At 41.5% G+C, this 269,217-nt stretch overlaps 4 protein-coding genes across 5 annotated transcripts; 1 reads left to right on the top strand and 3 right to left on the bottom strand.

Annotated features, from left to right (window-relative positions):
- The first annotated feature begins 44,285 nt into the window (after positions 1 to 44,285).
- On the top strand, positions 44,286 to 214,848 carry cdh24b (cadherin 24, type 2b). Of its 2 annotated transcripts, XM_087832633.1 has the most exons (14): positions 44,286 to 44,492; positions 102,445 to 104,252; positions 123,474 to 123,768; positions 138,904 to 139,023; positions 143,880 to 144,047; positions 174,828 to 175,009; positions 189,163 to 189,419; positions 190,416 to 190,552; positions 195,619 to 195,740; positions 198,225 to 198,342; positions 202,400 to 202,720; positions 204,983 to 205,190; positions 207,197 to 207,686; positions 208,755 to 214,848. In XM_087832633.1, the coding sequence occupies exons 2-14, from the start codon at positions 102,750 to 102,752 to the stop codon at positions 209,787 to 209,789; spliced, it is 4,956 nt and encodes a 1,651-aa protein (XP_087688759.1). In that variant the 5' UTR covers positions 44,286 to 44,492; positions 102,445 to 102,749; the 3' UTR covers positions 209,790 to 214,848. The 2 variants fall into 2 exon arrangements, with proteins under 2 accessions (XP_087688759.1, XP_035768833.2); XM_035912940.2 differs by lacking the exon at positions 44,286 to 44,492 and having other exon boundaries at positions 100,360 to 104,252.
- Positions 214,849 to 229,244: 14,396 nt separating this feature from the next.
- Positions 229,245 to 231,156, bottom strand: LOC148097815 (uncharacterized). Its single transcript, XM_087831944.1, has one exon. It carries the CDS (start codon positions 231,118 to 231,120, stop codon positions 229,615 to 229,617), a length of 1,506 nt encoding a protein of 501 aa, XP_087688070.1. The 5' UTR covers positions 231,121 to 231,156; the 3' UTR covers positions 229,245 to 229,614.
- Positions 231,157 to 235,869: 4,713 nt separating this feature from the next.
- LOC148097816 (uncharacterized) lies at positions 235,870 to 237,804 on the bottom strand. The gene has a single exon (XM_087831940.1). The coding sequence runs from the start codon at positions 237,750 to 237,752 to the stop codon at positions 236,247 to 236,249; it is 1,506 nt and encodes a 501-aa protein (XP_087688066.1). The 5' UTR covers positions 237,753 to 237,804; the 3' UTR covers positions 235,870 to 236,246.
- Positions 237,805 to 243,993: 6,189 nt separating this feature from the next.
- Positions 243,994 to 245,954, bottom strand: LOC148097817 (uncharacterized). The gene has a single exon (XM_087831826.1). The coding sequence runs from the start codon at positions 245,911 to 245,913 to the stop codon at positions 244,408 to 244,410; it is 1,506 nt and encodes a 501-aa protein (XP_087687952.1). The 5' UTR covers positions 245,914 to 245,954; the 3' UTR covers positions 243,994 to 244,407.
- Positions 245,955 to 269,217: the final 23,263 nt, after the last annotated feature.

Below are 269,217 nucleotides of genomic sequence, written 5' to 3' on the forward strand. Positions count from 1 at the left end.
GTTTTCTTCAAAAAATAGCAGCTCTGTGAAAATTGGACTTTGAGAAATCAATGTAAGCACTGTTCAGCCTTCACTCGCTGCATAATTTAGCCCGTCATTGTCTGTGCTGTTGACAACTTAAATGTTTATACTCCAGACCAAGGTGACTTTAAAAGAGACTTGCAAGGAGATAACACACAGAGATATGTTCGATAGCGGAAGAGGCCAACAATACGCCGTGGAGAGCCAAGACTGTGGATTTTCATTCCAAAGCATCGCTTCAGCGGGTGACAGTGCTGATGAGTTCTTCCCTTCTACCTGACAGACTGCTAATTAGTGGATGTCTGGATGGAAAGCAGGCAGTCGGCTATCCCTGTTCTACACTATCCTGCTTTTTCAGTTCTAATGGAAAACCAACAGTCTGTAGCTTCACTACTGACAGTTAGCTAAAGGAGAAAGCAACTTTAACAGTTTGTTTAGCGTGAATCTCTCAGAGCTCTCTGCATGATCTCTGACTTGTTTTCTGTTTCTTCGCCAGCTGTGAGCAGATTCGTTTGTGTCCCTCTGCAGCACGCTGAAAAGAAAAATCAACCAAATTTAATTTATGCAAACAGATAACTATAGTTATACATAATTTATTCTTTCAGTGCGAAAGCAGTGCAAACTCAGTGCTTTGTTAGAACAGAATTGGGACAAAACACATGGCACATACATATTTACACAAAAATCTGATGAATGTTAAGATATAGTTTTACCCTCAGTGTGATTCATTGTTGTGCAAACATGTTCAATGCCTAAGATATGTCAGTTTGATTCTCTAGCATGACAAATGTTCCTAAAGTTGGACAGCAAGACTAGGTGCTTGCTTTATGAACCTGTGGCACCAGAATTAAAAGGTTAAACGGTGAGGCCCAATGCTGTTGCTCATATAGAGAAATAGACTTTACTATGTGAGTGTGAAGCAGCGGGAATGAGGATCAGCACCTCCAAATCTGAGGCCATGGTTCTCAGCCGGAAAAGGGTGGAGTGCCCACTCCGGGTCGGGAATGAGTTCCTGCGCCAAGTGGAGGAGTTCAAGTATCTCGGGGTCTTGTTCGCGAGTGATGGGAGAAGGGAGCCGGAGATCGACAGACGGATTGGGGCTGCAGCTGCAGTAATGCAGACGCTGCACCGGTCCGTCGTGGTGAAGAGGGAGCTGAGTGTAAAAGCGAAGCTCTCAATTTACCGGTCGATCTACGTCCCTACCCTCACCTATGGCCACGAGCTGTGGATAGTGACCGAAAGGACGAGATCGCGGATACAAGCGGCGGAAATGAGCTTCCTCCGAAGGGTGGCTGGCCTCTCCCTTAGAGATAGGGTGAGAAGTTCGGCCATCCGGGAGGGGCTCAGAGTAGAGCCGCTGCTGCTCCACATCGAAAGGAGCCAGCTGAGGTGGTTTGGGGATCTGACAAGGATGCCCCCTGGGCGCCTCCTGGGTGAGGTGTTCCAGGCATGTCCCACCGGGAGGAGGCCCCGGGGCAGACCCAGGACACGCTGGAGAGATTATATCTCTCGGCTGGCCTGGGAACGCCTTGGTGTTCCCCCGGACGAGCTGGAGGAGGTGGCTGGGGAGAGGGAGGTCTGGGCCTCTTTGCTTAGGCTGCTGCCCCCGCGACCCGGCCCCGGATAAAGCGGATGAAGATGGATGGATGGACTTTACTATGTTATCCCCAAAATGTAGAAATTTTGTCACAGCTGCAAACAACAACTATGAATACAAAAAAAGTTAAATAAAGTGATTCAACAGTATGGAAGCTTAGTTTTGCCACTGGCACAAAAAAAAGAAAGGAAATAAGAAAGAAAAATATTTGTTGGCATTATGTCAATTTCAATATCTGAAAATTTCAAATTTCTTAAGTAAGTTGAAATTTTGAGATACATAACTCTGGATATTAAGTCAAAGTTTCTATATCTTTAAAGGCTCAATAACTCAATAAACTGGAAGTACCTCAAAAAGTATACATGCTTAAAGGGCAGTTTGAAGGGCAGCAACCTGTCTCCAAACAGTCGGGGATGGACTGGTCCAGACTGTAGTCACTCTCGCACAGATTGCCATTGTTTCCAAATAACTGCTGTCTAATTTAGAAATGTAGACAGATTGCTAACAAGTTGCAATCAATCAGTCAGTTTGCACCCATGTTCACCACTCATCTGCAATGTGTCGCTAGGACACTAGACTCAACTGGTTGCCAACTCGTTGTATTCTGGTTACATTGCTACGTTTTCTATATTGCATGGTTTCTGAGGACTTATGTCATTCTGCAGCTGTAACTGCGGCCTTGCCGCAACAATTTTTGAGTTTCTTTTTCAATGCACAAGTGAATGCACAAATGAATTTCTATTTAATGTGAATTACTGCGTATATAATCATCATATTATCACCAACAAAATGTGCATATAGTTGCCAACTGAACCCAATTCGTCGCAAATTGATAGCAGACTACTGGCGTGCACCGAAGTTGCTTTGAAGATGGCAACTGAGTATGAGTTATTGCAGACCTAGTCCCCATCTTATTACCCCAAGGTAATAAAGGCATTCTTTTTAATTGCCAACAGGGTCAGCTTCTCTGATTGCAAACAAATTTCTTGCTATTTAGAAGTCTATGGAAAACTAATGGCTCTTGGTCATTTATTGGATCATTTATGGGATCAGCTGCTGGATTCAGGAATTAGGAAAATGCAGTCCATTTACCATTTACATAACATTAAGCTCGTTTTGTGACTTACTGCCATTACTACGGTACTACGGTCCTCACTGGGTTCAAAACACCAAGATGACAATGTCAAAAACTCTCTGATTCTGATTCTCACTAACCAGTGGGTGATGTGATGGCAGCCACCTCCATCTTTTATATACAGCTTATGGTATTACATGACTGCATGAGGATAGCGAACGATATTGGCTGATCCTGAGAGATGCAGCACAGGTAAAAGTAATAACATAATTAATATCTCTGTCCTATTTAGACACACCAGTGTACCACGAGAGAGCCAACACGCACAACCGCAGAGCCCTGGAACACCCAAGTGGCATGCAGCTGTCATTAAAGTTAGCAGCGGTGGCTGTGTGTGACACTTTAAAGAGCCCACTGCGAGAAGGGTTCTGTAGGCCAATATTCTGACATGTCAAAGCAGGGGAAGCACAGGTTTGACTAATAACATTAATAACCATTCAGGCGTGCCAGTTCCAGGGCGCTGATATTGTGCGTGCTGACTCGCTGCCAGTAACTTACTGGGACACGTCAGTGGAACAGAGCCATCATTAATGTGATTAGTTCCACCTGTGTTTCTGCTGCTCTGACAAGTCGGGATATTTGCAGTGACAAAAAGAGCCTGTTTGCAAACGTCCTCCTGTTTTTCTTGCTTCTGCTGAAAAGTGGCCAAAGCTGGATAAGAAGTAGGAAAAAAAACCCCCCACAAACAGCAAATCTGTATCAGTGAATGTAAAAACACAATTTTGATGTCAGTCCCCCAGAATCAGAGTTTTTGCATCTGTTGGGGCTCACTGTTTTACACTGACATGTAGCTATTACGTAGGTACAATCCCATCACAGGAGACCCACAGATACCAATTACTCCACCAACAGCAGCCTCGATAGACACGACTCAAACTGTAGCTGTCTAATTAGGTAGTTTTCCTTCAGAGTTTATCACAGTCTTTAACAGAATCTAAAATTTCTTGCTGTGTCAAGCCAGCTTTGGTACTTTGTTCCTTTTTTTAAAACATATCAGAATAAGCCGAGTCATCCCACTGCCTTTGCCTCTAATCCCGGCAGTGCTTCTAACTACAACACCTGCCATCTACCTATTCACACATGGGTTTCTTATTGCTTTTGGGAGGGTCTACCGGGGGACTGAAGCTTGTTGTGGAAATTTACTACAGCATCTGCTGCGTATTGTTGTTCTTCAACTCAACCTTGTAAAACTGCTCAGGTATATTTATACAGTGTCTCTTCCACAGTAAGTCGTGCCACTGCTGTCCCAGAACATAAAACATAAAATGTTTTTCTCACCTCTCGGAATTGCAGCACGCTTTGTTTTTCTTCATATCCCTTTTCCACTCATAAATATATCTTATTTCAAGGCCCATTATCTATTGTCAGACAGATATAAATCCCTTTATTATCTAATTCTTTATCCTAACCTTTAGATCGTTGTTGTAGCCTGTCTTGTTCCTGTAAATAAAGGAAAGCTCTCTGAAAAAAAATCAGTTAAGGAAAAAACAAAAAGCAGACACACACACAAAGATGTGTTTGGCTCACTCCACTTCTAATTTTCTATCCCTCCCCTCAATCTGCATTTGATATCACAATAATGCGAGGCTCTAAATTTAATTTGTTTGTTTGCTTGTCTTTCTTTTCACCTGAGTCTTCATAATCTCCTCTCTGAGCCTGTGAACTGATGGCCCTGCTCTGGAGCTGGCTTTCATCCTGCCTAATTGCTTCTGATGGCCTCTGCGGGGAATTTCAGGAGGGAGATGCTCCAGAGCTCAGCAAGCACGCACGGCGAGGGGTTAAAATACGCCACGTGGGATTAATAGAGGGTTATCGCAGCAGATGAGAGGAGAGGGGAGGCAGGAGGTTCGTGTAACCCAACTGCTCCTCTATCCTCTCCTGTCTGTTGCCAAGACCCGGGGCAGTAGCCAAGAGGAGACAGTGGCGTTTGTAGGGGTGAGGTGGGGGAGGAACACGGTGGAGCATTACGATGCTTGTGGACATGTGGGTTGCACTTTTGCTCGCTCGACTTCGCCTGTGGTGGTTTTTCTAATTTGTTTGTGTCTGGTAGATGTGCGAATATCTGAGCGTGCGGGGTAGCATCTGTGCATGCTGCTCGGGCACAAACCGATGGCATCAAGGCCACCGTTTCCTATTTTCCATGTGGTTTCATCTCGTCCGTAGGGAAATGGTCTTCCACTTGAATACACTTGGCTTGGTGCCTGTGGCAACCCTCGTGACCTCCTTGTTTCTCTCCCTTTTGTCCACCACACCTGAGATCTCCGAGGCAGATGGTGCCTGTAACACCAACCGAGAAACTTGCAGATGCACACAAAGCCTTGGGTCTGTCTACTGTCCGCACAGCTGCCTATCTACACGAGTAACAGTGAACGATTCTTATCCCGGGCCTGTGTCTCACAGTGTTTTCTGTCCTTTATTGAATATTTGAACAAGAAGAACATCTGAGAGAGAGTCCCGTCACCACACTCTGTATTCCCTCTCCTCTCCCTCAGAGGCCTCTGATCACATTTGTGACATAACTCCTCTATCTCCAAACCAAATATCACTGTCTCCACATCTGAAACATCCAGGCTTTGTTCTGTTGAAGGTTATGTAGGTGTCTGTGATTTTTTTTTTAAATGTCAAAATTCTGTTTGTTTTTCTTTTACATCCTCTCTGCGCTTTCTGCTCAGATGTGAGGGTGGCTTGCATAGCAAATATCGGTCTGCCTGCCTGTCAGTCATTTTGCCCATCTGTGCATCTGTATGACCGTCCAGCATCCCTGTCAGCTTTGCCACAACCCCCACCCCACCCTCCCGTTATTCTTCTCGTATACTGTGTCTGGAGCAATCAGTCCCCTCCTCGGGCTTATGCCGTTTATTTCCCTCTGTGCCTGAATTTGTCTCATGGCTGCTCCTGTGTGTGCTTACATCGTTTTTTTTCTTTGTGCCTGTCCATTCACCTGTTGGCTTAGTATATGTGCGCATCCGCTTGTTTGCACGTCAATCTGTGTGTTTGTCTGAGGCTTCAGAGCTTCAGAGAGCTCACCTGTCAGTCAGACGTCTCTCAGCTGGGTATTAGCTATGTGTAAAGACAAGGTCATGGTGACTCAGGCACGCAGAAGCAGGTAGAGCAACCCCCGAGCCTTCAAGGCACCAGCACAGTGCGCTTCATTCTTTTTACTGATAGAAGAAGCCTTAAAGGGCAAGCAACACAAGCAGCAGTAGAAGGAGCTGATGGAAAATGTGAAAATAAAAAAAGTTATTTGGAAGAGAAAATCAGCCCAAGTGTTAAAATATTACCCACAATGCCGGGTGTAAGAATCCATCATTTTGCCTGCATAATAAAGGATTGCTGCCAGCTGAAATGACTGATTATAAAGCTCTGAAACTGGATGTTAAATTGAAACATATTATTTGTAAAGTAATAGAAAATTCTGTTCTTGAAGCCTTTGCACATACACTGCTGTATAAGATATGTGTAGCATTAAAAAATGCTTTAGACTGAGTAATAATGCAGAAGACTGTTAAACAGGTATATTCATGCATGCTCAAGGAAATCCTTACCTGTGTGCAACAAAAGCAGATTTCTGGGTAATTGATGCTTCCTCAGATTTGATATTGAAAACGTTAATGTTGACAGCTGGTAAACTACCATAACTTTATATATTAATTTTAAAGTCTTATTCTTGAAAAATATTGTTTAATTTCTAGCAATGAAAGTTGCTCTTGAGCAATTGGAGTGAGCAGCTGGCTGCAGGATTGATTAGTGCAAAGGCCGCTGAGTTGACTGACAGAAAAGAAGCGGCGCAAACAAGTGAGTTAAAATATTAACAACATTTAATATTTGAGTATATTCTTCCCAATCGATGGAGCCTGCCTAGATGTAGGGACAGCTCCTTATAAGGCTTTTGGTGGCAAGTGGCAGACAGACACAAAGTCAAAATTTCAAAAATAGACAAAAGTCATTCACAAGGACTCCTGAACAGAAACATAAGAAGAAGAAAATAACGCAAGAAATGTCTGGAAAGTTTGATTACTGAGAGTAACAAAGACAGTCTATCAAGAGACAAGCGAAAGCAGGGAAGTCTGTAAAGTGGGGTGAGTGATTAGCTAACTAGTCAAAAGTGTGACAGACATGTATCAGAAAACTGAACAAAGGGCAGAAAAAGACAAGCGGGATTAAGGCAAGGTGAGTAATTTCAAAATAAACAAGAAATGACATAAAAAAAGTGTAAATCAATAATAAACATCTTAAAACATAAAAATATTCTTTATTTACTCAAATAAATATATCCACTGCAGGCTGATTTAACTACATATATTTTTTGAATAACTGAAACTGAATTCAATTATATTTATTTGAAGCATCTCAGTAAACATGGTTGAAACAGCAACATTATCTTCCTGAACCACGACCATGAAAACTGGTCGTGGTTCAGTATGATCCCAAATACTTTACCAAAGACAGACATTCAAGCTGTTCCATTGTTTTACAGATGCCCAGTCAAGCCATCCCAGCAGACAACTGCTTAACATCTAATCCACAGTAGTACACATACTACTATCCAATTATTAAGTGATGACGTATGAAACCTGCATCTGGGTCCAAACTACTCTGCGTTTATTAAGGCTGTTGTGTTTTTAACATGCTTTAATGCTTTGTATCTTGTTCTATTTAACACAATCCCCTAAAAAAGTCAGTGATCACCGTCGACCTCTCTCAGTTTTTATCACTACTATTCATTTTAAAGCTCAGTTTTTAAAACCTTACGATGTAACTACAGCCCAGCCCATGCAGCAGTATATTAATGACTAACCTCGTAATGTGGATGGATTATCTCAGTTTGAAGTTTGGTCCGTTTACAGCATCATACCATGCGATTGCATTTGTCCCTAAACATCTGGAGCCGTCACGTTAACTTTTATTGAGTGGAAAAAAGTTAGCGTTCATTCTCCAGCTTCACTGTGCTAATGTTATGCTAACCATAGCTCTGTAGCCCACCACCACATAGCACATCATTATATACCAGCTAGCCCAACTTCAGTAACCCTACAAACGTTACTACCGTTTAGTTTTCTGTCTTCATTTATTTTGGAAGTGATAGAAGAGCCGTACGTTTTAATTTTTCAGAAATTCCTCAGTCAGAACATGGTGTGTCATCTTTAGATGGAAACTAGCGCGCTAACTCCCAGCTAAATTTCATAAATTCTGATGTTAACCTTAATTGTTACACAGTTAGTTGTTAATTGTTAGACAGTTTGCAACTCTCAGTGATGCCGCAGTGTTCGTTTGACTTTGGGACCAGAAGTGGAGTTTGGACCCGGACACGGCTAATGACGTCAGAGTTAAAGACCAGATTGCAGGAGTCTCTTCTGTTTTATTTAGGGGTCCGATACTGTAAAATGTGTGTGTACTCATACTTGTAAAAGTTAACCGATACTAACTTATTTCATTAATCAGAGGGCGGCATGTCATTTCTGTTGTAGTTTTTTAGATTGGCCACTAGGGGGACATCTCGCGCTAAACAGGCACAGGGTTAGGCGAGTGAGACTGGCGGCTCCAGATAAAAAAGAGAAACTGGAGGCTGCTGTAGCTAGGCTAAACAAAATGTCAGCAGTGTGGACCGGAACAGCCAACTTTAACTCAGGTTTTGGAAAAGCGATGAAAAATGTCAAGAGAAAATCCACAAGCAGTTAAAATAACAGAGGCTCTGACTCATTTTATCGCTCTGGATGACCAGCCAATGCCGGCCGTGGAAAACATAGGATTGCACCGTCTTCTCAGCATACTCGAGCCGCGATATGAAATTCCCAACCACCCGTACATCAGGGAGATAATGGTGCCAAAACTTTCTGAAGAGGTAAAGACAAGCAGTGTGTGCGCGATGTCAGTCCTTGGTTTAACGGCACAGTGGACTGATGATCCACGGGCAGATGAGGAGTTTGTCAATGCCAAATACTTTCGTTATTTTGTTTGTTTGTTTACAATATGGACACTCTGCAATAATTTAAAAGTTTATTTTATTCTCAAACCTAATTTGTATTTATTTTATTCCAAACAGAAGTGTTTATTTATTATTCTGAATTCTCGAGACAGTGCCAATAGTTCAGTGGTATTTTGTTAAATTACAATGTGGAGACTCTGCAATAATTTAACAGAAGTGCTTATTTTTCACTTGAAATTTTTTTGTGGTCATTTTAATTAAGATTTTATTTTTTATCGGCAGAGAATAAAATAAAACCTGTCTTCCAATTCATTGCATTTGTGTGTGTGTGTGTGTGTGGTAGAAGTATCGGTCTTTGTACTCTGTATCGGCAAATACTCAGATCCAAGTATCGTTATCGTATCGGTTTGTAAAAATTGGTATCGTTGCATCCCTAGTTTTATTTTCTTTGTAGCACTTTTAAGCCATTTATCTTTCTCTCCATCTAAATGATGTCTTATGTGTTACATGTTGAAATGAACATATGCAAATGGTCACAACTATCGCTTGTCTGACCACAATGTACTATAAACCGGTGATGCAGGTAATTAGCAGTCAGTTAGCTCAGTAGGATGAGAAACAGGCTTTAGCAGGAGGTCTGTAGTTCAACTCTGTCTTATGGTTATATACCTTTTTCCCATGTTTTCCCTTCAACACTGTTAATTACCAGGGTTCAGAGGTTGACAGTGATTTTGTGACCAACAGACAGAGCTAGGCTAGGTGCGGACCCTGTGTCTGAACATAGATATGAGTCTCTACGCTATGCTGACTTATAAAGGGTACTGGTTTTATGTATTTGCTCATAAACACTAAAAGAACAAAGAAAAACATGATTTAAATATAGTCACCCCTGGATCAATTTCAGCATTTCTGCTAGTTGTTCTCTGGCAAGCTACCTCTCCTTATGTTAAAACAGTGACCCTTGGCATCGTTTTAATGGGAAGAGGAGAGAGAGCCAGATACGGCAAGTAGTGTAGCTGATGAGCGATGATTATGTTTTTTTGGACAAAAAGCTGCATTGTTTTCAATGCTGTGCGTGCTGGCACTGCATATCACAATGGCATGGCAGCATACACCACTGTACAGGTGGCTGGTGTCTGAATATTATCTCAGGGGGGTTACAGTACAAGTCCTTACTGAGAGTCCAGCCCTGGGGATGAATTCTTAATGTACAATATAGAAAAAAAAGCTCCTCATCTGATGTCTAGCTTTCAGGCGTGAACAGTTTGCTCTTCTAGTGGGGATTCTTGGTGAATGAGTCAGATATAGCAGAAGTGCTGGAAGCAGTCCAGATGTGCACAAGGAGAAAGGTTGAAGGGGAATCAGCCAAATATAAATCGGTTAGGTTCACACTTACGTGTTGACTTCACTACAGTTTGATTGCGCCTCATATTCATTTTACAGCGTGGGAGTGGCGTTCATCACCTGATCCACTGCTTGGCAGGGAAGGCAATATGCATATTTCACAATATGTCAAACTACTAATTTGAGCAATGGTCAAGGAAACAGTAGCTGCATAGAAATATGAATCAATGCTAACAGAAACATCACACGTACACTTTGCACTAAGGCAAGGCACATTTTAGTCTATAATCAGACAAACCCCCTCCAAACGCCGAAATACTGTAACAGATGGTGGGTGTGCTGAGTACACACACACACACCAATTTGGCTACCTAAGCAGATGTGTACTCAAACACCAACACACAGACACAAGGAAAACACATGAGTTTGAAGAAGAACCGGCATCAGAAATGGTTTCAAAACGTGGGCATAGGCACAGAGAATCTGTCAACCAAACAGATGCGCACAAACACGCAATCATTGCAAGAGGGGAGCGAGTCACCCCCGTTGAGCACACAAGCGTCAGAGGGAACTGAGGGTCCTGTGTGTACAGAACTTGGATGTCTACCACATGAAGCACAGAGCAGTGGGGAAGAGAGCGGGAGAGAGAGCGATAGAGAGATGGATGGAGGTGGAGAGAGCGAGGGAAAGAGAGGGGGAGCAGATGGGTCAGCCATCTGGTGAATGGAGGAAAAGCGAGGGAGATGAAAAGAAGGGGAAGGGTGCATTGGAGAGAAAAAGAGAGAGGGACTTGGAGAGATGTGTGCAGGGGTGGGGAGTTCATAAGAAATATCTATGTGTGTGTGTGCGAATGGCGTAGGAGTGAGTGTGTTGCGTTTGTGCGGGACTTTTAATGTGTGCAGCAGGGCTGGTCAGCCGAGACTCAGGTGCCAGTGGACAGTGCTCTGAGTCACTCTGGTAGGCCGAACACTTATGTCACACACAGACAGTATATTGGGGCCTAGTGACACACATGATTTCTTATTAATAACAATATGCACATGATCTAGTATCGGCTGATATTACTTCTTCACATAGCCATGCGGCAATTCTTAACCATTAATTCTATTCGCAGCCGATATGGAGTCAGAACCTGTTATATCTTCTTTTTCTAACTGATAGCTCCATTGAGCAAAAAGCCATCAGAACACAGCAATGAGTTACACTGCTGCAGCTGGTGACATGTTCTTTACGAGCACGACCAATGCAACAGTTGCTTATTATTACTCAGTCCTACATACGCCAGGCAGCAAACAGAAATATAAATTCTAAGAGAAATAGCTCCCAACCAAAGCACTATTTAATTCTATTTACCTGACATGGTGGCTGAAGATAAAACCACACATTATAGTATACCACCCACATTACAGCATCATGTACTGTGAATAAGTATGTTATTTCTTCTTGAAAACGTAAAGAGGCTTGCATTATTAATTCAGCTCTTGGCTGTGGTTCGGTAAGGTTAATGTGGCTTTATGCTCAACAGACTGTAACTCTGTTGTTCCAAAAAGCAATCTGAGCAATGACAAGTATTTCAGCTTTTCTATAGACGTCTTATTTGTAACAAAGCTAAATTCATTGTTCATTCTTTTCATACCTTAAACCTGCGTCTCACTTGAGCAGCAGTGTACGAGGGAAACTCTTGCGATAGCGTCACACAGCCATGTGGAACTGATGAGAAAACTCATGCAAGGTGAGTTTATTAATTTAGCAAATTTACAAAGTTTTTGCTCAGGCATTAATAAGTCACTCCTCTCCAAATTCTCCTGAACCAGAATTGCTGGTTGACATATAAATGCTGAAACCTTATAGCTTTCTTACTTTATATTATGCCAGGATGATGTATTGAATTAATCAGTTTCATTAAATTTTTCAGTTTACTGAGGAATATGAATAAATCACGCTCTCAGTAAATATGAACTATGAACTGAGATCAGGTTAATCCTTGGCTGTTTGATAAACATTCTGCTTGCTTCATTGTGACAGTAACAACTTAATGAGATGAGAAGGACTGATTTTCATTCATCTGTCATTATATATTTTTTGAAATGGATAATTGCTTATCCAGTTCAGCGTTGCATTGAGGCTGGCGTGAATACCAGCCTACAATGAGGAAAGGGCAAGCACTGGACAGGTTGCCAGTTAACTGATTTTCAATCATCATTAATTTATTTCTTAAGTGGAAACACAATACCCAAGCTTTCAAAACTCCTCTAGGTTTAAAAGAGACTAACCACTGACTATATTTGAAAATAGACATAACCACCATGATGTTGCCCATTGATAATTTAGCTAGGTTTTGAAGCCTGGGGTTGAACATTTTGGCCATCACATTCTTGGTGCTTTCAATATGGATTCATCAGCTCAGGTAAAGATCTGGCTGAGAAACACTGCACTCTTGCAAAGCACCAACTTTATTGTCTCAGTTTCTCAGAGTGGGATTATATCTTACAAAATGAACACCATGTCACTATGTTAAATAAAAAGTCTTTAGAACAGCTTTTACTTTGTTCATAAATCACACCCACATTGCAACCACAGAATTTGCCCCCTACTGGCCACTAGAAAGAATGCAGGTTTAAGGTACTTTATCACCTTTTATACCCAAAAAGCTATGTCCATCTTTTATAAATAGTCTATGGAATTAACTGTGTTAAAAGACTCTAAGAGACTCACAATGAAAAGACCAAATGCATTTACTGCCCCTGATAACATTTACTAACCTAGCAAAATCAAGACATATTCTTTCATAAAAAGCAAACCTCTAACCGTCAATGAATATAGCAAAAGCCCTGACTTTTCAGATCCAATGAATGGGCCAAGCATTGCTGTGTAATAGCATACTGGAGACCTTACTCATCCTGCAACTGAAATAAAACCTATTAGTTTGTTATTATAATAATGAATATTTTTTTAAGCATTGCCCACCAGCTATGCTTTATTTTATTGTAAAGTTTTTTCTTCTTTCTTCCACCCTTGCAACTGCTGCTATTTAGTTATTGTAACACAGCTGGTCCTGTTTTCTCAATTTGTAAGAGCTTAATAGCCTTACTGTGGCAGTTTGATCAGACTTGCAAATTCAACCCAGGGGAAAGATATTCTGAATTGTTGTGAAGGCTGATAACAAATCAAAATGATTTTTTTTTTAAAACAACCAAACCTAGTTTATATTTGTTATGTATAAATATATGACCCTGTGAACTACTGATATATGCAGAAATGACAGAAATAAAAAGCAAACATAACACTCATAAATAACTCATAGTGGTTTGACTTAAATTTCCTCCATTTGTCTGAGTTGTCAGAGCATTTGTTTTTTCCTAGATAAAATTATAATCAAATTTTATTTAGTGAATTACAATGTATGGTGTAATCTGTTGTAACCTGTTTTATTGTGAAAGATTTAACAGGAAGTGAACGATGGGGGACCAGCAGCTTGCTAAAAAAGAGAGAAATGGTTTGCGGGGATTTTGACAATAAAGTACGAATCTGAGTTGCTCTACAAAGTGTAGCTTGAACCCTTATGTCTCAAAACACGATACAATGCACCCTGCTAATCATACTAGCTAGCTGTTGCTAGCTCCACAACGCTATTCCCTCTTGCCCAAATAGGGTAAAATGAACAAAAAGCAACAAACAAGATGATAGTCACCTCAATGTAAAACTCAGGGCTTCAAAAAGGTAGTCCAGGTTTTATATGCAAATAGCATAGGCTACACAAGCCATGCTAGCATGCTATCGCACTACTGGCTAGTTTTGTCAGTAAATGGCAAATGGCCTGCATTTGTATAGCGCTTTACTCAGTCCCTAAGGACCCCAAAGCGCTTTACACTACATTCAGTCATTCACCCATTCACACACTGGCAATGGCAAGCTACATCGTAACCACAGCTGCCCTGGGGCGCACTGACAGAGGCGAGGCTGCTGGACACTGGCGCCACCGGGCCCTCTGACCACCACCAGTAGGCAAACAAGGTTAGTATCTTGCCCAAGGATATTTGGCATGCAGCCAACCGACCTTCTGATTAGTGGCTGACCTGCTCTGCCACCTGAGCTACAGCCACCCCGTCAGTAGTATGTAGTAGCAGCAGTATAGAGAGCTTTTTAACTGTATGTCCTTTCACTTTAACTATTTGCTACTGCTTTAGAGATGAATACTCCACAAATGGGAGTGAATTGAGCTAAATGGCTACATTATTTACTCTTGCAACAAATAAACAAAAAACCCTTGTTTAATTTTTGCAAATATATTTTTGCAAATGAAAAGAAAATTCAATTTGTATTTGATTTTGCTCATAAAATGCAACAGTTAAACAACAGTAAGGTCCAAAGGTTTTTGGACAAAGACAATATTATTTGACTAATTTTGCCTCTGTAAACCACCACTGTGGATTTTTAATCAAATAATCAAGATGTGATTGAAGTTCAGACTTTTAGCTTAATTAAATAGGTTGCACAGGTCTTTTGCGTAAAATGTTTAGGAATGACAGATATTTGTATACATGCCCAATTTTCAAACGCTCAAAAGTTGTTGGACCATTTACTGTTAGAGGTTTACAGCCAGATGAGGTCTGTTCGCTCGTTATTCCATGACAATTTAAGCAGATGAAAGATCCTGAAAGTCCATTTGTTGGACTTGCATTTGGAAGCTGTTCACTTAAACTCTTAATGAGCTACAAACAGATGGCAATGCACATGTAAGAGGCCATCATTAGGCTGAAACATCCAAAAGAACTCAATGAAACATAAATCAGAATGACAGCACAAATTTTAAGAGTGGCCAAATCAACAATCTTATAAAGGAGGAATGCACTGGCCAGCTCAGCAACACCAAAAAGCCAGAAGAGAGGGAAGACTAAAGTGCATGAGACAGGATTATTTCCTTGGTTAGGAAAAACAACTTCACCACATACAACAAGGCTGTCAAGAGCACTCGAAGATGTAGGATCATTGTCAAAGACTACAATCAAGAGACTCTTTCATGAATGTATAGAGAAATTATGATGAGGTGCAAACCACTGGTTACCCTTAAAAACAGAAAGGTCAGGTTAGATTGACAGAAAACTAAAAGAACCTGCAAAAAAAAAAAAAAAAAAATCTGGACAGCTGAAACCAAGATTACCTTGTACTACAATGATAAATAAGGGAAAAGTATGGAGGAGAGAAACAGCACCTGATCCAAAGCATACAACATTTTCTGTCAAAGATGTTGGAGGCAATGGGCATTGCTTGCAGTGGAATTGGGTCACTAGTGTTTATTCATGATCTGACTGCTGATAGAAGCAGCAGGAGGAATTGTTAAGTGTACAGGGCTATAATCTCTGCATGAAACCAGCCAAAATGCTTCAAAACTGATCGGACAGAACTTCACAGCACAAATGGATAACGACCCAAAGCATATTGCAAAAACAACCCAAAGTCAAAGCAAACAAATAGACACTGCTTGTTGGAGGCAATTACTTTTGAGCAATTACTTTGAGCTTCTGAAAATGTTGAACTGTGTATGGAAATCGTGTATGAATTTGTAAACTGCTAATTGCAGAGTTAAATCACATCTTCACAAACACAGGCCACAGTAATGGGTACAGACATTGCATTTTATTTGAATGCAACATTAACATCACACTCTCTATTTAAACATAATAAGCTTAAAAGGAAGCTGATGTTTGGCCTGTAGACTACTTACACACATATTTATTCCACTTTTCTTTCCCAGTAAGAGTTCAAACTGTTTAGATCAGATGAAGTCCACACTTCAGTTTTTTGGTAAGGATCCATCTATAGATTGGCACATTCACTATGTGTCTATGGATGGACTGCCAGAAATATTCACTCATATGCCTTCACATGCATATGAACTTGAGTGACATCCCATTCTTAATCCATAAGGTTTAGTATGATGTTAGCACACCTTTTGCACTTATAACAGCTTCAGCTCATCCAGGAAAGGTCTATAGCGATCAATTCTGCACGGTGCTCCTCAGGATCTGCTGACCCCACTAGGCAGTGGTGTATGTAGAACATTTTACATGGGGGGCAAAGGAGGGGCAAGAGGTCTAAGCAAGGTGGCACATACCTTTTCAGTAAAGTATGTGAAAAATACCCTATATGTAAATGGAGTCAATAAAATACCCACAAAAACACTTTAAAACAGTTTATTATATCATTATCTCTTCTAAGAAAACAAAGAAATTTTTTTTGGTATAAATGAGACAAAAAAAGTTCCCCCAAAATAAATACAGGAATAAATAAATACAGAAAAAGAACTTAAATTACTGCACAGGACTGATGGACACAAAAGTTGGGGGGGGTAGCTGGTCGGAAAGGGAGGGTGGGGCAAGGTTCCACAGCAGGGGGGGGGCAGTTGCCCCCTTGTAGATCCGCCCCTGTAGCATTGTGATTTTACGTGCCCCACCACTCTGTGGTGGTGTTACTGTTATTCCCAACTGGTTGAGCTTTGTTACTATACCACTAACAATTGATCGTTGTTATATCGTATATATTGTAGCGAAAATTAATTACTGAAGAAATTTTATGGCTGAACTTGTTGCACAGGGGACATCCTATCACAGTACCACACTGGAATTCACTGTGCAACCTGAGAGCGACCCATTTTCACAAACATTTGTAGAAACTAGGTGCTTGATTTTATACACCTGTGGCCATGGAAATAATTGGAACACCTCAATTCAATAATATGAATGGCTGAGTCTTTCTGGTGAGACTTGTATATACTGTCATATCATCACTTTCTCCCATGCAAAACAGAAATATAGTAGTAAGTAAATAGTAAAGGTTAAATACATTCAAAAAATATATAAAAATATAAATCAGGGATTTGCCTTGCACCAGCTTCAGCCTCTTGCAAACAGTTTTTTAGCCTTTGCTGTTGCATTTTTTTTCAGCCATGGTATTTTCCATCACATTACACAGAAACTGAATAGCTTGTGATGACTGACTCGCAATTTTCCCTGTTGAGTACAAGGTAAGCAGCAAAGAGGGCGACTTGTTAAGCTGCACTTGACCCATGATGAGCCTTCCCACCTTTCTTCACAGCCACTGGATGAAAGCCAGACTTTGTAAAAGTGTCTGTACTGCACTGTTGACTTTTGGATACTAGAGCCAATCAAAATGCAGAGCATTATCTCATTATGTGAAACAGGTGGACCAGGGATAAAAGGTGCTTTGCTGTCCCATATAGACATGAGGCCACTAAAACAGATGTTAGGAGTTAAAACACATACACGTGGGGTAGCTGTGGCTGCTGAAGGTGACTGCTACAACATGGCTGCTTCTAGAAATTCTCTGCTGCTGCTTGTTTGATAAGTGAAATCAAAATGTAGGGATTGTGTCTATTTGCTTACACAAAGGTATTTTACTCAAATTTCTGCAAAAGCTCTAAAACTGAGCTCAACATATTGCTTCAGCCTTGCCTGTTCAACATGAAAATTGCCTCTTTTTTTTAACCCCATGTATATTACATGATTGGTTGCAGCTCCAAATGGCTACATTTTTACCTATTTCACGAGTTCCCTAAAAGGAACCAAACGTTCAGAGTTAAAAGGCTTTTTGTAAAAATTTCAGATGACTTTACACTTATTTTTTATCCTATTTTTCTCTCTGTACTCTACCACCCATTTATCCTTGTCATCTGTTTGGTCGGACAAAACAGGCTGTTGATCTGCAAGGTGGCTTTTGAGAAAAGCCCATGAAAAATCTAATATCTGACTTAGATCCATTACCATTAAATGGTAAGCGTGGGCATGGACATCAGTCGTTTTTTAAATTTAGACAGAAAACTGTAAAAATATTACATTGTTGAAGATGGATGTAGTGAGCCTGACTGTCTCTCTGTGACTTTGAGAAGTGAATGCGTCTGGGCTCAGCTCCAGACAGACCGGGCCCAGCTTAACCTCTGCATATAAACACCTGCCAAACTATTCAAGTTCACTCTTGTGGTACTTCTCGCTAAAGTGGGTGTTACCAGGAAACACACACACACACACACACACACAGAAAAAACAATACCAACCATAGTGTTGTGGCTTTTAATAGGACATAGTAGTGTGCAACAGTCTTGAGCTACCCCTCATTGTTTTATATTTTGCTAGGAAAATGGGGAAATAGGTGCAGCAAGTTTACTGAAACATGCAAACATATATGGAAATACAGTATATCAGGGAAACACAGCATTTTAAAAATTCTAACAAGCTTCAAAGTGGATATTTGGCACAAATACCTCAATTCTTCAACACAGCCTGACCTCTCTGAGGCAGCTTTCTTGTAACTTCTTGACGTAATCTTCAGGAATAGTTCTCCAGGCTTGTTGAAGGACATTCAAAGCTCTTCTTTGGATGTTGGCTGCCTTTTGGTCTGCTCTGCTTGACTGATAGTGTTCTGCATTGGTAGTATGTTTCGGATCAATGTCATGGTGAAAAATGAAGCTGCTGCCAATCAGATGGTATTGCATCGTGGATCAAAACGTGACCGTACTTGTCTGCATTCACAGTTCCATCATATCTGCCAAGATATGCAACACCACTGGCTGAAATGCAGTCCCAAACCATGACAGAAGGCCCACCATGTTTTAAAGATGCCTATAAACACTCACTGTTGTAGCACTCTCCCGATGGCTTCCATACTTATTGCCAACAATTTGAACCAGAAATGTCAAATTTAGATTTATTGCTGTAGGAGACATATCGACAATAGCTTTCACTTCAGTTCTTGTGTAATTTGCCATACCTCAGCCTTTTCTTGCCGTTTCTCTTCCTTAATAATGACTTCTTGACAGCCGCCTTTCCACTGAGACTATTTCTGATGAGATTTTGGTGAACAGTAGATGGATCAACTGAAGGGCCAGATACATCTCTCAGATCCTGTTTCCTGTTTATCTACTCTAGATAGTTTTTTTAATGCCTGCTACTCCTTTTTGTCGTCCATTTGTCTAGTTTCCTTAAATGTTTGAAGTACACACTGCGCACCATGCTGAGATATGCCAAATTTCCAGCTTCTAGTTCTTTGGGAATCAAATAGCAATTAGCTTGCTTGTGCAAAAATAGTATTTTATGTCTGTCCGACTGTGTTTTCTTTGGCATTTTTCATGCAAGCTACAAATTATGTGTTTTTGCAAAAGGCTGCTAGTAACAAAGTGCCTGAAAATACCATTTAAAAACGGTTCTTTGCAAAGTTGTCTATTATGCGCAGGCACAAAACTGGTTCATGGAGTTTGGTGCCTTATTTATGGCTGAATGAATCATTGAAAATAAACAAACAAACAAACAACAAAAGAAAGTCTGGTTACTGGCATAACAGTGCAGTCAAGAAGAAGCGAGGGGTGGCTTGAGACTTCCAAATTACTGGAGGGAGTTTATCTCATCTTGTAGTAAAACAAACAAAGTTCAACTCTGTAATGAAACTCCTGGTAAAACACTTTTCGGGTGACCAGTTTCATTCTCGTTTAAAACTTAAAGCACCATCAGAATCATTTGCTTAATATGAATTGAAACAAAGGCTGCACAAACTCACCAATGCAAAGTTATTTATAGAGAGAAAAACATATACACAATGAAATACACGAGGATGTTGAGTGACAAAATACACAAAGCCTGTGGTGGTTACGAAGATAAAGCCAATGGCATGACACGGCATGTTACAGTTAATGACAGCAGCACAGCAGAAAAAAGTGAAAGCAGATGAAACTGGGAGATAACTAAGACAAGTGATGAAGAAAAGATGGGTGACAGGCTTGGGAGGAAATAGGGGAAGCAGATGGTTTGATGAGACAGAAAGAGAGATAGGCGTGACAAGAAGAAAGAGAGAAGGAGGCATAAAAGGTGATGATGTAAAATAGAGTACCAGAAAACGTCTGGTAGGCCTGAAAAGATCAAAGAATTCTGACTTCCAAAAGCCTGGATGTCAGAGAACGGAGACCAATTTATTGTAGATGGCAGGAAGCCCGACTCCACCTGTAAATTACACTCTGTCAGCTGAAGCAGTGCTGAAACAATACAGCGGGCCCTGATGAAAGAGAGAGCGAACACGATGGGGAAATGACTTTACATGGAGGGATGACAAAGATTCCACCCTCACATTCCACATTCAGCTTTCTATTCTGCTCATGGAGTCCACTTGGTACCACTGAGTGAAATACACTAATTATTGTTAATATGATCGCAGGTATGGGCAATTTATCATTGTTAGCCGCTCAGCCACAGCCAACTCAATTCTCTGTGTGTGCCGGATAGGGGTAAAATTAACCAGCATATAATTTGTGCAAACTTTATTTTCTCTCTGCTTGGATGGTTGGTGATTATCATCATTACTGTGATTATCACTCACTTGGCTCTTGTTGTGTTTGTTGTTCGCGAGCATCCTTCGCTTCCCTTCTTGTCCCGACTGATTGTGCAGATGTATTGCAGTTTAGTTTTTTTTCCTCCCTCCTAATAGAACCCTTATGATATTCATACAGGCGTGTGTACCCTTTGTTGTCTCAGTTTTTTTGGTTTTTTTGTTTCCTTTAAAGGTGCAATCTTTACTTTGGGAACGTAGACTAGAAAGGGAGGGGAACGCGCAAAATATCCTCTACCAGCTTGACATTGAGCCTGTGCTCTTGAAGATGAAAGATGACACCTCACACGCGCACACGCATATATTCAAATCACACACTGGGTATATTTCCAGGTATTAACAATGCATAGTGAGACAATACTCCAAAATTCAGTTTGAAAGTCTGAACTCTTCATTTATTTATAATGGATGAAAGCGTTGCTCTGGAGGTATTCACTTTTCTTGTTTTTGTTAAAGTTTATAATATATACATGTATCCATGGTCTCTTTTGTTTTAGAGCCCGCTGGAATTCTTTCTATATGGTAAAGTAAAATACATTTCAAATGACCTTCCCTTAAAAAAGAAGCTGTATTCATAAGTGAACGCCTGGTGAGCACATTTACGGACTGCTAATATAATTACAACCGTGAATCAAACAGCTGAGTTACTGAACAAGATCCTGGTTCTGCAAAGCACTCTATATTGTTCTCATTCAGCCATTTAAATGCCTCCAACAGTGGAGCATTGTGCCCACAGGCACTTTGGCCTGTGTAGGGTTTTGGGTATCAGACTGCAAACCCTGCGATTAGAGAACTACCTGCTCCACCAGCTGAGCCACAGCCGCTCTGCTTACACAGGCATGTGCATGAGATTGGAGTAAAAGCAGTGGTCTTCTTGAAGTCACTTGCGAACCACGAGTAGCCTTTTTTTTCTTTAAAGCTGTCAAAGCGAAATGGGCACTCGGTGCTCAGTTTTTGTACACGAGCAGAGATGGGACCTGTCTACAAAGTGACAAATTGATACATAACAGCAAAGATTAGAGATGTTGAGGGGAACTGATGGAAACCACATGCAGTGACAGTAAAGTGCCTTATTTTTATTACCCCCCCCCCCCCCCCCCCCCCCCCCTCGATCCTCTCTTATTCTTGTTACAAACAGACCAGTGAGAGGTCTCTGATAAAGAACAAGCGAAATGAGAAAGTACTTGTCTTTGGGCTTTTGAACATCAGCTTTATGAGAAGCAGGGTTAGAAAAGATTTCTTCGAGCTCACGAAGCTGCCAGAATGAATCTCGCTCAGGCAGCGTGAGTAATGCTGAGAAGCCATCCAATCATTCTCAAAAGCAGTGCTCGTGTTTTGACAAAACATAACCTTGATGATGTAATTAATCTTAAAAGAATGGAGGAATGATTAACCCCACTGGGTAAGGTTTTGGAAGGAGTGTGGTGAGTCAAATGCAGCTGACACATATGATTTGTTGCTGAATTTGTAAATGAATGTGTTGATGTTGACACAAAACCGCTATCTAGAAATAATAATCAGACTCAACAAATGCCAAGCATCATTATTTAGCTGTTGCCGCTAATCTTCAAGCACGTAATGACAGCTTAAAATGGTCATTAAACATACAGTGTGGTATCAAACAGCAGCTATGACAGTAATTTAGCTCGTAACAACCAAGATTTACCAAATTCTTCAAAACAAGATTAGTAAGATCAGCAGCCCAAAGGAGCTAATTTGGCCTCCTGCGGGGCCTGAGCATGTAATATGTATTTTTAAGGATTTTCTTTGATATAGACTACAACCGTTAATTAGCTAATGTATCTAATTAGCCCACAGTTACCATTAGCCATTGTCACACACCAAAACAAGTAGCACTCCGCGAGCACAAACCTCCACCATGGCAGCTCGCTCTCTGGGCAGCATTTCCTTTTAAAGGAATAATATTGTGTTTCGTATATATACTCATTTTTATTGTCTTGGTTCTTTTTAAATGCACATTTAAGAACTCTGTGGTGCATTAACAACAAGTGTAAAGTGCAGGCTTTTGTTATTTGCACTGCTGAAACTCAGTTTAATGCACTTGACATAATTTTGAGTGTGATTATTTTATATTTTTGGTTATTTATCTGGCTATAGCACATGTGTAGCATTTAATTCATTGTTTAGTAAAATTCCTTTAAATATTTTAAGTGGTTCTCCCAAAGTTCAGTAACATTGCAGATGCATTTAAATAGTATTTGAACTGTTATGAAGGTCGGAGGAGTAACCTGACATTTACAATCCCCACATACCGTCCCCTGTATGTCATGTTTTTATTTTTCATTTCCATTCTTTTTAAATCAGCCTGCTGATAAATCTATTGAATTATGTGTGTACACAAGTACTTCCCCCTAGATTTAAAGAGAGAACAAATTCCAATTGAGAGTGGTTTCAAGTCTCACACAGAGCTTATTAAAACACAAACAACAAAAACTATTTCTTCTGCTGTTGCTCTAAAGTAACATTTTCTTTCACTGTTTGCACAGATTTGGACAGAAACTCTGGTTAAAATGAGAAAAAAAGAGTTAAACAGATATTAATGTCATTCTCACTGTAACTAAAAAGTAGCTCAACATGTGGATGTAAACAAACAAATAGATTATACCTCAGTTACTATTTCATGTTTTGCCCTGAGGCTTGTTTGGGTACATAGATGTAGGTGGGTTACACTAATGCCTGCCAGGTGGACATCCTGATATTAAGGCTAGATATTATATGACAAGTTTTAATAGCGAAAGAAATATAGAAAACTGGGTGTAAATGAAGCTAAGTGTACAGTGTAGTGTAGATTAAAGTAGCAGCCTTTTGCCCCGATCACAGCTTCGTGATATCGTCATTTTAAGCCTTCTGTTCAGAGGTGAGCCTTGTTAAACGTTTATTTGAAGTATTTCTTGCTTTCTTAATGAAAGGAGAAAATACTGAACTACTACCAAATCTGCTCAATTAAATAAAGAGGACAGACTGCTCATCATTAGTTTGAGACATGATGGGCAGTTAGCTTGGACAATTTCAAGAATTCTCAAAGTTTCTCCAAGTCCATTTGCAAAGAAAGTATCAAAAGTTGTGTTGAAGCTGTCTCTCATGTGGCCCGCCCCGGGAAAGAAAGACCAAGAGTTAATTCTGGTGCAGAGGATAAGTTCATTAGACTTACAAACTTCAGAAATCACCAATTAAGGGCCTCTTAGATTAGAGTCTGCATTAATGTTTTGCAGAGTTCAAGGAGCACAGACATCTCAACAACTGCTGGGAGGACACTGCAGGAATCAGAGCTTCATGGACGACTCGCCGCAAAGAAAGCCCGTGGGGGAGACCAGTATGAAGAGAGAGTTGCTTGGGCCATTAAAAACACAAGAAATTAGACATCAAGTCAGTGAAAGTCTGTACTTTGGTCTGAGGGGGCAAATGAGGAGGTCTAAGATTCCAGCGACTACGTGTTTGATAGATAAGAGAAGGTGATTGGATGGTTTCTGCATGTGTGATTAGTGCAGCCAAAGCATTCTGTCAGGTTTGAGCACTGTGGGGTCATAATTTGTTGGTTTTCTTTCTTAAACAGGACAATGAGCCAAGGATGGTTTAACCAAATAACAGTCAGCTTTCTAAAATCAATCGAGAGAACTCTCAGGTGAAAGAAAAGCACAGAGAAGCAATCAGCGTCTCGAAGAACTTTTAAGAATTCTGGAAAATATCCAAGTGATGAATTTTTGAAGCTGGCTGAGAAAATGAAGAGTGTGCAGGGCTGATGAACGGTCTCGTAAAGAGAATATACAAACTGCATCATCATTTAATTACAATCTTAAGTATCAAACTGTGGCCAGGGGAGAAAAAAAAGCAGAGACTTTTGTTTTTTAGAGGGAACATAAAGATTTAATGGAAATGATATAAAATAAAATGCTCATTTCCATTTTATCTTCATCGTTTAAAAAGAAATCCTACTAGAATAGCTATGCATGATTCACAGTTCAAAATAATCACAATATATCTTATACTGACCTATGCAGCCCTCAGTTCATTGATTCATCTGGTTTGTCGGCACGATTTTCTCGCTTGCCTGTGCAAAGGTTGAGTAAATATTACGCTCATTACCTGCTTATTGTTTGACATAGCAGCGGATTGAGTCTTTCAATCCCGAGAGCTGTAAAACACTGCCTATATATGCCCTTGTTAGCAGGTGTGCATGTGGGAAGTGCGATAAAGTGCCAACCTAAGTGTAAAACGTCTGCAGCTAGAATGCCTCAAATAACGTAATGAGTAAATGTTTTTCTTTTGTCACTAAGTGACTGAACAGTATCTCCCAGCGCTGTTGTTTAGAACAGCTTTTTACAAATATAAAAGCAGCTTGCCAAAGTCAGTAGAATTATAAAAAGCAGCGTAAGTACATTACAAACATGCCCAGTGCCTGAAGTGAAACCATCTGCTCTAATTGTCAATGCAAGACAAACATCTCACTGATATGAAGTTTCTTTCAGCTTTCGCTTCTAACTCCTCACCGTTGCCCTTTATATTATAGAACGTGTCTCTTTTAGGCTGCATAAATGTCTTGCTTCATGCTGCGGCTGTGCGGACAAAAGACGGGAAAATTTTTTGTCTTCTTTAAAAAACTTTCCTTCACAATTAAAAAAGTATATTTGGGTAACATCCCAAACTTTTCTGTAAGGTGATAAATGAGAAAAAAAATAGGAGCAGCAAGAGGACAAAAATGTTAGATAAATAAAAATTTAGAGCAGACTGAAGCTTAACTTTTGGTTCACAGTTACTGCACATATGCTGTATTATATGATGTATTTGACCATTTTTAATATGAGCATGTACGACAATAACAGTTGTGCAAAATACAAATATTATCAATATGATATAGAAAAGATATAAAACTTTTAAACTGAGAAACTATACAGTTTTATGAATAAGATTAGCATTGTTTGAATTGGATTGTAGCAACACATCTCAAAAAAGTTGGGATGGGTTAATAGAAGGTGGACTAGAAGTAGTACTAGAAAGAAACAACTGGGGGAACGCTTTGTAACTAACTGGGCTAACTGGCAGCGTGTCAGGAACATGACTGGGTAAAAAAAAGATCTTAGAATTTCTGAGAAACAAAGATGAGCAGAAGTTCATCTACAAAAATCGTTTAAAAAAATGCAAAACAATTTCAGAAAAATGTCCTTAACATGGAATTGCAAATACTTTGAATGTTTCATCACGTATAGAAAATAATATTATCAAAAGATTCAGAGAATCTGGAGAAATCTCTGTGCGCAAAGGACAAAGCCAAAAATCAATATCGGATGCCCGTGATCTTCTGGGCCTCCGGGCACTCTGCAGGTATGACCCTGTTGGGGAAATCACTGCAGGAACTCTTCCAGAAATCTGTAATCTGTGAACAGTTCACCGTGTCGTGCACAAATGCAGGTTCAAGTTCAATCATGCAAAGACGTCATCTGTAAAAATGATCCAGAAATGCCATCATATTTTCTGGGTCACATTTCATTTACAATGGAGGCAAAGTGGAAAACTGGTGAGACAAATTAAAATTTGAAATCCTTTTTGGAAAGCATGACGCCACATTAAATAAATATTAGAGTGACCATTTGGTTTGTTATCAGCGCTCAAGTTCGAAATCTCATCTCATCTGATGGCATGAGTGTGCACTGGTGCCTATCAAACTGGCAGTTTGAGATGAGTCATTGTGACACATATATGTGTCCCAGTGACATGCATATCTGTACATGTCACAGGAACACCAAGAATAATAAAACCCCATCAGTCTTTGGGGCACAGTTGGATTTTGGGGCACAGTACAAAACTGTGGAGCAGAGTAGCCACTGACGTGCAGCATTTATCACAGGTGACACCTCTGTTCATATTCCCATAGCCAATGCTGAGCATTGCTGGAACAGTTATGTATGTTTTCAACAGAGTTTTCCCAAAGGTTTGTCGGTGTATACGCTCCATTTGACTCTATTATAGTCTTTAATCCCTCTCCTGCAGGTAGCAGACAAAACTATAATGTTGCAGTCCATATTGCCTTTGTAACTGCTTAAAAGAAGGAAAGGCCCAGTCAGTAAAAGTCACCTACATGTTGCATATCTAATCTACTCTACATGGAAAAGGCTCCGTTGAGATTTGAGGGAACAAAATTGGGTTCTTAGTGACAGGTAATACTAGAGAAATGGAACTGAGATTGAAAGAAAACTGCCTCCAGATTTTTATGAGATTTACTATGATGGGGTTGCATTTAAACATCCTCTTATTCATTGCACCTATAGAGGATGGCGTAGCAGTCTTCTTGCTTTGTTTTTAGCAAGCCATATATTGTCGTGGAAGTTAATCAGAAGTTTAAAATGTTAAAAAACCCAGTCCTCCTACCACTTTCACAAGTATACTTCTTTTGGAGTCACAGCAGCATTACTGTGCAGCAGTTATGCATATTAGCCCCAAATACTTACCTGCTGTGTGTTGAACCTTAAAAATAAATTGGGAGCAAGCGAAAGGTTTGCCATCCTCACCTCTTCAGCCCTCGGGCCACAAAAATACACAGCTGCATCTCCACAGGCCTGGGGAAGGAACCTGTCACGTTATTTGTGTTGCACTGCCCCGGAGGCCAGGCTGTGAAGGTTTCCCCACCATGGAAGCTGGTTTTGTGTGAGTTGGCCAGAACTGAGGCACCAGAAGCCACAGTTGCTGGCATGTCTTCTGCACAGGCACTGGCCTGGAGCTGCTGGAAGATACAGGACAGGTGGTCTTCAGAGCAAACCAGCAACTGAGAAATGACATCGGTGCCAGGGTTTGGCACATATTTGACAAGAAGCATTTATTCGGTATCTGAAAATGCATTTCACAACTTGGGATGATTATTCACGAGGTGAGTTTAAAAACAAGGCTTCAGAAATCGCACCAAATCGAGCTACAGCAACATCTCATTTAGTAACTGCTGGAAGTGGGGTGTTAGGAACAATAGGCTTTTTTCCAACATGACTGTCAAACCTGCTGCTTTACAAAACACTAAATAAGACTGGATGAATAAGCCTTGAGTTAAAGCTGCATTGTTAAGAATGAGCAATTCCCTTAGTACATCAGTATGTCTGGTTGTATATTTGTTAAAGTTCCAATCAAGTGTTTTTTTCTCAGGCTTCACACTAACAGTAAGCTGAAAACTTTGCATGTGTGTGTGTGGCCTATATATAACACCAGACCGCTGTGATTACACTGTGATTGGAGGGTAGACCTTGCATGCCTCGCAGGTGAATCAGAAGTACAACATACATTACACCAACACTTGTTTCACACTGCTAAACACTTCATTAAAAAACATTCACCACGTTTGTTTTTGTTGAAAATGGCACAATCTTGAAACTCGGCTTTTCCGAGCTGATGTGTTCATGAGCTGATACTGCGTAAAATGTATCAGCGGCAATAATTAGAAATTCAAGAGTTGCTTGAAAGCTTTTGAACCCCTTCAAGCGTCCTATATTTCTGCATAAATTCGACCTAAAACAGCAGATTTTTTAGTTATTTGTTTATTTTACACGGGTTCTAAATTTAGACAGAATCTAGAAAACCAAATGAGACTGCAATATTATAAATATAGACTTCAGCATTATGTTTTCGCAGTTAAAAAAAAAAACTATGGTAAAAAACAAACAAACATTTATTTGAAGGTGGAATTGCAGTCAGTAGGATGACCATGAGATGTAAGTGGGCACCTTGTATATACTTAAAGAAGTCTGATCTTCTCAACACATTTATGGAAGAATTGTTGATGCTCTTCAGGCAAAAACATAGAAATAAAGCCATATCTAAAATGTAGAGGTGGGGAGATAAATCCAAATACCAGCAGCATTGATACCAACACTGATATTGGTATTGGATTGATATTAGCACAATAGGATCATCCATCCATCTTCTTCACGGGGACAGCAGCCCAAGCAGAGAAGCTCAGCCCTCCCTCTCCCCGACATAAAAGCTGGCTTGGGGACACCTTCCCAAGCCAGCTTTTACACTCTTCTTTCTCTTCACCATGATGGACCTGTACAGCGTCCGTATCACTGTAACATACCTGCAATATGCACTATTAAAAAAAAAGTAATAATAGCAATGTCTATTTTATTTATAGCCCAGAGAATATTTATACAACAGAAGTTGGCCCAAAGTACTTTAGCAAAATTCATGGTTTATTCATTTTCAGAATTTCAAAACTGATGATGATTCATGTCATGACAACTCATGACACACACTGTCGTCTGTATAAGCTGCCTTTACAAGTTAAAAGTATTGGTGTCAGAACTGGCAAAAAATCTTGGTATTGGATCGATACCAAAATCTGCAGTGTCGCACAGCATTAATAAAAACGTAGGATTCCAAATCCAGACTGCATATAAATGGAAGAAGATCTTGATCAGTGTCCTCCAGGAGTTGTTCATCAATAAAGATAGACAGCTTAGGAGGTCACAAAATAAAACTTGGGTAACTTGAAAGCATCTAAAGGGCAGCAAGGAAGAAGACACTGTTCTCCAAAAAGCACTGCTGCTGTCTACAGTAGTCTACAGATCATGTGGATGGGGTGCTGCTCCAGGGCCCAGAGAATATGGGGAACCCAGTTAACCTCTATTGCCTTAAAAGTCTGACAGATCATGAAATTGTTACTAAATGTTAAAGTCATGGCTCTATCATGTCACCCACAGCCTAACTTTTTAAATCCAGTATATATTTTCCTTATGAATTGAGTTTTAGCTACAGATATTTACTAAATTATTTTACACTTAATTAAAAATAGATGCCTTTTCTAAAAGGTTTTGATGAAAAGGAGGGAGGCATGTTGGGAAAATATGTTGCTTGTAGCTCTTCACCTTGCCCTCTGTCAAGCACTGATTTAGAAAATACACAAACCTGTTGACCTAAGCAATGTTTGGTTACCGGTGAGTGAGTTAGAGCACTTCATCGGCACAGCCTGCATTATAAATTATATTAAGCAAGCAAAGGAAGAAGAAAACAAGACAAAAAAGGTGGTGCTCAGAAAAAGGAAGGAGGGGAGAGAGCGGGGTGAGTATAAAGCCAGGACTTTGGATTTGAACAGTTCTGTCAATGGCTTTGGTGAGAGCAAGGCCTGAAAGATGAAATTCTGATGGGTGAATAGATTGTATTTGTGTTTTTGTAAAGGACTGAAACATGTTGAAGATATGCACTCGTAATGTAATAAACTGTGCGATATATCTAGAAACTGGTGGATTAGAAATAATTGTTGAATGAGGCTTGTTATATGGTGACCCTGTCCAGTCAGTGTGTGAGGACCTGTGGTTAATGGGCTTCTCTCTTTTGCTCCTTGCTTACAGACATTAATGTTGCCTTTGTGTTACTTTAGCCAGAATAAATCTGTTCCAGACTTGTGGTAGGCTTGTTGAAGAAGGTTGTGTGAGTTTATAGCAGCGGTCCCCAACCTTTTTTGCGCCACGGACCGGTTTATGCCCGACAATATTTTCATGGACTGGCCTTTAAGGTGTCACGGATAAATACAACAAAATAAAACTAGTACCAGTACCGAAAAAAAGAAAATTTATTCATAACCAGTGTTGGGAAGGTTACTTTTAAAATGTATTCCATTACAGAATACAGAATACATGCCCCAAAATGTATTCTGTAACGTATTCCATTACGTTACTCAATGAGAGTAATGTATTCTGACTACTTTGGATTACTTAATATATTATCATGCTGTTTACAACTATGTGAATGTACTATTGCTGTGATTTATTACTGTTACTGAAGGTCAGCGGCTCCGAACCGTAGTAAAGGGACCTCTGGCTAATACGGTGGGTTCTGTGTCGGGCTCGTAGCCGAAAACTAGCTTTACTTTGTTGTCTGGGTCAACTTTGCTAGCAGAGACAGAGAGAGGCGTTGAACGGCTGCTCCAACTGAACTTATTGTTTTTGGAGGAAAACACGAACACGGTGTACAGTCGAGTCTTAATAGCTTACTTACAACTGGGCTCGTCAGGCTCTCTTCTTGGCTGCAGTGGTTATTATTATATTTACATGCTTCCAGCTCCCGTTTTTGCTCGATGACAGCTCGTACTTCTTCTTTTTCTCCCTCCCTCGCTCACAGACACATAACCGGTATGGCAGTCCATTCTCCCTGCAGCACGGACTACACTGCCCATGATGCTACATTCTTTAGAGCTATGTCTGTAGCATTCTGCCTATTAGCTTAGCACAACAACAACAAAAAGGCCTCTCTCACCCAGGAAAACCAGAGAGAGAGAGAGCGTCACCCTGTAACCATGGCAACCGTAACGCTGCCACCTGGAACAACAGAACGTAGCTGTCAAACAAAACCCAAACAGTCCTGACCCGCCACAATATCAAACAGGGAAGTACCGCCGTGTAATCCATTTATTTCAACAAAGTAACTGTATTCTAAATACCACCTTTTTAAATGGTAACTGTAACGGAATACAGTTACTCATATTTTGTATTTTAAATACGTAACGGCGGTACATGTATTCCGTTACTCCCCAACACTGTTCATAACACACGTGAAAAGACCAAGGAAAACCGAGTAAACGATAAAAACGATAACAAAATAACGCTGAAAACCGATAAAAACCCTGAAAACTATACATTTCACACCTGAGCCTCAACTCTCGCGGCCCGGTACCAAACGACTCACGGACCGGTACCGGTCCGAGGCCCGGGGGTTGGGGACCGCTGCTTTATAGCATAAACTTAGATAAATGTGTCCTTTCCCCTGACCTCGGGCTCTGGTTGCTGTCCATGGTGCTGATTAAAAGTTGAAATGGTGCTGCTGAAATTACTGATTACTGTACTATTGATTACTGCTATATACTATTACTGTGTATCTCTCTTTCTCTGAGTGTGTGTGTGTGTGCGTGTGTGTGTGTGTGTGTGTGTGTGTGTGTCACTATGTTTGCTTGGTACCAAGTGGCAGAAAGAGACCAAAAAAATTCTGCCCCAGGCTCTGTCACAGAGTTGGAACACACCTGTGGTTGGAAGATTGTTTAATGAACAGATGAGACCAAAACAGAACTTTTTCGTTACATGGGAAGCAGGAAAAAAGAAAAAAAACATTCCAGCATAATAATCTCCCACTTTTCAAATTTCCCATCTGTGAAACATAGTGGTAGGGCTATGATTTGGGACTGTTGTGCTGCGTCTCACCAGCATGGCTTGCCATTGCTGATGGGGGAATCAATTCTAAAAATCTACCACTGATTTCAAAGGAAAACTTAAAAATAGGATGTTCTACCCAAGAACAGCTAGAGATGAACATTAATGTGTTGCAACAGTCAAGTTAAAATCCTGACCTTAATCCACCAGGAATGCTGCCTGAAGCGAGCTGTTTGTCAGTTACAGCTGCACCAGATACTGAAAAGTTAGCATACTTTTCATGCTTGCACATATGAAACATTATCAAATCCAATAAAAAACAAATACATTACTTGCCATACAACTGGTGCTTATCAAAAGCTGGCATGATTACAATTATAATAATAATGTATACTTTACAATGATGTGATTCCTTATATTCACATTTAGGGTTTGAGATACAACCTGATGATCTGTAAGGTCCTATTTATGCAGAAATATAGGAAACACAAACTTTCAAGCATCACACACAGAAACAGCACAACCTCAGCAGAGTCTGGGTCTCAGTCCCGGAGTCAATGTGGACTCCCCCCTACCCCATACATTTTCAGTCTAGGCTGCACACAACACATCCAGGTCGAAGTCATGATTATATGCACAAAGAAGATTTTGATGGATTAGATTTATTCCATGCATGAGTGATGAAAGAAGCTATCAAACCTGCCACAGGTACCTGGTGTGTTTTGCCAGTTTAGCTTTTGTGTGTGTGTGTGTGTGTGCTCTGCTGAACTAGCTTTATGCTGATGGTGAGACCTTCTGCTTGTAGGCTTTGTGTGACTTTTGTTTGGTTATTTAGCAGCTATCCAGCTGGAAGACAACTAGCATCTGGGTGTTTCAGCTTATTTGCTCTGTAGCATTCTCGCTACTGTTTCATATGCTCACTGACACTGCTAATCTTCATCATGTTGCTTTCTGTGTAATGTAATGACCAAGTAGGCAATAGCTGTCCTGCTTTAACATAACATAATGTAAAAGCTGCGCCCAGGTATGATTAATTATACCGCTGCTTACTTTCGACGAGTCTGGCTTAGATAATTGTGTGTCGTCTTCCGTGTGTGCATTTCTGTGCTTTTATCTGATGCTGTTAAAATGTTGTGTAGAGCCAACGAGTTTGCGTTACAGCCAGTGGGCTGTGTTTGCAAAGCACTGTATGTATACACATTCATAAATATATGAAACAGTCCTGATCCAGAAGCATGCCGAGACACTTTAATACAATATGCGCCACATTTATCTTCCCACACCTCTGAAAACCTTTTCTAATGTTTACATATCATTTGTTTGTTTTAGCTTTTTTGAGTAATTACCACAGACAGCTATGACTATAAAATGTACTTCTGTGCAGGTTGTGGGTGTGAAAAAAAACAAAGAAAAAAATGAAAATTGCATTTGTGCTTTTTGCAGCTCAGACAAAAAGAGGTCATCTCTGTCGAAACAGATGTTTGCTTTTACACTGAAATAATGCTGAGGCAGTGTTCCTAGACTACTTATAAATATGCTGTGTAGTCGTGGGGACCTTCCATTGCAGGTTGTGAGGTAGCATATCAAATACTGCACCAAGGTCCTGCTTAATTGACACACAACACATGTTTCCAGACGCATCCTAATAAGCAACGGTATGATTTTATAAATATGTAGTGGAGATGAGGGGGCAATTGTAACACCCTCTGTATGACCCCTTTCCTCAAAGGGCACAGGAAACCTTGGCTGAAACTTTGAAGGAAAGGATAATTTTTAGATCTAACCATTAATTTCAAGATGTAGTGATTATTTTGCCATTAAAAGTTTAAATGAACACAAATTTAAACTTACATTAATTTTAACTGGTGAAAATAGCCATGGGGAAAGCATACAAATAAAGTTTGTTTTTGGGTTTTTTGTAGCAAGCCAACAATTCTTTCTATCACGGGGCCAAGATTTGGGGCACAGTACCACAACTAGCCCAAAGCCTTGTTTGTCCTTTAAACCCTTATTTTAATGTTTTTCAAACAATATGAGAAGTTGACAGAATGTGTGAATACCATGCAGGTCTACAAAGCGACCTTCCTTTCACATCAGTTTGTCTGTTTAGCTGTTTTGAAGTGGTTTGATTGTATCAGAACCAGCAAAACCAGATGCTTTGTTTACTTGTGAGAAGCATAAAAAGTAGCCTAATCTCTGAGGAATGTTCCCAGCAACTTGTTGAATCTCTGATTTTGACCCTTAATGATATGTTAGCATTACACGGTCGCTGCTCTATTGGATTGAGATCTGGTGACTGATGAGGCCATTTGAGTGCAGAGAACTCGCTGTCATGGTCAAGGAACTAGTTCAAGATGATTTAAGCTTTTTGACATCACACATTATCCCACTGAAAGCAGCCATAAAAAATGCATACACTGCAGTGAGGGAAATGGACACTATTAGCAACAATACTCAGGTCGGCTGTGTTGTTTGGTTCTATGGGGCATAATGTGTGCAAAAAAGTCCCCTGCACCATTACACCTCCAGCAGCAGTTTGAGCTGCTACTATCAGGCAGGATGGATCTATGCTTTTGTGCCGCTTACGCCAAATTCTGACCCTACCATCTGAATGTTGTAGATAAAAATTGAGATGCAGCAGACCAGGCAATGTTTTTTTCCCGGTCTGGTGAGTCAGTGTAAACTGCCTGTTTTCTGTTCTTAGCTGACAGAAGTGGTACCTGGTGTGGTCTTTTGCTGCTGTAGTCCATCTGCTCCAAGTTCTCGTACATTGTGGGTTCAGATGCTCTTTTACATACCTTGTTTGTAGCAAGCATTTATTTGCTTTAATGTTGCCCTCCTATCAGCTCATAGCAATCCATTCTCCCCTGACCTCTGACATCAATAAGGCAATTTTGGCCCAGCGAAATTATAATAAAATATAAATTCTAAGCAGGCACTACACTCCCAAAATAAAATTCTACATTTTACAAAATATCATATCCTTTTATTAGGATAACTAGCAAGAACAAATTAAGTAGTAAATCAGTCACATTTTATGCTGTTTTGCTTTCATTAATCTATCATGTTCAGTTCTGTAGAAAGACGTTAGTCACTGGCCATGAAAGGTTGAATTGCTGAGATAACCCTGAATGCTCAGCTTGCATTTGGCATTCATTAGATATCTGCCGCTCCTCAAAGGAGAACCAAACTTCACACAATGCTTTAATTATTTACAAGGCAGAAAATTCTTTATTTTTATTTTCTAATACACGATGCGTGTATAATCAGAGTTGGGGGCTTAATACTATCAAATCCAAATCTCGCCCCGTGACTCTGTACTGAATCCAAATCTCTTTGGCTTTCATCTGTGATCAAATTTTGCTTTAAACCTTCAGAATAACAAAAGTGAAAATAACTGAAGGTTTTCGTTGACATGCGCGCGACCTTCCTGTTTTCTGAGATGGTAGTTACAAACTGAAAATGAAATGAGCAGCACTGATCAAATTTTGTTGTCTGTCTATTCTTATTTTTCATGCTTGATCCAAAATCCTGTTATCTTATCATTTCAAATCAGGACTTGGAAAGCACTCTGGGTCACCTCCTCTGGTTGTTTTTGGGCTCTGCAAATAAACGTGACTTGACAAATATTAGACAATTTTGTAAGATGCTGAACTGTGTCGATGCCGTGTGATCAGCTGATTGCTTCACTGGAGAGCAGTCATTACTATGCAGTCTTGTTCAATTTCAACAACTCAATGCCGGACTTGATTTCAGGATGGTGTTATAGGATGGTACTTCTGCTTTTAACTAAATATATCTGCTTTAATCAGAGCAGGGATAAACTATGTATTAGCAAAGAATTATTTTTAATTTAACAACAAATACAGATTGGTTTTAAGCTGTTTACATTTCGAAAGAGGTAAATTTGATAACAGTTGTATTTATCTTAGTACCCTAGGGATATAGCAGAGTCTGATATATTGCTTGACATTTTCTTTCTAACAAAGTAAACACAAACGAATGTCTAGCACATTTCTTGTATGTAGTTATTTATGAGTTCATACTAAGATGATATAACAATGCAGTGTAAAACCAAACTTGCTTATTATCATCCGACCCGGCTCAGATGTTTGTGTTCGTGGCGTATCAAACACGTGTTGCCAACAGGGAATCTGCAGAGCTGGACGAACTATGCAACGTGGTTCATTTATATGAATTGTATTTCTACAAATGTTAATGCTGATATATCAGCAAATAAATAATATTGTCATAGTTTGCATATTATGCTGACTCAGTGTAGTGTGGAGGACCCAAATGCAGGCAAGAATTAACAACAGGTATTTAGGTTATTTAGGCTGTTGGCAAGGAATCCAAAAAGGCAAAAGGGAAAGGTCCACAAAGGAACTGAAAACTATAAACTACTGAAACATAAAGCTTGAAAACACTCTGGGGCTAAGAAACACCCGAGCAAGATGAACAGATGCTCTGATAGAGGACTAATGGGAGAACAGCATTATACATATACATAAAGAGTGGGAATCAGGGAAGTGGAGACAGCTGGAGGAAACAAGACACAGCTGGACTAAAGCACAGAGGATGAGACCAGGGAAGGAAAAGTAAAAAGTAGGCACAAGGAACAGCTAACTCTCAGACTGAAGCAGGAAGTGATATAACTCAATGGAGATAAACACAGACACACGAATTAACTTCAGGAATTGACACAAAAAGATGGAAGTGTGAGGGAATCAAACTCCAAAGTAACTAGGAACTAAGAACAGGGCTGAAAACACTGAAGGGAAAAAATACATAAAACAATATAAAAAATAAGAAAACCAACAAAACTTAAAAATGCAAACAATTAAAACCACTCAGTCAATTGACTCAGGTCCATGACAAATATGTTCTGATATATCAATGTTATCTTAGCTTCTTTGCATCTTTTAGGTCATTGTTTTGCTTTTACACTGTGCAGCTTTACTGATGTGCTTCAGTGCAATACTTTCAAATGACACAGCAGTGTTTGCCTCAGGAAGAAAGACTAAAAAAGGAGACGAATACTGAATTGCTTCTACCACACACACACACAGGGTTGGCCACGACTTATGTGCTTTACATCATGATGCACTGGGTACACCTTTGTCATTTTTCAACATGCACGCAGTGCAATGCAATAGAATTTCTGAAATCGACACAAGACTGCAGGCAAAAAGGGCTCTGCTGGTGTTGTCACTGTTGGTTACCAAGTGTGCCAAATGTTACCCAAAGTTTGTTGCAAATGGAAGAATTGTATCTTTTTTAATGTGTGCATTACACTGTTAGAGTGTATTTTAACCACAAGCGTGAGCTCCCCACACTTTCAGTGCCTAGACCGAACCTCGTAATTTACTGTTCAAATCTAACCAAGAGTCCAAAGCAACGGGGAAATGAAGTGTATAAACCGGGTGCCACACAGTATTCAAACGCTTGTCTTCTGGTTGAAGGTTGTGTGATTATGCCAGCCTTCGTCCAGACATTTGTAGTTTCTTTGTGTTTTTTTGTTCTCACTCATGCTGAAAATTGATGCTCGGGTATCCCTGTGCCTCCGAAAAACAAGTATACCAAGAAGGGCTTTTCTGACCAAATGGGACTGTGTGATGTGTTGGGAGTGAAAATGGACTGCCAGATCTTTTCCTGATGTGTAAATACTCAGGCGCCTGCTAATGTTAGTCACTTCAGAGCACAATAAATCAGTGTCTTCAGCTTAAAAGTGAACATCAGTTTAAGAAATTTCACGCCTGATGGAGAAAACAACTCAGAAGTGATAAAGTCAACAACATTAAATACACATTGTATAAATAGGCATCCTTCTCCAGCAGCTTAAGTGATGCAGTGCCAATTAGTACTTGATGCCAGGGAGATGGAAAAGAGAGGTCTCTGTAAGTGCAACAGTGATCTTTATTTACAATTCTTTAACCACCAATTGAACTTTGATCGAATTTGAATAAAGCTGAAAGAAAGATTTCAGTCCTTTCATTTTTTCTGTGCATTGCTGGTCAGTCCCATGTCACGAGGAATCCCACAATGCTTTGCAAAGCACATACTGTAGGAAGCGTGTGCGGGCATTACATTGCTTTCAGTGAGTCTTTCCCCTGAGGCTGAATAATGCTTTATTGAATCTCTTGTGCTACTGCTGTCACTTGTTGAAATGACAAATACTGCCTGTAAGACATTGCGTCAGTCTTAACTAATGCACTTTTTTTCTTAATGCATAAATGCACAAATTCAAAGTATAGGGAAAAATACAATTGCCATCTGGACTTTACAGCCCCATTATATACAATGTGAGCGGCTGAGCTGCTAAACCCCAGCTCTATCAGACACACTGACATGCTGTTCTAGGAATGTTTTCCAGTGGGCTCATGTTTGATATAATGTTCAGATTTAAAGTAGGAGAGCAGCTATCCCCTTTTCACCCCTCCCTTTCCCGCCCGTCTTTCCTTCACTGATCGTCAACAGCCATTCAAAGGCTGGAATAATTTGCTAAAAGAATCTCGGCCAGCTGGATGAGAAACAGAGGAAGAAAAGGAGTGAGATAGAAAAGCTAAATAACAATGCATTCATATATGGTCATTAGCATTCGAACAATTGCTCGAGCACCCTCTCTGGCACAAAGCCCTTGTCATATTCATACCTGGACTCTCGCCACAAACAGACTCACAAATATACAGGCCACTCCACAATCCACTCCTGTCTGTCACTGGTTGTATTTCGAGTCCGGTAGCATTTTTTAAAACAGTAAATGCCACACAAAAATGCAAAGGAAAAGAGAGGAGAGGAGAGAAGAGGAGAAGGAAGGAGACATGAGTGAGGAGGGGAGAAAAAGAGAAGATGACAGTGCCTGAGGGAACAAACATCACCTCCTGTCTGGCTCTCTGACAGCAAGGAGCAGACAGGTGGAGAATAGAAGGGGACGAGCAGAGCACTGAGTGCGTGTGCATGTGTGTGTGTGTGTGTTTTTTTGTGTATGCGTGCAGGGGTGCAGCATCTTTCCAGCTGAGAGAAGGGCATCTGTCTGTCTCTGCTCGGCTCGGACTGTAGCATGCGGCAGCTGTCCGTGTGTGTGTCTGAGAGGTGTGCCATTAGACGCCATACCTGTCCAGTGTCTCACCACATATCCCGAGTACCATCGTGCATCTGTCCGGCCGTCTGTTATCCTCATGCTGTCTGTCAATCTGCCTGTCTGTCCTTGTGTCTGTCCGTCACTGAAGCAAAGCAGCATGTCCCCATTGCAGTGAGCACACTTTGCATCTATCTGCCCACCTGCTTGTCTATTTGACGCACCCGTAGCTATGCCGCTTTCCTGTCACTCTGCATACCATCACAGGTTTTCTGTTTACCCTCTGCATATGCCACCACGATCCGCCTCTGTGGATCTTATATGGTGACAGATATACTGGGATCAAAGCTCTGCAGTTGCTGCAGGGAGCGCCCTCTTCCCCGGCCCCACCTCCCAACTTCTCAGCTCATGACAGTGGCCTTCAAAACATGTACGCTGTCAGCTTGTACACGTATAAAGCGCACATACATACTCACGGAGTACAAAACGAACAAAAACGTATTAAATAATAATTCAGTTTTCTATGCCCAAGCCTTATACATGGCAAATCACAGCAACGGTTGCCTCAAGGTACTTTATATTGTAAGGCAAAGAGCCCACAATAACACAGAGAAAACCAATTAGGTAGCCCCCTATGAGCAAGAACTTGGTGACAGTGGAAAGGAAAAACTCCCTTTTAACAGGGAGAAACCTCTGGCAGGACCATGGAGGAGCAGCCATCTGCCCCAACACGTTTGGGGTGATAGGAGAGCTTTGATAGGTTACTCTAATACTGATAACTAGATCATTAAGGCTTTTACATTTCCTGGTAGGTTTTAGGAAACTACTTAAAGTGTGTACTTATGGAAAAACAAAAATGAGCATGTTATTATGTTAGATCACAGACTACTGTCATATTGTTCTGAGGTAGGAACTCAAATGCACAGATGCAGATCAGGGGAAAGGGAAGTTTTTATTAGGCTGATAAAAGTTCAAAAGATTATTCCAAAATGAAGTCATAGAACCTAAATCCAGGTGAAGCAGAAAGCAGTACAGAACAAACATAACTGTTTATACTAGGACTGAACTGAGGGTAAATGAGTGGAGCGCAAACAGCTGGATGGAAGCAAAACAAACAAACAAACAAAAAACAACTAATCAAGGCTGAGGAGCTCAGTGGAAGTGAAACGAAAGGCAAGGCATGAGAGACACCACACTATCAAAATCAAACAGGAAGCTGTCAAGTTGATAAGACCCCAACTTGACACAGAAGGGCCCATAGGGTAAGGCTTAGAAAAATGGGAAAAAGACCAAATGAAACAAACTTATCACCAGATAATGTTTTAATTCAAAAATTAATTAAGTGGGAAAACAGCTGGGCTAATTTGTAGTGTATATCTAGTAGCCATTATTGGTAATGCAGAAGACTGCGCTCTATAGAAAAATCTTTTGACTTAGAGCAGCTTTCCTTCAAATAAATGTATGCTGTACCTCAGTATTGAGCACATTCAAGCACTGGAAAAAATACTACTTGTCAAAGTATGAAAACATCATCTAAAGTATCATCTAATACAGTTAGCGTGCTAGCAAGCTAATTCGCTAGCATCTATTTTACTGCCTTGCTAGCTATACAAAACTAAACTAAGAAAAAAGACAAATAAAACTAAACCTAAAAATGAAGTGAACAAACTTGACATCTTGTCATCCGCTGAGTACAATGGCTCACCCCCTTCTCTTCTCTTTCTTTTTCTGAACAAAGCTGTTGAAGATCTTTTGCTCAGGATACATCCACACACACTCATGTTTGCAGATTTATGGGAAAAGGCCTTCCTCTAGTTTCTGTCTTGTTCTTGCACTACTTTTTGTTAGCTTAACTACTCTGTTGGCAAAAAAAAACAAAGACATAAAAACCAAACAAACTGATTAGTTACCAACAATAGACCAATCTCTGTGGTTCTCATGACCCACCAGTTACCTTACAGATTGCTGCGATCCAGCCAGAGTATGCCTCACTTTATCATAAATATTATAGCTCAACTTTCTAACATTCTTTTGTGCTCAGCCCTTAGTGTCATAAATGTTATTAGGTAAAAAGAATTACATCAATTAAAGTTTTGACTAGATGAAGTCACTAGATAATAGACCATGGGATTACTGAATTCATTAGAATTGATCGATCAGGACAGAAACAGTGGACGGTCTTAGATTGTGATCTGCTTCAGTGAGGTCTGGGGATTATGCAGAGCCTATTGAACTGTTGTGCTATTTCCGAAAAGGAGGCATTCTTACATTTAATAAAACGTAATTTTTAGCCCAAACTAAATTTCCATTTTCTTGGCCGTTGTATTAAGATAGGGGCAGAAATCACAGAGAGCACTTTTCAGATAAAACCAAAGCTGTTTGCACGAGTAGAAGAGCTACGTGTGAAAGTGTGTTTATGTAATTTGGGCTAACTGAGCCTTTTAACTTGAAACTTGCATGGTTTTTATTTGATCGTAAACTGTGAAGCTGAGAAAGAACTGACACCCCGGCTAAATCTGTGATGTCTGAGAACACAGTAAATGCGCTCGCTTTTGTGGTACAAGTTGTTTCTTTACACAGTGTCTAAAAAGCCTAAAAGCGTATTTTCTGGTACTGGGTACAATATATCCAGCCTGATTCTGCTGCCTGGCCAACTGAGTGTGCCTGCCAAACATATGTATGGCAAAACTGACTCTCCAGGCTGCAGTAAAAGTGAAGCGCATCCAGGCAGACGCGCACCCTGGCCTGTGGAAGAGAAGAAGCGGCTCACACCAACACACACAAATGCATGTGTTTAATTTAATCATGTAATCACCCACTCTATAGTTCAATAATAGAGAGAGCAAAACAGACATGTACATACTGCTCCTGTCTTTACTTTCTCTCTCTCTCTCTCTCTCTCTCTCTCTCTCTCTCTCTCTCACACACACACACACACACACAGAGTCTCTCCCAAGGGGATAAATCAGTCCTTTCATGCTCTGCCGTCTGGCTGGCCCTGTTATACTGTGTTTCTATAACACAGAGAGAGCAGTCTCTTACTATTCTAATGGTCACACATACCCCCCACTCCTCCCTCCCACTCTCTCTGTGTTCTTCAAAGACTTTCAGGTGGAGTCAATCTACAGGTACAGTGCACAGTGAAGATACTGGCCTCTGCACACGTGTAATGACTGAGGAGGGTATATCAGGCTAATGAAATGTGGGTGTGCACATGCTTTGGCATGTGTGCGAAGATGACGAGGTATAATTTGTTCTTAAGTGATAAGGCTGAGGTAATAGCTTTTTGAAATAGGACCGTGGTGATGATAAAGGTGGTCTGATTAACATGAACGTAATAATGTTATCACTGGGCGGTAATCGGGTGATGATTTGTTGGCGATAATGATGCTGTTAATGATGGGCCTGTTAAGAAAGTGGTATATTATAGAAAAAGGGACATTTCAAAGGCTGTTATAACAACAGTGAATGCACCGTTTTATTTATACGGTAAGCATATTTGGATGCATGGATGGAAACACAAGATATTTGTATAGTTTGTATACTCATGAAATGCAGTGAGTATACTTGATCTACAAGAAATGTACACATTATAAACTGAGTTCATTTCTATTTTCACTTTGAATGTCATCACCTGTCAATTAGCAGAGTACTAAGAAACTCAGCCACATCCCAAATATTCTCATTTTGTCAGAGCTGCTGGCCTCACAGGGATACCCACAGAGATGTCCTTTTGATGTTAATACAGCAAACCACTGGAAATCTTGGATGGTGACAGCAAAAGGTTCGGTTTCAGACAGTGTTGAAGTTGAGATAAGAAATCAGCAGGAGTTGGGATGTAAATCACAAGATTTTTAACCTGGAAAAAGTAATTCATGAGTTGTCTGGGAGCTTTTATGTTTTGCACTTTGTCTCAAGTTTTTTGACTTGCTCTTTGTTTTTTGTTTTTTTCCACCTGGTCTCTTGATTCACTGTACTCCATCCATCCATCCATCCTTCATTCCTTCCATCCTTCCTTCCTTCCATCCATCCATCCATCCATCATACCCACTTCCAACTAGGGTTGCTGTGGGATGGTGGGCTGGAGGCTATTCAAGCTGACATTCCATGAGGTACGATGAATATTAAGAGCCCTCAGTGGGTTAAAATGTGATGCTACACAGTCGTGATCAACGATTGTAGAAAACAGTCATTGGTCGTGACAAAGAGTCGATATCTCACAAGCTGGGTCTGAGAGCAGTCATCTCTGACATACTGGCATCTTTGACGAAACAATAACATTTGATGCTCTGTATCTGTGTTACCAGTGTCAAAAGGTCAGCTTTAATAATGCTCCAATAGAATAAAGACAGGGATTGAGATTGCTGAAAGAGGCTCCTTTACTAAAAGTGACTCATAGTGATTATCATGATTAAAACCAATTGATCGATGAAACTTTAAAACAAAAAACTTTTGGCATCACTTTCTACGGAGGCAGGGTTTATAAAGACTTTATACTTTCTTCTTCTTTTTTGTATTAGAAGTATAAAGTAAAGCAGTGAATGTCTCTGCATGATTAACTGTAGCACGATGTTACAGAAAACTTTAGGAAATAAAATTTAGTATCATTTTTTTTAATTAGGCCCTGTTTATGAAGGTTTTTGTTGCCTCAGATCATGGGAGGCACCTTTAGCACTGTCACTTCAAAGCAAGAAGGTCCTGGGTTCGAATCCAGCAGCTGGTCTGGGCCTTTCTGTTTGGAGTTTGCATGTTCTCTTTGTATGTGTGGTACATGGCTTTCTTTAACAGGCAGTTTTAACTTAACTGGTGATTTTAAATTGGCTGTAGGTGTGAATGGTTGTCGTTCTCTCTGTGTTAGCCCTGTGATAGACTGGGGGCCTATCCGGGGTCCACCCTGCCTCTAACCCAATAACAGTTGGGACAACCAACATTATATTGCATAAATAATATTTTTCTTATAACCGACAATAACATATGCATTGGTCTTTTTTGCTCCCCCCCCCCCAATATGTCTGGCAACCCAAATATATTAGTGGATTAGTAGATTTATTAACAATGGCTTGAAACATTAGTCATTCTTAAAAACCAATATTATTAAAAGTTGTCCCAAAAATCCTTTTAAATTTTTTCCTTTAATATGATTAATGTTTCTAAAGTGACTTGTGGCATAGCCTACGGTGCCTTAGTCAACCTCTCCTCCACACTAATGGAGTGAGATAATGCTTTAATTTTCTAAATAGCCTGGCGACCCAAAGCTCAATAATGTGTTTTTGATCTTAGTAATATCTTAGAAGTACTATGTGAAGCTTAAGTATATTATCTATTAAGTTCCAATTAAGGGTTTAGAACATAAACTCTGAAAAAATGCCTTTTAGGAAAATAAAAGTATTACTGAACTCTTATAATAAAGAAACAGCGTAGGTTGTGAGTGCAATTGTACTGGAAAAATTCTTGTGCACAGGAAACTCCAGCACATAAGGCAGAGGAGAGTGATGTATTGATACGTGATGAATGATGATCACGATGATCACGCCGGTGGCGGAGGTGGTGGATATAATTATGAGTGATGATGGACATAATACTGATATTAATCACTCCCGAGGAAAAAAAAGGCGATGATTAAGAATTCAAAAGACGGGACAAAGAGAGAGAAAACCGTGGAAATTAGGAGGTGGGGAAAAAAAACGTGCACGGATTTTCGGGAGTGACGTTGTTTGAAAAGACAGAGCGAGAGAGAGAGTGGGGGAGAGAGAGAGTGGGAGAGAGGAGAGACGGCGCGATAACAGTGTTTGCCCTTCTTGGACTCAGTTTTGTGACCGGCTGACGGACGAAGAAACTTGAGGCAATCCCACCGACATCCTGAGGTAAATTCAAAAATGTCCTAGCCCAGATAATCCTGTCTTTGAAAGCACTGTTTCTGGGTTTTTTTTAAAAATTATTATTACCTCGGTCAGGCTGGCTGGAGATCAGACCCAGTTTTCCCCTCTGTTGGTATTTGGGAATTGCGTTTCTCCCCGTCTGCTATCAGGCGACACTGCTTGACATTCACCGTTTTTTAAAACTGAAATTACAGCACGTGACGCGTAAAATACCCACATATCGATCCGTGTTCCCTCTGTACTATTTCAGCGAAACAGATGGATGTGGTTAATTCTCGCGGCGGTCCGACTCCGTGCGTATTTCCGACACTCCGGAGGGTCTACTGGGTCTTAGTCGTTGTAAAAGTATATCCCTCGAATCTCAGTGGAAAATTTAAGGACGGACTGTTGTTGTAAAAATTATTATAGAGCTCTCACATTCATAATGGCCGACAGTGAACGTGGAGTCCTAATTGGGAGCCTGTGGTCAGAGATTGAGGACTTGTCCAGTGTGCTTTTATGTTGGGGAATTTCACAACATACTTACTGTTGTGGATACTGATTGATTATCTTATTGGTCGTTCATTCATCGATTCAGTCGGGTGTCTATTCCTCTGATCACAGGACGAAGAGGATGCCACTTTCAGTGCAAGCCGGACGGGCGCAGTGTTTTTACGCGTGCGAGCCGATTCCCAACAGACGGAGTGCACTGCTACTGACAGACTGTCACTATACGGAGCACCGACACCCCGGGGCAAATATTTTACCTGCGCGCCGTCCGTATGTGGAAATTTGTCTGCGGTTCAGCGCGTCCCTAATGAGGGTGATCGGCTGCGAGTCGCTTCAAAAACCCTGCTTAATTGCGTTCATTTATTACGCGACCCTATAAGTCGGTGATAATCAGTATTTGGCTTCATATCCACGGGTGTCTGGTGACGTGTCTGTGCCTTTGCAAAGTGTTCTGTTTTTGCACAACTCTAATATATGGATATATATATATATATATATACATATACATATATATGTATATATATATATATATATATATATATATGTATATGTATATATATACATATACATATACATATATACATATACATATATATATATATATATATATATATATATATATATATATATATATATATATGTTCTCTCATTTGTGTGAGACCTTAGGCATGCTTTGCTCTACTGGGAAATACATTTGCTTAGATTTATGACCTGCCTTCTCAGGTTATATCGATTATGGCAGCCTACTGCCGTGCTTTATTTTTGTAAGAGCAAGAAAAGTGGGTCTGCCACGTCTATATATAATTTCTTCATGTTGTAGGGTGCACAGCAAGCTTTTGATGCAGCTGGGTCAATTCTCAAGAGGAAAATCTCTGCCACGATGGCCCCCTGTTGAACATATACATAAAAACTAATGTGATGCATGAATGACTCCCTCACACACACGTGCGCACACATGCACAAACACACATGATGGGTCTTAAGCGACTATAATGACTCTGATCAGTGTGAGACATGTTTATGTATGTGGAAAGCTCATGTATTATACATTGCTGTTGCACCGGGGTGTTTGGGTGCAATCAGCTCAATGTCTGTGAATACCATAGCTGCAAATGTGTTTATGTACATCTGTGATGAATGTGAATGCATTTATCTTTGAGTGTACCTTTGATCACGTGAGCACATTTGGGCATTTTTCCCTGGACCAGCTGTGATATTACATGGCTCTTCTGTGGAAAAAAATATGATTGCTTCTACAAATACTAGTCTCAATATCAATACCTTATCTTGTAATGTGGCTAAGATAAAGAACCTACTATTATTCAGTTATTAACTGTTCACACCAAATAGCCTTTGCACAGGTGGGGAGTAACGAGGGGAAAGGAGATGTAAAAGAGGGGCAGAAAGGATGAGGAAGAGGGGAGGCTAGGAGAAATCAGTTAGTATGGAGGAAGAGGTAAATGGTAAATGGACTGGTTCTTATATAGCGCTTTTCTACTCTGTCCGAGCACTCAAAGCGCTTTTTACAGCTAATTCATTCACCCAATCACACCCATTCATACAAGCACTTCTAAGTTTAAGTGCTGAGTATCTAACATTCGTACACATTCACACTCCGATGGATGCATCGGAGAGCAACATGGGGTTAGTATCTTGCCCAAGGATATTTGGCATGCAGACTGGAGCAGTCGGGGATCGAACCACCGACCTTCTGGTTAGTGGCTGATCTGCTCTGCCACCTGAGCTACAGCCACCCTGAGCTACAGAAGAGGGAGTGGATGAAATGTGGACAGTGAAGGGGTAGAACATGAGGTGAGATTAGAAGGAAGAGTGGGAAACGAGTGGACGGTGGGTGGAAGATGGAGAAGAAGAGGGAGAGGGTGGCAACAGTGGAAAGAGACAGGTTGCACTGAGTCAGTGACTTATGCTGACGATAAAACTGCCTGAAGAAAAGAAAGAAAGAGAAAGGTGCTGTTGTTGTGACACGAGAGGGACACGGAAAATCCCATTAGCGGACATTACTGGGTGTTGTGGACACCAGCAGAGGAAGAAGAAAGGGTTGGTGTAGATGGTGAGTTACTGAGGAGGATGCAGGATGGCACAACTCAGACAGACAGAAAAAGGCACAGAGGACTTGTAAAAGGAGAGGAACAACAGCTGAGGAGGCTGCAGGAGAACGGTATTTGAATTCAGGTCTCGAGTGAAGATTTTCTTTAACAATTCTCACCTGCCAATCTTACATAACCTTGTTGTCTCTCATGCCTGAAGTGGCTTGTAATGCTTTGCCAGCAAGACAGATCACTTACTAATACTGTCCCAGAGAGTCCGCTAGCCGTCTTTGTTTAAAGGCTCAATCAAAAGCGGTCAATAACATGCCCTCAAAGATGCAAACGTCCAAAAACGGTGATCACCAAGTCAAAGAGAGAAAGACGCCTTGGCATGGAGCCACACCCCCACTTCATGGAACACACACACACACACAGAGGACATGAGAAATGATCAGTGAGCCTCTGTTTCCGTTTGATTCCCTCCTAATGAGAATAGGAAAACCCCCAAGATGAGCACCCTTGGGGGCTTTTCTATTCCGAGAAAGTGTGTGGCAGTCGATGGACGCGTACCATTCATTAGCTGACAATTCAGTGAAATGAATCAGACAACATGGCCTCCCAGGGATCCTTGTGGAGAACAAGGAAATGAATGCTTAGTGTTCAAGACATGAACGTTCCCCAGGGCCCTCACGCAGAGAGGTAATGCAATTGCAGAATTCCTTTTTCCTTTCCGATTGTTATAAACGGAAAAGGGAACAAGGAGCTTCTAGGTTCTAAAATCGCCTCAGATTCTGCTCGTGCTCCCTTCTCCTTGCTTTTTCAAGATTGGGGAAATGAGCTGTGTAAAACCTTCGGCAGAGTACTATTCCTCTGGTGTCAGTCTTTTAAAGGGGAAGTGAAACGTCTGCAACTCTGAAGAGACTTTGCCCAGAACTAAATCTCAACTATATCATCTCCAATTACCTACTCAAGGCAAGAGACTGGCAAGCCATTTTTCACCCATACGTGATGTTCCCTTTAAACTCCAGCTGGATGCGGAGGGTGAACAGTTCACTGCCTCGGTGCCCTTTGATGGTGATTGGGCATCAAAGGAGGGGAAAGACACATGGTTGCTGATGCAGACTTTTTAAGAATGGAAAAACGCCAATGGATTCACAGCAAGCATCTCTCAGGGAAAGTGTTGAATTTAGGTTCAACATCCTTCACGCTTTTCTCCGTCCTCCCTCGCCTCCCTCCTCCAATACTGTGATGTGTCCCCAGCGTTCCAAGACTGAGGTTAGAGCAGGACAGGCTGACCCCAGCTTTAGCAGTGCTGTGTCGAGACATGGAGTCAGTCTCTCCCTCGGTGGTGATGTGAGGAAGGGAGGGGAGAGAGACGGTCATTTAGAGGAAATGGCTATGCCTAGCAGTGCAGTCTTTTTCCTCACTTTAGGCCTGTGGGATGGTGCTGCAGAGTCTGTCACGGTCTGATTGCTCCCAGATCAACACTGCTGTTTACTCGCGTGCACGTGACAATAGATATGCACGCACCTACTGAAGCAGTGGCGCACACCTTGCATAAGTTGTCAAATGAGCATAATTTCCAACCATATTTTATTGTGAACTTTAAAATTTTCCCCTTGTGCAAGCGTGGAGGTGCGTTGTCTGTCTGCTGCCAGCAGTGGGTCTGCATTACCACCGGGCAGAACTGAATTTCTGAGCTCGATGTCAGATTGGTGGAGGCAACTCCCAGCTCGGTGGTGGATGGCTGTTTGAATGGGTGGGATGAAGGCGGACTCCCGTGAAAAAAGTACAGCAACTCGCTCCACTGGAGACATTATTATACAGAAAGACAGGAGGCTGCTCCAGGCTGTGTGTGGAGGCATGTGTGTATATATGTGTGTGTGTAACTCCTGTGTATTTACATTTATACGCCACTGTGCAGAAATGAGATAGAGAGAGGGCAAGGGAGTCGGACACTGACAGAAAGAGCCTGTATGACTGTTGGTTATAGGTGTGTGTGTGTGTGGTTCAGTGTGTGTGTTGGTTATAGACCTGCTGCCACTGGCTGAAGTATTGGAGTTGTGAGCTAAAAAGAATCTTTTCTCTAGTTATTTCAGATGGAAAGTTGAATTTGAGCCAAAATGAAATATGATACTGGGCATTTTCCTACATATTTTTTTTCTGAATCTATTTGGAATGGCTTCGGTTTTTTCACGCAGGTGCACAGATGTTAAATAAGCATGCCAAAGAGAAAAAATGGTGGTAATAGTAAGACTCCCAGAGTCCCTGACGTTGGATTAAATTGGAAGAAAGAAACTACACAAATCCAGTATATATTACGTATTTTTTTATTTCAAGCTGTGTTAATAAAAGGTAACATTATGGAACTGACGAATTACACTACAGTTAGTAATCACACCTATGCTGTATTACTTTATCAGGTTTGGATCAAGGGTTGACTGCTGACTTTAATATCACTTTCTTCACTCTGATTTTTGGGGGGTTAGCTTGCATAGGAAATGAGAAAGAAATCATATACCTGGTCTTACTGTGTCTCAGTAGCCAGCTGGCCTCCCCTGCATTTGGTTAAAGGCAAGCATTTAGTTAGCATATGTTAGCTTAGCGTCAGTAAGTCTCTGGGCCAAAGCTAACATGAAGGGTAACTGTCTGCAATTATGTCATAACCGTAGGCTGGCTACTTGTTAAACCATACATGTCTTGTTTTCTATTTCTCCCACAGTTTCTCTGAACGTTCAGTGAGTTATATGTAATGAATAATGTACGTTTTCTATGTACAACACCAGTGTGGCTAATTTTCAACAGTCAGTTGGTGTATTAGCTTTATTAATAGTCTGTCTGCCACCAGAAGTCTTTGGGAAAATGGTAATTTGGGTGAACATGTCCTTTAAATAGCCCAGGGGGAGAGTGCCATGGTGGATTTGAGATGAAAAAGCCCCCCAACTTGTGTAAAGCCTAAAGTCCCATGATGCAACAGTATGCTAAATAATTTAACAACTATCAGCCCACATCTGTCCTATAAGTCTGTTTTTAGCTTATATATCATTAATTATACTTAAATATACTAAAATTCTCTTGATTTGCTATGATAATTTCTTCAACTACAGCAAACATTTTGTGCCACAAAATGCGTTTGCATTGTTACCAGGCTTCCTTATGCCGTGTTTTCATACTTAAATGATCGAGAGGTCACAGAAGCTACCTTAGGTATCCACCTTTATAACAGTAAAATATACTACTGCAAATCCCGACTATAAATTTAATGCAAAAGAAGAGAACAGTAATCTTTGCAAAAAATAATTAAGTCTAGTGAACAGACTTTTCTAGAATGAGACTGTTAAACAACTAGATGGAAAATTATGATTCTGTGTCTGACAGCTCACCTGTCTGAGGTTGGGGAATATTACAGATTTTGATTTATCGTTAGGTCCTGAACACTCTTTGTGTGTGAGGAATATTAAAAGCTGTGAGTATTATTGCTGTTGTGCCACATTTGCTTGCTCTTGCTCTGAGCACACTCATATGGACTTTGTAACTCTAAGGTGCAGCATTGTAGGCTATTTAATAAGCTCAGAGGAAAGACTCCTACAAACAGCTAGAAGCAAAAACTGCAACCTCAGAATATTTGTGGAAGCAGGATTAAGTCTTCGTGGTTGGTAACTCTCATTCATAACCTCTGACAGGCTTGTTTCTGTGCTTCTGGCAACTCCTGCTCTCTGTTGGGTTTATGTACCGACGATAATGCTGTAATGTGGAAAATGCTAATACTCAAACTTTGCCCAGGTACGGAAAAAGTCTATTTAGACAAGACAGCTTTTTTTTCCCCATTTAAAAATAAAAGGCTTTATTTTATTTAGTGTGATTATTTTGGGCACTGTGAGAGCATACGTCAGGAAAATTACTGTGCTCATAAGATTCTTTTAAATCACGAGTCACGGCGCTGGGAGGTCTTAGGTGTACAAGTGAGGAACAGATCAAAGAACAGCCATATCAGTCACACAGCCCAGCTTGCATTACTTCCGTGTACAAGGATAATGAGGGTGGAATCCATGAGGGGGATCAAATCTCACTGAGCTGCACTGAAATGAAAGAGGAAACAATTAGTGCTTTAGCACATGGAATCTGAAATCAGGAAATTGAACATTAAATTAGAGTCTCTCTATTTAGACATCACATTGAAGTGATTAGTTTTAAAGCATGTGACTGAATAGCGGTTTTCAATTTTACAGCTTTCCCTGGATTTCCATTTGCGTGTCCTTATTTCTCACGCCATAAGTCATAAGCACATATGAAATTGAAGGCACGAACTCAAGCTACTTAAATAATTTCACCATGGTTTAACACAATTTAAAAAGACTTTAATAAGCCTTGCAACAAAAGGTGCCAATGACTGTAACCGGCGCTTTGGAATTAAATTTATCATACTCTGAAAATTAACTATTTTTCTCGACAGTTGCTTTTGAATTAGGGGAAAAACTGCTTTCACAGGAGGTAGCTCATTTTTTGTGTGTGCGTGTGTTATTGTGCTATTTATCACTTCTGTGTTTGGGCTCATCTTTATCAAGACTGCCAGTAATTCTGGTATAAAATGCTGTGCGTGCCTGAGGTAGGAGTGACTGTGTAGGTGTCTGCTCGGGCTGGTGGTAATGTGCATCTGCATAGCTGCGTGGTATCACAACAGCTGCAGACGTGTGTGTGTGTGTGTGTGTTCGGTGGGGGACCACAACAGAATGAAACCTACAGCATAAGCAGCCACCCCTGACATAGAAGTCCTGTAGGAATTGAGCAAATCCTATTGTAAATTTGCCTACTCCATGAAGATAATTGGCTTATTCCTGTGTTAAATAGCCGGTCCTACAGGACACTGACTGGGCTTAGCATGCTCCATGTAGACAGTGTGTCTGTTCCTCTGCTTCTTAGGGACTTAGAGGCACATTACATACTGAATTACTGTATGACAATGATGAACTGATAGCTGCCGTGCACAGCCCAGAGCTGCTATGCAGGGACATACACGAACAAGAGTCGGCAAGGGCACAGGTTCCATTCCCATGGGGTGCTCCTTTTTGAAAAAAGCCTATATGGCTCCAGCTGCTTGATGTATGAAAGGCAGTTACACAGACAGGCTAGTTTAGGAACAATATGCACATCTAAGACTTCAGTGCGACATTTTCCTACATCTTGCAAAGCTCCCAATTTCTGGTTTTCATGCTCAAGTCTATGCAACAGTTTCAGGCTTCTGTTGAGCTTGGATGTGGAGAAAGTGTTGCGTAGCCTTACCTAAATCATTATCCACACATCAAACACCATCTGGCTTTCACTCTCTTACTTTGAAGATTCCTTCCTCATCAGCCCTTTGCCTAAAGCAGACACAACAGATAAATGTGTGTGTGTGTTTGTGTGTATGTGTGTGTGTGTGTGCGCATGCATTCATATATGCAGACGAGCTTACATGTGGCTTTTTCATGCTTGTTTTAACCTCGTAGCTGCTCGGTAAATCTGTAGCAGAGGTTGTCTCTCTGTTTCTTGGCCTCTGGGCTGCTGCTTACTGATGAACCCAGCCCCAGCTGATCTAGCAGCTCAGAAGTGGTGGTGGGGGGAGAGAAAAGCACCAAAATGCTCAAATGAGAAAATGAGAGATTCAGAGATGGATGAATTGTCAGCGGATGTGCAGCTGTTCAGGCCAGCACGTGTGTATTTGGAAAGCTAGAGAGCTAGCTCGCGCAATTCTGGGACATGACCGAAAACTGTCTAGTTAGAGTGCATCAGGAAATGGATGAAAGGGAGAATTCCCTTCACGTGGTGAGAGGAAAGAGCCAGAGCTCGAAATGCTTCATCCGTGTGTGTCCTGATAGCTGCTAAGTTGAACAAAGGCAGCGACAATGCTATATTTCCAAATCAGTGTGTCTGTGTGAAAACATGTCGGACATGCTGTGAAGTGAATTGGTTGAAAGCATCTTTTAAAGATTGACTGATGATATTGAGCAGATGAAATGGCAGCACCTCGGGGAGGGATTTTTGAAGCTAAAAATACAGAGGTAAAGGAAATATGCAGTCATGCTTATCTCTGTGTCAAATTGCACTGATAGATACCACAATATGGCGTTTTTTTTGGCTAGGTGTGATGTACTCCATCCTGTTCCATGTCAGCGCAATCTGCCATCTGACTGTGTAACGGATCGAGAACGAGTGTATCCTGGCATGCGTGCGCGTGCATTCGGGTGCGCGTGCATCCGTGCGCTTTCCAGCCCGCTAGGAAGGCGTGGAGCGGGCCGTAGAGCATGAGGTTCATCAGTAGTGTAATTAATGTAGTGCAGTTCAGTTGTCATGCGTGATATTTCAGGGCTCCGATCTACTTGAGAAGGCTTTTTGATGAATGGCCAATTAGAAGCAGACTCCTCATGCCTGGTGGCTGACTGATCTCTTTTTAATGGCACTCCTGTTTCTTTGATAAAACACAAAATGAATCATCAATACCCTGGCCCGGAGGAGCACCAAGCTCCGCGTTTAATTGTAATTGGGTGTGTAGCAGGACTTGAGGTCGAGACTGTGCCTGCGTATGTGTCTCCGCAAAGAGTGTGGCAGAGCACTCTTGCGGTAATGGCGGTCAGCCCCAGTCATACTCTGATGCACACGGCTGCTTTTCCGAAACATTATATGTAATTTTCTGGGTTTGTGTGTTTGTCTTTATTCCTCTATCCACATTATCTTTGTTGATCTATTAGAAGATTATTTCGGCAGCCCAGCTGTCGGCACGCTTGCAAACCCTCACCCCAAAACACTAATTGAGTCTCATTGTTGCTGATTTTTTTTGAGTCTGACTGCTATTAAAGAACTCTTTAATCAGACAAGTTTTGCTTCCAAAAAATAAAATAAAATCCACGCTTAAACTTTGTTGCTCTGTTTTTGATGCTCTAATCAAAAAGTCCAATTTTATATGCATAATTAATGCTACAGAAAAAGAAAGACGAGAGGGAAAACCAGCCTTAAAACATTCAAAGAAATACAAAGTCTCTTTTCTTCTTTGTTTGCCGGTTCCTCAGGAGATGGCCACGATGTATTTGCCATTTCCTCAGAGGGGGTGATGCGGTTGGGAGAGGCGGTTGTTTGAACTGAAGCTGTGAAAACACACCGTGTAACAGTCTGAGCAAGCAGCTAGCGTCTCAAACCAAAGAGCCCACCAGGAGCTTTTCGACCACCCAACGGGCAGTAAAGGTCTTTGCTACCCCTTTTATTTTTATGTTTCCCCGGGTCTCAGCAGCTGGAGATTTCTTCGCTTCCTCAAGCAAACAGAAGAGGTTCACAATGGGGTGATTAGTGCTGTCAAAATGCCATCCTCTGCTGATGTTGGGGGGACTGGGATAATAATCTTGCAATTCCCCGCCCGAGACTGCTGGAACGCGTCACTCATAACCGTCTGCCTTCAAATGGCACATACATTACGCGCCCTCGGGAGTCTCGGGCTCGGACGAACTTTCCTCAGCCTCGTACCTCAGCTCCACCACCACCTCAATGTGACGTGGCTTCAAGCTGAAATTGCGAAGCGGACCTTTCACACTCTGTCACAAAGGAAACTTGCTTGGCAGGTAGGCACTTGGGGAGATACAGAGGGAATCTTATTTTGTGGATTTAGACTTCATAAACATCATTATCATCTCCCCGACCTTGAGTTGCTGTGCTGTTCAGCGGCGACCCCAATTTTGTCAGGAACCTTGAATGGTGATGCGCGCAGTCTCTCGGGCACACGGGCAATCGAGTCAACAAAAAAGGGATTTTTTTCCCCTTTAGAGTTTAGTGTGTGGCGTGGCAGAGCGTGCGCATCTATGTACGTGCGCTGACTCAGTAATCTTTCTTGCCTGCTGCCTGGAACCGTCAGCATCTTTCCTCCAAACAAAGTTTTCTGACTGTGCCTCTGCCAGATTTAAACTGTGTAGAACATTAGTGTAACAGCCCACGCTCTTAGAATACAGATTTGTTCTTGAGTGCACGCCAAATGGCCTCTATATTTTATGAGCCTCCTCTACTAACATACCATCTTGAGACTAATTATCATGGTCGCACTCAAACACAAAGCTCGTTTATTATTGCATTGACATCACATTTGTTTTGGCTTGGCCTACATGGCAGGGACTTCACAGCACTACAATGCTGGAATCATGTTTTGAGCTTGACAGAGCACGCTTTGGATAGAGAATCTGTTCTACCGTGCGTTGTACAAGGTGTTAGGCAGAAAGGTTGTTTGTTCTTTACAATCTTGTCATTTGTCTCTCTTCAAGTGGACTGTATTTTTTTTTCCTGTTCCTTTTTTCCCCTGTTCACATGGGAGTCACACTCAGTTCTTGGAAGGCTGGCTTCCTCTCATGGTTCTGTCCTAGAAATGCCTTGGTACTTTTTTTTATTATCATAATACTTTCCCCCCAGCATATCTGTACACTGATTCCAGCTATTTTTACACACACTGCAAGACTATTAATAAAAGTGTGAGTAATGCTGAAAAATGGAAATGGTACATGAAAGAGGAAGTGGCAAATTAAAGGAGTTTTCAGTAAATGACGTATAATAGATTTATTATGACGTTTTGTTTTTGCATGTTTTTGTAATTCTGTTGTGTACTTATAATAAAATACTGCAGTGATCCCATTAGGGAGTATCACAAAGGATTTTACCAAGCTACCACAGCTATTTAACACACCAATTTATCCCTTTCCAGGATCACGAGGCCAACAGATTCTATCCCAGCGCGCACTGGGCAGAAGGAAGGAAATATCCTGGGCAGGTTGCCAGTGTTATTGCATGATGAGCACAGACACAGACAACAGATAGACATGGGAAAAACACATTTGAACTATGGGTTTGAACTATGAAACACTGAAAATCAAATTTAAATTTAATGTCTTGGAACGTCACATAATAAAAGTACAGAATATAGATAACAATGGATAAAGACAGCTAAAAAGAGAAAGACAGAGTGTGAAATATCTGCACGACTGCATCACAGCCCCAGCTAATCTATGGTAAACCCACACAGGTGTATTTACTTAAGTGGTTTATTAGACATGGCACCACTCCAGTCCTTAACAGAAGCCTCCTTCCAGACCTCAAAGCATGTTTGCTGTTGTGCTCAGCACTTGTTTCACAATTGTGCAGAACATGTACATGACTATTCTATTCTATTCTATTCTAGTTTACTAAGGTAAGACAAGGAGCATGTTTTCTAGTTAACTAGCCAGCTAGCTATCTAAGTCGGTGTAGGAATCTTTTTTTTGTTAGCTATGCAACTCCATGTAGCTGGATGGACGTAGTCACGGTGACATCACCTGTTGTAAGTTAGTTTAAATTTGGAGCCTTAAGCAGAGTGTTTTCAGTGTTCCTGGACGTAGCGATCGAGGGGCAAATCTGTGAACCTAAGTACACAGACTGAGAACAGCGTGCTGCTGTCAAGTCATTTTATTCAGTGTCAGTGTGAAATTAATGATGAGGAAGGTGTGGGTCTGATTGTGAAACCACACAGTCCTAATTTACAACTCGTTAGCCTATGAGTGTGCAGATTCATACCAAATATCTCACACTTCCATATTGAAACATATTGATGACAAAACAGACGTCATTTTTTAATTCAGTATGTACGGTGGCCATCAGATGTCAAACACTTGAAAAAGTTGCAGTGTTTTACCTCTCAGGGCCTTGAATATGACCCAAAATGTGTGACTCGGCACATAAACTTAGTAGGAAAATGTCCATGTTCAGGTCTGTAAGTTCATCTCCTTTAGTAGTGAAAACCCTTGAATTTTCTTCAGTCTGCCTTTGATGTTGATGCCTTTGATGCTTAACTCAACTGAAGTTGGTTTTGAGTCCAGACACATCTAAGTTCATGTTATTATCATATGGGACAGAGTTGTTGTCTTCGCTTCCTAAGATCAAAACCATTCAATGGGCTGAAATTGAAATGTTACATCTTATAAGCCACAATTTTTAGGTACCTAGGTAGCATCTAGTTTCCAGGTATCATTATAGATCACAATTTGTCATTTGAAGCTCACATTGAAAGGCCTGTGTCCAAGCTGAAAGTTCAAATAGATTTTTTTTTTAGGAATAAATCCTGTTTTTCTCTCCAAGTGAGGAAGAACTTAATCTTTTTTAATGGTGCCCATCATTGTGCTTTGCATTTTATGGTTGGCTTTGGACATCGTGTACATCACTGTTCTCTGTACGTTGCTGCTGAGTGGCTGTCTCTGGATATCCACAGACTTTTCCATTGGTTGGTTTTTATCTATAAATCTATGCTTGGTCTGGTTCCTTCTTATCTGTGTGTCTATGTGTGTAAAAACTGCAGCCAGCATAGCCTACGCTCTCACAATATTATACAAATGTTTGTCCCCAGAGTCAGATCCGAATTAGGAAAAAAAAAACTTTTAAATACACTGCCCCTGTTTCCTGGAATAATCTCCAGCAGGCGCTGAAATTGTCAGAACTGGTGATGAAGTGGGAGTGGAAGTCCATTTTAAAAGAGCGAGAGAATAGGTCAGTGTGACTGCTTTTAATATCACGCATTTATTGCATATGATTCACATGTTTGTGTTCGCTTGTCTGTACTGGATACGAGTTGTATTTGTTTCTTTACTTCTTATATTGCTATGTGTTGTATTTTTTTATAACCTCTGCTGCCTTCTTAGCCAGGTCTGTCTTGAAAAGAGATTTTAATCTCAATGAGACTTTTAGCTAGGTAAATAAGGGCTATAAAGTATTTTCCCGTCGACGTGCACACGACAGCAAGTCTTATTTTGAATCACCATCTGGTAGCCTTAATGCACGTTTTTAGGCACTTTCACGCTTGTTTTATAGTGTCTATGTCAGTAAAAGTACTGCAGCTATAAGGCACTACGTCCATCTTTTATGCTTTCTGTGTTTTCTGCATTTGTAAAGATGAACGACATTGAAATAGCTGAAAAAATAGCTTTATTTAACATAAATGCACCGAATGAATAAAGTCAAACAAAATGGTAATTCAGTTCTCATTTCCATGCTAACAGTCTCCCCTAACCAAACATATCTGATATTCACATTTGAATCAGTTGTTCTGCTTGCAGGTCTCATCCCCCCCCCCCCCCCCCCCCCTCCCAAAAAAAAAAAGAAAGAGAAGAAAAAAAATAAAAATGTCTTTTAATGTGGTTTTACACCTCCCGGTTCTTCTATTTCGCACCTTTTACGCCTTACATCTGTAAGAGCTCGACGGGGGGAGACAGTTGAGTTTGATCTCCTCAAAGCCCAGCCAGACTCTCATAACTCCCAGTAACAACACCTGCATGGGTCTGTTAAAGCCACTGCACAAAAACAGCTGAATATCATTGTTATTATTCAACGGCACATCAGCTGAGTTAAAACTTAATGTACAGTGACAGATCGATTTCTGGCAGCAGAGAGGTTGACTGCATATTGCCACATGCTAGATGGTGATAATATATTTCATCTTGTTGCAAAGGTCACACATTGCAAATCACGTTTAAGAATATTCTTAAATGATGGCTTTGAATTGCAATTAGCGAAGCATCCAGACATATACATATTTTTTTTTGCTGTTGTTGTTGTTGTTGTTGAAAAGGCCTCCACAGTGCAGCCATTTTTCTGGAGAACTGTCTTTAAAACCATGAGTGACACATCATTTAAAAGCCTGCAGCAAACAGAAATGACATATAGCATTACAGGGCCAGATTGTTCCTATAGCCGCTTGGCATATATCCCTATCCTTGGGTAAACAAGCCACAGATGCATCCAAACACCTATGATAACATGTTAGCGTGCTCTCAGCGACTGAGCTTTTTGCTCACCTGTTGGCAGCCATGTATGTTGTGGTGTTTTGTGTTTTTTGTGTGGAAGCATGCACTCTGCCTCGTGTCCACGTGTTTGTCATCTCTGATCACAGGCTGTGAAGATGACTACACTGCCAACGTTCATCTGACTCCCACAAACTGACTCATAAATTTTATGGCTATTTATGTCTTAACACTTTGCAGATGGAAGTGTTTTGTTCTTGATCGGGCCAGTTTGAAATGCGTATGAACACCTAATAATAATTTTTCTCTGCATAATAAGACCCCCACCACCACCACCACCACCCAATATCCGATTTAATACACTGCATCGGCTCCGCTCTTCTGCTTCTCGACTGTGCTTCATGCATTTGGAGTATGTCGGGCTGACATGTTTTCAGTTGTTCATCTGTTCCTGCAACATACACACTAACATATTCCACTGTTCTACTTTTGTCACTCTCTCTTTCTGTGCGTCTGCACAAATACGCTGTGACACATGGCAATATGGCAAATGTCAGCAAAGACAAAAGGGGCGTGTGATCAGTTAGTCCCGCGATCTGTAGGTGCACACGCAAATATACGAACCAAGCCTGAAGTGTATGTACTTGTGCATGGGGGGGGGGGACAGCTGGAAATAAAGCAAGTGTGTAGGGATTGCGTGGGTGTTCTGGTGCGACACATCTGGGTAGAGCGACACGAGGGGTCCTGACAGATATGGGCTGAGTGAGAGCCTGTTCCTGTTGTGCTCTGTCATGCTGAGGCTCCTTCCACATGCCTGCCTTCCCCCCCTCTGTCTGCCTGATGCTTCTGTTAGCTGTTAGGTAACCTGATGCCAGTGTGTGTGTCCGTATACGTGCGATGATACTGGCCCGTGATTAAAAGCGGAAGCGTCGGTGCGGCCACGGAATTGCGTGTGACGTGAAAGATGGAGGATGTGAGATTAAAAGGACACAGCAGAAGGAGAAGAAAGTGCTGCTTTATGCCTCTGCATGTGTAAGGGACAGAAAGTTCAGATGATGAATGAGAGCTTCAGCAACATCAGAACAGTGTGACCATGACAATGAAGGCATCGGGAAGCACATATGATCTCCAGTTTTTCTTTTTGAATTATATTTCTCACTTTCTTTTAGTAGCATGTACCTCAAGGTTAGCTCTTAGGTTTGAACATTTGTGTTTTTGGATCAGACATTTTTTGGACTTGCATAGTTGTGTATGTGTGTGTGTGTGTGTGCATGGGCTCCCACTGGGGTTTGTATTTCGGTCAGTCAAGCCTGACAGATAACAGCCCGCCGTGCTCGTCACATCAATTATTGAGGGGACGGGAAATTGATCGGCTCTAACGGGGAATGTTACCGTGCCTTCCTCAGTGCTTCAGTGCTCCTCTCACTGCCTCTGTGCCTCCTGTGTCATTTGCCCTCACTTCTCGCTGTGGGACAACCTGCCTCCCTTGTTTTCAGTCATCCTGTTACCATTGCCTGTCTTCTAGCTTTCGTCTCTCAACCTCTGAGCCTGCCCCGCTTCCCTCATAGCTTTCTCACCCTTATTTAAATTTATCCCCCTTTTTCAGGCCTGTTTTTCTCGGCCCCAGTTTTCCAAGCCAAACTTTACAGATGCAGACCTCCGCGCCCTCTCGGTTTCTCAATTGCCAGCATAACTCGACTTTGAGTTTTTTGGCAAGCTCTTCTGTGTTGAAGTTGTTGTTCTGCAGTGTATCAACACACCCGATTCCTCTTCTCCCACAGACTCTATAAGCTCTTTTCACTCTTCGCCTCCCTGCTCTCTCTCCTTATCCCTCCTCTCTCCTCATCAGCTGGAAATCACGACTCCGGCTCACCTTTGATCGCTCTCCCTGGGAACTCTTCATCGCACAAAGTCAAGTGTTTTATCTTTGTTGTGTGACAATTCAGCTCTGCAAAGACCACGCGCCGCCAGCCAACACGGCTTTTTTGCGCCCCCGAATATGCGGTGCGGAGAAGAAGAAAGCCTAATTTGAGCTCAATTCATCATGGCAAGATTGCCCTGCATTTATTGATAATTGCTTTTTTCCGTTTAAAGGGATGGCGTTTAAACCATCAGTCGTGTAAACATGAGAGATGCAGCTGTTGCCGCAATTAACTTCTCACTTTCCCTAATGAAAGGATTAATCCGCCAGCAAATCTCTCGGCTTCCTTTCAAATGCCAAGCCCCCATTCAGCTTGCTGCCAGTGGAAGAAAGGCGGCCCGTGTAGAATAAAATGGGACTATCTATAACCAGAGCCAAAAGTCACATTCATCGGCTCAGCCTGGTGTCACATCATCAGGGTCCCTTTACTGCGGTGGAACAAGAGAGACCCTTAACCAACTGCTGTTTGATGATTTCCTGAGCGCAGCCTTTGCAATCGCATGTTTTTGCAGCCAGGCCTCTCCACGGCACCGCTCCCGATCGCCTTTTCTTCCTCGTCGAGCGTGAGCTCCGATCCTTAAGCTCAACTGCCCGAAAACACAGCATCGCCTCATGTCACAATCCTTCAAAATGGACAAGACTGAGTGCTGTACTTTCTGCAGACAGTTGAAAGTCAGGAAGCGAATAGCTGTCTCCTGTTGGAATAAGACATGTCTGGGTAGCCAGTGGTGAATGACAGCCTGTTAAGAATGGAGCTGAGCTTAGGCTAAATCTTTGAAGCCATTGATCAGATGTATTGATCTTTTTTTTTTTCTTTGCAGCACAGTGACAGGAGGAGAGGTGTGGAGATGACCAGATAGATCAAATCCGTGACAAATGCCAATCATCCTCCCTTTTCTGGTCTGCCCATTGATCAGAAACAGCAAGCTGTCATTTTCAACATGTATTAATGCTCAGCTGGTTGATTGTCTGGCTCAGTTTGTTTAAGCTTATTCAATATTGGCTCGTTACACATAAACTGCGAGTACATGAGCTACATGGAAGTGAAGCATTTTAATAGCATTTACTTCAAGTTGAGGCAGAGAACTTTAGTAATGCTTTTATTACCTGATTACTTGATTATCCGGCTTATTCATCGCAAAAAATTGAAAGATGTGGTTTAAATGGCTCACCTATACAGATACGGGTTCAGTGATGCGTTTGACTTTTGAATTCTTGCTAAAATGATGTATCTGCTAAAGCAAAATGCCCGTAGTCGTCCCTTTTAACTTCTACTCCAAAAACAAACTCCAAATCACCTTTGAAGTTGACCGTGACTCATCTTTTCAGGTGGTCTTTGTCTCGTTCTTTAGTTTGCTCTGGTATTGACCTTGAGCTTTCACAGCAGTCTTTCAAATCAAACTCCGATGCCCAGTTAGTGGGATTTTAAAGCACTTTGAGTTGTCGATAGCGCTACATGAACAGTCCATTTGCCAATTTCCATCTGGGCTGGCGTGAAAGTTGTCAGTCAAACTCTGGTGCAGACTCAACGATCGGACCAACGCTCCTCGGTGAACTGCAGCGGCTTGTTTACATCAAGAAGATAAAATTGCATAGGACTGTGAGCGCATATGCACTTTCAACAAGTACTATTGGATGAACTCTTGCCTGCTTTATTCCAGAGACTGCGTCTGCCTTCTTCAGCCCAACCTCCGAATACAGACTTGACTAATAATGCTTATAATCAGTTGTTTGTCTGTGAGCTCTTTGTGACCATCAGAGTACATAAATAGCTCTTGGCTTGTTTGTAATAAGTATGTGTGAACACAATCTGCGCTATCTAAAAGGCAATAATGTAACAGTTTTTCTTCTCCCTGTTACAGACTAAAAGAATTTGACTACAGTTGACTCAGTGGACTTTGTTTAGCTTCCAACAGAGAGTGACTGACAAGCAACTGGAACATGAGTCGGTCTTAAAGGTGTCTCTCCTCTATGCTACTAATATAACCTAAGTGAACCTCATTTATGTGCCTTCAACCGACTCCATATACTTTGTTATTAGTGTATTGATTGTTTGTGAGAGCTCTGGCTAAAGCAAGCGTTATTGGTCAGACCTCAAAGGCTCGCTGTTAAGTGGCTGGTCTTTTGTTTAAATAATCGTCTCTGCGGCGGTGAACCCACGACAGTTTAATTTCATTATTCTGTCTCGCTTGTTTTGCTGTTTTGGGAAGAGTAGACTCTTTTCTTCATTTCTGTTCTATTTGCATACATCGTGGAAACAGTCTGTGTAATGTGTGCCATTTACCGGAGTAAGTAATACAGGTTACAGCCCTAAGACTGTGTTTGTACAAAGGCAGCTAAAGAGGGAGACAAAAAGAGTTTTTATTTACTCTGTGTCTCGTCTATGGCTTGTTCCGCTTGAGCTAAATGAAGTGATATTTGAAGGGGGATTAAGTATCAGCTGGCATACAGATTCATAAACAGCTATTGTCTTGATCCTCGGCTCACGGATTCCTTTATCTTTGTTAGTGTCTCCGTATCGCTACCTATTTCGCCCACAATCCCTCCATCTGGTATAATCTCAATGTAGAGCTCTTCCCCCTGACCACAGCAGTGGCCAACTCATTTTAAAAGCCGAGATTACACAACTGCCCTTCTCCGTATCTTAACCTCTTCATCTCTCACTCTCTAGCTCTCTCTTCACTAATCCAAGGATCTTATCTCCCAGCTTTGACTGTCTCCAAACTGTCTATTTCTTTCTTTTGCTCTCTTGTCTCTCTCTTTCTCCTTCGCTCCCCACCTCTGCTTCCTCGACTTTGCCTTTGTGCTCTCTGCACCACCCTGTCTCTGCTCTAACCCTCTTTTCACATTTAAGGCTTCAGATGGAGTTTATTGGTGTGACAGGCGATCATGAGCAGAAGATAAAAAGTGTAATGCCAGCGTCCATAGATCCGCATAAAGCGGGTGAACACACGCGCTTTTCCACAGCTGAATGAGCATTCGCTCCCAGCTTACTCTGTTCTCTCTGTTTGTAAAGGAAGAGAGAGGGAAAAAGTGGCCAGCTTGAACTTCGGCAGAAACCAGTAGCTGTCTGATTAATTCATTAGCCGACACTATACTGCTGGAGTCCGAGCTGTTTATGTCTTATATATATTTAGACCAACCTCACGTACACACTCCACCCACGGCACTCTAGCTTTTTCACTTTTTCTCTCTTGCTCTCTTCCCACTTTGTCTCCACAGCCTAAGAAATAATAGCAAAAGTGATGATGTTTGGAGCTCACCGCAGCAAGCGGATACTGTCCTGGAGCGCTCTTTGGCTGGCTTTCAGAGTCTAGCTTTTTTTTCCTCTCCCATCTTCATCAAATCCTTTGTCTTACTGACAATCTCTGCTCTCAGCTGGCCAACAGCTATGGAGACTTTTAAAGTCTTACTTGGCCGAGGATCTAGTCCCACAACTAGGACCTATTCCCTTACAGCCCTCTGTGAATTCAGATTGATCCACTGGCTGATTGGTGATTAGCCAGGCACTTAATTCTATCTTTAGTCAAACCTCGGGAAACAAAGTACTTTTTAGGGCACTCCATTTGGCCGAGGAGTTTGAAGAGCGAGATGAAAAAAGAAGTGCCTATCAGACGCACTTTCTGAGGTTTGCTAGCTTGGCAAATGAAAACATGCAGAGCAAATAGATTTGAGGAGTCAAAAAAGAAGAAGAACCAGAGTAGATGGAGTGGAGGGTACGATGAAAAAAGATGAATGCAGAGAAAGGGAGCACTGTCCTAAATGAGAACAGTAACCTGTGGGGAGTGATAAGAGCTGGCAGATGGATAGAGAGATAAATAGACAGATGGGTAGTTAGATAGATGGAGGGGGCTGATTTGCTGAGATGGAGAGGTTGGGAGAGATGATGGGCAGATGGGGTAAGGAGATATGCTAGAAGACAGGCGAAACTTTCTCCCCATGCAAGCACTTTAAAGTCTCACTGTTGTTTTTTGGAGTTTGCTTCGCCAGTCAGTCAGCTTTCTCTCTATTCTCTCTCCCTCATTTGGCCTCTGTCTCCTTCCCGTCACTCACTCTCTCCTCCTCCTCCTCCTCCTCGTCCTGGCTCCCCCCCCCCCCCCCCCCCCCCCCCCATTTCCTCTCGCTCTCTGTCTTCGTCTCAGCTGCCGCTGCACTCACGGGATATTTTTAATAGAATTAGGCTGCTCTTGTTATCAGTGGAGCGGGTAGCCACGGAGTGAGGCGAGATTGAAACAGCGATTTCCAATTTGAGATTGTGTCACACACATCTCCCTGTGCCCAGATAGCATCAACGAATCGCTGCCACCATCTCTCTCACTCGCTTTGTCCCTCTTTTGCCTCTCTCTCACTCTTCCAAACATCTCTCGCTGGATATTTTAGCCGCGCTCAGGCCTTCTGCACATGCGAGGCTAACATCTAAATGCATACACGCTCCCCTCTCTGTCGCTCTGGATTCACTGGCTTCTCTTGACAGTTTATCTCCTTGTCTCTTTGGCTCTCATCTGGGGTGCATACAAAACACATCGCTCTTTCTTCTCCCAAGCCGTACTCCTTGGACTCACTTAGTACCTCCATCTCCACGTTAGCCGTTTTCTCTCCTTTATTTTTTACACTTGCTGCTCATGACTTTCCCACTCCTCCCACACTTGCTCATTCCTCACGCTTCCACCTCTCTGTTCTCTGCTTCTCTCCTCTCCCGTTATTTCGCGTCACTCCTCCCACACCGCCTCCACTTTATCCGCCCGCCCCTCACCAATTTCCGCCTCTCCATCTCTTTTCATCTGGTTTGGTGTCACTCTCTCTATCCCCCGTGAATATTTCTCTTTCCTTCATCCTTCACTCCTCTGGTCCCTCGTCTCATCCTCACCCCCCTCCACCTCTGCTGCCTCAAGGTACTGGATCCCTTTGACTTTTCTTGGCAGGTCTTTGGATTTCTGTCTTACCTCCAGAGATATACAGTGTGTGTTCATGCAGCGCAGGCAGAGTGTAAGTTGGGACATGAGCCTGTGTTTCAAAGCAGATAGTGTGTGTGTGCGCGTGCATGAGTAGGTGTTTGTCAGGTCATTTACTGGTTCCCGGGGCCAGAGGGTCTTTTCTTTCTCTCACAACAAAGAGACAAGTTGAGCCTTTGAAACAGTGCAGCCCGGCTTTAATATTTGGTTAAACAAGCCAAAGCAGCTACCTTGATTCTTGTACTGCATTTGTAAAAAGTTTGTTATTCCAACATTTCTTTAATTACGTTAAATTCCAAATACCTGATGTGTGAACTTTATTATGTACCGTTTTAACTTTTTCATGATGACAAAAGATGCTACGATTTAAAGAAAAAGAAGTGTGTGTGCCCTCCAACTCCTTCATTCCCTTCTTCACAAAGTAAAAAGAAAAAAGTGAGACTCTTTGCTTCTGATTAAAATGAAGAGGTTAAGGACAGGTTTTAGGGCTGTGCTTTCATGCATTTAAAGAATAAACAAAGCTTCATATATGCAGGAAGCTCGCAGAGGCAAATCTTCAAGTTTCCATCATAAATTAGTTTTGGGGGGTCACATTCGAGTCACTGATGATAAAGAAAGTGAAAAGGAGTTATTTTGCGTTGTTAGTCCGGCTCCTACGTGCACTTCCACGTACTCATACGCCTCATGTTAGCTACATTATATGGTGATGTGTCGCTTCATGCATTTAGATTTCATGTCTGTTTTTGTCATCCATCCATCCATCCATTCGCTTCCGCTTATCCTTTTCAGGGTCGCGGGGGTCGCTGGAGCCCATCCCAGCTGTCATAGGGCGAGAGGCAGGGTACACCCTGGACAGGTCGCCAGTCTGTCGTAGGGCCAACACATAGGGACAGACAACCATTCACACTCACATTTACTCGCACTTTCACACCTAGTGACAATTTGGATTATCCAATTAACCTATCCCCACAAGCTGCCACCTATCCCCACAGTGGCACGGTGGTTAGCACTGTTGCCGCACAGCAAGAAGGTCCTGAATTCAATTCCACCATCAGGCCGGGGTCTTTCTGTGTGGAGTTTGCATGTTCTCCCCGTGTTTGCGTGGGTTCCCTCCGGGTACTCTGGCTTCCTCCCACCGTCCAAAGACATGCAGCTTGTGGGGGTAGGTCTGTTTTTGTGTTTGGGGGAAACAACAAGTGCTCTGCAATGAAAAGTTGTTTTTGCTTAATTGCGTTCAGGTATTCACTGCCTTAAGAACGTTTTCAGATGCTGGAGAATTTTGTAAAAAGTTTTAGAAAAATTAAAAGCAGACAAACCAACTGCATTCTTTTAAACAAATCATACTTTTATGCTTCTTTGTCATCTTTCAGATTCAAACGAGATTTTTTTGAGGGGTTTTTGTGCAAATGCACATGTTTTTTTGCATGATGTCAAAAAAAATATCCTGAAAATTTGCTCAGTGGAAAAGGAGGTTTAAAAGTTTTGCCAGAATTATTTTTTCAAGGCCATCACACTTCATTTAAAGCTTTTTCTTTACAAGTGAAGCACTAGTACTTTTGTAGTGCTTCACTTGCAAGACTGAGGGTAAATTTCAAAATTTTCTGACATTTTTTTGTATTGTTGAAAACTGTAGAAATGTTTACCTATCTCTAGTGTTGAATGTAAACCATTGCAGAGTAAGGTGTTGGTGTACATTTTTCAGTAATGCAGTCATGTAACGCATTATTGTACTATTATGTCAGTTGCATTACTTGCATTACAAAGGCTCAATTATCTGCATGCCTGGTGAATAGAAAGTTATCAAATGAATCAAACAAACAAAAATAAAAATGCCTTTTTTTTTAATGTGCAGTTGTGCTACAGTCAGCGGTCTGCAGCTTTTCAGAAGTGAAGATATGGACACTTATGGTGAAATGCAAACTGCCTTCAGAATGACAACGTTATGCTGCTAACAGTACAACATTACCCGAGCATCCGCACCCACAGCATGCTAACACAAAGCTAACTGGGAACCCAGGGCAATGTTAAAACTGAGTGAATGCCTACCAGCCCAGCAGCCAGACCATGAACTTTAACAGGTAACAAAGGCATGGATTTGTGTTGGTGTGTGGAACTGTAGTTCATATTGTTCACTGGCAATTATGTGAATGTACTTTAGGTCATTTTACGGAGTAACAAGAAAGCAATATAATGAGTAGTGGGAGAAATTACTTTCTCTCGCAAGTAATTAAGTAATGTACTGCAGTACTTATAAGAAAAATAAAAAGTAATGTGTAATACATTAATTGCCTAGATAAACTCTGCTGTTGGATTTCATTCAGAGAAATTGTCATTTTTTTCACTCAAACACCTTATTTTGAAAGTTTATAGACTGCTAGCTCGCTAGCCCTGGCCCTTCCAGCCTTGTGTTTCTTTAACATCTAGCTCAATGTTTATGGTGTTATTTTTGTCAGTTCTTGATGTCACCCAGCTACTCACCTCCCCCAAAAATCCTGCCTTTAACTTGAGTGTGTTGGACTACTGGTAGTTTAATGGTAGTGTTACTTCTACTCTACAGATCCACTGTTAGCTGAAGGGTCCCTCTAACCAGAACCATGCAGTAGGTAAAGAACTGGTTTATGTGCTAATACACGGAGTTCACAAGGCTTTACAACAGAAGAAAGATTAGCATCGCCAGCTACAGTTCAAAATGTATAATTTCGCAGGATGAGACACTCATTTGAGGCTTGATTTGTCATAAAGTAGCCCACTTTGCTAATAAAATATTTGCTTTGCGATATTCATGTTCTTGTACAGAGACATAGACATGGACACAAGAGTGTTCACATGCATGTACATGGGGAACATGTGAGGAACACTGTGTAGCCTAGCTTAATCTGCTAAACTAGGCTAAATTGATGCCAGTTATCACCCTTGACTGGCATCAATCAGAAATCTTTTGTCACTCTAGGAATGAAAGCAATAATCACATCACTTACTGATGAAACTATTCCTCTGAATACAGCTGTTGTAATCCAATGTGCCAGCCTTAGCGCAACGCTAATTTTTATCTGCAGTCCCTTGGCAGGTCACAATTAAACACACATGCAGTGTATTATTAAACTAATGATAGAACTCATGTCTTGTGATCATAAGCACACATCTGTACAAGATAATGATACACTAAAGTGAGCTGTTTAGTCATGAATGATGAGCTTCAAATAAGAGTGATTTGATTACGCTGGTGATTTGTCCTCCGATATTTTACCCCTAACCTGTCCGTCTGCCTCTCTCCCCTTTCCAATCCCACCGCGGCAATCCATTTCCCTCTGAAAGTGACACTTTAAAAGGTTGATAGCTCTTTGGCCGAGTCTCAGAGCCTCAGATCGATGGCTGGTGGAAAGCAGCGTTGAGGTACTGCGTGTCTTGCGTCTCCACACACGGGAGTTGAAGTCAAACAGCAGGTGAAGATGCTTTTCGATTTGTTGCCACCACATGATCCTCATGTCCCTGTAGATGGGACATGTCTAATCTGTTTCTGTTGGTGCTCTGTAACCGGTTGGGGGGGCTGTTTTAGTGCGTGTGAGGGATTGGAGCTCGCACAAGACTGTAGAGATAAAAGGAAACACATACACAGAGACGGCCTCATGAAAATTCATAGTTCTAGAAATACTTATAAGACTTATGTTAATTACTTAAGACAACATTTACAGTTATAAAGAAGACAAAATCTCTAAATTTGCTTCTCTTTTTTTGCCAAGAAAGTTCCCACAGTGCCTTTCTCTTTCCTGCTGTTACTTATTGCTATAAATTGTTTCCCTGAAACATTACTTTGCAATCAGAGTACACATTGTGGCTCCTATAATTACTCTACCTCTTCTGTTCAGCTCACTGCTCCTGAACAAAGTTACAGCGAAAATAGAACCCATTTTTATTTTGACAATGGCTGCTGAGGTGTGCAGCTGATTGCCGAAGATGAGGAAGACATGCGGGGATGTCTGGCTGTGCTCTGCCTGAAGCTTGTGTGTCTCTAACCAACCCTGTGGTTACCAGTGATCTATCCACACCACCTAGCTCCATTTCCACTCCTGCTGAGCATCCCAGGGGAGGACCTCCAGCACGGCTCTGCTTCTTTCCTCCCCGAAGCAGCTTGGGCTTGGCCCCACTGTGTAGCCAGCCTGGCTTTGAGGGACCCGGGAGCTGTAAAGCATAGATGGATAACTATCCAGGGCTAAAGCCCACCTCGAGGTGAAATGAGTAGCATGGGAGAGGGGGAGCAATAGCCCCTGGAGGTATGGAATAGGGAGTAGAGCCAGCACAGTCAGCCAAGCCTGTTTTCACACCAGCACTATATATCCCAGGGCCTGTCACACCATCAAACCATGGAATCAAGGACAGGAAGTCGGGAGAGTACAAAAAACCCCACACACTCTTTCGTTCCATCTCCATAACTTTTTTCTCTTGTTCACATGTGGAGTTGCAGTAAAATGGCAAAGCTGGGATTAGACTATGTTAAAGTGTGAACAGTATAAATATTCATCATCCGGTGAGCAGCGGCGGCGTGGAGGAGAAGCAGCGAAAGATCTCAAAGGAGCGGCTGAGATTTTTGTTTTTATATCCTCACTGCTGTGAAACAGGATATCAGTGTCAGAGCATTTGCTCCAGTGTAGCTGGAAATGCCAATCCTTTAACTAAAGGCTAAATTTGCAAGCCACCTTCTCCATACTGATTTTGTGGCCCTGTTTCTCACAGGCCCGAGAAACAAAACTCAAAAACAGGCTTTTAGTCCATTTTTTATGCAGCCAGATGATGCTCCGCCTCCTGCCGGTGACCCCCCGCAGATGCAGGATTGTCACCCAGCAAGCCTGGCCTCCGGGCTTCTCCTCTCTATTCCTTCCTCTGAGCGCGCTCCCCTTCTATCTCTCCATCTCCAGAGTCTTTATCGCAAAAACACAGCACACCACATTTTAATCATGCCCTCGAATAGGAGACACTTTTCCAATTAATGCAACTGCCGTTGTGATACACAGCGACTCTGTGAAGCCGCAATGCGCAATTGGCCCAATAAGCCAGTGCTCCCACTTGATGTATGACTGCCTCACAAGTTTTGAATGTGAACAAGATGGTTTTTGAAATAGAGAAATCCGTAGTGAATGAAAGCCTATTGGTGAGCCAGCAAAGAAGGGCGAGTGAATGAGTAATTCTCCGGTGAAGCTGCTGAGTGGCCAACAGTGGATGTCTGTGGTTGTGCTGGGCAGCTCTCAGGCGTGAATATATGGAATTGTATGAATGTGAAGCAGGGCATTACTAAAAAAGAGCATGCACGCTCAGCAAAAAAGCCAGCCCGGATAAATAAAAGAGGGTCAGAAGCTGTTGTCATTGCTCCAGATTGTGTCGTATAAAATCAGAATCTATTGATAGGTCATGCGGTCAGACGCCAAACAGCCTGTTATCCTTCCCAGGCGGGCACTGACTTCTTTTCCAACAAGTGAATGACTTTAAAGAGGGTTCCTGTGGCCTGGCAGCGTAAACACTGAAAGGAAGTTTAACAATAAATGGAAGCGTGGCACAGTTTCACTTGCCTCCGTATCGGCGCTTTATTTCTGGGATATATTTCCCGGCGTGTATTTATATCTCTGGGCTCATTCGGGCTTAGACAGGGACCTATCGCTTTTCACAGAGACACAGCCCGCAAACACACACAGAAGTGGCAAGTTGTAGTGTTTTTGTGTATGTGTGTGACAGAAAGAGAGAAAGATGGATTATTTGAACTAGAGATGCAAATGAATGCATGCATTGTTGTAAGGGGCACGCACAGTTTACATCGCCGGTGTTTGCGTGTTCGCGCGTGTGCGCACACACACCCACAAAGACATTCTAAACGTTCTAATAGTAGATAGCTTTTTATGCAATCTGTGCTCTTCGCAGCATGCCTTCTTTTGGCTCCATATATTAACTTGCCCTCCCACTCCATCAATCAGCTTGACACCAATCAGCGTGAATCCGCTGTGCGTAACATGTTTATGAAACGAAATAATTTTCTATTGCCCCACCGGTCTCCGAAATCTGTCGAGCCTTTTATACCTGGCTCCCCTCGAAAGACACACTCCTTTGAACAGAATTAAGAGGGAAATGGCTTCCCTCCTCACACTCACATGGAGGGTTGAGCAGACGTATTAACCAGGGGTAATTGAATGTAGAAGCAACAGTGCACAGTTTAGCACAGGGATTAACCCTTGCACTGCTGCTCTCTCAGCCAAGATGTGGCCAGGCTACTGTACGAGGCAAGAAGAGGTTTCTTTGCTAGAAATATTTTGAGTTTGGGGCCTGTGAGTGATAGTTCGACTCAGTTCATTGCTATTTATCGTGACTGACAGGTGGGGAGCACAAAAAAACTCAGCACCTTCCTGCGTGAGCAATGGAGCTGTCTTATTACCCACAGTTAGGAAGCCAACTGGGTGCTTACTCCAGTTCTTTTCTGAAAACAACAGAAAATGGCACCAACTCTTCATTGGGGTTTGTTGTTTTTTCCCTGCATATTTCACTGTTGTAGGGAGATTTCATTATTTTGAAGTCAGGCAGCAGTGAGGAGATGTGAAAATACAAAAAAACAAAAAAAACAAAACAGGAAAAAAAGCACAGATGTTGGATTTAATCTCGTCTTGTCCATGATGATCCAGCGGGCTGACATTTGGTGCAGCAGACTTGACTTGAAATTCATTTTTCAGCTGTTTTTTTTTTTTTGTATTACAGCATTGAATCTGACAGGGAAAAAGCAGATATAGATTTAACATGTTAAGGTCAGGATCTTTTCAGTATTCTGTAAGCGTTTCAGCTTTTCTTCTTTTTTCCCTCCAAATCTTTTTATATTTATTTTTATTCACGAAAGACGGTTGTGCAGGGAGTGTGAATGGTTGTCCCAATGGAGACGAACCGAAAGCCCGTGCCACTCTTTTCCTTTCAGAGTGTACTGACGAGGCAGGTCAAGATCACATGGACCTGCAAAAGGAGTAAAGCATACATAGTAGGCCTCAGGTTAAAGGGAAGGTATTAGAATTCATATTTGCCTCGTGTTAAGCTATGAAAATATTCAAGATCACAGGGACCAAAATAGACCAATAAAAGAAGGTTAGGTTGAAGAAAAGAAGGGAAAAGAGAGGAGAGGAGGCGGAGCTGCGAATAAGGGAGCGAGTAAAAAGTACGCTAATTGCTCCAAAGGGAATTTGTCTTACACATGAGTAAAATATAAAGCAAAATCAACAAGAATAGAATAAAAAGCCAGAAAGGGGATGGAAGTAAAGTGGGATGGAAGGTGATGCATGGATGAGGCGGGAGCGACAGAGACTAAGGGGCAACCATGTCTCCATTTCCACGGAACCACAAACCGAGCTAGTTTCCACCAATTACATTCATGTCAGCGTGCGTCCTGGATTCAAAATGCAACAACAGCCTCGAGGGGCCTTCACTCTCCTGGTACACGCTCAACATCCCTGCCACTCCAGCATTCTTCACACACACGCTCTCTTTCTCACACGCACACACACACACACACACGCATAGACGAACATAGTACGCGCATATCACACCCGTGCGCATAATAATCTCATCACTCCCTCTAGCTTTGTCTGTTTTTGCCACTCACACACACACTAACTCGCACACGCACCTACCAGCCAACCACACGCATTCCCACCCAGCATCCACTCACACACACACACACACACACACACACACACACACACACACACACACACACACACACACCTCCGCTGTCTTCCAATTCCATTTCTCTCACTCTCTTCTCCTCAGGCTCTCCATCCATCCATCCACCCCCTTCTTGTCTCAAACTGTCTGAACACACACACGCTCACACACACACACCAGTGCCTATATTTGTTTCCCAGTGCGCGTGTGCCCTCCTCTCTTCTCAGATGATAGTAATAAGGCCGGTGATTGCCGGAGATGGAGATGAGGGATGTCGCCTATTGATGATCGCGCCTGTGACAGCCTGGCAGCAAGCTAGACGTAGAGGCTTCATTATTAGCAGTACTGGTAACAATAACAGCAATGCTGTGGCCTTAATTGAATGAAAAAAGCCCGTGGCAGTCAGCATTATAATCTGGAGGTGGGTGGGAGAGTTGAGAAAGAAAGAGATGGACAAAGATGGGGCTGAGGTGATGGTGAGGTAGACGGGAAGAAAGACAGTGGCAGAGTGGAAAAAGAAAAGAGGGAAACAGGCACAGAAGCGCAACTCAGAGGAGGAATAAAGCTGAGATACATGAGGTGAAGTGGAAAGTGTGAAAGGCAGTAGCCAGGAGAGTGCTCGGGAAGAAGCGTGACGAGCGATGTGAGAGAAGCGTGGACAATTAGGACACTTTTATTGAGCAGAGAAATGAATAAATAATTGACCACAGTCTGTTTGAGTGAGGAAGAAGAGAAAAGCGAAGGTTATAAAGCACAGAAGGAGCATGAGAGGAGAGAGAAGAGTAGAGGTAAACATAGGAAAAGGGAGAAACTATTGACTGAAATTATATTGATTTTAAAGGGTTGGCCACGTTTTCTCTTTGGCTTGAAGGTTTTTTATAATTTGTGCACCACATATGTGGAAATGGATAGAACTGGATTTTTGTGTTCACATAGCATTAAAAATGCAACTGTTTATTTCAAATCTTTCAATTTGTTTTTAATTTCTTTTTCATGTTCATTATGTTATACGCATGTGCTGGTTTTACATTTTGGTCTGAAAGTGAATCGTGTGGTAAGCAGTTCTTCGAGGGCAAACATATGATAGGAAACATTTTTGAAAAAAAGATATTGTTGGATACTGTTGAACACAGCAAGTGTGTAGCTAGCACGGTCGCTAAACGTGATAGCTAACATGATAGCTAACATGATAGCATTTTAATGCTAATCGTTGTTGCATTTTCTTAACTGCTTATGGAGTTAATGGTGCTGGAGCCTATCCCCGCTGTGAGGTAAGGTGAGGTGGGAGTTAGGTTGGGGTAGACCATAGACCAGTCACCAGTCTAGCACATGATAGCTAACATGATAGCTAACATGATAGCATTTTAATGCTAATCGTTGTTGCATTTTCTTAACTGCTTATGGAGTTAATGGTGCTGGAGCCTATCCCCGCTGTGAGGTAAGGGTGAGAGGTGGGAGTTAGGTTGGGGTAGACCCTAGACCAGTCACCAGTCTAGCACAGGGCTTGTGCTAATCAATGTAGCTTGATTTTATTTATGCAGAACCAGTTCAAAGTAACTCATGGAGCACCGTGTTGTCATGGAAGCATCCTACATCTTACAAGAGAGAGAAGCCAGGTTTCCCAGGTCATTAAAAAGTCTGAACATAATATAAAGAAAAATAAATGAAATAACCTATTAAATACATTCTAAGAGAAAATCAGTTTTAAAAGTTGTCAGTTTAAAAATCACTTGCTCAGCCTTGTAAAAACCTTTCATTATTACACACATTCATTGATGTAGGTATTTAGCAGCAGTTGGCCTTTAAGGACTTGAATGTTACTCAAATATAAAATAACTAATAGTAAGCTAAAATCAAAATATGGCGTGGGGACGTAAAGCATCAAAATTGCGTTGGGATTATTGGACTTATTTCTCTAATATGGCTTGTTCACCAAAACATTGTTGAGGCTTGTTTTTTTTAATTTACTGAAATCATAAAAGCACTAGTTTTGATTTTTTAAATGGAGCAGGATTCCTGGAACTCCAACTGTCTAACAAGTCCCTGTGAGCTAGCACTTGTAACAAGAGATTGCTGGCAGAACCAGGCTCTAGGAGGGGCAACCATCTGCTGTGACCAGTTCGAGGGTGAGGTGAAAGAGAAGACAGAAGTTCTCTTTCTTCTTTTTGTGTTGGCTTGGCACCTTAACTGCATACTAATTTCACACAGTTTATCCAGAAAACATGTTTTTACCTTTGACTCTTGTCACATTAACTATATACAAACCACTATGTTAGCAGAATAGTTTATACTCAGGCAGTGGAGGGCTGAATAAAAACTGATGGAAAAACACTGCTAATGAGCTTGGCACATTTTGAACTCTCTGGCTCTCCACTTCTGAGATCAATGCTGTCAAGACAGATATTGGTCAGCAGTTCACGCGTCAAACTTCACGAAAGTTGAATAACAGACTAAATATATCCAGATTATTTGCGGTCGATTGTGGAAAATGCTGCAACTGGTGCAAAATTTGAAATGGGGGAGGCTTTGCTTGTTATAATCCACAAAACCCAGGTGAAAAAAACATTTTCATCAGAATTATTATTATTTTATGTACAAAGAGGAACAGTTCACAGTGATGTCTGTGGATTAAAGCGTCAAACAAGGACAGAGGGAGTCACGTTGCTGTGAGCACCGTGAACACAACTCAATTATCATCCATTGTGCTGCAGTGAAGGCAAAAAAAATATCAAAACCTTGGCTCACAAAACCAAAGCTAAGAAAGAATTTTGCTTAATTTTAGTAAAGGGAAAGTGAAGAGTTAAAAAAGTCTGATAAATGTATGAAAACTTTGTAGCTCGTACATTTATAAAGGCGATATGTCATAACAGAACTTTTTATTTATTTTTTACAAGGAAAATCAGCAAAAAACATATGCTTAAACTACTGTTCAAGAACACTGTGTGTACTGGATCACACACACACACACACACACACACACACACACACACACACACACACACACACACACACACACACACACACACACACAGTGACTAAATCAGGGGTGTCAAACTCAAATACACAGTGGGCTAAAATTCAAAACTGGAACAAAGTCGCGGGCTAACGTTAATATTTATTGAAATTTATTTATTCCTCCAGATATAAGAATGAATCTTTTCTTATGGACTTAAACACGTTTTGCTAAAAAACTGAATATGGAACAAGCAAAGCTTAATACTAAACAATATATATATATATATTAGCTGTATAATATCAGTAGGCCAGCTCTAATAGTAATTTGGTATGGCTTCGCAGGCCAAATGTAATTAGGCTGCGGGCCAAATTTGGCCCGTGGGCCAGAGTTTGACACCTATGGACTAAATGATCACATCAGTTCTTTGTTTTGTAGCCTCTTTCAGCTGCTCCCTTATTCACAAGGGGTCACCACAGCGGGTTGCTCCCCATGTTTGTTTTGGCACATTTTTATACCGGATGCTGTTCCTGTCCCAATCCCCAAGCGATTTGATGCATAAAGTATTTAATGAGCCATGTAAGCATTTCTAAAAGGATTATGATATACATTAGGAAGCTCGTGGGATTGCGCTGGCACAAACATATATTACACCATTTCTTTAAAGTTCCTTTTTTATTCATTGTTTACCCAAAGAAAGTCACATTTTCTAGGTTAACAGTGGGGTGGAAACACCATCAAACATATAACCACATGATCACTAATAACATGTTTAATTTTAAGATGTATTTATAGCGTATAAACAAGATAAAACCTCTGGAGTTCCAAAACTTTTAAACAGTGCAGTTCCTCAGTTGGCCACATGTTTACATATAGGCAAAAACCATTTTGGTCTCTATTGTCAGTGTAAGGTTTACAGTTTGTATTATTTTTATTATTAGGGTTGTGATCACTTTAAGTGACAGCTGGATACCAACACAGGTGACTCATCTTAGACTGCGAAGCGTGTCCTAGCATATTTGAGCCAACGAACAAACTCTTTCATCGGTTTTTCCGTTACTGATGTTTCGGTCGGTTGTGGGGAATTAAATTCTGGTGTTTTACTACTGTGTTAATATTGATCGGCGTCTGATGTCTGTGTCTGTCTGTATGATCCACCCATACAATATAAAGTGTGAATGCATTTTACTTAAAAGCTTCAAAGGCCTGATTCAAACTTCTGCAGCGAGTCTTTGTAGAGGTGTATCTGATATCTGTGAGTTGGCGTTGTTGCGTCATCATAAAAATGTTTTTCCAGGATCAAGATTGCAACTGACCAATCGTGTTGTTGTGATGTCATAGAATTGCAATGTGGGGGAAAACATGCCTTGGTTCATATAAAACTCAAAACAAAAAGTAAGCATTTCAATAATTTTCTTTACTCATTTGTAGAATATGATCAATTTATTATCATGTTAGGTTTGCTGTTAGGCAAACGTAGGTCACTCGTGTTGGTTTGCTAGTGATAGCTTTTAAACCCATTAGCTAATTTTTGGCAGACAACGTAACTGGTCAGTTGCGATGTTGATGTTTAACCAACAATATTAACAACAATACCAACATGAGAATATCATGTAACCTGATGTAATCTTCATAAATGGCCAATGTTGTTGCTGGTATTTATACTTGGACGTTATGTCTTATACAGCGTGTGGTTGTATTCCGGTTTTGTATCGATGCAATTCAATACAAAGAAATAAAATACCGGGCCTTTTTCCTCCTGGGTCCCCAAAGTTTCTTCTGATCAGTGTATTTCAGGGCAATCACATGTTTGCACTCGTGTTTTTCCACTTCTTTGTATATTCCCTCACGTTCCGATAGTTCCAAAGATCTCTCTTCAGGAATTTGCTGACTTTTGTGACTCTATCGATGCTACGATTATTATTCCTTATATTGATATGATGATTGTTATTCTCTTACTGATTAATAGTGATGTGATATCACTGATTTCCTTTCCGATACCAAGTAAAATTCAGGGTGGTATCGACGATACTGATCCGATACCGATACTTTGTAGAAAAACCTATTTTATTTATTGTATCTTTTATTGTATCTCAAATTATAGCTTCATAATGATTAAAGGGCATCAGATTACTTGTTCTTATCTCTTAATAATGCACAATTATCATATAGAAATAAAAAAAAAACTGAAGTTGTGAGCTATTTGAACATGTTGCCAGCCTGCAGCACTAAAGGACTCAGCGAGAGACGCCTGTCTCGCCCTAGCAGCACCTGTCCCTCTCCTCCTCTTCAGTTCCCCTCAACATAAGCTCGTCATATTCTGTGATATGATTTACTCTGAGGTGCTTGATGAGGTTAGTAGTGTTGCCACAACACCTCACTTTTTTGCCACATGTATCGCAAACTACGTCTCGGCCGTTTGTGGAAGTAAAATACGTCCACACATGACTCCATTTACGCTCAGCCATTGTTGTGAGTGCGCACGCCAAGGGGCCGGACACATTTATACAGACGTATTTCGCACATGACTATGAAAGGCGGAAGAAGAAGTAGTTCCTTCCAATGTAGACAATCCAAATGATATAGTTTCTTTCCACTGTGTTTCTGTAGATGATAAACTACAAATTTACCCTAAATTACTAAAATATTGACATTTTAATATCAGAATCGATTCTAGAACATAAATGACTGGTATCGGAGAAATCGATATTTCAGTATTGATCCGCACATCACCTCTGATTAATTTAAAAACTGCAGCCAAAATGCACAGGAGGAATCGATGGTTCTGAACAACCCATTTACTGCAGGCTGGTCACAGTGTCAGTTATGGTGTAGGGCTCTGAGGGATCTGTGGTTATGCTGTAGATTTACCGCTGAAGAAGAAATCCCTACTAAGCAATATTTGATAACTTAACAGTGTACCCGCTCATCTAAATATGGTGACTTTTGTCTCCACCAAATTAACCTGCAACAAAAAAACCAAAACAAAATAACGCTTGATAATAATGTCACATTAGCATTATTATACATAGTAAGGTATTAATAAGGTATTAGCAAGGGCTTAATTCATCATTTATATACCATCCTCCTTAGTATGTAATTTAAAAATACAGATATGTTTATTCATCTGTTACATGTACAGCTATCACTGCTACTACAATGCTGCTAGTTATAATAACAGTCATAATCATAGTCATAATAATATATCGGTATTTATAAATGGAGTAGTAATGCTATATAAATAATGAATTAAGCGCTTTCTAATACCTTACTAACACCTTAATAATGCTTAATAGTGTGACATTATTATGAAGCGCTACCAACAAAACAAAAACAGCAAACAAACAAGGAAATTGACCACCCTGAAGTCGAGGTTTTGATGTTAGTCCACAAGCAACTGGGTGTTGTCACAATACCCACAGTACCCAGTGTGGGGTATGTTTTTTTTTGTTGAAGGAAAATTTCATACTCTGATCAGAGCACATTCAGTACTTGTTTTTGCAGGTAGCTTATGTGTTGGTGTCACGCAGCTAATGGCTCTGTTTTTATCACCGTGACTTTGTGACTCAACATGAGATGACACTCAATCTGTGCTTTGGCCTCTCTGACAGATTTGGTAGTGCTACGGCTCCATATCCAAACCTGCTAATCAAACTGTCACAGCACCCCACAAACATGCTAACAATGTGGTGAGACAGGTCCACGGGTGAGGTTAATAACATCATCACTCATATTAATAATACCACAGGCTTTTCAAATGCCCTTTCTCTTTCTGACAGCATTAAAAAGATCGGGGGGGAAAAACAACTGAGGGAAAATCAATTTTTGCATTTGTACCTTGTTTCTACTCCGTTGTGGGAGAAGGAATACATTAATACAGTAATCACGGTCAAATCACACTCTGCTTAAGAAAAAAGAAAAAAAGGCAAGTGGGGGGTAAAAGGGAGGAAAGGTGGGAGAGTAAGTACAATAGAGCTCTGATGCAGGGAGCTGAGGGGAGACCAGACGCCGGGGTCTTAATATTGATAACATAGCGATAATGTCTGAGAATACAGAATGGGACACCAAACAAGAGCAGCCGAAAAAGAAAGACAGGCACATCAGGCTGCACCTGTGAAATGGCTTAATGACAAAGGGAAGCTCTCTGGTGGTAGCAGAAGTAGCTGGCCTGAATTTTTTATAGTCAGCTTCATGGCGAGATAGCTGAGAGAGACACCATGATATGCCTCACCCATGTTCCTCTGAGAGCAGTCTTTCATTAGCCTTCTTCCAACCCGAGGTGAGAGCGGTGGCCAGATGAAGTCAGGAGGAAATAAGAGTTGAAATTGTTTTGAGAAAGAGGGCCAAAAAGAAAGGGAAAGCTGCAAATGTACTTATGGTCTTCTGAAAAATAAAAGCGGCCCATTTTTGGCTGTTCTTGGGAGCTGTTCTGATGGATTTTGGGTAATGGAGTTTTGATGGATGCGCGGTGTCTGGCCGGTCCCGGGGTCTGAATTGAGGGCAAGTACCACTGATTTCACCCACTGATTTCTCGCCATCAGATACTGCAGCATCCCCTGCTTCTGGTGGTCTACAGCCAACGTGTTTAATCCTCTCGCTAAATTGTTTAGGTGTGCAATATTGAATACCCCATAACCTTTTATAAGTTCTATAAAACAACTGCAAAACCACACAGGAGCCTCTGAGATCGACTTTCCCCAGGATCTCAAACATTCAAATTCCCACTTGCACCCCCCTCCCCCCTCTCGTTTAAAAGGAGCAATTAGACGAGGTAAAATGATAATGTTTTCGTCTTTAGCATCCCTTTGGTAAACATTGCCATTAGGATCAATTAACCAGCGGCTAATGAGCAAAGCGGGGGTCTGCCTCAATATTGCACCATTGTTCATTGGCCATTTTTAATTAATGGCTTTTGAAGTAAAAATCGCAAAAGTTTTTAATTGTTTTTCTTTTCCACTGGTGGAAGGAGGGGGGTGGGGGGGGTGTCAAGATCAGAGTGTTAATTATAAAGTAGGGGCTTTAAAAGTGAGAAGGATTTAGACTTTTAATTAAAGAGGAATTTGATGCGACCAACAGACTGAGTTCAGTTGCCGCACAATCCCCCGTTATTCTCCCCTGGCCGTTGTCTTCTATCTGCTCATCGTCTCCTCGGTTTTGCAGCCCTCCATCTTCTGCCACTCATTTTGCTCTCACTCCACCCCGGCATGGTGTTGATTTCTGCCCGTCTTACGGGGTGTTGCTATCAGAAGCCGGATTAGGGACTTTGAGCGCTCTGCTCTCAAATGGTAAAGATGAGGCCTGGGTGGGAAGGAGAAGCGGGAGCGGGTTGGAGGTAGGGCGGTGGAGGTGGTGGCGGGGGCAAGGGGGGGACGGCTCAGTCACTCCATCGGATTTCAAAGATTGAATTAAAGAGCTTTAGACGAATCAGAGCCCTTTTGGACATGTTCGCAACGTTGCCGCCTCCATTTTCCACCCTTCTCTTTCCGTCTCATCCTCTTACAGCCTCGCCAGCTTCTCCTCCCTTTGCCTCTCCGTCTCCCTTCCTCCTCATCTGTTCTCCCCTAATAGCGCATAAGATTGTTTTCATAGCAGTGATAAATTAGGCTGAAGTGATTAGCATGGTGTGAAAAGTGATTACATACTGTAGCTTTGCTGATTTGTCGAACAGATGCCCTCTACCAACTAAACTTTGGTAGGTTACAGTGTTAAACTCCATCTCCCCCACGCACAGCTGGAGATCCCAGCAGACATATACAGGTTAATTGCCTCGATTGTGGATATAGCCCCACCATACCACTGGGAGTGCAGCCTGCAGTTCATTTGTTATTGCGGTAGCTGTTAACAGTCGTGCCTGTTGGCGCACGCCTATTTTGGCCGTGTAGTTCTTACATAAATAGGGAAATAGGGGGGGTGACTGAAAAGTAATAGCAGCTGAGAAGCAGCAGTGACATGGGATGTTGACTCATGATGCCGTCAGCTGACTTCAAATACCGATGAAGTTGTTAAAATTAGAATATAAGAGCACAATATTTGCCAATCACCAGGATTAATGGGTTGGCGGTATAACTTCCATCAGAAGCAGCGGGATGTGAGACAAAGAGCTGCTGTTTTTTTTGTTTTTTTGAGGAGCCTCATCATCAGGGGTGGAATAACATGAAAGAATAGAACTAGAGAAATGGCTGACCTCCTGTTGTCTCACCCCTTCCGCCCGTGTTGCTGTGATTACGCCAATCACTGTCATTAGCATTCCCCGCGATTAATGTGATTTCTCATGCTTTGTTGCATGCATGCTAATGACGAGCGCCCCAGCTCGCTTCTCATTTCAGCAGCACAAACTCTCCACAGCTCTCCCTCGAAACACTCATCTGGCACCGAATTAACTCCTCGAGCTGCACTGTATTAATACATGCAGTGCAGCCGGCAAATCCACTGCTGATTAAGACAACAACCTGACCCAGCATTCATCTACACTGGAATCAGCGCTTATCAATTTTAGCTCAGTGTGATTCTCATCTTTCATCCGTCTTTCTCTCTTCCCTAAACCCCCCACCTCCGATTTCAAACAGCAGAAAAGAGGAGGAGGAGCTGGGATTACCATACGTCAATCTCTCCCCTCATCCTTCCACCTTTTTAACTTTGTTGCTTCTCATCTCATCACGTGGGCGCTCTCCTTATCTGTTTATCCCACTCTCGCTAATCTTCATTTTTTTTCCTTTTTTACCCGCTTCTATATCCCGTGCTCTGCGCATTAACGCCTTTTGTTGCCTTTATCTGTCTCTTAATGTCTCCCACTCTCGTGTACCTTGGTTTTGCTCAAGGTTTCTCTTCAGTTCTACATAAAGCAAGTTCTTTACGCAGTAGATTGAGTGCATAGAAACTAAGAGATGCATTTTGGCAAGTAGTTTATGGTGGCATCAAGTATTAAGGTCTCTGGGGACAATTTTATTACACAAACAGGATTTCGACTGTTTATCTGAGTAGAGGGACATGTGCTATTATTGTGAGGAGATTATTGCTCTATATATGTATTCAACAAACCAAGCAGCCTGTTCTGCTATAGCTGCAACCTCTTATGCTCATGCTATATTTTTAGCACCATCCCTATGTTTTTGTTTTTATTATTTTTAAATAAAATATCAAATTTCACATAGATTGTAGTGAAATTGTGCACAGATGCTTACAGCCCCCCTAACTGACTAGTAATGAGCTGAACTTTGTGGAGAGGAATGGTGTCCCATTCTTCTCTGATCTGATCTGATCTGATCTGATCACGAGTCTTCTTTGTCATCTTTTATTATTTCATGATTTCTTTCTTTCTTCGACTGCGGAGCCATGCTGCTGTTATATATGCAGCATTTGGTTTAGCTTTGTCTTGCTGAACTATGCTAGGCCTTCTATGAAAAGAGTCACCTGGATGGGAGCATGTAGCTCTAACACTCATCACTGATGTTGCATTTCTAGATGTGCACACTGCCAATTTCAGAGGGACTAATACTAAAAATAAATAATTCTAATACTAATAGTAGTAAAAGAGGAGACTAAAAAGAATATAAAATTTCAACTCGACCGCAGAACAGTTTTGCACTTGAGCTTTAGCCCAAAGAAGATAGTAGTGTTTCTGGATCACGTTCACATACGACTCCTTGTTTGTGTGATAGAACTTTAGCCTGCATTTGTGATTGGACATAGATTTCTGAAAGTGAAGCCATGCAGTGATTTCCAGGATCATGCCTGTTTGTGATGGAGTGTCGCCTGAGTATCCAGAGTATCACAGGAATTCGGTATTGATTTTTGGCCTTGTTCCTTGTGCACACCTTCAGATTCTCTGAATCTTTTGATGATATCATGTCTTGCTAATGAAACACTGTTTAGAAATTGTTCTGGACTTCATAGATGGACTTTTTTGCAGATTGGTGATCTGGCTTTCTAACACGTTCTTTTTATGGCCTATCATGTTTCTGACCTGTTTGCAGGTAATCTAATTAGTTGCTAAATGTTCCCGCAGCTGTTTCTCTTTAGTACCACTTATGGTTCCAGCTGTTTGTTCCCCTAACTCAGGGGTCGGCAACCTGCGGCTCCGGAGCCGCATGCGGCTCTTTAGTCCTTATAATGCGGCTCCGCGTGGTTTGGGAAAATAAATTAGACGTATTTAGTTGAAGTGTATTTTATTTATGTTAGTTCTTTTTTAACTTGTAGTTCTAAATTGGAAGATTATTGTGATATTGAAATATAAAAATAAAATTATATTCTATTATTTTTTCCTCGCTCAAAATAAGCATCACACTCGCGGAATATACCCACCGAAACGCCGTGCATTTATCGAGACTTTCAACTCCAGGTAGGCCAATTATGGATCTTCGGATCCACATTATGTCAGCAGCTGTTCTCCATCGTGAACTATGTTAAAGACAAAAAACGCTCACGCCTCACAGATGACAGCTTACAGTCCTGCGTAAAGATGAAAGTGACTTCGTACAGCCCCGATTTGCAGATGCTGTGCGCAGAGGTTCAGGAGCAGAAGTCCCATTGTAAACATATCACGGCAGACCGACGATGTTTGCATGAACATTTTTCAGCATCTCTTTATTGAACACTTTACACACACGGTTGCTGTACGTATACAGCCGGCTGTAGCTTTGCAGCTCACAGCCCGACAACACAACAGCAGAGAGAGCACAGACGTAAAGGCGGCGAGGCGTGATTGCGGGTGCCGCTCAGCTGCGTTGGCCTCTCCTGCAGCGGCGCTGCAGACCACGCCCCGCCACACATAAACCAGGTAAAATACATATTTAGGCAGAATTTTGCAAATATCTATTTTTCATCTCTTAGCAGCATAGTGCTTTTTTTCCAATTATTTTTTAAAAGTCAGGTCAAGGCTCCAAAAGCCCAAAGGCGATATAAGGGTGGCGACTCACAACAGTTGTTGTTTGCTACATGGATCATTTTATTTCAGCTGGGTGTCTTTCCTTTGGTTATATTTCTTTAAGAGTTCAAAATGTGTTAATTGCATAATTAACACAATTACATAAAATGTAATTTTCTCTGTAGCACTTCATGGATTTCATAAGCAACACACCTTCGTTCTTCACACAAAAAAAACTAATATATACAGTGTTATCTTCATTTTAGATGTCAAAAAGTATTTGCGGCTCCCAGTGTTTTCTTTTGCGTCGAAACTGGGTCCAAATGGCTCTTTGGGTGTTAAAGGTTGCTGACCCCTGACCTAACTTATTTGAAATGTGTTCCTCCCATCAAATTCGAAATGAGCTAATATTATTCAGGACATAGTAAAACATCTCACTTTAAACATTTTATGTGTGTTTTTGTGTTCTTTTGTGACTAAAATACAGGTTTATGAGATTTGCTTATCATTGCATTGTGTTGTTATTTGCATTGTACATCCAAACTCATTGGGAATAGAGATTATACTTGCATAGATCCTCTCAGTCTTATAATAATCTTAAAGCTCAAAGTAGAGCAGTCAGTCTCACTGTAATATCTGCACATTCACAAGGAGAAGGGTTCTTAAGCAGTTTGAGACCAGCAACCCATAACATACCATCTGTACTCTTAGACGCCACTAGAATTAAAGTTTAATATTAGTAATCTAAAAGTTTTGAAAATTAAGATGTTATATCTATTAAGTGGACGCAACATAAAATAAGATTTCTCCCATAGTAGGGAAAACTCCTCTGTTACGTTGTTAGTTAAAAATAAAGTTTAACAAACACACACACACAGACACACACACACGCACACAGGGATAACTGCTTCAACCAAGTAGACTAGAAAGTAGTGTAATTGGAGCAGCCATGTGTTCCTGTTGTCCGCAGCTGTCGGTGTGTCGGTAAAACGCCTTTTTTAGAGTTTGTGTCAGAAGAGAAAAGGAGCGTTTCATCCCTCGCTTTTATTGTGCATGTGTACATATTTCTAAAGGTAGTTTTTCCACCGGGAGCTACTGTATTGTGTTTTGTTTTTCTCATTCAAAGGCTCACTTGACGCATCACAACATTCATCATGATTACGCCGCCCCGATAATGAAACACAGTGGAATTAACATTCATTGTCCCTCCCCATCCGCTGGGAGCCTAAAATGTAAATGGGAAGGCTTTACTGTGTTTCAGTGGAATCAAAGTGTGATTCAAGGAGACCTCGTGCGACACTTCTTTGAAACAAAGTGAGTTAGTCAACTGTATATTTAGCTGAACATGGCCTTTGTAGTTGTTAAGTGTAGCAGTGTAGTTAACAGTGAAATCTAGAAGACTGGAAAACTGCAGAGAGCCAACATGAGGAGCATTTAGTGCGCAGGGATGTTATTTTCCCATCGTAGCGCTTGTGGCCAAGGCTTTTTGCTAATTAAGTGGGGGAGATTTTCTTTTCTTTTTTTTTTCCTCTGAGTCACAAATGACTTTATTGGCACAACTTGGACAAAAAGGAACATATTTGGATTTTTAAAAGTGCACCTAATTATACTGCTGGTTGCTCATGCATTGCGTTTGTTGCTGTGCTTCTCCTCAGCTCAGCCTGTGCTTTTAACTCAAATGCTATGCTGGGGTTTTGAAATTGAAAATAACCATCAGGTGTGCATTGGACAAGACAAGTGATTCTGTTGATGGTTGTGATAAGTGCTTTCAGAACCCTGAAGGGCAGAGAGGGAGAATGAGTGTAATCCAGTACAACTGGCAAAAGTCATCAAATCGCAAACTCTGAAAAATTTGAAAACTGCTTTTGAAAAACAAGGTGCAAAAATGCACATTTAGGTGTAATCCTTTCATGAGGCCGTGTTTCTTTTTTTAATGTGCTTACTGATTTCTTGAAGTGTTTGGATGTGTCAGACAAGAAGTGTTATGGTGAGTTTGTACCCACGGAGTGCGGCGAGCAGGTAAGGACACTGCTCAGGGTTAACAGGCTGGGTTGAATGCGAAAGTCCCAAGAGCCCTTTGAAGAAAGAGCGAGAAAAAAATATCTGAGTGTGAGAGGTGGAAATGGAAAGAGAAGGAGATGGAGGGAGAGCTGTGAGGGCGAAGCAGAAATGACCTCTGCAGCTCTGTTGATGACATGAAGCAGAATAAGAGGAGAGATGAGGGGAAAGAAGGGAGACAAACTGAGCAAGGAGGATTAAGAAAGCAGCTGGTGAGGATGATCCAGAGGAGAGTCTGGGAGGAGAGAAGGAGAGAGACAAAGAAAGAGAGAAATAAGAGAGAAAGGAGGTGGAAGCTGAAGAAGAGGGAGGTGCAAGAGATTGATGAGGGAGAGTGAGAAACTAATTCTCACTTCACTCTGGGCTGGAAGATTAAGGAAGATTAGAGAGATAGAGTGAGGTAGGGAGAAAGATGGGGTGATAACTTCTACCACATGCCACAGAAAGATCTTTGAATGCCTAATACCCAAAGAGAGAGAGAGCGACAGAAAAAGAGTGTGTGAGACGGGGAGATTATGAAACATAATAAGAGGTAAAAAAAACAACATACAACGTGAATGAGCTGGGGAAGAGAGAAAGACAAAAAGCCAGAGTGACGAGAGAACCGATAGATAAAGACAGAAGCAAATCAGGCTCAGAGGGGTCCTAACAGTCGTGATCCCTGATATTATAAATGTCTTTATAGCCGAGTCCGTTTCTAGGAGTGTGTTTTAATTCATGTCAAGGGAGTATAGATGCAAAATCCAGGTCATCTATATACCTCTCCAGCATTCGCGTTCACTGAGTCTTCCCATTGGGATTCATTCTCCTGTACTGAGCCGGTCTGTGTGGCGGTATCTTTTACACTCTGTTCTCTTTTACTTGCAAAAAAGGGAAGCCTATTTTCCATTCCCTGCCACTGACATCTATTTATTCTCTCTCTTGACTGTTGGTGCAAAAATTTGAACAGCTATAGGCTGCCATGCATGTTTTCAGGAGGAAAGGGGTGATGGGGCGAATGCATAACACACGGGTAGACACAGGTGCGCGGATGTATATGTGCTTGCACACATGCACGCACGCGCATATATATAAATGTGTGTGTGTGTGTATATATATATCTTATTTTGTGGTTGACAAATGTGTGTGTCCTCATGCTGGAACACATGCCTGCTGCCACAGAAGTTTTCTATAGGAAATGAGGAAGCAAGGAAAGAGAGGGGGAAAGAGAGGGAGAGTGCTGCAGTGGCAGACTCAATCCGTCATGCAGGATTACAGTGTAAGCTTCTCCACGGCCATAGATGCGGTTTTATGGAAGAAACACAAGGCTTTTCTAAATGCAGTAGGCCCTCCTATCCTTGCTTCATATTAGAAACAAAAGCAGAGGGCGGAGGAGGGCCATGAGGCTCCTTCCTCCCCTGCGATCTTTGCTGCCTGATGGCTGCTATCTCTGAGGACTGATTGAGCATCCTTGATGCACTGTGGGATTTCCAGGGAACAGCTTAGGAGTGACCTTGACTCTCACCTCTGTGCCCTCACGCACTGGAGGTGTGATTGTTACTGCACCTATCCTGAGGCAGAAGTGACCTTGGAATGTGACAAAAGGCTCATAGCTTTGTTCCTCTTTGAAGCTGGGATTGGTAGGAGGCGATCTTATGCATGTGAGAAAATATTTTTTCCTTGCATGTGTCTCGTGTGTGTTTGAGAGAGATCTGCCCCTCACATCTTAAACAGAATTTATAGTTGCTGTGCTGGAATGATGCCAGAACATCATTCCAAACATTACACAGCATGAATGCGCCCCGCAGGGAAAAAATCGCCCTGAAAATACAACTCTGCCAAACTTTGATCTCCCCCATCGCCCTGCTACACACCACTGAAACGGGCAAACGCAGCTTGGAAACCTTCCCTCAACATACACCCACAGCCTTGTTGTACTTCTTTGAACTAGCACAGAGAAAGATCCCAATAAATACAATGCTGCCACAAATATTGGAAAGCAAAAAGGGGTTAGTGTGCCCACTGACGACTGCCTCGCAGGAGAGCGAAACAACCGCCGCATCGCTGATGCTTCGCTGGATGCTGTGCAACATCTTGCTGCACAAAGCACTCTGCAGTTTTAATTTTCACATCCTTTATCCGATCCTCACCCAAGGTGGCCCCGCATTATAACCTGCCAGAGATACCGACTTAAACGTGTCGCAATCTGCTTTGTCTCCCTGAGCCGCTCGAAAGTAAACACAACAGCGAACTGACCCAAATGGAGAGCGACAAAAGCGCAATGAATCTGAGATTGGCCCGATGTCATTAGAATTACAAAAATATACCATCAGTTACAGTGGCAAAGCAGGAAAAGACCTAGGGAGCATGAAAGTCATACACGGAGAGGAGGGGAGGGAGATATATGCTAATGAGGCTGGGACTTATTGACTTCAACGAGGGAGGATTAGAAGCTGTGACAGAACAAGCTTCCAGGCCTGTTCAACCAGCGGAGCCGAGGCGTGAATGCAGCAGGCTACGATAAGGGAGCAGGACACAACAACATCCTTGGGATAGATGGTTTTGACAAAATGCAGATACAAGTCGGTGCTGAATAGATATCAGAAAGATTAGTACCACGTTGTGTTGTTGATTTGGTAAAGCGGTCAATCCGGGACAGGTGCTTCCAGGGTCTCAAAGTTGGAACCAGGGATAGCCGTAGAAATTATAGTTGGATGTGGCAGTCACAGGCAGCAGTGCCATTACATCCCAGCTATTTAGGACTCACATTTCAGTCACAGTAAATGCATCAAAACACATTTGAGATATCTCAAGTTTTCCCCAGTTCCAGTACTGGAGGTCACTGCTGCTGTCAGTCACTTCTCGAGGGGTGTACTCTGTATGTTTGCCTCCACAATAACATATTTTGACAAGTAACTGATGAATAAGCATGGAAATTGGAATAGACATACATTGCCTCCTGAGAATGAACCATTGACTTGCATGACGTGCATTGACTTTTGGAGCAGAACACCTGTCCTAGTGATTTCCCCACTGACTTTCATCTGATGGTTTATCCTTTGGGAACACTCGAGCTTTCAGTGTATTCTTGGATTTCTGGGCCCAAACTTCTGGTTCTTTGAACTGATTGATTTACCATAAGTTATTTTTTTATAAATAATTTAATAAATGTGATTTTTTTCCAGGTCACTGATAAATAATGATTTCCTGATCACATTCTGTGCAGTGTTTGTGGCTCTTTCCAAATTGGCTCCACATTACAATCTGCCAGAGATAGTGAGCGTGCGTGCAACCACAGCCTGCTCAAATGCGACTGATGTAACTATAACATAATAACAAAGGCTGCAGCAATATCGACATATTTTTATGTTATGGTAGAAATTACTATATTACCAGCTGCAGGTTGACATATTTACCCTCTATTGAATGAACTGCTTTCAAATATGGCATTGACATTTATGTTCTGCACATAGAATTTAGTGGAAATTCTAACCTGTCCATGACTAAACCTGCAGAAATAATTATTCCTATTAGTGTCAGCTATACTTAGTGTTAAGTGCTAAGTAACAAATATGTGCTACACGAAGGGGACGTTTTTGTCAGTTTGCAAACAAAAAAAAAAATCATTTGCAACCCACCCAAAATTCCAGTGTTAAAAAGTGTGGGTGCTTTCCGACACTGGTTGACAAGCTAATAAGCACTAAAGCGTTGTGATGCCTTAAGCACGGAATTACTGTGGCTCTAGACTTTTTACATATTTGCAGCTGCAAACAGATATTCATTTGTAGTCAATCAAAGTATAAATTTCAGAACTATACCGCCTTCCCCCCCAAAAACCCCACAGCATGTAGGCATTAACACGAAATCTAAAGCAAACATGTTCTTTGATTGAGAATCATCCCAGAGGTGCCATTACAAACCGAACAAACACTCTTTCATCATCAAAATATTACACACCCGTTTCTCCAGCGAGCCCCACCAGAGAATATTAGTGGAAGCCAAAACCCTGAACACCTGTGGAGAACACACTCAAAGAAAAAAATTTCAGTGCGCAGCAGAAGCTTATTGATTGCATCAGAGGGACATTAAAAGTAAGGCTGCTCGATCTTTCCTCTTTTCACTCTCTCCCCGCCTGGGTGGGAGATAAACATGAAAACGATCTTTAACTGTAAGCTGAAAAGAGATTTGTGCCGATTAAGGTGGAAGATGGAGTGTCATTATTCACTCGCCTCATTGGTCGGTAGCCTTGGTGCTCTTCTAAAATGTGCCATCACCTTTCCAATGCGTCACATATAATCACAGACAACCTTGCACGTGTTGTGCTTATTAATCTCTGAAACGACCCTCTCCCACCTTACCGTGTCCTCTATGCTGCCTTGTCCAACCTCTAAGCCTTCTGAAAGGAACACCCTTGAAAGGCGAACGGCAGACAGAATGAGAAAAAGATGTTATGAAAAAAACCTGGCCGTAAACGCCTTCAAGCACTTTGCAGTGAAGCAGCCTCGTTTCTAATGATGACTACCTTTATTAACCTAAGCTATCATGCTCTGCAGCTCACAAAGATGACAGGTGGGAATAAACAGAGTCAATGCAAATCAGCTTTTATAGTGGGTAATTTTCATCCACCTTTTTCTCTAAAAGCCTGCAAACGCGTTGCTTTTTTCAAAATTCTCACACACACACACACACAAACACACCTTTTAATGCACACACAGTTTGCACATGCACGCAACTTTGGGGAGACAAAGTCCATCTGCAATTCCCGAGGACTTCTGCTGAAATGTCAGTGCCAGTGTGTTGAAAGGATCAGATAGCTTTTTGATGTTGCGCATGCAGTCAGGCAGAAGAGGAAGAGAGACAGGGCTGATAGGCATCAGGTGTAATTTTGGTAACTGCTTTGGCAGCTGATGACTCACCATTCAGAAAACGCAGACAGAGCACCAACCTAAAGAGAGATTGGCTGGAGTCAGATGAGCTGCCTGACACACACACACAAACCCAAAACATCCCCTGACCTTTGTGCATGAAGATCATTGGAGCTGATCTGCACCTTCAACTACTCAGCAGCGAAACAGCGGAAAGGCCTAAAGGTAGATGTCAGATGCTGTTATAGTCCAGTGACACAATAATAATTTGTTGCAGCCATATGATGCGGACAGCAGTATCAGCCACCCTGACAAGAGCTGAATATGTAAGGTTTTACTTTGGTGCTGATTCATAAGCCAGAAAATAATTGTCACTAACTAACTTTAACTATGTTACCAGCTAACTTTACATGTATTATAAAACACCTAACATGCACACACACACAGAGGAAGCATTAGGAAGTATGCAGTAGTATGCACATGCAGAATCTAGACATGACAGTCACATGACGTCTGCATTAAGGCCATAGAGTGATGGGGTTGGGTGGGGTGTGGGGGTATGGAATGGATGGGTGGGGATGTTTTTCAAAGAGCTGGGAGAGACGCGAATAAAATAAAGTATTTGGCACAGTGTTAATTTTGGCCTTTTTAGCAATAATGCACACAGTCTGCTTTTTATGCATAATTTATAGTTTTAAAAGGCCTGAACGGTGAGCAGAATTTAGCAGTAAATCAGAGTCCTTCAGTGGGTCAGTGCTGTCACTGTTGGTATATCCACAAGCTCTTAGCCAGCACTTTACCTTATGGCCAGACAAATCAGACTTGGAACTACTTGAACCATTGCCAAAGCAGTAAAATATAGGCCACAAATGTTGTCCCTGTCATGACCCTACTGGCACGTCTCCTGGCACTGTGATTCTCTGGACTGTCTCCTGTCAAGATTTATTTGATCTTTATTGCACCTCTCACAGTTTATATACTGTAGCTTAAGATAAAGCAGCAGCAGCAATAGCAGCAGCGGGCCTCACATTTGCTGTGCTCAGTAGAGCTCGATCTGTTTGTACCCGTGTAAATATTTACATCTCTAAATTGAAACTGGTTGCAGTATTTGTGTAGAGAATACTGAATATTCGCACCCAGATGCCGGCTGCTTTAACTGTTGTATAGCTAAATTAAATGCAGATGTAAAGGATGAAAATTGAATAATATATGTCTAAAGATGCTGCTCCATACAATCCTATTAAAGTTGCTAAAGCTTACCCTGGATTCCTCTCACTTCCATGTTTTTGGTTCCACAGAGAATGAAAGATCATTTTGCAGCTGCTATTTTTGCAATGATTAATTATATATGAAATACTTGTGCGCATCACATGATGAAAGTTGCAGTTTGGAGTATAATTGCTTTACAGTTCATGTGTGGGGGCTTAAAATCAAACTTATTCCAGCAAAACAGCAAAACTCCCACTTCTGAAACAACAGTGGTGTTTCCCTAACCCGACATCACTGTGATCTGATGGAGAAAAAAAGACTTCCAGGGCAGCTAGATAAAGATGCCTGATGTGGGTATAACATTTACTTTGGCACTATTTTTCAACCCTTGTTGGCGAGCACAGCGGTAAGATGTTTCTTGTAATTGGTCACCAAGTTTGCACACATCTCAGGAGGGATTTTAGCCCACTTCTCTTTACTCTAAACCCTTTGACAACTCAAAGCTTCAGATCCCTCCACAGATTTTCTATAGGACTGAGGTCTGGAGACAGACTCCATGACTTTAATGTGCTTCTTCTTTGGCCATTCTTTTCTTGACTTGGCGGTATGTTTTGGGTCATTGTCATGCTGGAAGATCCATCCACAATCCTTCTGTTCTGTCTGAAAGATGGAGGTTTAAAGATTTCCTGTACCCTGTGCCACAAAGAATAATGTTTCCACCTCTGTCCTTTAGGTCATACTCAACTTTTCTCTTCCTCCAAACACAGCGGGCCACATCGCTGCCAAAGAAAATAATTTTAATTTCATCTGTCCACAGCACTTTTCTCCCGTCCCTTCTGTGGATCATTTACATGTTCAGTGGCGAACTTAAGACGAGCCGATACATGGATGTCCTTGACACGGGGGACCTTCTGGGCACCGCAAGATTTCAACCCCTTACAGCAGGGGCGGGGAACTCCAGGCCTCGAGGGCCGGTGTCCTGCAGGTTTTAGATCTGTTCTTGATCCAACGCAGCTGATTCAAATGGCTAAATGACCTCCTCAATTGCTGTGTCCCATTTCAGGGTCTGCACGCTTGAAGTACGCATTTTAAGTGCGGTTACGTCACCGCCACGCGACGACGGCTGTCCCAATTCGAAGTGTACTTGAAATGCATACTCCAAATGCGCCGTCGATTTCCCCAAATATCAAGCGTGGTCCGGTGCACGCTTCGTGGTCCCATATATCCCACAATTCATAGCGCGGCGGTGGGTGTGGATAATTTTGCCGCAAAATACGGCAGAAGGGAGCGGCCAAGAGTGAACTGTCAAAAGTAAGTACTGAATATGATGTCACTTATTCATGTGCGAATGTTTAATAATGAAGAACATTAAAACATTGCTGTTGGCCACATGTCGGCAAAGTTATGTGACACTAGTGATGTTTGTACTTTCAGCATTAACTTGGTTTTAAAGCCTCTACTTCTAAATATACATATAGTCGACCTTAATCTTACAGAGAATCTGATGATTTTATGGATAATTAAAGTCAGTCATATATCCACAAACACAACAAGCTGAAAGTCAGTGATATAGATTATATATATATATATATATATATATATATATGTCATAATAATCTGACAATACTATAATATTGGCCATATTATATTTACATTACCATAGTGAGATGACTTTAGTCTCATGAACAACATTAACTAATTATTATTTACTAGCTAATCTTAAAATGACTGTTCAGTACAGAAATGAAGCCCTTGAATCATGTTTTACAGTCCTGTGGTCTCAGCCTCAGATACTCAACTAATCAAAGTGATGTCATGACAAAAATGATTGACCAACAAAACAATTTTCTCCTTCATTTCTGTCAAACAAAGCTGTTTCGCAAACGTGTCTCGCGGTTAGTATCATGGTTGCTAGGCAACCTGAACAGCGCGACAAAGCATATACCGTCCCATTTCACAAGCCTCTCACTTCCGCACTTCTCGTACTTATAGTACGCACCGTACGTAGTACGCGTACTTCAAGCGTGCAGACCCTGAAATGGGACACAGCCAATGTGTCATGAAGTTCTCCAGAGGCCTGGTAATGAACTAATCATTTGATTCAGGTGTGTTGACCCAGGGTGAGATCTAAAACCTGCCCTTGAGGCCTGGAGTTCCCCACCCCTGCCTTACAGTGTAGTGTGTTACCAATGGTGTTCTCGGTGACTGTGGTCTCAACTGTTTTCTCTGAAGAAACAAGTTCCTCTTGTGTAGTTCTGACCTGATCCACATGGAGCACCAGACAACAGGCAGCTGATGGCCATTTTATATATCGGGAATCCTCGTGTAGTCCATTCCAGCCTCGTGCAGGTACAATCCCGGATGTCCTTTGGCAGCTCTTTAGTCTTGCCATGGTGGTGGACAGATTAGTATGGACAAATCTGATTCTGTGGACGTGTGCTTTATACACATAAGATGTTGAGATCATGATTATCTGTAATTGATTGATTGATTGACAGCCAATCTGTGGGAGCCAGAGTTCTGACTGGGCTGTAGAGGAACAAATATTAATTTCACCACATGTAAATCAATTCATAACTTTTATGTAATATGTTTTTTTTTCTATGTTTTTGGCTGTTATTCAGTCTGTCTCCATTAAAAGAAAACAACCATAAAAAATTAGAGATGGTTCATTTCTTTGTAAGTGAGGAAACTTCAGCAGGAGATCAAATAATTATTTCCCCCACTCTATGTGGAGCGTGTGGAAAGATATTACTTGAGAAAAAGGGGCAGCTTTTAAGTTGCATTCTTACACAAAACACAATTACAAAACGGACTTCCAGCTGCGTTTTGCTAAATGACCAAATAGGATGCTGGGCTGGTGTAACTGGCTTTTTACTCTTGTGTCATAATAGGGCAGGCATTCAGCAGCTTGGATTTAGGTGGTAGCTGACCTCAGTGCTCTTAATGGCAGCTCCTTCTCAGCACAAGACTGCAGTACAATACTTACCTGTAATGCAGCAGCAGTTTGGATCTTTAATTTTTTTTGTTGTTTTTTTTTTGGAGGTGGGGTGGGGGTGGAGTTTCTCTACCTCCTGAGAACACAAATTTCTTTTTGTGTTCTCCACCTCCTGAATTGGTACACTGTGCAAATACAGTATTTGGTTTGAATATGCACACCGCTCCTGGATTACAGGTTAGAATTGTGCTTTTCTTATTTGCCTTCTCAGGGAACAAGAGTGTGCAAGCGAGAACAGCGACATACAAAGTGTCAAGGTGACAAGTGGACCCAGTTACTAAGCACGAATCACAGATGGATTTATGAGAAGCTGCTTCCAAACGTTTCTGTGCATTATTGTAAAGATAATTCAACACGAGCGAACGCTCACGTCTCGTGTTTGCTGTTTTTGCTGCATGTTCTGTATTTTAAATAGCCGCATTCTTGCTTTATGTTCTACAAGCTCTGACTCTTGCCTTTCATTGTAACCCCATTGATCTAGCTGAAAGCCTAACAAATCCAAAAACCCCTGCTGCTGCTCTCTTATACTGAGTATTTTTAGTCTTAATCTCACCAACAGGCAAACAGCCACCCCTAAGTGGACTGAATTTCACAGCTCTTGAAGCCATGCAAAACTGTAAATTCATAGCATTGCTTTTTATTGCAAAAAAAGAACAAAAAGAAAACAAAAAAAAATAGGGTTGTCACATTGTTTGCCTTGCACTTGTTTCCCTCTTTGCACTCCATAAAATAGCCTCTGGAGCGTTTTTGTGTCCGTAGGCTCGTGCTGTACACCCCCCATGAGACGTTAGCACCTGCTGTCAGTATATCAGTAAGGGTGCGATAGAGACAAGGCTGGGGACACAAGCGAAAAAGATATTCATACATTAACAGATGAAAGCTTCTGTTGCTCTTCACCTCCTCACACTCTGACAGGTCTGCTTTTATCTGCCAAAGCTCAAGGCGAGGACGGAGCTGCTTTATGGCGCTTTGCACTTCAAAACAACCTGGTTGGTCTTCCAAGGAGGGCCCCGCTTCCCTGCAGCAGCCACCCATCAGCACCTCGCATCCTCTTCTCACGCAGATGCTTACACGCGCTCCACCATTCCACCAAACATCCCTATTTTTCCTTAATTTTTGCCCTCCTCCCCCTAGAGTTAGCCTTTGTTACTCTATGCATAATTCTTTTGCGGATGGGTGCTTTTTCTCTTCCCTCCCGGTGAAAGAGCGCTCCCTTTCTTCTCTTTGACTTTACTGTGTCCAGACAGGGAGTCCCCAGAGCTTTCTTTATTTTTCACACTTGCCCAGATATATACCGTATTTCCCGGACTACAAAGCGCACCTGAATATTAGCTGCACAAGCTAAAATCAGGGGAAAATCCTGTTTTGTACATACATTAGCCGCACCTGACTAAAAGCCGCAGGTGTTTCAATGTTGACTTATCATATGTAAGAGAATATGCACAAAGGGAATTGTCAGGAAAGAGATGGCTGTTTGGAGACACACCCCTTTCATTAATATTTTGAAAAACAAGTTAGGGGTACATATTTGCATAACTCTTTAGGTATATGTACAAGTAGCGGTAATTACAAGTACGAAACATATACTGTGCTTCATAAATGAGTAACAAATGTAGTACATAACAATAACCTACAGCACACCAGAAAAATAGATTCGGCCTACCTTTTAGGCTCAGGCGCAGTGACACGGCTTTAACAAGAAGAAAAGTCATTCACCACCATCTTCCTGCGCACTAAAACCACCAAAGTCCTCTTCTCCAGTGTCGGATACGAACAGGCTCAGGATGGCTACGTCATCCACTCTCAGCTTTCCTTCGTTGTCACTTTCAAAACCAAACAAATCCTCGTTGTCAGTGTCAGAGTCGAACACCCTCAGAAGGGCCGTGGCGGTGTCCTCCTCTCCATCATGCAGCAGTCCAGCCCTTCGAAATCCGTTGGTGATCATGGATGTTTTCACACTTTTCCACGCTGTCAGATTCCACCGGTGGAGTTGAGCATAACTTGCTTTTCGCAAGTTTATCGCCGCTCATCATCCACGCCTCCCGCTGAACGCGTAGCGCTACTTTGAAGTTTGTTTTCCGCGCTACTTGTACGGCACTATGTTGCCTGGCAGATGGACATGTGACCAACATACCACTCTTGAACCCCGATACTGTGTGTCTGATCACATGCCCTTCCGCCAGGCAACGTAGTGCCGTACAACAGCGGAACTAACAAAACAAATCGTCTTACGATATGACAAAAATCATGGACAATCCATAGAAAAGCCGCAGGGTTCAAAGCTTGTACAAAAAGTAGCGGCTTATAGCCCGACAATTACGGTACTGTGTTTTCAGGGAGAATTCAGGGTTTTTTTTTGTATTCCTCTGACATGATTGTGCATTAGAGAGCGTGGATGAATAAGGCTTTGTGAGGTTTGTGCGTGCATGTAAATGAGTAGGTTTTTTAAAAAGAATGTTTAGTCAACAGGGCTTGGCATGTCTGGGTTTGCTCACGGTTGTGGAGAAGGCTTGGATGGCCGTGTTGCTCCTGTGGTGGTGCTCTACCTCTCCAGGGGCTACTGGGAGAAAATGAGGATAGACAGAAAGCAAGAGGGGGAATCGTAATTAAAATTTTCAGTCTTGTTAAGTTGGTGACAGCTTGCAATCGATGGCAAGAATCTGCCTCCAATACTAACGAACTAAAAGATCATTGGAGTTTTAGGTGGGCTGGGACCAGTAGAGGGAAAATAATTAAGATATTTATGGCCTCAATTAATCAGTTCACTGAGAAACTTGCTGCAGGAATAAAGTACAGTTGGAAACTCTGAGAATGTACCTCAACTATATATTTTCTAAAACTCTAATTAGGAAGTCAGAGCTCCCTGAAGCAGCGAGCAGTATGACCTTATCATCCTTATTTACTCCTGAAATCCTAGTAGAGGCTATGGTTGAGATCCCGGTCCTGATCCATGCTGGTTTCACAAGGATGAAAACAGCAGTTTCGCCATATTACATTATAAAACTCTAATGAGGAAATATGAGCTCCCTTGTGATTCAAACTGCAGCACCCAATTATCCTTACTTACAGCTGCACAGGCTGATACACCCAGGTTAATGGCATAACAGAAGCTCTCCCCAAGGTGCTCAGCACAATGCGAAAGGCTGTGACATAGATCAATACATTATATCAGTGCGTCGACTCGGTTCTGGGGGAATTCTCTCCTTTTGAAAATGCTGTGAAAAGATAAAAGAATCGAAGAATGAAAGTGGCGCTTCAAAGGAAAACGTCACATTGACAGAACCTCCCACGCGAAAATGTTTTAAATTTGTGCTCAGCTGGCGAGCGCCATGTTGATATTCTGCCCCACATCCCGCCACCTGCCCCGGGCTTGTTAACAAGGTGCCCGTGGCAATGATTGCCTGGCCATCAAACTCCCAGCTGATAAGTTCCTCCGGGAGAAGCGGAGCTCTGTCATTGAATTCACCCCTGATCACCTCCTCATGCTGTACATTTGAGATAACGCTCGGCCATACCCGGCCTCGCATCCTTGGTAACGAGCGCTTTATACATGAATTATTCTGTAAAAATCTCCCCAGCATTTTGCAGCTACTTTGTGTAAGTGCGGGATGTATATTATTCGCTGCATTTGATAATTTGTTGACAGGATTTATATGCACAATTACGGTGTTGTAGCCTGTCATCAACATGGTATCCGGCGAGACACCTGTCACTTCCAATGCTGCGAGGCCCAAGAAGGAGACTGGCTGAATGATTGAAGCCTGAGTGCAGTGAGGGTGAGGGACACAGTGACAGCACTGTGATTGACACAAATGAGAGAGAGGAGGAGATGATGGAAGGGAGCGAGGAGAGGACGCGATACTAAAACAATAGCAGGTTAAGAGAGTGGATAGAGGGAGATTTACAGATAGATAGGCCGTAGAAGAGACAGGTGGTGAGTGGGAGAGGTGGGAAAAAAGCAGAGGACTGGGTGGGTGGTTGGTGGGGGGGGAGGGTGCTCTCTACAGTTCATCAAAAAGGTTTACTTAGAGAAAGAGAGTGCAGGGAGACAGGAAGCTGAGAGGAAGATGAGAGAGGAAAAGGGTGAAAACTATTCCAGGAGGAACATCCCAACTTCAGTCATGCCCCAGTGAATGTGCTGACAGGGTCTGTCTGTGCCACAGCGGAGCAAGTGTCATACACGCAGACACACCACACCACACTGCACAGGGCAAGAGGAAACTGCCACTGCTTAATCCACAACACACAGCATACACAGCATGTGTAAACTTTAAATGCAGTTTTGTAGCATTTGCTGGATTAGCCCACAAGACAACATCACTGAAAAGGACACGCTTTCCACAGTCTATTCTGGCGATCGTGGCTCAAGAGTTGGGTGTTCGTCTTGTAATCAAAAGGTTGCCGGTTCGAGCCCCGGCTCCGACAGTCTCGGTCGTTGTGTCCTTGGGCAAGACACTTCACCCGTTGCCTACTGGTGGTAGTCAGAGGGCCCGGTGGCGCCAGTGTCCGGCAGCCTCGACTCTGTCAGTGCGCCCCAGGGTGGCTGTGGCTACACTGTAGCTTGCCATCACCAGTGTGTGAATTTGTGGATGATTGTGTATAGTGTAAAGCGCTTTGGGGTCCTTAGCTATACAAATACAGACCAGACCATTTACTGAGATTACCATTCATGATTTAAAATTGTTGTAGTTTGTCTTCCATGATCCCGAAGAAAGAAAATGACCTCGAGGATGATGTTAAGAACTTGGGATCAAGTGTTTGAAAGATGTGAGAATTTTACCAAGAAGCTGTGAAATGTGGCCGTGATGTCCACGTGGGGTGTCCCCATAGACTCACATGTTTAAACGTCCATTTTTTAATGCAGTCTTGGTCTTTATAGCCCTGTCTTTAATGTCCGAGTCGGACCTATTGGCGCCGTTTATGCCTTTTTGTCTGTTATTGTTAATGTATAATTGATCCAGTTATAAAGTGATAGAAGTTTTAGCTCCAATTATTGGTTAGAGAAAGTCGAATATTTAGAAGTGTTTTAATAATTTGTTTGTGTTTGTGTGAATCAAATATGGATCCAGCTTGCTAATCTTCCTAACATTGGCTAATAACTAATACCCCCCCCCCCCACACACACACACACAAAACAAAACAAAACAAAAAAACAATCAAACAATAATAATGCTAAAGTGACACAACTGTGTCAATCTTTTATATACAGTCTATGGGATTTATCAAAGATGCCTATTGAATTGACACGACTGAATTGCTGTGTCAGAGCAGCATACCAGCAACTAAAATGTTGCATCACTCCCCGCTGCTTTGGCTTTGACCGTTGTTCTATCTCACGCGATTTCTCCAGCATCTTGAAAGTGTTTTAGCGAATCACTGGCATTTGGAGTTGAATTACACTGTACACATGCTCGTCTGCCTCTGCACGCGTAGTAGCAATAAAAAGGTTTTTTATGTTAATGCAATCTGGGAAATAGTCACATTATTGACTTGTCAGATGCGTAGGCTGATGTTACTGAAACACTACTGAAGGGCTCCTGCTCTTATCTTTAAACAAGCACACTGATTGATATCTGACATTTTGATTTGGCGTAGGATTTCCATTTGAGGCTTGAGTGCTTGAGAGACATGCTGAGATTCAGATGTTTACCAACCTTTTAGATCGCTCGGGGCCCGACATGCAACAAAGTGCATCCACGTCTACGGCTTGCATCTGAATTTAAATGTTAACTGACTGCTCAAAAGATAGTATCAATCGGGGTAATTAATCACATATTAATATGACATGAAGCTAACTTCATGTCATAGCTGGTCTCCTTCCACTGCAATCTGAAATCCTTGACAGTTGTTCTCATTAATAAATGCTCAGAGCAATAAGAGTTACTCTATCACCTTTCCATATACAATACCACGGTGATAGCTTTATCCCTGTCTGTCTTGCATAAAAACATTTCAGTGATTATGAAGCTATAAATTGAATTGCGTTCTTGCCCTAAAAAAGGCCTTTGTGAAATTGTGATTGCTGCACTGTTAAAAGGTCTGTCCTGCCTGTCAGTGACTTCTTCTACCTGTCTGTGCCTCTCCACTTTTAATTAACGCAGTGCAATGATTAAAGCTTTAACTTAATTATCTTTATCTTTTCTCTCAGGGTGTTCAACCCTCGGCGGGAAACTGAATGAGACACTTGACGAGAGGAGTGGAGGGGAAAAAAGCAGCGGAGAGAAACTTGGTGAGATAGAGGGAGATATCAGGCAGCTGGAAAAAACAGAACAAAAAGGAGAGGAGGAGTGACTGACACCTGCCCTCCAGCTCGGTGTGAAGGGCATATAATGGGAGAGTGAGAGGAAGGGCATGAGGAGAGGGAAAGGAGAGGAGAAAATGAAGACAAGCGGAAAACAAGGCCTGCCTCAAAGCAAACCTGTCTCCAATTAGGACATCTCACCACAAGACAAGATGATTACGAGAAATTTTCTCTTCTTGGTGTCCTTGTGTCTGTGGGAGGGGCTTACGAGAGGTGCCTCAGCCAGTAAAATTTTACGGAGGAGAGGAGTGGGCGGATCGCACGTGGTGAAGCTGGGGGAGAGCCGTTCTATGGACGTGGATTCGAATACAATGCCTGTGGTTACTCTTCGAAACCTGATTAGCCACGAGCAGGCGAGCGACGCCGGATCTTTTTCTTACTCCAAGATGTTGCAGAATCATCCTGCCCCATCTGTAGCTAACAAGGAGAGACAAACTTTCAAGCCCAAGCGCGAGGTTGACTCTGTGGCCCCGCGCACATTGGCCGCTAGCAAGGAGTTTACCCAGGATGGGAAGAAAGTCAAAAACAACACCAAGAATGCTGACTCTTCCAAAACAGGGAGGTCAGAGAAAACATTCACAGTTCATCATAAGCCAGATCTTCACTCTAATAAAACCAAGTTTAAATCTGGCTCCAGGTCCAGAGGCAGGCCTGATTTCAGCGTCCATACTACAGGCGTGCCGGGGAAAGGTTTCAGCATAGACTCGAGCCGAAAGCTGAACCTCACTGGCAGTTACGGGGTGCTGAAGCTGCTCTCAAAAGACAACCTTGTTAGGATTGTCAATTCCCAAATGCAGAGCGTTCCCAGCCTGAGCTTTCCGAGCAAGGGCAGCCGGAGCAGGAAGCGAGATTTGATTGACGTTAATCACGGACAGCTAGAGCCTCAGAAAGTGCCGAGACAAGATATAGCTGTCACTCAGTCTCATGTGGGATATGATAATCAGACTGCATTTCCTTATTCAAGCCCAGTCGCTACTACAGATTTTAATCGGGACCGGGGCTCTGACACTCGTATTAATCCGCTAAGTGAAGTCAAGCCAGCTTTAAGTAAAGGGCAGGACAACTTGGGAAAACAGGGTTCAGATAGCGGCGATAGCAAGAGCAAACACTTTGCTCGTTTCCTGTCAACACCTCGCAGCGAGGTCAGTTTGAGCCCTGAGAAGGAAGTAATGATTAGCCAAACAGAACGGCCATTCACATCGACAAAACATCTCCCGCTGTACGTTCCCTCCGAAACAAATGAGTCTCCTCCGTCTGTGCTGACAATGCAACCCCTGGGAGTGAGACCGGGGAACAGAGCAGCAGAGTCCCGTGGAGACCCATTAACAGAGTCAGCTCACACTGCTCAAACAGATCTCAGCACAGCTCAGTACTCCGCAGATGAAGACAACAAACTTGTCAACAGCAGTCACGTCCTGAGGCTCCACCCTGCTCACGAATGGAGCCGCGTCGGGGAAGACGCCAAGATGCACGGCGCGGATCCCAAAAACGCAAAGGGCCTCGTATTTGAAGAAGCAGAGTCAGAGGTGGAAGAGGAGGAGCGCGATCGCATGGAGGTGAAGGGGTCACGGTCTCGCAGCAGGAGGAGCTGGATCTGGAACCAGTTCTTTGTGATCGAAGAATACGCCGGGCCGGAACCTGTGCTCATCGGCCGGGTAAGGAAAAAACTTCATTCATCATTTACAAGGGCTGTGAACTGTTTTATGAATGTTTTATGGATATTTAAGACACTGTTACAAGTCTCTTACATGGCTTATTTAACCCAAGGTCCTCGTTTCAGTTACACATCTCGTACAAGAGATCATTAGCATACTTTAGCCCCATAGTCACGCTCCAAGTTTTTTTTTTTTTGTGCATCGTTATAATCTCGCAATTGGAATTGATTTACTTTCCTCCAATATGGTACCTTCCAGGTAGCTGTAAAAACCCCAATGAATCTATGAAGTACCGAGGCGCAACAAAAGCCGCCGATCCCGTGAGCCCAGGGGGCTCGTCATGATCACAACCAATCTACAATGGGCCAATGGGAATTGACATATCCAGGAGAATTAATAGCTTTACTTTTTCCTTCCACCATTGATCCTACCCGGAAGGCAGAGAGCAAGACAGTAGTCCGAGTGTTCCCTCATTTCCCTGTAGGTCAGCCCTGTCAGCTATCCTCGCTCTTGGTCTCAGGCCTGCAAGATCCTCCTAATGCTATTTCATTCAGACTGATTTATACTTGCTTTGACAGGATTTATTACCGCATTCGCCCTCAGCGCAACACATGCGGGGCCATAGTCCTATTGCTCAGGTCTGCAATTTATTTAGATCACTGACTGACCGTGTCTTGCCCAGTACACACACACACACACACACACACACACACACACACACACACACACACACACACCTCCCCTCTCCCTTTTTTTAAAGAGTGAGCAGACGAGCGTGGAAGAGGTCACGTCGAGTGGACAGAAGGTGTCTCGGAGCCCTGCACTGTAATGGCTGCGCTCTCAGTCCTCAGCATGCGCCAACTGTCTCAGTACCCAGCTGCGGTAGATGAGCTAATTTATAAGCCTGTGTGGCCAGTTTGCTGAGCAAATGAATAGTAATGATCCCCGTGTGACTGCTGCAGGCTGCGAGAAACCGGTGTGCGTGTTTGTGTGTGTGAGCGCTTCAAGTTCAGAGCTTCAGCTCAGCGGGAGGTGCGTTGGACTGAAAGGACCCAAATCACGTCGGATCTTTAGGTTTTAATATCCAGGTGCAGGCAGATGGGCAGGACCTCGCGGGCTTTGTGCCCAAGCCTCCCTGATGTTTAGCTAATATTTAATGTGGCTCTTTTTGCTTTGTGCTGTGACTGATGAAGGTCTGAGTGGAATACTGGGAAGCACTGGAGAAGATGTAAGAGCCAACGGTCCAGCTTACAGATGGCACTGCGTGTAAAGCCATTAGTGCCAATCTGCTGTGTCAAGCAGGTATTTATGCCAGCACATTGTATGGCACTCAAGGAGGGAACAACGCCAGGCCACACACACACACACACATGCCCATATGATAGTGCTGACACTTGGAGTACACCCAGAACACTATTGTGACTGTGTATTTGTGTGTGTATTTGTGTGTGTGTGTGTGTGTACTGGGTTAGAGATGCGTATGATTAGTTCCCTACTGTATGAGACAAGTGGCGGCACACATGTATAATGCTCTTATAGATCTTAATACGCTTATGAATTTTTAATCTCCCGCTCTGGCCCAGTGTAGGCCAGCTCTATAGGTAGAGAGATCAATGCGCACTTGTCGGGGGTTTTTTTGTGGTTTTTTTACCCTATCGAGGGCCTGATTGTGTTTTAATGGAGAAGTGTGAAGAAATTGACTGTGCAGGCCAAAACAGCTCCACCTGCCAGACCTAGCCCAGTCCAAAATCAGGCTCAGTCAGCTGCAAATACTGTTGCCTCTGTTGCAAAACAACGCATCTCACCTAAAACCAACTATGCTGTCCTTACGCAAATCGTGGTCATGTGAAGGTGTTTTTCTGCGGGCTTGCTTTAAAATACGCCTTGTGACATCGATTCATGCTGGATTTTTGTGTGATCTTGGACAGTTTGTTCCAAATAAATCTCCACTAAAGCTGGAAACTAGAGCCAAGAGTCTAATCTGTGATGTCAATAGGAGACAAAGGCCCTGCTGCTAAACTGATAATGAATTGGTGGTGTGGGTGGGGTGGAGGGGGCGACTCTGTGGACACAGCGCTGGGCGCAGTTTTGAAAGGACATTTATGAGCACTTCCTCTGATTTCAAACTTTCAGAAGCTCTGTCACAAAAAGTGCTAATCTGTTCATCAATCGAAAAAGAATATAAAATGAAGCAGTCGCTGAGCCTCCCACTATCCATCAGCTGTTGCTTGAAATATCTCTGCACTGTCAGAGATGCAAGTTTTTGTTTACTGTGGCATATTGCTTTTGGAGAGTTGTTCAGGTTCACTAGAGTTGCCTAAAAGGGCAAGAGGTGTTTTCAGCGGTCTGTCTGAGTCAGTTTTCTGCTCTCTACAAACACCCTTTCGCTCTTTATGTCTCTCTTACACCCATGCAGAGGCCTGCACACACACACACGGGCATGCACAGGCACACAAAAACACGTGTGCACACTTGCAGACGCTGCCATGTTACTATATTTTCTCACAGTGGAGTGTCTCTGCCCCATGATAATTGTGAATTTAATTGATGCTGTCACATGGTCTGTAATGGGGTTTCAAGTGATTGCAGAGGCTGTGTGAAAGAAACACAGATTTTTCTTGAGGAGAAAAGGCGCCTCAGCAGAGCTGGGATTAAAAAAAGAAAGAAAAAAACGCCCCTTTTCTGATTAGCTTTTCTTCTCCCCTTACTCTCTCGCTGCTGAAATGCAAACTCCCTAACACCTCATGCGGGGAGAAAACGTGACATATACAGCAGCTTCTTCCTCTCTGTTAGGAAATTCCTTCTTGCCCCGTCTTCACCCCGATAACAGCGTAAGCATATGTGAGACCTGGTGTGTTGGTGAACGTGCATATATAATTCACCAGCGCAACAGGAAATGGACCTAGGCTATCGTTCTCATTAGCATATCATTTACATCATCATGAGCATACATAATTCATAGTTAGTGAAATATGCTGGTAATACGCAATTAACATTGCTGTCTGTACTATACATGGCGCTCACACTAGGGCATGGCAGGAATCTATAACATGTAGGCATCAGTGTGAAATAGTAATTAGATACTTTTAGCTCCTGACATGCTGAACAATACCAGTCATTTCTCACAGTAGTGTATACTTAGCGGCATCATTATATTGAATCATTAGCATTCACTGCTAAAAATTGCTCTGCAAAGTGCATTTAAAAGATTCCCCCTGCCTCGGGGCATCTTAAGATATATAAATAAAACAGTTAGTTACCGACTGTCCTGCTATTGATAAGTCCTGAGCCTCTGGGTGCAACATGCGCACACGAGATATTGGAGAAGCGCTTGTAGGAAATCCTCGGTGTGATGCAATGGTGAGAATGAGGTTGTCACATGAAGTTAATTCTTAGTGTGCATGCTTTTTCTCGAATTTTCACTCTTGCAAAGCTTGTTCCTCATTAGCTACAAGTACATTTATTCAGCTGCATGCAGTATTTCTCTTTTATGATAAAACTATACTGCTCAAAAAAATGAAAGGAACATTTTGAAAGCACTTTATTTCTCCATAGAACAATCATGCTGGATATCTATGCCGATATAGACTAAGTAATGTGTTAGAAACAAAAGAATGCAAGTGAAAAAAATGAAGCAATTTAGTCCATTTTACCAAAATTGCATTGCACCAACTCAAAATGGTTTGTGTGGCCTTGACGAGACAACTGATGGTGACCTGGGAGATCTTGTCCCAGTTCTGGATCAGGGCATCACTGAGCTCCTAGACGGTCTGAGATGCAACCTGGTGGCGTTAGATGGACCGAACCAGGGGCCAGTCGAGGTATCAGTTCCTTCATCCTCCAGGATTTGCTGGCATACATGAGGCCGGGCATTGTCATGCACCAAAAACGCAGAACTCACTGCACCAGGGAAGGGTTATGCATCTCATTCTGATACCTAATGGCAGTCAGGTTGCCGTTGCCTAGCCTGCAGAGGTCTTTGTGTCCCTCCAGGCACAAAGTAACAGGCAGCAAAACATTTTCCCAGGCTTCTCTAGACCCTTTCACATCTGTCACATGAACCTGCTCTGGTCTGTGAAAAACACAGTTCGCCAGTGGTGAGCTGAGAATTCTGGTATTCTGTGGCAAATCCTAATCTGGCACCACGGTGCTGGGCAGTGAGCACAGGGCGCACTAGAGGATGTTGGATCCTCACGCCACACTCATGATGTCTGTTTCTGATTGCTTGGTCAGAGACATTCACATCAGTGATCTGCTGGAGGTCATTTTGTAGCTCTGGCAGTGCTACAAAAGGCACAAAGGAGCAGATACCTGTCCTGCTGATTGGTTAAGGACCTTCTACGGCCCTGTCCAGTACTCCTCGAGTAACTACCTATCTCCGGAAATCTCCATGCTCCTGAGACAGTGCTGGGAGACACAGCAAACCTTCCGGCTATGGCACGTATTGATGTGCCATCCTGTAGGAGTTGGGCTACCTGTGCAACCTCTGTAGGGTCCGGGTATCACCTCATGCTACCAGTAGTGACACCCTAGCCAAAAGCAAAACTAGTGAAAAATGTCACCTGTAAAAAACATTCCTGTTTTGGGGCTTGTCTCATTGTTGCCCCTCTAGTGCACCTGTTGTTATTTCATTAACATCAAAGCAGCTGAAACTGATTAACAACCCCCTCTGATACTTAACTGACCAGATCAATATCTCACAAGTTTGAATGAGTCGATGCTACACTGTGATTAAAAAGTGTTCCTTTCATCTTTTTTCAGCAGTGTATTTCACAGCTTTAATAATAATAATGGATTGTATCTATATAGCGCTTTTCAGGACCCCTCAAAGCGCTTTACAATACCACTATTCATTCACTCTCACATTCACACACTGGTGGAGGCAGCTACAGTTGTAGCTACAGCTGCCCTGGGGCAGACTGACAGAAGTGAGGCTGCCATATCGCGCCATCGGCCCCTCTGGCCATCACCAGTAGGCGGTAGCTGAAGTGTCTTGCCCAAGGACACAACGACCGAGACTGTCCGAGCCGGGGCTCAAACCGGCAACCTTCCGATTACAAGACGAACACCTTGAGCCACGATCGCCGTATTTCACAGCTTTAGTTACTGGGTATCTCACAGGCTCTACATACAAACACAAGGTAAACAAATATATAGATAGTATGTATTTTACTGCTAATGGATTCAAGTAGCGTAGGCGTGGACTCGTGGGAAACATTTCAGTGGATCACATTTGGCCTGAAATGTTAGAATCTTAACTGTAATTTTATATGTGACGCAATACTTCTCACTGTACTATTCCTGCATTTCACCACCGTCTGTTTTTGATCCTTGCTTATTATCATAAAGCTCAGTTCTTATTTTGCTCCGCCTATGCGTCTTTCTTCTCCGTGTGCCTCCTGTGTTCTCTTTTTCTGCATTTCACATTGTCTGAGTTTATTCTCGGTATCTCTGTTAGTGTTAGCTTCTTTTTTTAAAAGTTTACTCCCTCATGTGGTTTTCTGTTTTTACTTCAATCCTCTCTTTCCGTGTCTCAAATGAGTTCACCTGTGCCTTGTTATCCCTCGCTTTGTGTGTGTGTGTGTGTGTGTGTGTGTCAGTCTTGGTCTTTTGTCAGGTTGTGGTGGCTTGTATTCCTTGTTTTCCTTCTGCTGTCTCTCTGCTTTTGGATTTCAGTAGTTGATTTTTGTTAAATCAAAGTCGAACAAAAGTTTCTCTTTGTGTCAACAACTGGGTCCTACTTAATGAACTCTACTGCACACGTGATATGTGTGCCTGAAGTGAAAGCTTCACTACTTCTGCAGTAAACAGACACTTCGTTCCATCCCTGACATGCATAGAAGTTGTGGAATAGACAAACACGCGCACACTTGTAGATTCTAAATACACATTTGTATCAAGAATAGGTAAAACACACTCCGTCGCTGCAGAAACACATCACACAGAAAACTCGTGAGCCATGCTTCAAAGTTATAAATAAAAGTGTGCAGATAAAAGGCTCTCTCATGAGTCTGGAGGAATGAGAGAGGAAAGAGGCATGGAGAGGCAGACAAAAGATGAGAAGAGCGTGTGATGGTGCCAATAGGAGGGCCAATTGTAACTGTAAACACACACACATGCCTCCTGACAAGACACTCATCAATAGTTATTAAAAAAAAAGGACTCGGTGTTTTCCTGTGCTTGCAGTCTCCCTGTAGAAATCATTTAGCCTCCGGGTCCGAGCACAGCAGGGGTGAGACAGCAATTAGAGAGTGACTACAGTGCAGGGAGGGAGGGAAGAGGGGAGGGTGAGACAACGAGGGAGAGCAGAGCGAGATTACCATGCAGGACAAAGAGGGGATGATGTGCAGGGGGAAAGTAGGAGAGACTACAGAGAGGGGGATGTACGGCGGCGTTAATGGCGTGAGGATATATGGAGCAGAGGGAGGGAGGGGAAAAATGTAAGTGGTGGAAAGTGAGGAAAGGTTAATGGCTGACAATTGGTAGATGGGAAGAACGTGTGAGACAGTTAAAGGAAAAAGAGAGGAGGGGGAAGGACCACGCGTCTCTGAAGCTGACCTCGCAGCCCGTCGAGGCCTGAAGCGAGTCGGGAGGAAGGAAGACGGGCCGGGGAGACGAGGAGAGGGTTATGAAAAGAGGCAGGGCATCAGTGCAGGGACGTGCAGGGTTTACAACGAGGAAAATACAAGAGAGCAGGAGAGAGAGAGGAGGGAATTGAGGATGCAGTTAAATACCATTTTATTGCAAGCCCCTGTGGAGGCCAGATTTAAATGTGTCTCAGTGCTGAGTGGGTGCAGGATCACATAGAGAAAATAATAGACAGGAGGAGGGAAGGAACAAGGCTACGAGGGGAAAGAAGAGGAAGAAAAGAGGAGAAGCTGTGGAGTCTATTAAAGATGGAATTCAAAGGAAACACAGCCCGCCGTTTTCTTCTTTTACTTCCAATCTCCCTGCTCCCTTTATAGCCCCTGTTTCATCTCGGGATAATGTCGAACAAATCAGCAAAGCAAGTATCTGAATTTAAAGCATCATTCTCCCGGATGTGAAGATGGCAGTATTTTATCTCAGGGAGTGTATGAGCCCCCTTTAGAATACATCCAGAACATTTTTAACTTAATATAAAAATACATTTGGAGGTAACCCCAGAAATATCGGCTAGCATTTGTGTAACCTTAACAACCCATAAAGGAGTGTAACGGCCTAAAATAAAGCAAAAATTAGAGCTGGGGATACTCCATCACTTGAGGTTAACCCTACAAGGTTAGTCGGTGTCAGTGGTGAGAAATACAGTGAGAGTTTAAGTGGTGGAGTATGAAGGGAAAAAGGCTGTGCAGGAGCTGAATTCATGATTATGCATAGCCCAGTGTGAGCTCTGTGACCGTGACCTTGAGCTAATATTTATGCTTTGGCCTAGACTGTGCGCTCCACTTCTCCCCGTGGCCCTGAAGGAGCCCATGAGTCAGAGAGCTGAGGGCATGGGCAACAGTGGAGGGCAGAGGAGGCTAAAGAAGAGGAGACGACACATGACTGAAAGGAACTGAGTGAGAGAAAAGAACAGGAGGTAGTTACAGTGAAAGAAGTCATCCTGCTGTGAACCTGTTGGCTGCTCAAATTTGATTTTTGCACCTGTAAACCTGTAACATTAACACATTACTAATATTAAAGCATTAAATTAAAAAAGCACATCTCTATTCATGTGAACATTAATGCTGTTTGTAAATGAGGTTGTTGCATGAGCACTGAATTTTAGCTTCCTTAGCCTAGATGGCCACGTTACTGTTAAAGCTGCCATCCCCAAAATGTCTTACACATTTCCTCACAATCAGGACATTCATTTCTACAGTAACTGGCCACACACGAGTCTACTCCAGTCAGGTTTTGTTGACCTAAAAAGAAAATGAATCACTTTTATCGTGTGCCAAACAAGCCCACAGCTACTCAAGCAGCGCTGTTGGTCTGTAAAGAAGATAGACTGTAAGAGTTGTAAAATGTGGGTCCATGATATGTTTAAGACTTATATACACTGTATAAAGAAGATTCGAGCAGCGTCTGGGTCTGAAAAGTCAAACCAGTTCAAAGTGCTTTAACCTCCTAGGACCTGGCGTCCACATATGTGGACATCACATTTTGGGTTATCTAGACCAAAATACTCAATTTTGCCCTACATGGGCCTGATATCCACTTACGAGGACATTATACTGCTACTGTTCTATCAAAATTTTAAACAAATATCCTCATATGTGGTTCTTATTTTTCTTAAAAACAAAAATACGGTGAAAAAAAAATCTGGTAATTCTTTGTTTTTACATTCATCGGGCCCCAATCAGCCCAAATATCAAAGAGAAATTGAAAATGCATGAGCTTTAATGACTAACATTGGACAAAAAACAACAAGAAAAAAATTCCCAAGAAATTCTGGGAAATTGATTTTTCCATCTCAGTAAGCTCACTCCTAATACATTTATGGTCTAAATTGCTAGTTCCAGCATGATGCTTGTTTTTGGAAAGTATAGTCAGTTTTAGAGCAAAACATAAAACATAAAAAGGTTACACTGTGGGGTGTGGTTTCTCTGCTGCATGGTTCAATTGTGACTTCATTTATTTAGTTGAATCCACACATCACTTGTGACCTAATGTCTTTCAAAAGACATTATGGCAGTGGCAGAAACGCTGAACTTTGAGACTTCAAAACAAGATTTTCTTATAGCTACACAGAGAATTGTAGTTAATAGCAATTAAGATTTGTCTAACGTGTTTGGAAAGAAAAGCTACTGAACGTCTTTAAGTTAACTTAAAGACGTTCAGTCGCTTTTCTTAGATTACCATGACCTCAATGACTGAGAACCTACACAGACAACTAAGATTCAGTTAATTTAAGGCTTGAAAACTGTATAACTGTATTTATTATGTGATTTGTGATCAAACAAAAAACAGATCTCCACGTGCATTTCTTTGAATACTTTCTCTTTATTGACGCACAGCTGGTGTGAAAAGGCTGTGAGGCGGGCAAAAGGCTCGGTTACAAAGGCTCGGGGGTGCATGGCGAGGGCGTGTCAGGAGATGAGATTAAGGTCGGCGTGTGATACGCAGGAGGCCATGGGAGGGAGGGCAGAGGGAGCAGGTTGGAGCTGGCCACAGATGGGAGAGGGGAACAGAGGTGAACGAGGAGGAAGATGAGAACAGCACAGGAGGGAAGATGAGGATAGAATCACACAGGTGCACTCATGTTACTTTTTTTAATGCATCCTGAGTAGCAAGCCTGAACAAACGGGCATTTTCTCCCCCAGGTCTTCCCTAAAGACATGCAGTTAGTGGGGTTAGGTTAACTGGTGATTTGACTTCTTAGATGTCTTAAAATATGCCAGTGCGCCTTTGAACTGGAAACCTTTTAATTAGGGATGCAACGATACCAATTTTTTCAAACCGATACGATACCGATACTTGGATCTGAGTACTTGCCGATACAGAGTACAAAAACCGATACTTCTACCACACACACACACACACACACACACACACAAATGCAATGAATTGGAAGACAGGTTTTATTTTATTCTCTGCCGATAAAAAATAAAATCTTAATAAAAATGACCACAAAAACATTTCAAGTGAAAAATAAGCACTTCTCTTAAATTATTGCGGAGTCTCCACGTTGTAATTTAACAAAATATCACTGAACTATTGGCACTGTCCCGAGCTTCTGTTTATTTATTATATTTCATATCGCAGCTCGAGTATGCTGAGAAGACGGTGCAATCCTATGTTTTCCACGACCGGCATTGGCTGGTCATCCAGAGCGATAAAATGAGTCAGAGCCTCTGTTATTTTAACTGCTCGTGGATTTTCTCTTGACATTTTTCTTCGCTTTTCCAAAACCTGAGTTAAAGTTGGCTGTTCCGGTCCACACTGCTGACATTTTGCTTAGCCTAGCTACAGCAGCCTCCAGTTTCTCTTTTTTATCTGGAGCCGCCAGTCTCACTAGCCTAACCCTGTGCCTGTTTAGCGTGGGATGTCCCCCTAGTGGCCAATCTAAAAAACTACAACAGAAATTACAAGCCACCCTCTGATTAATGAAATAAGTTGGTATCGGTTCATGGTATCGGTTAACTTTTACGAGTATGAGTACACACACATTTTATAGTATCGGCCCCGATACCAGTATCGGTATCGGTGCATCTCTACTTTTAATCTAACTGGTCAACTAGCTGGTTACATACCAAACAACACATACACTTTAGAAGCTATATTGTATCTCCTGTTTCTGTTACTGGTATATCTTAAGAGCAATTGTGAGAACATCATGTATTATTCTTAAAAAAATTATGCTTTCTATGTATATTGAGTAAACGAACACTTGACTAACACCTGATTCTCGTGGTGCAGATACATCATCTGTATCTCAGAGAAAAACGCAGGGCGCTATCAATATAGTAAAACTATGATTCAACTTATTCAAGTTTTCTTGTGATATATTCTTTATTGATGTGTAAGACATTGTCAGCCATTCCTCAGGCAATCCTTTCAGCTCGACACCAGTAACTGCAACAAACATGATGATAAACAGAGCTTGAAAATTCCCTTCATTATTGCCCACTTTACGCACACACAAATGCACGCAGACTCCTTGGTCCCAAGTTGGTAAAAGCCATTCCTCTTGGCAGTGGCACGCGGTGGCATATATGTGGGCGATTTGCCCTTTAAATGTACAGCACTGAGTTAAGCCTCCAGTGGCCTTTTCCAAGCTCGTCTCCCTCGGCTAAAAAATATGATGTGAAGTATACAACACTAGAGTGGAGCACTGAAGCAATAAAACACAAACAATCATCTGACTAGCCGCCACACACACTCACATACACGCACTCTCGCTCTCATACATCAGCTGATTATGATAATCAAAAGTGGGATTTGCATACTCCGAGGCTAAAAGCACAGTTTTGTCCTGAATAATGTATTGCGGAGGAAGACAACAGTGGCGAGATGCATTGAGGAGCTTATCGTGCTAAAGGAAAAGTCTAATAATGATGAATAATAAATGCTCTGTTAGGAAGTGTGCGAGCAGGAGGAAGTGTGTGTGTGTGTGTGTGTGACAGAGGACTGTTCTGCGTTCTTCGAGGCCACACAGCATGCCCTCCAGAGACAGATTATATTAGATCAAACGGGAACAGGGCAGCGTGTCCACACCACAACCGAATTAACGCGCCGACTGACACTAACCAAACTTCAATGCACAATCGATGGCGGATCGATGCTAAACAATTAACTGCGGCTTCTCATGACGTGTTTGAACCTCATTTCGGCGCAAGACAAACAGACAGGGAGCCAGAGGGGACTCGTTTCAATACCGTCTGACATGTTTCCTGAGAGCGTCGAACAAAAAATGGAGAATTTCCACGGATTTGATTGAAAGTTCAGCCGGAATTTCAAACCCGTCTCCATGCGAAGGTTTCGCCTTCTGAAGTTGCGAGTGCTCCTGAGGGTCTCGCTGTATGCTGCTCACATTTCTGGGAAGCGGGCTGGGTCTTGTGTTTGAGTGCCTCTGCATAATTGGAAGGTGTTCTTATGTGTGTCTGCATTGATTAGAGAGGAGAGCAGGGCAGCCGAACGAGCGCTGTGTAAATCGGCACGCACCTGGATGCGTGTGTGTGTGTGTGTGTGCGCGAGGCCCACCGGGTGAAACACTGCCTGCGTTCTTGTTGTGGCTGCGGTTGTTTTATGCTATTCTAATGGTTTGCTTGAGACTAGTAGCGGGTGTTTTCTCATCATGACAATTATTGGCTTTGTGGGGATTCTGGCTTACAGTTATGGATAATTAACTTGTCTTATTTTTGTTATTGTTTGGTTAAGACTCACAAAATAATTGCTGCAAATGTGACGGGGCAAGGCACAAGCAGTTGTCTTGTCAGGTGATATGACCGAATTACAATAAAACAGCATTTTTTGCCAGATTATGTAATCCCCCCCAGTTTGGTAATAATCCCCCATCAATCCACTGTTAGGCATGTGGACTAGGTGATAGTTGTGTTCTTCGACATGCCTGCATTTACATTTACAATACAGTGTTATTATTAACTTAAATATAACACAGAAATGTCTATTTGGTTTATTTTAATACGGTCAGTGATTTATTAGGGATTATTAAGGAATTATTACATCCCGTTTGAATCCACTAATGCCCGGTTATACAACTAGGGCATCATGTGTTTGTTTAGCTAGTTATGACGCTATACTGCATATCTGATCTGTTGTAGCCTGATCTGATCTGATCAGGCTACAACATAATCTGACATAATTCATTCTTATGTTTGTCATTTTGAATCTGATTTGTCGGTGTGTGACGCTGGTAACAACTGTGCATTTAAATGCTGCTGGTGTAAAAACACATTTTAGTGGGTGATGATGTGGTGATGGCTTATTTTATTATGGATTAGCAGGAAAAACCCCACAATAACTTAGACGTCAACAACAAGAGACAACACGGTCCTGAATTTAGAGGCTTTTATTAAATGAAATTGGTTGAACCAATCAATCGTAAAGATACTCCCTGAGGATACTCCTCACAAAACTTGGAATTATTCATAAATTCAGAGTCATTAAATACATTGCCACTTATCCTTACTTGGTCCTCAGTGGTGCAGTCATCAGATTACACATAAAAATTACATTTTCATAAATTAAAGCTGGTGTAGGCCACATGATTGTTTGATGTCACTGTACAAAAAAACAGAAAAAGACTTCCTGCACACCAGCTGTAAGCGCTGACATACTTTAGCACGTATAAAGCAAAGACAAACACGCCCATGTGTGGTGGGGCTTAGAACAAACACATTAGATGGGGCGGCTGCAGAAGTAGGGCTATCCATTTTCAATTTTCTTTTTGGTGTTTTGCTTCCCTTCCTTAAATCTACTGCAACTTTAAATAGATTAAAAAAACATGGCCCAGTGTGTCCCACATAATACATCTTCAGATCTGTTAAATTTGAATCAAATTGGAAATGTGGATTCTTGATTCATATTCAACACACGCGCACACTGTAGTTTGCAAGCACATAATTTAACCTGCATGGGAGGTGCGCCAGAAGAAAGCTAAACAAAATGTTTGCCAGTGAACATTAAAGCAAAGACCAGGCCTTTTGGTATAAAGCACTCTGGACGGCCACATTCAAAATTGAGCTGTTTGGCCACAGTAACAGAAGACATGTCTGGCACAGATCAAAGACAGCTTTTCAGGAGAAGCGGCTCGTGCCAACTGTGAAGCATGATGGTGGAAATGGGATGGTTTTGGGGGTTGCTTTGCTGCCTCTGGGACTGGGCAGCTTGCAGTCATTGATTCTACTATGAATTCTCCATCATATGATTGAGCGCCTGAAGATTATGTGAGGCCATCTGTCTGAAAGTTGAAGCCGAACAAGAAGTGGAACCTTTCAATGGGATAATGATCCAAAATGCACAAGTAACTGCACCAAGACAAGGCTCAAAAAGAAAAAAATGTGTTATGGGCTGGCCCGGTCAATACTTTACAGATTTAAATACCAAATGTCCTGCAGCTCAAGGAGTTTTAAGAGAGTTGTCAAAAATAGTTCTGCACACCGATGCTGCAGACTAGTGGGCAATTACGCAAAACAGAAGCATTCATATTAAAGAGAGCAAAATATTATCTATATAAATGACTCAAAGGCTAATTTTTATTTTTCTGTGTATCACGGATGATTGAATAGGACAGACCAGGCCTGCTAAGCCTGTGTTCACATGCAGTTTGTGCTCTGAATGTATTTTATTCTTTTGGTTTACTTGGGCTTTGCTCTCCTTTGTCGTCTCACAAGCAGAGATGGAGTTGCATTCCTCTCCTCTTGGGACTGACAGCTAAGACACCTGATGATTGCAGAGCCATCAACGCTTACTGATTTGAGTTATTAGTGCTTTGCAGATGCTGGCCTTAGCCCTGCGCTGTGCTTTAGTAACCTTCCCACACTTCCTGGCCTTCCCTCAATGGTTTCTTCTCTCTCCAGGTCAGTCACCACAGGCTCTCAGTGGCACACAAACACAGACTCACACACACACACACACATTTTCTCAGTCAAGCCTTGGCTCGCTGTCCACTCTGCGCTAGAACTGTGCCAAGTGGAGGTTCAGCCAGGGCACAAGGAGACTCGCAGTCATTACACCTCTTTCTTTAAAGTTACTGGGGCCGGCACACTCACATACTCACCTGGAAGGCCTTTTGGTAAAACGGTCACGTATAGTAAGACACACATGCACAGTTGCGTGCACACATAAATGCTTACACATTCCCTCAAGCAAAACTAATGATATTGCGGTGGTAGGTAAGCTGGCCACAAGGCATAGTTTCATTTCAAACGGGCTCTCTGAACTCATGTGGGCTCTGTCCCAAATTAATTTTTCTGACGTTTTCCCTGATCGGCCCGTTTCTTTAGACATCTCTCCGAATCGGTGGGCCTGCTCCAAATCGATTGGCCGACCCTCTACCCTCTGCCCTGCTTGACACTGGCTCAGTCTCAGCTGCCCCCCTCCCCACTCACCCACCAACGGTCACCCCTCCCTTTTTACCCTCACCCAGCCTTGCTGCAGAATTTGACTGCTGGAGCAAGGGTGGTCCCATAGACCTCTGGCTCTCTTGAAGTCACCATACACAAGATGAATAGTTTCCCCTCTTACAGCTTCAACAGGAGACTGGTAGGTATTCTCACACCTGCCTGCGTGACCTTGCAGACGTTTCCCGATGTGTTTGGGAATTGAACCCCACTGCCAATCACAGGGCTCGGTGGTGTACGCCTATCGGCATTTCACGTGAGCCGCCACCTGATTTCCTGCACTTTATCTTTTTTTTTCTATTACTGTAACCTAACCACCATCTTAGCCTCAAAGCACACAAGCACAGCACACACACTGAAGTTGTAGGGAATAACATCCACATTCATTAGGCTAATGCACAGCTGTGGAAAAAACACATTTTCCTGGTGTTTTTATGATTTATTGTGCAGCAGAAATGTGAAATTGTGTATACGGGATATTAGTTATTTAAGTGATTTAGAGGTTGGCAGAGAGTACTTTTCCTCCTCGCTTCATGATTTATGGTTATTGCAAAAATGTGAAATTGAGTATATGAGTATAAGCATATTACCTTATGATAATATAAGTAATTGAAGAGATTTAGGAGTCTGGGGAGGCTGGGTGTTGCATACACAAGAGGCGGTGAAGAAAATGGGAATGGCAGCTTATCAGGCTGAAATCATTCTGCAAGCAGAGGTGACACAACAGTAAATTTGGCTTTTGTGGCCAGTGGCTTCATATTGTTTGGCTCTTGATATATTTGATGGTATATCAGAGGGATATGAAATGTACGAGTTATGAGATGTCATATCATTCTGATGTGTGATAGCCAGTTGTGTTATATATAAAATTGTTTGGTTATTTTCACACGTCTCTGTAGCCATAAATTAGCCATAGCCATTATGTGGTTAAACACATTCCCTTATTCTACTTTCCTATTAATCTTGGAAGAACAGATAAGGGTGAGAGGTCAGCCTTAAATGGATTTGGTTTCCTTAGGCTCGTCTCTCCTGCTTCAGAATGACTCTGAGCAGTGCTTTCAATCAGTGCTGCCACCACTCACTGTGGTAATGATGGCTGGGGCTTCATTAAGAAGCTCGTTAAGTCCCCTCGTTAAGCTGCAGGGCCGTTAAGACTTTGATTGTTAATGGCTCTTCGTTAAGGGGAGTGAGGAACCGGGCTCCCGTGGTGGTCCCGACCAGCCGGGTGTTTTGGCCAATTGGCCCCAGTTGGCCTCCTTAGAAGATGAGAGGAAACCTAAATACTGTGTAGGTCATAATTTAAACACTTTTTAATGAACTTTTGAGACCCTGACTGCAAAAATACTTAATTTGTTCAAACATCAAAACCTTTTGAACCTGCAAATTTGCACTGGTGATGGACTAAAACAAATAATTAGATCTGGAAAAGAAGCGAAGAGAAAATTAGTTTGCATATAAACCAGTGCCACAACAATGTCTTGGCCCATTGTCAGCCGTGTGGATGCAGATTTTTTTTAAAAGACAGTGATTAGTAACGTGTCTTTATAATTAATCTTTTGCCTCATTGGTGCTTTGCACAATTTCCTCGTGTCATTTTGAAATACACTGAAAGTGAGGTGTGCACCAGTTTGCCTGAATGTTTACAACACTGCCTCTAATAGGGTTGCTATATTGTACCGAGGGTATGAGGTACATGGAGAGACCATTTATCTGCTTTATTACTATAGGTGGTGCAATAACATATATTTGAGTTGGGAAATCTGATCTCAAGTGGTGGCTGGAAGTTCATCCATATGGATGCCATGTATGGAGTGTGTTCGACAGAAATGAGACATGCCATAATTGAATTTGCACGGTCAGGTCCTAATTGGGTTGTAAATAATGTGCCTTGTCAGAGTTTATGTAGGTGTTTTGTGAGCTCAAAAGCAGAAAGGCAGTGAGGAACCAGGTTCTGAAGCAAAGGTAAAATCAGGCGGGAGCCCAGGGACAAGCTTTGTAGTGAAAGACTGGTAAAGAGCTTGTGCTTATGGGCAGGTAGAGATAAGGAGTGGCTGAACTGATTAAGGGGAGTGACAGGCTAGTCATATAACTTGGGAACAGCTTTCGTCACAATAGCATAGGTGTAGTAAAAGGTGTAAAAAAAAAAAGCATTACTTATGGCCCGATTCATTTTAGCACCTTTATTTTCAGAGTCGTGAGACTGTGGCTTCTTTCATACTGTAACTCATTGAGATACTTGAGTGAAACTGAGGCATCTTTAATGTCATTAGCAGCTCTTGAGCTTTTCATGCTGTGACTACTCAGAGTCTGCTGTGAAAGAGGCCCATTCAATGAAGGTTAGTGGTGGGAAGTGAAAGTGGGTAAAAGAGAACATAATTAATAAAAGTAACATGATGATTCATTATTAAGATGTTAAGAATATTAAACACTCACTAAATTTTTGAAATTTTTGCAAATGTCAGCAGCGAGTTGCATCATAATCAACTTGCCTCCTAAATGTCTCTGTTCTGGGACTCTACTCATCCATGTGCACAGACAGAAAGCCAAAAGTAGGGAGGCGTTGGTAAGAGGCCATGACGAATGGAAACAGGGATCCTTGACAACAAATATGGCAGTAATATGACTAAAATATAATCATACACAGCATGGAACTGAAATGTAGAGGTGGGTTGCAAAGCAGCTTGCAGATGTTCATCACCTATAGACAGGTTAAAGCAGTTTAAATAAAGCCTGGTATCAGTTGGTATCAGATCATGTAGTCTAGCACTGAGGTCAGCTGATGTTTCTTGATAGTGTGCTTCAGCTAATGCTATATTCAGGGTTTTTTTTGTTTCTTTTCTCAGCCCTGAGCAGCTGCCACTCCTTACACTTGGTCTCTTGGACAATCACATCAAAATTACTCAGATTACTTGGTCCTGGCTACAGGGGCTACATGTTATTTGTAATGTAAATTCTAAACCCCAACAAGGACATATGAGAGAAATATGTCGGAAGTGATCCTTTTCCATCATGTCCTGTCACAAATGACTGGTCATCCAATTTCAAAGAGTTGCAAGAACCCATACATATACATGTTTCTAGTCAACCAGGCATTTGACTGGAGGTAGAAGGAGAAAATGTGCTGGGCCCCCAGAGACAATGAAGACAACATAAATAGTCAGCTGGACATGCAAATGTGACAGACGTGAATGTTGATCTGTCTTGTCTGTCAATCCGTTTGCCCAAGGCAATCAATGTCCGCGTCATACATAAAGGAGCACGTCTCCTATGTGATAACTAAAGTAGCTTAGAGGAACTAAGCTAACATGAAGATTTTAAGCTAGTTATTGAAGGCCTTGCATTTTCATTTATAGGTCCATGAAAATGATAACATTCAGGAGAGCAGTGCATCTGTGTCTAGCTTGTGCATTCTGCTCACGCAGCGCTGTCTCATGTTGGTGGGTGTGCCTTTAGATTTTCCAATTTATGTTGTCATTAAAATACGCAGATCTTCTGAAGGTGAAGTGCTGTTTAACTTTGTGCCATGCTGTTTAATTAGCTTTAACTTTTAACTGACAGTCTAGACTTATGACTGCCGTCTTATTTATGAATAAGCCTTGTAACGTGCTTATCGTTTACCCCCCATGAAGCTGGCACATCCACGTCATTTCCCCCCCCACTTGAAAAATAGCAATCCTTAAAGTAGATGAACATTTCGATTCGCAGTATCCATTCTCATTTCATTTAGCAAATGTGCTTAGCTGTTGCCACGCAACAATGCTTTCCTGAGCTAAACCCACCCATCCCCTCCCCAGTCGCCTCTCTACTCTCTCCTTTCCATCTAAAGTCACAATGTCACACTTTCTTGCGAGCGGGGCCTAATTTAGCGCTCTTTTTTTTGGTCACAGTTTCTATTCGATCCACGTAGGTGTGGGGGTAATGAGATTGAATCTTGATGTGCTCACCACATCCCGCTGGCTTGTCTCTCGTCGGGCGCGGAGGACAGTGTGGAGCCTTCCCTGATATTACCTCTCCCTGCATGAGAGGACGCCGGTCGCTCTGCTGCTCTGCCATCCCGCTAGGCGCTGATCCAATAAACCTCAAAACAGGGCTGCGATCGATACTGCGTGTCCCATTGCCATACAAACTCCACCCTCACTTATACACACCTATTAGTTACAGAATAATTGATAGACCTACTGTTTATTATTCCTTTGATTTGGTGCTTTCATTAAATAGCCAAGGCGTTGCATGTGCACAGACTAGTAAACTCTCCTCTTCCACAGCTGCTGGGAACTGAATGGGGGCTTTAAGCGTGAGTACTTGAGCATGTGTTCTGGATAGCTTTAAGATTAAGGAGATCCAGGTTCATAACTGCTCATACTGCAGGAATAGAAAGATGAGACACAGCACAATGGCAGGAAAGTGTGTCTGTGTGAGAGAGGGAGGTATTGTGCCCATTTCTTTTGTCTGCTTCTTTTCAAATTCATTATATCCTAGAGGCATGCAGAAGATAATCTGCTTGTTTTTTGTCTTCACTGACTGGCTCAAAAAAACAAACTTAATTTTTAACTGGTGTTTACTCTTGTCTTTCTTCCCCACTGTTTCCTCACCATTTCCACCCGTTTCCTTCCTCTTTGCTTCCATTTTTCCCCGTCTTTCTTTTTTCCTGTTTCTGTCCGTCCCCACTCAGCTCCACACTGACATGGACAGGAATGATGGACGCACAAAGTATGTCCTGCGAGGCGAAGGGGCAGGCTCGGTGTTCGTGATAGACGAGAAAACGGGTAACATCCATGTCACCAAGCCGCTGGACCGTGAGGAGAAGGACGAGTATCGTCTCATCGCCACGGCCACCGACAGGCAGACCGACCGTGCTCTGGAGCCCTCGTCACAGTTCATAATTCGGGTGCAGGACATCAACGACAACCCGCCTGTCTTTGATGAAGGCCCCTACAGCGCCACCGTACCTGAGATGGCAAATATAGGTACTGGGCGGGTGGAGGGTTAGTTTAGAATTAGTTTGGGGGTAAGAATTAAACAGTGTACTGTGCTTCACAGTGAATGATATGAGATAAATAAATGAACAGGTGCCTTTGACCAAACAGTTTTAGTGACTCATTGAGGGTAACTACCCAAGGGGGTTACTTACCTTCAATGGATTTTTTTCTATTTCACAAAGCCAATAGGAACAGTAAGATGATGCCAGTTGGCAGTCAGTTCGAAACACCTTAATCAAAGCAGTGTGTGTCATATTGTGCGAAGTGGGTTTTGCGATAATAATGCAGTTATAAGGGAGATGTGTAGTTGAGAGAACCCATTTTGTGGTCTTTTAAGTTATAAAATGTAACATTACCAGATATTATTGTTTTTATATTAATTATGGAAGGAGACACAAAGCATCCAGAGAGGCTTTCTCTGGCAGACTACAGCTCCTGGTGGTGCTAATGATAGCTAAAAGTCAGACTAACTAATCCTTTGTGCCCTCATTAGCAGCAAATGCTGTTCTGTGACCAAGGATACCTTCCAATAAACCACACCAATGCAGACCCAATATGTGGTACTTTAATGTTATTGCAATCCTCTTTTGGCTTTTTTATGTTATCTTTCATTTATGATGTCCGTATGACCAGGTAGCAAGTTAGGGGGAAAGCTAGCAGCTAGCTTTAACAAATTAGAATTGCGTTGCAGATCTGCCATTGAGTATAAAACCTATAATAGACAACTATAGAGACAACTGTGTAACAAGCAAACAAAAGAATATTTTTGGGTCGTCTCAAGTAACGGTGTGCTACTGCTGACATGGCCCATGAAATAGAGTTGGTAGGGTAGGCTGCCACAGCTTCTGTGTAGCTGCTGGTAGACTTTTATCAAGATAATGCTTTTAAGACACAAATAGTTGTGTTATCTGTTAATGTTACACACAGTAGCAATGATAACAATATTAACATCACCATCTTATTATTAGCTATAGCACCTCAAAGATAACAACAGACATTTAATGTGGCTATCAGATAACTGCTAAAAGTACTGTAGCAAATGAGTACATAATCTTTAATTTTTTATTTTTTTTTTTGCTATACATTTTTTTGACAACTCTGCTGTCGGCTCATTTACCACTGTTTTGTTTCATTTTTGAAGCAGTCTATAATTTATGCCACTAACGTCTTTCTATAGTTCCTCTGCTATTGTTTACACAGACTTTTTAAAGTCACAATACTGTCACTCAAGCTAAAAATTACCCCAGAAAGCACGTTCTATTAACTTTGATCTTTCAACAAGGATCCTGTAGTAAAGACACAGTGTATCTGATATCCCGTGTCTGTCTTGTTCCTGCAGTATCATAATAGTGTTGGTCCATTGCAACTGACCAATCACATTGTTGCATTGTCATAGCTTTGCAGTGTGAGGGAAAGAAATCCCTTTATGCAAACTCTTCTGGAACAAACTGTAAGCATTTCAAGCGCTTTTCTTTCAATTATTAATTTATACAATATAATAACTATTTTTATCAAGTTAAAGGTCTGCTGTTACAGTAGCCGAATTTAGTTAACTCATGTTTGTTTGCTAGTGATCCTTTTTAAAAGCATTAGCTAACTTCTCTGCTAATGGTGAATGCTCAGACAACTTCATTATTAAAAACACTAACACGGGGATATCAGATCGGGCGTGCCGGCACACAAACAAGGAGGAGAATCTACAGGGCTCTAGACTAACTTATTGACATGGGCGCACCGGTACGCCTAACTTTTTAAAGTTAGTACGCCTAACTTTTTAAAGTTAGGCGTACCGGCACAAAAGTTAGGCGCACTCAAATTTTTCAACCGCATCGCTTAACACCGCAGTTTTACATGTGCACTTTCTTTGGGGCGGGGGGGGAAGTCCGTACAGACAATATTCATTTCTAAATTATTAACTAACAAACTTGTGCTTAAAGTGCTTTGTCAATATTGTAGAAAATGTTAAACTTAATCATCATCTTGGCCTCCTCTGACGACCTGTTTGCTGCTGTCTGTTGCTGAAAGGCAGTGGGGAGAGGGGACACTTGGGCAGTGCATTTATTGCAGCATATAATGTGTTTCCTGGATACACTGTACTTTTTCAGCGTTCAAAGATTGATGGCACCGTGTCAGAGCACTGGCTATGAATTTCACAAGGATCAGGCCTTAACTTAACAAAAAAGTTATCAATAGTGTTTTTCATCTTTTCTCATTACCCACAGCTACATCCACTTCTGTCTGGCGTAGGCTGCTCACTAGGGCTGGGTATCATCACTGATTTCTATAATCCATTCGATTCCAGTTCTCAAAGTCCTGATTTGATTCAATTTAGCCTCAGACAGTTAGAAATATTATAATTCTGATCATTTATCAGTACTGATACACATGAGACTTCATCAGAATTGTGAACATCACAGCCGATGCCTTTGTGTGAAAGTAACTGAGAATAAAACATGAAGGTGATTTTCCTGGTCTGGCTTTTTATAGCAGATAACCTTAAAATATTCTGCAATTTTGCATAATTTTAAGAAGTTTAAATTTCTTCAGTATTGAACAGCAGAAATTAGGCTTTCTTGTCCGAGGTCATTTAAGTAAAAAAAGAAAAAGACAGCGCTGTAAACAACGGTAGACTTTTTTGTTACCCGAACAGTTGGTCGCACAGGTGCGACCAGAGCAACTTTTCCATCGTTCTAGAATCTAGAACTGTGGAAAAGTTGCTCTGGCCCAAAAGCATGTAACAAAATATATGAACCAATTAACATTAATTAACTAAAAAAAACTAATACAAAACTTTGTAATTCACAATACTTTTCATGATAATGTTGTTGTCACCAGCTGTGCTCGGTCTAAAAGTACTGTTGCCACATGTAGCTACTTGTTGTTGCTCTTATTCACCAGCTCCTCATAGTTTTTGTGTTCATAGACAAGGAAAGCTGCTCAAAACTGCCCTCTAATTTCATTACCTCAACTCTCTGATGTCTTTGGGGTTTGCTCAGTAGCCGCCTGCAATCCGCTGACTGTCTACAAGACAGCACGGACCCTATGCAGTTGTTAGTTTAACAGGCGAACCTCGTTGCAAAGTTCAACATGAGCTAACATATATTGATTTGCACAGGTTTAAATTGTATCTGGAAACTTCATCGCGTCACACATATTCCTTTTTCTCATCTTTCATGTCCTTTCTCCAGACTGATGGAGTAATAATAGCAAATATGAAATCATAAATAATATCAAGAGCAGGAATAAGATAAAACTTGATAGAGTGGGCTATTGAACTTACATTCTGTATACAAACAGAGGCAGAAGCATTTTATTGGTTTACTGTTTAATCAGAATATTGTAGCAGCCAGTGGCTGCTGTCAGGCTCTTAAATGATGGATGTCCCACTTGACCAAAGCTAGACAGTATGTTTTATTAGTTGTATTTCCCGGGGCTGAATTGTCGGAAGGAATTTTAGTCAACAGCCTTGAATTTGTGGCCCTGCAAAGATATGCCAATTATAGCAATGAAAAACTGAGATTTTATCAGTTATTGTCTTTAAATTGAACACTAAAGACAGAAATTTAAAACCTCTGTTAGATCCAATGTATTATAAACACCCATCCATCCATCCATCCATTCACTTCCGCTTATCCTTTTCAGGGTCGCGGGGGGCGCTGGAGCCTATCCCAGCTGTCATAGGGCGAGAGGCGAGGTACACCCTGGACAGGTCGCCAGTCTGTCGCAGGGCTAACACACAGAGACAGACAACCATTCGCACTCACATTCACTCGCACATTCACACCTAGTGGCAATTTAGATTATCCAATTAACCTATCCCCACAAGTTGCATGTCTTTGGACGGTGGGAGGAAGCCGGAGTACCCGGAGAGAACCCACGCCAACACGGGGAGAACATGCAAACTCCACACAGAAAGACCCCGGCCGTATTATAAACACCAATTATGAAAATCACTTCCTTGTGAGCATGAGCTAATATTTGAAATATAAGCATATTAATGTAGCCAGAGGAGTCTTTTTGAGGATTTTTAACAGCTGCAGCCATACAGTCTTTATACAGTTCAGCAGCCACAACATTAGTGCCTGCAGGGATGCTGTTCACTTTGAATCACCGTTTTGTGCACAGACCTTTTGGCCTTCATCACGATGAAGTCTCAAATGGGTATTGTTTGTGAGAAAACCTGCTGTGGTTAAATGCACACGTTCAGTGTGTGGATAGTTTTTAGTAAAGTAAGCGAGGTCAGGATTTATTTACAACTGAAGACACAGTCTGAATCCTGCATTTAGCTTAGTAAAGCTTCTAAAAAGAATCTGGAAAGCTGTTGTTTTTTTTAATACGCACTGCATATCACCTGACTGTGTCCACAAGAAGAAAGCAGCAATGTGCATGCTGATGTCACTGGTCCACATTTGCATAATGTTTTATCAGAGTGTGTTTTTTTTGTCTCTCGCAAAATGGACCCACACTTCTTGCCAGCCCACAATTATTGGACTAGTTCTTAATAAATGTGCATAAAAACATTTATTTCCGTGATCAGATTCAAATTCAAAACAGAAAAGGTCCTTAAAAATGCTCTCGAGTCACAGAGTCCCACACGATGAGATTTCTGCCAAACCTATTTCACGTCGGGGTGATTTTTGATCACGAGCACTGAACATTTATGGCGTCTTTGGGTGCTGCCGGTTAATTCTGCTTGAACCAGATTTGAATCAAAAGCCCAAATAATATATAACTACACTGAGAATAGAGAGATATTGAAGCTATGTTTGTGAATGCACCAGTGCTGCATAAATAGATACATTAACACTCATGTCAAGTGCTAGAAATTACATTTCACGTGCTGGGTAAATTATCACAGTCGTAAAGATTGCTAAGAATAAAGCACCAAGCACATTTTCATTAAGAGCACCCCGGCTTGTCTTCAAGGTTAAGTTATGCACAGGGTGAAGTTTCTTCTGTGAAATTAAAGGGACACACATTCAGGCTGGTTTGCATACAGTAAAATTCAGAGAGACTGCCCTTTCCCAAAGAAGCGACCCCATTAGTTATTTGCGCAAGCTCTTGTAATGACCTACTCTTGTATTTTAAAGTTAAGCAACTTCTAGAAGCTGATTGAATAAGTGCACATCAAATCTGTCCTTGTGTCATCACCTCTAGATTTAGAGGAACTCTGGACCCTGGTACCATCATGAAAGTCAAACCATGGTGGGTTTATTTCTAACACTAACCAATAAATCTTCACGGTTAACTCAAACCAAATAGTGTTTGTGCCTAAAATCAGCAACACATAGATATCACCAGAAATATGAAGAGATATTGAAATCTAAACAGGCTGCATTTTGATGCAGATGACAGCCACTGTGACTGGTTATTGATTTGCACATTGCCTTTCTGAAACAAAAAGTGTTAAGTTGTCATTGTATCCAACTATCCAGCTCCCATTTCCCCATTTTCATAGCTGTGCTAAGCCACGTATAGACAGCCGATTCCAACAGCTTCTCTCTTCTTTTTTTGGATTGCAGTAATTTCAGTAAAAGTAGCTGTTGTTCAATATTAGCTCCAGCTCCAACACGACTCACTTTCAGTCACAATTTGTTGAAAGAAATCAAAGCGATTCAACACTGCGGCGCAGACGTCTTACTGCCAGCAATTTGGAGGGAGGGGCAATTGCAGAGTAAAGAAAGTTAGACGAATTGGAATTGGTGACTGAAAATAATAATCAACAACAGACTAAGCTGAGCATCTCAAGGCAAAGTGAAAGTCAACAGAAAACAAGTCCAGTCTTGTGGTCAACGCTTGGGTCCTGCATGCTCTTTAAAAGTCAGAGGACTGGAGTTTTGGTATGAAGGTTGAAATTATATATAAAGCAATAAATAACCTGCTTCCTGACAATATTCTAAAAATGTTTTCTAAAAGGGAACGGGGATACAATTTGAGGGGGGAATTAAATTTAAAACATCCTCGTATCCGTACAACATTAAAAAGTTTTTGCATCTCTGTGTGTGGAGTGAAGCTGTGGATCAGACTAAGTAAAGATATAAAGCAATGTCCGAGCATGGCGCAGTTTAAAAAGCGGTTTAAGGAGATGGTTTTTACAGGGTACAGGGAAGAGGTAGAGATTTGATAGGGTGTTCTTGTCTAATGTTTTCATGTGTGTGCGGGTGCACGGGTATGTTGGTATGGGTATATATATATTTGTAGGTTGTGTATCCTTTGAGGTGTTAATGGGGTTATTGAAAATGTGTATATGTGCGTATGTGTATATACGTATGTATGGATAGATAGAAACATATATATATATATATAAAAAAAAAGAATAATAATAAAAAAAAATACACATGACATATAATGTAATTGCAAGGAGGTATTTCTGTAGTCTATAGATTACTAGATAGTGGAAAAGGGGTGGGATTAAATAAGCTTATGCTTCTTCCTGCTCCTTTTTGAACATGAAAGTTATTTGTAGTTGTGGTTGCTCGTTTTCTTTTTGTTTTGCTTTGTTTATTTGTCTCTTTTAATTCTATGTTGTTGTACTTTTTTAACATGTTCAAAATAAAGATTCAATTCAATCAATCAATCAATCAAGGTTTGAATAGCCAGATGATTTAAATATTAGTCCTGACGGTTTCTTTTTGTGCACTCGAACTGATATTCTATTCAGAACTGGCAGCGAATTAAGCCTCAAGCAAATAACAAATGGTCACACTTAAAAGACTGAAAAATAATTAAGTAAAAACAATTTGTTACTAATGAATGTTCAACTCAGTGATGCATATGACATGTTAATGGGGTGTCTATCATTGCTTTATACCTCTTCAAAGTCAAAAAGCACTGTTAAAACAACAGCACAAACATGTACTCGTGTTATAAATCTGCTCTCCTGATTGACCGCTGGGAGGAGAATATTCTCTGTGCTGTTCCAGCGGAGCTTTGTGTTCATGTAGCCGGATACAAGGATCCGGGGACTCACTGGTGCCCTTCTCAGATTCTAACACCTAGATCTAGTTTCTCGAGGGCCAGGCGATGAAGGGCGTTTGTCCTGCTAAAATCCCATTAAAGCATATAGGACATATAGGCTTTACCTTTCTTTAACAGAGTTTTCAATAATGCATGACGTGGAACTAGAATATATAAGACACGAAGTCGTGGTTTTAAAGTACTCGATTTGATTTTTGTGAAACTTTTCTGTTAAGTGCTCACGTTCGCTCCCAGTTTTTTCTATCAGGAGGGAACAGGTCAACTGATGCTGTTCGATTTTATTACTCTTTTTGGCATGAAATTGCATCTCTGTTTCTGCCTGCTCACACCAGACAGAGAACATTTCATGGCTGCAGCCAGTAGATATGCACACACACACACACACACACAGTCACACAAACCTCTTCAAAATCTAAAAAGTCAGATGCAAATACGAACTCATTCTAAATGGGAAGCATGCAGAATCTGTAATAAGTTAGATTAATAGCTGATTTTTAATGACACTGTCACCAGAGCTGCTTGCAGGATGTATGAGGCCTTTCCCTTTTGTTGATTAAATACCTGTGGCCATCACACAGCGGCAGGACTGAGACACTACATATGTTTCGTCTTTGCTGATTTAAAAGATGTGCAGCATATAATTATGCAAAGGTCAAACCGTGTGGACTATTAGAAAGATCATACAGCTGTTATTATTATTATGGGGAGCTCCCAGCTTATGCAATCATGTAAATGACTTAAACAGAGTTGTTTTTGTTTTAGCATATGCAGCTGGGCCTTGATTGTGTGCATATAAATGTGGACCAAATATGCCGTATGTAACTGAATACAGAGCATTTAATCGCTCGAGCAAATGTACAAATAGAAACACATTTTAGGGAACAACATAAAAAAGGAGGGATAATCTGCTTATTAGGGAGGCCGTCTATTCATACTCGAGTCGCGTATTCTGCGCTGCTGCTTTGGGACTCAGTTTTCTAGCAGCCTGAACTTTCCTCTCAGCTCATTTGGAAACTGACATCCACTTTAAAACAGGATGATGAGCTGATGTGACTGGCCATAACTGAAACCATGTCTCGACTCCAACTGTGAATAATCTATTCCGCCTCTTAATTATGTATGCATACTGCTCCAGCCTCTTTCCCCACACTGCACTGTGAATCAAAATGGCAAGAATTACTTGGTCACACCCACCCGGGCTCGTACCCTGTGATTGCACTCGCACGAGGTTTTTGGGAAAATTGAGCCCCAGTTCGTGAAGCAAAGTGTTGTGAAACGCTTCTGCTGTGGCATAAAGGATGGATGGATTTCTCCCAAAAATGAATACATGCAGCCATTCGTGGAAAGGCAATAAAAAGTAGGTTTCCGGGGCAAACACCTTTAAATCCATTAGAAATCAATCGCGAATACCTCGGGCCGGCGGGGACCAGCTGCGCAATCTAAATGCACAATTTTGAAATTCCTGTTTTTGTTTTTTTTTCATCCATGTGAGGGACACTGTTTATCTCAGGAAATAAAACAGCACACTTCATCTGAATTCATGAGGATAGAGAGGAGGTTTTTTTAAAGCCACGAAACCGACATTTAAATGAAACTGGAAATCGAGAAAATGAAAATACGTTCTAACCTGATCTGCCTCATTCCAAAAAATTATTTCATTTTCACTTGAAACATGGTGATAGAGTTCATGTCACAGCCACGGCGACCCGAAAACATTTCTGTGACCGCCGAAAAAGATGTAAGGCGATTGGGATGCGTGGAATAGGAATGAAATACGAGGAGAGGGCAGAGATTAGGAGGAGGCGGTGGGGGATTTTTGCGCTCATATTGCAGTGAGATCTCAGAGTGACAATAAGTGTCTAAGATTGTAATTCAAAGCATGACTGCAGAGGGCTTGTAGGAAATAGTTTGTATGTACAAAAAGTACTCTAATCTCCATTTAAACTCTGCTCAGACCCTTGAAAATGAATTCTACTTTAAGAGGCACTCTTCCCTCTTAAAGTGAGCAGAATTGCTCTCAGGAAAACTTTAGAATTTGCCAGAAAAGTGGGTATTATTTGAAATAATTCACCCCTAAACTGGTTTGTTTAGAAAAGTTCTGCAAATTTGGCCTGATGTCCTCACCATCTGCCTCTTAGAGGGTTTTCCAAAACATCAAGGTTCCTCTTGCTCTGAATTGTTTAATTCAGATTAGAATAATGACCCCCGCCAGCATCCTGCCGGGACAAAGCCCAGGGATGTGGGGATGAGGCAGACGAGGACTATTTAGTAATCCTATCAGCCACCTTATGAGCGTCTGCTCCGCACAGCAGCTCCGTCTTCAGATTGAGTTGTTCAGTCAATCACAGATTCAATATTTACTTGACGATTCAATATTTACCGAGGCGCTTTGCAGCATGCGTGACTGAGGAATGCAGCGGCGAGGATCCTATCAAACACTCGTTACATCACGCATTTAAGGGTGAGGTTGGGAGGGAGGAGGAGAGGATGGAGGATGTCTCATCTATTGCAACGAGACGCTGATGCAAGGTGTGCTGGAATCGAGCCTGATCCGCTGCTCGAAACGTGTTCCTGTTTTGTGTCGGATTCGCTCGACTGGTTACACACATCTTGTCAGATGTGTATCAGCATTGCAAGAGAATGACTCACATTTAAAGTTTAACCTTCAGTATAAATATTTTAAAAAACAATATTCTTAGACATATATAGCTGGGGGAATGAGTCTTGTTCCTGTTGCCCCAGAGGACAGATGTCTTATACTACTGTAGCTCTGCTCCTTTTAGCTGGATGCACAGCACTGTGAATATCGGATCCTTGTGGAGTGTGGCTGTATACATGGAGCACGGTTGGAAGGGTGCATGCCAATAGCTTCGCCTCCGCCTAGCACTTGTTGCATCAACCTCAGAACTACACTGTTTGATCCCTGAGTTTGATTAGTTTTTTATTTTATTTTACTGCTGTCAAAAGAAACATTTTGGTCTACTTAGCTCCTTATGTGCTTCTGCATTTATCTGCAATATCTATCTATCTATCTATCTAAAGAAAACCAAAAACATAAAGACATTCAGACGCAGATGCTTTGTAGTCTGGGAGCGAAGCTGCAATAGCAGAGTGCTTTGAACTGAAACATAAAGTGCACATAGCGCTGTAATAATTTACGTTCAAGCTCGCAGGAAGATGGGAGAAGTGGAGAGAGAAATCAAAACTGAGAATGGATTAAATTAATGGCCAAACATCTGAAAACATGGGTCCAGAAAAATATTGCTCTGCTGTTCTGCTCTTTTACTGTGTCTCAGTCCCTCAAATAAAATACACACACTGCTAAAACTAAAAGCAGATGTAGGTAAACAATAGACAACCCACAGAGTTTGAAATGCCACAGCAGGGTGAGCCGTACTCTGAGATGGATAAATAAATAAATACAGTTGGGTTTTCATTTAATTAATCTTTTTTTTTCTTATTTCCAAGATCAGACTTCCGCGCAGTTTGTTTAATGTTTTGCCGCTCTGAGCAGCCACTTCATTTCCTTTGGGCATTGCATTGTAAGACAGTAGAGCACATAAATAACACACTCAAAAATCAAGCATTTGCTAGAATGCGCGCCAACTCTCGGGTATAACTCCAGTTTCTTTAATCTCGGTTGTTATTTTTGCCGGCTTCACAGTCATTTCTGTTTACTGTAAAATTATACTTGTCAAGATAACCGTCCAGATGAGATGGAGAAAGAGGAAGAAGTGGTCCAGCTGATTAGACAAACACATCAGACCTGTCAAATGTATTTAGCGGAAGCGTCTCTTGTAAACATCGCCAGCAGCTTCGACCAAACGTTAATCCATTCGACTGACTCAGTGAAGGTTTGTGAGTGACATTATTGATTGTTTGCTTGCAAATAAAATCTAATGACATCTATTTGTCAGAGAAAACTACTCATCCAGCATAAAATGTGTTCCTGTAAATGATGTTTTTGGTATTTTTGTGCACTGGTCAAAAAATCAAAGGAACACTTTGGAAACACATCAGATCTCAATGGGACAATCGTGCTGAATACTGATGACTGGAAATGAAATCAACATTACAGAGGGCTGAATTCAAAGAAACACAGAAAATCAAAGTGAAAATAAGGATGTGGCAAGCTAGAGAGTATAAAAACGATATGTTAGAAGCAGTCAGGATGTCAGGCCCTCAGGCCACCCTCATGAAGTCTGTTCCTGATTGTTTGATCAGAGACATTCACACCAGTGTCCTGCTGCAGGTCATTTTGTAGCTCAGGCAGTGCTCATTCTGTTCCTGCCTGCACAAAGGAGCAGATACCGGTCCTGCTGATTGGTTAAGGACCTTCTTCAGCCCTCACTGCCTGTCTCCTGAAATCTCCTCCATGTTTTTGCGACTGTGCGGGAGACACAGCAAACCTGCTGGCTATGGCACGTATTCATGTCCTATCCTGGCGACGTTGGACTACCTGTGCAACCTCTGTAGGGTCCAGGTATCACCTCATGCTACCAGTAGTGACACTGACTGTAGCCAAATGCAAAACTAGTGAAAAACAGTCCAAAAATATCAGGAGGGAAAACTGTCAGTGTTCTCTACCTGTACAAACATTCCTGTTTTGGGGCTTGTCTCATTGTTGCCCCTCTAGTGCACTTGTTGTTAATGTCATTAACACGAAAGCAGCTGAAACTTGTTAACAACCCTCCTCTGATACTTAATCCCACAAGTTTAAATGACTTGATGCTGATAAAAGCTGTTCCATTTGTTTCATTTTCTGAGCAGTTTATGTTATTATTGTGGTTGTAATGTGTGGCTTCACTTCAAACCCCTTTAAAATTTAAAAATGCATCGAGACGAACCAGTTGTCTTTGAGTTTTTTGCTAAAAATGATACAATAATACATATTTGTGATAAGTAAAAGCATCTTTGTGTGAACCCCTTGTGTAGAAATTGTAGTCGCCACTAAATGTTTCTGGTAACTATCGATCAGTACTTAGAGGAGATTTCGCCTGTTTCGTACACAACAGCTTCAGCGTTTGATGTTGGCGGGTTTCCTCCTTCCTTCAGCTCATTCCAAAACATTTCTATGGATTAAGGTCAGGACTTTGACTTGGTCGTTCCAAACCATTGGCTTTATTCTTCTTTCACTAATCTTTGGCTGAGGGTCATTGTCTCACTGCATGACTCACTTTCTCTTGAAATTCAGTTCGCAGGCAAATGTCCTGACATTTTCTTTAAGAAATCGCTGGTGGAATTCAGAATTCATTGCTTCCCCTATTGAAGGGAAGCCGTCCTGGCACAAATGGAGAAAAACAGACCTAAACCATCATACTGATACAGATGACAGTAACTGCAGGTGGGATAAGGTTCTTATGCTGGATTATTGTGTCTTTCTTTCTCCAAACATGAAGTGTCTTATTTAAACCAAAATTTGTTGCATTATTCCAAAAGCCTTCAGGTTTGTTCTCGTGATCTTTGGAAAACAACAGACAGGCAGCAGCTTCTCTTTTTGAGAGCAGAATCTTTCTCACTGCAGCCAAGCTATGCACAGATTCAGATTTCAGTGCTCTCTTGAACTCATGAATATGAACATTAGCCAATGTGAGAAAGACCTTTAGCTGGTTACAGGCTACCTTTGCATAATCACTGACCTCCCACACTATGCCTTGCTCTTGCTGTGATCTCTCCTGTGGAGGGCAACAAAAGTCTTGAATCTTTTGAATCAATGCACTCGAAACTTTGTCTGAAGCCCTTTGAAAGTGTGTTTGTTTATTTACCTTCAGAAGCTTCCACTTGAGCCCAGTGGTTCTCAAATTCTGGCGGGTGGGGGACACAACTCAAGCAAACCTTTAATGCTAGTCTGTAGAAATAATCCTAAAGAAAGAAATTAATGGGAATCTGGTCTTTAAGTGATAACGTATGAACCCTACTTCCGGATCCAAACTACTCTGCATTTATTAAGGCTGCTGTGATTTTAACATATTATAATGCTCCGTATTTTGTTCTATTTAATCTGAACACATCCCATGAAAAAAAGGCAATGATCACTGTTGGGCTCTCTTGGTTTTTATTACCACTGTTCAATTTAAAGCTCAGTTTTTAAAACCTTACAATGTAACTACAGCACAGCCCATGCAGCAGTATATTAATGACTAACCTCATATTGTGGATGGATTATCTCAGTTGTTCACTGTGTTTATATTATGCTAACCATAGCTCTGTAGCCCGCCACCACGTAGCACATCGTTATATACCAGCTAGCCCAATTTCAGTAACACTACAAACATCGCTGCTGTTTAGTTTTCTGTCTTCATTTATTTTGGAAGTGATAGCAGAGCTGAACGTTTTCATTTTTCAGATATCTCTCAGTCAGAACATGGTGTGTCATCTTTAGATGCTAGCTAGCGAGCTAACTTCCTGCTAACTTCTAACTCTGTTAAATTTCATAAATCCTGTTTTCATGGATGTTAAACGTAATTGTTACACCTGGTAAAGCAGCAACGCTGATCATTTTATTAAAGATGAAAGGATTTAGACAATTTGTAACTCTCAGTGATGCCGCGGTGTTTGTTTAACTTTGAAGCGGAGTTTGGACCCAGAAATGGCTAATGGTGCGTAAAGTCAGGGAAAATGAGACAAGGGGAAACTTCAAAGAAGGCACAAAGAACAAATAACTATCAAACTAAAGAAGGAAGTGAAACATGATAACTGAACTGAAAAACAAACATGAATTAACTTAACTGACACAAGAGGATGAAAAATAAACTCTAAAAAAACAGGAACTGAAAATGGAACAAACTAGCAATATGAACAGAACTATAACCAGGAAAGTAATTAATACAAACTAAGAATCACCAGAAAATACTCAAAATAAAGCAAAACTATAAAGTCCATAAACACGAGATGCTGTGGCAGTGTGGTCGAAGCTCGTGTTATGTTATTTTGTGTAAAATCTTGCTGTGAAACCAGTTCAGTCAAGTAGAAAGTAAGACACATCCAGCCAAGCTTGAGCTTTGCTAATATGACAAAGCATAAGGGGGAAAATGTTGAAGTACATCAGTAAAATATGTCAAATGTACATGTACTTAGTTACTTTCTACTATAGATGAAAAGAACTAATGAGATCCTAGTTGTAACAAACTAAAATGATCTTTTGTTTTTACATGTGCGACTGGATGACGAACTGAATCCACACTAAGTCTTCTTTGAAACAAACAAAACCTCTCTCCCATCAGTCTTTGGCTCTCTGCGGTGCAGCGCTTACACGCTTTACATCTGCTTTCTGTCAATAACCGCTCTGATTCTTAACTACCCACAATGGATCAGTAACCGGTTGATCTCATGCCCCCTTTCTGCTCTCCCTACGCAAGCACACGCGTACTTTAGACTGCACGTTTGTTGTTGTTGCTATTGGTGGTGGTGGTGGTGGTTGGCTTTTGTTTTTTTTTCTTCCATAGTGATTCTCTCAAGGCTTTGATCAAATATAGAATAGAAGCTGCTCCCTCAAATCCACGTCTTCCTCCTCCATCTCATCTGCCTCTGAGTACCATTGGAAGAAGTCATTCCCCATACACTTATGTATAAATACAGACATGCACCGTATAAATACATGATATATGAAAAGCGTTTACGCTTCATATATTCATATAGTTTCATTTTTGTCAAAAATATACCCCCAAAAAAATTTCCTGGCAAATTGACTCAGCAACAGCCGTAGAAAGAAGATTTAGGAGAGGGTGAGAGAGGGAGAGAGGCCTGTTGAAGGGACAGACAGTCCGATTGAGAGAGAAAGCAAACGGGAATTGGAGACAGAGATGAAGAGAAATGAAGTGAGACAGAGGGAATCTGGGAGGGGGGGAGGAAGGTGAGCGACAAGAGAGATGAAGGAGAGTGTGTGTGTGTGTGTGTGGGTGGGGGGGAAGGATAAACTATTTGTCACGCTGCTGACGGAGAGAGATTGAAAAAGAAGGAGTGGGAGAGAAGAGTGGAGGTTGTCTTGATATAATGCTTTCTTATGCTCTTAAAGTACCGCTGTAGTCTGTCTACTTAGCTCCAGCTCTGGCTTGTTTTGTTGCTTATTTCCTTTCTCTTCTTCTTTTTTCCCTCCTTTTCTTTATTTCCCCTTTGTCCTTCCTTCCTCGTCTGCCCTCCCCGCAGGCACGTCTATAATCCAGGTGACGGCGACAGATGCTGATGACCCGACGTACGGGAACAGCGCCAAGCTCGTGTACACACTGGTGCAGGGCCAGCAGTACTTCTCCGTCGATCCCCAGACAGGTGAGCGTTTGCGTGTAACACACGTGGGCGGACGAAGGCAAACACGCACGCATGCAGCAGGAAAGCGACATACGTGCGAGATGTTCAGGAGCGAACGGCTGAGCTCGGTCTTCACAGTACCCGACATGTCTGCGCTGTGTGACGGCCTAAGGAGACGCACATGTGTTTGTGGGGGTGTGTGTGAGACACAGATGGAGTGAAACACTGGGGAACCTGTGGACCTGCATGCATGAGTACAGAAACATGTCTCTGACTTTCACACACACACACACACACTGAAAGCAACACTTCCCCCCCAGTGCAACTCCCATTCTCTTGTCACACTTAGTCATCCATCTTTCTCTCTTCCCCTTTTCCCACTTGTGCCCCATCAAACACACACACACTTGGTCTTTCAAGCACACCCCTGCCGCGCCCCCCCACCTCTTTCCCCCTCTGCGGTTCGCGCCACCATGAGCTGGCAGAAATGTATTCACGCCGCTAGGCTGCGTGTGCCGAACAACAGCCTAATATTATTATTTCTGGGTGAAGCAAAAGCGAAAAAGACGCGTTTAAAGACACACGTCAGCGAAGGCTTATGATCTCTGATGCAGGGCAGATTACAAAAGGGCTTGAAGAAGGCGTCTGGCGTGCCTGTTGTCACCGCGTCGGAGTCTCGCACACGTCACCTGAGGGCAAAAAGTTTTATTGTCGAGCGTTTAGGGGTTGAGGGCGGAGGAGGGCGCTTTATTTATTAATTTATTTATTTAACTTCATGATGATTACTTTTTTAGCAGTCTACCTTGGAGGGAACTTTTAGCTTTGTTTAGTCAGAAATGGAGCTCTGACTGTCTTGATGTTGTAGGTGCTGTTTTGATAGGCAGCACGCATTGAAGACACGTTAAGTTTCACAGTAAAACTCCATATCTATTAACTTTTTCAGATGTTTTTTTCTGTCTGCCTGTAGAAGTGAGAGCCTCCATGTGAGCGTTTATTTTGCCCACACAGTCACAGGTGGCCAGCACTCGTGTTTTGCTCATTGAATGTCAATGCCTGGTAATTGATTGCCTCGGCACGTGAGGACCTCTCAAATAACCAAAGGGAGCTGCAGGACTCTTTGAAATATAAGCCTAATTCCACACAGTGTGTATTAGCCGTGACACGGTGCTTTCAGAAGAGCCTCAGCATTCCGAACATGTCCGCTCTCCTCTTCCCGACTCCCTATCTCCCTCTTTTCAATCACCCCCCATTTCTCGTCGGTTCCATCACCGAGGGTCTTTTTCAGAACGTGCACTCGGAGGCGAGCGCGTTCGCTCATACATTTACTTTGTTTGTTTATGAATTCTGCTCAGAAAGCTCGACATATTTCTGCCTGTTCGTTCGTTAGCATTCAAAACAGCCCAGGCTGAATGTGATTCACCTTGAGCTGCCAAGTCATCCAGGCCGGTGTTTTTTGGTTGATGCTGGGCGAGAGCGGGCAGAATTTGATGTGCAACATCCAATCACATGTAGCAGAATGAGGTCATTTGCACGCGGGAGGTGATCGATGTCGAACGCGAGTAAATGATTCGTCTTTGTGTGCCGCTAAAGAGCACGAGACACAGAACGTGATTTTATGCTCTGTCAGCATGTCTATCTGCTGCAGCGTGGTGATTTGTCTTTTCCAGATGAGCCCCCTTTTCACATATCTGTTTATGTACGTGTGTTTCTGTGCGCCTTCAACGGGACATTAAGTTATATATTGTAGCTGTCAAATGGAAAGTGAGTGTCTCCAAAATGTCAGGAAAAACTGCCACGTTGTCAGGAAAAGCAGCTCGGTGACGGCGCACGTCGATATCGTCCAATAGGCTTTGAAAGGGCAAAGCAGAACTTTAAAAACACTTCGATTAAACTCAAATTACGGGCTTTTAACACAGAAACAAATTGAGGATTGCTTTGGAAATGATAAAACAACTGCTAACATAAGTGGTAACTTTACAGCTTATTGTGTCGTAAGCTGAATTTTATACGCCATAAACTGGTCTTTTGTGTTGGGTTTAAGTACACCAGTAAAATTACACTTCTGTTGTCATGGGAAGGATGAGTAAACCACCGTATCAACAGAGAAGCCACCATCTAAAATTAAAGCAAGTTTATTTGTTGAAGGTGCTGCCATGCTGTTTGTGTAAAGTTTGAATGAATTTGATGTCATTTGTTGTGTTTCCTGTTTTCCTTTCACCGCGTTGGCCATGCTCCTCTGTCTCTGCCCTCCTGTTTGTCTCTGTGTTCGTTTTTTGTACTTTCATAATTTTTGTTTTGTTTTGCTTTGATATCTTTGACTTTTTTGTGCGCTTGGCAGTTTTCTCTCTCCCTCGGTCAGTTGTCCGTCCATCTGTTTGCCCTCCACTTCTCCTCATGTTCCCAGGTTGTTCTTTGTGCTTTCCTCTACTTTTTTATTGTTTTAAGTTGTTTTTTTTACCTTATTTGTTTTAAAGCTCACTTGTTGGCGTCTAAACCTTCTACACACATAACAGAACCTTACCCAATTGATTTTAGTGCATTGTAAAAGTAACTTGATTGGTGGATGTCAGGACTTTTAAATTTATCATTTATGAGAATAGTTACACATACAGTCAAGTGAAAAGAATGTTTTCATAGGGCTCTGTGCAGTCCTGTGAGAAATTCAATACGGCTCGTGATTCAATAGTTTGTAAAACTACTTTAAGCAGCAGCTGGATGATTTTATCTGTCTCACAGATCATTGTGGAGACATTTTGGCCCACTCCTCTTTGCAGCATTATTTGTTTTTGCGCAGCTTAAAGTCCCACTGCAACATTTCAGTCAGGTTAAGATCTAAACTTTGACCGCCTCATTGCAACACCTTAATGCTATTCTGTTTTAGATTTACTGCTTCGCTTGGGATCGTTGCCTTATTGCATGACCCAGTTTTGGACAACATTTGGCCTCACATTTGGCGCCAGAATACTTTGATATAAAGAGTAGTTCATGGTTAACTCAATGACCGAAAGGTGCCCAGGTCCTGTGGTTGGAAAACAAGCCCAAATCATCAACCCTCCACCACCATGCTTAACAAGTGTTTGTGTTGATATGCAATGCTTGGTTTGCTCCAAGTGCAGTCCTGTGTGTCTTGGCCAAAAGTCTCTGCTTTGGTCTCATCTGTCCAGCTGACAGTCCTGGGAAGATTGTAGCTTTGCATTAACCTCAATGCTCCAGACCAGCAAACTGCCAAAACAGCTACAGAAGTGCCAATGATTAGTTACCAATGTTCATTTGATCAGCAGCACCGAGCTGTTACTTACCCTCTTAATTTCTATGGAAGCGCTAATGATGTTTTTCACAGGACTGCATAGAGTCCTATGAAAACATTGTTTTCATAGGACTGTATTTATCTGCAAAATATACAAAATAAACTTGCACCTGATTTACAGAGGGTGCAACAAATAATTCAGAAATTAGTAATTAATCCAGCACGTTACCTATATTTTGCAGAGGCCTGATGGTAGTTTGCCTGCATTAATATTTGCATGGGGGATTGAAGCGGTCCATTTACTGTAATACTATTTTTTTTATAGCTAACTACATAAAACTACAAATGATTAGCGGCTGTAAAGGAAGAAAGTGAGTGTTGATTTTGTCATTCTCTGCTACAAGTGAGCAACATTTGACAATTCCCAAACCATTTTATTTCATCTTGACTGCTGTGAATACAGGCGGTGCATTCCTCAGGCGGCACACACTTGACATTTTTTTCAGCGCTCGTGCAACAGGACCGTGGTTGTGTCGTGCTCACAGGGCGACGTCATCACGGATAAATCTCACAGATCTGAGCCTGAGGAATACATCACTGCGACCAAGCATTTTATAGAAAGCCGGAGCTGACATTCTTGCCCTTTCACATAAAAAGTGGGTTGCTTTATTTTTGTGTGTTATGTATGACCTGTTAACAAGTGGACATTCTTTTGCAATAAAATCAACTGAGTGGTATTTTTCTGCTGGCTTGTGACCTTTTTGTGATACATTTGTTTCATTTTGCATGTACATTGTTTAAGTTTGCGGGAATGTGTACTTTTCAAAACTGGCAACACTGCTAATTAGTTTTTATGTGACTCTAATGGAATGACCAGTACTTAGATTTATAAATAAGAGTCGCAGACCATCAGGACCAAACTGTGTTATATAACAACTTGTTAACATTTATACCTGAAGGCTAAATGGCATACTGGAAATCAAGAATGACCTTTCATTAATGACTTCCTAACATGTGTAACTGCGGTGCTGATGAAGTCTTTAATAAAGGGTCACGACTTTCTCAGTTCATAACGGGAAGTCAGATCTGTTGTTATAAATGTTAATAAGTCATTAATAAAAGGTTACGGTGTCTGTTTATTAATTTACCACTTCATGGGACATTTAGTTCTTGTCAGATCTATTGGCGGTTCTGACTCAGTCATCAATAAAGACTTATTACATTAACGCAATTCTTAAAGACTGATCACAGCATGTGGATTTTACTGCAAACAGTCAAATTAACTGTAAACTCGGAAAGCTGTGCCTAATTAGAAAGCGGTGCCTTCAAATGTCTAACAGATAGATTCACTGCAATATTTTATCTGAGAGTAAGAAGATTGTAAGGTAGTTATAGATGTGAAGAGAGCAGGATGAGGTCCTGCTGTGCAGAGAGATTTTCTTCCAAAACAGAGCGCAGGCCAGAAAGTATATTTTTAAAGCCAGAAAGTTCAGTTAATCATAAAGTTATAAATATTGATCACAAAAGAGTTTCAGTCTCACGCAGATGTATTGTGATCATTTGTTGCCAAGTAGTAGAAACCAAGGTTCATGGTCATTGTGATGTTACCCTATGTGTGTGTTTTCTCCAGGTATTCTACGAACAGCTGTGCCCGATATGGACAGGGAGACCCAGGACCAGTACCTGGTGGTGCTTCAGGCTAAAGACATGGGGGGGCACCTAGGAGGATTATCTGGGACCACCACTGTAACCGTCAGGCTTACCGATGTTAATGACAACCCACCACGCTTCACACAGAGTGAGTAACTCAGCAGCTTATACCGCTCCCAAATAAAATATAGAACAGGAATAGAGAGGCAGCAGTCTGGGGAAAATTACTGCTGCAGGGAGTGCATCGCATCCCACATACATGCACGATAACTGTACATGCTGCCCACTGCTCACGAGAGCGCACGCCGCGCAAGAACAGCGGCGCCATCAGCCAGTGTAAAATAACTGTGTGTACTTTTAACCATTTTGTTATGCCTGTGTAAATTTTCTAGCTTCCGATATAGGGGAGGGATGAAGAGAAAACAAACACTGGGCTGCATAACAGCATAAACACCATGTTTGTTTTGCACCAGAAGGCAGAAGAGTTGTCGGACCTTTCTGACCTGCAGGTCCTGTCAGGATTTTCACAGCAGCAGTCAGGCAGAGGAGATTCCTGCAGGGCTGCAAAGTACCTCATCAAACATTCAGCCATGGATTTAGCTTGCCTCTGCTATGATAGATTGGCTGCTATTTCCAACAGCAGCTACACTGTCAGATTATATCAGACAATCTGACAGCACGTCAATGTGGGAAACCCTAATTGGCTTCCTAATAACTTTGAATGTGGTTAATTGAATTACACTGTTTGCAATCATGACATAATTTTAGTAAAAATCATAGATGTGATAGGTCTTTCGTACTTGCTGTCTATGAAATATGTTTTTGATAAATGAAATCAAATTAAAATTTACTCTTGTGGATTAAACAAAATATAGACCAAATTAGCGGTTGGCATAATGGTGAAGATGATGTAATCAAGACGGGTTATTAGATATTATTGTCCTGTTGGCCATTATAATGTTAATCATTCTTCGAAATAGGAGGCAGATCTTCTTCTTCATGTACTAGACTGATGAATAAGAGGCTGGGATTAATTAATTCTCTTTTTTGGTATGTCACCAAAAGAATGGTAGGTGTGTTCTTTCATACCCTCGAAAGGACAAGCTAGTTAGGCCTCCTGTGAATGATCCAGAGAATCGTGCGGCCTTGGTCGCCAGGGTTCGCCTCGTACTTTACTTAAGGTCGTCCTTTTTGCCATTTCTCGTCTAAGCAGCTCCGCCGCCTCCAGTTTAATTGCTGACCTTCTTCCAATTAAAGTGACAAGGACACGAGTTGGGAAATCACTTTTGTATGACTGCTGTAGAGGAGCTGGTAGGAACCATACAGTACTATGCATAGTTTATTTCCAAGGACCTTGACTTTCTTACAATTTTTTAAAATGGTCTTGATCAGTAGCCCTTCAGCTTTCTAAGGATCTTTCAAAGTTTTTCTTTGGATATTTGCTGATTTCCACTCAGTCCAGTCCTTATACTGACCATTTACGGTTTATGTATTTATTTAATAATATGTGCTATCACTTAACGCTGAGATATGAATCATCAAAGCCTGAAAAAAGAAACGTTTTGTGTCTATACATCAAAGACAACTTATAAAAGAGCCCATTTTAAATTGTATCTGTAGGATAGATGATGGATCTTTAGGCACTCTGTTACTCTTAGCCTCTAATAAAAGCATATAATGTGTAACAGTTTCTTCAGTTGTATCTATAAAAATGTACCAAGAATCTATCATAGTTTGACACATATAAAGCAGTATTTTGGTAACAAGAACTATTAGCTGAATACTTGGCGTATCTCAGCATAGTGTGCATTATGTAAATAAAAAAATCAGAAGGAACTGCTCAAGTGGAGGACAAAAGAATCGATCTGAAACAGATCAACTGTATATGACAGTCATTTCCTTAAGAGGTATTAAAAAATTCAGCAAAGACCTGAAACAAAAACTGAGAAATGCATCTTGGCCTTCGGTTGATCCGTATTTCCCATTTTCTTAGCAATATATGGAGAAAAGAGGATCGCCTCAAGACTGTACAGTACTGTAAGTTACTTTACTGAAAGTGTTAATAAAATAGATAGATAGATAGATAAAAATAACAGCATAAGCATCTTTGGCATAGCAATTGCATTCTTACACATTTTTTCTTTTCATTAGAACTTTGAAAAAGTGATTGAGCTTTGGTGTGATCTGAAGGCTGTTGTAAAATAGGAGCGACTACAATTTGAAATTCTTTTCTATAAATGAAATTCAAGGCAATTTAAACGAGATTGTGTGTGACTGAACCGAGCGTACTCAGACATTAAGTTTGAAAGATACAGCAATTGCTTGTTGTTCTCCCAGTTTTCATACAAGTCACTGAGTCAGAAACTTATAATTAAACTGATTTCATATCATTTCATTGTCAGAATAAGGATTTTAGCTCACATGGTAGTGGGATTTTAATATTTCTTGGTAATATTTAGACATTTTATTTATCAATAACAGCTGTCGATATGTATGCTGATCATAACAGTGTGTTTAGATCTGAGTTACAATCTTAGTAGCAGTATAACTAGTTTGCATTTCTCTGTGCTGTGCTGAAAAAGTCACTGTTTTCTAAATCAAACAGCATGGGGTGAAAGTGCCGTAGTGCATCAGAAACCACAGGAGCTGTAGAGCATTTCCGATGCTCAAGCACAGGGAAGCTTTCAGCTAAAATCTGATGGAAAACTGGAGATGCATGCATGACTCCATCACCGAATACGGTTATGCAGGTAAAGCCGACAGAACCGCTTCCATTTGACAGTGACATCATGTACCAATTCTTGGAATGAGGTCTAACACGGGAGCAAAGGAATACAGACTCAGGAGCTTGAGACTTGGTCTGTGCCATGACTGTGCTTTGAAAAATTCATGAGTTTCATTGTTTTTGTTGCCACATTGCCAAGGTTTTGGAGCTGTGAGAGCACCTCTTGTTAAATACAGAATTTAAATGAACTGCAGATCTGTTTCACTGATACTTTTATTCATCGATTTGGTTCATTTAACGTAATTTGTTTTAAACGTAGCTTAAAATGTAATATTTTTGAAAGGCTTTTGTAGCTCAGCTTGCTACGTTAGCTTCAGTGTCATTTGAGGTAATATAGAATAACTGATGGCTTACTCATGTGCTTCCCAAGTAGCACGGTCTAAGCTGTGTAACAGCCTCTGTTATAGCACCACCTGGTCATCTTTTTTTAATGAGCAGTGAGTAAATCCACAATATGTTCTTAGTGAATGTAGAGCAATGACACGCGCCTGTCCCTTTAGCCAGGTCTCCCTGCTGGAGTCTCAAATACTTCTCTTTTGTGACACCCATCAAATATCTCATCAAATTTGAACACTTTAAAGTACTAGTGATGTGCGATACCACTGATTTCCTTTCTGATCCGATACCAAGTAAAATTCAGGGTGGTATCGACGATACTGATCCGATACCGATACTTTGTACGAAAACGTATTTCAGTTATTGTATCTCAAATTATAGCGTCATAATTCAATTCAATTCAATTCAATTCAATTTTATTTATATAGCGCCAAATCACAACAAATGTCGCCTCAAGGCGCTTCATAGATACAGAGAAAAACCCAACAATCATATGACCCCCTATGAGCAAGCACTTTGGCGACAGTGGGAAGGAAAAACTCCCTTTTAACAGGAAGAAACCTCCGGCAGAACCAGACTCAGGGAGGGGCGGCCATCTGCTGCGACCGGTTGGGGTGAGAGAAGGAAGACAGGATAAAAGACATGCTGTGGAAGAGAGACAGAGGTTAATAACAGATATGATTCAATGCAGAGAGGTCTGTTAACACATAGTGAGTGAGAAAGGTGACTGGAAAGGAAAAACTCAATGCATCATGGGAATCCCCCGGCAGCCTACATCTATTGCAGCATAACTAAGGGAGGATTCAGGGTCACCTGGTCCAGCCCTAACTATATGCTTTAGCAAAAAGGAAAGTTTTAAGCCTAATCTTAAAAGTAGAGATAGTGTCTGTCTCCCGAATCCAAACTGGAAGCTGGTTCCACAGAAGAGGGGCCTGATAACTGAAGGCTCTCCCTCCCATTCTACTTTTAAATACTCTAGGAACAACAAGTATTTAAAAGTAGAATGGGAGGGAGAGCCTTCAGTTTATATAATTTGTATAATTATGAATAATTCGTATTCATAATGATTACAGGACATCGGATTACTTGTTCTTATCACTTAATAATGCACAGTTATCATATAGAAATAAGAAAACTGAAGTTGTGCACAATTTGAACATGTTGCCTGCCTGCAGCACTAAAGGACTCCGTGAGAGACGTCTGTCTCGCCCTAGCAGCACCTGTCCCTCTCCTCCTCTTCAGTTCCCCTCAACATATGCTCATCATATTCTGTGATATGATTTACTCTGAAGTGCTTGATGAGGTTAGTAGTGTTGCCACAACACCTCACTTTCTTGCCACATGTATTGCAGACTACGTCTCAACCGTTTGTGGAAGTAAAATACGTCCACACATGACTCCATTTACGCTCAGCCATTGTTGTGAGTGTGCACAACAAGGGGCCGGACACATTTATACAGACGTACTTCACACATGACTATGACAGGCGGAAAACTAAGTAGTTCCTTCCAATGTAGACAATCCAAATGATATAGTTTATTTCCACTCTGTTAATGATAACCTACAAATTTACCCTAAATTACTAAAATATCGATATTTTAATATGAGTATCGATTCTAGAACATAAATGACTGGTATCGGAGGAACCGCACATCACTATAAAGTACTCCTTGGTCTCACATCCAAACCCATTTGGTAAATGCAATTTTTCAGTGTACAAAGACATGTTTTAACCCAAACAACGACCTGTGTCGAAGTTAATCAGTTAGTATTATGAAACCAAGGGCAAGCAGCAAGTTAAAACAATAGGAACAAACCGCATCACTACTCCCACAACCTGTGCAACTGTTGGATCAGTCTACGTTCCACATGCATTACTTGCACAGGGTGGTGTGCTATTTGATAAAAGCTTTGCCAAAGTTGGGGTAATGATGTACTGGAGTAGCAGATTTGCTAACTGAGCTGAACCTCCATCAAGGATGGTGTTTTGGACCTGAGGCCTGGAGGGCTTCTTGGAGGAAAGCTGGGCCCTGTTTTGATCTTTGTGGGTGATGAGGAGTCTCACGGTGCCGGTAGCTCCTTTAAACCTTCACCGTTCACCAAAATCTGTTGGCTGTTACCTCCTCATGTTCTTCTGATGACTCCCTGTATGAGTTTGCTTTGCTGAATGCTTCTGATGTTAACCTACACGTAACCTAGAGAATTTGTGTGTATGTCTCGTTGTGCAAACAGTCCACATATTCCTACGTTTTGCTGTATGTCTGTGTGTATCCCTGAGCCTCTGCTCGCCTTTTTTTCCTTCCCCCTCACGCACTCACGCTCTCTTGTGCTTGCGCGAACACCATCAAAGCCTGCCACCCCGCCGCTCTACTCAATTACACACCCAGGCTTTTAAAAAGACACCCTCAAATCCGGCTCCCGCGTCTCCCAAGGTCAACACTGCTTATTCCTTGTGGCATTTAGCAAAGGGAGAGGATTACACTGGTACGTATGAACCAGGTATTGGCTGTACATTATAGCCTTAACAAGAAGGAAAAAAAACAGCCTGCTTTGTGGGCTCGTCTCTTCACAGAGCCCTTGAATTTCTCACTATCCAAAACATGATTTTAGGAACTAAGTGGGTTTGTTGTGTGCTCAGTTTTGAAAGCCATCGGGGGATTTCTTGTGCCCGGAGGAGGCAGTATTGCAAAGGGAAAGTAGGCTACGGTGCAGATTGGAGGGTTTTTTGTCTAAATGATTAGTGGAGATTGTGGGATATTTTCAGATGCTTCACTGGCAAACATAGCGCTCTAAACACTCTTTATCAAATGGCATGCATTGTGCTCCAAATGTATTTGGACAGGACCTTGTTTCTTTTAGATTTTAGCTCTTTGGTGCAGGGACGGCTTTTAAATTTAGACCCATCCATATCAAATTATTAAAGAAAAAGCGCTTTTTGAACAACTGTGTATGGCAACAACGCAAAAGCAGCGAGGAATCGTTTTCTGTAGCCTCCTGACACAAATTCAGAGTTATAGAAGTTTTATCCCAGAAACATCATTCCACTTTGAAGTGTTAATACTGGGAATACCCGCTTCTCAGCGGGTCTGCTTTTTATGACACAAGTAAACTGAATTTTATTTTATTTTTTTTCACGACGCGTCGTTAACAAGCCAGACGGCTGTCTGTTACTGTCTCATTTCACATCAGCTCTTTTCCTGATTAAGCTGTTAATTATGCCGGTGCAAAGTGGAATACATGGATGAGTAATTGTGTGAAAGTAAACATGGGTACTGGGTATCAAACGCAAATAATTAACTCTCTGTCACCCCGCTTCAGGACTGCTATAGTAAATGACTTTCTACTCTTCTGGAAATCCGGCAAAGACGACAGGGCTTCCACAGCTTCATATAATTTGTAGCAGGACCATAGTGGTGTTGTTTGAGGGCTGATTTGAAATTTCATACCCTTGTTTCCATGTAGTCATTTATTCAGACATGTTTTCCCATGTTTACTATAGCTGAATAATTTATGGCTGTGTGTACTCCAAGCTGAATTCTCCCTAGGATAAATTGAGGCTAGCTCAACGTCTGGAAGACTACCTAAAAATAAGATGACCATTTTATTTATTAACACATAACACATAATAAGTCCTACTGCTCGATAAGGGAGAGAAACATGGGTAAAATTTTAAGATGCCCTTTTTTTCTTAAAGCCTTTTAAAAAAATAATATTAAACTTTTAAAACTTCATCAAAATCATCCAACCTTTACCTCTTCAACCTTAATTTTGTTTAAAAAAAACCTTTCACACACGCTATCAACATTAAAGGCAAATATTGCCCTGTAGTGTTTTCTACACCTGAGAAAATGACACATAAAAGACAGAACAAAGGAAAGGAAAACAAAGATGTGCAAACACCTGACATCTCAAGAACACAAAAATAAACATGACCCAGTTCTGCCTGTTGCATTAGAAAACTGCAGTGTATTAGAAAACACAGAGATGAATGTTAGATGGAAAACGGGGATCATTTAATTTCATTATAATAATCACATATTGATGGACTTAATATTAGCAGCGACCCAGTTAAGATCAGAGTGTTATACACTAACACGGCCTTTGTGCTTTTGACAGATCAGACTTCTGCCATAATGTTAGCTGAGGACGCTGTTTTACTGTATTCATGTAACTTGGTCATGTATAGAGGTGGGAATCACCATACATCCCACGAGACAATATTATCACAATACTTAACGCACGATACGATATTATTGCAATTTTTTAAAATATTTTGCGATATTCAGATTCTGTACATAAAGGTAAACTTTATCAATATTCATTTTATCTAATATCAAAGTCTCACACTCAGTCTTTCTCTCATTTCAGTTTTATTGTTGACAAACTGAACGGTTTGTATTACAGTCTAGTCCAACTTAACTGAATGCAACCATCTGGTACAATTATAGCTATTCTGAACTATGCAATTTGTGAAAACTATGCAGCCCCTTCAGCAACTGAAGAATTTGAAAATATAACAAAATATAATTTTACATTAAATAAAAAATTTTTAAACTTAATCAAAATAAAACATGTCTTAAATTAAAACAAGTAAACTGTCATGTTTATTGCTGCCAAAAAAAAGTTAAACACATTTGGACAGTGAAGGAATGTCAGGATTCTTGCTCAGAAAAAGGATCAACATGCTCTGAAGTCAGAGCACAAAAACTTTTTTTGTAACAAAATATCGATTTCTGCTGTCTCTGTATCGATACATTATTAGCAAACAAAATATCACGATACTACACAGTATCGATTTTTTCCCCCACCCCTAGTCATGTATGTGCGTAAAGTATTTATAGGTGTACATTACACTGTATAAGATGTAACGTTTATCTTCCAGGCACAAATGCAGCTTTGGGAGCTCTGCACTTTGATCTCACCTCCTAAATTTTTATCATCTAACTTGTGTATTTGAAACGGAAGGTAGCCTCAGGTTCCCTGTGATTATTTATGGAATTATATATGATATATTGACAATATATACACAATTCAAGGTCCACTTGCAAGCGTCTGGATGTCTCACTTGTGCTGGGTTGAGTTTAAGCTTGAGATCTCATTTTTGACCTTGGATAAAGTCATTTGAGAAATCTCCCCCCCCCCCCCCCCATCCTGAATTTACTAAAAGCTCTTCAGGAGGCTTCAACAATTAATCACGAAATCCTTGCCAGCAGATGGAATTGGCTACATTTTTTCTCCAGTTATATATATTGATAAAGAAATCAAAAAGGAGAGAATATGAATAAAAAGCTGAGCCCTGTGATAAAAGATAAAACAGTATAGTGGAAAGATATTGAGAAAGCCAGTAAGAGACCTTGCTTTAGAGAAATCTTAACTAATGAATACTGTACTGTTTAAAAAAAAAAGGTTTGATTGGTCACCTCTTAACATTTTTTAAACTCTTTTTAAAAAACCTCCTCAAACATAACATAGGAAGGTCTGCGTATTTCTTGTTAATGAAATACATTCAGTAAAGTCCTCGGGCTTTTCACAAAGCCTAATCGCTTTTCTCACATTGCTTTAGTTTGTCCTCATCATACTAATTTAGAATTATGAGATCACGATAAGAAACTCTGTCGTAGTCCTTATTGGTCCTAGCTGTTGTAATTGTGTTACGCCGTACTATAACATTTCATGCAAACGCAGTGCTAAAGCTATTGAATAGATAACCACTTCAAAATGTGCGTATAGCACTGTGGGCTAAAAGAAAGGGGCTTGTATTTCTGAGCCAGGGCTTTGAAAGCAGATTGAGAACAATTAAAGCATGTCAAAGAGGGGGGCAAGTGATCAAAATCTACTTTATTAAGTGATCCAAATCAAAAATGATTCAAAACCACATTTGAAATCAGAACCACTTAAAAAAACGGAAAGTGAAATGTCACTCTGTGTATGCGTCTTCTCGGTGAAATGTCAGCATTTGATTTGATCTGGCCCAATCCTATCTGTACACCAATTCTACCACCGCGAATACGTCTGTCGGCTGTCAAAGGGCAAAACATTGATTCAGAATCTTGTAACGGTTGGAGCAGCAGACTCATAGAAATTCCCAAATGCGTCCGGAGACTCATAACTTGTGCTTGCTGAAATGTACTGGGCATGAGCAGCTACAACTCTGCACGGTGACAACTCCACAGACGGAGGCTCAGGTGCCGCTTTCCTGTTTTTATGTGGTTTCCAAACAACCTTGGCTTGCCAACGGTGCCACATAAAAACGTTGAGGGAGCCATCACTCTCCCAGCAGTTTGATGGATGGAAAGATAGATGAGCTGACAGATGACTACATAGGTAGCGCCGATAAGATCAGTGTCATTTTATGCACCGGGGAGAAGAGACAGAGGGAGAAGGAGCGATAGAGGGAGTAGTTCGGAGAAGGCTTCATCATAAATATTACTAATTCATTTCCCTGGAGAGCTCGGATGTAATAGAGAGAGTGTGAATGGGAGGAGACAGAAAGAGAGAACGGGGAGGTGTGTGTGTGCGAGTGAATACAAAACTTGGTGTGCGTGCATGTTCAAGAGCGCCCTTTTTTTCCTGAAAGAGAAGAGAAAAAGAGAAAGATGGAGACGTTGAGGAAGGTGCGATAAAGTTGTCAAAGGAGTGAGACAACAGGAGGGAGAGAACGGGGAGTGGGTGAGAAATGGCTCAGAGAATGTAGAGGAAACCGCAGAGAGGCTGAGGAGACAAGGAGACAAATGTACAAGTATGGGCGCGGGGGTGTAATTGAAATGGAGGGAATCGGTAGGCATTAAAAAGGGTATTATGTCCTTTAGTGAGAATGAGACGCGCAAAAACCAAAAAGGAGTCGTAAGGAACAAAGAGGGATGAGTGGGCGAGCTAAAAGTGTACACACAGATTGACACAATGGCTTAACCTGCGCGTGCGTTCTTTATCTGTGGCTCGAGCTCCTCCTGCAGTTGTTACAGCTTTTCGGCCTCTGATACCTGCGCTCGTGTTTGTGCACGCGCCCAATCGTGCACGTTCGCGCGCGCTTGCGAGATCAGTCAGAGGTTAGGAGACGGGGACGCACAGAAGTGACAGACGTTGTCATCTCCTGTCAGACCCAGAGACGTGCGCACGCAGACGCACGCAGACACACACAGGCACACACGCGCACGCATACGGACACACTCCTGACTCCCACTCGCTCTCAGTGTGTGCTCTTCACACACCCGGTACCCTTGTGTCCCTTATCACACGCTCTCCCATCTGTTCCTGTTTTAAAACACCCTCAGCGCACAATCATTTTTAGTCACTGTGGCAGAAAGTGTCTGTGCTGAGAAATCCCACTCGTCAAACCATTCACTTTCACAGTCACACCGTAAACTGCTGTGGCTACTGTTAATGAACATTTGCCGTCCCCACCAAGCAATAAATTCCTCGCCTGGGGTTAATGTTGGTCATCAAAGTTTAATCATGAAGAATTATTTGCGCCGTATTAATGTTTAAAAAAAATAACATAAGGAGAACACGAGGGAGGGTGGTGCAGGTTAGAATTTGTGATTTGTATGTAACAGTGAAACCAGCTGGCATGAGCCAACATCATTTTCTCTTCTTATCTTCTTAGCAGTCCAATCACATTCAGCGCAATCTAATGCATATCGAAAATAACACACGTCCCCTTCAATAGGGCATCGATAATGAATTTAGTTAAATGCCATGACTAATGTGCATTTTGTGGACTAGTAATGGGCTCATCAGAGTTAGGGGACACACGCGCAGGCCAATCCGGTCCAACGCGGCCGCCCCCGTCCCCGTCGCACTGTCCAATGATCGCCACCCACGTGCTGACGTCTCCCATTGTTTGGACTGGGACGATAAAGACACGAAGCCGCCACTCTTTAGAATGCATGAAAGCAAGTCCTGGGGGCAAGTTCACCAAAGCGTGAAGGAGGGAGGAGGGAGACGACAGAACGGGGGGATGGAGACGGGGAGAGGAAAGAGGGGAGTAAAAGCAAATGGTTTTGTGGCGACAGTGATAATCAGGCTAACTAAAAATCCCTTCAGCTCACGCAGAGCAGAAGCGATGCTGGGAAATGAAACGAAGCAGGTTTTCACTGATGTGTTTAGGGGCTGCGATGCAGACACACAGATGTGCCTGCAGCTGTTAACGTATACATGTGTGTTTCTCTGCAGTTTATATGACGAGTTTAGGGCTGGATTAGTGGATTTTGTTGAAAGCTGTGCCCACTGAAGCGGCCTTTAACTCACAGCTTTTAATTGTTGAGACTAAGTTTGAAATACTATTGCGTGCCCGTGGACTGATATAAAGAGCAGTGATGAAACATTAGTCTGTTTGCACAAGCAGCTCTCAGCATCTTTTTTTCCCGTTGTTTCTTGTCCTCTGGAGGCTTCGCTCTCCTCGAGCTGCGAGGCGCCTGATTCAGCTGGATTTGGGTGGAAGATACGAGGGGGAACCCTGTTTTTAGCTGATTATATGTGTTTTAAGACCTTCTTGGAGAATTCACACGTGCGCACTTGCTCACTAACACGTACAATGCCACATGCAGTGCAGCGCTTAAGCAAAAAAAAGAAAAAAGAAAATCCGTATATGCAGCCAGCTCAGAGGCGTGAGATAGCGCCGAGGCATGAAAAGCCTTTTCCTGAAATGGCTCCCTCATATCACAACGCACAATTAGGCCTGCCATTGCAGTGCCCTGGAGTCAATGGTGGCACAGTACAGAGCTCTGCTTGGATAGATTGCTCTAGGCTTTCACCCTGCGTGGGTATGAATTCTGCTGCAGCCCTCTAACTGCATCGCCTGCACGTTACGTGTTCATGCGTGTGTGTGCCTTGCGCCCAGCCGTTTGCGTGAGCGTAAGTAGCAGGGTCAGCTGGCCTTGTTGGTAGTGGCTTTCTTTTTTTTCATTTTACCCCCTTTTTTTCCCCTCTCTTGCACTCTCTTGTTCTTCCTCACATATACATGCACAGCAAATGAGGCTTTACGCTGACATTAGAACCACATCAAATTGGCAGCTCCTGTGAGGAATCCGCAGGCAGAGCTTCCCCCTGATGAGCTTTTCTGAAGCACTCCCGTGCAGCCAACAGAGCCTCTGAGCAGAGATTCATTGCGCAGTAATCATCCTATACAACACGAGGTTTCCAAAAGACCTACATGTAGGCAATCCGGCCCGAGAGGCTCTTACATTCTCCACACTTTTCCTGCCATCGCAAGAGGAGAAACTTGGAAATTTAAAACTTAATTAAACTCCCCAAACAGGGCCTTTTCCTGTCCCTGCTTCCTTTTTCGTTAGTTTGTGTATCAGCTCTGGCTTCTGTGGAAATTAGGTGAATCCATCACACCTTTTCCAGCAACTCCCAGGCTCTTTGCTCACAGGGAAAGCACAAAAAATGCAAGGCGACAGGACGCAAAGAGACTGCCTTGACAGTTTTTTTTATTTTTTTTATTTTCTGCATTACTTTTTCATCTGACCTGGCAGTGTGCCCCCTCACGCAGAATAATAGGAGCTAAAGCCATTCTCTTTTTGCCGAGCCATCAGTGAGCCATGGAGAGCCGGAGAAGAGGAAGTGATTTCCATGTTAATGGGAACCTTCTCAGCAGCGTCTAAACCTTTCCCTTCTTTCCTTTCCTTCCATCAGTGCTTCCTCGCTTGCCGTCTGTTTTGTGCTTACCTGGCTTTACCTGCTGTCGTTCCTGTGCGCTCAGTCGTTGTGGTGTTGTCTTGCAAAGGTACCTTTCACCTCCCAGTCCCTGTTTACTTCTTCCTTCCTTCCCTCTGCAGCACTCTTTTTCTCTCTGTCGAGCTTGATGAATGGAGTCGCTGGACTGTGAGCGCTACATCCTCAACAGGGTGTGGCAGGCCATTGCTAGCTATCTCACATCAATGCGAGTGTGTGTGTGTTTTTCTTTGTTTTTTTCTTTCATTTACCCTGCCTCCTGTGGTATACATGGGCAAATCCTGCCTCAAACTCTAGGCCATAAAAATGGATTCTTGGAAATGAATTGGACAGATAAGAGCACTCTTCAAGAGTCTCTTAAAATCCCTTTTCCCCCGCTACTGCAGAACTACATTGATGTCCACTTGGCTGAACATTTACAATCCCCACCCTAACCCTTTGAGGATCCCTGAGCAGCCAAGTGAACATGCTCCCTGAGGTTTTTTTTTTTTTTTTTGCCATCCTCTCCTGCCCTCACCGCACTCTTGACCCTCTTCTCCCTCTTCTCCCTGGGATCCTCAAAAACACAGCTGGAAACGGGCCAGCAAGTCATCTCCCCCAAGATATGATAAGTGGCTCCATCTACTATACGGTCTGTGTCAGAAAAACGGCGGTGGGTAAACTGCTCTGCCTCAGGGGTGCAAAACGAATCGCCTCAGTCCTGCATTCTCATCCCTTATACATAAAGGCAGGCAAGGCCAAACTAAGCTCTCCCGAGACGGTTTACGGCATTCTTATAAATCATAAATATACCTCGCCATATTGGGTAAACAGATGATCAGTCTGTGAGCAGAAGGGATACAAAGTAAACTTTGTAGGATGCAGGAGACAGACGCGATGCCAAGATGGACCCTGCGGGGCCTTGCTGGAATATGCAGCTTCCTGCTGTTTGAATGGGTTACAGATAGATGGGAGTTTCTTATTGTTTGATGTACATCAGTGGTTCCCAACCTTTTTCATCCAACACACCCCCACAGCCCTGTCAGATGGACAGTTAAACCCATTCCCAAATTAAACTCTTCTTTAACTGGATGTGCAAAACTTTAAGTTTGACATTTCCAAATGTATTGCCAGTTAACCGTACATTTGTCAGCAGTTATTTCAGACGTTCATCCACTGCTTTTACTCCATTTAACAGATAGTCGTTGGTCAGTTTTATATGTATCTGTTTTGAGGTTATTATATATATGTGTTCCTAGGTGTATAAGCCGTGAGACCAGTTTTCCCGTGCTTCACTCGCGTACGTCAGTTTGAAGAGGAAAAAGAACTCCATGGGACTCCGATGTGAAAAGAATGAAAGTGTACTTTATTGATCCCCGTGGGGAAATTCCTCTCTGCATTTAACCCATTCACTCAGTGAAGCAGTGGGCAGCCATTGGGCGCCCGGGGAGCAGTGTGTGGGGAGGGTACCTTGCTCAGGGGTACCTCAGGGGAATCGAACCCCCGACCGTGGGGGCCTCCACTCTACCTACTGAGCTATCCCTGATAAGAAAAGATGAAAGAAAAGAAAAGATGTAACAAAAAATTTATTCCACAGTTTGCATCTTACAGGAGTGGTCAGGTTTAACTTATCCTCAACAAAATAACCCACTACGGTAGGAAAACCGTGTGGCTCGGTTCTACCCTGCTGCCGCGTATAGCTTATGCCGTATTAACTCTTTTTCTCGCTCTCTCTCTCCCCCCTCCCGCACCGCATGCGCTAATTTGCATACATCCGTGATGCCCAGATTTTACTATAAACACGAGTCTTTAAGGCACATGTATTCATGGTACTACGTAACCAAACCAACACAGCAATAAAATAATTTTAGTTCCACTATAAACATGCATTTACTTCCAAAATTATTAATTACACAAACAAGCTTAACAACAGCGAAATATAAATACTAAAACATATGAACTATCTTAACTTAGCTCCCACACTGGGCATATTATAAGGAGCTTTATTTCTTGCATTATCAGGTTGCTTTGAGTTATTGGTTTGGTTTAGGTTACTCTATGCATCTGTTTCTCTTCACTACATGTTCTTGTCCTCAGTGTATTCTCAGTTATGCCTGTGGTAGGTTCCCATTGTTGTTTAGTGTGTCTACCTGTCATGTTTCACGTCTGTCGTCTGTTTCTTTTGTTTAAAAGTTCATCTTATGTCTGCGTCTTATTATGGTTCCTGTTTTATTTTGAAAGAGTCTGGTGTTCTTTGCTCATTGTATCCTGTCATTATGTTTCATTCTAGTTAGCTGTATCCTCAAGTGACGCCACTTCCCCTAATCACCTCATGTGTGTATTTAAGTCCTCAGTCTCCGTGTTCGGCGTCACATCGTCTGCATATACCGCCATGTTTTCCTTGTCAAGGTCATAGTTTAAAAAGTCATAGTCTTGTTTGCCGTTTTGTTTGTTCATTTAATCTGTCAGCCAAATAAAGGCTTGCTTTATTTTTGAAACGTAGTTTTGTCTCCACCGTGTCTGCTTCTGGGTCCACCTCATCTTCACACCGGCGCACCCCGCTGTGACAGTATCCATATTGTTTAGATTTGTTTGTTCTGTTGTCATTAATTTGAGAAAAATAACAAAAAACTTTTTTATTGACAGTTTTATTCCAAAACCAACAACCTGTTCTCATCCCAATACGTAACATACCAATGACTGTGACAGATTGTTGGGATGTTACGCGTTGGGAGGCATGAGAGGCATGAATTTATACATGTGTTTTACTGTTGACATGAAAATCAACCTAACAAAGCGTTATGTACGTTAAATCTGTTCACTTTCAGATCCTGAATCACTTTGGAAAACACTATGTGTTAGAATTAAGGTTATGGTTAATGTTAGGGTTAGGCTGGAGTCTCTGCTCTAAGCGTGTTTTACCGCGGCGAGCAGCTTTCTATTGGATTCCATTGAGAACCCAGAGCGTTTCATAAGGACGTGGAAGCGTACTTTTTGTGTTACTATGTGATGCCTTGGGCCGTGGCAAATCATCGTTATGTTACACGTTGGCAATGATAATGACTATCCACACTATCAGCCAATTATGTTTGCTACTGTTTACTGTCAGCAAGCTATTCTAACCGTTTAGTCACTTTCAAAAGCATATATGGTTCCACGTGCTCCTATTTTTTCATTGCTTTTAGTTGACTTGTTAATTATAACAATTTAGATGATCTTTCCATTTACTTCTGGCCGCTACAGAGACACCTGTGGTTATACACACGGCTGGTTTGAAAAAGAAGAGTAAAGCAGTAAATACAGGGGTAGAGACTGAAGGAAGGCAGAAGGCTCGTCCTATATACTTGCTTGGAAGTGGAAGCAGACTTTCATCAAAACTCTAAAATATTCTGACTTGAAAGGTGAAAGGAAACATCCACAGTCCGGGCTTCAGATAAAAACATCTGTTTTTTTTTTTTATCTGTAGGTGGTGTTTTTCTCTCTCCAGACATCGTTGAAGCTGTGCATCTGCGCAGTCATGGTTTTTGCACAACTGTACGAGAGCTCCCGTGTGGTTTAGCCCGTGTGTTGTAACTGCTGCACTTGCAATTAAGGGTTCAATTCTCATCAGGCTCATTTTGCAACAGTGCAGAGTAAACTGCTTTTCATAGTGTGCTAAACAGGAGGGGAAATATTTCTCAAAAGTAGTCTCATAAACTCTTTAAAAACATATTTTCTATATTGTTGTGAATGACAAGTTTTTTTTTTGTTCTCAGTATACACACTTATTTTAATTGAGGCAACATCTGCCAGCACCATTATTAATAAGTGTAAAACAATGATAATTACGATAAAAACACCAGGTGGAATTCACCGTCTGCTTCTCTTCTCTTTGTATCAGGAGGTACTTGCTGCTGCTGCTCTAGACAGATATATGTACACATGTACAGTGGAATCAGAGATATTTGTTAAAGATGTTAAGATTCTAAAGATTGCAAGTTGTGTTAAATATTTCTCATTTTTTAATTTTGCAGAATACAAAAGCAAACACATATTTCTTCCACAAACAAACCTTGCAGCTTGGTGGCAAGTGGCCAAATCTAACTGGGCAACACTATGAGAATGCCATAGCCAACTTTTTAATTGGAAAAGAGTCTGTAATTGTTTGTACAGGTCCTTATATAAGAAAGATGAGCAGATGTTGTTGTACAGTAACGTCTGTGTTAGGTTCTCAGTCATCCAGATCATGGTTGCCTTAAGAGCTTTAGAGAGAAGGCGACTGGACTTATTTAAGCTTCTTCAGTTCTGCAAACAAAAGCTAGGGGGTCCCAGGTGTTTAATCCCTTTGGGGGTGGCCATTGGTCCACTATTTATCATGTGCTTCATCACATGATTAAAGTATTAAAATAGCACATACAGTTTAAACCTTTTAGAAGATGTGCTATTCCCAATTGAAATGAGAGAACCTTTTTGGGGGGGACCGTCCTCTTAGTCACAGAGAAAACTGTGGTGCTTATAGCTCTAGAACTGATGCAAGCAAAGGCCACTCTGTGTTAGCCCTGTGATGAACTGGCATACTGTCCAAGGTGCACCCCTCCTCTCACCCAGGGTCAGCGGGGATAAAACTGCCACCAACCTGTGACCCAGAATTAGATAAGCAGTTTACAAAATGTAACCCTGGATGGATGGTTGTCTGTCTTTGTGCTTATGCCAGGAACCAGGTTGTGCATCGCCTCTCAGGCCAATAATCATCATAAGTGCCTCTCACAGGAGGTGTAAGGAAGTCCCGTTTCTTCGTCGTTACATGCATAACAAATAAGAGTCCTCATTGCATTTCCCAGGCCAGCTGACATTACTTAATGCATTCAATCACAGCAAATTAATTTGCAGAAACAATAATCTACAGTGTTTAATTTAGGTGCTGACAGCTGATTGTGGGTCTTCTTCTCCGCGGACTCACAAATGGATGCGTCTTGTCTCAAGAGGAAGCATTTCTCATCTCAGCAAATCTATGTCCAGCCCGCAACCTGCCTCCAGGCTGGGACAACGCTGTGCATTAATTCAAGCTGACCTCTGCATTTGCCTGCTCTTCACTGGTATATCATGGCTGCAAAAAACCCCCAACAACTTTGACTAATTTCATAGCTCTAATGCGCGCTTGTATTTGCAGAAGAGTAATAATGATTGCACCGATAACATAAACAATTAGGTAATAGGCAATAATTTCCAATAATTGTTAGTCCCTAATTAAGTTTTACATCTTCAGAGCCTAAAATAAGAGACGGAGGAAATGAAATGAAAGAAGAAACTAATTAAAATGGAGGTGGCTAATACCAGCGTGCTTTTTATCCTTTTATTTTCTCTATCCCTCCATTTCTTTTGCTCTGTATTAATATTTCATCTAAAGTTCAGTGCTTTCTGCTTCAATAGACAGTAAAATCACTGCTGGAAACATAGCTCTCAGTCACATCTCTCTCCCTCTCTATCTTTGTCTCTCTCTCGTTTTCACCTCCTCACTCACAGCCCTCCTTTGTTTCCTTTCACTCTCTGTTTTTTTTCCCTTCGCTTTAGCTCTTGCCGTACATTTTCCGGTATCTCCCGTCTCTCACAGTATCTTGTAAGTGGCGGCAAATGTCAGCAGTGAGTCTAACTGGTCTAACTGCACACTCTACTTTCCCATCTCTCAGTCACATCGTTCATTCATCCAGCCAACCAACTAGAGAGCCCGCTTGCACTTTGTTTTATCATTTTGTCAGTGGCACTCAAGAGTCAATGTAAAGCTTTTTAGCCACCTGATATCCCGGCTGGGCCGCAGCTGGCGCTTGCTTTCTCTTTATAACCTTCAAAGTGGAATTCATTTAAAATGAATACAGAGCAGGTGACTTTGAGCAATACTTAAAGAAAGTTGCTGCAGAACACTTGGCGAATTGTTCGTATGGCTTCTTCCTGCATCGACATAAAAAAGGCATCATTGTGGGATTGATGCAAGGTGCTGGGAGTCAACATTGTTTAGCAGTGAATGCACTTAGGCACCTGGGTGCGCCCACGCTGGCATGGAAGCACAGGCATTCACATACTAATGGACTAATGGACACACACTCAGGCACACCCTGCCTTTTCCTCCTGCTGCATATGGCATTCGAACAGAGCTCAGTAATGGCTAATGGCCTACCTCTCTGCGCAAGGCAAGTTAAGCAGCAACATGCCGCGCTTATACCGCTTGCCCTGCAGCCTGTAACCAAAGTGATCCGTTTCATTATTAACCCCATTAGCACTGAGATAGAAGGTGCCACTTTCACTTTCTCCGCTGCCACTTGCAGTTTAATTTAACCCCCTAGTGGATCGGAAAGAATAAAATTTTTTGCCTAGGCAGCAGATGCGGCTCTGTTTTCGTCTCTTCATCCCTGCGTGAGCTATCACTCCGTCCCTTTGTGTCATGATCGCGCTTAAATTACCCTCTGCGTGACTTGATCCTGCCTTCCGTCTCTCTTCGGCCTTTTTGCCTTAAGCCCTCTTGGGTATAAGTGCCTGCATGATGGACTCCCCCCACCCCCTTAAATGGATGCAGATTTTATTCAGGCTATTTCCAAAACCAGTCCATGCAGTTTAGCCAGCTAGACATTTTTTTAATGACTCCCCTAACTCGACTCTTTGCACCACCACCACCACCTCCACCACAAGAAACAACCCTCTGCTTTAGATAAGATGCGGTGGAGTCACATCCTCTTATTTTTTATTCCCACTCAACCCCCTGCCTCTTTCGCTCTCCCCTCTGTGCTTTTCCAGCACAGGCCCCCGATCCGCGCATGTCTTCAAAAAGTGCTTCCCTGCTGGGTTTTCACCCTCTTCATTCCCCTCTCTTCCCACCCCCTCTGTCCCTCTCGTGTTGCATCTTCCATTTCATGTGTGCCTGTCCTCTTTACAGTCACCAGCTCTTCCCCCTCCTCTCACCATCCAGCGGTACGTCAATTTAAGCACTTTTTCTGCACCTTTAAACCTATATTAAACTACAACCACTCTAATTAACTCTCACCGCCTGTCATTTTGCTTCATTTCCACATAATCCCCCATGCCAGCGTGATCCCAGTTCATCCAATCAGCTGCAAAAAAAAAGTGGCAGTCCCCAGACGACTGTAACATCTCTCACCGAACTCCCGTTTGACAGCAGTTGTGGGGAAACAGAGCAGCCGCGTAGGTGAGAAAGAGATGTGAAGAGAGTGTGGTCTTATCTGTGAAGGAGTGCCCAAAATACAGCACAGGAGGGCTTTCGATCCTTCTCTCCCAGGCACAATTATGGCCAGCTCAGTGGGAAGCATCTATATTAGTGAGACATGATGCATTGAACCGGCGTGACCACGCTGTTTGCTCGCAGCCCGCTCTAATGACTTTACCTGCGCGAACAAAGGCAGAGGACGGGGCACAGGCCCTCTCCATTTCGATCCGACGTGTGATTTTTATCAGGAAACCTGTGCTGCTTTTTATGGTTCTTTATGTGAGGAATGAGCTGGGAATCTCTCTCTGCCACTCACTCATTTCTTTCTTCTCCCTCTCCCCTGCTGAATCGCCTCTTTCTTTCTTTTCTCCCAGTCCATCACAGGTGGAAATGATGTATGACTAGTGTTGCCAGATGCTCTCCTGTGTGAGCAGAAAGCTGATAATGACTTGGTCTAGCCTACTTTACTGGCATCACACCCCTTTTGTCACTCTCCTCTGGAGCGCTCCCTGTGTGTGACAAGTGTGCATGAGAAAGAGCAAGGCTGGGGGACTGCTGGTGTGTATGTGTGCGAAAGGGACTGCCGTACACAGCTTTGCTGTACAAAAACCCGATCAATAGAAAAGACCGCCTCTGACTTGTAAATAACTTCCCTAATTTGCTGTCTCATTAGCAACAGGCCTGTTTATGTTCGAGTTGTCTTCGTCTCAGCCTTCTGGTGCTGTGTCAGTCCCAGATGGTAGGCATGGTAGTCACACCACATAAACTGGCATTTAGCATTGATTCATTGGCACACGTTGTCCCTTTTAGTGGGCAGACCCCTGCAGGGCCACGTGGGAGTAGCCTTACTCTGTTAACAGCAGAATTTTTTTTTTTTTTTAAATCGCTGTTTTCTAGTTTAATATGCACACGTTAGGGCTCGGGAATGTTTCACTGTTGCAGGTTATTCAACAAGTAGACACCTAATAGAACAACTGTACAGTATGTGCGAGCTTTATCACTCTGCTGTAACATCCTCCACTCCTCAAGGAAGGCTTTCAGCCAAACTGAGCAACCTGGCTGCAGGAAATTGCTCCCATTCAGCCACAACTGCATTAGTGAGGTCAGGCACTGATGGTTTTTGATACGGCCTGACCCACAGTCGATGCTCTAATTCATCCTATGCTGGAAGGTGCTGAGGTCAGGACTCTTTCCCATCAACCTGGGAAAATTCTTTCTTTATGGACTTGCCTGTGCAGAAGGGCACCTCTGCATTGAAACAAGAAACATGGAGCTTTCTCAGACTGTTGCAAAAATAGTATGTTATGATGTGATATGAAAACTTGCTTTGTTAAGGAAGGCTACCTAGCTCAAACTTTGATTAATGCTTCAACCACAGTAGGTAAAAACAGGTAAAAACAATGGCTGGACACTGCCAAAATTACTGCGACTACAGGTTTTTTATGTGCAGGGTTTTTTTTCTGAATCCAACTTTCTTGCAACATTTTGGGAAGGCTCCATGTTTCATGTTTCAACACATCAGTGCCCTCGTGCACAAAGGTAGGTCTATAAAGAAAGAATCTTCACAGGTTGATGGGAAAGAGTCCTGACCTCAGCTACTTCTTGCAGTCTTGTTACCTCTGAATTACTCCTTTGAAGATGGGGACCAGGTTTGCAACTACTCACGGTCAGCCACCATCTTCAAAGAGACTTTGGTGCATCAAGATGACAAACCAGCAGCAAGACAGAGTCGGTCTGCCATCAGTTTGTGACTGAATGGGGTCAAATTGGCAATTACATGCAACCTATTCCTGATGACGTTCCTGTACTTGCCAATCTATACACAGAAATACACATAAAGTACTCACAGTGAGAGTCCAGCCAGAAACTCACAGATTTAAAAGAGAAATTCCTAACATTCCTCCACAAATAGTGACGCGGTTGCTGCAGGGTGGTGATTTAACTCCAAAACGACATAGGCACTTAAATTTGAAATGAGTTGGGTTTTTAAAATCCAAGATAAATCATTTTTCGTAAAAACGTTAACCTGATCACGTTCTTTCTTCTTCATCATAGGAGAGGACAGCTGCAATTTGAATTTGTTGAATTATTGGCCCGCCGTTTCGTTTTTGTGTTATTAAGCAACAGGAAGCGTGACGTTTAAATCATCGCGCACCGCTTGAAGGGACATTTTGCCTGTCACGTCAATGCATTTTAAGCTATCTACTTGTCATGTAACACTTTTGGTCCACATCTCGAAAATAACCTTAATTTGCCATTACAGAGAGCAGAAATTGCATTAGCGATGGTGGCCTGGGCTGGAAAACACTTCTTTTTTTTTAACGCCAAAGTCAGCAGTTTGACTCTTTGTCCTTGTCAACACAGGTATTGATTTTACTTTTTTATATTTTAACTCCTAAAAAGGAACAGTGAGAGCAGTAAGAGTGAACCAAAGCAGTAAAATTACACTAAACAGAGGCTAAAATCTCTGCATGCAGAGATGCCGGAGGTTCCTCAGAACAAGCTACTTCTTTCACAGGTTTTTTGTTCCTTTCTAATATGATGTGTACATATATATATATATATATATATATATATATATATATATATATATATATATATATATATATATGCTAATCAAATGCTCATTATCAGAACATCGAACAACACCCTGTTTCACGCTTCATATGTCACTGTTGACTTTTTCAGTAACAAACCACAACAACAATCTTTCCCTAAACCTAAACAGGCTGTTTGTGCAACTGTGACAAATATAATCGACACAAAAACAATAAATGAAAGAGAAACATGTTTCAGCATTTTGAGACTTTTTGAGGCAGAAATACTAATTAACGTTGTCTCTCAGTTATGTTGATGAAACAAAATAAGGGCAGAACTGCGTTTTCCCCTCTCAGTACATATTTGCTCTTTCCATTCAGAGTGTAAATGTCATTTTGATGAGACGGAGTTGCGGGAAAAGTTTCCTTTTACATGATTTGAATCGTTTGCACTTCATTGCTTTCGACAATGGAGATCCATTTAATTTTCAAAATAAAATAATGTAGGGAATTTGGGCGAGAAAAATGACTGCGTAGTCATGTAGACATAGTTACATTCTGGTATGTAAAGAGTGATGCGTATTAAGACACTGTGGGAGGTCGTGTAACTGGGAGTTCTTTTTAGCACTTTAAATTGATCTTAAATCAATCGACTATTTATTTTTTCTATAACAAAGCTGTTAGTCTATATATTATAGTAAGTACACTGGAAAGAGCTCACATCAGGCATATCACAGATATCAGCTGTGTGAAGCACTCCTTGAAAGAATATGTCTGTGAAGGTCGTCAGTCATCCAGGTCATCGTAGTCAAAGGAGCTTGCAAAGAAAAGCGTCTGGACTTCTTTCAAGTAACTTAAAGAAGTCCAGACGCTTTTCTTTGCAAGCTCCTTTGACTCCTTGAAAGAATCTTGAGTAAACTCTGGAAGATGGAGAGAGAGAGGCAGAGGAAGCAATTGTTCACCGGGAGGTAAATGAAGGAAAGTATAAAAGTGGGTAAAGAGCAGCTTGGAGAGCAGCATATGGCAATGGGGCCAGTTCATGGCCCTTTAGAGCCATAAGGCCAGCAGTGAGCTTAATGCGTCTGTCACATTTACTGCTTGTTATGTGTGCAGAGAAAAGTCTGTGGTGCTAGCTAACAGCTAACCACTATTTAACCATGAAAAAAAACAAAACTTCCTTTTGAATTTCTGTGAAGCTGTTTCATTTGTGCCGTTATATAATCTCCACTGAGAATCTCCCAGACCATTACAGCAGCGGGCACAGAAGAACTGCGCAAATAAGCTAATATTAAATGAGTGTCGTCGAGGTGCAGGATTCCAATCAGACAGTGAAAAGGATTTAACACGGTCTAACCAGGTAGGTGTGGAGATCATAGCTAAGAAAAAGAAATATTACTTTGAAAGGCAGCTCAGTGAAAAATGGGAAAGTGTTTGATTCACTGTGGTTTCATCTTGATCAAGAAAGAGTTTGCTCTAATCTCATCAAACCCATCTTGGCTGCTGTGTTTTTAGAGAATTTCTTTCCTCTCTGTGTTACTGTGGCTTTACAATGTTGAGTCTTAATTTGACAACTCTTTGTCAAATGACAGGGTCATTAATTAATTTTTTTTTTTTTACCCCTGCCAAATCTGTAGCTTTAAATATTTTAATATGTGATCTAAGGTTAGATTTCCCCTGACTGATTGAGTTGAGTCTGAAACAGCCCTGAATAACTTATCTCGCAGATAGATGACACAGAGAGGGTGACTCCTTGTTCTGTCACTGCTAATTTGCAGCACCGTTCATTTTATGCAGAAAAGAGTTTCCATCTGTCCCTTCAGACAACAAAGTAGTGAAGTGGGAGCAACGTCAAGACAAAAAGGAAATTAGTCAAAGGCATTTTGTATATGAACCAACCAGAGATGGGCAGTAACGCGTTACTTGTAATGCGTTACTGTAATCCGATTACTTTTTTCAAGTAACGAGTAAAGTAAGGGATTACTATTGCAAAAACGGTAATTAGATTACCGTTACTTTCCCGTAGGAACGCTGCGTTACTGCGTTACTAAAACCGTGATTTTTCTGCGAGAATGTCTCATGACAGTGACGTAAGCAAGTGCGACATTCGTGACAACAGCTGTGTGCAGATCAACAATGGATCATATATCGAGTGCGGGAGAGAGTATGAGCGTGCAGCGTTTAAAGCGTGGAAGTACTGACCTTACTTTGAGTTTGATTCCATAAAAAGTGACAAAAACATTAGTGTCCGTTGTGCGTGGGAAGAAAACGTCTTTTTACAACGAAAAAAACCCCTAAACTTCCAAGCAAGCACCGAGTAGCTACCACGTAATGGGAAACTCACAGAGAAACTCGCGGATTCTTCCACTGACCGCAGCACACCTGCACCAGGGTAAACCTCCGCCTACCCCACTCCTGCTTTACAGGTGAAAACAGAGCAACAGGACCGCTAGTCTTTGATTTTATTTATTTTCTGCTGTGTTTTACTTGCATCTATTTGAAAGATTGAGTGTAAACACAAAAAATATTATTTTATGTGCTGGAATGTGCAGAAAATAGGTTTAAATGTTAAACAAATTTCTTCCAGTCAGAGAATGCTGCATATAATTAAATTTTTGCTTGATGCATAAAGTTAAAAGATTAAAACTAATAAAATAAGTTTTAAAAGGAGACTTTTCCATTTAATTACATTTTGTATGATGGATTATGCAGAAAAAGTAGAATTGGGCTGAAAGATCTATCGCTTTATCACCTATTCAGGTTGTAAATCGTGTTTTTAAAAAGTAACTAAGTAACTAAGTAATTAATTACTTTTGAAAATAAGTAATCAGTAAAGTAATGGGATTACTTTTTTGGAGAAGTAATCAGTAATTAGTTACTGATTACTTTTTTCAAGTAACTTGACCAACACTGGAACCAACTGTTATAAATCCACACAACTTCAGTTATTTAGTAAATCATCCACATTTAAGTGATGAAAATATATTGCATGCATTACTGCTGGACAAGCATTTGAATAGTTTTTACTTTTTACCTATATTGTTGTTGTGAGTGTTGACCTAAATAAATACAAAGGACCACAAATACAAAGAAAAAAAGCAACAATTACAGCCTCAGTTTTGAGCTTTTCCAGTCCCTTACTGCGATCCTGAGGGTGACAGCTGGAACAGGTGATGTGAAGGACGTATCCCACCCAGCATGCCGTCTGTTCCAGATGTTGCCCTCAGGAAGGTGGTACAGAACAACAAACACTAAAACAAACAGACTGAAGAACAGCACATATCCCAGGGCTGTTGTAATAATTCATAATAAACAATAGATGACATTGGTATGTCACCTTTTCACTAACTTGTACAATCTTCAGCTTGTGCATTTAGTAATGATTCAAGCGCGCGCACACACACAGATAGATCGCTGTACATATCTATTTGTTTATATTTTTGTACTGTTTGTACTGCGTTTACAGGTAATTCTTTTTATTTTTTCCTGAATAGTTAGATTGCTTTCTTTGCACTGACTGGGACAGCAAATAATTTTGTTGTGTGTTTGTCACGATGACAGTGAAAGAATAACTTCCTGCGAACTTCAATCGCTAAGGAAATAATGCAGTGTTTGTTGCTCTGGGTGAAATGAATAATAAAGAGGGTGGGGCACCAAAAACCTCAGTAACTTGGTTGGTTGAGAGGAGGGTGGATTGATCGAAATATCGATAGTACTAATACCAATGCTGGTACTGTTGTGGGACTGATACAACCGCAACAGGATCAATACTTTGTTTCTGTCTTTTGTTTTGTTTTTTGATGAAAAAAAATACACCACAGACATACACTATGAAAAATGTCAGTGTTGACAGATAGTATCGACCCTCACACCTATTTTTTAATATCTCATAGCACTTAAAAGTGCTTTAGGGCAGACCTTCCCAAAGTGTGGGACACAGAGCCATTGCAGGGGGGGTGGGGAACAACGCTTGGGCACTGCTAGCTTGGGGCAGCCACAGAAACGCAAAGCAGGAGCTGAAGCATAGCTGAATATTTTTCCAAACCAACTTCATTCTAAGCCAAAGACTAGAAAATATGGTGAAGCATATCTTCCCTTTGGCTTCACCTGCACAAGTGCAGAGGTAGGTCTCCCCTGCAGAATTGGTCTTTCCTTCGTCCGGAGCACGAGCTGGGCTGTTTAAATCACGGGCAAACAGTATCCCACATTCTTGATTTTTAGTTCACAAACACTTGTTGTAATGACTAACTACTCCTGACATTTTGGAGATGTTTGCTCTTTATACAGTAAAGCTACAGCTGGATACAAATAATATCAGGCTGATCCTGCCACGATTTGTTCCCCGTTCAAATCACGGACAAACAGGATCCAACAGTTGTTCATGTTTTTAAACCCATTTTGCACAGAGAGGCATTTTTTGAAAAATGTATTGATAGCAATGTTGAATATTATTACACAGGAAAAAAACAAACAACTACACGTAAAATAATCACACCGTGACGCCTCTGCCTTTCTAAATGGAGGGACAGTAACTGCTTATATATATAAGCGTGTAAAACCTGAAGATAGATTAACAGTATTTCGTCTCTATCTGCCATTCTGCAATCATCTTATGTAAACAATAACGTGGCGCACAGCGTGACGTGAAAAAAGGCACATACCTTTGACATTGCGTGATGAACTCTGTATTCCTTGTCCACACGTAGTTTTTAAAAATCTCAGTTTTCGGTGATTCGTGTGGACGAAACAGCTGTGTTTTCAAAAATACCCGTATAGGTGCAGACGTAGCATAAAAGAGTTAGTAGTTTATTTTCTTACTACCTGTCATTTATTGCAGATTACTTGTATTTGCTTAATTGTTTACTAAATGTTTGAGGTGTGAAGTAAACCGCAATGGAGCAATGAGTGTGTGTGGTTGGAGGATGTGTTTGTGCGTGTGCGTGCCACGCGGGGGGGACATTTTTCTTGTAAAACAAAGGGGGGCCTTGCAAAAAAAGTTTGGGAACCACTGCTTTAGAGACAGGTACAGTTATAGTTCAGGTCTTCAAGAACAACAAGAACACACTCAGTTTCAAAACACAAGAGAAACTGCTCCTTTTTTATTGTGTTAATAATTATTGTCAAAAGTAAAATCACAGTGATTTAGCGGTCATTAAAATGTGTTCAGAATATGCAAACTTATATTGATTTTCATGTTTCTTATAAATGATGACACTGATTTCCAATTATATGCTACCTATGTAATGTAATTGGAGGAGCTTGCATACATGATGCAGCCATAGCTACATGACAGCTCTCTTAAAAATGTGCTTTGTCTTGCAAATGTTCAAATTCAAAAGGGTCAGTAAATGAAAATGTGCTTAAATGAAGTGAAAAAATTATACTTAAAAAAAGTGTGACATGTGCTAACCACCAAAAAGCTGTAAAATAGTTGAATGAAACCATAAGCACTCGCAATGAACTATTTATTGCTTTTAATGTTTCATAGCGAGACAGAAATGCTTCAGCCAGTGGCTTTGCTCGGCCCTTCCAGAACATTTGAGGGTGTAAACCTTATCAAAGCACCATCAAGACCCAGCCTGTGGTGTACCCCGAGGTGATATTCATAAACCCATGAAAAATAAAATACAAGTAAAGAAAATGAGAACTATTTGTGATGTATTGGTTTTTTTACCTACTGTAATGCCCACGGAAGGACAAATTAGCTATCCTTCTCATGCATCAGTTGCTCAGATACAGGATACATATAGGAATAAAAATATCCTGTGCTTGTGTAACAATGTGCAGTTCAAAACGTGTTCAAAAACACAGAATTGCATCATTTTTTTCTAATGCTGCTCAAAAATTTGAATCCTTGAATCAGGCTTGTGGCAGCGAAATAATGTGTTTTCCTCTCAATGCCTCCCAGGAGGTCTTAAGATTTGTGCTACCTGAAAAAGGTGACAAGCTACATGTTTCATGCAGCTTTCAGGGCCCTTTGCCCTCCTTGCAGCATAGGCCAATGACAAATTCTTGTGGGCTCCAGGTCCGCGAGTGTCTTGTGATGTTTCTTGTTGTCTTTCTGAGGGTATGCCTGTGCCGTCCCTACCTCTTCTTCCATGGGCAGTAAATCTCAATGCTGGAAGAATAGAAGCATTCTGAGGGCGACTAAGAACTAACAAAGTATTAACACTGGATGGAAATCTCTGCATTTTGCAAAAAACATGTGCAAAGTCTTGAATAAATGTTCTCTCAGCTTGATACCATTAGTTCAAATTGGTTTGTACTGTGAGAACAGTTGATGTGAGAATAGCTCTATGATATCTTTACAGAAGAAAAGTAAAGCAAACATTCAGAGCCAGCACATGCAGCACACTGTCTGCTGTTTCAGTAGCAGTTGTCATATCATCTCCTGCCAAAACTAGTTTCTTCAAAAATGACAACGTTAATCTGTTATTAAATTAGCAACATCATGGTGTTAACTGAAATGTTCTGAAAACTCAGAGTACCTTTCAGATTTAAAATTGCTGTTTCTGTAACAGTGTCTTGAAATTGCCTTGGGAAAATCTGAATAACTGAACAAGTAATATATATATATAAAAAAATTAAATATTTTAAGAGTGTCTTACGATTGATAATGAATGCAGCTGCTCGTCTCATTACTGAGCGGCGTGTCTCTAATACCCCTGTCCTTGCTGATCTGCATTGGCTTCCCGTTAAGTATCGCATTCAATTCAAAATCCTGCTGCTCACCTTCTGAATTATTAACAATATAGCGCCAAGCTACCTCATTGAACTACTTAGATTATACACCCCTACTAGAGCACTAAGATCATCTTCCCAGTCACTCTTGGTACTGCCGAGATCCCGGCTGAAGACTAGAGGTGACCGCGCGTTTGCCTTGGCTGCACCCGACCTATGGAATAAGACTTAGAATTATAAAAATTAGTTAGCTTAATGCTTATTCTTATCTTCGGTTTATTCTTAATTATTTTTAATCATTTTTCAAATTTTTGACTGTTTTATCCCTTACAGTTATTGCTCTTTTATGCTTTTATATGCATTGCTTTTGCTTTTGTGTTTTAATGCCATCTAACCTGCTAGCATGTTTTGGTACCTTGCCGTAGCCCTCATCCTTCCCTCTTACTTCATCTTACCCTCTTACATGTTAAGCACTTTGGTACACCATTGGTTTTAAATGTGCTATATAAATAAAGTTGTTGCTGTTGTTATATTGGCATCAGCTTATCTCAGAGAAGCTTTGTTGTTGAGGTTTCACAAGCCTGTTTTATCTGACTTTAACTTGGAGGACTTGTTGGAGGGAGAGTACTGCAATTACTAGTACGGAAGCCCACATTACAGATTTGACATTAACAGACTTGGAGAGACAACAAACACGGTGAGCAATAACGTTGGTTTCCATGGATGAAAGACTTTGATGTCTGTAATCCCGATCCACAAAGTCACACAAGCTCACAAGTTTGTCTCACTGTGATGTTGTCAAATGTGCCGAATTCTTCAGATTGCGTGTTGTGGGACCAGACACTTGTCAGGGGTGGGCTATCTTTTATTCCGTCAGCCCGGTGTGTTTGTGTGATGTTGTTCTCGCTCACATTTACAGGTCTATCTGATTCCTTTAGCTTTAGCTGAGCTGATAACAGCTCTGTTTGAATGAGCTTGTCTGTTCTGTGTGCACGTACCAAATGGTGATATCTTACCTTTTCCCTTCACTCACTTTCTATCTCCCCTACCTCACTTATTCTTGTCGGTGGCCACTGTGTGCGTGCTAGGACAAAGGTGCTATTTGAATTTAAGTGCATGTGCGTCTGCTTTTTCTATAGAAATATCAGTTTTTTGGGTCCTCCATGCTTTTATCACATAGGTGTGCCCGATAGATGAGAAGAGGAACATATTATGTAAACTGCAAAGCCAGCAAAAGGACTGATAACGTACTGCTTTAATGGGCTGACAGCTAAACATAAAGCAACACACATGAACGAGCCTGTTATCTTGATTAATATGTCTCAGCAGAAGGAATGAATGGACAACTCTCTCTCACAGCTTCTCTTAACTGTCTCTTAATCTTTTCGTTTTCTTTATCTCCTTAAACCCTTCTGTTTTTTTAAATCTTAGGCTCTTTTAATTTGGTTTTTTTTTTAACAGTAGGTTTTCTGGCCATATTCTACCTGTCTTTTAATAATATCTGTGCAGAGCGCTCAAATGCACACTCTGCTTTTATCTCTCTCCTTCATTCTCTCACTTCTTTTAATTTAAACGCTGCCTTATCGCTGCAAAACGTTCTAAATATTGGCTGAGCGCAGGTGGGGAACAGCAATTTGAATACACTTCAAAAGACAAAATTAAATGTTTAACTGACAAATGAAGCGTATCAGCGCTAATGAAATGACAGCGCTCCTCTAATATGTGCCGTTGCGTGTCTCTCCCCAGGTATGTGGTCCTTCTCCGTTTCCGAGCTGGCCATCCCGGGCGCTGAGATAGGACGCATCTCCGCAATGGACGCTGACCTGGATGAGAACGCCAAGCTGGAATATACCATCCTGGAGGGGGAGAGCGGGGACACGTTCAATATCACCGGACTGAACCAAGAGGCGGTCATCACGCTCAACAAGGTGAATGAAGGATGACAGAGACTGAGGGGTGGACAGATGGAGGTAGATATTGATGAAAGAGTGGGCAGGAGAGGAGGGAAGGGTTTTGTAAAGGTTACCACAGATAGTGGCTGAGGAGGAGAAAACCAGAGCTAGAAGTATGAGCAGTAAAAGAGCGAACATATGGAGTCATTTTGTAAAGGTAAAAGGCAGCAAAGGAGACAGGAAACAGATGATGAGGGGGAGGACAGACAATGACATGGGTAGTGTAGGCCGGTCTGTAGAGAACAGTTTTGTTTTGAGTCGAAGCACAGCTAACAACATGCTGCCTAAGCCTATTAACCTGGAATTACCTGGAACTAAACAATAATGCTATATAAACTCACACAATTCATCACTGAACAGCCCTTTCAGCGAGGACTTTAATACAGCTGAGCTGCATTCTTCTTACCTGTTTTCCTTATTTGTCTCCCGTCGAGGAAGAGCGTATTGTTGGGTTTTTTGACAAATGAATCTCCGGCTTGATTCCACTCACTGCGAACCGGCCTCTTTTTATCAGCATGTCCATCTGTTTAAAGCAAACATAATGAAATATCTCCGCAAAACTCAATCCAAAGCGTGACGCATCCAAATGCAAATGCTTGCAGTGGCAGAGTGTAATTTTTTCGAGGCGGTTTGTCTCCGGCCTTTTAGCACATCCTTGCATGAATTGCAGAGCATTTGCATGTACAAGAGAATCAATACGGCTCTGGCTTTCTATTTTGAGTTCAATTGGAAAAATGCTATCATGCACAAATGATAGAACAGATCATTAGCCATGCAAATGCAGTCTATATGGATGTCATTTAAATATCTTGCCCTGTGACAGCTGGGATGTGCTCCGGCCCACCCCCCGACCCTAAAACTGGATAATCGGAAGAGAATGGATGGATGTATATTGTGATATACTATAAAAAATCATGGTTTGTGTTAAAATAGCTGTATTAACTGCATATCACAGCACAAGCCCAAGGGTGATGAGTCCTGTAACCAGCGTGAATCCTACAACATCTAATTGTTGATTGGTTACATGAAATTAAGCCACAGCGATGCCACAGATACATTTGAAAAAAGAGATATTTTATGTTATTAACAAGAAGGAACCCAGTTGTCTACATAGACACCATTGTGTTTATTTTTGTAAATGATGGTCTTATTTACAGAGTAAAATAGATAATAAAGCAGGGTTTGCCTTAGCGGATGGTTAGCTTGTGATTGTCTAGACATCACTGTATGAACATGCTGTCTTTGGTTTATCAGTCAGAACCATCTCTCACTCAGGGATTCATGGTTCATGTCTGGTTTAATAAAAACAGGATTGCAACAGCCACAAATGCTCACGTTGAGGCTTTAAAATGAGAGGTTGCAGCTGTTGCATCTATTCTTTATATACAGTCTCCTTTTTAACCCCAGCAAGAATCAGCCCCAGTTGTTTTTTTAATGCAGGCTGCAGATGGATAGATCCCTTTAGTGTAAAGCTAGAATTTTTGGTTTCAGTCATTCCCCGAGCTGCCTGCCATGCTGACTGATCGCCTTTTTGCACAGGTGTATGTGCATTGTGGAAGTGATGACTGCCAGTGTGCCTTGTATCCGTATGAGGAGAGGAATCACTCGTGCTCGTGTGTAGTGTGCATATGAGCAGGGCTGTGGGAGGCTAATGTGAGCTATGGTGCTTTGATTTTAAATGAGCTCTTCAGAAGTGTCGAAATACATATGAGTTGCCTTTATTGTTGTTAGCCGTTTCTCTGACGTGTGATATCAGTCACTCAGTCAGAGAGCGTGTGCTTCAGCACGTGTTGTGCCACCTGTGTTATACTGCCAGGTGTCATACCCATGAAGCTGCAACAAAAGAGAAAGCATAATTTTGCGTGTGCTTGTGATCACATGTAATATGATCGATCCAATGAAAAGACTGCATCAAAAAAACCACCTGTGTAACCAGCGTAACGCATTCCTCTGCGATTAAGTATTAAAATCGTATCAATGAGCGGCACACCGCACAAGGCCACGTGTCCACTCACAAAAACAAGCACATATTGTAGACTTTCTTTCACACAAGCCCACATACAAAGTCCTGATGCAAAAATGAAAAATACCACAGCTAGCACACCAGATCTGCTGCTGGGAATTCAGCGAAAACTTCAGGAAATTAGTTAGTCTGTTTACAATAATGAGTGTACAAATGCGAAAATTCTCTTTGTTTTTCATTTACTTTTATACATTTTTTTTATTAGGAGCTAACCCTGGACCTACAAAATACACACCCTCCATAGAAAGCATTGAGATTTGGACTAACATATTAGTCCAATTGAATTTACTGGCAATACACTGAGAAAAATATGGAATATTTCCAGCCACCTTGCTGAGTACACCTGTACAACTGCTCATTCATTTAGAAATCTAACAAGCCAGTGTTTCCCAACCTTTTGGAGCCACGGCACATATTTCACATTAGAAAAATCACACAGCACACCACCGAACAAAAATGTCACAAACAGCATATTGATTATTTTTCCCAGCGGACCAGGTACAGCAGAATTGGCTCGGTTTGTCCCCAGTATACCTTTCCTGCTTTCTTCTGAGCACTACTCATGCTAGGGCCTTCATCTGCGTCAGAGGTTTCTACAGGACTCAGGTCAGATTGACGACTTTTTCAGACTATTATGTAATTTCTTTTTCAACTTCTTCTGTTTTACTAGCAGTTGGCAACCCATTTAATTAGAGCAGGTAGTTGTACTGCCCTCTAGTGGAAGAGAATGTAATTGTTCTGCCCGTTACTCACGCTGGTCGCTTAGAGCACTGATCAGGTGGAACCAGACAATCTTCTACATCACATCTGATCATTTCTCACGGCACTGTAATAAGCCAATCATATGGCAGCAACTTTTTAACATAACAACAAAGGTTATTTTTAAAATAACCTTTTTATTGTCCTGTGTTTATGGATTTCCAAGCATGTATTGGCAACTGGGACGGTTGCAGTGCCCTCTGGCACTATTCAACATCAACACTACCTCATGGTTGAAGGGTGTTTCTCCCACCTGTCTTAAAATTTTTATTTACTGTCCATTAAAAGGCCGACACAGATATATCGACAAACAGCTCGCTTCTGCTGATATATCAGTGTGTCTGAATAACTGCTGATCCAGTGAGCGAGAGGCCAGAGGCGAACAGCCAGACTGTTTCAAGCTGATAGGAAGGCATCAGTAACTCAAATAGCCAAGGTACGCAGAAGATAACCTCAGTAGTTTACTATTTAGTAAGGAAATTAAATTACTACTGCTAATAATAATACAAACAGCAATGCTCTTTTTAATTGTACATAATGCAAAACAAATGCCATATACAGGCAGCTATAGTACATGAGGTGGCTCATTGTATGCTCAGACTGTCTGTGTGTCTCTCTTTCAGAATGACTGACAGAGCACTTCAACACTAAATAGGGCTCAATTAGTTCCATCTATTAAAACTGCATAGGCAGAAATGGGTGCTTTTGACTGCGATCCCCCAGGACCCCAGTACATTTGAATGTTTAAAAAAGCACTAGTCACAGCAGATAGCAGGAAACAATGAGTCACAAACTGACTGGCCAAATAGTGACAAACTGGAGCAATAGATCAAAGCATTTCTAAGATGTGACAGACACTTTGCCTCTAGGGTCTGTGAGAACCCCCGTCACCAGGATGAGGTTTTTGTTTGGTTGTAGCATGTTTGACTTTATGGTAGCGCTAAAGCTATTTCTTCAAAATTTGCCACACTCCTCAGCCAACCCGGTGAGTTCTATGCCAGAGTGCTGGAGAGGAGAATCCATCTTTTAGCTGGACAATGCGGTTTTCTTTCTGGTTGTGAATTGCTGGACCAACTTTTAATCCTCTCGAGGATATTGGAGGATGCGTGAGAGTGGGCTCATAATACTTGGCCAGTTATTCCACTGTATCCCTTTGGGAAATTTCCTTATGGGAGCTTGGTTTGTATTTGCTGGGAGTAAATTAGAATTTTTATATTTTAGATAACTGGATGTAAAAGTCTATCTTTCCGCATCACTTTTGGGAAATGCAAACTGCAATCTGGCTAAATATGCAGGAAAAACAACAACAAAACAAAACAGAAAAAAATGCTATTTGTATTCAAAAATTGATGTTGTTTTTATTTTTGCTGGTGAGTGCCTGACTGCACAAATGTTTTGGTTGGTGTACTGAAAGCCATGCAGGTGTGCATAGCGGTGTATGTGTGCGCATGTAAACACTTGAAATTTCTGTGAATTTATCATTGTGTCAGTTCTCAGCCTTGGGTTTGCAGGATTCGTTAAAAACAATCCGCACCCAGAGGTGGCGTGCAGAGCAGGATTTCCAAGTTCCTTTGAAGAGACGCGCCGAGGTAGAGCAAGGACTGGATACGGTGAGAGGTGCAAGAGAAAGAAATCTAAGCCAAGGACCTGGGAACAAGGCGAAAGAGTGCGGGTGAAGAAGGAAAGAAACCATGGGAGAGCTGAAGGAGGAATGTTAAATTGAGGTCCTGCGAGGCGGTGACAGCAGAGAGTGCGGTATAACAAGGGGGTTAGAGGAAGAAGCGACCGAGAGAGATGCGCAAAGAGACAGGGAGAGAGACACAGTGACAGCCATGGAGAAATTAGCTCAGCTATAGGCTGCGAAAGCACAGGAGGTTAGAAATACCCATCCGGAGAGACAAGCAGACAAAAAAAGCAGAAAAAAAATAAATAATAAAAAAGAGAGGTACAGTTATTAGGAGAGGGGGAGACAGCATGGCGACAATAAGACAGACTGAAGAAGAGTCGGGGAGAATAGGTGAGCATCGGCATGTGGTGAATAGTGAAAATCACATGTAAACAATTACACTAAACACCTCCCACCTCCAGCATTAGCTGCGCTGGATTCAGCCACAGACTCAAGGCAAAAAAAGTACAATTAATATTTCAACATGGCCTCCTCTGCGCTGCTTTACTCTCTCTGCAAAGGCACCAGAGAAATAGATTAGAATAGATTAGAGCAGGCTTGCTGTTCCAGTTAAATAAAACTGGATAATCACAGGTTACATGTGGATCAATTCTGAATGCTTACAAAGTGGAACATATATTGAATATTTACAGATGCTGCAAGGCACAATTTCCTGAGTATTTACAACAAGCTGTAGCCCCAGCAGTATTGGGATTTAGGTGGGGGGGGGGGGGGGGGGGGGGGGTAAAGGTGGGTGTGTTACACAAACTCTGTATGTGAATTTAAAATAATCTGACTTCAGTAGGTTAAAAGGATTTAGGCTTTCAGGGAATTCATGCATAACTAATGGAAATCATGTATGATTGGCTACGATTAATAGAATTAAACAAACAAAGCGTAAAATTAGCGCTAAGCTCCCCCTCAGTTTATACTTCATGAAACAAACAAAATAAATAAATAAAACAAAGTGTGTGTGTGTGTGTCTGTGTGTGTTTTCAAGCGTGCGTATGTTTGGGTTGCGTTAATAATGACTCATATGCCCTGCTGTCCGTTTCCCAGAGTCAGAAGGCTTCCACAGTGCGAAGAATTTAAACAGAGGAGTGAGATGATCTGTGCGCCTCCGGAGAACGAAGGATTTCCAAGTGGAACAATTTGTGTTGCCACAGAGCCGGCCTTGACCTCGCTGGTCATCTCGCTGCTGTGGGCTGAATCTCTTTAACCGCTGATCTACGGCGTGCATTCTCTCACAGGCAGAGATACGGAGAAACAAACACGCACATCTGCACAAGCACCAATAAACCACACACATATATATAGATATACAGGCACGCATCAATATTACACACTTGACCTCGCAGCTCCCTGTTTAAACTTTGGAGATTGAAGAAAAAGAGGTACACGGAGAAATAATCGCTTATCTGAGGGTGGGGAGGGCTGCGATGGTAGGTGGGTCGGAGCGGCAGGAGGGTTAACAGCCGATTAGAAGGAAACGGGGTCAAAAGAGAGGGGAGAAGAGATTTGGGGTGTGTAAAATAAGACAGAGAGAGAGCGTAAACGAAGGACGCGGACAAAGAATCAGACTCTGGATGGCGCCCCTTTGAATAGAGAGGAGGAGAACATCCCTGTGAAAGGGCGAGGGTTAGGCGGGGACACGCCATAGAAAGCTGGGTCATTAACAGCCTGTAAGTCTGGGTGACGACTGAAGCTGCTTATCATTGCTTATTTACTGTCAGTCCCACAGAGACACCCCCTAGCAATAAAAAAAATTCCCTCCTCCTCTATTTCCACTCTTCCCGTCGCCCCTCTCCTCTTCCTCCTCCCATCATCATCAGCCCCCCCCCCCTCTCTCTGCATCTTGTTACTCTCCCCGTCTGATCTCCATACACGTCCAAAGAAAATGCACGGGAGACACACAAGCTCACATGCAAACACACACACACGCGCCCTCCCCCACCCAATATCTGGCTCGCTCCCTCACCTCGTCCTCGCTCTGTTTTGTGTCTGGAGGCCATGTCAGACAGTGTGTGCTGTTTGTGGCTCTGACTCAGCCTAGGTCTGCCTCATTTGCATTCACACATGGAAACACACATTTCCAGACGCAAACAGGCACAGGCTAATACACACATCAACAACCCATTCAGTCTTTTTGAAACGAATTTCCTCTTTCCAGTTTCCTCTTCTTCTATAGTCTTTATTCTATTCCTCTCTGCTCCCTGACTGGTCAGTTTGCTGCAGCTATTTACGTACACATCGATTCTAATGAACGTACACATTCCTGCTTATAGATTTTTGATACAGCATGCGAGTGAGGCCACAGACTAAGGAGCAGGTAATTTCAGAATTAGGAGAACACTTTGCACAATAGTCATTTCTTGACATTGCTCTGCAGCAGTGCCCCCTAATGGCTAGCGGATAACATTCGGGGGGGGTCGCCTGCCGGTTAAAGCTACCTTGAATTTTCAGTCCACTAATCAGAATGAAATTAACTGGAGCAAGAAGTAGAAAAGAGAAAGACTCAGCTAATAGGCAGAGGTGCTTTACATGCAAATCAGACAGGTGATAAAGGGTCTAGCGTGTCTGGCAAGCTGAGGTCACACACATTAAAAAACCAGAGACTCTGAACACAAACATAACATAATAGCCCAGTTTTCAAAATACCTCATTACACATATACTGAATTAAGCAGCATCTGTGTAACAAAGTGGGATCACTTGACGCAACACTAAACATGTCACAACATCATTAAGAAGAATCTGGCAGCATCCCAATTCAGGAGGTTCCTTTTGAGGTATGTTTACGTGGGGGGGGGGGGGGGGGGGGGGTGCTGTGAGCTGTGTAAGCCTGCTATTTGCGCGCTTTTCATTTCCTCCTTACCTGGGGGACAAGCAAGCTCACGCGTGTGTCAGTTTGCAGTTATTATTTCCATATGCTCTCACTTAAAACGGCTGGCTAATCCTCGGTCACACGCCAGCAGCGTGCCCAGGATTATCTGTGTTTGTTTTCTCACGCGGAGGAGAGATTGTGTTAATCTCCTCACAGGGAAAGAGAGAGAGAGGGAAAGAGAGATGGAGGAAAAGAAAAGAAGAAGAGAGACCAGTGTATTGCTTGTGAGTTTTCTTAACAAAAAGAAAAAATTGAAAAAAAGGGAAGACACGAGACCTCTGAGAGTGAAATAAGACAGAAGACGAGACAAGTGACAGAGGGATGGGGAGGCAGCAGAGGAAGAACAAAGTCAAAAGGGAGATTTAGGAGAGTCTTTGTTCTCTCAACTCTGCAGTAGTGCTTGTTGGCAGAAATGTCCAAAGCTGAGTTTGTCATCAGACAAATGTGATGTATGATCTTGATTTAGAATGCACAAAATCAAAAAGGAACTCAATCTGCCAAGGACAGCGGGGTGCTGAGCGCACGCTACAGACCATATATATACACACTGTGCTGCGTACACCCACTCGCATGTGTGTTCACCCTAAATCACACAGGCTTCCATAACCTTTTTTTTATTTTACATCTACTACGGTGAAGCCAGGAAGAATCACCTCCTCAGGGATTAGAAGCCCCAGCCGCCCATTAATGTACAGTTATTGTACAGTACGCTCAATGTGCGCGTGCACACTACCGCACACTTTCTCAGTCAAGCGTGCAGGCCTATGGCTCGGCCTCTTAGGGGAGAGATGTATTATGTATTGCCAGTCTTGCATGCAGGTTAGCTAATTAATTTCTGCTAACTGTGAAGCAAATTTTAAAAGGTATAGAATTTGAATTTCAAAACAGACCATTGGAGCGCCGCATCACAGGACACGAGGTTACACTTGTAGAGCGCGTGGGCGGGGAAGCAGAGGGGAGTGCTAACTAGGAGTGAGGAAGTATGTATGTGTGTGACGCTGATTTAATGATTATTTTCAGTTTGTTGACTCTTCTGGGTGAATATCTGTAAAAGTCAGGAAATCAAGCCTAGTATTAAGTTTTGAAACTGCTTGTTTTGTTTAAACAGTGTAGAACAGAGAGATTCGTCAATTTTCAGTGATATAAAATGAAGGAAATCTACCGGGAAAAAAATCTAATAAAATCAAGGTGAAACATCACAAGCAGATTAACTTAAGACTAAATTCATGTACTGATTTTTTTTAGTACAATCCCTTTATGGCATTACCTTGTTAGACATTTCCCTTTGACAGTGTTCTTTACAAGACAAAATCACCCAGTTCTGCACAAAAACAAGTCTGATTCATTATCACGTTCATCCACCACTGTGTGGGAAAACCTCAGGCAATTTATACTGTATGTTTAGATTCTTATCCATCACATACAATACCATCGGAGAGGCATTTGATTGGTCCTAAATTCATTCTGCAGCAGTGCAACAACCCCAAACATGCAGCCAGAGTCATAAAGAACTATCGACAGTGACAAGAACAGATGGTAGAGCCTGCAGCCCTGGTGTCAACATTATGGAGTCTGTCTAGGATTACATGAAGAGACAGAAGACATCGAGAAAGCCTAAGGTCACAGGAGAACTGTGGCACCTTCTCTGACATGCTTCCAACAGCCTACCTGCCAAGCAAAACCTGTGCATGGGCATCCAGAGGACCGGTGCTTTTCTCAGGACAAAGGGTGGTCACATTAAATATTCATTTGGTTTGCATCTGTAAGAAAAGGCAACTTTATGGCATTATTTCAAAGGAATCCAAACTTTTTCTTTTCTTCATGCAGTAAGCAGCTCTCAAAGGTGCAGGCAGGAAGTAGAATTAAACAACATAAGGCTCGGGGGCCAGAATTGACCCTGAAAACACTCCAGTATGGCCCATGGGATGGCTTTGGAAAATGTTAAGGGCACAAATTCTGGACTTTTAACTGTATTTTCATCTTCTTCTTTTTTTTTTACTGATAAAGACCTCCTTAAAACATTCATACTACATACTACATCTAAGTAAGTAATAGAGAAACAATTAAATGAAAGAAAGAGTATTACTGTATTATCTGCTATAGAAATTATTATTTTTTACATTGCACTTTTTTCTCTAATATTAGGATATATCAGGGATTTAACCTCCAATGAGACCACAAATATGAGTTTGACACCTTTAAGGAAGAAAGTATTAATAACAGTGGTTTAGCACCTCATCATAACAAGACGATTCCTGGTCCGAACCACCTGAAGGCTGGTACCGTCTGTGTGGGGATGTTCTTCGAGTACTTGCATAGACTTGGTCCCACAGTCTAAAGACATACATATTAGATTACCAGCCAGTAGGTGTGAATGTGAGTGTGAATGGTTGTCTGTCTCTCTGTGCTGGCCTTCCAAAAGACTGATGACCGATGGATGAATGGATGGATTGCAATGTGCAAGTAGTATTTTTTCTTTCTCTTCATCAAGTCAGACTTGATTTTCCCTCTGTTGCTGCAGTCTGCCCATAACCTATTGAGAAAATTCACATTGTGTAAAGTCCCACTACCTCATGTAGCATACAGTGAAATTGTTAAATGCAGCAAGATTGGCATAACCGTGAAGTACAAGCTGCAGGGGAATCGTGACAAAATGTGATATCTTGTTAGCGGTTCAAGAAAGGTAAGAAACTGAATTCAAGCAACACGGACCAATATGAAGATTAAGACCTGGTTCAGCCTTAGATGTACAGTATTTTACTTTTACATTAAGATCACTAAAACAACAGTATAATGGCAGCCAAACGGCTGACAGCATTATGCTGTAATGCTCATATTCTATCCAGCACTGCACTATAAGATATTTTTTGCCGTGAGAAACTGCTCTAGATTGCAGTAGGTCCACTGTATAATCACAGTTTCATGCTAGCTAATCTGGCTGACAGTACTTTGCTGTAATATTACAGGGAAATTTGTTACAGTGTATCACTCAGCCCCATCTCCTATTCTTTTGGTCTCCACTACCTCTGCAACAGCCTTCTTAAATTAATGTTAAGCTAAGAGTTCAAGCTGCTTTAAATCACAGTCTCAGCCTTCAGTGAAGGTGGTGAGCCAAGTGCAAATGAAGTCAGCGTTACTGCTTTCTTATTCGGCGCGTAAGGAAGACGCCTGGGGTTTGTGCAAGTGACATGCAATCAGTTGGTGGCTACGCTGCTTATGTAGCTAATGTCAGCAATCTACAGCAAAAATGCTCTGTCAAATTTCAGGAAAACCATTTTAAATATGAGCTTTCTTTGGCTTGAAATAGACCAGAATTTGAACCTTTGTTCCTTGTGAGAGGACATTTGCAACAACTGCATGTGGAGCCTCACAGGTCCTCCAACATGACATGTGTATGTATGTGTACAAGTGTCTTACAAGTAGATGTGAATACATGAGTGAGGATTTTTTTTTTTTTTTTATGATATCAAAAAGTAAAAAGGTAGACGAACAGTGGGGTCGCTGCGTCCTTACTGTAAGGGTGTAGGAAGGAGAAGGATGAGTGTGTGTTGTGGTTTGTCAGAGCCGGTGCCCTGTCCCGCGCACACCAGGGAGGGAAAAAAGATAGGTGTGGGCGGGTAAGTCGGGGACTAGGTGATGGAGTGTGTGAGGCAGCAGAGGAGGGGGAGCGGAGTGATGGAGTGCTGGGTGGAGGGAGGGCGGAGGGTGATGAGTGTGTGCTCACAGTGTAAGTGACACCTCTCCTCCTCAGACAGATTGTCTCTCTCTCCCTGTAATGGGGACCCCGTTAGAGAACCTTTTCCCTCCATCTACCCCCCTTCTGCACACACACTTTGTCACCATTCCCATGTCTCTCTCTCTCACACACTCTAACAATTTTTCTTCTGTATTTATTTTCTTCTATCTGCCCAGATATGTCCACAAATTGGCTACATTTCTGTGCATTTCAATTCGCCCCTTTCTCTGCATAATTTTTAATCAATCTGCACCTCATTCTGAGACCGCTGATTGTCAAGCAGTTGACGCTGGTTTACAGCTCAGAGAGCGAGAAGAAAAGCGAAGAAAAAATAGCAAAAGAGAGATCAGAAAGGAAGGAGAGGGAGGATATCAATATTCCCACTGCCGGTGGGATCCTCACAATGATTTTCTTCTCAGCTCCTGTTTGAATCTGACAGCGAAAATTCTGCATAGCTAGAGCCCATTTATCCCCTGTCCAACATAGTTCCCTGTGCCAATCACACTGAGATGAATTATATGCGTACTTGCTTTTAAGGACACTCAGATACTCACAGAGGATCTGAGGATACACAGGCTCAAAGAGCCACTTGTACTTCCACGCACAAGACCACACACACACACCTGCCATTACCTTAAACAGGTATTTTGAACCAGACCCAAACGTGTTCGTTTTCTGAAACTTAATCAACAGCAGGTGTATGTCAGGGTGCGTGTGTGAGACAGTGGATGTATGTTATTGCTTGTGTGTGCCCGTGCCCTCACTAACAATCATCTCAGCAAACCAGATCAGAGGCTATCTCTTCGCTTCAGAGGCGCCGCGCTGGCGGGAGAGCGGCGCGCAATCACAAAGACACCTCAGACAAATAGGCTTCATAACTTGCCTGTAACAAACAATCACTGGGGCCTGAGCCCCTATCCCAAATGAAATCTCTCGCACCTGTGTAGATGCAAGGATACAAAGGAATTTTTAATGCTCCTCCGAGTCAGGTACGAGTCTCCATGGTGATAGCAGAGTCGCTATGGTGATAAAGAGATGGCGTTCAAAACAATGGAAGCATTTTTATGAAATATGTGAGGGAGGGGGGTCTTATCGTGAAAATATATTCTTTATAGAGCCATACAGCCCAAACCATTTGTACTCCTAATGAACATATGCGCACAAAAGCAAGTTTCATACACTTTACAGGGTCTGAAACTATGCCAACCAGCATGTTTGCAACATTGTAACACAATATACAACCTGCCAGGTACCCACCAACACACTTCCCACTGTTTTTGCTAACACCGCAGTACCATATGAGCTAGATAAAATGGTCATAGCAACTACTCAGTGTAGCACCAGTCTGCATGCACATAGCAACACTACACTGTAACAAATGTACTTTTTAAAATAGAATAAATGAAGAAAATTTTTACAGTGTGCTCACTGTAATTATTCTCTACATCTTTAAGAGTTCTAAAGAAATGTCTGTCCTCCTCCAGAAAATCTTATGTACGCAAACACGCGTTGCAACTTCTTATCTTTTTTATTTTGACAGCGAATGCGCACCTGCGGACCACTTATGTGCACCCCTGGTCATTATTTAGCTCGTCATGTTGCAGCCACAGAAATTATTTTGTCCATGAAACCATAAAGCTGCACTTTCTTTTTGCCTTATATCCTGGTGCTTTTACACAGGCACTCACATAACGCTCAGCGATTCTCTGCGCGATCAACCTCTCACATGTTTAAGCTTGCTGCGGGAGATTTCACTTGTCTTGTTTGCATAGTAAGCTAACGATTGATAAGACGATGTCAGAGGAATTGGTGCGCAAATTATCATCACTCACCAATCAGTGCTGTCGCTCTCTATACACAGTTCGCGCGATTGCAAAGTGAAAGCAAAAAACAAGCGCAAATTCAAACGCGATTTCAATATGTCACATATTGACAGTGGCTCACCGATGGCAATGACATAATTACCCAGCTACATTTCCGAAAGAATGCAAAAGCATTGACATATATTTTTCCTTCCTACGATAGGCAGACGGGCAGGGCAGAGATAGATTTTGGTAGCCCGACTGGAAAAATCGCTAGCCCCGGGACGTCGGGCTAGCGATTTTGCGAGCCCTGTGTACAGAATTGAAGATTTATTGTATAGTAGTTGTTCTATTGCTATCACACTTGTTGACATAGTTTGGCTTATACAACTATTTAAAGTTACCTAAAACCTTGGAAGCAGACCATTTACATTTCTGTGAGTCCCAAGTAAAATTGCTGGATTAAACCAAAAGGGCTTCAGTTTGCTGTTAATACTGATTTTTTCCCTTAAAGTAGGGTAAAGTATTTAGCTTTATTCACCAAAAAAACACTACATTGCAATACAAAATATTCTGTATTTTTACTTTTAAGTCTCACCAACACTCTACAGATATACATCATCCATTCTTAGCATGTCAACATTATCCAAACATCAACTCCAGAAATGTCAAACCAACATCCAAACAAGTAGTTACCTCGGTGTTGAAGCTCTGCAGAAGCCTTTCAACTCTTTTTGAGCATCCGGAGTCTCATTGGCAATGCTGTAACATCAACGCCTCATGAATGTCTTTTCCAACTTCACACAAAACCCACCATCTAAGCATCCACCCACAACATCCTTCAAAGTATCGCTTCAAAAAATCCAAACGTCACAACATGTAAGGTAACCAGAATATTATTCACTCTAAATTATTCTTAGATGCTTTAGGATGTGACCGTTCTCTAGCCTGCGCGAGCTCTTATCTGTTGGAAGAATTCATTATTTTCCATCTCTCGGCTTTAGATATGTAATTTAGCAGTCATTTGTGGAAAATTTAGTGTGAGAAATAGACCAAATGATGGCACGTTAAAAAAAAAAAAGGCTTTTGGATCTGATGTTTGTAACAGTGACATTTGCATAATTTCTCGCTTTTAAAAAATGTCTCTATTGCTCATTTCAAAATATGTAAATGCATAAACCTTAGATGATTATACTACGCAAAAAAAACCTTTCATTTTACACAACTGTAACGCTTACCTCGTTCTTCTCTCCTCCACAGGCCGTAGACTATGAGAGTCGGAGCTCCTATTCCTTCTCCGTTGAGGTCCTTAACCCGATAGTGGACCCCCGCTTCCTACGTCGAGGCCCCTTTAAAGATCGGGCTTCAATCCGAGTTGCAGTCCTGGATGCGGACGAACCACCGAGGTTCTCTCGGGCCAGATATCACATGGATGTTTCAGAGAACTGCCCGCCGGCCTGCACAGTGGGCCGAGTCAGTGCAGTAGACCCCGATACTGGTCTGACCAATAACATCAGGTAGAGTACAAAGCCTCTGCATTTCAGCAGGGCATGTAGTCTTCCTATACATTTAGGTTGGAACTTTTCACTGTTGAGATAGCGAACAGCCTACCTGGGCTCCTTTTAAACAGGTTATTTTTTTTTAAAAAAAGCTAGTCTTTCCAGTTTTCATGCTGAGATAGTAGCTATAACTTAATCTTTGGTGTAAAACATGACACTGCTATCAGTTTTATCATCTGCCACCCAGGAAGAAAGCAAATAAGCCCATTTCTCAAAATGTTCCTCTCAGTATTTGCTGTTTATGAACTCATAACAAAACAGCTTTACAGGACTTTTATTGCTGAAAGACAAATCAAGCATTTAATGGTGCTGGGACTTATATATATCTTCATTTGTTTTACTGTTTTAGAGGATATCATTTGTTTTTTGTCCAGCCACAAGCAAGGGATAGCCAGGCTTTTTGAATTAAATTCAAACCAGGCTCTTCAGCTAAAAGAAACAAGACACAACAATAAGAGCTAACCAAATAAAAATAAGCCAACCAAATGCCCACACAGTGTTCCCACGAGCCAGACAGAAGCCACAGACGCTTGCAGCTTCCAGTGCTTCGCTTGTGTTTGCGGTGGGTTTTGTCTCAAATAGTATGAGGAGGGAAGCAAGCGATTTGTCTGTAAAAGCCACAGAAAACCGTGTCCCAATTAAAAGCAGAAGTGCTAAAAGCGAGTAAGTGGGGAGGAATGATAGCTGGTATATTCATGGAGATATTTAGATAATCGGTAGCACTTCAAAAGAACTCTTATCAGCTGTGATAATCTCACTATATTAATTCTTTGGCCATTTGAATGCCGACTTCCTTATCGCTCCCTCACACACTTGCCCTGTCTGCTTCTTTCGCTCCACACCCCACTGCCTTCCCCGCATGCATCTTCCTTTCACTCATTCTTTCGATATTTCTCCCTGCCCTCTCCTCATTTCACCTGCCTATATCCTCAAACCCAACTTTCTCTTCTTCAGGTTCTCCATTGATCCTCAGTCAGACCCAGAGGCTCTGTTTCGTATCACACCAGAGACCGGTCTCATCACCACAGCGATGGAGCTGGACCGGGAGCGTGAGCACTGGCACAACATTACAGTCATCGCCACCCAGAGAGGTCAGAGGTCACTCTTCTTACCACACTTAATCCGGAGACATCGTTAGAACTCGTTCATTGGATTATTTATTTTATTAGAGCTAACCCTTGACAACAAAGCTAGCATTTTCCCCACCTCTGACACCTTAACCACTGATGAGTAAGAGGTTTAACAGACTAGAAACTGTGTTTTTTACGCTATCTGAAAGGCACAGTATCCACTGTATGATGCAGTTTACTAAGCGGCTTAGCTCTCAAGTCATCGAACCATGAGAGAAATGCTGTTTGGCGCCATGAACAATTTGTTACAGCGCGTCAGAGAATCAATTGATCCGTATTGTGCGAGTTATCTGATGCCGCAATAGATCTGTTCTCGTAAGGATTCAACTGGAAACACTGAATTAAAGCAACAAATCGAACTCAGGCCTTGATTTGCAGACAGAACATGATAGCACAGGGGATCGTAAACATCTTTCTGTTTCCAAGTATGTAGGATGTCAAGCAACAAGACAGTTAAGTTCAAGTTATACATGTTCCCTCAGGAAAAAAAATGATAAATGCCAGGGGCAAGATCATCAGTAGGTTCCACTAGTAGCTGCTCTCAAGCTTTCAGTCATGATTAAGGTTATCTAACTGTCTCTTGTCATTTGTGCAATTTAATTAATAATGAATTTTGATTTAATGAGTATATATTAAATGTGGTGTTGATTCTTTCATAAATGTATTCACATTGGAAGTAAAGCCAATTATAGTCCAGTAGGCCCAATTACAGCTCAGCCCCTACATCCTCTAATAACACACTTTAATTCTTGTTGCTTGCTCACGTGGGGGCTTGGCAACAATAACAGATGTTCCAGAACAACTAGCTTAAAATTGCTGTCAGATATAAATGTGTTAAAGATACGTGTTCATCCATCAGGTAGCAGGATACCAGCCACTTCAGTAGGTACTCCAGCTCCAACACTTATTAATCACCCAATCATATGACAGCAGTGCATTCAGACATGGAGATCTCAAGAAAACCTGCTGAAATTCAAACTGAGACACTGGCAAGAAAAAGGTGGTTTAAGTAAATTTGAATGTGACATGGTTGTTGGTGGCAGGCAGGCTAGACTGAGCTTTTCAGAAACTCAGATTTTGCTATACAAAAAAACTCTAGTGAGAAGAGCTTTATTAGAAGAAGAGAAAATATCCAGTGAGCAGCAGTTTTTCGAGGAGAATATGCCTTGTTGACATCAGAGGCGAGAGGAGAATGGCAGACTTTGGTTGTAACCACTCACTACGACCAAAGTACACAGAAGAACATTTCTGAATGCATAACAGGTCAAACCTTGAAGCAGATGGGCTTCACACCGGTCTCCACTACTGTCAGCAAAGAACAGGAAACTATGGCTGCAATTCACACAGGCTCAACAAATCCATCCTACCTTTTATCAACTGTAAGCAGGTGTGGAGGTTATTTTCTTTACACTCTACGCTTCAGATCACTCAACTGAGCATCGTTTAAATGCCACAGCTAACTGAGTATTGTTACTGACCTCTCCATCCCTTTATGGAGGGAGACTCAAACATACTCAAACAGGAGTAAATAGGAATGCATTAGCTGGTTTCTATTGTGTATGTATTAATATACATGCAGTATAGTATTTATCACTGTGTGTATGTGGAATGGAACATATCATCCAGTTCCAAACTTGCGGTTAATTTATTATTATTATTATTTTAGTACAAGGATACATCGTTAAAGAATATGTTATTTTTTCATTCGATTTCTTGACAAGAAAAATAGTAAATAACACCATATCAGCTTTTCTTAAAATGTCCTTCAGCCAGGTTAGTTAATGGATGGCACAGCCTTCGCAGCTTATTTAAATGTAAAGAATTTATTTTTAAGCTTACTTAAGCTTTCAGCTTCACAAACTATGACCCTGAGAAATATGTCTATTAGAAGCACCAAATGAAGTAGTGTTGTGACATTTTCTGATTTTAATGTATATGACAAACTCTACAATAAAGTTATTTTATTGTAACCCAAATATTAGGGGTGCAACGATACTCGTATCGATATTGAACCGTTTGATACAGTGCTTTCGGTTCGGTAGGCATATGTATCGAACAATACAAAAATTTTAATTTATTTTATCAACTTTCCTTCTGACGAGGCTGTCTGTGTTGAGCACCAGTGGATCTGCGCTCGACAGTGCAGCCTAGGCGGAGTAGTCAAACCCAGATTCACAGAGTGCAGGGCAAGCTAGCGAGACAGAAGTTAAGCTCTCATTGCAACATGGCAAATTGAACCTCCCCCACCCTCATTCAGATCTGGCGTTTGGAACTATTTTGGTTTTCATGTGACGTATGACCCTGAAGGTAAGCGCGTCATGGAAAGTAAAACAGTATGTCGGATGTGCCACGCAATGCTCAATTACATTGGTGGGAACTAGTGCGTTAGCGCAGTTAGCTCGTTAAGGTGTTGGCAGTCCAGCCCCACACACGGGCGATCCGCGGTAGCTCGTTAACGGAGATTTGCCGTGTTGTGGCGTTAACGTCATTTCAACGAGATTAACGCTGACAGCACTAGTGGGAACACAACGAATATGACTGCACATTTACTCCGACATCATCCTAGTGGAAAGACAAGTGGAAGCAGACAAAAACAACAAGCACGCATACAAACTTTACCCGAGTCATTTAGACAGCCGTTAGCACATGATTCTCCTCATGGGGACCTGATATGTTTAATATGCTGCTGAGAGTATACCCCAGAAGAAGCGTATAGTATAGCTTTTATTTTGGAAAGAGCCATTTCTCTGTAATAAACTCTCTTTTCCAAAGATGAGTGATTCCTCAATCAGATTTATTTTTTTATTACTTTTTTTGTTTCAGCAACATCAAATTTAAAAACTGTACTTTTGAGTTAAAATATATATTTATAATTTTAATAAATGACAAATTAAAAAGGCATGAACATTTTTTTTGTATCGGAAAAATATCAAACCGTGACACCAAAGTATCGAACCGAACTGTGAATATTGTGTATCTTGCACCCCTACCAAATATTTATCAGTTTTAAATGAATCCAGACATTAACCTTAAACATAATATTGATGAGTAGAATGAATTTCCATTTGAGGGTATAATTCAATAAACTTTGTAACACATTATTATAACTGGAACATTTTACAGTAAATTTGGCTTGTCAAATCATATAATCACATTGATACTGTAATCATCACAATATATTTAATAATCTTAGTTAGTGTTCAGCTGTTAGGCAACATGATAACATAATAAATGATATAGAGAAAAACCTTTAAGGGTTTAAGTTGTATCTGTATGCCAAGTTTGGTTGTTCGACTTCTGTTCACATTTACAGACAAACCAAGACATTGAGATTTTATGTATTATAGTAAAATTCTACTTTTAATTAAGTATTTTAATATAGCTACCTAATTTAAACAAATTCACTCATTTTTTTCATCTATTAATTACTGTAGAGAGGGTGACTTCATACTTCTTTAACTCAGAGTATCACTCTGAAAACATATCTTTATTTACGCAGCCCATTGCACTCTTGGTGTCACAGCTCAAAAAGAGCAAGCTGGGCACAATATTGCATGTTGTGGGAATGCACTTGCGAAGATATTTTGTTAGTGGGAAAAAAAACACAACTTCTTGTGTTTTGGACAAACCAAATGCATTAAGGATTTACAATTACATTAATTTAATGTAATTATGCAAACCTTTCTTTCTTTTCTTCAATGTCACTGATTTGACTTTTTCTCTCTCTGCATTTATGTATTTTTAGAAGTCAGTGACAACCTGTTTTCTTGTTCAGTTTGCTGGACGGATGTATTAAAATTAATACCAGCATCCTGTTGAAGCCTGGCTTTGCTCCAGTAGCTGTGTCTGGCAGATGACAAGTCATAAAAGCACTCCAAAATAATCCAACTGGTTTGTTTATGAGTAGAAGTATTGTTGGAGAATTCCATCCAATGTCTGCTGTGCTCAAGGAAAAGGAAGTTGTTTTGCTGCCAAGTTTTGTTCTGGACAAAGTTAATCTTTACTTAAAATCTACTCAGGGTTCCTTGTGGCAGCAAGGAGTGTTGGTAGGACTGTGGCGGCAGCACACTGAGTGCCTGTCTTGAATAATGAGCTCTATCTAATAAACAGACTGTTGGAGACTGTGTTGACATAAAGCACAGTAGGAGCCCTGCCATGGCCACAGGCAGGCCAGCTCACCCTGTGGCATTACAGCAAGAGCTCATTTTCAGCTTTTCAGCGATGGGAACCAGTTGCTGTCATCCATGACACGGTGTTACTGCTGTTGGTTTGAAAACATGTTGTGGGAATGTTATTAATGTGAGTGTGTGTGTGTGGCTCGGTTTACAGAAAGTGTGGTCCAATGTGTTTCACGGTTGCCTGCCTAGATAAAGGATGTGTGCTGGTGAGCCTGGGTTGTGTCATAGCTGCCTAAAAATGTAATGATGAGTGTTCAGAATGCTAACTTCATGTGTTTCGAGTGCGGCTTGTGAGAACTTCATGTTCAAGTGTGCGTATAGCCGAGTGAATGGGGTGTAGGGGACCTTATGCCAATCCATTTAAACTGCGCTCTTGTGTAACTGCATGCAGATTCGCTGCCTTCTGCATCCCTCTTCTGCCTTTTCTCTCTCTTTATTGAGAACACACAAACACACACACACACACTTCATGCTGCGAGAAATGCTGGCTATGAAAAGAACAGTTTGATGAGGAAAATTTTAACTGATATGGAAGCATCAGTCATACTCCAGCTGGGAGCCTGTGAGCTGTAACACAAGCCAAATGAAACCAAATGCACTGCTGTTTATTTAGCCAACTGTACGCTCAGTAATGTGAAGTTTTTGGACAAAGTCTTGAAATACTTGATTATGCCTATGAGGGCGACTGCATGGGCTTAATGGACCGATGACTTGCACCACTGTATTTGTATTGTACTCAGTAGTGTCTTTTGCCGTTTTGACATTGTCTTCATATTATTTCGTTTATACAGCTGTGTGTACGTGTTTTTGGAGCCTACGTTCTAATATGCTTTTCTCTGGCTCTTTTAGACAATCCCAGCCAAGTCTCCAGAGTTCTAGTTGCAATAGAGACCTTAGATCTGAATGACAATGCACCTGAGCTGGACAGGCAGTACAACACAGCCATGTGTGACTCCTCCTCCATCGGACAGGTCAGTATGTGTTTAAACTACTTGAGGTCTTTATTTCCATTCCATTCCAGTGTATATAAAATGTTCATTTTAAAGAAAACACTTGACTAAAACACATGTTAAGGAAACAAGCCCGGGTTATTCCTGGAACTACATTCTGGCACTACATATTTCTCAGTTTAGGTACTTGGACTGCCAGCAGTGCTAAAGACTGTAATTTTTCAAGAAGATGTGAAAAGACTTTAAGTAATGACTACGCAGCAGCAGCAGCTGTGTTGTCTTTGTGTCTACATGTGTGGCGCTCGTGATTTTTCGAGGTGTCAGAGCCCAACACACAATCACTGCAGATGCATGGGTAAAAGCTTACAAATAGAGTGGCAGGGGTATAACGCAATCAGAATGTAAAAGCCAGAGTAGACATCTGGACTGACTGAAATAGAAGCTGTTCTGTCAGACATGCAAAATGCATGAGTGAAAACGCTTTTTAGACACACTGCTAATACTATAGTCTCACATGTTTCAGTCAAATCCGACATATCATTGGTTTGAATACAGTTTTTGTTACAAAAGTCACATAACTGATCACATGGTTACAGTCACCAACCAGTGGCCATTGGTTGGCCAAACTGCTAGCGTTATTAGCCTCAGTAAATTTTAAATGAACAGAAAGAAGCTAACATTTTCAACATATTCATTGTTTTCACCTTTTTATTTTATATTAAGATGAGATAAGACAAGATAAGATAAGACTGACTTTTTTATGTATACATATGAGCAGAAGCTTCAAAACCAGTTTTATCTGAAGCCTGAGAAGCTGTGGCTGGATGAACTTTAATCATCCAAAAATCAAACAATATTGATAATCAATGTAATAATTAATAATAATTGTAAAATAATAAATAATGCTTTCTTTACATACATATTTTAGAAGTCACAGTTTTTAGATTTGCATTTAAAGCCCCAAATTTCATACCATAAACACAAAACCTGGTAAACATCCAGACAAGTTAGCTTCCCATTAAATAACTATCTTGACGATGTGTCACTTAGCTCGATTGCTACACTATTTCAGTAAATGTTAACGTTACCTTGCGCTCTTCTTTACATTGGCCGAAGCCTTCCTTGAGCCATGCAGCCCACCACACGCCACATTTTGCACTAATTATACACATATTCATAATAAATTAGTGTTACTATGTCATATGCAAAACATATGCAAACTTTGTATTTAATGTTCATGTAGAGTCATATAATTACAGCACAAACAGTCGACGAGTATTCAGCTTGGAGCGTATAGAGTGTGGCAGAACAAAGCTGTGTCCCTTCAGATATGGCCACATGCAGCTACAGCATACTCATTCACCATGGAGCCAGGTGAATCCTCCATGGCCTGTTATCAGAACGCAGCAGTTATTTGCATTGTAATTAAACTCGAGCCTCCTCTCAGGCTGCCTCCCTCCTTCCTGCTTTATTTGTGTTCTTGTCGGTTTCTCTGCATCATGTTTTTCTCACTCGATCCTATCTCAATTATAGAAATCATCCCTTTGCTCTTCAGCCTCCCCTTGGAAACCCTGCTTAGCTCTCCTTTCTTTGCCTCCATATTCCGTTTTCCATGCTGGCTCCGTCACTATCGTTTTGGTGTCGTGGCCCATCTGTTGTGTGTTGTTTTTTTGTTTCTACTGGTGTTTTCATTGCTCTGCTCATGCCTTTGTTGTGTCACCACGAAATCTGTGATTCTATGGCAACGACGTTGATTTGCTTTTGCCTGTGATGTTCATGTTTGTGCATGCTGCAATTTGAGTGAGCGGCGCGCAGTTCATAAAAGAAAGGCTATGATGTCTTCCCAGTGTGTTTGGGATAGTATATGCACATCTCTGTATGACACGCCATTAGGCAAAGCCTGTTTGAATATTCACCCACAGCATCGGATAACATAATGCAACTGTTCTTAGCAAATCTTCTCAAGGCCTACAGACATCGACTAACTCAAAGAGCACGCTGCACCCTTCATCCCCGCATTGAGTCTCGTATCGAGCACTCGAAAGCGTTCCTGAAAGAGCGCCCTGCATAATGACGAACACAGAGTTTCATTAAAAAGAAATTACCCATCTCTGCGGGAGATTTCTTTAAGATTAATTTAGTTAAGATTGCCAATGAGGACTTGCGTAGATGCCTTTACAACACCGAAAGCTGCACGGCACTGTATTTACAAAAAAGGGGATTCGCACACACACACACGCGGTTATATTTTTGGTTTGAGTATCAAACACAGTTCACTTATGTCACTATGCTAATTGTTTGACTTGTTTTCATTCTCCCAGTGTCGGCTAATGTTTTTTGGTTTATGTAGCTAAAAGCTCTCTCTGTGTAAGTGTTTTTTCTTCCTCCTTTTCCGTTCTCTCTCTATGCTTTTCCTCGAAACACACAAACACACGCGCACTCACACACATTCATTCACGCCCTCCCCTCACCCGGTCTCCCTTGCTCTCTATCTCTGTGTTTCAGGTGGTGCAGGTGTTGCGGGCGATTGATAGAGATGAGGGTGGGAATGACAGCACCGTGTATTTCAGCATCCCTCCAGAGTCCAGCGCTGCCCTCAACTTCAGCGTCAGGGACAGCGGTGGTAGGCACTCAATCTTTCCTTCTCTGTGTAGTTCTCTTGATTCTTGTTTGTCTGCTCCTCCCTTGGCAGATAGACTGTTTCTCCCCCCACTTTTCTAAGGCCCTTAATCCCACATATATATATTTTTCTGCCTTTCTCTTCCCATCTTCATCTTTCCTTCTATTCTCTCTCTTCCACGTTCCTCTCAAAACCACTCCCTCTCTGAGTCGCCTTCCCTTCTGTCCCTGCCTCTGTCTCCTACCATCCATCTCCCATGTCTGGTGGCCCCATTGTTTTGCTTTGTTATCCTCCCCTCTTTTGTTTCATCCCTCTTGTTGTATCCTCTTCATCCATCTTCTTCCCCACGACCATGTAAACTTAGTATTTCCACTGAGAAGCTTTTGAAGAAATCAAAGCTGCTTCGTTTAATTAGCGTCAACTGAATCTAATTTAGCTACTTGTTTGTTTTCTGTGCATTTTTCCCCCTGAACACTTGTCGTGTCCTCGCTCTTTGTTTTGCACAGTTACACACGTATAGTCCTTTAATATCATACAAACATACATTTGATATGACTATTTTAATTCAGGGATGCAATGTGCTGCCGGTTCTGTGTAACTGTTCGCATCAAGCTGTGTATGTGTGATATTTTTGCATCCTTGAGCAAATATGTAGTCTCCTAAAATTGGATGCACAAGAATGTTGTTGTCTTAGCTCACATTTACATTTCTCTACACAAAAACAAGTTAATTGGCTCACAAATGCATTTTTTTGCAATTATGTGTCACCTGTGGAGTTTTCGTGTAAACACATACTTTGAGTCAGTGCAAAAACACAGTGTTTGCTTCCTTGAGGCCTTAACGGCGTGCTGAAAAGATAAAACATTTGCAAAAGTGACATTTTTCAATATTTTGAAGAGTGCAGGCCTGATTACATCAGCTGGCATTCTTTTTTCTTTTCACGTCTTTGCTTCTGCATTGCTACATTCTTTTCCTTTGACACAATAACTGTTGTGGAACAGCATGAAATCGGCGAAGCTCTTCAGTTGGTATGTGCTGCACAGTAGCAGTTGAGGACAGTAATGCAAATCAAAACATTGCACCACTAGCGGATAAAAACTCCACAGAATACTTTCATGTGTGCTTATGCATTCTGCACACAGCTCATCTCTCTCCACTTGAAAGTTTGATTTGTGCGTCATATTAGCTAAAGATGTCCGTAGCATATTGAAGTGTATAATATAGTATTCCATGTGCACGCCTTGGACACTTGAACAGGTGTACTAGTTGTAGGTAACCTGTTCAAGTGCTCATTAACACACATGTATTCTGATCAGCCACTCACATGACATTCAGTGTTGACATGAAATTCAAACAGAGTGTCAAAATGGGGGGAAAAGGTGATTTAAGTAACTTTGAATGCGGCAGAGAATTCTGATGTACTGAAATAATACAACAAAATCTGAATCCCCCCACCTGAAAAAGAGAAAATAGTGACGGGTTGCTTTGTTGAGGCCTTAGAAGAAAGGCCAGACTCCTTCAAGATGATTGGAAAGCAACAGTAACTCCCAAGCACTGTTAAAACCAAGATATGCAGAAGAGCGTCTCTGAATGCACAACACGGTCAGCCTTGAAGCAGATGGGCTACCAGACCAACCCAGGTGCCTCTCCTGTCAGCTAAGAACAAGAAACTGAGACTACAGCTTTCACAGACTCTACAAAATTGGGCAATAAAAGATTACAAATAAAACTTTGCTTAGATGAGTGATGAGTCTCAAGGTCTGCTGCAAAATCCAGGTAGTCGGGTAAAATTTTGGCATAAACAACATGAAAGTCACCAGATCTAAATCAAAAAGAGCACTTCTGGGATGTGATGGAACAGGAGATTCACATCATGGGTGCAGCTGACAAATGTGCAGCAGCTGTTTGCTGCTGTCATTTCAATATGGAACAAAATCTCGGTGGAAATGTTTCCAGCACCTCGTTGAATCTATGCCATGAAGAATAAAGGCAGTTCTGGAGGGAAAAGTAGCATGATGTAACTAATCGAGTGGTCTGTGAGTGTAGCTTGGCAACAAATTTCTCAGCCTTGACTTCATCAGTAAACACAATATGGCGAATACGGGGAATTTGAAAACGTCCAACTGAAAATCCAGCAAACACAGGATAACATTCACTCTCATTTTAAGTCATAGTACTTTGTTTTATAATCCAGTTTTGAGATCCCTTCCCAGACGCCTTAACACCCACTCACATCCTGGGCCATCTGACCTCAGGAATTCGCATGATAAGGTGGGGCCAGGTTTCACAATGAACTCACCCGAAACTCTGGCTGATTGGGACCCACACCCAGTTTCACAGCTTGGCTCAGGTGATTAGAGGATCATTAGGGGGTCCTTTTGTCCCTCTGTGGGGGGGATACTCCCACTAGGGTTATATCTGGGACTCTCCACCATTTGACCTTAGAACTGAAGAAGCTTCTCGGATGAGAGGTGAAACATCTTCAAGTAACTTAAAGAAGTCCAGACGCTTTTCTTTGCAAGCTCCTTTGACTACGATGACCTGGATGACTGAGAACCTTCACAGACAGTACTTTGTTTTGTTCTCCATTAATTCTGACCCAAAAAAGTGCATTTTAGCTGCAAAATGCTTTGATTGTCTACTAAGTTAGCTGTATTAGCTAAAATATGCTAAATATAGAACTTGAGACAGGGGTGGGGGAACTTCAGGACTCATGAGTCCTGCAGGTCTTAGATGCGTCCTTGATCCAACACAGCTGACTTAAATGGCTAAATTACCTCCTCAACATGTCTTGAAGTTCTCCAGAGGCCTGGTATGGGTGATATCTAAAACCTGCAGGACAGCGGCCCTTGAGGCCTGGAGTTCCCCACCCCTGCCAGATGAAGATACGTGCTTGCATTCGTCAGCAGCTGAAGATCCGACTACTCTTTGACTAATTTTACTACCAAACTGGTGACCAAACTCCCAACTCTTCCTAAACCAGACAAAACCAAGTAAACTCGCCAGATCATGGATGAGTATTATAAACTCAGCGACATGTGAAATCAAAGACCTCTTTGATGTGTCATCCAACAGTAGAACAGAGAGACAATAAGATCATCCTCAGCTCCCGTGTGGACAGCTTGTCTGACAAAATGCTACATTACTTTCTTTGTTTAAAAAGACAACGATTTGATCTATCTTTTGGATCGCTGAAGATCTTTTTGATAATCGCATTTGTCATGTTTTCATTCCCAGTGCCATTCATGCTAATGAAAACCTGCTTTCGTGTCAGCGGCTATATTCATGTGGCCTTGTGTGTGTAATTCTAAAAACGTCTCCCACACAGATCCTCCGCAGTTCTTTTTCTCAAAAGTGAGAGTCAGATCAATACAGGCCATTACTTCTTTTGTTATTGCTGCTCTCTGTCCTTTTAAATTGCTGTATGTGAGCCTCTCATCACTGATGTCCATTACAACATCTTTAAAAAAAAAAACAGGCTTGTGATGTATTCCTTTCATACAAGTGTGTTCTAAAAGTCAGTGCTTTGGATGTACAGGCTTTCTTCTGTACATGCTTTGTTGTGTGATGAACCAGGACAAGCGTGGGAGTCTTTGAAAAGGATCATACAGATGGATCTAATGGCACCACATTATTCAAACAATAATTTTAAACGTGAAAGTATATTAGAATTTATGTTTAAGTTTTACAGCCTATCTGGAGCCATAAATCATGAAGGGTCTGGCTGCGGCAGCGAAAAATATACTGTCTGCCCAATTTGTAACACTCTAGTAGATTCATCCTGTAAAATTAGTATCATTGTTATCCTGCTGTGGAACGAAACGAAGTGCACGAAAATAGTAAAAATAAAAGAGAGGCTAAATATTTTTGCTTGCTCAATTCCTTTGTGGTACAAACCCGTCACCAGCTGACTGCAGTCGCACATTTGCAAACATGAGGACATTCATTTCTGGGCATCATTTCCAAATTGGAACGTCCTGCCTCCATTCTGCAAACGACACTGTAGCATGCGGTTAACAGTGGACTCAAAGTTTCTTCCTATCTGTCAACTCTCCTTCAGGCCCCACAGCCAGCTTGGTGTTGCTGTCCCAGATCCAGCCACTGTCCCGTTCCTCATCCTCCACCTTGACCCTCTACGTGCCGCTCGTCCTGAGGGATGGGACGTCTGGCCTCACCAGCACTGGGACGGTCACTGTGTCCGTCTGTCCCTGCCTGAAAGGAGGGGCACGAGCCGGGGAGAAAGACAAGGACAAACAGACCGAGGGCGAATGGGACTGGGAGAAAGAAGCGGTGTGTCTTCCTCAGCAGTCCACACTGCCCTCCCCTGGGCTCAGTACAGCTGCCTTGCTGGCTATCCTGGCTTGTGTTGCTACATTACTGGGTAAATACTTAATAGCTCATAAAGCTTGAGAGAGATTAAATCTGGGCTTGGCTTAAGATAATGCCAAAAGCAAAAGTAAAATGTTGAAAGGCCCTTGTTTATATAACTTACATGATGGCTTTTATAACAGCACTTAGTGTTATGTACATTATAATATAATATGAAGTTATATCATAAATATTTACTCCTTAGAAATGCATTTAATGCTATTCTACAAATAGAAAGTTGAGTAAATAGCGTTTAGGGCTTGTTTACCTTGAACTACATCTCTGGATGCTTAATCTGCATATGAAAATAATGAAAGCAGCAGCGTAAATATTTCTCTTAGTCACAGCTGCTCGATACAGGTTTACTTTTCCTCGCAATTTTGGTCCAGTTATTTCCCTTGGCAAGGTCAGCTCTAATCACAGCTAAAATAACAATTTTGAGTGATTATCTGGGCCCTCCGGTTTTTGATAGCAGCGTAATAAAATGTCACAGCCACCTTTGCAGAAACTCAAATGCTCAATTGGATAATGCCTAGTTGCTGAGAAGACTGGCTGATAGCCAGCATCATTGTCATTTCTATTGAGTCTGTTGAAATCACTCATGCCTTGTTGATAAAGGCATTATCATTCTGGAAGGGGCCAGTTCAATCAAGTGGGAGACGCGACATGGCATGAAGGTGATCGTGCTCAGTGGATTTAGTGGAGTTAAGAATTTAGTTCGCTAAGTGATAATGGCATGATCGTGGGCAGGAGTACAATTCTGCTTTTTCTATTTCTAAACACTATAATAACAAGGCCTTCCGCAGAATGCCAAACATCCTTAAAGAAACTTTAAGAACCCTATTAAAAAGGAGCGGGGTTTACACGAGGTAGCCATTGAGCCATTTGGCAACTTTGCCCTGTGGATAGAGGCTGTCTTTAACAGATAAATATACACACATCACGCTATAAAGGTTATTCCTGGAGTTTTCCCACTCCATTTAGGGATCATTGAATTAGTTCCATAGAAATCAAATAATGTGGCCTCCAACTATATTAAGGCTGTAGATTTACTTACCGCGGCAGCTTAACCTTCTGCGATACAGCCGTATGGAAACACAAGCACATTAGTGTTTGTTAAATCAAATCATACACTGCAAATATAAATAAGCACCCGAGCAGATTCAGCACGGTTTGGATTTCTATAAATACCAAAACAGTTTGCACAGATGATAGGGAGAGCTGTCTAAGAGCGAGTGAGTGGAATATATTAAGAAAAAAATATGGGCAATGTCAGTCGATCAGCTAACTAACCTTCTAGTAACCTGTGAGGGTCCAAATTCAGAGAGTTGATCAACTTGTCCTCTCAGAAATTCTACATTGGAGTGAAAAAAAAAATTGCATCCTTGAAATGTACAAATGAACTGGCAAGCCGATAATGAGAGAAATTATTGGTAAAGGTGTCACCTTCCACAGGTGTACCAGCAGCAACTTTAACCGGATGCTCAATTCTTCTTGTCCTTGATTTCTGACTGGGGCCTTATTAGGATCGGGTGCCTTCCTGAATATTTATGCGCTTTACTTTTCAGCTTGGTTCTCATTTTCTCCCTATTTGCATCCAGAAAGTTCAGCACATGCAAGAATAGGATTTCCCCCACTTAATAAGCATACTAATTCTGTTATCATAGGTGTCCTGTATCTGTTTTTCTACCAACTCGATCCTGGTGCAGGAACCTAATCTAGACCTGCGTCTGTGCCTTTGCCCTGGAAAATTGAAATGAAAAAAAAAAGAAAAAGCCACTGTTCCCAGAGTTTGATGTCAGTGGGTATGGGAAGGCTGATTCTACTGCCCAATGCTAATGTTGTGTTTGCAAACCTGTTAAAAGTCACAAAGGCATCATTTGGTTCGTTGCCACAGTCCAGGGTGAAATTTAGCTCTCGATATTGGGAATATGCAATAAGAGTCATGGAGTCATGGGACAATAAAGCATCCATTTGGCTGGCTGGAGCTCAAAGTCAATTACCTAGTGGAGGCATGCAGTCTGCTGATATGATATACCAGCCCTCTAACCCAAGGACTCTCTGTATTCGTTTTGTCTCTGTGTTTCACCTCTTTGTCTGCTTGAGTTTTTCTCCCTTGCTCACACACACACACACACACACACACCTCTTCCACCTTTCCTTTATTTCCCCTGTGACTTCTGCCCCCCCCCTCCTTCTCCCTTGTTCATCACTCTTTTTCCAATTTCTCTCCTATGCCTCAATATCCGTTATTCCCGTCGCCACCCCTCGGCAGCGGTGAGTGCCCTGTCATTGTCGCTGCGGCGTCAGAAGCGCGACTCGCTGTCACCGCTGGAGGAGGACGACGTACGCGAGAACATCATAACGTATGACGACGAGGGCGGAGGCGAGGCCGACACAGCTGCCTTCGACATCGCCGCCCTCCAGAGTGCCCCGCACAGCTCGCGCTCACGCGGCTATCGCACGCTGGACAGCAGGAACGTGTAAGCAGGCGGAGGGGTGTGTGGGAGGGTTTGTTTGCATGTGGTGATGCATATATATATAAATGGGTCTGTTTTTAATTTAATCAAACCATCACAGCGGACCTTTCATTACATGCTGAAAAGAAAATATTATTTACGCCTTCAGAGTGAAATCATTCGTCGCAGTCCAGCTCTTAACTGATCCACTTAAGTAACTGTTTAAGCCACAACTCCCAGGTCATAATCAGCCACCAATCAAAACGCTCAAACAGAAGGCTATCAAGCCTGGCAGTCCTAGGAGGCCACTTTGTTGTGCTCATTTTGCTAAAACTCATTTATGTTCTGCTACATCAGAGAGTTGTTTGCACCCACTTTGATGTTCCTGTGAAACACTGTTATTGCCTTTGGACTAATAATTAGCTCCCGGATTCATGCAAGCCATATGGAGAGGCCATAAACAAGTACAAAGGCTGCTTTTAGTTGATCGAAAATTGCTTCTCACAGTTTATGGAGGTGGACACAGCAACATGAAAAACTGTCTAAATCTAATGCAATCCAGTGCAATATTCCTGCAATATTAACTACCTCTGTGAGACTTTTAATTTCTAATTTCTGTTGGCGCCATGTAACAAAGGAGCGCATAGTTGAGTCGAGCGCTGCTGTAGCTCGTTCTTCTTGGAGTGAACTGTAAGATTTGGAGCGTTCATTATGAAAGAAACTTTGTATTAAAACAGAGGGCCTTTCTCAATATGCGTACTTGTGTGTACTTGCGTTCTCGTGTACTCGTGATACGTCATCAGTCGGAGACCAAGTACTGTTCCAATTCGAAGTATGCATCAAGCCGAGAACGCGAAAAAGTCCTGGATGTGTTCTCGCTCCGCCCGTTTTATCGAGCATGCATCGGTGGTGACTTGTGTGGACTTGGTACAGCTAAATATCCCAGAATGCATTTCGTCCAAAACTCAAACGCGGCAATGGCGGACGAGCGGGGCTAAAAACTTTTAAATATTACTCTTTCTGGGTCACAAAATAAACTTTTAAGTTCTTTTCAGGCAAGAATGTAGCTGTGTAAACTTCGAATATCTGCTCAGTTTATCAAGATATCATATATTTCCAAACGAGGTCCGACGTTTTCGGAGACGTCTGTGACCCGCCAGCTCCATAGCAGACAGCGAGGTCGAGGATTATTACAGCCGGCGAGAACAGCCGACTCCCGGCAGATCGTTTTCAACCCCACCCGCGGTCTTTTCGCTACTCAGGTTAAACAAACCCCAAACCCCAGTAGCTGTCTATTGTATTGAGTGTCCACTAAAATAAAAATAAAAGCGTTCTAACATCTCACCTGCTTGTTTTTATTAAGGTATGTACACGTATGTACATGTACACTATTTTTATTAATAGAGATTTCACTACTGAGGTTAAACATGATATATAAGTCACTTAGATCACTTCTAAATGTTAATGTTTGGTTTATTTCAGTGTTTTATTTGTTCCTGAGTAAACCGGTTTGGCTGTGATTAAAGTTAAGCTTCATAACATATTACTCACAGTTAAATTAAGAGGGGACGGCAGTAAAAGCTCCGGACCTGTGACATCATCAAGTACGCTGGTGTTCCAATTGTACAAATCGCGAGTCCGTGCTCGCGTTCTCGGCGAGTACGTACTCGCGTACTTGAGAATTGAGAAAGGGCCCGTGGTTATTTTGGCCCTAGCTGCACTGGATAACTTTTTTTTTCTTTTAAAATTCCGTCCATGGAATCACAAGTTTTCAGTCCAAACATAATCACACAGTACACGCTTCATATTTCTCACCTGGTTATTTTTCCCACCCCAAGGTGGACAAATGTCTCAGCAGAATATCTTGCAGTGTGAATATAGAGTGCAACACAAAACCACAAGTCATGGTTTAAAAGAAAAAACGGTTTAAAAAATGACCAAAGATATTTCCCGAGCAGCAAGCAGTGTTCAAAAACAAGCATAAAATGTTCAGATTTGGTCCAATCATATGCTCTTTTTTTGTCTTGCAGTCGTTACTCACATCGTGCTCAAGACAAATCTCGCACTTATAGCTGGGCTCAGAATCCAGGTGTGGATCACAACTACTCAGGACCAGCAGGACCCCTTTACGGTCGTCTCTGCTACAGCAGTCACACGTTACCCATTCTCCGTCGCGCCCCAGGAGGAACGTTCGAGCCAGGCTTGGCTGAGCTGGCGTACCGCTTTCCCGGAGGCCAGCCAGACCATTCCCTGGTTATCCAGAACCAAGGGGCCGTGGTTGGGCCGATGGAGTCTGGGGCGGTGTACATAGCTCCAACGGATCTCAGCACAGGAAGCCGAACGGGGAGTCGGACGGAAAGCCGCGACGGGACCGCACCCCAGAGCGGGGTGAGCACGTCCGATGGAGGGACGCCGAGAACCAACGACAGCCACGACAGAGGAGGAGGAACGGGAACCGCAAGCAACTGTACAGAAGGGAGCTGTGAGGACAAAGTTAACCTCAGTCAAAATGTGGACTGGGTAAGGATGACCGTGAGCTTCACACTAAACACATGCTAAACACATATGAGCTTAAATAAATGTGCGAGAGAAACAGAGAGACGATGAAGGACACTAGGGTCTCAAACATAATGCCACTATTTAGCAGTGATGCCCAGAGAACCCAACATTCCTGTTTGGTAGAATTTTGACGTCCTTCCATCTACATTATTCAAACGCACACTTGCATATTTGTGTTGAATGCAGCACAGGAACTCATTCTGCAACACAGCTTAAAACATAGATTGATGGGGGGGCTAAATATTTCAATAAGATGTAAAAAGCGGTAGCCGTTGCCGTGAATCGTTAATTATAACGGAATAAATTAGTGAATTAGCAGTAGATGGCCACATTGAAGACATCATTAAAGCTGAATCAATGACTTAATTATTCAATTAAATAAGCAAACGAAAACGTGAGAAAGTCATTAAGCAAATATAAAATCATTATAAGGTTTTGAAACCAAACTAATATACTGAACGACTGCAGTGATTGAAGCACTGCCACACTTTTAGTCTCTGCACAGTCGCAGAAATGTCCTGGACGTTGTTGGGGGATGATGATGATAAAGACATTATCAGCACATCATACTCCTGCTTTATTCTTTCTTTTTGTTCTTATGCTTTTATTTATTAGGGCCATGGCACGGCTCCTTGGCCCTAGCTTTATTTAATTTTCAAATATTTTATCTCTCTATCTCTTCCCTTTCCATCTCCCTATCACAGTGCAGTGTTAGCTCATTCTAGTGATCAATTAATGTCTATGTCTTCTTCCAACTCTGCTTTCCCTCCACTCTCCTCTGCTCACTGTCCGTCTGTCTCTCCTTCACGTGAATCACTTTTTATAATCATCATCTCCTGTTTTTTTCCTTCACGTGGGCAATATGTCATCACTTTTCCTTATCTTTCTACGTTTAATATACCTGTTATTAAATTTCCCCTTCCTCCTTGGGCAAATTGTCTCATCCCATTTTATGTTACTGTAACCAAACCTAACACCCAACCCCAGCCCCGAACTGAAACCACTCGTGCTCGCCTACATTCCCTCCAGGTGCAGTCGGAGACATTGCCCAGGGAGCACAACCTTGTCATGACCCGATCCGGCTCCCTGATTGGTCAGGGTCACGGCGTAGGAGGCTGGGTGTGTGACTCGGCTACCCTCCCCATGGCAGGACGCAGGGCCTCTCGTACCGGCATGTCCCCCAAACGCACATGTGGCAGTCTGGCTGAATCTGACTCTGGTGGTGGAGGAGGAGGAGGAGGAGGAGGAGGAGGAGGGGGGAGTGGAGGAGGAGGAGGTGGAAATGGAAATGGGACCACCTCCACTGATGGACAACAACAACCACCTGCCAGTGGACGCAACTATGCCACTGTCCTGCAGGGGGAAGTATCTGGACAGAGGGACTACGCTGGCACTCTGGGGAGAGGAGGACTGGAGATGGGAAGCAACTTTGTGGTGGCAAGGCCAGACAGAGAAAGTGGAGGAGTATCACTGACCGGGACTCCATCTGTCTACCCAGAAGCACCTGGCTTTATTGGGGACTGGCGCGATCGAGTAGGTATGGGAGGGTATGTTTTGGGCAGGAGGGATATGACCCCTCAGCTTTTGCCCTTCCCCGGGCAGCCTCGGGCTACATATGGCAGTGTGATGGGCTTTGGGGCCAACTGGGTTCCAGGAATGGAGGCAGCCAGAGGGGGACCAGGGCACGGGGGTCCCTCCTTGGCACTGCGAGTAGGTGAGTTCCTACGTCTACGCCTTGCCCAGGTCACCTTTGATCCCTCACAGCCGCCATACGACTCTGTGCAGGTGTATGGGCTGGAGGGAACAGGGTCCAGGGCTGGATCCCTCAGCTCACTGGAAAGCGAAGGGGAGAAGGATTCAGAGAAGGAGGATTGGGGGGCGGGGCTGGAAGAGTGGGGTCCCCAATTCCAGAAATTAGCCCAGCTCTTCAAAGACAGGGAGAAAGAGAGGGAAGATAAGGAAAAGGTTGACGAGGGTGCCAAAAAAGAGAAAAAAATGAATGAGGAGCCTGAGAAGAAAGTGAAAAAAGATGGAGTGCGGGCTGGAGAAGAGGGGAAAGATTGAGGAAGGATATAAATGAAACAAATAGGGGCAAAGGGGGGTACGAGAGGAAGGGGAGGAAAAGAAGGATGATGAAAAGGCAACTTGAGCTCGAATAATGTGAAGAGAAGTTAAAGGGGAGAAAGATGAAGAGGCAAAGTAATAAAAAGAGACAGAGAAAAATGAGCCTAGGGAGGATGGAGAATGCGAGGGCAGGGGAGGGAGTGATTGATGTAATTTATAGCAATAAGTGTTGAAACGCTGATATGGTTGAGCACAGATACTGAGACAATGCAGAGCCTGCTTCTGCTCGGGGCAGCAACAATTTGTTAAACGCTTTGGACAGAGAAAAACAACTCAAACATCCAAGACTCGATTAAATTCAGCTCTCACGTATGGAATGAGAAACAGCAGGAGGCGAGAAGGAAGACGTCTGGTGCGCCGATCTGATCCCAGTGTCTGCGTGTTTGTGTGCGAGAAAAGTGAGTGAGAAGTGAGTGAGAAGTGAGTGAGAACACGTGCGCAACCGAGCGCATGCCGTATGCGTGCATATTTAACAGAGATGGAGCAAAAGAGAGTGGCAGGGGAAAATCGAAATACCCAGAGACAATTTTCGAGATGAGACTGATGACTAATGCTGCGTAATGCCGCAACATTAGCTTTCAGGACGACGAGGCAGGAAAAAACAGTTAACGACGAAGTTTAGAAAGTAGGATAAGACACAGGGGAGGGGAAAAAGTGATGTTTGACTATAAAGGGAATGGGTGGCAAGGATGTATAGAGAGAGAAATGGTCTTGGAAGTGAGATGATTGTACAGAAACTGTTGCTTTTTATTCCATCTGCAGTGGCAGAAAAAGTGAATTATTCAGCTTGCTACTCCATTCCAAATGAAAATGATGAATCATTTAAATCCTGCAAAAGATTCTTCCTCCTCTCAGCCTACGAGGAAAAACAGACATTGTGAAAAATTTAAATGGTTTAGGAATATGATCCCCCCCCTCCCCGGACCCTCTCGGTTCTTCGCCCCCCTCCCATCCCCCCCAGCTATTTTGTAGTTGAGTGTTGTTATGTTTACAAAGATTCACACACAAACACGCGGCGACACAAAAGAACTGATTAACACCACAAGGCTTTGATTGTACTACAGTAAATTACATAATCCACGAGTATTCTGTGTACCATACGGGGCCGTGAGGACTCTGTTATTGATGGCATAAATGTGTCTTTTTTATGAAAGAAGTCTGCTTTTTTCGAATTTGCCCACCCCACTTCCCCAGTCTCACATGCATGATTTTACAACAACAACAATAAAAAAAACCCACAAAATCAGTTTCCACTCCAAACGCTTGTACGGCCCAATGGAACATTTCCACGGATCTCTAATGAAATTGTAGTGAAACACAACCACAGAGACAGGCTTTTTCTTTTTCATTTTATTTCTTGTTAAAAGGTCAGGATGCAAATGAGCTGGAGATTTCAGCTGGAATGCACTTTTATACTGTGTGATGTTCAATAATAGATAACGAATCATGTCGAAGATTGCAGTTGTTTTATAAGATGTCAGCTAAACGAAGATATCATGTTTGACTGTATGTAAAAAAAACAAACAACATTTGTAAATACCACTAAGTATTACTGCTAAAAGAGAGTATATAAAATTTAAAATGTGTAAAAAAAAATAAAATAAAAAATGTCTAGAACAGAACTTAGATGTTGAAAATGGAGCACTGTTGGGATTACCTGTATGTACTGTAGATTAGAAATGGATTAACTGCGCTGGACTGCCTCCTGGACTCAAAACAACACCATGTATTCAACATCTGTGTTTGGGTTTGCTGTGTGCTAGCTCTTTGTCTGAGATGGACAAGCCAAGGATTCAATTATACATGTGACCTCTGGCAGAGGTTTGTTGTGCAAAATATTAGTTACAGGAAGCCTGTGAGCTAACCTGTGCCAGTGAAGATCCATTTGATGAAAATCCAGTGGAGTGAGGAGAAATCCCCCTAATGGGTATACAAAACAAAACAAAAAAAAGTCAGTGTTCCCTAAAATCTGAGTTAATCGCCTGCAAAAGTGGAATAATATAGAATTTATAATAAATTTTACACGGCCTGAGAGATGTGGAGGTTTTATAGATAGTTGCTTCTCTTGAAAAATATGACAAACACTACGTTAAGGAAAAGTGTCTTGTGTGCATTTCAGGCAATGCAATTCAAATGCCAAATTACTGACGCATTATGGTCTACATAAGCAAATTTTCTTGCGTGAAATAACAACTTAGCTCTATAATGTGTTTATTGCTACGGTGGCCCTGAGAGGTCAGATGTACTGCAACTTAAGGAAACACCAGCAAGTAGAAAAACTCTACAAAAATTCACAAATGACAAGAAAAGTAAAAAAAAACAAAAACCCAGAAAAAAACAAGTGTTTTGGGGTGACAGCAACGTAACGAAACAGCTGCTGATGAAGTAAGACACGTTTAAAAGAAGCAGAAGATTCACATAATACCGTAGATTCAGGTTTGCTAGTAGCCGTTTACTGTTAGCTTGTTACGTTAGCTGTTCTGTCATGATATTGTCTCCCTAAAAAACACTGACATTGTCTTTTGTGAGTTATGTCTTTTTATTTTGGAGGTTTCTTTCATAATGTTTTTTAAATTTCTGTTTTATTCACTTCCATTCTGTTTTGTGTGCTTTTGTGGCATTTTTATATCTGCTGGTGTTTCCTCAAGTTGCGGTGCGTTTGGCCTTTCAGGGCCACCATAGACTAAGCCTGAAAGTTACTTTAGTCCAGAGAGGAATTTAGCCACAACTTGAATGTATGGACGTCTTTGGCACGCCATCACAGAAGTGTCACTGTTTCATTCTTTGTAAAGTCACACCAGGCTCCCAGCTTCGCTAGTGTCCGCCAGTTTGGTCCACCATAATCTTGTTGTCAAGGTCTTCTGCAGCATTTTGTTAACCGGTCGAGAAGCCGGTGACATGAAACAAAATCCATATGTGTCTCTCTACCCTTTACCCGAGCCACAGACTTTTCCATACAGTGCCACTGTGCAGACTGGACAGTATGGGGACCAATATACTGCACAATAACCAGAGAAGACAGGGAGGGGGGTGCAGAACCTCAGGGAGAACTGATTTGGGATTCATTTGGATGATGAACTGTACCTCTAAAAACTTTCACCTGCTATTTTAGCAAAACATATTTGGACTTTTAGACACTCAGAGGACAGATTTATGTTTTTTACAACATGTCTTCATTTCTGCTATATCATCAGTAATATCTGTTCTTCAGGTAGTAAGTTAGTTTCAAAGACCTAGGAGTTGGAAAGTTTTTGCTAAAAACACTGAACCTTGCCAGTTTCTTCAGTCATTCACGTCATTTATATTAATTAAGAGTTAATGCATCTGAGAAGCTCTCAAGAGGGCCTCTTGACAAACATGTTGCATCAAAATAACACAGAGAGGCTTCTCTAGTAATTTGAACTCAAACATAAAGAAGGCTCACTGTTCTGTTTGTATTTTGAAAGATCAATGTGGGTGAAAGAACTTTGCTTTGGGTATCGTATCCTAGAGAACCGTGTGAACGAGGAACTAATGTTCTTCTGACTCATTTTTGGAGGTGACTAAGCAGCTTCAAGTGCATTACAATCCCCTGTAAAGTGCAGTAGGATGGATCTGATTTGCATTTAGCCAATGAATACAAAAACACACACTCCGTTTATACCCAAAACACCGACTTTAAGTAATTTGATTACATGTATTTCTTCCAGTGTTACATTACATTACATTTTACATTATATTACAGAAATATAATGTAAAATGTTAAATTCAAGTCTAGTCAGATGAAATCTACTTGATTGGCATATATTCACTTTATACTAAGCATATCTTCCTTAATAATTAATTATCTGAATAAGGAAATAGATATTCGATTTTATATATTTCAGTTGCATTTTACTCAAAGTGATTGCTTCTTTTATGAGGTTGAATCATTTTGGCTGCAGAAGTGGAAATGAGAACTTATTCAATCAAAAACACGCATTCCTTTCCGATTTGCCTTCAACTAATCTTCCTAACCTGCTGGTTTTGACTTCGTTGCACGTTCGGTGAGCACAGTGAGCTGAAATAATGGTCAAAATTACAGTTACAATTTACAACAGCCATTTCTAAAACAAACAAAACCAGAAACATCCTTTATTTATCATTCGCTCGGAATAAAAAGTCTCGAATGATTATTTCACCGGTTTAGGAATGAGAATTACTAAATTATATGTGATGTGTTCTCCCTAGCATTTATCTCTAATGCGCATACTTTCTGAGCCGCTTTTCCCCAGAACACATGTATTAACACTCGCCGTATTTTCAGAGCAGTATCGTTTTAGGCAGACATTTTATAAGCAATTAGTATGCTACACCAATAAGTGACCCTGTGCACCGTTCTAATTATATGGTCTATTCCTCGGTCTTGATTGGCTCCAGGTGTCTCATCTCTGCTGATTCAAAGCTTTGCTTTGGCTGATTGGTCAAAATCAAAGTGATGATTCTCCTGATTTGTCTTATTTCAGAGTTCTGGAGTGCTGTGCCGACTAAACCACTTGACAGAGCTGATTATCCCACCTCCTGAGCCCGGCAAATTGGTTCAATCAAAAGCGTGATTAGTTGAATCAGTTGTTTTAAATAGAATAAAAGCCTGAAGTCTCCACAGCACCGCGTGGCTCTTTTTTTCACTCTTTTAGCCAGCTTAGGTGCACCAACAGAGGAAAGCGGTCCATTTATCACATCTTCCCCTGAATGAGCCTCAATATTTAGGACAGTGAAGCTCCACTTAAAGGACGGGCACAGATACCTTAGTATCTAGTTAATGTATGTAGCTCAAAGATGCAGAGTAAAGGTCATGACCTCTGGCCTCTGACCCTAAACAGATTGACCCTCACTGGTTCTGCACCCACCTTCCCCCCGTGACTTCATTGCTCCTGCACGATGTTGATACAATTCCACAATTGCGTGCTGAACAAAGTGTATTTATTTCTGTTGTACTTTTTCTTTTTGTAAATTTGAATAAAAAAGGAACTATTTCAAAGAGATGAGTCAGACCTGCTCTGTGCTCCTTTCTGCACTTTCCAGAATTTCGGGATAATCAGACTTCTGTTGATGGGTGTGCCTTCTGTTTGTGTGTGTATGTGGTGTTTGTATATGTGTGTGTGTGTGCGTAAAAGTGTGTCTAAGGGAGAACGAGACAGAAGGAGAGAGCTATTGAGAGACGAGGTGTGCAGCGCATACAAATGTGTGCACACCTTGTGAGCATGTGTCTTGTTGTGAGTAGGTGGGTGTGCCTTGTCAAATTGGCCCCTTGAAATTTCCAAACCGCAGACAATGTGTTTGCGTGTGTGTGTTTTTTTTCTGGGATACGTGTGTGTCTGACTGCAGGATGAAGGAACACCTTGTCTGGTTTGATCCACCCCGATGGGGGGATGTGAGGTCAGTAATAGAGGACAGACGGAGAGTTCTGCAGAGTAATCACACTATCAGACAGAGGGGGAGAGTTCTCTGTTTGTTGGCGAAAGGAAAGAGAAAAAAAAAAAAAGCGCATTTTGAACTCAGGAGCTGTAGCAAATAGAGCAGACCTGACAGCTGCGACCAAATAATGCGGGCCCCTTAGCCAACCTTTGCAGCTCTTCTGAATTCTGCGTTTGTCCTGCTGAATGATGGATCGGGGAGATGTGCGCCATTGCCGTGTGACTGAATTGCTGGTTAAAAAGATTTATTACAATAATCAAATATGAAGGAGGGGATTATTTCTACATGATGGTTTAGAGAATGATCGTGTTAGCCGGGTCCTCGCTTGATTACAATGATAATACCCGCCTCAAGTCAGGAAAGGGAGAGAAGCAGAGGGAGAGAGAAGGGATGGAGCGAACCATATTAACGGTTAATATGCAAGTCTGTTGCATTACATAAAATTGCATTTATGATTGGGTTAGAGATTATTCCGCTGCCTGCTAAAGAAAAAGTCCTTGCCTTCCTTCCCATAATTATGAGACTCACAAGGCTGACTCGCTCCCTGCGGAAGCAGCACCCTGTATCTAAAGAGGATGTGAAATCAGTTGGAGGCAAAACAGAGCTTTGACTCGCTTTAACCCCCCTCCACAAAACTGATAAAACACATCAACATGCAACCAACACAGCACCCTTATCGATTTACAAGTCCTATATAAATATATATCAGTCTCCCTCCAGCATCAACACCGCAATGCAGTATGCTAGGTGCGATGCACTGTCATTGCACTGTCAATAATTACAGCATGCATAATTGATCGTGGCATAATAGCAGAGCTGGAGATAAAATGGACCCTGTTAAAGGCGTACACCTGGGAACCACTAAGCACTGTATGTGCTGGAGTGGTGCAAACTCAAAGTGCTGCATGATTGCGTCACAAAACTCACAAGTTAGTGTGTGCTGGTGTGTGTAGTCAAGTACATTGAGATTCCTCATTCTGTTTGAACCTTACTGACACTCACAATCCCTCTGGCTATTCAGCACAGTGTGCACTGTGTGTGTGTGTGTGCATGCACGCTTGTGTGTGTATGCGTGCGCGCGCTTCTGCACTTGTGCATCTATGCATTTCAAGTGTGCTTTAAAAGGCAGCATCCAGAGTGCAAGAGACTGCAGAGTCTTTCGACGAGGCAGTGCAACTTTTTGGACTCGACAACACATTACCCTGCAGTTAAATGTCTAACAAGTAGCTTTTAACTCCACCTGTCCCTCCGTTTCTCTTTTTTTACGAGTGTGCGTGCGCGCGTTTCTTTTCCCCCTCCTGCTCTCGTTGCTCATCCGTTCTGCTCGGAACGCTCACAGAGTTCAGTGGCTCATTTGAAGTGGAAAATTAAATCTTCATTAACAATCTTAATTAGAGTTCGATCTCCCCATAGTGAGGCGACAGAGAATCTATAGCGCAATGTGGAAAAGACCTGGAGCTAGAGTTGGTTTCAGTAAAGCAGTGGCGGTGGGGAGGATTGAGGGGTGCTTGTGGGGGGGGGTAATTAGTGAATGGGAACTTCAGGGTAAATTACGCGAGAGGTATTTACACTTTACAGGAGGGGTGGATTGGTAATTAAAGCAACCTGCTGGTTGATGGTGGACAGTGCGATGATAGTCCCAGATGTGTGCTGTGGTGAGGGTGCAGTTCTTGATTCTGCAAAGCTGGTGAACTAGCGCTCAATAGCGCTTGGAGGCTTGGAGGCAGACGGGTATAGGGAGGCCACTGTTAGTCAGAAATCTTCAATTGAATTGTGTCTTGTCTTGTTTTTTGGTGACATGCTGTAACTTGAGGTGACATAATCCCTTATCATGCTTCCATAAGCAAGAGAGCATTTCCCTAATACCAGACAGTAATCATTCAAAGACACTGCTAAGCACGCAGTCTCTCTTATCCACATTTACATACTACAGCACCCTATTCAGGGGCTGCGTGTCGGGGATTGGTTAGTAAATGAAACAATAATGTCGGAGCGCAATTAAAACATGCATTATGCTCCTAAAATGAAAGCGGGGAAGTTGCCTTTCTTGTTAAGCGCTTCCTTTTAACTTTGTTGATAATTGTTGTGTTTTTGGGGGAGGGGGATTGTGCTGTAGTTCTGTTGTAGTTAGCCACATCCTATCTGAAACCATCAAAATCACCTGTGCAGCCCCCCTTTGTGCGAGCAATGAGCTGAGGAAGAGAGATTTTGCCTGAGGGAAAGCAGGCGAGCTGGACTTGCCCAGGATCTAATCCTGTGACAGGAAGTCCACGGCAAAGGAGCACGGCCACACACAGCCCGAGTGAGACTGTATATGTCCCTGTGGGGTAGATCATTTGTCTAGCTGTCCAGGCGCTTCTTTATTTGCAGAGGACATACAGATACGCACGACCACAGAATATTTCTAAATGGTGAGGACAGCAGATAGTGTCTGGACCTTGGTTTTATTTATCTGCTCCGCACAGTTTCCTGGGAGCTGTGCTGGTTGACTGCTCCAAGTAGGGGTGATCATATCTGCAGTAATGTTGTCACGGTGGCTGAAGATTCAGGAGAGGAATCTGTGGAGATGTGTGTGTGTGTGTGTGTGTTATGGAAGGTGACAGACTCTGTTTATGCAGCTGATCGTTAGCGAAAAGAAAAAATGGAGAACAAGATAACCAATTACAGACACACAAACACAGAGACGGAGAGAGAGAAAGAGATAGAGTTAAGTACGTTCATTAGCCCTTTGTGTCAGATTGGTTAATTGTTCAATGAAGTGAGCAGAATAATAAGTTGAGGGGGTGGATGTTATGCCTTTGGTGAAATGTTCACGGGGATTTATTCTCATCAGCTGTGCCTTTTATTGTCCTACATAGATCATGGAGCAAGTCTGACAGCTGAAGGCTGCACAAAAGGCAGATCCAGTATTAGGCCACTGCCCGCTCGCTAAATACCAACAGACTCTCAAGCGGTGCGTGTGGCCATTAATAAATCCCTTGTCGTCTGAGAGAATTTTTGCGAGGCAGCGCTGGACCTCGGCTAAATAAACACATCTGCTCATCTAAGTACACACAATACACAAGCTGCACAGTCAATTGATATATATGTAGTGCGGGTACAGTCCAGACATCACATCTTTAGCAAGCGACCGAGTGACTTAGAAAATAGATTATTTTGGGATGGCTTGAAGTTGTAAGGGATATTCAGCTTTCTTCCCCATATTACTGTCCATATTTCCTGTTTATTTTCCGCCTGAAAATCTACTCCTCCTTTTTATCTGGACTCATTTATGCCCAGATGCTTTAATAATGTAGAGCAGGAAATAAAGCTGCCTGGAGTTGAGCCCTCCCTGCTGCTGGTAAAGTAACATGCTGCCTATTACTTCACTTGTTTTACAGCTAATTCTCTATTTCTGGAGTTGTGCCTCTTCCAAGACCTGCACTTATTTTGGTTTTTGCTGACTTGTCAGTTTTACTTTTCTTCTCGTGGACTGCTGTAGTCAGTGTTTCTGCTCATAGGATTGCCTGTTATCAATTACATTACGATATACAGTACGATGCAGTAATATAATATTTTAAATATTTACAATGAATTGTGCAGGTTTTAAAAAAAAAAAAAATAGAGTCTGATCAAGTAAAACCCGCTTCCTAAATGAAAGATTTCTTTTTAATCACGTGCTTCACTAATCCTTAAGATTCAGTTTCCTTTCAATTAACCATCAAGCTGCTTTACACTTGCTAAAATCGTTTTCCTTCACTCTGATTTATGCTGTTACATATTGTGCGTCAGCTCTTCCAGTTCGTGACTGAAGCCATACGACTGAGCTACTTACTCCCCGGCTTGCGTGATGTTTATGCTCGCTGAAGTCGCTAGAAGTCTTTCAGAATTGAACTGTACTGTAACTGATCACACAGCAATTGTCTGCGGGATTGAAAAGGTCCAAGGGGGCCAAACAAACCCTGCTCACACATAAGAAATCAGAATATGAATGATCAAAACATGACACTGTGAATCATCAGCAAAACAACAAGCATAAGGTCAGACAGGCTACATTAAGGCCCCCCCCAGTCCAAATATCTCATCTTCCTGCATGGATGTAGAGGTGTACTCTGGGGCAGCTGCACGTGACGTCAATGCCTCACCTGTCCAATAGGCTCGAATTCACTGGCCAACCAGGACCTTTCTGTGTGGAGTTCTCCCTGTGACTGTGTGAGTTCTCTCCAGGTACGCTGGCTTCCTCCTTCAGACCCAAAACATGGATGGTTATCTGGCGACATAGGTGTGAATGGTTGTCTCTCTGTGTTGACCCCTGTCACTCACACTATGACGACTAGCATAGTCTCCACCCCCTTGCAACCCTAAAAGGATGGATGGATGAAACATGTCTAATCTACCATGTTGTATAAATGGAACAACCACAGAGTCTAACTGAGACCAAAAACATCTCAAACCAGTCTGACACAAACATGCTCAGCCTGTGAGGTACAGCATGCGTGCTTTGGTTTGTGTCTGCTGCCACCTGCTGGAATAACGAGCATTGCTTTTATTCATTCTGGTCTTTTCTGATGCATATTCCACAATCCACAGAGGGAACACCCTTCACAGATCATCTGCTCATTACAGGGCCAACTCACTTCTGCAGACTATCATATATTCACACTTGCAGTCGATTAAAATTCTCCACTCTTCCTGACCAGCTTGTCCTTGGAATTTGAGAAAAAAAGAGAGAGAAAAATCTCACACAAACCTCGGAGTGTAAAAGCTTACAGGAGGAATGAGACCTTCGTGTTGGGAGATTAACGCAGCAGGAGTTTTAGGCTCCAGAATGTCTTTGCCTTACCGATACACTAAATTCAAATTTGAGTAAATATCTATTTAAATGACTTATTGCATTAATCAAATCTAATGCGAGGGCAGGGATTATAGCTGTGAGATCATTTTGAGGAAGGCTGTTTTGCGGGGATCAAATCAAATCAAATCAAATCAATTTATTTATATAGCACTTTTCACAGGATAAAAACCACAAAGTGCTTCACAGTGATATAAAACAGAAATACATAAAATACATTAATAATAAAACACAGCACAAATCTAATTAAAAGCCAATCTAAATAAATGAGTCTTAAGCTGCTTTTTAAAAGAATAAATACAATCAAGGCAACGTAATGATGGAGGGAGAGCATTCCACAACCTGGGGGCCACCGCTCTAAAAGATCTATCTCCTCTGGTCTTAAAACGAGTTCGTGGGACTACCAACAGCCTTTGATTAGAAGACCTCAGGCTGCGAGAGGGAGCGTGGGGTTCTAAAAGATCAGAAATGTAAGCAGGGGCATCACAAGACAAAGCTTTAAAAGTCAGTACCAAGATTTTAAAATGAATTCTAAAATGTACTGGAAGCCAGTGTAATGAACGTAACACTGGTGTAATGTGCTCTCTTTTTCGTGTCTTAGTTAAAAGCCTTGCAGCAGCATTCTGGACTGACTGGAGACGGTCAAGATTCCTTTTGCTCAAACAAAGAAAAAGACTGTTACAATAATCTAAGCGAGAAGAAATAAAAGCATGAATAACCATTTCTAACTCAGACTTAGACAGTAAAGTTCGCAGTTTGGAGATGTTTCTTAGCTGAAAAAGGCAGTTCCTAATTAACTGGTGAGAGTGTTGTTCTAGGGACATGGCAGAATCAAAGATCACACCAAGGTACCTGAGGCTCAGGTGAACAGATGAGCCAAGAGAACCAAGATGCTGTTTGATTAGAGATATCTGGTTGTCAGGGGCAATAATTAATGTTTCTGACTTCTCAGAGTTTAACTGTAAGTAGTTGTCACCAAGCCACTGTTCAATGGAAGCTAAACATTTAATTAAAGAGGACAGTTTATGGACTTCCATCGGCTTAAAAGAACAATAGAGCTGAATATCATCAGCATAGAAGTGATAAGACACCTCAGGGAACTGCCTAATTATAAGTCCTAGAGGTAACATGTACAAAAGAAAAAGAATAGGACCCAGAACTGAACCCTGCGGTACCCCACATGTCAGATCCTTAGAATGTGACATAAACCGATTCGCAGAAACACTAAAAGATCTGTTGGAGAGGTATGACTGAAACCACTTCAAAGCCAGACCAGACACACCAACTACGTCCCGGAGCCTGTTAATCAGGATGGTGTGGTCAATGGTGTCAAAGGCAGATGTCAAGTCCAACAAAACCATGACTGAGGATGCTCCGGAGTCAGCTGACATCATAATGTCACTAGAGACTTTAAGTAATGCGGTTTCTGTTGAGTGACATTTACGGAAACCTGACTGAAATTTGTCATAAATTTCATGTTTTTCTAAAAAAGTGGTAAGTTGATCTGCAACTACTTTTTCCAGAATTTTTGATAATAATGGAAGCTTAGAGATAGGCCTATAATTCTTAAGCTGAGTTGGATCCAAACTGCTCTTTTTTAATATCGGCTCAACAACAGCATGTTTACAGAATGTAGAGACCACACCTGTTAAAAGAGAGCCATTGCATATCTCTACAATAGATGGGCCAATGACAGAGAGAGCATTTTTAAACAACCCAGCAGGTAGAATGTCATTTGCACAAGTGGTAATTTTCATTTTATCCAGCAGGAGTGAAAGGTCAAGTATGGTCATTGGGTTAAACACTGATAGTAAATGAGAGGGAGGTGACCCAGAGACACAAACAGATGGTATTGAAGAACCAATGCTCATACGGACATGATCAACTTTATCCACAAAGAAATTCAGAAACTCATCACTCTCAGATATAGATGTCACAGGTACTCGGTGGACCACGGGGGAAACAATAGAGTTTATGGAGTCAAACAGTACCTTGGAATTTCTCTTGCTTGATGATATTAACTGAGAAAAATATGCTGATCTGGCTGTTTTTATGGTTTCATGTAAGGAAACCCAAAGTTCCCTAAGGTGGAGCCTGTGAACTTCGAGTTTGGTTGATTTCCAAAGACGTTCTACTTTTCTACAGATTCTTTTGACCTTCCTTACATCATCATTTATCCACGGATGAGCTCTTTTTGGGGCAGCAATGACAGATTTCATAGGTGCCACTGAATTTAAAATCTCCAAGCAGTGATTATTAAAACACTGTGTAGCAACATCAGCATCAGTGCAGCCACTAATCACATGAGGGTCCAACATATTAGAAAACTTCAAAGCAACATCCTGATTTATGAACCGCTTACGGAACATGAGATTAGAAGGTGGTGCGTACAGTGGGAAGCTAAGACTAAAAGTAACACAGGAATGGTCACTCACTTGTACGTCTTTAACACAGACATTAGTTATGTCTAAGCCAAGAGAAAACACAAGGTCCAAGGTGTGGCCTTTAACATGGGTGGGTCCAGAGACATGCTGAATAAAACTAAAAGAGTCTGTAATGGATAGAAAGTCAAAAGGCCATGCTACAGTTAAGATCATCCACGTGGAGGTTGAAATCCCCAATCATTAAGACTTTCTCCAGTTTAATAATGGAAGATAAAAAGTCCGTAAAATCTTTAATAAAAACACCAGCGGGGCCGGGAGGGCGGTAAATTAAAACACAATAAAATATATCTGAAGAACCAACCTTAAGAAGTTGTGACTCAAAGGAAGGGAAAAACTCAGAGTCCATAGTCCTGCAAGCGAAATTGTCTCGGTGAATAGTGACCAGACCACCACCACGACGGTCCAAACGCGGAGTTCCGATGAAGCGACAGCCGCCCGGGCAGAGCTCATTAAGGTGGATAAATTCATTCTCCCGCTGCCAAGATTCCGTGAGAAACATGAAGTCCAGACTATTACTGCTAAAAAAGTCATTCAGCACAAATGATTTGTTGGCTATGGAACGAGCGTTCAGGAGAGCGATCTGAAGCGGAGGTGACAGGCTGACGTCATCAACAGCTGATTGACGGGGAATTGACAGCAGACACCTGGAATGAGGACGTAGTCTCCCGGTACCTCTAGCTGTGGAATTGTGGTCTTGTAGAATGATAGGCCAAAGTGAAAACATCCCGCATCTCCAGACAAGACGCCGATCCAGGTAATCGTTCTGTTCGCCCGTGATGAAAGGCCGGGTAGGTGGTAACCGATCGGCCTTATCCGCGTCCTGGAGGGGAACCGGTACCAAATACCGGAGACGTTCTCTACCATGGAGCGGTAGAAATCCCCTCTGTCGGGCGCGTTTCCTTTTAGCCTGGACACCAGACCTACAGCCCCTTCTAGACGACCTCCTTAACCTTGTTTTTGCTCCTGGGTTATTGTTTGGAGCTAAGAACAGGTACCGGTAGTCGGGAGAGGGAGGAGGGCAGACAAACGGCGGAGGGAAAGCCTGGTGGTAGCTCTGCCAGCTGTCAAAAGTTTTTTCCATACATATTTTGATACTCAACAATGTATGTGAACTGTAGATCCGAGTAGCAATTAGACCTTCATGATATATCACAGATGAGATGACAAGATAAAAAACAATATACTGAAGCAGTCGACAAAAACACGGAGCAGCAACAGCGGCCAAGCCGAACACAGGCGCCATGTTGCCAAGTCAAACTGAACTTAAACATTTTGATTTACTTCATGATTGCAATTAGAAGAATTTGTGGGTTTGTTTTCTGTTTTTGGACCACTATTTGCTGTTTGCATCTTTGCAGCAGTCTCTGAACTCAAGGTAACTAAAGGTAAAAGTTCATAAAATCAAGCCACTCAAGAAATGCCAAAGTTTTGTGGGGAAACTAATCCTGCTCTTGCTGCTGACTGAAAGAACACTGTGCACGTTTCACCGTCTTTCTTTAAAATCTAATCTAATGGGAACACGTTCTTCCTAAAAAAACACATCAGCGAACAAGGTTATGTTTATTCCAAATCCAACACATAAAAGGGAATTCTGTGAGAACGTGACTTTGAGTACATGGTTTTCTTACAAAGCAGCTTTGTGGAATTTAAGAAAGAAAAAAGCTTTTTCTGGATCTGATCATGAAAACCAAAATACTCGAACATAATAACAGGCTCAGTATAAAATGTAGATAAAATGTTCCTTTGATTCTGTCAGTTTGTTTAATTGTCCTTTGCTTTGTTCAAAATCCCACAGGAATAATCAAAAAATAGCCCCATTTTTAAACATTTTAAGTCCTTCTAGAAAGAATTCTTGACTCTCAGGGCCGCCTTTGGGTATTTATTTAGGCAGATATGTTGAAACCGCTATTCAAATGAATATTCATTTCAATTCAATTCAATTTCATTTATACAGCGCCAAATCACAAGAGCAGTCGCCTCAAGGCGCTTTATATTGTAAGGCAGACCCTACAATAATACATACAGAGAAAAAAAAAGCATATGAACCCCTATGAGCAAGTGCTTTGATGACAGTAGGAAGGAAAAACTCCCTTTTAACAGGAAGAAACCTCTGCAGAACCAGGCTCAGGGAGGGGCGGGGCCATCTGCTGCGACTGGTTGGGGTGAGAGGATAGGATAAAAGACATGCTGTGGAAGAGAGACAGAGATTAATAACAAGTATGATTCAGTCCAGACAGGTCTACTAACACATAGTGAGTGAGAAAGGTGACTAACAGAATAAGATAAGAGTCACAACTTGATAGACAGAGAGATAGACAGTCATGTATGGCTGTGTGGTAGGTAAGGCAGGACCCAAACACAAAGGGATGAACTGAAAGAGGCAGCTTTATCGCTGTAACAAAATACTCAGAACTAAAAGATAAAGGCAAAAAACCCATGCCAGGGGGACGCCAGGGAATTAGGAACTAGGAAACACAACAAATAAGGACACATCATCCTCAACATGGAACACAGGGAAACTGAGGACTTAAATACAAACACCAGATGACCAGAGAATGGGCAACAGGTGGGAACACAGCAGGAAGTAATACAGACCAACAGGACAGGAAAAGCAAAACTGAACACACTGTACAAGAGACTGTCAAAACAAAACAGGAAGTGTGATAAACACAGAGACCAAGACTAACATGAAAAGAAGACTGATTAAACACAGGAGAAGACTAGACATTGGGGGAGGAAAAACTCAAAAATCACAAAGAACCAAAACCGAAAAATACTAAATATAAGACGTAAAAATAACCACAAGTCTAAGAATCACAGAATATAATAATGTCCAGAAACTTAGAAACACTGTATCACAGACCCAGTATCATGATGGATTCATTGATAGATTGATAGATGGATGTACATTCACACATTTAGTTCTGAACAGAACAGTCATTTGACTGAGTCGAATATCTTGTTGAAATAAATGTGTATTGTGTAAGTAAAATAAAGAACAAGAAGAAGCAGCTCACCCTCTGGGTAGCATTTACTTTTAAGGGGATGGTATTGTATTTTCTAGATATTCATTTTCTTTTCTTTGATCTTTTTAAGCTTGTAGTGCAGTAAAAATCAGATAAGAGTAGCATGCCAGATGTTTACTTTGATTACACAAACAGTATGTAGGAGTAGGTAATAGGTATTGATCTGCAAATAACTGTATACTGGAGTTTATTAAATAATATTATTATTTACTTACTACTAGACAGCTCGTTCTCTTTATGTTGACAGTACATCAAAGTTCGAACCCAATTTGGGGTCAACTTGAAAGAAAGGCTGCGGGATATTATGAGTCTTTTTATGGTATGATCAAACAATACACACCACAAATGTAAGAATCATAGCTTCTAAATTATAAATCTTGATCAATAAATCAGTAGACTGACCCTGAAGACCTTGATTACTGTCACTCTACACCGCTCCACAGCTTTATTAGAATTCTGTGGAAACTTTTGGAGCTGTTTTGTTAACAGACAGAATGACACACGTGCGGGCAAACGCTATTAAATTTAAATAATTTAAAATACATTTCAATAATTAAAGAAATTAATAAAAAAAATCATCACTGCAGCAAGTTAAATCTGATTGAAGAGAAACGCTTGTTCGCAGACTTCGTCCCACTTTAAGGTTTCAAAGCTTTTCCTTCCACAAGTTACATAACGCTGTGGCTTTATTATTGGCTCAGCCTGAAGTCTTAACACCATTAGAGTTTCCGGCTCATCCCACCAGACTACTCAACAAATGGCATGCTAATGCTCTCATAATTGGGCATTTTCATCTAAAAGCCCAGTGGGTAGAAACAACCTCTCCATTTCATACAAACTGTATCATTGCTTTTCCAAATATGTTTACATGTGAGCTCTAAACTGGACTTGAGCATATATTTTACCCCATCTTAGTAGTTAGAGTCAGAGTTAGTGCTGCTTGAAAAGACATGGAGACTATATGACAGTTTGAAACTTTATTGCCTTTCATTCCAGCCTTTATAGCAGAAGTGCTTCTTGACGTTGGTTTTCATTTCGACGACAGTCCTTTAAAGCTTTCAATAACGCTTTCTTTTGTTTTTACAGCATCCTGATTAAATGTGGCTTAAGCAAGAAGGCAGTGACAGACTGCTATAATCTTCAGCTACACACAAGTTTTCCAAAAGTGAATCAGATTTTCTCACTATTATTAAAATACTTACTGGGGTATTACCCGCTTTATCCTCTAGTCTTTCCATATTACAACAACAACCAAAAAGCTCCGGTTTATTATAGAGTTATAATAGAGTTGGGCTTTGTGCACTTTAATCGTATAGACTGAATACAGTGCTTTCCACCATCACTCACTGATTTCTGTGCACACCAGGGGTTATTATGTCTCCCTGACTTCTTGCCTGAAATGCCTCCAGGTCAGTGAGCATCCTCTTTCATCCGCTATCCATCAGTCTGCTCTACTCCCAGCCTGTGTCCGCCTGCTTCCTTTAGCCATCATCTTGAGCAATCAGACAAAAGATGTGGTGCCAAATAACATAAACCGCGGCATGCCGAAAGACTGCTCTCCCTGCAAGAGAAAAGCTTCCTCCCATTTTTGTGCGTGTGTGCGTGTGCTGAAGATACCATCAAAAAGTGAAAATTGAAACAAATCAAATAAATTGCTGACTTCGTCTCGGAACAAAAATATCACTTTGACTCTAAAGGCGTGTCTCTAAGAAGGTGCTTAATGCATCGATAATGAAAAAATGAAGTGTTTCCACTGCATGCACAATAGATTTTGGGGTTGGCATCTTTTCTCATAGCTGTTTGTATTCCATTCGCTTTTCTCCAACTCTGGGGCACAATAATTGCATTTTCCCATTCTCTATTATTAGGCTCAATTCCCCATCGAGTAGCAGCTATAAGAGGTCAAGATAAACTCCTATGAGAGACTTCATCACAAAAAGCCTGAGCTTACGAATGAGAAACAATACCGCATTTGGTCTCAAGATAACAATTTAATATATTTTACAGACTTATAGACTCAGTGGGTTTTATAACCCAGCTGTCTTGAGTCCTTTCCTTTTGATCGCTTTCTTCAGTCCCCTGCTGATGCAGAGGTGGAAAATATAGACCACAGCTGCTTTTTTGATAGCTGCCTTGAAGGATGGGAAGACATGGCTGTCAATGAAATTAAGGGCATGGAAGGAGGAAATCCTTAATGGGCTCGCGGAGACTTTAAAAGAAGAGATGGCACCGATGAATCAAAACGGAGCTATTGGTCCATAATTAGGGCGACAATAAATCATTTGAAAGTGGATACTTAAAAGTGTTTCCTCTGAAAGTGGTGAAAGGGGAACACTGAGGATAATTGGGTGAATTCCAAATGGTCCACTAGAAATGAAATGTTTTAAATCCCTAATTATCACATGTTTATTTATTAGTTTTTTTTTCATTTCTAATCATTATTTCAAAATTGAGGACTCAGCATGAGCACCATTTAAATAGCCTAACATGTGTTGCAAGGACTAATCTGTGTACTCCAGTGCAAAATGCAGCATTATCTGCACTGTAACCCAATACATTCATTTAACTCAATTAAACTCATTACATCAAAAATTCTAATTGACAATAACTTATATCTGTATGTTAAACATTTTGAACAAAATTAAGTTTTGTTGGCTTGATTAATAAGAATGTTCCGTCAACTTACATTAATCGGGTTACGCATTTTATGTTCAAATTAAAGTTTAAGTCATGTAATGGTAACCCAACCCTGTGACAATGTTTAAAAAAAACTTGAGGCAAGTTTTTTCTATATCATGACACCAATATTCAAACATGGTCTAAAATGGTAAATGCACAGCTGCTAAGGAGCTGTGAACGTATTAGGGTCAAATCTGGAAGTTGTCCAGCTCTAATGACTTAGATGAAGCAAAAACATCACCAAACATCACATCTCATTGTAACATTTCATAGATACTATCTGCTGTAAAATTCATGTAAAAGGTCATTGTCATTTTACTAATATTTAATACCAAATCAGATGGATGAATTTACTTGGTACTCAGTATAAACAGTTGGATAAACAGTTGGATAAATCCCTTTTTGCAATTTTGTGCAAAAATTATGATTACTTCACATTTTAGTATTTTTAATGATAACATTATTAGGTTTTTAATGTTCCTTACTGCAGAATAAAGATTTCTTATGAAAGTTTTGTTTTGTTTTGGTTTTATCTTTAGCTCCGTTCTAAGAAAATGACCAGCTTTTCTTAGAATGTCCTCAGTGTAGGACACATACAGGATGTTATGCTGAAATGTAAAGCACTTACAATACAAGCAAATTATTCCAGCCTAATTAATGACATTTATGGCATTTGTTTTCTGTGCTGACTGATATGCTGCTCAGTGCTTTGCTCCCTGCTTTTATCAGATGTCACTCTTAACATAAACACAAGCTACATGTGATGTCTCTGATGTGTATGTGTTTCTACCTGTGCTGATGCTAGCATGACTAAAACTAGCCAAGCAGCAGTAAATATGTGAAGCAAGGCAGAAGGATATACTCATCAAATGAACAGAATTATAAGAATATAAGACCACAAGCACTGCATATGTAACAAAAATATTTTGACATCAAATGGCATGTTATTTGAAATCTATATGAAACAATGACACATCTATTTCTTTTTAATTTTTACAATTTATTTTTTTTTACCAATTGTCCAAATTAGTCTGTGATTGGCCTTAGTGTCCCAGAAATCATATTTCTATACAACTAAATATGACTCAGCAAACATGTTTTAAATGGATGATTCTTCATCCATTCATATATTTGCTGAGTCTTAAATTTGATGTCAGTGAGCTTATCAGTGGTTGGTGTTAAAAAAGCCCCCAAATCCCCCATGAGCAAGCACTTGGCGACAGTGGAGAGGAAAAACTCCCTCTTAATAGGGGAGAAACCTCTGACAGAACCGGGCTCAGGAAGGGGTGGCCTTCTGTCTCGACCGAGTGGGGTTCACTGACAATTTAGTTGTATATAAATGTGATTTTTTAGGACTTGATGTTGAGACCAATTAGGTGAAATTGGGGACGCAGACAGTTCTGCTTCTTCTTCTTCTTCTTCTTACTTGGCTGAACCTCTGGCAGGCTCTTAACTTCAGTCTCGAGTTCAGCCACCTTCACAGTGAGCATTTTCTGTTTGTCAGGTAGACTTTGCAAAGATTCCTGCACAGACAATGCAGGCGAGTCCTCTTTTTCTATCTTCTGTTGTTGTGTGGCGTCTCTTTCTTTCTGAGGCTCCTGCAGAGACATTGCAGTGGATGGCAGTGAGTCCTCTTTTTCCATCTTCTCCTGTTCTCCAGTCTCGTTTTCTTTCAGAGGCTCACATTTATGCATTTCACTTGCATTGGTGGAATTTTGTTCTTCTGGCTCCTCAACCTTCAAATCATGAAGGGCCTTGTTGGGGCAGAGCTGGGATTTCAGGTCACTGATTTCCAGGTTGAGTGTCTCCTGCTCCTGCCTATGTTTAATGGCCTGCTCTTCGAGCTGATTTTGAGCTGCTAGGAGCTGTTTCTGGAGCATCTCAATCTGCTCTTGCTGAATCCTACATTGGACCTCAAATTCAGCCTCCTTAGAGGACATCAGTCCTACACAGTCAGTGTGTGAAGCCTCTGTGGTTGGAGTGGCAGACTCCACACACTGCTCTGTGGTAGGGTGGCTGATTTGGTCCTGCAGGGTAACCATCACTTCATCCAGTAAGACAATAGCTTCATTGGCATTCGTGAGAGCCTCTGTCTCACTGATGTCATTGGGCTTATTACTAGAAGCCTCCTCTAGCTGCTCTATGAGGTCTTTAATTGTTTCCTCATGATTTCTCTTGTTCTCGTGCATTTGTTCATGAAGTTTGTTCACCTGAAACTGGTGATAAGAGGCCCTCTTGTTTGCACCTACCATTTTCCAGTAAAGGTAGTTCTGATGGTATTGGGAGGCTTCCAGTTGCTCTCTGAGGGCAGCAATCTCGTGCCAGGGATTAAACTGGACACTGCCCTGATGGGGTCTAAATGTGGGATTGGGTTGATATGGCCAAGTCCCTCCATTAGGCCCAGGGTTTGGTCTGCTGGGGTTCTTCACTTTTCCCTCTCTCTCCATGTCCACCTTTACATTTGAAATGGTGAGGGATTCAGCTTTTTCCTTTTCAGAAGCGGCTTCAGTGTTTTCTTGCATTTCTTGATTTTTCGGGTTTGCTCCATCACCCATGCTGTTTTGAGCTTCAAGAAGAGCCCGAGCATATGCCCGAGTAATTGGTCTTCTTGGTTCTTCAGCCACTCTTTTCTGTTTTTGCTTTTTTTGTTTCTTTGGTTTCACAACCATTTCCTTTTGTGGTTGTGCCACAGGAGACTTTTCAGGATTTTGTTGTGCGGCTTTTTCAAGCTCAGGTGTGATGACCATTTCGATTTTTGCTTCTGCCATTGTAGATGCATCAGCGTTTGCGTCTGCGTTTCTCTGCGTCTGCCTTGTCTTTGTTATAACAACCAGGTTGTTTTGTGTTTCTGCCATCCGAGATCCACTAAAGTTGGTTGAATGTCTCTCCTATTTAAGGGTTTTCCAGTAGAATGTGCACTCTGACATCACAGGCTGTTCCTTTGAAGTGCCATGATTGGAACACTTCAAAATAAAATACCCACAAACCTACTGTAAAGGAAAGGCTTTTATTTTGTAGCACATACTGAATTAACACTATAAAAGCTACTCTACAGGAATTGCAGTAAAAAATAAAACAAAAGCAAAATATGTTTTTTAAATGGTTGTTAAAAAACCCTAACCAAAGTAAAAGACAACTGTTTAGTGGAAACATATTCGACATTCAACAGATTCTCACACATAATAACTTTTTTCATAATTTAAACAAGGACAGGTAGAAAACTTTCATATTTAGTGAAAGATATTTATTGACACTATCCAATGAGAGTTACTGAATGTCTGTAGGCAGTGGGATCTTGGTGGTTGCCGAGGTGACAGAATGTCATCTATGATTTTTTTTAATTTCAGTTTCATTGCTGAATCTAATAAACAACAGGCTGCAGAGGGAGACTTTAATAGAGGTTTAATAACTCTTACTATCATATCCATTGTGGAAAAATCTGTCTATATTTAGCATAATATATTTGAACAATCCAAGTATGCAAACTAAAATTGACAGTAGACCTTATGAGACCACAAACACTGTTGAGGTCCAGTTCAGAGACACAGCTTTTGCAGAGGTGAAGCCTAGAGGGGAGCTGGCAGCTACAGATTTGCTGATCTGCTTTTCCCCCCACAATTTCAACATTATCAGTAAACTAATGCATGTATGAGAATCAGGTGTAGGCTATGTTTTGAAAGGTGTCTATTATAAATAGTATTATATGTATATGTGTTACATTTTTAAAATTAGAATACAAATTTAATGCCACAAACCTGAGTTGTCATATACATCTGTGATCAAAATCCCCAACTGTTACGATTTCATTGATAATTGTTGATGCTGCCTCCACTGAGTGAGCAGCAGCGCCCGCTGAATATTACATTTTAAGATTTTTAATGATAATAATACGTTTTTAACGTCCCTTTTGCAGAAAAAATATTTCTTATGAACAGCACAATAGACATCTGTTGTGCTTGCAGTCAAATGTTTCTGGGAATATTTTATTTGGTACAAAGAAAATGTTCCCAAAATTACACTTGCTTCTGACACAACTCATCCACTAACTGTGGATGTGAAGATAACGTCATTTTTCACAATGTCTTGGGAGGTATGGAAATGAAGTAGGACGAGTAGTCCGAGCTGCAATTTCCTATTAAAAAGAGAAAAGAGAATACACCAATGAACTGATGTTAATCCATGTGCATATAATCTATGTTACACTGTTTTCAAACACACGGTATAAATTCCATTTCCAATTTTTAATCCCCCAAATCAGTGATCAAAATTGATATTTTCTGTGTTTGCATCAATGTCTGACAAAGACATTACTTTCCATTATAGCTTCTACTACACTGTAAAAAATCAAACTTGCAATTGCTTTGCTTTCACAATTCAACAATAAAAGCTGAGTTGCCCCATAAACTCAAATACTTTAAGGGTTTCAACTAATCCTTTAACGTTTTGGATACTACGGGGTTTACTTTGCACTTTTGCAAGGACTGAAAGCCACCTGGCCGTCTGCCTTAAGGCGAACACGAGGCTTTTTACACCAGGAGCTGGATGCAGCTAAGGTGTTCATGTCAACTTTCTGAAGGCAAGTAATGTTTCTTTTAATGTGCATTTATATGTGTTTACTACCTCATTTAAGATTCCCCCTAGACTGTTCTACTCAATCGTGCTGCTTGAATGCCCTCGTGAGCAACTTGAATGTTTTCCATCATAAAATAGTGCTTTAAAGTTTTCGTATAAAAATCGCCATGTCACAAAACAATGTAAATCCGACAAGCATCCCTACCAAACAGGCGTGCTCATGTCTGACAAGCCTCCGCGACACCCCCTACGTGTATTTCACAAAGTGCAGGTTGTGGCCGCCATACCAAAATAGGCTAGCTCGCTCATGACTGACGACCAACGGCGGCAAACCCCCCGCAGCTTTTAAAAAAAAAAATAATTTCAGGGCGCCCGCTGCCATGTTGTTTAATTTGTTCAAATCATATTTAGCCAATAAAATATGTGGTTTAGTTTCTGTGTGAACGGGGTGGTGGAGTCTTCAGTTTTGGTTTACAGAGACTTATATGTGCTGTTGTTAATTTTGCATAGGATACAGATCCAGTTGAGAGGGCAACCCGAGGTGTTACGGTGGGCATCCTCACTGTTCTGGACCCCTTGCAGTCCACAGGGGTCAACACTGCCATTGTTTGGAAGAGGACATTATTCTTGATGATCTGCCAGACCTTCCCACTGCCTTTGTCTACCTGTTTGGCCTACTGTATGGGCTCAACATGGAGTTTCCCAAAGAACTCAAGTACACATTTGTTTGCTGTATGTAAAACAGATAGAAGAGTTCACATCCTGCCATCTTATGTTTTGATATGTTTGTTAGTGACTATCAGTCAAGATAGGTTTGACTGATAACACCACACCTTTAAATTTGGATGAGTAACATTTATTACAAAAATGTGACTTTTTGTTTTTGGAAAAGGACTTTATTTGTGGCTGAATGTTGTCAGTATGTTAAAAATGGCTCATCTCAAAACATTGTCAGTGGTGCAGTTGTGTTTGAACACAATAAAGTTATTTGAAAATCAACATTGTGTAAACATTCATTAATACAGCAGGGAGCACCTTATGAAAACTATAAAGGATACTTTTTCTAGACTTTGATTGGCAAAACAAAAAAAATATGTTGTGTAAACTTTAGGAATTACATTGTTAACACAATTAAAAATATATTTTGTAAACTTTAGGAAATATGTTCCTAAATGAAGGATCAACTAAATCATTAAGATATCAAGTCTTACATTTTTAGGGCAAAAATCTAAACATATTAAAGGATCTGCAGTCGCATGATGTTTAACAGAAGTGCTGTCTTAGGTTTGTGTTATTCTCCCATGCTGTGCTTTTAAAGCAGCATACAGCATGTAATGACAAGACCGGCAGATAGGACGGCAGCATGTCATACATGGACTTCAACTTGCTCCTTCAGTGAAAGAAAATAATAAATAATGACTTACTCTGGATACTAATTAACACAAGCATTGTGCTACTTTTTTGGCATCAAGAAATAAGGAAAAAAAAAACTAGCCCGGAGGTCGTAAATCCTGAAGAACTGACCCAGGACATCACTTGACCAAGTAACCACAGTCACATAAAAATGAATGAAAGGCTATACGTCTGCTCCAGCATTTTCACCTGTGACTCATTTTGAGGGCAGACCAGCGTTTCAGGATCCCACAAACGCCGTGCCAATGAGGACAAGAGGGTTATCACAAATCTTTACTTTAGCTACAATTTTCAGTCTTGTTTCTTCAAGGCAGGATCTTCTCCTCTTGGGAAACTGGGGAGGAAGTTGACTTCTGCCTTCTTAGTTTTTTGATGTTGCTATGTAGAGCTTGTTTGTCTGGGTTGTTTATGCTCGTCTTCCCAAAATTTACAGCTACCTCAGTAAATCCAGCCCCTAGTTCCCCCATCTTAAACGTCAAACTATTTTTCTAACTGTATGTCGTTAATATTTAGCTTATGAGGTAGAAGTTCCCTGTCTAGCTCAGGAAAATATTTTTGTGGATGCTGGAAATCTTGTTGGTTATACAGCATACTACTATGCAAACTTTAATAACAGCAAATACATTTCAGTGAAGTATGATCTCACAGACATCATCAAACAGCATTGTTGAGTTTTTTGTGAATATGGGGCTGAAATAATGTTTTTAAAAGCTGGCAAGAAATTGAATGTTCTATTTACTTTTTATTTTACATTTGGCACAGGGTACTGTGTAACATGGCCACTGTAAAAAGTGCATATTCCAGATACTGTTAACAGGAATAATAACAGTATAAAAAACTCATGACTGAATGTATCAAACATACATTTTGCTGCAGCTTGAAGAAATCAGCATTCCAAATCCTAGATTTCATAACTTTGTAGAAGAACAGCTTTAAAGATCACACAAACAAACGTGTCTTACATGAAGATGCAGCGATTGAGCATAACAGAGTGGAAAAGGTTACAGCACCTGGTATTGCATAAACAGATTATTTTGATTTTGTGCAAAAATTATGATTACTTCACATTTTAATATTTTTAATGATAACATTATTAGGTTTTTAATGTCCCTTACTGCAGAATAAAGATTTCTTATGAAAGTTTGGTTTTGTTTTGTTTTTATCTTTAGCTCCGTTTTAAGAAAATGACCAGTGTTTGTTAGAATGTCCTCAGTGTAGGACACATACAGGATGTCATGCTGAAATGTAAAGCACTTACAACACAACCCACTACAAGCAAATTATTCCAGCCTAATTAATGACATTTATGGCATTTGTTTTCTGTGCTGACTGATATGCTGCTCAGTGCTTTGCTCCCTGCTTTTATCAGATGTCACTCTGAACATAAACACAAGCTACATGTGATGTCTCTGATGTGTATGTGTTTCTACCTGTGCTGATGCTAGCATGACTAAAACTAGCCAAGCAGCAGTAAATATGTGAAGCAAGGCAGAAGGATATACTCATCAAATGAACAGAATTATAAGAATAGAAGACCACAAGCACTGCATATGTAACAAAAATATTTTGACATCAAATGGCATGTTATTTGAAATCTATATGAAACAATGACACATCTATTTCTTTTTAATTTTTACAATTTATTTTTTTTACCAGTTGTCCAAATTAGTCTGTGATTGGCCTTAGTGTCCCAGAAATCATATTTCTATACAACTAAATATGACTCAGCAAACATGTTTTAAATGGATGATTCCTCATCCATTTATATATTTGCTGAGTCTTAAATTTGACATCAGTGAGCTTATCAGTGGTTGGTGTTAAAAAAGCCCCCAAATCCCCCATGAGCAAGCACTTGGCAACAGTGGAGAGGAAAAACTCCCTCTTAATAGGGGAGAAACCTCTGACAGAACCGGGCTCAGGAAGGGGTGGCCTTCTGTCTCGACCAAGTGGGGTTCAAATGTTCACTGACAATTTAGTTGTATATAAATGTGATTTTTTAGGACTTGATGTTGAGACCAATTAGGTGAAATTGGGGACGCAGACAGTTCTGCTTCTTCTTCTTCTTCTTCTTACTTGGCTGAACCTCTGGCAGGCTCTTAACTTCAGTCTCGAGTTCAGCCACCTTCACAGTGAGCATTTTCTGTTTGTCAGGTAGACTTTGCAAAGATTCCTGCACAGACAATGCAGGCGAGTCCTCTTTTTCTATCTTCTGTTGTTGTGTGGCGTCTCTTTCTTTCTGAGGCTCCTGCAGAGACATTGCAGTGGATGGCAGTGAGTCCTCTTTTTCCATCTTCTCCTGTTCTCCAGTCTCGTTTTCTTTCAGAGGCTCACATTTATGCATTTCACTTGCATTGGTGGAATTTTGTTCTTCTGGCTCCTCAACCTTCAAATCATGAAGGGCCTTGTTGGGGCAGAGCTGGGATTTCAGGTCACTGATTTCCAGGTTGAGTGTCTCCTGCTCCTGCCTATGTTTAATGGCCTGCTCTTCGAGCTGATTTTGAGCTGCTAGGAGCTGTTTCTGGAGCATCTCAATCTGCTCTTGCTGAATCCTACATTGGACCTCAAATTCAGCCTCCTTAGAGGACATCAGTCCTACACAGTCAGTGTGTGAAGCCTCTGTGGTTGGAGTGACAGACTCCACACACTGCTCTGTGGTAGGGTGGCTGATTTGGTCCTGCAGGGTAACCATCACTTCATCCAGTAAGACAATAGCTTCATTGGCATTTGTGAGAGCCTCTGTCTCACTGATGTCATTGGGCTTATTACTAGAAGCCTCCTCTAGCTGCTCTATGAGGTCTTTAATTGTTTCCTCATGATTTCTCTTGTTCTCGTGCATTTGTTCATGAAGTTTGTTCACCTGAAACTGGTGATAAGAGGCCCTCTTGTTTGCACCTACCATTTTCCAGTAAAGGTAGTTCTGATGGTATTGGGAGGCTTCCAGTTGCTCTCTGAGGGCAGCAATCTCGTGCCAGGGATTAAACTGGACACTGCCCTGATGGGGTCTAAATGTGGGATTGGGTTGATATGGCCAAGTCCCTCCATTAGGCCCAGGGTTTGGTCTGCTGGGGTTCTTCACTTTTCCCTCTCTCTCCATGTCCACCTTTACATTTTTAATGGTGAGGGATTCAGCTTTTTCCCTTTCAGAAGCGGCTTCAGTGTTTTCTTGCATTTTTTGATTTTTGGGGTTTGCTCCATCACCCATGCTGTTTTGAGCTTCAAGAAGAGCACGAGCATATGCCCGAGTAATTGGTCTTCTTGGTTCTTCAGCCACTCTTTTCTGTTTTTGCTTTTTTTGTTTCTTTGGTTTCACAACCATTTCCTTTTGTGGTTGTACCACAGGAGACTTTTCAGGATTTGGTTGTGCGGCTTTTTCAAGCTCAGGTGTGATGACCATTTCGATTTTTGCTTCTGCCATTGTAGATGCGTCAGCGTTTGCGTCTGCGTTTCTCTGCGTCTGCCTTGTCTTTGTTATAACAACCAGGTTGTTTTGTGTTTCTGCCATCCGAGATCCACTAAAGTTGGTTGAATGTCTCTCCTATTTAAGGGTTTTCCAGTAGAATGTGCACTCTGACATCACAGGCTGTTCCTTTGAAGTGCCATGATTGGAACACTTCAAAATAAAATACCCACAAACCTACTGTAAAGGAAAGGCTTTTATTTTGTAGCACATACTGAATTAACACTATAAAAGCTACTCTACAGGAATTGCAGTAAAAAATAAAACAAAAGCAAAATATGTTTTTTAAATGGTTGTTAAAAAACCCTAACCAAAGTAAAAGACAACTGTTTAGTGGAAACGTATTCGACATTCAACAGATTCTCACACATAATAACTTTTTTCATAATTTAAACAAGGACAGGTAGAAAACTTTCATATTTAGTGAAAGATATTTATTGACACTATCCAATGAGAGTTACTGAATGTCTGTAGTCAGTGGGATCTTGGTGGTTGCCGAGGTGACAGAATGTCATCTATGATTTTTTTTAAATTCAGTTTCATTGCTGAATCTAAGAAACAACAGGCTGCAGAGGGAGACTTTAATAGAAGTTTACTAACTCTTACTATCATATCCATTGTGGAAAAATCTGTCTATATTTAGCATAATATATTTGAACAATCGAAGTATGCAAACTAAAATTGACAGTAGACCTTATGAGACCACAAACACTGTTGAGGTCAAGTTCAGAGACACAGCTTTTGCAGAGGTGAAGCCTAGAGGGGAGCTGGCAGCTACAGATTTGCTGATCTGCTTTCCCCCCCACAATTTCAACATTATCAGTAAACTAATGCCGGTATGAGAATCAGGTGTAGGCTATGTTTTGAAAGGTGTCTATTATAAATTGTATTATATGTATATGTATTACATTTTTAAAATTAGAATACAAATTTAATGCCACAAACCTGAGTTGTCATATACATCTGTGATCAAAATCCCCAACTGTTACGATCTCATTGATAATTGTTGATGCTGCCTTCACTGAGTGAGCAGCAGCGCCCGCTGAATATTACATTTTAATATTTTTAATGATAATAATATGAAGTTTTTAACGTCCCTTTTGCAGAAAAAATATTTCTTATGAACAGCACAATAGACATCTGTTGTGCTTGCAGTCAAATGTTTCTAGGAATATTTTATTTGGTACGAAGAAAATGTTCCCAAAATTACACTTGCTTCTGACACAACTCATCCACTAACTGTGGATGTGAAGATAACGTCATTTTTCACAATGTCTTGGGAGGTATGGACATGAAGTAGGACGAGTAGTCCGAACTGCCATTTCCTATTAAAAAAGAAAAGAGAATACACCAATGAACTGATGTTAATCCATGTTCATATAATCTATGTTACACTGTTTTCAAACACACAGTATAAGTTCCATTTCCAATTTTTAATCCCCCAAATCAGTGATCAAAATTGATATTTTCTGTGTTTGCATCAATGTCTGACAAAGACATTACTTTCCATTATAGCTTCTACCACTGTAAAAAATCAAACTTGCAATTGCTTTGCTTTCACAATTCAACAATAAAAGCTGAGTTGCCCCATAAACTCAAATACTTTAAGGGTTTCAACTAATCCTTTAACGTTTTGGATACTACGGGGTCTACTTTGCACTTTTGCAAGGACTGAAAGCCACCTGGCCATCTGCCTTAAGGCGAACACGAGGCTTTTTACACCAGGAGCTGGATGCAGCTAAGGTGTTCATGTCAACTTTCTGAAGGCAAGTAATGTTTCTTTTAATGTGCATTTATATGTGTTTACTACCTCATTTAAGATTCCCCCTAGACTGTTCTACTCAATCATGCTGCTTGAATGCCCTCGTTAGCAACTTGAATGTTTTCCATCATAAAATAGTGCTTTAAAGTTTCGTATAAATATCGCCATGTCACAAAACAATGTAAATCCGACAAGCATCCCTACCAAGCAGGCGTGCTCATGTCTGATAAGCCTCCGCGACACCCCCTACGTGTATTTCACGAAGTGCAGGTTGTGGCCGCCATACCAAAATAGGCTAGCTCGCTCATGGTTGAGGACCAACGGCGGCAAACCCCCCGCAGCTTTTAAAAATAAAATAATTTCGGGGGCGCCCGCTGCCATGTTGTTTAATTTGTTCAAATCATATTTAGCCAATAAAATATGTGGTTTAGTTTCTGTGTGAACGGGGTGGTGGAGTCTTCAGTTTTGGTTTACAGAGACTTATATGTGCTGTTGTTAATTTTGCATAGGATACAGATCCAGTTGAGAGGGCAACCCGAGGTGTTACGGTGGGCATCCTTACTGTTCTGGACCCCTTGCAGTCCACAGGGGTCAACACTGCCATTGTTTTGGAAGAGGACATTATTCTTGATGATCTGCCGGACCTTCCCACTGCCTTTGCCTACCCGTTTGGCCTACTTTATGGGCTCAACATGGAGTTTCCCAAAGAACTCAAGTACACATTTGTTTGCTGTATGGAAACCAGATAGAAGAGTTCACATCCTGCCATCTTATGTTTTGATCTGTTTGTTAGTGACTATCAGTCAAGATAGGTTTGACTGATAACACCACACCTTTAAATTTGGATGAGTAACATTTATTACAAAAATGTGACTTTTTGTTTTTGGAAAAGGACTTTATTTGTGGCTGAATGTTGTCAGTATGTTAAAAATGGCTCATCTCAAAACATTGTCAGTGGTGCAGTTGTGTTTGAACACAATAAAGTTATTTGAAAATCAACATTGTGTAAACATTCATTAATACAACAGGGAGCACCTTATGAAAACTATAAAGGGTACTTTTTCTAGACTTTGATTGGCAAAACAAAAAAAAAAATGTTGTGTAAACTTTAGGAATTACATTGTTAACACAATTAAAAATATATTTTGTAAACTTTAGGAAATATGTTCCTAAATGAAGGATCAACTAAATCATTAAGATATCAAGTCTTACATTTTTAGGGCAAAAATCTAAACATATTAAAGGATCTGCAGTCGCATGATGTTTAACAGAAGTGCTGTCTTAGGTTTGTGTTATTCTCCCATGCTGTGCTTTTAAAGCAGCATACAGCATGTAATGACAAGACCTGTCACGGCGAGTGAGATGAGCCGTATAAAAATAATAAATGAGGATCCAATCGCAGGCAGTAGTGGAGGAGTGAAGGTGGTTTATTTAACACAATGCGCCAGTGGAAAAACGGAAACAGAGATCACACTAAACTATACTGGAGACAACTAAACTACTGAATACGAACCGGAACTCAAACATGAAGCAAGGCGGACGACGGCACAAGATGGTGACGGCAGGGAACACACAGATGAAACATGGTGGAAACACAGACGGACCAGCAACTACGATGACAGAGGACACGACTTAAATACACACAGGTGGTGGACACAGCTGGGAATAATCAACAAGACGAGACAGAGGGAAAACTGAACACACTCACATGAGACGCAAACCTTCACAATAAAACAGGAAACGAGAACACTACACCAAGACGCAGACCTGAGAGACAGACAAACAGAATGACACATGGAACCTGAACTAAACTAAATGTGAGATACAACCGAGAACAAATCCTTAACATGAATAAACAGAAACATAGAATTCTAATAATAATAATCATTATAATAATAAAAATATTAATAATAATAATAATAATAATAATAATAATCCTCATAGCACCCAAAACCACGACAATTATTCAAAAATAAACTAACAATCCAAAACTCAAAATACTGGGTCGAAACTGACCCAGAACCGTGACAAGACCGGCAGATAGGACAGAGACCAGAGGACGGCAGCATGTCATACATGGACTTCAACTTGCTCCTTCAGTGAAAGAAAATAATAAATAATGACTTACTCTGGATACTAATTAACACAAGCATTGTGCTACTTTTTAGGCATCAAGAAATGAGGAAAAAAAAAAACTAGCCCGGAGGTCGTAAATCCTGAAGAACTGACCCAGGACATCACTTGACCAAGTAACCACAGTCACATAAAAATGAATGAAAGGCTATACGTCTGCTCCAGCATTTTCACCTGTGACTCATTTTGAGGGCAGACCAGCGTTTCAGGATCCCACAAACGCCGTGCCAATGAGGACAAGAGGGTTATCACAAATCTTTACTTTAGCTACAATTTTCAGTCTTGTTTCTTCAAGGCAGGATCTTCTCCTCTTGGGAAACTGGGGAGGAAGTTGACTTCTGCCTTCTTAGTTTTTTGATGTTGCTATGTAGAGCTTGTTTGTCTGGGTTGTTTATGCTCGTCTTCCCAAAATTTACAGCTACCTCAGTAAATCCAGCTCCTAGTTCCCCCATCTTAAACGTCAAACTATTTTTCTAACTGTATGTCGTTAATATTTAGCTTATGAGGTAGAAGTTCCCTGTCTAGCTCAGGAAAATATTTTTGTGGATGCTGGAAATCTTGTTGGTTATACAGCATACTACTATGCAAACTTTAATAACAGCAAATACATTTCAGTGAAGTATGATCTCACAGACATCATCAAACAGCATTCTTGAGTTTTTTGTGGATATGGGGGCTGAAATAATGTTTTTAAACACTGGCAAGAAATTGAATGTTCTATTTACTTTTTATTTTACATTTGGCGTAATCTGTTCAGCGCAACACAACTGAGAGGGAAACATAATTTCAGCGTTTTGCCTCTTTTTCAGTTTCACATTGACATGGTTTGACTGGTATGTAAGAATTATAAACACACTGTGCTTAACAAGATGATTCATCTTTAACAGATAACACAGCAGCTTAAAACATTTATGACATGCCAAAAAAGCTTGTTTCATGTGAGATATGACTCAAAACAATATGTTTTCAGGACTTTTTCACAAGTTCCTATATCTCACTGAAATGTTACTCTGTAGCTGATTTCTCGTATTTTAAGTGTAATTAGATATTTTGACTAAAAACAAGATAAATATACTTGGTAAGAGTTTGAGTTTTTGCAGTGTACCACCCTGACCGAGATCCTGCACTGCAAAAATAGTTATACCTGAAACAAGCCAAATAGTCTTAAATCTGACAATAGTTTCTTGTTTTGAGAAAACATGGGGTGAGCAAAGGTTGCTTGAACAGAATAGTTAAAACTAGCAAATGAATCTATGCCTTAGACAAAACTGTCTAAAATTTATGCTTAATTGAAGAAAATTTGACTTATTACAAGGAAAGAGACCGAATTGTTTCTTTCTTGATTGAGTTAAATATAAGAATTAAATCTCAACTCAGAACAATAATTGGAAAAAATTGCTGAGAATAAGACACCATCTGTTCAAAAAGCTACAAAAAATATGGGACTTTATCTTAAAGCAAGACACCAGAAGCACTCTTATTTCTTGCACTTTTATTGACACAGCAACGGGTCAGTAACTCAACTTTAACAGTACTGAGGTCTAATTCCAGGAGACTCGTGTCTAACATTACCTACATTTGAGCAGTGTACTGTGTAACATGGCCACTGTAAAAAGTGCATATTCCAGATACTCTTAAAAGGAATAATAACAGTATAAAAAACTCATGACTGAATGTATCAAACATACATTTTGCTGCAGCTTGAAGAAATCAGCATTCCAAATCCTAGATTTCATAACTTTTTAGATGAACAGCTTTAAAGATCACACAAACAAACGTGTCTTACATGAAGATGCAGCGATTGAGCATAACAGAGTGGAAAAGGTTACAGCACCTGGTATTGCATAAACAGATTATTTTGATTTTGTGCAAAAATTATGATTACTTCACATTTTAATATTTTTAATGATAACATTATTAGGTTTTTAATGTTCCTTACTGCAGAATAAAGATTTCTTATGAAAGTTTGGTTTTGTTTTGTTTTTATCTTTAGCTCCGTTTTAAGAAAATGACCAGTGAATGTCCTCAGTGTAGGACACATACAGGATGTCATGCTGAAATGTAAAGCACTTACAACACAACCCACTACAAGCAAATTATTCCAGCCTAATTAATGACATTTATGGCATTTGTTTTCTGTGCTGACTGATATGCTGCTCAGTGCTTTGCTCCCTGCTTTTATCAGATGTCACTCTGAACATAAACACAAGCTACATGTGATGTCTCTGATGTGTATCTGTTTCTACCTGTGCTGATGCTAGCATGACTAAAACTAGCCAAGCAGCAGTAAATATGTGAAGCAAGGCAGAAGGATATACTCATCAAATGAACAGAATTATAAGAATAGAAGACCACAAGCACTGCATATGTAACAAAAATATTTTGACATCAAATGGCATGTTATTTGAAATCTATATGAAACAATGACACATCTATTTCTTTTTAATTTTTACAATTTATTTTTTTTACCAATTGTCCAAATTAGTCTGTGATTGGCCTTAGTGTCCCAGAAATCATATTTCTATACAACTAAATATGACTCAGCAAACATGTTTTAAATGGATGATTCCTCATCCATTTATATATTTGCTGAGTCTTAAATTTGATGTCAGTGAGCTTATCAGTGGTTGGTGTTAAAAAAAGCCCCCAAATCCCCCATGAGCAAGCACTTGGCGACAGTGGAGAGGAAAAACTCCCTCTCAATAGGGGAGAAACCTCTGACAGAACCGGGCTCAGGAAGGGGTGGCCTTCTGTCTCGACCGAGCGGGGTTCACTGACAATTTAGTTGTATATAAATGTGATTTTTTAGGACTTGATGTTGAGACCAATTAGGTGAAATTGGGGACGCAGACAGTTCTGCTTCTTCTTCTTCTTCTTCTTACTTGGCTGAACCTCTGGCAGGCTCTTAACTTCAGTCTCGAGTTCAGCCACCTTCACAGTGAGCATTTTCTGTTTGTCAGGTAGACTTTGCAAAGATTCCTGCACAGACAATGCAGGCGAGTCCTCTTTTTCTATCTTCTGTTGTTGTGTGGCGTCTCTTTCTTTCTGAGGCTCCTGCAGAGACATTGCAGTGGATGGCAGTGAGTCCTCTTTTTCCATCTTCTCCTGTTCTCCAGTCTCATTTTCTTTCAGAGGCTCACATTTATGCATTACACTTGCACTGGTGGAATTTTGTTCTTCTGGCTCCTCAACCTTCAAATCATGAAGGGCCTTGTTGGGGCAGAGCTGGGATTTCAGGTCACTGATTTCCAGGTTGAGTGTCTCCTGCTCCTGCCTATGTTTAATGGCCTGCTCTTCGAGCTGATTTTGAGCTGCTAGGAGCTGTTTCTGGAGCATCTCAATCTGCTCTTGCTGAATCCTACATTGGACCTCAAATTCAGCCTCCTTAGAGGACATCAGTCCTACACAGTCAGTGTGTGAAGCCTCTGTGGTTGGAGTGGCAGACTCCACACACTGCTCTGTGGTAGGGTGGCTGATTTGGTCCTGCAGGGTAACCATCACTTCATCCAGTAAGACAATAGCTTCATTGGCATTTGTGAGAGCCTCTGTCTCACTGATGTCATTGGGCTTATTACTAGAAGCCTCCTCTAGCTGCTCTATGAGGTCTTTAATTGTTTCCTCATGATTTCTCTTGTTCTCGTGCATTTGTTCATGAAGTTTGTTCACCTGAAACTGGTGATAAGAGGCCCTCTTGTTTGCACCTACCATTTTCCAGTAAAGGTAGTTCTGATGGTATTGGGAGGCTTCCAGTTGCTCTCTGAGAGCAGCAATCTCGTGCCAGGGATTAAACTGGACACTGCCCTGATGGGGTCTAAATGTGGGATTGGGTTGATATGGCCAAGTCCCTCCATTAGGCCCAGGGTTTGGTCTGCTGGGGTTCTTCACTTTTCCCTCTCTCTCCATGTCCACCTTTACATTTGAAATGGTGAGGGATTCAGCTTTTTCCCTTTCAGAAGCGGCTTCAGTGTTTTCTTGCATTTCTTGATTTTTGGGGTTTGCTCCATCACCCATGCTGTTTTGAGCTTCAAGAAGAGCCCGAGCATATGCCCGAGTAATTGGTCTTCTTGGTTCTTCAGCCACTCTTTTCTGTTTTTGCTTTTTTTGTTTCTTTGGTTTCACAACCATTTCCTTTTGTGGTTGTGCCACAGGAGATTTTTCAGGATTTGTTTGTGCGGCTTTTTCAAGCTCAGGTGTGATGACCATTTCGATTTTTGCTTCTGCCATTGTAGATGCGTCAACGTTTGCGTCTGCGTTTCTCTGCGTCTGCCTTGTCTTTGTTATAACAACCAGGTTGTTTTGTGTTTCTGCCATCCGAGATCCACTAAAGTTGGTTGAATGTCTCTCCTATTTAAGGGTTTTCCAGTAGAATGTGCACTCTGACATCACAGGCTGTTCCTTTGAAGTTCCATGATTGGAACACTTCAAAATAAAATACCCACAAAGCTACTGTAAAGGAAAGGCTTTTATTTTGTAGCACATACTGAATTAACACTATAAAAGCTACTCTACAGGAATTGCAGTAAAAAATAAAACAAAAGCAAAATATGTTTTTTAAATGGTTGTTAAAAAAAACCCTGACCAAAGTAAAAGACAACTGTTTAGTGGAAACATATTCGACATTCAACAGATTCTCACACATAATAACTTTTTTCATAATTTAAACAAGGACAGGTAGAAAACTTTCATATTTAGTGAAAGATATTTATTGACACTATCCAATGAGAGTTACTGAATGTCTGTAGGCAGTGGGATCTTGGTGGTTTCCGAGGTGACAGAATGTCATCTATGATTTGTTTTTAATTCAGTTTCTTTGCTGAATCAAAGAAACAACAGGCTGCAGAGGGAGACTTTAATAGAGGTTCACTAACTCTTACTATCATATCCATTGTGGAAAAATCTGTCTATATTTAGCATAATATATTTGAACAATCCAAGTATGCAAACTAAAATTGACAGTAGACCTTATGAGACCACAAACACTGTTGAGGTCCAGTTCAGAGACACAGCTTTTGCAGAGGTGAAGCCTAGAGGGGAGCTGGCAGCTACAGATTTGCTGATCTGCTTTTCCCCCCACAATTTCAACATTATCAGTAAACTAATGCATGTATGAGAATCAGGTGTAGGCTATGTTTTGAAAGATGTCTATTATAAATTGTATTATATGTATATGTGTTACATTTTTAAAATTAGAATACAAATTTAATGCCACAAACCTGAGTTGTCATATACATCTGTGATCAAAATCCCCAACTGTTACGATCTCATTGATAATTGTTGATGCTGCCTCCACTGAGTGAGCAGCAGCGCCCGCTGAATATTACATTTTAATATTTTTAATGATAATAATATGAAGTTTTTAACGTCCCTTTTGCAGAAAAAATATTTCTTATGAACAGCACAATAGACATCTGTTGTGCTTGCAGTCAATTGTTTCTGGGAATATTTTATTTGGTACGAAGAAAATGTTCCCAAAATTACACTTGCTTCTGACACAACTCATCCACTAACTGTGGATGTGAAGATAACGTCATTTTTCACAATGTCTTGGGAGGTATGGACATGAAGTAGGACGAGTAGTCCGAGCTGCCATTTCCTATTAAAAAAAGAAAAGAGAATACACCAATGAACTGATGTTAATCCATGTTCATATAATCTATGTTACACTGTTTCCAAACACACGGTATAAGTTCCATTTCCAATTTTTAATCCCCCAAATCAGTGATCAAAATTGATATTTTCTGTGTTTGCATCAATGTCTGACAAAGACATTACTTTCCATTCTACTAATTCATCAGTTAGTACATCACTGATTACTTAATCATGCTCATCACCAGTGATGATAGATTCTCCAAAAAGTTGATTCTGTTCATCTGGACGTAGCGTTTTGTGGGAGAAACGTTTCGTCACTCATCCAAGTGACTTCTTCAGTCTCAGCTGACTGCAGGTTTCCCCAATCTTATAAACAGTACATTTGCATAATGACTGAAACCAGCCCACTGAGGAACAATGGGCTGGGAGGTCAGTTTCTTTATCATAATCATGCAAATTCTCATAACCATTGATCAACAACCACTGACCAAAACCCACTGATCAAAGACCACTGATCAACGGCCATGAGTCCCATTCACAGAGAGTTGGGGAATGGCTGCAATCACAGTATTGTAAGATGGCGAAAGATGTACCCTTAGGCCCCCTCCTTGATTCAGAGATGGTCTTTCCCTTTTCACGTAAATGGCCTCCTTGTGATGATAGATTCTTTCACAAGACGTATCGACAGTGAGAATATCTCCAACAAACTGTTGGCCATGTTTTGTATAGTCATAGTGTCACAATCCTGAGTCATTTGACCCGGCATTTTGAGTTTCTTGTGTTTTGATGTCATTTTGCATTGTGATTTATTTTGAAGTCCACTTTGTCATCCTAAGGATTTGTCCTATAGTACCTAGGTTATTCTGTTTAGCTTTTTGAATTTTAGATCTGCAGTCTGTGTCTTCCTCTTTGTGGCTGTGGTTATCTTTGGTTGTATCCCAATTCAGGGTCTGCAGCCTTTAAGTACGCAGCCTTAACGGTCCACAAGGGCCGCGTACTCAAAGACCGCTAAGGCCGGAAGTGCGAGGCTTGTGAAATGGGACGTCTAGCCTATGTCGCGCTGCCCAGGTTGCCTAGCAACCATGATACTGACAGCTGGAAACGTTTCATACAGCTTTGTTTGACAGAAATGAAGGAGAAAATCTTTTGTTCATTTGTTTGTTTGTTTCTACATGAGCTTTGATCATTCTCTGTAAGATTAAGCTCAGCTATTGAACGGCGTATATTTTAAAGTAAAGGCTTTAAAACCAAGTTAGTACAAACGTCACTAATGTCACATAACTTTGCCGACATGTGGCCAACAGTAATGTTTTAATGTTCCTCATTATTAAACATTTGCACATAAATAAGTGACATAATATTCAGTGCTTACTTTTCACAGTTTACTCTTCGGCCGCTCCGCTTCTTCGTCTGCGGCAAAATTATCTACACCGACTGCCGCGCTATGAATTGTGGGATATGTTAGGCCACGAAGTCTACATTGCCACAGCCTTAAAATTCAGGGAAATGAAGGACGCATTTGAGGGCCGCATTTTGAGCAGCCTTTGAATTGGGACAGCCTTCGGCGCGCCACTGTGACGTAATCGGCCTTAAAATGCGGCCTTTAAGGCTGCAGACCCTGAATTGGGATACAGCCCATGTTTCCTCAGTCATGTCTCTGTGTGTCTGTCTGCGCCTCTATGTGCCTGTGGGCCTTTCTCAATATGCGTACTTGTGTGTACTTTCGTTCTCGTGTACTCGTGATACGTCATCAGTCGGAGACCAAGTACTGTTCCAATTCGAAGTACGTGTCACTACCCGATCCGTACCGGAATCGGTACCCCGCATGCGCAAATCTTACGTCACTTCCTCTCTTTGCCAACATTACGACATTCAATATATTTGAATGATACAGTTAGCGCCCAGTTAGCTCCTAGCATTTCTCAACAGCTCTGCCTCCTTTTCGACTGCCCGGGACATTTAAACAATGGATAATCCGTATACAAACAAATTCATGCTTTTCTCCTCAACAGAGAGCGTTCCCCGATTGAACAACAGCGCCGTAAAATAAGAAGAATGGCGCCTTATTACAGACTTAATAATATTGATTTAGCAATGTGTCACGTGAGGATTCATCAGCCAGATTAAGTGTTTACTGACAATTGACAGTGATAGCGGACATCATCATCACTATTCCAGTCAATCCTCTCCTCACAGACAAGCATAAACATACTCGACTATCACTAAATCAAATTTAACACGCGTTTGTAATGATGCCAATTCAGTTTACAATAGGGTTCATTCGCTCGGTCAGCAGGTGGCAGTATCCTCATACACTGGGGAGTAAACTGCCATTAAACCAACAGAAGAAGAAGAAAACCCCTGCACATGCGCGGTACGGATCGGGTAGACCCGATTTGTACGGTCCGACTTTGCACATGCGCAGTAAGGATCGGGGAGTCCCGATCCGTAACTATCTTTTTATTTTTCGTTTTTGTCTACATTGTACTGAAATGCTTCATTATTGCAAACATTTTAAGATATACTTATTATTCTTAACATCTTAACTGATACGCTGACCCATAACTATCGTAAAACGCTACGACCGGAAGTAGACACCTTTCGCGCATGCGGGGTACCGATCGGGTTTCCGGTACGGATCGGGTAGCGACAGTACGCATCAAGCCAAGAACGCAAAAAAGTCCCAGATGTGTTCTCGCTCCGCCCGTTTTATCGAGCATGCATCGGTGGTGACTTGTGTGGACTTGGTACAGCTAAATATCCCAGAATGCATTTCGTCCAAAACTCAAACGCAGCAATGGCGGACGAGCGGGGCTAAAAACTTTTAAATATTACTCTTTCTGGGTCACAAAATAAACTTTTAAGTTCTTTTCAAGCGAGAATGTAGCTGTGTAAACTTCGAATATCTGCTCAGTTTATCAAGATATCATATATTTCCAAACGAGGTCCGACGTTTTCGGAGACGTCTGTGACCCGCCAGCTCCATAGCAGACAGCGAGGTCGAGGATTATTACAGCCGGCGAGAACAGCGGACTCCCGGCAGATCGTTTTCAATCCCCCCCGCGGTCTTTTCGCTACTCAGGTTAAACAAACCCCAAACCCCAGTAGCTGTCTATTGTATTGAGTGTCCACTAAAATAAAAATAAAAGCGTTCTAACATCTCACCTGCTTGTTTTTATTAAGGTATGTACACTATTTTTATTAATAGAGATTTCACTACTGAGGTTAAACATGATATATAAGTTACTTAGATCACTTCTAAATGTTAATGTTTGGCTTATTTCGGCTTTTTATTTGTTCCTGAGTAAACCGGTTTGGCTGTGATTAAAGTTAAGCTTCATAACATATTACTCACAGTTAAATTAAGGACGGCAGTAAAAACTCCGGACCTGTGACATCATCAAGTACGCTGGTGTTCCAATTGTACAAATCGCGAGTCCGTGCTCGCGTTCTCGGGGAGTCCGTACTCCCGTGCGTTCTCGGCGAGTACGTACCCGCCGAGAACGCGAGTACGTACTCGCGTACTTGAGAATTGAGAAAGGGCCTGTGTTTCCATTACTTCCTGTTTTACTTTGGTAGTCTCCTGTCTGTGTGTGCTATGTTTTGCTTTGCTTCTCTTACTTTGAAGGTACCTTGTCTCATCGGTTATGTTTAGCTTTGCATCCTCTGTCTCATTGTGTGTAATTTGCCCCCAGCTGTGTTCCCCATGAGTTTCCTGTTCCCTCGTCATTCCCTGTGTATTTAAGCCTTTTGCTTTCTTCTGTCCAGCGTTGCGATCTCCCTCATACCTGTCTGTGTGTTCTGCTTGCCTTGTTTATTTTGTATCTTCAAGTTTAATTAAGTTTTTCCTAGTGTCCAGCAATAAGGCTGCTTTTTGAGTTTAGGTTTCGTCTCCGTGTATGAGTCTGCGTTTGGGTCCTTTCCTGCCTGCACACAGATTGTGACACATAGTCTATAGAGTCTATCAACAGGCATTTGAGAAATACACATTCATCCAGTGGTGACAGTTATGAATGAACACTCTGTGGATGTGTCCTTCAATGACACAGAAGACTTTTATCAGCAAACACCTGTTGAATTCACAAACTGGACAAATGATTGATACAGTTTCCATTCGATTCCCACTATGTACAACAGGGTGAGAATGTAACTGTGTTAATTGACTTTTAGAAGCATTTAATGACTGACATGTACAGACACAGTCATAATGGATAGATAACAATATACTGATTGAGGAAACATTGTTAGCACTAAATGTGTTTCATGATTAACTGATGAACACTAATGTTCCAAGCTGAAAATTCTGCTCACCAGTCAGCAGCTTATATTCACAAAAAACTGATATATCTGTGATCCCTGCAACTCTAACCAGCCAACAAAAACATGTGTTCATAATACAAAACAAGTTTACTTTGTGAAATGTTAAAATATACAAAAATAACTCAAAAGTACATTACCTGAATACTAAAATCTCTTCCTTTTGAAATTTAGCAAACAATTTTAACAAGATAATCACTGCTTATAAACTCTATAAAATGAAATTATTGAGACTACAACTAAAATCCCAGATTTAGAACAAAATTATGCAACAAAGCTGCTCATTTATTCTTTGTAAAAATTTAAATTAAACATGAAGTCTATTTCTGATTCTTTGATCAGAGTCAGTTACACCAGTGTCCTGCTGGAGGTCATTTTGTAGCTCTGGCAGTGCTCATCTTCTTCCTCGTTGCACGAAGGAGCTGATACCGTCCTGCTGATTGGTTAAGGACCTTCTACGGTCCTGTCCAGCTCTCCTAGAGTAACTGCCCATCTCCTGAAATCTCGTCCATACCCTTAAGATGGAGGAGACCAGTGTTGGGAAGGTTACTTTTAAAATGTATTCCATTACAGATTACAGAATACATGCCCCGAAATGTATTCTGTAACGTATTCCGTTACGTTACTCAATGAGAGTAACGTATTCTGAATACTTTGGATTACTTAATATATTATCATGCTGTTTACAACTACATGAATGTACTATTGCTGTGATTTAATACTGTTACTGAAGGTCCGCGGCTCCGAACCGTAGTAAAGGGACCTCTGGCTAATACGGTGGGTTCTGTGTCGGCTCGTAGCCGAAAACTAGCTTTACTTTGTTGTCTGGGTCAACTTTGCTTGCGAGAGACAGAGAGAGGCGTTGAAAGGCTGCTCCAACGGGACTTATTGTTTTTGGAGGAAAACACGAACAGGGTGTACAGTCGAGTCTTAATAGCTTACTTACAACTGGGCTCGTCAGGAACTCTTCTTGGCTGCAGTGGTTATTATTATATTTACATGCTTCCAGCTCCCGTTTTTGCTCGATGACAGCTCGTACTTTTCCTTTTTCTCCCTCCCTCGCTCACAGACACATAACGTGTATGGCAGTCCATTCTCCCTGCAGCACGGACTACACAGCCTATGATGCTACATTCTTTAGAGCTATACCGGTAGCATTCTGCCTATTAGCTTAGCACAACAACAACAAAAAGGCCTCTCTCACCCAGGAAACAAGCAGAGAGAGAGCGTCACCCTGTAACTATGGCAACCATAACACTGCCGCCTGGAACAACAGAACGTAGCTGTCAAACAAAACCCAAACAGTCCTGACCCGCCACAATATGAAACAGGGAGGTACTGCAGTGTAATCCATTTATTTCAACAAAGTAACTGTATTCTAAATACCACCTTTTTAAACGGTAACTGTAACGGAATACAGTTACTCATATTTTGTATTTTAAATACGTAACGGCGGTACATGTATTCCGTTACTCCCCAACACTGGAGGAGACACAGCAAACCTTCTGGCAATGGCATATATTGATGTGCATCGTGGAAGAGTTGGACTCCCTGTGCAACCTCTGTAGGATCCAGGTATCACCTCATGTTACCATCAGTGACACTGACCCTGGCCACATGCAAAACTAGTGAAAAACAGCCATAAAAAATGAGGAGGGAAAATGTCAGTGTCCTCCACCTGTAAAAACATTCTTGTTTTAGGAGTTGTCTCATTGTTTCCCATCTAGTGCACAGTAGATACATACATAATTTATTTTCTTTTGATAAATCTATATTTTCAATAGGATGACTGGCCTAACATACTAGGCCAGTCATCCTATCCCAGACCCCACTGGATAGTTTACCTTGATATTTGTAAAGTCATTTCAAGGGGTCTTTGGAACTCGCAGGTAATATTTTCCTTTACTGGAAAATGATATTTCCCCACCAGATGATTCTTAATAACCTTTCATGTTTTAACACTATCAGGTGAAAATTTTTACACATTGATGCTCTAGGGAGCATCGAATTATACAATTGGATGGTCCCTAGAGGATAAACACATTTCTGTTTTAGACACCTCACGTTCATTCCTGCAGCCTTCGGGGCAACAAAATGCCACTTTATAAAAATGTCACTCAACACAGACGAAATTCTGACATTTGCTGAAAAATAGTCATCGTGACTTCTGAGGGTCAAAAGCAAACGCATTACAGCTGGAAGGAATCAGAAGTTGTATGACACTGTCAACCAGCTAGAGTCGATTCAAGGCATCTTGTTAGAAAACCTGCTGCAGACTCAGTATTTAATCTGTATTCTATATTTTTATTTTAAAAAAACAACTTTTTTTTACAATCGTTTTCTTTACAAACTGCTGTGGTTATTTTTGCATTTTTGAGAAGTGTAACCATTAATTTAGACTTTACCCTCCCTCAATAGATTCAGATGTTGTTAATAGAATCACATACTCTAATGCACTCTGTGTCCCCATTAGAAACAAATCTATCCCTCCATCCATCCATTCATTTTCTTCTGCTTATCTAATTCGGGGCTAGTGCCTACTCCAGCAAGATACACCCTGGAGAGGTCCCTAATCTATGACAGTGCTAACACAGAGAGACAGACAACAATTCACACTCACAATTATGGGCAATTTAGAGTCACCAGTTAAGCTAACCCCACTGACTGCAAGTCTCTGGGCTATGGAAAAAAGTCAGAGCACCCAGAGAGAACATGCAAACTCAAACACAGCAGATTGGGATTTGAACCCAGGACCTTCTTGCTGTGAGGTAACGCTGTGCTACCGTTCTACCTTCTGTAGGTCACTTTATGTTAAAAAGGAGTTGTTCCTTCCCACTGTCACCAAGTGCTTGTTTACAGGGGTCATCTGATTGTTGTTTTTTCTCTCTCTATTATTGCAGGGTCTTTACTTTACAATATGAGACTCCTTGAGGTGACTGTTGTTTTGACTTGGTGTCAATTCAATTGGATGCAGGAATCCTATCATTTAATGATGAATTCTCTTTCAACTTCACCTTTTTCATCTGCTGTCATATGCTATCTGTCATTTCTGAAATGTACTCCCTTTTGGTCTGACAATAAAGAAGACACCGTTCTGTTTTGATACCACTAGCAACACCTATAAGCGTTTTTGTACATTTGAGGACACTGACATAAATCATCCGATCTGGTACTCATCCATGCCCTCTAACTTGCAATTAATACAGCATCCTATTTATGGCTACAATTAAGTAGAGGATTAGTCACAGGTACACAGCCACACAGATAACATATACAGATGCACACAATCCAGGAAGAATAAATTAGCTTATTTTTGTGTTTTTACATAAGTTCCAAGGTAAGAAGTAATTATCCTGATTCATTTCACAAAACCCTTGTGTTTTCACATTTTGAATTAAGCTGAAATATGAACTCCTCCCTCAAAGGAGTGTCCTTGAGAAAGGCAATCTTTTTGAATCTCTAACTTAAAAAAAAAAAAGGTTATATAAAACTTTAGATAGATTTTGGTCTTTTGTTGTCATTGTGAAGACACTTCAGTGTTTTTGTTTTTTTTTCAAAATTCCTCTCTTTCTTCCCTCGCTTTCTAAAGTCAAAGACTTAAAATAAAAAGGAGAGGACATTTGTCACTTGCACAAAGCCTAAGAGAACAATTCCTCCTCTGTCTGTTGTGCTGCCCGCTGGTTATTGAAAAGTAATTTGACTTGGAGCCTGTGATCGATTAGTGACTCCACGTTCAACCGGTGCATTTACTACAAGATATCATAAGGTCCAGCTGTTTCGAACGACAAAACCCCACAAACAAACAAACAAACAAAAAAAAAAGCTCAGGCAGAGTTTCGAGTACCCTGTTTATTTAAAAATAAAAAATATCCTGAAACAGGGGTGATATATTGTGTGCCAAACTACCTCAGAAAAGCTGGGAAGTGAGCTGCATATAAATCTTCACCTTCATAAATCATTAATCCTGATTAAAGCCTAAAACACCCCTGAGAAAAATGGTGAGAAAAATCCACTCTCAGTGTATACGAGCTTGTTCCGAGACCTTTATTTCCACTTGAGTGAAGTAATTTAGAAGTAGACAGTTGGGTCTTTGGTGCGATGAGCTCTGTTTGAACTTTTCTTGTAAGCGAATGGCAGATTTCTGAACTCGTGAAAAGATTTGTAGACTAAAGCGATTTAAAATTCTGAAGAATGCACACAGCAGAATGGCAGCTCTGTTACACTGTTACCCATTCTCTCTCAGCTTGGCCTGCAGAAAAAATAAGGGTTGCCTCGACTTTGAACATGTAAAGTGTTGCATGTTTCAGAAGCTAATTTTGTTAAATGGGCAAATGTGTTTCTATCATCTGTTCCACTGTGATGTACAAGGTTTCATTTTCATCAGCTTTTTTTTTTCATAACCAAAGATAAATAGCCTGTTTAGCAGTAAAAGTGAAAAAAACCCCACTGATTTTGTACATTTTAACATCTCCAGATGGCTCCCACAGCTGGCACTGCTATATGGATTTATTGTGTGTCATAGTTAGAGAAATCTACTGCCTGCAGATCTGAGGGGTGGAAAAAAAGGTTTGGTTCATTGTTTCCTATTATAAGTAAAACTCACACCTTACTGACCCCAGTAGGGACGTGGATATCCCCAAATATAGTGATAGCCATGATGGCGAGTATGTGCAAGCATTCCGTTTGTAACCTCCAGCTTTGTGGTGCACAGCGCTATTGTATCTGTAATGTTATTTCTTTTTGTTCCGGCTCATACAGGAATATAGGACCGCAGGTTCATCTCTAATGGAGGTTGAGGACCCAATTAGTGATGTATCCAGCAGAATGCACCGACTACCGTTTTCAACAAAACATGTCACATTGGTATTATGGTGTAACCAGCGAGCCTGGCAAGGCTTCACTGAGCTTCTCTCGTAATAAAATGATCCAGTGCCATTCAGCTGACCTCAAAGATTTCTAATTCAAACACACCCCATCAACAAACCACACATATCTACAGGCTAGACATGAATATCCAGTTGAAGCATGCAGTGTATGTTGTTAATACTGATAATAAACTGCATATAGTGTGCTTGTACAATAAAACTCAAAAATAATCACCCAAGTCTGCAGCTGTATCCCTCTGTTCTCTGTTTGTAGCACACTGATGTGCCGTGGTGTCTGGTTTGGATAACAGTGAAAATTAGTTTATTTTTTAGTTTCCTGTTTCATTTTGAACGTATTTCTTGGCGTGCATGGGATGTTCTGTGCCGTCTTTTGTATTGTCTTTGTCGTACTCTGCTGCCTTTGAAGGTTTTGCATCTTCACTTCCTTTCCTTGCCTCCTGTCTTAGCAGGGGAGGCCAAGAAAATCCATACATAGTAGATCAGTATGTATCTATATATGTTTGTCTGTGTATGCTAGTATGTAATTATTTGACAGAGTGTTAGGAGTGTTTGGTTGGACAGAGAAGTCCTTCCACTTTATACCTATTTCTCACATTTTTCCTAGTACTCATTTCAAGACATGAGGGAATATTTCAGGGTGTTTTCTTTTACTCTCAGTATTTACCCATTTAAGACGACCAGAGTATTCAGAGTGGGGGCGAGGGTGTTTATGCACTAACCCACCTCTCAGATGAATCAGGTGCCCTTCATGTGTCACTTTGCTTTGGAGTAGTCCTGCCACCTAGTGGGCAAAAATCAGTGCAGAATTCAAATACAAATTTTCTCTGAGATTTTAAAGACATGCACACTGCATCACAACGCCAGGATACCATTCTTTTCCAAACTGTCCAGAGATATATTAAAGGCTGGACAGTCTAGACTACATGTTTAAGTAAAAAGGTAACTGAATCTCATTTGTTTTTATTGTTTGTTGTCTAATTTTTAAACCTTTAAACTCGAGTAATGACACAGAATGATCTTTTGCCACAACTTTATAATTGTAAGCATTTTACTTCACGTCTGTTTGTTCGTTTGTTTGCTCTATTCAATTACTATCTTTAAAGATATTATTTGTAAAGGCACTCGCTGACTTAACCGAATCACTCAAACAGCAGTACAGCAACAGTATTCAGTTTCTGTGCAGAAAGGCTACAGATGGCTTCAGAGTACAGAAATATCACTCAGCATATTTTTGTGATACTCGTACTTGAGTATTTCCATTATAAAGGCGCATTATTCATAAAACTCTCCATGCTGTAAATGACAACATTTGCAAGTGTAAGCTGCCTTTGTGACAGCTGCTGTTTAGATCAAAAGTCTCACTGTGTCAAGAGACCCACTGCAGCTGCTCTGTTTAGTGAAATAGAGTAAATAGCTTTCATTTGGCATTTATACACCAAATTGAGTTTTCATCTCTGTGCTACTTAATTTCCATGCTCAGAATTCATCTCCAGATCCGCAGAGAATCAAACTGCATTAACAAGGCTTCATTCATAATTTAATGTTTAGCCTGATGTGATAAGAATAATGTTTGTTTCCACAATCGAGTCCAAACGAACTGGGCCGTGCTCTTTCTTAAGATTATTTTCTGCTAACAGGACTCTTTTCTGGTCATGCTTTCCTCCCAAGCTGGGGGAGATTCCAGCCCCCTCCCCACCAGCCCCAGAGAGGGAACAGATGGGCGAAGAAAATTAATGACTGAGTGAGTAAGGATCTGCAGGTATGCTTGACTAAGCTGCTCACTAGTAACCAGATTCTTAAGAATACTGGTTTTCTTTATGACTTTGTCTTTTATTAGATTCACTTCATTCAATCTCAGAATTTTTACAATTTAATAACTTTAAAATCTTCTATTCATTTGAGGTTGAAATGTAGAGAGAATGATGTGCTCAGACTAATCATTTTAAATGTCTTTAGTATCAAATTTATTGGGTATGTCTTTGCCACATTAAAAAAAAAACAAGAATAATGTTGAATGTTTTAATTAGAAGTGGCTGTTCATTCATTTGTAATAATGAGGCTCACGCCAGTGGGTATATGAGTATTCCTGGCCACTCACAGTGTCATTCACTGAAATATTTCATGCTTTATGCTATGCAGAGGATATTGATGATGGAACCAGCCAGCCTTTGCACGTCAGGTGTTAACAAATGTTATCCAAGAAAACAGAATTAACAAAATTTTTACTAATACTGCAAAAGTAGTAATCTCCCTTGTTAGGTAGACAGGGCGATCATTAGAATGAGCAGCGAGTGCTGCGACGCCTCCTGCACACACAGCTATAGATTTAATGTGCAAACATTTGCCCACTCTTCCACTTCAGCTGTTTCAAAAGCATGCTGTTGAATCAAACAGACTGTGCTTGGGTTATGTAACCCTTAAGTTCTTAGCCTTAAACACGTGCATGCAGATCCTATGCTCTCGTCTCCCTGGCCATAAAGCTGATGCTTGAACACAGCCTGAATTGACTTTTTAAAACGATTACGGGCAGAGAGTACTTATTAACGTGCAACTTAAGTAGCTGAACCTGCTGGATAAAGAGATGGTTGTCTTTTTATCCAGCCAGTTTGTGATGCTGGTGAAAATTGTATAAATCTGCCATTGTGATTCAATTACAGGATTTTTGCTTTTTGTAGTGGAACTTTACAATATCTTTGTTAATGTAATTTATATTGATAAATATTTTTTTCTCATGTCCACAAATGTTTTTAATGATGATCTTAATCCGCACATTATCATATATCCTGCTTTAATAATAACAGAATTTTATATGACTCTATTAGACACCATAGATGGGCTAAATAAACACATTGATTTTTTTGTATGATGTAACTGCTGATGTAACTAATGTCTAATAGGTTTCACAGTTGGCCGTACGACTATGTTATCATACTAATATGTTTAAGGGTACCCAGTGTGCAGCCTGGTGATGCTGACTCTGGGTGGGAGTGTGGATGTACACAACAGATTTCCTGCCAATGTGGCCGTTAACTTTCAGAATATGTTGATCTCCAAAAAAGACAACAAACACAGATGGAGAGAAGCGATGAAATGTCTCTGTAAGATAAATCATAAAGAAAAACCTTATTTTTGTATGGGCTGTATTTAATCTCAGATGGCAAGCTGTTTATCTGGTTTACCACCTGAATTATCCAATCAATAATAACAACTTCTATAAAAACAAGACTTTAACGTGTGACCATCTGCTGGCTCCTGAATACGGCCGATCGATCCACGGGACGGTAAATCTGCAGTCACTTGTGGTGTGGAGGCCGTTTCAGTCTGGCTGCTGTTTGGTCAAGTGAAAAAGCCTGCACTCCCTCTGTCGCTGAACTCAGCTGATATAAAGCGCAAGGACTAGGGATTTACTCAGCAGTATTATTGAACCTCTTTGAGAGGATGCGGCTAATGTTTGCCCAAAAATCAATAGATTTGTCATTAGGTGGCTTTTTTGTGACATAAAGACTGAAAGGGGGCCTTGAGGGTTTGTGCATCCCATGACACTTTTTCTAATTTCGCAGTACTGCAGAGTTTTTCTGTGCCCTGCCTGTTGAATGTGTCACTTTGAACAATATATGTTATTAGCCTGTATGAAGACACGTTACCTTGTTTTTCTGGGAGAGAACTTAATCGATTCAGTATTTCTTAACAAGAAGACCTTCATGAAAATACATTTGGACAATCATCAGCTCCGAAGGTGACCTATTATGTTCTCAGTGTATATCCATATACACATGAAAGAAACGCTTTTAAGCTCAGAGCGCAGCATTAAGTCTGTTAAACTTGTGGGGCATTGATCTGGTCAGTTAAGTATCAGAGGGGATTGTTTCCATTTCAGCTGCTTTGGCGTTAATGGATTAACAACAGGTGCACCAGAGGGGCTGTTTTTCACTAGTTTTGCTTTTGGCTAGGGTCAGGGTGACTGCTGGTAGCATGAGGGGATACCTGAGCCCTACAGAGGTTGCACATGTAGTCCAACTCTTCCACGACGGCACATCAATACATTCAGAGACTGGTGTGAATGTCTCTGATCAAACAATCAGAAACAGACTTCGTGACGGTGGCCCAAGGGCCCGACACCCTCTAGTGGGCCCTGTGCTCACTCCTTAGCACTGTGGAGCCTGATTGGCATTTGCCATAGAATGCCAGAATTGTCAGGTCCACCACTGGTGCCCTGTGATTTTCACAGATGTAAGCAGGTTCAGCCTGAGCACATGTGACAGACATGAAAGCGCCTGGAGAAGCCGTAGATAATATTATGATGCCTGTAACATTGTTCAGCATGACTGGTTTGGTGGTGGGTCAGATAGACCTCTACAGGCTAGGCAATGGCACCATTCCCACCATTAGGTATCGGGATGAAACCCACTTTCAGATCCTACACTGGTGCAGTGGGTCCTGGTTACTGGTGCACGGCAATGCCCGGCCTTTGAGACGGAAATATGCAGGGAGTTCCTGGAGAATGAAGGAACTGATACCACTGACTGGCCCCAAAGTTCATCTGACCTAAATCCAATAGAACACTTCTGGGACAATATGTTTTGTTCCATTTGACAACACCAGGTTTCATTTCAGACTTTCCAGGAGCTCAGTGATGCGCTGGTCCAGATCTAGGAGGAGCTTCCCTAGGAGACCATCTGTGGTCTCATTAGGAGCATGCCTGATGTATGTCAGGCATACAAGCAGAGTACCATTTGGAATTGCTCCAAGGAAATTTTGGAATAGTTTACTAGCCTGCTGCATCACCTTTTTCACTTTCATTTTCACTGTCTTTGAATTCAGCAAGCTGTTGGTTGATCATTTTAATTTCACTCAAATCATGTGGCATCCTTTCATTTCTAACACACACAAAGTGAAAGAGCGGCTCCGGCAGAGGTCTCTGTCCAGAAGAGTGCATGTAGGAACCTTCAAACACCCAGGCCTTCACGGTACCATTGTCTTCTTCAAGCTTTAGCTGTTGTGGCTGGACTGGAATGATAATCTGGTATGCCAGGCATTTGACAGTGACCCGATACACTTATGGGTAGATGTCACTTTTGTCAATGCATTTACATATCTGGGTTTATTGCAGTTTGACTGCCAAAATGTCTGCATTTATAGAGGTGGTCTCACTTGCTGATAACCAGTTAATCAACTGCACCTGACTTCTTAATGACTGACTTAATTCCTATGGAAAATTAAGAGTGTACTTTTTCACAGGACTAAATTCACACGACTGCATTTAATTAATACGGCCAGATGAAGATGAAGAAGGGGACTGACCTAATAGCAAAGGGACTAACAGATAAATAAATGGGGGCAGACAATAAGGATGAACAAAAATTAATAAAAAATAAGGATTATCAGTATGTTGAAAGCTAGCCTAAGAGAGATCTTCCCAAAAAATACAAAGTTGGAAATGAGCATAGTATGTCAACATTAAGTGACAGGTCTAGTGCTGGTCTAGTTGTAATCATTCAGAAAAAAAGGCAGCAGTTTAAGATTTGTGGATGAGCTTACAGCAAAAAACAAACAAACAGTAAATAAAAAAAGCAATAAAGTGCATTTTGTTTATTAAACTCACAATAAAAATAGTTGCTAATGTCAATATTTCCTTGTTATTTGCACTAAGAAAAAACACAATGTTACACATATGAAGGAACTAATCTTGCTGAGCACTTTGTGTACAGGCATATATGACCACAGCCTTCTGGTTAAAGTCATTTCCTCTGCACACTCCTGGGCCGTGCAGCTGTACCACCTGATACTCTCTTGTCCTGCATTAGCATTTAGATTCGTGTATGTATTTTTTCTAGGATGTATTTCCTCTGTCGATTCCTGTTCCTATGAATGCTTTGGGCTCAGCCCGAGGAGCTTTGAACTCAGAGAGGACCTTTTATAATTTGCTCCTGGAGAACATCAGGAGCAGAGCCAAAAAGAGTGATTGAGAGTGAGTTGCAATAAACGGTTAAACCCCAACGCGAGCATCCTGGCAGAAATTTATTCAAGTGAAGGTCTCACCTACCTCCTATTCTGGCATGGTGTCAAATCTTGGCTGTTTTAATACATCTAAGACCTCAAAGATGTCGGGAAAAAGGACAGTGGAGCCCTTTAGGTGTCCTGTCCAATCGATATTCTTTTCAGCTTTTTTGGTGTGTGACATTAACAGATCAGTAGAGCCATGAAACAGAAAGCCAAAGAGCTCAGCTCACGCTGTTATCCACTCTCCGGTCTTAAAAGTGATCCTCCATGTTGCTGCTAATAATTCACTGCCTCACTGTCTACCCCCCCTTTTTTTGTTCCTCTTCAGGCGTAAATGCAAGAAAGACAGGAATCAGACAAAATGAAGTGTTGTAACAGCAGGAACCCTGACAAAATAGAGTGTGTAGCCGCTGGTGGAATGACGCTGATGTTAAGCTGTCTCCATACAGCCAGCTGTTTAACACTCCCTCTCAATCTGTATGTGAGCTCATTTAGCAACTGGCTGCTGTGGAATCAGTTGTTTCAAGCAGAGTCATTGCTGTGAAGGTCACTCAAATGTTTTCCTCTGGGAAACACTAAAAATAGATGCGAGTCAAACCGTAAAGTGCACTTGTAAAAATGCTGCGGTGATAGCAGGAGTGGACATAATCTAATTACTTAAATAGTGTCATTCAGGCAGTGTTTAGCTGATTTAAGTGACTACTTCTTCTCACCTACATTTCAGACAGGTAAGAAATCTTCTTACTTTAATGGAAGTTTACTGCAGATCAACAAAGTGCCAGACTTATTCACTCCTCTCTTCAAGCCTCTCCTCTTTCATCGTGTCTTCTTGTTCATGCCACTCACTGCATGTGCTCAGATCTTAGACCTACTGTAATTTCTTCATCCTTCTTTGAAGAGGACTGCTAGCGAGAAGGTACTGTATGGATCCATTTACAGTACATGTAGCCATACTTTCAGTACTTGTCTAATATACACTTTATTGCCAAAAGTATTTGCTTGTCACATGCATATGAATTTGAGGTCCATCCCATTCTTAATCCATAGGTTTAAATATGATTAATATGAGCCTTTGCAGCTTTAACAGCTTGGACTTGTCTGGGAAGGCTTTCCACAAGGAGTGTTTCTGAAAATGTTTGACCATTCTTCCACTAGTACATGTTTGAGGTCAGACACTGAAGTTGGACAGACGGCCTGGCTCATAGAACACGCTCTAATTCATCTCGAAGGTGTTCTAACAGGATGAGGCTTCGACTGCAGGCCAGTCAAGTTGTTCCACACCAAACTCGCTAATACATGTTTTTATGGACCTAGCTTTGTGCACTGGTGTGCAGTCATGTCAGAACAGGAAGGGGCCATCCCCAAACTGTTCCCACAAAGTTGGGAGAATAAAATATCTTGGTATCGTAAACTAAGGAGCTGAGCCCAACTCCTGAAAAACAATCTTATTGCTCCATAATCCCCCCACCATCCAACTTTACACTTGGTGCAATGCAGTCAGACAAGTGCTGCTCTCCTGGCAACCACCAAACCGAGACCCTTCCAGATGGAGAAGTGTGATTAATCACTTTAGGAAACATCTGCATCGCTGTAGAGTCCGCTGGTGACTTGTTTTACATCACTGCATCTGAAGCTTTGCATTGCTCTTGATGATCTGAGAACTGAATGCAGCTGCTGGGATCGGTAACCCATCCCATAGCTCTCTACACACTGTTCTTCATCTAATCTGAAGGCCATATGAAGTTTGTCCTTGTTGTTGTTGTTGAACTAGTTCATGCATTTATTACTTCCAGGCTGGACTACTGCAATTCATTATTATCAGGATGTCCAAAAAACTCGCTGAAAAGCCTTCAGTTAATCCAAAATGCTGCAGCAAGAGTACTGACAGGGACTAGAAAGAGAGAGCATATTTCTCCTGTTTTGGCTTCCCTTCATTGGCTTCCTGTTAAATCCAGAATTGAATTCAAAATCCTGCTCCTCACATACAAGGTCTTAAATAATCAGGCCCCATCTTATCTTAATGACCTTGTAGTACCATATCACCCTATTAGAGCACTTCGCTCCCGCTCTGCAGGCCTACTTGTTGTTCCTAGAGTATTTAAAAGTAGAATGGGAGGGAGAGCCTTCAGTTTTCAGGCCCCTCTTCTGTGGAACCAGCTTCCAGTTTGGATTCGGGAGACAGACACTATCTCTACTTTTAAGATTAGGCTTAAAACTTTCCTTTTTGCTAAAGCATATAGTTAGGGCTGGACCAGGTGACCCTGAATCCTCCCTTAGTTATGCTGCAATAGATGTAGGCTGCCGGGGGATTCCCATGATGCATTGAGTTTTTCCTTTCCAGTCACCTTTCTCACTCACTATGTATTAACAGACCTCTCTGTATTGAATCATATCTGTTATTAACCTCTGTCTCTCTTCCACAGCATGTCTTTTATCCTGTCTTCCTTCTCTCACCCCAACCGGTCCCAGCAGATGGCCCCGCCCCTCCCTGAGCCTGGTTCTGCCGGAGGTTTCTTCCTGTTAAAAGGGAGTTTTTCCTTCCCACTGTCGCCAAAGTGCTTGCTCATAGGGGGTCATATGATTGTTGGGCTTTTCTCTGTATCTATGAAGCGCCTTGAGGCGACATTTGTTGTGATTTGGCGCTATATAAATAAAATTGAATTGAATTGAATTGAATTGAGGTCTGTAGCGATTGACTCTGCAGAAAGTTGGTGACCTCTGTGCACTATGCACCTAGGCATACGCTGACCCCATGCTGTGATTTTACACAGCCTACAATTTTGCGGCGGAGCTGCTGTTGTTCCCAATCGCTTGCACTTTGGTATACCACTAACAGTTGACTGTAGAATATTTAGCAGTGAGGAAATTTCACAACTAAACTTGTTGCACTAGAATTAACTGAGCCACCCATTCTTTCACAAATGTTTGTAGAAGCAGTCTGGATGCATAGGTGCTTGATTTTATACACATGTGGCCATGGAAGTGATGGGAACACTTGAATTCAATCATTTGGATGACTGAGTGGATACTTGTGGATTGCGTTCCTGATCCACAGCTCTCCAGTGTTCAGAAATGTCTGCCCAGCCTTCTTTCCTTGTCTGGACGGTGAGCTGTTCGTGACATTTTACGTAACTGAGGCTTCACGAAAACAAGGACAGATATCATTTTCTTTGAATAAGCTCCATTTTTCTTCCAGTTCCTCTATGGTTACGGTAATTACATTTACCACAAACCAGTATGAGTTTGTGTTTATATTTTGGAAGTTAAAAAAAAAAGACTTATTCCTATGAAGCGGTATTCATGATTTCCCCTGAAATCGACACCTACACTCACGGGCATCCTGCCATCTCATCTCCACAAATCAGAACTGGAAGAGTACTAATGATTCACTTTGTCCTAATGTTGTTATCCAAAGTCTGTACCAAAACGCTCTAAATGAAATTGTGTCATGGCAAATCTTTCCTATCTGAACCTCATGTCATTTTCAAATTCATATTTTATATAATAATACTACTTAAAAAAACAAAACAAAAAAAAACAAGGGCCCTTTTGAGATGAGTTTTCCCTAACTGATATCTCCCAGTATGCTGGGAGATATATTAAATTAAACATAAATTGACAGTTGCGCCCTAGTCAGCGATTTTCTTCTCTTGAATAGTTTTAAGCACCCCCCGTCCTACTTTATTTACCAACCGAATTCCAAAAAGTGTAAAATGTAATTACTCATGTTTAAAGTGAGCCGTTTTAATATTTTAAGAAAAGGTCATTTTGAATTTGATGCAAACAATGTGTCTCACAAAAGTTGGGACGAGGGCTACAAAAGGCAAGAAAAGTAAGTGTTACTGAAAAGAAACAGCTGCAAGCACATTTTGCAGATAATTAAGTTAACCTGTAACAGGTCGGCATCATGACTGGGTAAAAAAAGAGCGTCTTAGAGAGTCAAACCTCTTAGAAGTGAAAACAGGCAGAAGTTCACCAATCTTGAAAAGACTGCATTGAAACATTTTAACAATTTCAGAATAATGTTCCGCAGCAAAGACTAAATAAATGTTCATCTAGGGTATAATGCGTGCAGAGAAATCTCTGTGTGCAAGGGACACGGCTCAGAATCAGTACTAGATGGCAAAGTGGAAAACTTCTGTGTTGTCCGACAAATCAAAATACGAAATTCCTTTTGGAAAACATGGACTGCACATCATTCACAGTGGGACCATCCAGCTTGTTATCAGGGCTCAGTTTAAACACCTGCATCTTTGATGGTATGGCAGTACCTTAGTACATATGAAACTGGCAGCTTGCACATCTGGAAAGCCATCATCAATACTCAAAGAAAGCAACATATGCTCTCAGATAATGGCATTTTCAAGCAAGGTCTTGCATATTTCAACAAGACGATGCCAATCTGCATACTGCAGCTACAAAGTAGAAGAGGCTGGGTGCTGAACTGACCCACTTGTGGTCCATACATTTCACCTACTGAATACATTTGGCCCATCACAAAGCAAACAAGTAAATTAATCATTTAAAATAAAAAAAATATATATACAACCAATAAGGCCCAGGACTGTTGAGTAGCTAGAATCTTATATCAGACAAACATTCCTCTCCCAAAAATCCAGAAAGTGGTCTCCTCAGTTCCCAGATGTTTAAGAAACAACAGGAGATGCTCCGCAGTGTAAACAAGGCCCTGTCCCACCTTTTCAGAGATTGTGTTGATCCCTCTCCTAACCACAACTGACCCACATATTCTGTTTCATTTGGAAGCACAATGCAGAGAGCAGTGATACTCCCATGCTTTGCTGTGACTTTAGAATTTCTTTTTGTTCACCTCCAGCAAAATTTCTCATCTGGCCTCGCTGCAGAATCCTATGACATGCTGCTGTTATGTGACCCTTTCAGTAAAGGATCTGTTCGATCCTTCCTCCGCTGTGATATAATACAAGTGTAAAGTTTATGACATGGCCTTGCAGTGGTAGAATATGCCAGTACGTGACACAGCAGTTTGCCCTCTGCTAACATGAAATGGAAATTCCCATTCATTGGGTGGGGAGGGGGTGGAGGGGTGGGCTAGGGCTGGATGTTTACTGCATCCAACCAGATGAGGGCAGTGTATCACAGCTCTGCTGCACAACTTCAGAGCTCTACCAGGGAATACTACACGCTGAGGACAACTCAGCCCGAGGTGGAGATGGAATGGAATGGATGGAAACCCTGCTTTAAAGCATCATTTTGACTCATCACTAACATGAGCAAAGACAGCAGGGACTACGCTTTACATCTAGGCACTATTAGAGTGGATGCGGTTTCCAGTGTGTTACACACTTTCCTCCTCTCCTTGCTATTCCTCCAACTGCTGCTGTGATGTGTCTCACTTTTTCTCAGCACAGATGTTGTGCTGTATTCTGTTGTTATTCTCTGCCAAATGACAACCAAATGTCTGAGTATAAACAGATGTCACTGAATGGGTGTCTTTTTCCCCCCTCATGACACTTGTCTGCTTGAAATACTCTCTGCTGCACCTTTGTAAAACCTTTTTTTTATTCCAGCATTGTTTTATGTAAGCAGATTCACGTACACACCGTACCTCGACAGACAAGTAATTGAGAGCATATTGAGCATCTCGACTTCTATCCACGAGATGCTGCATTGATGAATAAATAATGGATCGCCCTTTCAAGTGCATCTTTGAACAGTGCTGAAGTTTTTAACCCAATGAAACCTGGAGACAGCTACAGCCCCCAGATTTTAAACCTCTTATTCAAGCCCTACACACGCCACCTTTCTCCTTTAACGCCCCCACCAATTCCCTCTCTCCCTCTATCTCTCTCTCTCCAGCATAATGCCCCCCCATTGGGTCTTCTTTCATCAGAGAAGAGTATCCATGAGATGCAGACACAAAGGTCTCTCATACAAAGCCCTGAATATACACCGAAGCATGTATGCATAAACCAGACTGCGCACTTTTGTTTTATGTCCCTGGAGGGCCAATTTTAGGAAATTTGGCGACAGCTGCACCCTCCACATCCCACTAATTTGTATCTTTATGAAACACATTTGTTATATTAAAAAGAGACAACAAGCTCAAAATTTTTGTCTAATTTAGGCTGCATCTAAGAAAAAAGCAGCCTAACTGCGTTGCATAAGCGATGACATTGACAAGTAGCAGCCGTTCAGATGAGAGGGTGAATCATATGTCATTGTTACTTACAGCTTGAGCTGCAACCTGGCCTCACAATCCTCCTTCCCAAATCCTATCACAGCTGAGAGCGGTGGTCTCGCAGCTCTGAGGAGAAAGTCACTGAATGAAACTGTTTGATATATGGCTCTATTCCCCCCGATGTCCTCACGTTGTTACAGACATATTGCCACGAAGACACATTTATCAGACGCATCATATCAGCTTTCTGCTCATGACATCACAAAACCATTTCTTTTCTAAGAAGAGCTATAGTTTAAAAATTCTTCAAATAAATAATTACTTACTGTCAGACACAGGGGAATACAAGAGCCCATATGAATGGTTTGACACATGGAAGCCTTAAATCCTGCAGGAGGATTCAGGGTCCTCATGAGCAGGATCATCTACTAGAGCAGATGTTGTGACTTCCATTCAGTGATCACATTTAAACAAGTCTGATTAGAGAATGTGTTTCTTACTTTTTCATTTCTTATCTCATTTCAAACTCGTTTAGTTTGTAATTTACAGTGCTATTGCTTCTGTGAGAAACAAAGGTTTTTCTTATCTGACTTTCATCTTAATGCTTTATTTCTTAAAAGGGATGTATAGTTTTAATCAGGATTTTTTTAAAAAATTAAATAAATG

This window comes from Neolamprologus brichardi, chromosome 18, assembly GCF_056152115.1.
Source record: "Neolamprologus brichardi isolate AB-2024 chromosome 18, ASM5615211v1, whole genome shotgun sequence".
In the NCBI taxonomy this organism is placed as follows: Eukaryota; Metazoa; Chordata; class Actinopteri; order Cichliformes; family Cichlidae; genus Neolamprologus; species Neolamprologus brichardi.

Bases quoted from the DNA above. Each gene is read 5' to 3' on its own strand.
- LOC148097815 (XM_087831944.1), bottom strand. From the start codon at position 231,120: ATGGCAGAAACACAAAACAACCTGGTTGTTATAACAAAGACAAGGCAG.
- LOC148097817 (XM_087831826.1), bottom strand. From the start codon at position 245,913: ATGGCAGAAACACAAAACAACCTGGTTGTTATAACAAAGACAAGGCAG.
- cdh24b (XM_087832633.1), top strand. From the start codon at position 102,750: ATGATTACGAGAAATTTTCTCTTCTTGGTGTCCTTGTGTCTGTGGGAG. The intron at 139,024-143,879 runs GTGAGCGTTTGC...TGTTTTCTCCAG, and splicing joins CTCCGTCGATCCCCAGACAG to GTATTCTACGAACAGCTGTG. The intron at 202,721-204,982 runs GTAAATACTTAA...ACCCCTCGGCAG, and splicing joins TTGTGTTGCTACATTACTGG to CGGTGAGTGCCCTGTCATTG.
- LOC148097816 (XM_087831940.1), bottom strand. From the start codon at position 237,752: ATGGCAGAAACACAAAACAACCTGGTTGTTATAACAAAGACAAGGCAG.